The 204,194-nt window shown below is 33.3% G+C and overlaps 14 protein-coding genes, 2 non-coding genes and 2 pseudogenes across 19 annotated transcripts; 9 read left to right on the top strand and 9 right to left on the bottom strand.

The window, feature by feature from the left end:
* Nucleotides 1-13,234: 13,234 nt before the first annotated feature.
* Nucleotides 13,235-13,341, bottom strand: LOC120578741 (small nucleolar RNA R71). Its single transcript, XR_005644552.1, has one exon. It is a non-coding gene; the product is annotated as a small nucleolar RNA R71 (small nucleolar RNA).
* Nucleotides 13,342-23,560: 10,219 nt separating this feature from the next.
* Nucleotides 23,561-24,586, bottom strand: LOC112419403 (uncharacterized). The gene has a single exon (XM_024777048.1). It carries the CDS (start codon nt 24,584-24,586, stop codon nt 23,561-23,563), a length of 1,026 nt encoding a protein of 341 aa, XP_024632816.1.
* LOC112419594 (small nucleolar RNA R71) lies at nt 24,105-24,211 on the top strand. Its single transcript, XR_003009719.1, has one exon. It is a non-coding gene; the product is annotated as a small nucleolar RNA R71 (small nucleolar RNA).
* A 14,382-nt stretch (nt 24,587-38,968) lies between the features above and the next one.
* LOC25488431 (squamosa promoter-binding-like protein 16) lies at nt 38,969-44,054 on the top strand. The gene is made up of 4 exons (XM_013608649.3): nt 38,969-40,210; nt 40,791-40,927; nt 42,372-43,218; nt 43,709-44,054. The coding sequence occupies exons 1-3, from the start codon at nt 39,561-39,563 to the stop codon at nt 43,202-43,204; spliced, it is 1,620 nt and encodes a 539-aa protein (XP_013464103.1). The 5' UTR covers nt 38,969-39,560; the 3' UTR covers nt 43,205-43,218; nt 43,709-44,054.
* Nucleotides 44,055-55,953: 11,899 nt separating this feature from the next.
* LOC120578369 (nuclear transport factor 2A) lies at nt 55,954-56,295 on the bottom strand. Its single transcript, XM_039831050.1, has one exon. The coding sequence runs from the start codon at nt 56,293-56,295 to the stop codon at nt 55,954-55,956; it is 342 nt and encodes a 113-aa protein (XP_039686984.1).
* Nucleotides 56,296-59,803: 3,508 nt separating this feature from the next.
* On the top strand, nt 59,804-61,011 carry LOC25488434 (cuticle collagen 2). The gene is made up of 2 exons (XM_013608652.3): nt 59,804-59,987; nt 60,265-61,011. The coding sequence occupies exons 1-2, from the start codon at nt 59,876-59,878 to the stop codon at nt 60,831-60,833; spliced, it is 681 nt and encodes a 226-aa protein (XP_013464106.1). The 5' UTR covers nt 59,804-59,875; the 3' UTR covers nt 60,834-61,011.
* A 3,922-nt stretch (nt 61,012-64,933) lies between these two features.
* LOC25488435 (UDP-arabinopyranose mutase 3) lies at nt 64,934-68,436 on the bottom strand. The gene is made up of 4 exons (XM_013608653.3): nt 68,036-68,436; nt 66,078-66,328; nt 65,661-65,829; nt 64,934-65,503 (listed from the first exon to the last, which is right to left on the bottom strand). Exons 1-4 carry the CDS (start codon nt 68,351-68,353, stop codon nt 65,162-65,164), a joined length of 1,080 nt encoding a protein of 359 aa, XP_013464107.1. The 5' UTR covers nt 68,354-68,436; the 3' UTR covers nt 64,934-65,161.
* Nucleotides 68,437-78,568: 10,132 nt separating this feature from the next.
* Nucleotides 78,569-79,379, top strand: LOC120578370 (uncharacterized). Its single transcript, XM_039831051.1, has 4 exons — nt 78,569-78,779; nt 78,883-78,979; nt 79,073-79,200; nt 79,291-79,379. The coding sequence occupies exons 1-4, from the start codon at nt 78,569-78,571 to the stop codon at nt 79,377-79,379; spliced, it is 525 nt and encodes a 174-aa protein (XP_039686985.1).
* A 7,317-nt stretch (nt 79,380-86,696) lies between these two features.
* Nucleotides 86,697-89,415, top strand: LOC25488436 (COBRA-like protein 4). The gene is made up of 6 exons (XM_013608654.3): nt 86,697-86,808; nt 86,908-86,987; nt 87,138-87,594; nt 87,864-88,011; nt 88,352-88,641; nt 89,024-89,415. Exons 1-6 carry the CDS (start codon nt 86,742-86,744, stop codon nt 89,308-89,310), a joined length of 1,329 nt encoding a protein of 442 aa, XP_013464108.1. The 5' UTR covers nt 86,697-86,741; the 3' UTR covers nt 89,311-89,415.
* A 2,852-nt stretch (nt 89,416-92,267) lies between these two features.
* LOC25488437 (protein COBRA-like) lies at nt 92,268-96,075 on the bottom strand (annotated as a pseudogene). The gene is made up of 6 exons (XR_003009517.2): nt 95,830-96,075; nt 95,618-95,697; nt 94,245-94,701; nt 93,475-93,631; nt 92,918-93,195; nt 92,268-92,798 (listed from the first exon to the last, which is right to left on the bottom strand). The product of XR_003009517.2 is annotated as a protein COBRA-like (transcript).
* Nucleotides 96,076-101,020: 4,945 nt separating this feature from the next.
* On the top strand, nt 101,021-108,820 carry LOC11419557 (cleavage stimulation factor subunit 50). Its single transcript, XM_003595708.4, has 14 exons — nt 101,021-101,179; nt 101,246-101,329; nt 101,716-101,828; nt 102,497-102,569; nt 102,700-102,783; nt 102,863-102,949; nt 103,985-104,055; nt 104,192-104,243; nt 104,335-104,392; nt 104,945-105,045; nt 105,144-105,298; nt 107,057-107,165; nt 107,589-107,645; nt 107,728-108,820. Exons 1-14 carry the CDS (start codon nt 101,072-101,074, stop codon nt 107,878-107,880), a joined length of 1,305 nt encoding a protein of 434 aa, XP_003595756.2. The 5' UTR covers nt 101,021-101,071; the 3' UTR covers nt 107,881-108,820.
* Nucleotides 108,821-118,481: 9,661 nt separating this feature from the next.
* LOC11446703 (ubiquinone biosynthesis monooxygenase COQ6, mitochondrial) lies at nt 118,482-130,103 on the bottom strand. 2 transcript variants are annotated; one of them, XM_003595713.3, is made up of 11 exons: nt 129,829-130,103; nt 128,685-128,818; nt 128,477-128,585; nt 127,754-127,853; nt 124,975-125,118; nt 123,660-123,718; nt 121,887-121,954; nt 121,748-121,799; nt 120,409-120,582; nt 119,424-120,023; nt 118,482-118,941 (listed from the first exon to the last, which is right to left on the bottom strand). In XM_003595713.3, exons 2-11 carry the CDS (start codon nt 128,690-128,692, stop codon nt 118,726-118,728), a joined length of 1,530 nt encoding a protein of 509 aa, XP_003595761.1. In that variant the 5' UTR covers nt 128,693-128,818; nt 129,829-130,103; the 3' UTR covers nt 118,482-118,725. The 2 variants fall into 2 exon arrangements, with proteins under 2 accessions (XP_003595761.1, XP_024631421.1); XM_024775653.2 differs by lacking the exon at nt 129,829-130,103 and adding an exon at nt 129,343-129,766.
* A 9,519-nt stretch (nt 130,104-139,622) lies between these two features.
* LOC120578371 (putative pentatricopeptide repeat-containing protein At3g15200) lies at nt 139,623-144,138 on the bottom strand (annotated as a pseudogene).
* A 2,094-nt stretch (nt 144,139-146,232) lies between these two features.
* LOC11423844 (uncharacterized) lies at nt 146,233-169,917 on the top strand. Its single transcript, XM_003595724.4, has 8 exons — nt 146,233-146,251; nt 164,573-164,609; nt 165,374-166,985; nt 167,074-167,155; nt 167,311-167,377; nt 168,687-168,872; nt 168,982-169,042; nt 169,225-169,917. Exons 3-8 carry the CDS (start codon nt 165,401-165,403, stop codon nt 169,437-169,439), a joined length of 2,196 nt encoding a protein of 731 aa, XP_003595772.1. The 5' UTR covers nt 146,233-146,251; nt 164,573-164,609; nt 165,374-165,400; the 3' UTR covers nt 169,440-169,917.
* On the top strand, nt 149,445-158,150 carry LOC11418571 (serine/arginine repetitive matrix protein 2). 2 transcript variants are annotated; one of them, XM_003595723.4, is made up of 6 exons: nt 149,445-149,795; nt 149,958-150,760; nt 151,344-151,550; nt 152,382-153,288; nt 154,199-156,668; nt 157,606-158,150. In XM_003595723.4, exons 2-6 carry the CDS (start codon nt 150,028-150,030, stop codon nt 157,633-157,635), a joined length of 4,347 nt encoding a protein of 1,448 aa, XP_003595771.1. In that variant the 5' UTR covers nt 149,445-149,795; nt 149,958-150,027; the 3' UTR covers nt 157,636-158,150. The 2 variants fall into 2 exon arrangements, with proteins under 2 accessions (XP_003595771.1, XP_039686529.1); XM_039830595.1 differs by lacking the exons at nt 149,445-149,795; nt 149,958-150,760 and adding an exon at nt 151,111-151,227.
* Nucleotides 169,918-174,891: 4,974 nt separating the features above from the next.
* Nucleotides 174,892-176,548, bottom strand: LOC120578372 (putative disease resistance RPP13-like protein 1). The gene is made up of 3 exons (XM_039831052.1): nt 175,794-176,548; nt 175,294-175,702; nt 174,892-175,115 (listed from the first exon to the last, which is right to left on the bottom strand). The coding sequence occupies exons 1-3, from the start codon at nt 176,520-176,522 to the stop codon at nt 174,892-174,894; spliced, it is 1,362 nt and encodes a 453-aa protein (XP_039686986.1). The 5' UTR covers nt 176,523-176,548.
* Nucleotides 176,549-177,091: 543 nt separating this feature from the next.
* Nucleotides 177,092-179,804, bottom strand: LOC11419561 (cell division cycle 20.2, cofactor of APC complex). The gene is made up of 6 exons (XM_003595728.1): nt 179,733-179,804; nt 179,523-179,621; nt 178,825-179,016; nt 178,089-178,461; nt 177,492-177,970; nt 177,092-177,235 (listed from the first exon to the last, which is right to left on the bottom strand). The coding sequence occupies exons 1-6, from the start codon at nt 179,802-179,804 to the stop codon at nt 177,092-177,094; spliced, it is 1,359 nt and encodes a 452-aa protein (XP_003595776.1).
* A 3,558-nt stretch (nt 179,805-183,362) lies between these two features.
* On the top strand, nt 183,363-188,734 carry LOC11446706 (protein EMSY-LIKE 3). Its single transcript, XM_003595729.4, has 10 exons — nt 183,363-183,617; nt 185,001-185,209; nt 185,299-185,408; nt 185,522-185,774; nt 185,936-186,154; nt 186,241-186,309; nt 187,514-187,750; nt 187,837-187,905; nt 188,028-188,091; nt 188,373-188,734. Exons 1-10 carry the CDS (start codon nt 183,590-183,592, stop codon nt 188,420-188,422), a joined length of 1,308 nt encoding a protein of 435 aa, XP_003595777.1. The 5' UTR covers nt 183,363-183,589; the 3' UTR covers nt 188,423-188,734.
* Nucleotides 188,735-204,194: the final 15,460 nt, after the last annotated feature.

Below are 204,194 nucleotides of genomic sequence, written 5' to 3' on the forward strand. Positions count from 1 at the left end.
TTTGTGAGACTCCGTCCAACTCATGGTTTCATGTGGGAAAGGGAGACATTCGATACGAAATTTGATATGGAAAATCTGAATTCCCTAACCTTAGGGAATGCTGAAGATGATCACCACATCTAAGCAAGATTCTTAGAGCTGAATCACGGTTGTTTTAGCCGGAGTATAAAATCAAACAGGCCTTAATGGCTAGTACTTGGCAAAAGATGGTTAAGAAACCATTAGCTAAGATACTATCGAAATGCTTAGTCTGAGACTTAAGTAAATGTTGGTCAGTTGACTACGAATTTGATTGTATCTTTAATGAGGAATTAGTATTACTCCTACCTAGAATCAAATGGTAAAAATTTGGCACTAGTTGCCTTAAGGTTCAAAGTTTTGGGTAAGAAACCAGAAAACTGGTTGAAACAAAAATGAATATAATTCTTGTTTAGAACCAATCCTATTGATAGTTTGTCAATAACAAATTTAGGGGCAAGTAATTATGTTTATTGAAGTTTCACTTACAAACTTTGGTTCATTTAGCCTGTAAATTCAACAGACTCATTTAATATGGTCAATATTTGTTTGACCTTTAACTTTGCAGGAATCAAAGAGCTTTCTCTTTTCAATCCGAGAGTCTCGACGAGACATCAAGCCTAGAGCGCATAGTCAAAGTTTCGACAAAGCAAGGCTGAAAGAGCATTCGCATCGAGTTCAAGCAATCAAGGCGGGAAAGCACGATTTTAAGCATTAAGACGGTTTCCTTTAGTGGAAATGTGGGGCAAGCGGTTGTCCAAGATGGAGAAAGTGCTGATCATGGGGTTAGTGGTTCGCCATCTAGGTTTTTTAGTATAAATAAGAGTTTCCAAGCCAGTTATACATAATGCATGTAAACTGGTTTGTAGATCACCCCTTTATTTTTAATGCAATGCATTTTACCTTTTCTTTGAGTTTACGTGCGTAAACTTACTTTTTTTTTTTATATCTTTCTTACTTGCTTTATCTAAGCTTTTCCTTGCAATCTCAAACCTGTCGAGAGACAGTGCCTTTTACTATCCCGATCTGCTCTGTAAGCAACCTGAGTGCATTTTGTGGCCTTTTCTCAAACTCTTTTTCGATAAAAACCTTTGCACAACGGTCTTGAGATTTCTAGTTCGATCTCGATTGTAATAATCAGAACTAGCCCCCGTTTGCCAAAATCACAGGCAAACAGTTTTGAGTTAGAGAAGGTTTCAAAGAATCGAAACCCTTTGAATTCGATTTCTACGTTCACGCCCAAATCCCTCTCTAACTTCATATTCTAGGGTTTTGTGTGGAGATGAGGAAGGGGGAGGATTAGGGAATTTTCATTTACTGGGAGACAAGGAAGGTGATGGTTTTATCTTGGAGGTAGTGGCGCATGCGTCAAACATGAGTTTGTCGAAGGCAGAGGGGGTGATTTTGATGAAATTGGCTGCGAGGGGTTGAAGAGAGAGAATGATGATGTGTGTTTTATAATTATTTTTTCTTTTTATTATTAGTTATTTTTTATTTTAATTTGTGTTTTATAATTTAAAAATAATTATTGAATCCACATAGATTAAAAATATCATGTGGCAATTTTTTTATTATTTTTAAATGTCCACGTCAACTTTGACTAGGTCAAAATCAAGGAGAGCCACACTTTTGCAAAGGGGGTGAAAATTGGGGGACTAAAGAGAGAAAGAGTTAAAGTCGACTTGTTGGAGAGGGAAACGTTAGAGAGGATAGAACGAAATTAATATTCGACTTTAATGTCTATAATGTATAAATTTACAAAATTTATTAACAAACTATATGATTTGTTAGATAAATCTATAATGAAAATTACATAGAATTGAAAGACAAATGGGCTACAAATTAAGCTGATAACTCGTTTTAAATTGTAAAATCAATTTTCTTTCATTTATGAATCTAGGAGACATAACATTGATATATATATATATATATATATATATATATATATATATATATATATATATATATATGATCTTTTAATCTCTTTGTAAAAGATCCACGATTTATAATTTTACCAAGTCAAAAATATCAAACACAAATTATATAAAGTTATAATGATTGTTTTTTTGGGAACACGCAAAACAATATTATATAGGCTTAATACATCCCCAGGTCCTTTAACTTATTTTATTTTTTTAGTTTGGTCCCTTAACTATTACTTGTGTCAATTTGGTCACATAAGTCTTCCTCCGTTTATTGTTTTGGTTTTTTATGTTAGTTTTTTAATGTATATTATTCTTGATATCATTTTAACCACTTGATTGCATGTCTATAGTATTTAAGAGTGAACCATCAGCACTTGATTTTTATAGTTTTCTTCATCTTCTCTCTTCATCATACTACACAGAACTTTAAACCACCTTCATTCATCATATACATAATCAAAAAACACATCAAATCTTAAAATCTTAAACACATCAAATCCTAAAATCTTAAACACATCAACAACACCTTCTTTAACCTTCATAAAAAAAGCCCATAGAAAATAAAGCTAATCCACCATGTTCCCAAATTAAGAATACACAAAACCCTTGGTTTCACCGTTGAAATTGATTATTATAGAGTAAGGAATTATTGTTAAGGAACGAGGAGATCATGGAGACAATTACAAACGACACACATAAATTAATTAAGGTGAAACCTCTCTTCCTTCCCGGAATTGACAAAGGGATGCGTAACAACAAATTTCTTAGATTGATTTTATTGCCGAATTCGATTTTGATGTTGGACTCAGATTCGTCGCTGGATTCGATTGTTGCAAAACTTGAATTCGTCGCTGGTGGTGTGCTGGTGGTTTTCATTTGTTAGTTTTTTTTTCTTTTCTGAAACTGATTGGATTGATTGTTGTTGTTTTTCCAGGCCTAGATCTTTGTTGAGGAAAGGGTTGAAATTTCTTTTCTTTTCCGGGTTCAACAACAAGAAAACGAGGCAGATTTGATGGGTTCAGCAACATTTTTTTTATTTCCTGGGTTTTACTGGACTCATATTGATGAAGTTGTGTTTGAAGATAAAGAAGAACATAGGGAAGAAGATGGAGGATTAGGTGTTTGTGGTTTATTATAAGACACAGCAGTCCCTCCGTGATCCAATGGTTTTCATTTTAAAAAAAGATCAAACCTTTAAAAATAAAATATTTAATAAGGTCTATGGTGGACCACCTATAAAGTTGGTTCACCTTAGACATTTAAGTTTAAAAACTAACGGAAAGGACTAAAATAGTAAATGGAGGAAGACTTATGGAATCAAATTGAAACACTTAATAGTTAAGGGACTACACTGAGAAAATAAAATAAGTTAAGGGACCGAAGGATGTATTAAGCCTATTATATATTTGAGGATAACTTTTCTTTTCTAACTTGACTAATTCACTATTTTATAGTTGTCTTAACTGAGAAGATTTATTGCTTTTCTTTGCCCTTAAATTGTGAGTATTTCTTTAGGAAGAAAGAGATGTGGTAGAGGAAATGAAAGAAATATCCCATGATACCCACATTGTATGGTGTGTGTTTGGTCGTTTTTCACCGTCTTTATTTATTTTATGGGCAATGATATGCAGTGCTCCGGTATTGGTTAAGGAGCAATAAATAAACATGTAATAAATAAATCAATTTCATTTGTTTTACCTCTATTAAAGTGAGAAATAAATTAACTAATTAAAATAAGGAAAATGTGCATTCAATACGTTGTCAAATTTCCTATTTTGCGATACAAGCATTGAATCCTGTTTTTTTTTTTAAAAAAAAAAAACGATTCATAAAAAATTCACGGAGGTTCGAAAGAAAAAAAAATGATTCATAAAAATTTACGGAAAAAAGAAAATTCATTTGAGTAAAATCCACCTAAAAAAAAATAATTGTTAAGAAATGAAAATAATACAGCTCTCTTTTATTTTAATTAGTTGACTTATTTAAAGGAAAGGAAATCATATTTTTAATATGATAAGGAAGTAAAATCCACGCCAAAAAAATTACCAAAACTAAAATCACAAGAAAAATAAAGGAAAGGAAATTCGATATAGTATTATATACAACTCTATTTTATTTTAATTAATTGACTTATTTATCACTTTAATTAAGGTAAAATAAATGTAATATATTCATTTATTGCTTCTTAACCAGTGCTCCGGGAGCACCGGTTAGCAACAACCTTATTTTATTTTATTGATAAACTTTTTCGCTAACTCTTGGTTTAATAATGACGTTATAACTTTATGAAAATCCAAGCTCTAGGATTTTACTCCCTCCATCCCGAAATATAAGCAAAAAAAAACTCATTTTCTTTGTCCCAAAATATAAGCAAAAAAAACAAACTTTTATTCTATTTAATCTTGTTTTTTAAAAAAAATCATCTTTTCCAATAATTTTTTTTGCTTATTCTCATGAAATTAAATGCAAATTACATTTAATTTTCTCTCTCTTCCATTTTTCCATAACCAATATCCAATGAAAATTGTTTTTACATCTTCCCATGAAACTTATTCCAAAGAAAACACAAAAAACTATGCTACAAATTCTTATGCTTTAGTTTTCTTAATAAGTGTGATTTTTATTTTTTTGTTTATAATTTGAGACGGAGAGTGTATTTATTTTTGAATTTATTTTTGAGCAATCCAAGCTCTAGGATTGAGTTCCTTGATTGAACTTCCACATTACAAGGACATGTACTTCAAAAAGGGGGAATTAAGAAACATACATTGACTTTGAAATTATGAAAACAAATTTTGGTCATTATCCAATTTATAAGAATTAATTTCATCATATAATCCAATATATCTATGTCTTGTACAAAAGTATTGATCACCGTATAGCCTTGTGCGTACAAAGGGAAAGAAAGAAGCAATAATTTGCATATCAAATCTTATAATGAAAATTGGGACCATTTAAAAACATAAGTAGTTGAAATGAGAGGAAGCTTTCACACACAAGGTAATGCGATTGAGATGGGGATGACCATATGAATTTAATTTAGTTATTATGACAGAGATTTCATGTTCTCATCATCAAGAGAAATTTTGCTTAGTTGGTGCAGTAGCTATATTTACCCTACCACATTTTTTCTAGACATAATTAGACCACGTAGACACAATAACATTAATTGACCACGTGTCAGGAAAAAATTATTTCATGTTTTGGGGTAGCACAACCACATTTTTTAGCTTCGTTTATTCAGCATCAATACTTTTATCTTATTACATTTTTGTCTTGTTGTGTTAACTTAAATGGATTTGTATTCTATAGGTTACTAGTGTCCTCACCTACTCGAGGTGTGTGCCATTTTGTGTTTTTTACGTAAACACCATAGGTATAAATTAAAAAGGATCACTTGGGCCCTGGTTTGTTATGCATAGCTGGTGAGTGGTGTATGGCTATCGAGACATATGATGATCGACTAGTATAATTTTTGTATTTATATAAGTGTGTTTAACCATATTTTATTTTGGATTATGCTCAAATTTTTGTTCCTCATGATTACAATTTATAATTAGTTTGTTTCTTGTAATGGACGTTTTTATGATGATATAAACATTCTAAATAGGGAGTTAAATTTGATCTGTTACTTGGAAAAAAAACATACAATTTTATATGTTTTAGTTAAAAAAATCAAATCGTAGTTGTAATACTACGAAACTTTACATATCCTCCCTACGTACTTTTGTAGAGGTATATGCAAAAAAACCAATTCAAAATTCAAATTTTATGCTGAGATTTCTGCTGTTTTGTTTTTTATAGATTTTGACGCTTTAAAATTCAAAATTAATTTGTCTCTTGTCGGATAATTCTATTTTTTTTTTTTTGTGGAAAGTCTTATTTTAACGTCCTAAAAATGCCTAAAATAAATCATGAAAAAATTCAGTCTCTAGGTTACTATTTCGATCATTATGTCTACCGGAAAAATAGGAGGTCAAAAATAGGAAATATCTCAAATTACAAGAATAAAATTTGTGTTTTTTATGGTGCCATTTTTCAAATTTTACGTATATATGAGTGTCAATTTAAACAATTAACCCACAAAAGTATTTTACTTTCCATATCAAATGGGACACAAGCATTTTTGTCAACAAAACATTTTATGTACCACAATGAAACATCGTTTTTGAAAGGCCAAATTGCTTAAAGGACTAAAAGTTGAAGAATCTAAAATTATATAGGTAGAATCTAAACTATTTTTTTTACAGGGATTAAAACTGGATTTGCCTCATATTACTGGGATCAAAAGCAGTATTAACCCATAATTATTATAAACTACCTAGTTACAAACCCGTGCTTCGCACGGGTGAAATTACGTATTTCTTAAAAAACATTCTCTAAAGGAAATATACGGGTTGAATATCGTTTTTGAAATACTTTGTTATACACAAAAAATGAACAAATTAAGGGAAATAGTTGTATTTTTTTTAAAGAAATAGCTGCATTTTTCACATTCTAGCAAATTTAGGGAAAGAGCAGAATAGGAGTGAAAATGCAAACTTCATATTCATAAAAAAATAAAAAATAAATATGATTGAAAATTACAAAACATAACCATTTGCATCTGCTCGTAAAAAATATTAAGAGTAATGGTGATGAAAATTTTCAAATGCACCCTCTATAACAAAATATATGTATAGATGTAAATCAAATAGTGATTGTAAGGTTTTTGCTTTATGCCATTGGAATCATTTTCCATCCACTTTTTTGGCTTCAACCTTGATTCACCTTCAAGAACTATCACATGCTTTCGAACAGTTTGGTTCTCATGTCCACCTAGTAACATATAGAACAAAAAGGATCCAGAAAATAAACAAAATATTATGATCTAGAGTTCAAGAAGTATTTGATTGTTCAGTTTAAAATCTTGAACTGTTTAGGATCCAGCAGAAATTTCTCTTCAAACAAAGTACAACATCATAGAATGAGTTCATTCATTGTGTGTTTGGTCAAAAGATTGAAACATGCTTTAGATCAGTTATCAACCTTGATATCTACAAAAGTTGTGTTGGAATAATTAACCCTTCAACTCTTATCTCATCACTGTCTTTTGGAATAATTAACCCTTCACTTGCTTGTGTTGCATTTGTTTTCAGCTCTTTCAAATGTGTAATAACTTCAACAAATAAGGATGTTTTGTCCAACAAAGTTAAAAAGGAACACAAAAATGTTAGATTCTGAAAGATTAACATATATATCATGTTTGTATATTTGTGTAGACATGAATTTCATGATTTCAAGTGTAAGCATAACTAAGTTGGACGGTTAATATTAACATTTTTTTTAATACCATCAAACTCATACTGCTGAACTCTTGCTACTCCAAAATTAAATTATTCTAGTCCCTTCTTTTAGAAAAGAAAATTGAACTTTGTCCCTTGAAAACCAAAAGCTACATTACACAAAAAAGAAGAATCAAGACTTCAAAAGTGAGCAAAATGGCTTTACTAACATATATGGATCCCAAAATTTGGACAATCACTATCCTAGCCGATAAAATACTCTTTATGCTTCTGGAAGTACACTCTGGATGACATAAATTGTTCGGAAGTGCACTTTCAAACAATACAAAAATAATGATTTTATTAGATGTGTACATCCAAACATATGTTGGGTGTGGGGAAAGTGTTTCTCTCTCAAGTGATTAGAGGTTCAAGTCATGAAATAACCTCTTGCAACGGTTGCGGTTATGGTGCATAAGGAAATCCTTATGCATCCTGCATAAATTCAGAAATGGTTTTTGTGAGTTATATTCTAAAACCATTAGATGTACTTAATGGTTTCCAGCATCATGCATAAATCCCAACTCAATTATGCCAAAATCATTTTACTATGGAAATAGTTTCTGTGAATTGTACCATAACCGCACCCTCTTGCAATGGGTCTATACCATGTCATAGTAATACAAATTGATATTAAAATGTAAATGTACCAACTGCACCCGAAATTTTACTTCACTATTACAATCTAAACAATTTAAATGTACCTATAGCTTGGCTTTTACATTTATGCAGAATATTTAAATGAAGATACATTAATGATTTTATATTATATTTCTAACACATCACTCATGCTAGAGTCATTTGGGCTCTGTATATGTGGATAATCCAGAGACTGGCCTATCTTATATGTAAAGATACAACTCTAAATCATATTGGTCTCTAGACTATATACATATATAATTAGTTTCTAAACTATTATTAATTTATCAAATTAGTCCCCTAATGTCTTTTCTAAACTACTTATTAACGGAAATGTATGTTATTAACGTTAAGATGTGAATCGGTTGAATTGTCTTTAATGAATCATACTAAAACATTATATTTTTTTTATTCAATTTAATGCGAGAGGTGACTCAATCCATCAACATTACTCAAAACTTGTTTTAAGTTATTTTAGTGATATACTTTTGTTAATATACCAGCACAGCATAGTAAGGAAATTAGATTATGATTTATATCAAAATCTACACTTTGTATTTTTTTTTATCACAAGTACTATATTTTATAAATTGTGAGCTTTATAATTACATATTTATGAAGAGTAATCAATGCACATTTTTTCGTGTATTTTACATACATATAAGTTTTATTGTAATTTTTTAACGTATCTTAAATTTAAATTTGTTTGTATATCGATATATTTGTATCATATCATGCCCTAATTCGTACCACATACTTTATAGCACGAAGGACCTATGCCAGTACTTACTCTCATCTCTGGTGTGCTATGTTTTAGCGGTCCTACCGATGAAGACCGTTACGACACCATCTTGCTCGTCGGATTATCTGTACTATTGTTTACCGGTGTTTTCTGCAAACTACGGGCTAATTCTGATTATTACAAGCGAGACCGAACTAGAAATCTCAGGACATGCTGTGCAAAGGTTTTGATCGAAAACGGTTTGAAAAAGGCCACGAGATGCACTCAGGTTACTTAGAGAGCAGGACGGGTTTTGAAATAAAAAGGGCACTGTCTTTCGACAGGTTTGAGATTGCAAGTAAAAACAAGACAAAGTTAAAAGAAAGAGAAAAAGTTTAAAGCATAAACTTAAAGGAAATGAAAAATGCATTGCATTAAAAGTAAAGTGGTCTAAAAATCAGTTTTCATACATTATGTATTACTCGTTTCCCTAAACGCCGCTAGTTTGAGTGTTGTAGAATTTCAATAATGATTTGCAACCCATTTTCCGACTTGGAAACTCTTATTTATACCTAAAGAAAATAACCGGCAAAACACTAATCTCATGATCAACACTTTCTTCATCTTAGACAACCGCTTGTCCCCACGTTTTCACTAAGGAAACCTCTCTTGAGCTTGAAATCGTGTTTTCCCGCCTAGAGTGCTTGACTTCGATGCAATTACATTTTCAGCCTTGCTCTATCGAACTTCTAACTATGCGCGCTAAGCTTGCTATCTTGCCAAAATCCCCACATTAGAAAGAGAAAGTCTTCAATTCATGTAAGGTTAAAGGTCAACCAAATGTTGACCATATTAAATGAGCCTGTCGAAATCACAGGCTAACAAAATGCCCCCCAAAAATGCCATTTTCAACGAATATGATATAATAGTCATCACAACTTTTGGGCATAATCTTTTTATGCCCCTTTTTGGATTCCATTACTTCATGAATTTGTGGGCCATTACTTGAGCGGTTAAAAAAAAAGGTTAGTGGTACCTTAGGTCGCCACGCGTCCCAAATCTATTTGTCCTCAACTTTCGCGCAGTTTCCCACTTCTGCCATCATGGCCATCATGGCGCCCCTCGCTCATTAAGTCTTATTTCTCGGGACTCCTCAATTTCACTACCCCATGAACTTATCTGACTCCTTGACAATTAATATCTTTAAAGAAAGCGAAGAGTTCCCGCTTACTTCCTTTGTTTATAAAGCTCATATGTGCAGTTACTTTCATTTCTTAACCCCCACTTCTTCAAACATTCTGCATCCTTCTGAGTTTAAATCCTTTCCTCCACGATGGACACCCTTCCAGAAGATGTGTTGTTTGTAATCATCAAGAAAACAACAGCATTTGGGGCTCAAGACCTTGTCAAGTTTGAGACTGCTTTCCTTTTTTACCAGGAGATTACTCGCGACAAGGAAGTTCTTAGGGCCTTACCTCGTAGCGGCTTATGGTATCTCACTGATCATTCTCCCAGTGAAGGAAAGTGTAAGCTCATGCGTCAAATATCTCACAGTTGGCATGGGATGTATGGTGTGGCATCAGGGGCCCAAATGCTCCAGTGAGATAATCCTAACTTGGAAGATATAAAGCTCACTCTCAGAGAAGCAGCTACTCATAGGTCTGATAGTGCTAGGTACTTCGACCTTATACTGAAGGTGCTGGCTGAAGAGGGTTTTTCCATGGATGAAGTTCTCCCTGTCTTTAGGGACCTCTTCGAACACAAACAACTCGCTGAATGCGGTCGAGCCTTGGCTAATATTGGAGGCATTCCTTCTTCTGGGGACACTACTGAACAAGTCCTTTGCCCCCAGGCTTAAAGTATAAATCCACTTGCACCTCTAAGGGGAACCGTAAGGGTCATGGGAGAAGGCCTAACATCTTCTGGCCTCTTCCTCGAGATGACGAAAAATATTCGATAACGGACCTCTACCTACTATGTCGCCTCAATGTCAAAATTGCCTGGTTCCTCGTTCATTTCTGTTTCTTGGAAGATACAAGTTTCTAGCTTTGCTTAGGGTTGCCATAATCTTCTAACATGTAGAATTACTGGTAGGCGTAGAACTATACTCGACATCTTGTATTCCAGCCCATTGGATGGCTTTTGATTTACTCAAGAACAACTGCCATTTGCTTTATGCTTTTCTTTTGGTTTTTGTTATGCTTTACTTCGTGACATGACAATGTCCAATTTCTTTGTAACGCTTCGCAAATGTTTTGCATTGTCTTGTTAACTCAAAGCCGAATGTTTGTCTCTTGTCGAATTTTAATGTTTATGCTATTTTTAATTTCATACAATAGGTTTATACTTTCCAATACATGCCTTTATTTCTACATATTATCAAAAGAAACTCATTCCTTCGACAAATTGTAAATGGCAAAGATTTTCAATTTTCAAGGTAATAATTGTTTGCAACAAAAGACTTTTTGCAAATAAACCAAAATTTGTAATGAAAACCTTAATAAACAAAACTCCTTGCCCTCACTTTAATTATTGACAAAACCATCAAAAAAGGGGTGCTAAACAGGAATCAAATCTATTTTAGCCTCGACTACTTATTTTGGTTTCTACCCAAAACTTTGAATATCAAAGGCAACTGATGCCAATTTTACCATTTGCTAATGGTTTCTTAACCATCTTTTGTTAACTGCCAACCACTATGGCCTTTTTAATCTCATACTCTGGCTAAACAACCGTGGTTTTGCTCCAAGCATTTTGCATAGATGTGATGATCATCCTCATCATTCCCTAAGGCTAGGTGATGAGTCATTTATTGCTTACTTTTATATGCTTTTTAGTTTAGTTTTAATTAGATTTTATTTTATTTTATATTAGCATTATTTCCTTTTTAGGATAGTTTACTTTAAATTGCATTTTATTTTATTTCAGGAATGAATATTGGATGGATTGAGTCTTGGAGCAAAAGAAAGGGACTTGGAGCCGATTGGATACAAAAATATGAAGATTGAGAGACAAAAATATGTCTCCCCACAGTCAGAAGCTTGGCACGGCCCGTGCTAGCCTTGGCACGGTCGTGCCATCATCCAGAGTGCCTTTTGCTGCTTTTGCTTAGATTTTAAGCTACTCTATTTTTAGCCCGAATGTAATAGCTTAGATTTTAAGTCGAGTGAATGCTATAAATAGAGTAGTCATCCATCACAAATATTCATCTTTACTTGGAATTCAATAAGCGACAATTGCTTTTCTAATTAAAGTTCTTTTCTTTTCCTTTATTTTCTTGTCATTTACCTTTATGCTTTCTCTCTTCTCCCCCATGTCTACGATGAACATGAGTGAGTAGACTTCTCCTTGTCTTGGGATTGTTGGATAAGTCTAAATGACATAATCCTAATCAAACCAAGCTCTAAGCCTTAATCTTATGTAACCCTAATTTCTTATCTAAATTCACCGTTTTAACATGGATCAACCATTATCAAACTGTGGAAACGAAAGTGGAGGGTTTGATCATTGTTTATCCATTATCCCAAATATCAATTCATAAAACGAAAGTGGAGCTTTGATATTCGAACAAGTGAATTTAGACAAGGATTGCAAAGTCAGCGAAATAGGCTTTGCAATCTTTGAGACATATAGTTTCGATCTTCAAGGGAACTAATAACAATCAAGTCAGCGAAATAGGCTTGGTTGTTAGAGGAACCAAAATCTAATAGTAATCAAGTCAGCGAAATAGGCTTGGTTGCTAGAGGAACATAAGAGAAACTGTCTTGAGAAATTAGGTCTAACATAACATTATAAGCTTACAGTTTTGGTTTGAGAAGGACTTGTTATTTAGATGAAACCAACGATCCCAAGGCTCCTTTTATTATATTAATTTTCAACCGTTTGAAAACCCTCAACTTACAATTCTCTTCTCTTCTAATCATTTCCAAAGGTTAACTGAATTGAACTACTCCCTGTCGGAACGATACTCTTTTAATACTACTTCGGTAAGACCGTGCACTTGCGGTTTTATCTCATCAAGTTTTTGGCGCCGCTGTCGGGGAGTAAACTAATTCGATCAACTCTTTCTTTGTGATTAGAACTCTTTTCTCTTCCCCTTTTCTCCTACTTCTTTCTTTGTATTACCAATTAACTTCATGGGTTCTCGATTTCTTATGCGAAGAAGTAAAAGTCTCGGAGAATTCATTCCTCATATCGAAAGATATTTGCATAAGAAAAAGAGAGAGGCACAAAATAATACTGCTATGGCTGAACACACTCTCAAAGAGTATGCTACTCCTTCAACGGAAGAGCCACAAGCTATTATCCTGTACCCAACGGTTGAGGGTAATAACTTCGAGATCAAGCCTGCACTACTCAATTTGGTGCAGCAAAATCAGTTTTCTGGATCACCCACTGAGGATCCAAATCTCCATATTTCTTCCTTCCTTAGACTCAGTGGCACCATAAAAGAGAACCAAGAAGCCGTAAGACTTCATCTCTTTCCCTTTTCCTTAAGGGATAGAGCTAGCGCTTGGTTCCATTCCCTAGAAGTCGGTTCCATCACTTCATGGGACGATATGAGGCGAGCATTCCTTGCCCGATTTTTCCCCCCATCTAAAGCCGCTAAACTTAGAGATCAAATCACGCGGTTCAATCAAAAAGATGGGGAGTCTCTCTATGAAGCGTGGGAGCGTTTCAAGGAAATGCTTAGACTTTGTCCCCACCATGGCTTGGAAAAGTGGCTTATAGTCCACACGTTTTATAATGGTTTGTCATATACCACTAAGATGTCTGTTGATGCAGCTGCAGGTGGAGCTCTAATGAACAAAAACTATACGGAGGCTTATGCCTTGATTGAAGACATGGCTCAGAATCACTACCAATGGACCAACGAGAGAGCCGTCACCGCTCCTACTCCCTCTAAGAAAGAGGCAGGTATATACGAAGTCTCTGAATATAACCACCTTGCTGCTAAGGTTGAGGCATTAACCCAAAAATTTGAAAAACTTAATGTTAATGCTGTCACACCTTCTTCTGCATCCCCTCCTTGTGAAATCTGTGGTATATCTGGTCATATCGGTGTTGATTGTCAGTTAGGTAGTGCTGCCAATATTGAGCAACTGAATTACGCTCAATATAACCAAGGAATGAGGCCAAATCAAATTTTTTACAAAAACCCTCAAGGTTCCTATGGACAAGCAGCACCACCTGGCTATACAAACAACCAGAGAGTGGCTCAGAAATCAAGTTTGGAGATTTTGTTGGAAAATTGCATTGCTAATCAAAATAAAAATCTTTAAGAACTAAAAAACCAAACAGGATTTCTGAACGACTCCCTCTCCAAACTCACTACCAAGGTCGATTCTATCGCCACACACACCAAAATGCTTGAGACCCAAATCTCCCAAGTGGCCCAACAAGTGGCCACCTCTTCTCAAACACCAGAGTCTTTCCTGGTCAACCTGAAACAAACCCCAAAGCTCATGTCAATGCTATATCTCTTGGGGGCAGTAAGTTAGAAGAGACCGTTACTAAAGCCAAAAGAATTAAGGGAGAGAGTGCTAAGCTTTTTGGTGAGAAAGATGAGAAACCGCTTGATAAGAACAAGGCCCTTAACCCATTAAGGCTTACTAAGCTCAACTTGGAGGCTCAATTCGCTAAATTCGCTAAATTCTTAAACATACTTAAAAGGATTTGCATTAAGATTCCCTTTGCTGAAGCTTTGTCTCGTATGCCTCTATACGCCAAGTTTTTAAAAGAAATTTTTTCAAAGAAAAAGGCTATAGACCACAAAGAGACAATAGCTTTAACTAGGGAAAGTAGTGCAATCGTCAAGAAGCAACCCCAAAAGCTTAGAGATCCAGGTAGTTTTGCGATCCCTTTTGTGATAGGGAAGGAAACCGTTGACAAAGCCTTGTGCGACTTAGGAGCCAGTGTTAGGGAAAATAGTGCAATCGTCACTAGGGAATTCAAATCTTCTGCATTAGGTTCTGTGTTGAGAGTCTCCCTTTTCCACATGAAACCATGAGTTGGATGGAGTCTTACAGAACTTGCATCTGCTTGATTAGTACCAACAAATTTTGCAAATAAACATGGATCAATATTTGCTAGACTTTTGTCAAAAGTCTTTCTTGTAATCTGATTCACTTCAGCAAGAAAATAGCTTTGGTCAGCCTCAATGTTTTCACCTGTAGCATCATCTCTCCAAATTGAAATTCTTTGAGGCATGGATGAGGGAACAACACATGTCCCATGAATCTATTCTCTTCCTAACAACAAGTGGAAGTTATCTTTCGATGGGACTACCATGAACAAAGTTGGTCTGACCATAGTTCCCACCGTTAGACTCACTTGGATAGCACCAATGGAATAAATCATTTGTGATCCTGAAATTAAAACAAGCAATTTGAAGTAAAATAGTTCTAAAAAGAAACTAAAATTCAAAAAAATTCTATTAAAATACACACTTAAAAGCCATATAAATTACGACTTATCAAACTGCCCCATGCTTGAATCCTTGCTTGTCCTCAAGTAAAAGGAAAAGAACTTTAGCAACATGACAACATAAACAACATGAACAACATAAATTAGAAACTTTTGTTTCCTCCAAGGCATTGTGTTCAGCGTACACTTCTCACAAACTCAAGTACTTATCATGAACCTATTCAACCCAACAACAAATTTCAAGTGAGTGTGTGTGTGTAGTCCAACTTTTTCTTGCGCCTGTGTAAGAGGTATTATGAGAAAACAGGTTCTACCTTCAACACTAAACCAACCAAGAAAAGTTCTTTCTTCATTTCATATAAGAGAGGTGGGAATTATTTTTGATCATTCGACAATTATTAGAAAGAAGGAATTACAGAAGCTACATTAGTTTTCAGGGTAACCAAATCTTCCTTGGGAGGCCAGTGATGGAAAATCCTACCAACCCAAGTCAATGGTGCTCCTTATATAGATATTTGCTTCTGACCCTCTTGATAATCAACCAGTTTTAGGCACTTGATCATTTAATTAATGTCTTGGTGACCAACCAGTTTTGGGCACTTGGTCACCTTGATTTGACCTTTTTTTGTTCCCCACACTAACTTATACTACTTTTACTCTTAAAACTTTTGAGGTTAATTTACCATTGAAGTTAGAACGTGCTCCTTAAAACACGTACCTACACAATTACTCAAAGATTGCAACTTTGTGCTTTTCTCAAAGAGAGAATTTCACATTGAAACTGATGCGGGTATAGCAAGAACAATCAAAACACAAGATTTTTTTTTTCATGTACATAATCATCCTTAAACAACCTTTTGGAAGAAACTTATTTTTAGTTTATTTTATATCACATTACAAAACATAAAACATACATGTTTCTTACACTTCACCCTTCACTTACAAAACAAGCAAAAACTCAAATGCAAGGGAATTCAAAACACTAAGACACTTAACTACTAGACACTTAAACTTAAACAAGACACTTTATTGACTCCCCCATGCTTGGACTAAGCATTGTCCTCAATGATGTAAAGCCCTATTTTGTTATTTATTTATTTAATTGAGTTTAGAGTCTTTTTTATAATTTAATCAATTTATTTTGATAAGTGATATTTTTGTTGTGTATTGATATTTATTAGTAGCCCCTATTTTATTATTTAGTGGAGAAATATATTATTAGCCCATATTTTATTATTTAGTGGAGAAATATATTATTGGCCCATATTTTATTATTTAGTGGAGAAATATAATTAATTAGAATAATGAGCATTGGGGGGGCAGAATTGGAAATAAGGGAAAATAAGTAGGTTAAAGATTTGTATAAAGGGGAGAGTTAGAGTTAGAAAAATTAGAATACGTGCAAAAGGGGTTTAACATGTTGTTGTTTTGTTAGTTTTGATGTTATAGAAATTAGGGTTAATTTGTAGAATTGATTGTTGAAAGAGTAGGTAAATTTATCGAATTAACGTAAGGGTGGGAATAACCTTCTTTAATCATGAGTATATAATTCTGAAAAAGGGTTTAACCTTGTCGTTGATGATAGTTTTGATGTTATAGAAGTTAGGGTTTTGAAAAGAAGTTAGGGTTGTGAAAAGAAGTTAGGGGTTTTGAATTACAATTTGATTCTTGAAAGTGTAAGTAATCCGATGAATTAATGTGAAAGTTGATGTTTAGGTTGTAGAGTAACCCTAGGTAATGTTTCCTATCAAATTGAGATTTTGAATAAAAGTGATTTTAAGTGTTTTTGGGAAATAAATGATTCTAGGATAAAATGTTTTGGAGATTTGAAAATATGATTTTTCAGCAAAACATAATAGGATTTGTTGAATAGAACACGTAGGCGAAAACGGAATTGGAATCGGGTTAACGGTTGAGTTTTTACGTGCTAAATGGTAAAACCGGGAAAAAATCAGGACTGCACGTAGCTGCAGTGCAGGTCACTGGCTACTGCAGTGCAGCAAGACATCCCCTCATGGGTGACTGCTTTGTTGTGCCTTCGTTTGCGTGCTGTCAGTGTAACACCCCGTTTTCCCAATATAAAAATTTCTAAACATTTATCAGAGCAAAATCATAAACAACGAGGTATCACATATAACATATTCCAAAACAGTTAAATAATAATTTAACCAAATAACTTAAACATTGCAGCGGAAATTATATCATAATCCATAAAACGTTTTGGCACGCAGGCCCCATCAATATAATCTCAAAAGAGTTAGTTCAATATCAAAAATAGCATATTATTCACGTAATAGAACGAAGCATGCATAACATATAGCCCCATCCCGTTACGTATCAGAGCGACCTAGACGACACAGTGAAGACAAGGCCACTCACGACGGCAACTGCACACTAAGCACGATCACCTGCAAGTTACCCATACGAAGGGCAACATTTTCAAGCAGAAGGGGTGAGATTTCATAACAAAATAATATTAATCAAAGTAATTTTGAATCATAATTAACATCATATCAATCTTAACAGCTTTGCATATTCGATAAACATTTATCACGTAATCACGTATTCAATCATCATCAACAACATAGCATCTTAGACACGACAATGCGACAATGCTCTTAGACTCCTTATATGCATGTGGTATCAATCGTCATCATAAGTATTAATATACTTTAAACGTGTGGAGGACAAAGCTCCTAATAATCGTGCGGAGGACAAAACTCCTATCGTGGTGAGGACTAAGCTCAATGAATGCTAATGCATGGACTCTTATCAACAAAACATCGTAATCATCCTATCAATATGCATCCAATAATTTGGAGCCAAACGTCATCTTATTCATCATATATAGACATTATGCACTTAGTTAAATAACAGCAGCAGCATAGTCAAGTCACACAACAACAGGATGATATCATTATATCAATTGCAACTCAATAGCATCATAATATTTAATTCATATCTTACATAATGTATAATACATTAATTCATGCTCAATTAATATCAACATATCTTAAACGGCTTTACAGATTGCATTAAACGTCATCATTAGGTTTCATTACCAATTAGGGGTTCACTCTTGATCAAACGTGAGACACAGATCGCACAAACACTCAACGCACTCCAATCTGGAAGTGCTCGCGAGGCGAGAGTATCTACTCGCTATGGCGAGTACAAGCCAACTCCCCAACTAATGTTGTTCTGGGTTCAATCCTGTCCTACATTCATTCCTAATCATTACTAGGTATGTTCAGGCACTCAAAGGCACTCAAGGTCCAACTAAAAAGTCGAAAATGCAAAATCTTACATGCTCTCTACCTTAGCTCGCTAGGGCGAGTAAGGTTGCTCGCGGTGGCGAGCTGCATTGTGCAACTCGCGAGGCGAGGGAAAAGGGTTCGCGAGGCGAGCAATGAATGTTCATCACTCGCGAGGCGAGATTCATAGCTCGCCGTGGCGAGCGATGAATGTCGCTACGACCAGACTTCCTATTTTCACAAAAATTCAACGATTCACAAGGTTCTAAGCCTAATATTGATTCCAAAGTTCGTCCTAAACATTATCTAAGGTCTAGGAGCACTTTCCACATCAATTTAACCAATTCCTACCGTTTGATCATCAATTCTAGGGATTTGACCTAGTTTTCGTTTTCTCCAATTCAATCCTAAAACTTGCTAACTAATCATCAGAATTACAATCAATTAACATTACCGAGTTATTAGTCTCACCCTTACCTGGTTATGAAGAAATCGCAGCTCTCTCTTTGATCTTCTCCCTCCTAAGTTTTTTCTCCCTTTTCCAAAAGTTTTCACGTACAATAGTTTTTCTAACAATTAGGTCTTCCCCTATTTATAACTCTTCCTAATAACTTATCTTATTTCACTTTCTCCCCCCAAAACTCTCTAAAATCTCAAAACAACCCTTAACTAAATATTTTATATTATTTTCAAATCTTTATTTTATTTAACAATAAAATAAATCCCTTAATCTTATCAAATCTTCCAAAACTCATAACTTATCACAATATCAACCAAACCATCAAGATAGTCGTAAATCATTCAAAACATACCAAAATCATGCATATATTATATAAATATAATATAATCGCCTAAACTCGATTAAATAAACAATTAACGAAAGTGGGCGTTACAGTCAGGACTTCAGGTTTTGCGTTTTTGTGCTTTTTCACACATTTCTGTTTTGAATTTGCTTTCGGTATAAAAATAAATTTTTTAGATAATTGTGTTAGCTTTCCAGTGGCTTTGGTTTGACTTGAAAATGATTTTTGGTTTTTGAGTTATGATGAAAATACTCCAAGGAGGTCTTAGTGAAATTTTATGAAAATTCCACATAACTATTTCTAGGTCAACCCAAAACTTATGGATTGTCTCCAAACTTCAAAGCTTGTGTACTGTGAGTTCAATTAAGATGTTTAAGAAAATTTAACCTATGTTGTGATGGATCTAACTTGGTTTGACGTGAATATCTTTGTTGGATGATTTAATATCTATATGAATGTATATGTTAATGAATATGATGTTATATGATGTTGCTCATGATTGATGAATTATTATATGAATGTATATGTTGATGAATATGATGTTATATGATGTTGTTCATGATTGATGAATTATTATATGAATGTATGTGTTGATGAATATGATGTTATATGATGTTGAATTATTATATGAATGTATATGTTGATGAATTATGATATTATGATGCAAAGTCATTGTTGTTGTTGTCGTTGCCGCTGTTGTCGTCAATGTCGTTAAAGTTGTAAGTTGTTGTGGATGTAGTTGAAGTTGTTGGTTGTTGTTGCATTTGTTGTTGAGTCCATGCATAATCATTAAAGTTGGGGGCTTGATGCTCTATTGAATGCATAATCATTCATATTAAAGTTGGGGGTTTGATGCCCTGTTGAATGTTGATCGTTCATACCACGTTGAGAGCCTATGCTCTATAAGTTGGGGGCTTGATGCCCTGATTGGTACCACATGCATATTGCATTTGTTGAGTCGTTGTTGTTGCATTGTTGAATCGTTGTCGTTGATATCGAGTTGTCGGTGTTGTCGTCGTGTTGTCAAGTTGTCGAAATAATTGATGAATTGTGGTTGGAATTATGTGAACTATTGTTGATGATGATTTGCTGTTGTTTTATGTTGATAAATTCTCTTATCTAAATTATTGTTATTATTATTGCTAATGATGAATTGATGTTGTTTTGTGTTGTTAAATTCTTTTATAGAATTATATGCTTATTATTATTGAATGTGAAATCTCACCCCTTCTGTTTGAATGTTGCCTCTACGTGGGTAACGTGCAGATAACCAGAAGTAACCGCTGATGTGAGTTGATTCCTCGTGTCGTCTTATGAGTCGCTTTGATACATAACGGGATGGGGATATTTGTATTGTTTTCCATTTGTTATGTATTATTATGAATTATGTTGATGGACCATTTGAAATGAAATTTTTAAGTTGTTTATGTTGAGGTCGTAATGTCATTTTGTTGAATAATGAAATGTTTTTCCACTGCGATGTAATTTGAATTATTGATAAAAGATGTTTAAATAAATAGTAATTTCACTCTATTTATCTTTTAAAGAAGTGTGACATCCTGTTTAAGTTGAATACTCTGATTATTATGTATTATTTTGCATGTTGGGAAAACGGGGTGTTACAAATGACTCAAAAGATAAAATTGCGATAAAGGAAAGAGGAAAAAGAAAAGCTCACATGATTTAATGTTGCTTAGGTGAGTGCACCAATTGTATGTGGAATTTGTTGATTCCTTTATGCGGTCTTTCTTTTATTATTCTGCAAAACATAAACAAGGGAAATGACATTAACCTATGGGTTGCCTCCCACAGAGTGCTCTTTTTACGTCACTAGCTTGACGATAAAAATACCTTAAAAAAGGATCAAAGGGATCATCATGTGCAAATGATGCTAGGAAGCATTCTTTCACACATTGATTAACAACATCAATCATACAACATGAATCAAAATAGAGGGACCCTTCATCAAATTGGCAATTTCAAAATCTACCTTCTCATCACCTACATGAAAAGCTATCTTACCATTCTTAACATCAATAACAGCACCCGCAGTACCGAGGAATGGCCTTTCTAGAAGGATTAAAATTTGGGAATCCTCCTCGATATCCACTACCACAAAATCTGTCGGGATATAAATTTTTCCTACCTTAATGGGGATATCCTCAAGAATTATGGTAGGATAGATAATGAAACGATCGGCCAACTGCAAGGTCATCCTAGTAGATTTCAAAAAGCTAACACTAGCTCCTAGATCACACATGACTTTTTCAATGGTTTCATTTCCAATCACACAAGGGATGGAAAAACTACCGGGATCTTTGAGCTTTGGAGGCAATTTCTTTTGTATGACAACTCTACATTATCTTGTTAAAGCCATTGTCTTATCATCCTCTATTTTTCTTTTCTTTGATAAATATCTTTCAATTTTTTTTTTCATAAAGAGGCATTTGAGAAAAAGCTTCAGTAAAAGGAACATCAATGTATATTTTTTTCAGCATGTCAACAAACTTTTTAAATTGCGCATCCTATAACGCCCTAGTCGATATATCTATTTATTTTGATTTATTTAGAGTCTATTATATGATTTTAATTAATATTGGTGATTTATGTGGTGTGATATATTTTATTATATGGTTGGTTTTAATATTAATTTGATTAGGTGAGAAACAATTATTATTTTGGTGTTTGGGGAGTTAATAGAATTTATTAGAATTTATGGGGAGTTAAGTGAAAATAAAGGGAGTTAAGTAAAGGGGAGTTAAGAAAAGAGAAGTTAGAAAGCAGTTTACGTGAAAACAGTCAAGTTGGGAGAAAAAGGGAGAGAAGAGCAAGTAGATCCAAGATTTGATTTTGTTGTGCATTTCTTCTGCAATTTTAAGGTAAGGGTGATGTTTGCTTCAGTAGTATTGAAGTTTGAGTGAGAAAAATGTCAAAACTCCCGAGAGCACCTTATTTTCACTCGCCTCGAGTTCGCCTTGAACTCGCCCTGGCGAGCAACCCGTTTTGTGAGTTCGCCATAGCGAGCAGATGTGCTCGCGAGACAAGTTACCCAGTTTTTGTATGCTGATTGTTATTATATGAATGGTGATGATTGATGTTGTTGTTTGAGCATAATTGTGATTAATTGTGCATCTTTCTGGATTGCTGGATTACTGTTGATGATGTTGTTGATGGCTGTAATGTATGTTGTATTTACTAAATCATACATGATGTATAAATTCGGAGTCATATGAAAATGTATGCATGGTCAAGTTGTATGTAGATATACACAAGTGGGTCCATAACATATGCATAAACAGCGGGAGGACTCATGTCCTGGAACACTAGTTGTTCACAGCGGTGAGGGCTTATGTCCTGATGAATGCTTTAACCATTCAAAAGCGGTGAGGGCTTCGGTCCTGTTTGGTACCACATGCATAATTGCATTATTGAGGGGTCTTAATGGTGTCGTCATGTCATGCATGAGTCTTTGTTGTTGGTTGCATTTTCCTTATTGAAGATGATGTTGTTGCTTTGTGAAATATATATTTATATTTACAAGATGATGTATTGATGTTTAATAGGGTGTTAGATTCAATTGATGATTTTAATATCTATATTTTATTGTTGTGAATCTCACCCCTTCTGCTTGAAAATGTTGCCCTTCCTATGGGTAACTTGCAGGTGATCCTGAGTAGTTGGTGGTGGCTCAAGTGTCGTGTCTAGGGCGCTGATACATTCGGGATGGGTTTTCTTATTTGCATTTCATTCCTTATGTATCTTATTTTGGAACTTGATGTTATGGCCCTATGTTGGTTGAATTATGTTGTTAGGCTTTATGCCAAGATATTATTTGGAGGTTTAAACAATTGTTGATGTTTGATGATAATATTCCGCTGCTAATAAATTGATGATTTCATTGGATGTTTAATAAATAGATTTTTATATTCTATTTAAGAAATTTTGATATAGTAGTGTGACATGCCCGTTTGGGTCGAACTCTAATGTTGTGTATTTAATTATTATTAATTATTTTTGGGTAACAGGGTGTTACACATCCAGATTAGGTTTATCAAACCTTTGTGAAAATGGAATTTTTGGCTTGTAAGGTAGTGGAGTTTTTAGCTTTTCACTTTCTACCTCAGCTTCCTCACTTTGTGGATTATTACTCACTTTCTCACTCATTTTAGCCTTATCTTTCACTTGAGTTTCTTCTAGTTGCCTACCGTTCCTGAGGGTAACAACATTTAAATGGGCTTTGGGATTATTTTCAGGATGACTCGGAAAGATTTCAGGAGTTTGTGAGGAAGAGGCCACTTGTTGGGCTACTTGAGAGATTTGAGTCTCAAGCATTTTGTTGTGAGTACAAATAGAATCACTTTTGGTGTGAGCTTAATGAGAGAGTCATTCAAAAATCCAGTTTGCTTTTTAAATTCTTGGTTTTTCTTTGTTTGACCCATTGCAAAATTTTCTAGCAAAAGTTCCAAGTTGGATTTTTTAGGACCTCTTGATTGTTTGCAAAATCAGTTGGTGTTGTTTGTTGTCCAAAAGGATTTTGAGGATGTTTATTAAAAAAATTATTGTTCTTAAATCCTTGATTATATTGAGCATAGTTTGCTTGCTCAGGACTTTCAACGGCACTACCTAGTTGGTATTCAACGCCTATATGACCAAACATTCCACAAACTTCACAAGGTGGTGAAGCGGGTGGGGGTGTGACAGAACTAACAGTTAATTTATCAAACTTTTGAAAGAGTGCGTCCACCTTAACAGATAGATGATCAAGGGCATAAACTTCATACATACCTGCCTCTTTCTTAGAGGGTGTAGGAGCAACAGCGGTGATGGCTCTTTTCCTTGTCCACTGATAGTGGTTCTGAGCCATGTCCTCGATCAAAGCATATGCTACTGTGTAATTTTTATTCATCAAAGCTCCACCAGCAGCTGCATCAACAATCATTTTTGTGGTATACAAAAGACCATTATAGAAAGTATGGACAATCAGCCATTTCTCTAAACCATGATGGGGGCAAATCCTAAGCATTTCTTTGAAATGCTCCCAAGCATCGTAAAGAGATTCCCCATCACATTGAGTGAATCGTGTAATATGATCCCTCAATTGAGCAGTTTTACTGGGGGGAAAGAATCGGGCAAGGAATGCTTGCCTCAGCTGATCCCATGATGTAATAGAACCATTTTGCAAAGAGTGAAACCTTTCACTCGCTCTATCCCTTAAAGAGAAAGGAAAGAGGTGGAGCCTTATGACCATTTGGGTCACTTCATTGGCTTTCAAAGTTCCACTGAGTCTTAGAAAAGTAGCAATATGAAGTTTCGGATCCTCAGTGGGTGATCCGGAAAATTGATTTTGTTGCACTAAATTAAGAAGTGCAGATTTGATTTCAAAATAATTTGCTTCAACCACCAGATACACAATAATAGTGTGTGGCTCATCTGTAGATGGGGCGGCATACTCTCTAAGAGTGTATTCCTCAGCCATATCGTTTCTATTATTGCATGCGTTTCTTCTTCTTTCGTGGAAGAACCTTTCAATCTCAGGGACGAATTCTCCAAGACTTTTGGTTCTACGCATTCAAGAATTTGAAAAACTCCAAAAGTTGAAATTAAAAAGAAAAGGAAAAGTTTCAGTCTAACCGGTACTAAAAAGTTAATCAATACTACTAACTCCTCGGCAACAATGCCAAAAATTTGAACTGAAAGTCATATAATAAAAAGCGTTTTAGGATTATTGGTTCATCGTAATGACAAATTACTCACAGTCCAATTCTATATTTTCCATGAGTGTGCTTCAACAACAATCACGCCTATTCTCATGGTTGATTGTTATTGAAACCCTTTAAGAGCGAAACTTATTGGCTCAATACTTCGCAAAACTATTCATTTGGGGTGTTCCCATCAAGTTTTGTGTCGTCTTTTCTAATTTCATTTGTTCCCATATCAAACTTCATCTTTCGATCCTTCGTTTGATATTGGAGATGATGAAATAACAACTATTAAACTTCACCTTTCGGTCCTTCGTTTAACACATGTTACTGAGTTTGAAAACAATGAAATTAGATTAGAAAATAGATTTAAATAAGATTGCGGTTTTAGGCTTGGTTTGATAGGAATTAAGTCATTAGACTCATCCAACAATATCAAGACAAAGAGATCTACTCACTCATGTTCATCGTAGACAAAGAGGTTAAGGCGACGGAATAGAAAGACATGTGTAACACCCTATTTCTATTAAAGCGATAAAACACGCGAATAAAACATTTATTCAAGAAATAGATGCTACATCTTCAACAAAAAGTATACATGCCATGAGATCAAAATACATCATCACATAAATTCTCCAAGTCCCGACATATAGGTAAAATCTCAATAATAAATAAATCCAACAAAGACATAAAGACCAATGTCCTAATCAGAGCCTAAATCTAGGACTCCAAGAAACGATAACAGAGATTAGCTCCTGCTATCCAAGCACTCACCAAAAGCAAACTACTCCTACACTCCGTCTACCCATTCATACAAACAGGTAGGCGGTCAAAACCACTGGGGGTAAGCTTCACATCAATCATAATCAACATAAACAATTGAGAACATATATTCATTGCATTAAACTTAAATTAATAGAACAAGGGATAATTCAATTCCACCAATATTCAACAACACAAGCAATCCACCATGTCATAAATACATAGACCATTTATCATAACAAACACCAAGCACAAACACAACTAAGACCCATGTCAAGATATGTTATGTAGTTAGACGCGACTTCTATATGTACACGGTACCATCAACTACGACAAAGTCGTCAACTCATGATGCAACAAAAACATCATCAATATCACCAACACGAATATAATATCCATCAACTTCAACCATGTATGCATGAACATATGACTCGACAATAATGCATATGTTCACCCCACAATTACATCACATCATCACCATTCATTTAGCATGTATGTAATTATCAACAAATCGCCATTACTTTGCATATGTGTATTCACCAACAACATTCACAATTCAATCGACACACATGTATTTCATCACAATATCATGTCCAATCAACATATATGCATTTACTAATATCAAATTCCTCACATAGTTCAATATCAACATACGATTTTCCACATTCCAAGTAAAGGAGAAAAATCACACCTTATGATAAAATCATATTCCACACTTAACAATCATTTTTTTATCTTCATTTAATCATATAAAGCTATTCATAAAAGGTTTATAAGGTAATCGGCTTTAAAGAACCAATTTCGACAAAGTCCGTATCAAGTGGCAAAAACGGCCAACATAGATATTTTTCAAAGCAAAGTAACTTACTCAAGTTTGAAAACTTACAAATCAATCTTAATCAATCATGTAGTCATGAACTTAAGTCACTTACGAACTATCAAACATTAGTTCAAAGATTAGCCTAAGTTCGTATGAGAAAACCCCAAGTTCACGCATTCCGTAATCCCACCCGAAAATCAAGTTTGACAGGATTAAGACCTTGTACCAACTTTACAAGCCTTGCCTAAGTCCACATGGACTGTAGACCAAGCTTGTAATCCCTTTTAGTTCACAAAAGTTAATTTCCGACAAAAACCGAAATTATCAAAAGTTCAAGTTTCAGCCCAATTAGAAAATTCAAAGTTTGAATAAGTAAATCATGTTCCAGTAGGTTTAGGGGTACAAACAAAAATTAAACAAGTTGAAAGAAGTGTTTACAAAGCTTGGATTGGCCCCCTAAAGCCTGGAACGAAAATCAAAAGTTGCTGAAATTGGGCTTGTTCGCTTAAGAGTCCATCTGTTCGCTTAAGCGACCAAGCTCCAGAAGCTTATAGTAGTTGTTCGCTTACCGTTCGCTTAAGCGACCAAGTTGCAGAACTTACTGTGACTGTTCGCTTAGCGTTTGCTTAAGCAAACAGTCATCAGTTCCGCAGAAAAACTTTTGGGTTCCAACCCTTTTTCACCCAAAATTCCAAACTTTGATCTCCCAACGCCCAAGTAAGTTTTCAAAGATTGTTTACAGGTTTTAGAACTTAAAAGGCTGTCAAAAACACACCAAATCAACCCATTTTCACAAAACCAACAACAACAACTTAATTCACATCACAAACCCATGATTATGAACACCCAAGCTATGAATCATCAACAATCTCTCTTAACAACAACAACATCAATTAAACATGAATCTCATCACAAATCAAAAACAACATAGCACAATTCAACAATTAGAGTACAATTCACAATATACCATTTTCACATATTATGGACATGCAATTTCATCAACAACAATTCATTTATCACCAAATTCATGTACTCAAACATATCATCATAACAAGAGCCCAAATTTCAACAACTAAGTGCAAAATAATCACTTAGTCACATAAGCACTTATGCATAGAATTAGGGAAGAAATTAAACTAAGAGATTATGATTGAAATCTAACCCCCCTTACCTCAATAAGCAATAATCCTAGCAAAAGCTTCAATTTAGCTCCTAGAATCTCTATCACCTCTTGGTTCTTCAAGTTTTCTCCCTTCTAACCTTTTTGCCCTTCTCTTGAACTTTCTCTCTCTACCTCTCTTAAATTTTTATGAAATGAATGAAAACCTATTTTTCTCTAAAGACTATAACTTATATAGGCTCCTCTCAAATGGGCTTAACCCTTATTACCTTAGTGGGCTTAACTCACTCATTCACTAATTCAAAAATGTTTCTACTCACTTAACGGTAAAATACTAACAAAGATCACTTACCGACTCACAACTAATTACCACACTAGTAACTTAGTAAAATAATGGTTCCCACTAGAAACACTACAAAATAGCCCTAACCATGAAATTAGTAATTTACCCTTATTCACAAAATGACCAAATTACCCTTTCTGTACTAAAACCCATTAAAATGCGTCCAATGATAAATAATCACACATAAACAGATATAAACACATATTAAAACAATTAAAATAATTCTAGCGAAAATTGGGCTGTTACAACATGAAAGTAGACGGCTAAATGTAAAGTTGCAAAATTGTAAAGAACATGGAATTAAATAACTAGAAAATAAAGCTTTGATCAATTTGATTCAATGGAAAACAATTGTCACAAATATTCCAAGATTCAAAGATGATTTACAAGTCTGATTGCCCCCTCTATATATAGCAAAAGTTAGCCTCTAGAAAAGGAAATAGTTCCACATTATAATGCACTAAAATTGGTCATAAAAACAGCCCAAATCGGACCATTAATTTGCACTAAGTCAGCACATAAATCAGCACCAAATCATCACATAAATCATTTGTTATACTGAAATTAAAACAAGCAATTTCAAGTAAAATAGTTCTAAAAAGAAACTTAAACTCACAAATTCTATTAAAATAAACACTTAAAAACCATATAAATTACGACTTATCATATTTCAACCTCAAATTCTCATCATTTGCTAGATCTTCTGCCTCTGTCAAATATCATATGATATGTTCGACAGTGGACTCACTGGTATCATCTGCAAATTTGATGAACTTAGGAATTTTGTAACCCCTAGGAAGTTCAGACTGTAATACCAATTTCGACAAAGGAGAAACAGAGTTTGGCTTATGTAGGCCAATATTTAAACCATTTTGAGCCATTATATTTTCGATCAAATTGGCTATATTGTTATGTGCTCCTATGTTTTGTTGTTGGACATTCCTAACATCTTGACCGACATCATTATTTCTGTCTAACAAGACTACCTCAAGTTGACCTTGAATCATTGGTTCGACCGGTTGGGGTTGAGGCACAAGTTGTAGCCTCTGAACCATTGGTTCGATCAACCGCAACGGTTGTTGGTTTTGGACATGTGGAACCGGTTGGTAAACAGGTTGTGGAGGAGCAAAGAAATCTGCTATCCTCCCCATTTGTGTGGTTAAGGCTTGGTAACTCCGGTTTGTATCCCGTATCAAAGGATTAAACACGGTACCAATTTCTTGTGTCAACAAATTAACCATTTCGTGATTACCCTCATCCATTTGTTGTGTTAACAAGTTCACCGAATCTGTCGTTAAGACTGATATAGTATTTCGACCAAAAATGCTAGAACTTTAGGGACTATGTATGTTGTGCATTGTGAACATATTTGCTTGGTCTTCAAATGCGGACGCACTATTATGTACATTTGCCATTACTGAAGTTGGCATACCATACAATTGTTCCCTATGAAGGTTCTGCATACTTATGTTTCGATCATCAAGCATGGGCCTGACTAAAGGAAAACTTGGAACACTCGTAGTTGAAGGAACACAAGCAGTGAATGGGGGCATAAAGGTTCCCATTTCTGGTGGTGTCATTGGAGAGGACGTTGAAACGGTTGAGGGAGCGGTTACTCCCGTTTTCGTCGAAACTGGGATAGCCATGGTTACCCCCACAGGGATTGACACGTTTAAATCTCCCAAAGGAGAAGTCGCTTGACATATTGTGCAAAGGTTTTGATCGAAAACAGTTTGAAAAGGGCCACGAGATGCACTCATTTTACTTAGAGACCAGGATGAGTTTTAAAATAAAAAGGGCATTGTCTCTTGACAGGTTTAAAATTGCAAGTAAAGGTAAGACAAAATTAAAGGAAAGAGTAAAAGTTTAAACAAGGAAATGAAAAATGAATTGCATTAAAAGTAAAGTGGTCTACAAATCAGTTTGTATAACTCGTTTCCGTAGACACAGGTAGTTTGAGTGTTGTAGAGTTTCTATAAATGATTTGCGACCTGTTTTCCGACTTGGAAACTCTTATTTATACCTATAGAAAATAACTGGCAAAACACTAATCCAATGATCAACACTTTCTCCATCTTGGACAACCGCTTGTCCCCACGTTTCCACTAAGGAAACCGCTCTTGAGTTTGAAATCGTGTTTTCCCACCTTGAGTGCTTGACTTCGACACGATTACACTTTCAGCCTTGCTCTGTCGAACTTTTGACTATGCACACTAAGCTTGTTATCTTGTCGAAATCCCCACATTAGAAATGACAAAGTCTGTGATTCTTGCAAGGTTAAAGGTCAACCAAATGTTAACCATATTAAATGAGCATGTCGAAATTACAGGCTAACAACTATATATAAAGAAAACTACTATTTTCAACATTTTTGGGCTGACTTTTCTCTTTCCAAAAATGACCATAATTTTCAATACAATTAACTCATGTAACAAATAGATAAGAATAAATTTAAATTAAAAAAGTAACAAACATGATATGAATATATATATATATATATATATATATATATATATATATATATATATATATGTTTTTTTTTCCTTATCATTTAAAAAGTGTAACAAACTAGAAAGCAACAAAAATTTGGTTTGTTATTGAAATAGATAATAATGCTTAATTTGGTTTGTTATATAACTAGAATGCAACAAAAATTTATATTTTCAGTTTTGATCGAAATCAAAATTTCATAAAAAAACATAGTCATAATTTTCAAATTTAAGCGCAGTAAAAAGAGTAGAAAGAAGGCACTCACGTGCCCGTCTTTTCACTAGTTCAAGATAAAGCTTCACTCTCTTAAATAAATTGACGAGTAAAGCTCGGGGTGCTATTTCACGAGGGAAATGAAATAGTCTCTTTCTTAAAAGATTTTATCTTTTTAATGTTTCTGCACAACTATTCTATTAAAAGATGTTTTTTTTGTGGCCGGGTTCGAACCCTGGACCTTGCATATATTATGCATTGTCCATACCAACTGAGCTAAGTTCACGAGAATATTTTATTAAAAGATTTCATCATGAGGTCGGGAGAAAGAGTTTTTAACTTTAAATAATAATTCTATTTTGTTAAAATTTATAATGTATTTACTATAAATTTCTTTATTTCTAAAGTGTAAACATGTGGTTGATGTAAATTTTTATTGCAAGTATACATGCAACTATATATTTAAGGTTTTGCAATAAACCGTCGTAATCTAACTCCTCCTCCATCTTTGTTTCCAAACTCTTATCACTCTAATATGCCACCGAGATTTTCATATTGTCATTTGTAACTTGTCTTAAATGAGTTCTCATTTTGGAGTCAAAAAAATTATTGAGTTCTCTGTTTTTAAGTAAAAAAAATAAAAAATAAACTGATCAGTGTTCTGTCAAATTTTGTTTTTATAGATCTTTTATCCGTTCTTATTACTCTTCAAACCTTAATTTTGTTTAGAATTTTCAAAATAGTTTCTTAATGATATGTGGTCCAATTTTAATTGCCTCTCCGAAGATTCAACCAACCACGAGAGAATCCCACTTATAACTCATTCAGAAACCTTAGGCAACAACATTTATTTTTTTTAACAAAACAAAATGGAATTAATAACCATAAGTGATTCATCTTGCACAAGGTGTGCAAAAGAGAATCACTTCAAACAGATACAAATGTCAGTTCACCGGTGCCACAAACACAAACATCGTGATTTCAAAACCAAAGCAAAGAAGATTACATAAAAATACCCATACAAGACATAGGGTGTTGCCACTAGTCATGGTAACTGCAAGCAAACATATGCAACCTAGCTTTAAGCCACTGGAATGAAAGTAATTTCACTTTGTCAGATATGACGCTAATTGATGTAGCCTTCTGATTAAAAATGTAGTTGTTCCTCTCCTTCCAAATTGTCCACACGCAAGCCAACCAAATTAACTGTAAAAAAGATTGTGAAAAATGTCGTAAGCCCGCCATATGCCCAAACTGAAGATAATGGTCACTACATCCCTCCGGAGCGATGTATGATAAACCAAGCCAAAGTAACACCTGTGTCCACACTCGGCCAAAGAACTCACAGCCAAAGAGAAGATGTTCGACATTCTCAAGTAAGCCGTGTAACACTCCTATTTCTATTAAAGCAATTAAACATGCGAATAATACATTTATTCAAGAAATAGATGTTACGTCATCATTCAAAATTCAAACTCATCATGCATGCATATAAATCTCAACAGTCGCAGTGGAATATAAACCAGAGTACTCAAAGCGGAATATAAACCAGAGTACTCAAAATATACATGTCATGAATCAATTATTACATCAACATGGATGAATCTCAAAACCCTAACACACGGGTAATCTCCAATCATAACAAATAATCCAAAACAAATGATCTAGACTACGACAGACGCCTAGATCAGAGCCAACCTAACTCTATAGACACTGATACCGGAGATAGCTCCCAATATCCACCAAGCACAAGAACTCACCGAGCAACTAATCCTGCACAACGTCTACCCATCCATACAGATAGGTAGGCGGCCAAAACCACTGGGGTAAGTATTACATCATCATAATCCACATAACAGTTAACATGAATATTTCAAACTAAACATCATGCACTTGATCAATAATAGTATTCACACACATATATATATATATATATATATATATATATATATATATATAACACAATTCCAATATCTCACATCAATAATCACCAATCACATGTGTCATGAACAAATATCAATTCACAGTTATTCATACACAATCACCAATCACATATATCATGAACAATCTTCAATCATATTTCATGAATAATCACCAACCACATTTATCAATAAGATTCATGTCATGATATGCACCTATTGACACATATATGCATGTGGTACCAAATGACCTCAAGGTCGTCACCTTCGATGCAACAAAAACATCGTATGTAAGATTTCACACCCGTCTTACATAATCTCCGAAGTAAAAGAGTTCAACCCTTTTACAACTACAAACTCAACGAGACTATGATGCATGGACATGTAACAAGACTCGATAATGCGACAACAATCCACAATTTTTACCACAATATATAGGACAACTCCCAATTATATTGATCATCTCCGCAACATTTGCATTATCAAGAAAACATGTCCATACACAATCAATTCATAGTATTCATCATCACACATCAACATGATTATCAATAATCAACAATGTCATTCAACATCAACTATCACATATAGTTTCACCATTTCAAGCATTCTCATATTCCAAGTAAGAGAACATACAATATCTTATGATAAATATCATATCCAGCACATAACAATTCATTCACACATCTCCATTTAGTCATACAAGACTAGTCACGAAAGATCATAAGACAATTGGTTTAAAGAACCATTTTCCAATAAAAATCCACATCAAGTGGCAAACGGCCAACATTGATAACTCTCAAAGTAAAGTAACTTATTCAAGTTTGGAAACTAACAAATCAATCTTAATCAATCATATAGTCATGAGATTAAGCCACTTACAAACTATTAGACATTAGTTCAAAGAATAACTTAAGTTCGTATGAGAAAATCCCAAGTTTACACATTCCACAATCCCACCCGAAAATCAAGTTTGCCATGATTAAGACATTGTACCAACCTTACAAGCCTTGTCTAAGCCTATATGAATTGTAGACCAAGTTTGCAATCCTTTTTGTTCACAAAATTCCAATTTTCGACAATTTCCGAAAAACCGAAAACGACACAAACTCAAGTTTCAAACTATTTGGAAAATTGAAGTTTTGACAAAGCCAAATGTCTTCCAGTAGAAAGGTAAGTGAAAACAGCAAAAGAACACTTCAAAACGATCGCCTAGGACCCCTACACGACCAGCCCCAAGCACCCGGACACGGAACAACGTTCCCGTTGTCCTGTCCTGGGCGCCTGGCGCTAGAGGTGCAGCGCCTAGCGCTAGCTCACTGACATTCAGGCGCCTAGCACCGTTACTCAGGCGCAGCGCTCCGTAACGCACGTTTACGAGTGTTTCGGCCGCGGGTTTTCGCCAATTTCGCTCCAAAATCGAATGTGTAAAACCCCTAATCATCAAAAGTGATCCGAGGCATAACCCGAGACTCTAACACGTCAAACTCGCTCGTTTCGTGGCATTTTGAATAAGTTATGGAATTGTTTTAAAATGATTTTTCTCAAAACAACAAATCTTCAACAACAACAACAATTCATTTCTTCCAATTCAACACAATTCAACAACAACATCTCAACATAATTCATACCCATGTCATGCAATGAGATTATCATCAACAATTAACCACAACCACAACTTATGATCATGCACTCCATCATATTTCAACAACAACATGTCATAATTCACCAATTTCACAAAACCACCAACAACAATCCATTTCTCAACAACAAATCATGAATCATGCAAACCTAAGCCATGATTTATCATAAACAACATGACATAGCAACAACAACATCAATTGATCATGAAACTTATCACAATTCATCAACCACATAGCATAACTCACCAATTGAGCATATTTTCAACATATATCAATTTCTCATACTTTGAACATGTAATTCAACCAACAACAATTCAATTATTCATAACTTCATACATCTAAACATGTCATCATAATTAGAGTACGAATTTCATCATCCATGAACAATTAATCAATTCACCCAATTAAGCACTTATTCATACAATAATTGAAAAATTGCAATAAATGATTATGATGAATTCTAACCCCCTTACCTTAGTTAGATTAATCTCCCTAGCTTAGGCTTCAATTTTGCTCATAGCTCTTCCCCCAATCCTTGATTCTTCAAGTTCCTCTTCTCTCTAACCTTTCTTCTCTTGCTCCCACTTTCTCTCTCTAACTCTCTCAAAAATATCTTATGAAATGAAAGTGTGAGGAAATTTCCTCTAAGACAAGGTTTTTGTAGTAAATCCCCCTTAATGGGCCTAACTCTCAAACTTAATGGATTTAACCCATTCCAACTTAATTCTCAAATGTTTCTACACACACAACGGTAAATCACTAATAACGGTCAAATAACGGTAAAATGTCACCAACGGTCACTAAACGGTAAAACCTTAATTATTTACTCTAGTAACTTAGTAAAACAACGGTTCTCACTAATCACTAAAAGTAATTCTCACCAAAACTTATAATTTTACCCGTTCTCACAAAATGACCAAAATACCCCTAAGTCTTAAATGACTAAAATACCCTTCTAACACGGGAACCCATGAAAATGCACCCAATGATGAATAATCACACACAAGTACATATAAACACATAATAAAAGTAATTAAAATTAATCTGGTTTAAAAAAATCAGGCTGTTACAAGTCGCACCCTCCCACACAAGCTATGTTGTCCAAATGCAATACCTGTCGACGTAACAAGTTATCTTTCGTAGGTAATATATTTCGAAATAGTCTCCAAGCAAACATCGACACCTTCAGTGGAGCTTGCTTATGCCACACCTCTTCCACCAATCCCCTTTCCGGAGGCTCGTTCGCCGTCGTGAGATATTGATAGGTTCCCTTCACTAAATAGCCGTGAGCGGGATCAATGAGCCACCTCCACCTGTCAGGAACATGAGCCTGCAAAACAACATCATGCAGTGGTATAGAACATTTTGTGACACTCTCCTCCTGCCAAGCATGCAGGCGCCTCCGCCAGCCCCACACATCACCTCCCTCCTCCCACCCATGCCTCTCCATGTTCTCCATCGTCTCCCACCTGTTTTCAGCCAACTCAAAAAGGCGTGGGAAGCAAACCCGTAGGGGAACTCAACCCACCTAGTTGTCAGTCCAAAAATAAGTGTCCCTTCCTCCACCTACTACCCTTCGGACATTATCTTAAAACCAACTCCCAACTCCCAAACCGACACCATTGCGAATACCACACATCATCCGCCACCACAAAGAACTCTACCTACCACTCTCCTTCAACCTTCCTCCCTCCTCCCCGTACCTAGCCTTTAAGACTCGATACCATAATCTATCCTTCTCTTCTAACATCCTCCAACACCACTTTCCTAACAGTGTCTAACATATTAAAAAGGCATTTAGAATCAAAGGGTGGATATTGAATATAACACGTGCATATATAAAAACTAAAACAAATATATAAATGTAGGACACATGTTAAAAAATTTACAAATACTCTAAAAAAAAATCGCAAATAGTAAATATTTATTGAGAAGAAGTAATTATCAAAATTTTGAAATATAAATTGGAACAATTTCCGGTACATAATTCTATCGTCTTTTTAGTGGTCAGGATTTGAACCCCAAACCTTATATATATTATGCATTGTCCCTATCAACTGAGTCAATTTCACAAGGACACATAATTTCTATCTTTACTATACTAACACGTGTCTTAACATTTCTCTATTTTAAAAACATGTAAAACATTGTTCATCAAAATATTCATTAAAATTGTTAGGCAAGTAATCTAAAAAGAAAAATAAGTACCAAAAGTTTATCATAAAGACAAAAAGAGAAAAACTATATAAGTTTGGACATGCAACAACATTGAAACTCTTAAAAAAAATTGTCGTTTACTCAAGTTCTACAACATTAAAAAATAATTCTGTCAAAAAAAAATTAAAAATACTCCCTCCGTCCTATAATAACTGAGTCATTTGCAAAAAAAAAAAAAAAAATTGTTCCAAAAAAATTGACCTATTACCTTTTTCAATCCAACATTAATTACTTTTTTCCAACTATAATTCTAATTAATATTATCTACATTACTCCCAATTCAATATATTCTAATTTGCATTTATGATAAGAAAGAATGCACCAATACTTACAAGACACTCAAAACTATTTTTCTCTCTCTTTCACTTATACACTTATGTGTGAAATCAACAAAAGGCTCAGTTAAAATGCGACGGAGGGAACCAAGTTACTTGGGCTCTAGTGGCAAATAGCTTTTTCCAAAGATGTATCCGGAAAATACCGGATTCGATTTCCAGGGGAACAACGTTTGACCAGTATGCATGCCTCTACGCATGAGTTGGATTAATCGTTTATATTTAGTGGATCAAAAACAGATGCGAAAACTAAAAAGAAAAAATGAGACGGAGGGAGTAATCTTCATAGTTACGTGTAGAAATTATCATATTCGAAAAGAGGACATTTATTTGCTTATTTCTTTTTAGCTTTTGAAGTATTTTCACACTCATAGGTTTGCCCAATTATGCAATTAAGATTCACTGGCGTAGAGTTCAAGTTGGCAACTGAACTGCGCCTAGTCACAAGTCACAGCTTTCCAAGTCAATAAGAGCAATTATTTGCTCACGAAATAAAAAGCATATGGTATGAAAATGATGTTGACTACCAGCAACAAAAACACTGTATTAAACTCATACGTAAGACGACATGAATACTACATAATCTTTTTGAAATCTAGGATATGATAGAGGATAAAAATGTTTTTTTTTTCGGATGAGGATAAACATGTTAAATAAATATAGAAAAAAGAATGTTCATAAAAAAGATAGTTACTATACTCCTATATTACATATGGATGCATTTTTTTTTTTATAAAAAAAATAAAACACAGCTAATTCATTTCATTCATAACTGTGGTTATAATACAACATGACATATGCTCATGAATTTAGAAACAAGTGTACGACAATGTCGCTCAAGCTAACAAATGATCAATGTTATTTAAGTTTTTACATGATGCTTACCTTCATCAATTTTGCTAAAAAAAAAAAAAAAAAGCCTGTTTAAAACACTCTCCAAAAACACTTTTTTAATTTTTAAAAACTTCAAAATTTAAAACTTTTTTGTTAAACTATTTTTTTAAATTACAGTTTTTGAAACTATTTTAAATTTTTTAGTTTTGGGACTAAAACTAAAACATGTAAAAGTATTTAGAATAAACATGTAAAAGAATTATTGAGAAATAACCTTTATTTATTGAGAAATAAGAAAATTTATTAACTAAAAGTAACACCTAGATCGAAAAGAATTTTATTTAAAATAAACCATCAAATTAGTTTAGACACTGGTTAGTTTAGACACTCATAGTAAGATCTTGTGGACCTAAATTGTCGGTTTTATTGAGTTTAAGACTATTTATTATATTTTTATACTTTATAGACTAAATTGAAGTGATAGATTTTTATTAGTCCAATTTGTCAAATAATGGGCCATTCAATTACCCTCCTAGCGATGCTTCCCCAATAACGACAAGAAAAACTTGTAACAAGATAGCCAAAACCGAATTCTAAACAAAGTGTTATGAAATTTTTGATCTAATTATTATGTGAACTCTATAGTTTCCCAAAATCCCATGGCTTCATCTGAAGTCGCATCAACTTGGATGCCTTTGCAATTAAGTTTCCCAAGTCATCTTTGATAATGATACCAATTTGATCCCTCATTTTCCATCACTTTCTATTTAACAAATTGACTGTTTTTTCAAAGAAACAAAGAACTTTTTGTTCCATATCGTTTTTTTATGATGATATTTGATGTAACTTTATGTCCCTAAATAATTCATTAGATAACATTAGTTTGCTCTGGTGTGTTACTGCATGTTAAATTCAATGCGATTTTAAAAGATGCACAATTTATTCTACGGTGACAAAATTAATTATGTAAATTAAGTTTATTGGGATTAAATGTGAGTTGAATTTACAACTATTTATATTTGAGTACATTCTAGATCGAAAATACACGAGATTACACTCAAATACCATTTTTCTCATCTTTTTTCTTACACTCAAATATCATTTTCAACTCCAGAACATCAAAATTCTTCATCTGTTTCATTCAACATATGATATACATCTCCTTCGTTCCATAAACGAATCCTACTTGTTATTAAGGGTAAATTACCCTCAATTCATCAGAAGATAACGTAGATTTCACCATTTTAGTCTTTTCTTACAATCAATTAGCATTTTACTTCTTCATCTCTTTCGTTCAACATGTAATCTTCATCTTCTTCAATTTAGAATTGAATCATACCTATCATTAGGGATAAATTACCCCTATTCATGAACGTAGGCCTCACCTAAAAAAAATACACTTGTAGATATTGCAAGATCATTTTACTTTGCATGCCACATAGTTAAAAGTGTATGAACATTGTTGAAAAACAAAGTAAAAACTAAAAAAACTATGGTGTTAATCCACTATTACAACAACCTTTTCTAGAAATAGTAACCACAAGGGTCATAAATATTTCCATGGAGTTTGGGAATCACTTCAATCCTGTTTCACTTTGAGTTCCATCACCCTCAAAACCCTTCTTCCAAGTACACACTGGTAAAGTCATTCACTGTTTCTCTTTCATTATAATTTAGGTAACTTTTTATACTTTTCTTTTTCCAAAATGGCTTTCACATTCATTATCTTGATTGTGTTTTTGCCTCCATTCACTTCTCTGCTTCATCTGACACACTCTTCCCTTTGAGAACATATCACTAAACTTTTCTTCATTCTTATCACGTGGGATTCTGACATTTTTTTATTTATTTTCAACTTCTCTCTCTCAATCATCAATCTTTTTTGGCTCAAGTTTCTTGCTTTTTCTTGTGTGACACTTGTGTACTTTGTACACTGTATACTTCTTTTTTTGAAGGTTTTTTTCTTTATCTCTTATGAGGTTTATGCAAAGTTGAGATTTTGTAACTGTTTTGAGGTACTATTCTTGCAACAATTGAAGTGGGGTCTTTTATCTTGTGATGGAGTCTTGGAGTTTTGATTCACGTGATAAAGGGTATGTTTCAAATGACACACTTGGTAGTAGAACCAAAGGTTCAATCTTAGGTTGGGATTTGAAAACCCCATCTAGTTTTTTACCTCAACAAAACATAGAAAATGACAACAATAATCATGGTTTTGAGGAATTGGGTTTTCATGGTATGTTGGGAAAACAATTGTCTAATGTTGTTGATGATGATGATGATGTTGTTGTTGGTAGCAAAATTGTCACTAGTAATTCTTTTGTTATGGCTACACCAAATGCATTTTCAGAAAGAGAACAACAACACTTCAATTCCAAGCATTCAAATTCAATAGGTGACACTAATGGTTCTAATTCACTCATTGATTTGAAGCTTGGTAGATTTGGTGATCATAGAGATGGAATTGGTACACCATTTTCAAAGGGGACCACGATTTTGTCGTCTTCTGGGTCGTCGACACCATCGAAGAGGGTGAGGTCTTCGGCAATCCATTCTCAGATTGCTTACTGTCAAGTATATGGATGTAATAAGGATTTGAGTAGTTGTAAAGATTATCACAAGAGGCATAAAGTTTGTGAAGTTCATTCAAAGACTTCTAAAGTAATAGTGAATGGAATTGAACAAAGGTTTTGTCAACAATGTAGTAGGTTGGTCAATTTTTACAAGCTAATGTTTTGTTTCACATCTTTTGGTTTTTACACATTGATGTTATGTTTGGAATTTTTTATAATATGTTGCAAAAAATTTAAGTTGCTTGTGAATAATCAAATAATCCCAAATCTGCATTATTTGTGGGAAAATTGGTTGGTTTACTAACTTTTTGATAGTCCAAATTAATCAATATATGGTCTTGGATAAGCTTCTTGAACTTAATGGATTCAGTCGTTTTCGGGTACTAATTCCTTTTCTAAAACTGAAAAAACAACCATTTTATGAATATACTTATTTTTCTGTTGATTATAGTATTTTTGCTCTCTAATTTTTTTGACTTTTACTTTAATAAGGTTGGATTTTAGTCACTTTAGAGCAGAAAACAAGACATATCTGTTGATGAGAAAATCAATGCTTAATATTCATCAACAGTTGAATGATTATTGTTTCCTCTAAAGTGAATTTACTCATTTTAGAGTAGCCAAATTCTACTTTCTAAAGTGAACAAGCTTGTAACTAAAAGCTATACTTCTATGATATATATAGTGCTTCTGTAATGTTTAGCTTACTATTCAGGTTTCATTTGCTGGCTGAATTTGATGATGGTAAGCGTAGCTGTCGTAAACGTCTTGCAGGCCATAATGAACGTCGTAGAAAGCCACAAGTTGGTATTCATTCTGGAAGAGCTGGGAGGTTGCTTCAGTCATATGGGGGTAATATTCTGCAGAAAATAATTTAATCTTTTCTTCCTTCTCAATGTTCCACCCTTCCTAAATGTTAACTACTTTTTAGTGGATTTAGATTTCTTGCATTTACAAATTCACGCATCCAAGCAGTCAGCACATTGGTGGCCGTTAGATCAAGATCAGAGTTTGCAGAAAGCAAGCAAATTTTGATTTTCTTAAAAACACTTAAATATCGAGCTTGAAATCTGGGCAGTCTGATCTTGATTTATCGACCACCTATGTACTGATTGCGGAATGCGTGGGATTTGTGACCGCATGCATATATTTTGCTAGAGTTGAAAATTAGAGTATATTGGATTTGGATCACAATAATTTTAAAATCCTTCACAGATAATGATATCATCTACTTGGTTTTGATGGGTATATAGAAGCATGCCATAGTAAAATTTGTTCCCATACTGAATTTTCACTTTTGGACTTAATTTCTCAATTTTGATATTGATTTTGGTATTCTGTTGTACATTTGCTTTACAATTTTCCGCAAAGATGCAATGCCTATCATCTGGCCGAAATATTCCATGATATGTAATTCAGTTTCATCGATTAAACTGTGTTGTTTAAGTGATTTTCATAAAAAAATAAGCACGTGCTCTTACCCCGATGAAGGGAAAAAAGATGTGATACTTTTTGAATTCTGATTGATTCTATGGATATAGATCTACAACATGGTGATTATGTGCCATTTGTTACAAATTTTCTCTTTTGTTTCTGAATTATTCTCCCACTTATGTTGGTTTTGCACCATCCTTTATCATTTGTCATCTTTGGTGTAAAGCTAGCTTTAATTTGGATTCTATAGTCACATGGTGGATATGAACCATTAGTGACTTGTTCAACAATTACAGTGGAATTATATCTGAAACAAAAAGATTCATTATGCGGTTTAGTCACTATCATAGTCGGTAATCTTAGAGTGCCAAATTTCCGTCAACGGGAACCATTTGGACAGCTAATTAAGCACTTCTAGCATAAGCTCTTACACATAAGTGCTTATGTATAAGCTATTTCTATAAGAAAAGATAAAATAAAGTCAATTTATTTTCGTATAAGCTATAAGTTGTTTTTAGAAATTATACTAGAAAGTTTAAGGAAAGAAATTGAAAACAACATATGGATTTGTCATAAGTTGTTTCCATAAGCTATTCCAAGCAGTCTCACAAGTTCTTATGTTAGTAGATAAGCTCAAATAAGCCAATGCAAGCAAGCTGTAAAGCTATCTCTGCCTATGTATGATAATTATCCATTTACTTTCCTGATTATTAATATTATAAAGCTTTTCAAAATGACTTTTTTTTACCATTTTTTATTTAATATTAAACCATATTGGTAAAGGTTTTCATAATATATATTTTCTGTTGTTGTAATCCATGTTTGTCTCTGAGTAATTAACAAGATTGTGTGGTACTTACAGATAGCAGATTCCAAGGAACCATGCTAACATCGGCATCTTTTATATGCCAAGACATACTCCCCGGTGAGGTCTTTTCTTCTGAGAAATGTGGAAATAGTAACTGGTGGAGACCTATAAAAGCCGAAGGTGGAACCGGTTTTAGGCCTCTTTCTTCTATTCCAATTACAAATGCACATCCTCAGTCAAGAACTCTGTTTCCTTCATACAACAATAAACAATTTCCTTTTCTTCAAGAAAACGGTGCTACATCTGCTACAGGAAGCATCTTCTGTGAAAACAATAGTCAATATCCTCCAATCCAAGGAGGCTCGAATTCCGGATCACAATCATTATTCCAAGATACCTCCTTAGGAAGCGAAGACTTCAATGTTTTTGAAACAGAATCAGCTGTTCAAGGATTATCGGGAGTATCGGACGGTGGTTGTGCTCTCTCTCTTCTGTCATCCCAATCCCAAAACTCTTCAAGCCAATCGACAGGAATTCCCATGCCTGGTCATTTAGTTATTCCGAGCAGCCATAGCCATTATAGCATGAGTCATGTTTCTGAAAGTGGCGTCTCGGATAGGTTTCCGTCTGAGTTAAATCATACGGATGGAAGTCATCTTAGTCCTATACTGATATCAAACAATAATGAAATCGCCCATTTTGAACTGGTAGATGGAGTTTTCCAAGGGTCAGATTTTGTCAACGTGAAAGACCGTCTTTCCTGTGAAGATGGCACGACCATTGACTTGCTTCAACTGTCGTCACAACTTCAGCGTGTTGAGCATCAGAGGCGAGCCTTGCAGGTGAAGCGAGAAAATGATTCTTCCTGCTCTCTACAGATTACGTAAAATGCTGTCGACAGGTACATTTTATGCTTCATCATAATATTTAATCACCAAATTTTCTCTACACCGGCTACTTTAGCGCTTCAACTGTACCATGTCGTACTACTGTGTATTTTTCTCTAGCTTGAATTCTGCACATTATGCTCTAGCTTGAAATTTCGTTTCTAATTTTTTGGACAAAAACCTTGGCTGTAAATTTAGGACTTGATCAATGACTGACCCAAAATATGTGAATTGCGGTCACTAGTGAAATTAAGAAAGTTAAGGTTTTATAGTGATAATGCAATGCACCTCTCTCTATACAAATTATTCATATCGCATTCACCGCTCTCTATACAAATCTTTGAAGAATAAATCTTTGAAGTCGGAAGACGAAATATTTGATAGATGTGCGATTGAAATAAAAAGTCATTTTTGTGGTTTCTATTTGCATCCAGCTCATATTCAACATTGCTTTCCACTAAATCACTCACAACATTTCTAAGATTTCATTTTCCATTTTTGCAGAAAAGAACTTCTGCATCTGCAGCTTGTTGTGACCGGAAATATTCGTATCAGGATAAGAACATAGTGTCTGGAAAGAACTTAATATCTGGCAACTCATAAGATGCTAACTAGTTTAAGTAGTTTTACTTGCACTGAATCGGCTCGTGAAGCTGACCAATGGCGGCTGGGACACAATAGTCCCTCTCCATCTACATATATCCAACTAGAATGTAATAATAAATAAAAGCCTGATATGTATCAATATGTGGCATTCAGGTTTTTCTCATAAACACTTCAATAAGGACAATAGTTAGTGACAAGTGATGTCCAATTTAGTGAAGGTAATCTAATAATGTTCAAATTTTGATGAATGGGGCACCTTACATTGGTATGGCACTGACTACCAAGTACATGGTTTTTCTCAAGTTACAGATATATGTTAATTTAAATTTTAGAATATGTAAGAAAACATAATTTTATATAAATAAATGACAAAAAAAACGTTAATTTCACGGATATATTTATCAATATGTTGAATTTAGAAACTAATTTGACCGATGCTCATTACGTTAAGGACTGATTTGTATATTCACTCAAATAATAGAACATAATTTTTCACTTATTGTAAAGAATAGTGAATTCCAGTATTTAAAGAACTGAAGCTTCTTTAAATTTTTTGAGTGGAGAAGTTCCCTTACAATTTGATTTCAACCTAGCTTTAAGTCACATTTACGACAGTTCAGAATTACATGGTTTTTTCATGAAATGTATTTGCAGATTTTACTCTTCCAACTTATATTGGTTTTTTTTTGTGGTGGTCGGGGGTTGAATCCCGGACCTTGCATATATTATGCATTGTCCATACAAACTGAGTTAGGCTCACGATGACAACTTATATTGGTTTAAATGTGAGGAAAATTGGTCTAGTGGTAAAAATATATGTATTTGATCCATAGGTTCTAAGTTCGAACTCCGATAGCGCTGATTATCTTGAATAGAGGTTAATGTTAATCTCTTTGTAAGTACTCCTTAAAACTAAGAATTTCTTTATTTATAATGTATTAGGGCACCATTTTCTCACCCTTAATTTTTTGCATCAAGACAAAAAGTGAGAGAATTTGATTTTTTTTTTCCTCAAGCAAAAACTTAATTAAAATATTGTAAAAAATAAAATAAAGTATTCGATATTTTATGTTCCTGATTTTACTTGTAATAGTTAGATCAAATATGCATCTTAAATACATAACATGGTATTTTTACAAGATTTTGCATGTTAAATAGGAATGCAATTCTTTCAATGAATCAGGAGTTGAGTTCATATCCCATAAACACGTGGCTTCAACTTCCTCAGTCGGTGCGAGAACCTCTTTGATGGATGTTACATAAGTACCTATGTAAGCGTTCGTTGAATCTTGAGACCTATCTTTACCTCTAATTAGCTTCTAGGATCTAACTCGCCTAAAAAAATTATTATAAGAAAACAAGAATGTAATTAATATATAATAGTCGTATAAATAAGTATAATGTAGTCATCACATCTCAATCTCATATTATGAGTAGAGTCGTCGTAATGGGTTAGCCTATATGGACCGGTCCGACAACCAGAATAAAACACAGGGCTTGGGCCTTAAAATTCTAGTCCAAATTTTGGAATTTGTTGTTCACACTTAGAAGATGGCTAAAAAACACCAATAAAAGACCGAAATACCCCTCGGCAGTTATCTGTCATTGGCGTTATATTCATCTGCAGTTTGATGCCGCCATATTCGTCGGCAGTTAACTATTGTCGGATCCATTGGTAGTTAACAGCCAATGCATTCATTTATGCAGACAACAAGTTCTGAATAATGATTTTCAAGCCATTTTCAGCCTATTTATTACCTGTCATTCAACCACATCAATTCCAGAGGCAATACAACTCATACATCATTTAAAATCAGTCATAAACAAGAAAATACATAATCTTTTACAATTGACCAAAATTAAATCAATCAGGCATTTTGTTTAAATTACAAGAATGTTTGAAATTCATCAAAATATTAATGAGTATTTGAAATTAATCAACACATTACATATCATTACATAAAATCTCTATTGACATTCTATGCACATGCAGATGGAACGAACACAAAGATATAATATATTATCTTTAATTATATTCATAAACATAAATCCTACGTCGCTATCGTCACGAATAAGTCAAGGCACATAGCTCGCCGTTTTCCACATGTCTTCATCTTTATCTGTTATTAGGTTCATGCAAGGCATCTGAGCAAATATATGACGTGTATATTGGTTTTCACCAAGATACTCAAAATATTTGTTAAGTTGTGCCTTCAAATCATCAATAGTGTCGATCGGTTTTATGATAACCTTAATTGTCTTTTTAAAAGCAGAGTACCGACACGGCCTTCAATTTGTACAACCTCGGACATGTTTAACTTCACAAAAGCTTTATAAAAAATCATACATTAGAATGAGGTTAAACAAAACGTAATAACCAATAAATTGACGGAAACATACACATATATATCAAATGCGTAAACATTAATAATGAATAAAAACCAATTTCATTTGATGCGATATGACTGATTTTTGGTGGGGGCGAATTCTCACCCTTTTCAATCTTCATGACATCTCGGAACCTAACATGTTGATCCAAATATTCAAATTCCCAAGTCAATGCCTCGTTACTCCTGTGATTGTTCAACTCCGTAGATGATGGAGGTAGTGGACAATTATCTTTCAAAAAAAAGAAGCACAAAATGATTGTGAATTAAGCCAATACACATGCTGGGATTTTTTGCTTAGCCGGTGGTACCCCTCTAAGTTGAAAAAAAGATTCTGAAGTTCCAATTTCATGATTTGTCAACAATACCACAAGCCTATTGTAATAATTTGCAACGATTTGTCCCATGTCCAGAAGCGTCAACAACTTATTAACAAGTGCAATACCACCACTATTTGTGGGAGGATGCAAGTCATTTAAGATATAGTTATAACGATCCTCACCTGCAAATACCCCAACATAATCATTTCTATGATTTTTCACCTCTTGAATAAGATGTCGACGAACCATGATATGACTTTCTTCGGTCAATTCCAAAAACTCGGCTATAGCCCGAAATCCACAATTTTCATCGCCTATAACATCCACCACATTTTCAATAAATGGAACCATGAATTTTGGCATATAATCAATAGGGTTCAAAACCTGAATAGGCGTTGGAACCAGAATAGGCTTTGGAATTGGAGTAGACTTTGGAAACCGAGTAGGTGGTGGAAGTAGGGAACGTGATGTTTTACCAAGACGAGCACCTTTCCTTTTAGGACATGATGGCGTTATTGGTGACAATTGATTATCCGGATGTTAGGAATCAACACGCTCCCACGAAGAAGGGATTCGACTAGGCGATGCCACTTTTGCTCTAGACCTCACAATTTCAACTTTTTTATTGGCTCCCTTGGTTGGTATTTTTCATGGTGGTGGAGACAACACTATGGTGTCTAGAAATGCCAACTATCGCGAAAACCTCTTTGATTTCTAGCCTACTTTGATCATGGATTTTCTTGAGACGTTCTGGAACACCATTTCGCTCATCCTCGACAGAAAAACCATCTTAATTACTTTCTTCACCCATACATAACCTCTGCCAATGACGGCGTATCTCATCCAATAAAATAGGCTTGTTGTCACGGATTTTCTTAGCAATGAAGCTTGCACATGGTAGCCCATGCGATGTCCTTTAAACACAACCGCAACTTTCCTTGTCCATACACAATGTTTCCCTGCAACATTGCTCTTCCAAAACAATGTTGCCCAAAGCATATCTAGACACATAACCCCCCAACCCATAGTAAAAAGTGACGTCTTTGAATCTATATTCCAATACAGTACAACTCCTCCCAAATGATGTTTGTATCGTGTAACACCCCGTTTTCCCAACATAAAAATTTCATTTAATTAATCAGAGTATTCACATAAACGGAATGTCACATTCTTTACTTGAAATCATAAACTGAATAAATAACTATTTATCCTTTAAAATTCAAATACAAGATCTTTAATACTTCGCAGTGGAATTTATTCAATAACTAAACAGTCTTTGGCACGAATGCCTCTTCATAATTGTCTCATAAAAATTCAATCTAAAACATAGTCATAAATCTTCAAAAACAATACGTAAGGAATAGAAAAGCAATAACAAAGTTCCCATCCCGTTACGTATCAGAGCACCTAAGACACACGAGAGAGAATGCTCACACGACATTAACTATTCTTGGTTACCTGCAAGTTACTCATACGAAGAGCAACATTTCCAAACAGAAAGGGTGAGATTTCACAAAACAATAATATTAAGCATATAATTCAACAATTATATTTAATCAACATCAAAAACATCTTAACATTCTTTATAGATAATAATATATCATTTAACACTTCAATCATAGTTTGTATAAACAATTACAACTTCACAGCTTATCAACATAAACATCCTTGACTCGACAAATGCGACTCTAACTCGATTATGCAACTTAGACCTCTTATATGCATGTGGTACCAATACGGGGCATCAAGTCCCAATCGATATTTGAGTATTATTATACTTCCGGAGCATCAAGCCCCAATCGCTGAATGCTAATGCATGGACTCGACCTCTTAAACATCTTAATTCAACGACCTCTTAAATAGTCCAATAATTTGGAACATCATTATTAACATCTTAATCAACTTAGACTGACTCATGCAACTTAGTTAAATTACAATAGCAGCATAGGCAGATTACATCAACAGCAAGACATAAAAATATCAATTGCAATTCAACAACATCTTAAATATTCAATAATATCTCAAGTAATGCACATAAGCAATGTATCACATCTTATTCAATCATCAACATCTTAAAACATCATACATACATATAACACTTCATCAATCATGGACAATATCGTATTCACAAACATATACATACATATACTAATTCATCAATCATATTCAATTATTCATTGTGACCTACGTGAAGTAATTTGACGATAACTCAAGTTCTATAAATCGTTTTGACGTCAGACCAACGACATTAGAAAGCTAACATCCATACCTACAACTTTCAGAATCATAGACTCAAGATTATTGAATGTTAGTCCCACCCTTACCTTGGAATATAAAAATCGCAGCTTCCTAGGTCTCTCTCCCTTCTCTTGGCTTTTTCTCCCTTTTCTCCAAAATTGATTGTACGTTATGTTTTTCTAAACTAGGTCTCTCCTATTGATAACTTTTCTTTTCTATTTTATCTTATTTCTCTTTCTCCCCCAAAACTCTCTAAAATCTCATAACAACCCCTAAACTCAATATTCTATTCTAATATATATATATATATATGGCATTTCAAATGAGAGGACTTTTTAAATGAGAGGGTGAGAGAAATTAACTTAGACCGTTGGATTTAAATCAAGGCTTCAGATTTAATTGCTCTGTAAAAAGGGGTCATGTATTGTAACCTCCACCTCTTCTCTTCTCCACTCTGTTCTTATCTCTCTCCCGAGTAGTTTTGTGCTGCTTCTTCTTCATGTTTTTTTATATTGTTCATCTTTGCACCATAAATATGAGCATCGATTGAAGCATAACATAGTAGGAGCATAAATTAGACACATGAAGTTTAGTTTGATCTCATTCAACATCGATTGACACCTGAATAACTTTGGGTGCATCAAATTGTTTCTTCAGTCTTCAAAAATAAATCTCCATGGAACCATCTCAAATCTTCTTTCCTAAAATTGAATGGTAACAATCAATACCATCAATATTAATAATCCAAGGGTTTATTTGACAAAGTTCTCTTGGCTGATTCACAGAAAAATTAAAATATGAGTCAAAGGTTGCAAGGAGGAAAGAGATGAAGAGGCACTAGATATGTGCTAGCGCAGATCTGACGAGTGTTCGTCGTTGTTGTTCCTATTTATCGGCGACGTTCCTGTTCACCAAAGTTCGTCGCCACTGTTCTTCTTTTTTATCCGAGTTTAGCTGTTCTTGATTTTCATATTACTTTTTAAACTGGTTTTTTTAATGGTAATACGTAGTTTCTTTTTTTAAGAAGAAAAGAAGAAACGTGTTATAACTTATAATAATGAAAGAGATAATGAAATTAGATTAAAGATTAGAAGTCTGGATTCATATGATGCACACAAAAGGGGAATGAAAAAAGGGAGAAGAAGCAACAGGGAGATGAAACGGCTGGAGAAGAAGCACGCAAAAGGGGAATGAAAAAATTATACGCTGCAATTTTTAAAATTAAGTAGCACAATAAAGATTGATTCAAGGGTTGTGATTTATCCCTCTCACCTCTCATTTAAAGAATGCTCTCATTTGATACATCCCCTATATATATAATATTTCTATAACAAATAACAAATATATCTCTATAACAAATATATTTCTATAACATATATATTTCTAAACCAAATAGAATATATATTATACTAATAAATACCAACGTATAACATAACAAAATATCACTCATCAAAATAAATCATATAAATCACACAAATCATATAAGTATATTCTAAACTCATTAAAATAATCAAATAATTAAAGAGGACGTTACATATCGCAGTTAACTTGATCACCAACATATCATGTATTTTCTCCCAACAAGTACCCAGATCACCCACACTATTACTCAAATATATCTTTACTAAAGTATGAGCTGATTCAACTCTGTTGGTGGTTATGCAGCCAAGATGCAACACATGGTCTTTCCATGCCCTCACTATTTTATCCTTAACAACATTCAATACAGTGCTCTCGACATAGGTTAGAAACTTTGGAAAATCATTACAAACATTTTGGAACTCCACTAATGCACTTGCATATAATTCTTGAGCAGGTGATTAAACAATAACATCCCGGCTCTCATTATCTTCTTCACTACATCACTACGCTTCACCTCTTTCCCATACTTTTTTCCCAAAGCATATCTATAGTAAGTGATGCACCTGGCTCTAACATTTTTCCAAACATGAAAATAACAAAGTATTGTACTACTTTTGGTTAGAATAGTTGCAACCGCATTTGATGTGCGGATTAGGCAAGCGTATCAAATCGTTACCAAGTAATAAAGTGATAAGTAGAGTATCATATCCACATGGATTGTCGTTTCGTCTAAACAATTCGCGTAACTTATTTTTAGTTGACGATATAATAAAAGAGTGAAAAGTTAGAGATTTGCAATTTTTATCTGTTTGCAACAGAGAAAGTTTACCTGTTTTGGTTGCAGAAAAGTAAGCAGCGGTTCGAATTCTTCGAATCCCCCCATTTATATTGTTGGATATTAAATAACAGTAATGTCGTGTTTCATTTATCTTAGAAAGACTATACACATGATGAGGCCGTTGGGACGTGACTAACCTTATCTGTTGTCAAGTTGCACCTGCTAATCACACAATGATCCTTACGTGTGGGGTCTACTATCTCAGTTGACTAGGTCTATCCCTCCAATGTTTGGTTGCACCTGATCGTCACACGGTGATACTTACGTGTGGGTCTTACCATGTCATAGGTAATTGAGCAATAATTCAGTAGTTATCTACTGGAGGTACAAAATTGTATTTTTAAATGAACACCAGTAGTTATCTACCGGAGCTAGAAAATGATTTTTTTTAAAATGAACATCCGGTAGTTATTTACCGGATGTACAAAATGGAATTTTTTTAAAAAGAACATCCGGTAGTTATCTATAGGACGTGTTATTAAAAGTAATTTCGTAATTTTAGGGAGTCTAAATAGACATAAGAGGGGGCCTAAAAAAATCTTAAATGCAAAAAGATATGGATAGGTAATTTTTCATCAATAAATAAATGGTTTCTTATTACAGAAAAAGAAAGAAGATAAAAATGATTCATATTTTTGTGTCGCTTTCTCCCGTTCATTTGAATATTTTTGTTTAAAATTTTATCCTTATTTTCTCAATCATTAAATCAATATATACGTTTGAAAAAAAATTAGTATTTTTAAAATATAAATAACAAGCCTAAATGCTATAATTTCATCAAAATTTAAAGATTAATTTTTTCCATGATTGAGATTAGAAAGGCTAACAATAGTATTATCATTTGAGAAAAGCGTACATATAAAGATATCGGTGCCTATCTTTACCCTTGTGGGTTACATTAAATCTAAAAAAAAAAAAACAAGTGAACCATCAAATTCGTCCTTGAATTTTTATGGGTCGGTCAAATTCATCCCTCAATTATGCAAAATATCAACTTAGTCCCTGAATTTGTCATATGTCCATCAAAAAGGTCCCTCCATCCAAGTGCTCCGTTAGCCATGTTGATCTGTCGCTCTGCATGTTGCGTTGTCTTATACACGTGGCAAGAAAGAAGCCACATGTTCAAGGACTAATTTGATTGAATTGAAAAAAGTTTAGTTTTCACTTTTTAGTTTATTTTTTCTCTTCTGCTTTTCCCATTTTGCCCCTGCATTACCCATACCTCCTTCTTCACATTTCACTCAGAAACATAAAAAACGTCCTTGACCCTTCTCCTTTTCGATAAAACTTTCTCCATTCTCACCCCTCCATTGATTGGGTTAGATGGATGCTTTCTTAAGGGGTGGAATGGAGGGCAACTTTTGTCTGATTTGGGACAAGATGGAAATAACCAGATTTATGTCATTGCTTATGCCATTGTGGATGTGGAGAACAAAGATAACTGAAAATAGTTTTTGTAATATGTAGGCTTATTTGAATTATGCCCATAGTTGGGTTTCTTTTTGCTTATCTTTATTTAAGACTTGTGACTTGTTAATGCCCCATAGTTGGGTTTTTTTGCCTATGTAATTTCTAAAACTTATGACTTATGACATGACTTTTGCCGAGGTAATATTTCAGTTTCAATTTTTGTGTTCTGGCTTTTTCAGAAATTTTTGTGCACATATCCTTCCAGGATCAATTTGATATCTGATTAAACAATTCAGAGACTTATTTGATGATTTTTAATATAACGTATGGATCTATTTGATAGATAGAGCAATAATTCAAGGACTAATTTGATGGAAATATTATTACAGAAAGGTTACATTCATCAATCCTTCAACGTCTTTTCTCACATCACCATTAAACTTGGAGCTTGAAGATGAAACTTGAGGGATGAATTTGACCGACCCGTGAAAATTCAAAGACGAACTTAATGATTCACTAAAAAAAACATTAATAAACTAAAGGGGTATCGAAAGTAAATCCGTAAATACGTTTTTTTTAAATGATATTTGTTTAATAAGGAGTGCTATGCATCGTGAGCTTGTCTCACGATTGCACAGCGAAATAAGTTTAACAATTTAAAAAATTTCTTACTAGAATAAATGCAAGGTGGGGTAAATGGTTAGCTAATTAAAACATTTGAAAGCCGGGATGTATGGGGGCTTATGATGATTTTACGTGATTTTTTTTTATCAATATTTCATTTTCCTTGTTTAATAAACAGCAAGGTCGGCCCTAGACCATAGACCAGGGGTGCGACGGCCTAGGACCCTTGCCGTTAGGGGGTCTAATTTTTTTTTTTTATGGAGAGGGTGTATATAGAAATATTTTGTTTATGGGGGTATATATAGCAAAGTTTACATAAAGGTCCCAAACATTGACATGATGAACGGCTGAGCTGAAATCTATTAATGTGTTTGGCCCTTTTAGTGCGATTTGCTATATGTACCCCGTATAGCACAGAGATTTCTATATTCACCCTCCATATAGAAAATATTTGATCGTTCTTAATAATGTATCAAAAAATTATTATAGAAGAAATTGGTTGTTGAAATTGGGGGCCTAACTCATCCTTACAAAACCGGCTTGTAAGGTGAGGGTTGTTTCCTCTTTATATACTCTTCTCAAGAGTCTTATCTATCCGATGTGAGACTTGGGTTTTTCCCAATATTGATTATATTTTTTTGGGTCCGTTGTTCCTACTTATGTGCTTCACTAATATTAACAATATTAGTGATACTTATTATCCAATAAATTGAGACATTTTCATAGCAAAACAAATTATATTTTAGTTGAAAATGGACCTACAAGATAAATTAATCTTAATCTTGTCTTTTAAAGGTTTCAAAAAAATAAATTATATAAAAATAGTAATGTCAACTTTCTTGAATTGATTGAAAGAATTGCATAGTTGAATTTGATAATGCAAGATCATGCGAGACACATTCATGTATCATTATAATGAAGTTGTTAGAGATATGTATATCATAGAAAAAGAGGAATGATGTACTTCCAGTATACAAATGAGTTATTGTATTTATGATTCCTCTAAAAGGTCTAACACTAATTTTGTATCATGTATTATTGTTGTTATGAGTTTAACATTGGAGAATTTTGCTTCCAAAAGTTTAAAATTTAACTAATTACGTGTTGATATATTTTTACTTTGTTGGTGTTATTATTCTTAAGTTCTAAAATTTCAGTCTACTTCACATGATTATTGTTCTATACTTTTACGATATTTTATTTTGTTTTGGTGTTTATGAAGTATCTGATTTATTTTTATATGTTGCCTAAAAAACATTTATTTTGTAGTAGAAAGCGAAAAAATATTAAATGAAGAATTAATAAAATCACAACAATAAACTAACAAATTTTATGATGTATTATGTAAGGAGACATTTTCTCATATTATGCTTAAGACCCCTAAAACTCTAGGAACGACCCTGATAAAGAGGTGTTTTTTTTTTTCTTTTTCTTCAAGTAGTCTAGTGACTGGAGCTCATACATTTTAAATGTGAAGAAGTGAGTGTCTCAGTTCAAATTTCAGCCCCTACATATATTATACATTGTCCCTATTAACTAAGTTAAGCACATGGGAAATTAGAAACATAAAGAGACGATTCTAAAATTTTTTATAAAATCATGTCTTTATTTAATATTTTATCAAAACACAATAAAAGTTACCTCTCGATCTGGAATAAACGTAAAAGTCAAAATGAATCTAGTCTATATTTGGACCAAATAAATTTTAAAATTTACTATTACATAAAAGGGTCTTGTTAACGAGTGCTCCCGATGCACTCTTTAAACATTCTAAATTAAGTAATTATTTTTAAAAATATCAAATATTACAATTTTCAATGCATTAATTACATATTTTTTCATAAATATTTACTACTTATAGACCTTAAAGAGTTCCCCAAGGACCTTCTTTAACATTTCCCTATTTAAAATTGGAGGGAGTAGTTTTTTTTTTTTGACAAAAATAAATGACATTCATTCATTTAAATTGATAGAGTACATCGATACAATGTAAATTCGCTAAAAACAAAAAGGATGAATATGCGAACAAACTCACAACATCCATGTTAATAGCATAAAACGTCAAAGTACAAAAGCCTACACATATGACTATATTAAAGTCTCCGGAATACTCATGTCTTCGAATCTGTAACGTTGACGACGTCAAAGTCATTGATTGAATCTGCACTGAATCTAAGCTGATATGACAATCTGAACCGAAAAAATACCTGAGTAAAACAAGGAAAGACAAACAACGCCGCACAAAGACGACGAACAAAACAATGTCGCACTAAGACGACGAAATCACGAAAGAAAAAACAAAATAGATGTGAAAATCACTTATTTCAATAAAAGGGAAAGAGAAAAACGAGTTATATGGGTGATTTTGGGTCAAAAATTGATAATAAATCACCCCTCTTTGATGTATGAAGAAAAAGAAACTAGGGTTTTGGTGGCGGCTCACAGGAGAGAATGAGAAGAGAGAGACGAGTACAGAGAGTAATGTTTTAACATTTGATATTTTGAAAAATAAATGGCTTAAATATGCATTTCATCCCTATAATTATAGGCCATTTGATTTTTCATCCCTGAGCTTACTAATCCTCCCATTTTGCCCCTGTAAAAATTAATCATTTAAAATTTCGTCCCTCTACCCGGTTAATCACTGCCACGTCATCAAATTAACAAAATGGCATGGGAATGGACAAAAATACCCTCATCTTCAATTTTTCAGGCTCTTGTTCTGGCTTTCATCTTTCTCCTCCTACCATTCCCAATCCAAAAATCTTCAACAATTTTAGTTCATAAAAACCTTCAACAATTTTCTTCTCTTCTTTGATTCATCGCCTTCTTTTCTTCTTTTCCTAAAAAATCAGTTCAACAACAACAACAAAACTCAAAACAGTGGGAAATCAACAACAAAAACCCAAAATTTGGTTTCTTTTCTTCTTCATCAACAAGTGAATGCAATTATCATCACCACCATCATCTCATCTTCAATTCCTCTCTTGAGAAAGGGTTCATGAATAGGAGATTCAAGAGAAAAAGGAACATAATTTGCTGACCGTGTTGTTCGTCGGCGAGCTGGAGATTACCACTGACAAAGACAAGCATGCCGCCGTCAGCGCCAGATGGTTGACAATCGACGGTGGTGATGGAGTGATGGCACTGCTGGAAAGGGAAAGAAGTGAGTTTAGCGACGATATTCTGAGATCCCATAATCTGCCTTTGACAGTGGTAGAGAGCGGCGGCGAGATTGGGACGGTTGGTGTCGAAGGTGGTGTAGTAGTGTTCCATGAATGCCTTTGACAATGCGTTTGGATCCATCCCTCTTCCGATTCACTCTCCGCCGCCGTAACACGATCAATTTCTTATTGTTTGTCTTTTGCTTTCTTCTCACACTTCTTCTGTTCTTGCTTTCCCACGTGAAACTATGATAAAAAAATTACATTGACAAAATATTCAATAATGATATGAGTTTGTTTGATTTGATATAAAGGGTTTTATTTCAACCAAGATTAGATTGAGGAGTGGTAGAAGAAGAGTATGAAGGAGAGAAGAGAAAACAGTTAGGGTGGTGGAAGAGAAGAAGGATGATGAGGGTATTTTTGTCCATTCCCATGCCATTTTGTTAATTTGATGATGTGGCAGTGATTAACCGGGTAGAGGGACGAAATTTTAAATGATTAATTTTTACAGGGGAAAAATGGGAGGATTAGTAAGCTCAGGGATGAAAAATCAAATGACCTATAATTACAGGGATGAAATGCATATTTAAGCCAAAATAAATTTTAAATTTTTTTAGAGCAAAAAAATAAATTTAAATTGACATCAATTGATTTTGTCCCTTTCTTTTATGGTTAGTTATTGAAATTAAATTGTGTCAAAAAGAGAAGTTATTGAAATTAAAGAAAGACAAGTCAAACACATCTTTTCATCTTGAATCATGCTTTTAAAATTTGTTCTATATTTGAACCAAATACTCCCTCCGTCCCTAATTATAAGACCTTTTTGAGAATTTTTTTGTCCCTTTTTATAAGACCCCTTTGTTATTTCCAACTACATTAATTATTTCTTTACATACATGCCCCTATTTATTATACATCTTTTTCTTCAATCAACAATAAATAACATGTTGAAAACATAAACTAACCTTTCTTAAAGGATAAAATTGTAAAAACAATAGTGATTACAAACAACTTTAATACAAATATCCACTATCTTAATTCCCGTGATTTTGGCAAAAGGGTCTTATATATAGGGACGGAGGGAGTATATTTTAAAATTTACCGCTCCCGTAAGTTTGTTTTAAATTTATCAAATTTATTTTTAGGAATAACATTTCTTAACATATAAAAATGTGAATTTATTATATGGTGTCCACGTGAGCTTAGCTCAGTTGGTAAGGACAATGCATGAAATATGCAAAAGGTTCGGGGTTCGAACGCTGAACAGCACAAAAAATATTATAATTTTTCTAAGAACCTTAAAAATAGGGATTATGATAAATAGTTACATAAGGATTTATTTTCATTGTCATGAGAACTTTATTCCCACCTTTTTTTTTTTCAAATTTTTTTTCTATTCCCATGAACATTTTATACCTCAGAATAAAATCTAGTAAATTTGCAACAAACCTAGACATTCATATTTCTATCATTTTATTATCAGGAATATAAGAATATAACTTTAAAATAACGCATATTTCAAATTATAAATCGTTTGAGAAAATTTTTTATCTCAAGTTATAAGTTGTTTTATAATATCAATAAAACAATAATACTATTTTTTTTTCAATTATACTCTTAACTATTTGTTAGTCTATTTTCTTTCAATTTTTTAATTTATCCTTTTCACACTATTAATGAAGGATAATTTTTAAAAATAACTCATAATTTCTCTTTTTCATACAAATTTAGTTACTACCCCCAACCTCAAATACATTGAAGATTATTTTGTCCTCGTGAGCTTAAATCAGTTTGTATGGACAATTCATAATATATGTAAGGTCCGGGGTTCAAACCCGGACCACCACCAAAAAATTAAAGATACTTATTTTAGATTCATTGAATAATAGATATATATGATCTACCCACTCCGATCATTATTATAAGAAAAACTCTATTTTTTAGTTTCATTGAATAAATGATGTATGCGGGTCTATATTAATGGCTACATACACAACTTATTCAATAAATCTAAAAGATTGTTGTTTGTTTATAATAGTGACCGGAATAAGTATATTATAAACCAAATACACAGTCCTCATGAGTTTAGCTTAGTTTATATGGACATTGCATAATATATGCAAGCTCGAGGGTTCGAACCCCGCCACAAAAAAAAAAAACCAAATACACAAATTATTCAATAAGTAAAATACATCATTTATAAGAAAAATTTGACTAATTTACTTAAACAAAACATAAAAGACTAATTTATTACAAATATCTAACATAAAAAATCAAGAAAGATAACCATTTTTTTTTATCATTTGATCTTGGGTTATGTAACTTGTGCCCTAAGAGCACCAGTTGAATAACCCAAAAAGAGCAATTTTACAATAGTATTAACTTTTAAGAAGTTGAATGTACGACTTTTGATACGTATATTTCTATAATAAGTTCCTTAACATGTGTTATTGAGGGCACAAGTTAGCATTTGCCAGCAAAAACAAGTTTTAACAGACTTCAATTCCTTTTTCTCTAATTAAAAAAAGGCAAATGCTAACTTGTGCCCTCAAGAGCACATGTTAAAGAACTTATTATTGAAATATACGTATCAAAAGTCGTGTAGTCAACTTCTTAAAAGTTAAATTATCATGTTTTCCAATTCAAAGTTGTTCATTTTAGGTTCCTTAACATGTGCCCTTAGGGCACAAGTTAACATGAAAAAAAAAAAAAAAAAAAACTGACTTCAATTTCTTTGTCTGTCTCATTTATAGTCAGGTTATGAAATTGATTTGAAGTCAAACACATCTTTCATGTTGAGTCATTTTCCAATGAGCATACAATAAATGTTATTTAAGTTTCATGACTTATACACTTAATAATTTGAAAGGTGTTAGTAAAAAAGGACAGATAATTTTTTTTTACAAAATCGATCACTTACTAGATTTATAAACATTTTCAATTCTTAGATAAAATTGAATTTATTCATAAAAAAAAATAAAGAGTCTTGTTAACGAGTGTCTCTACTTTAAGTATTCTAAATTAAATAATTATTCTTTAAAAATTTTAAAGTTTTCGATTTCCAATACATTGATTACACCAACTTTCATAAAAGGTTACTCCCTCCATCCCGCAACAGATGACCCATTTGAAAATGTGTAATTTTGATAATATTTTTCTGCTAATATACAAAGATAAATATTATCATATAAGATGCCGTTAGATTTGTCTCGATGAGTATTTTCAAAATATCAAATTTTCATAATTTTTTATAATATATTATTCAATATATTTAAGCTCAAAATTATGCATTGTCATGCATAATAAGGTCAACTATGTCAAGTATTAAGGGACGGAGGGAGTACTATTTAAGATCTTTAACTAGTGCCCCTTGGGCACTAGTTAACATTTCCCAAAAATAAAATAAAAATTAGGATAATGTTAACCGATGTCTCCGAGGCACTAGTTAAGAAAGCAAATGTAGTAAGTATTTTATTGAAACTTGTGTTGTCAACTCCTCAAAAACATAAAAAGTGTTATTCTTAATTTCAAAATTTCCTTTTTTAGGTTTCTTAGCCAGTATCCCGGGGACACCTGTTAACATGAACCTAAAAATTAATCAGTTTCTCAACTCCCGCTCCATCTCCAAGCCCTATATATAGAGTAGTCTTTTCCTTATATTTTCACATCTTTTGTTGACAAACATCTATTTGATTTTGGTATTTATTTATTTCTAAAATATGGTTTCAAAGGAAAAACTACTCATTCTTGGCTTCTTTGTCATAGTTGTTTTGATATCCTCAAAGGTGACAGCTAGAGACTTGGCTAAGGATTCCTCAGTCTCTACAAAATGTAAGTTTATGTCTTTCTTTCAATTCCTATATGTAAATGTATTATTCTAAACACAGTTGCAAGGGACATCATGCAAGCTCACTTTCTCAGTTAGAATTTCTTGACAATAACACATGCCTATATAAATGCTCACTTGGCTTGCATGGAGATTTTCTGCTTATATTGTCAATTGTCTATCTTATTTTAATTGGCTAGATTTATTAATTTTTTGTCATTCATTCATTATCCGAGTATTTTAATTAGTAATTAGTTCCTAATTTTTTTTTTTTGTTTGCAGTCGAAGTATTTGAAGAAAACAATGATGCAAGTGGTGTCAAATATAACAAAAATATAAGCACAAGAAACAATAGTGTTCATCCCGATTGGTTCATCATTCCTTGGATTCCCAAGATTCCATGGATTATTCCTTGGATTCCCAAGATTCCTTGGATTCCTTGGTTGCCTATGCCTGGAGGGGGAACACCGCCTGGTGGTGGTTACGGGGGACCCGGAGAACCTAGTGCTCCCGGTGGTGGTTATGGGGGACCCGGAGAACCCAGTGCTCCCGGTGGTGGTTATGGGGAACCACCTAAAGAACCTAGTGCTCCAGGTGGTGGTTACGGAGGACCTGGAGAACCTAGCGGATCTATCAACCCGGGACAACCTGGAGATCCTGGGGAGCCTGTCGAACCAGGACCAGTCGGGCCTGGCGAACCACCTGGAAAACCTGGTGGTCTTAGCGAGCATGGTGGTAGTATGACAGCTAGGATGCCTAGGGTTGAAACAGATAGGACTCCTGGAGGTGGTTCTGGGGTGGCTGGAGGGGGTTCTCCTAATCAAAAAGATTATCATGGAGGACACATATAAAATTGTGTTGTTATTATTATTAATAATACTTAGTTCTATCTCTCAAAAACCAATACTTAATTGTACACAAGTGTTGGTATTGTAACGACTTAGTGAGATCGTGATGCTAGAGTTTTTATTTCAACTTTAAGAATAATATTGCAATTAAGCATATTGATACTATGTGTTGTTTCTTTAATATGGTCTTTTTTTTTTTTTTTTTTTTTACTTAATTAGGATCATGCATTTGATAGATGCAAGGCACTTATCTCGATATATTCTTGCATGAACTCTCACCCAACACATTATTTTTACACCCAACCAATAAAAATATGATACATATTATTAACTTTAAAAAGGTGAAATTTTAATTAAGGAAACAGAAACCGGAGCCTTAAATGCCCCTCTCTCTTTTGTCGTGGTTTCTCTATGTAACAATGGTTTCATGTCTTTTAGCGAGTTCTAATTAAGGGTGTCAGCTTTTGATGATATAGAGTTCGGTCAGCGTTAACTCTTTTATGAAGTGCAAATTCTACATTTTATTTAAATTTGTATCATCTCCTCAAATATCAGTAATATTCAAATATGGATGATAAAAACAAAATTAGTCTGTTAAAGTGTGTGTCGCATGGAACATATACGAGGATTAAAACATAGTATACTACTTATTTATACAATTTTCAACTATACTTCCGGAAGTACACAAATTCCTGAAAGAAGAGTTATTTGGGCTGAACATTTTTTTCTATTATTTTTCTCACCCTATTTATTTTTCACGCGCCCTATTTTTTCTCAAAAATACCCTTGCTTTGGATTCTATAATCCGAATTAAATCACCATAAATTTTTGAATTATATAACTCGAAAATATATTTTACCAGAATTTAATTAGACTTTGATTTATTTTATATTATTTAAATGCCAAAATAATAAAATAAATGCAAATAAATAAAATTAAAAGAACAAAATGATACAAACAAAATCTTATTTTATTATTATATCAATACATTTACAATAAAGTTGAAGCTTAAACTTAAAGATTATTACATAGATATTCAAATACCTAAAGCTAATTTATTACAAACCTAAAACTAAATCTGCAACCCAAGAAGATAGAGGGGGAAAGCTAAACCACTGGTGCAAGCAAGCTCATGGAGAGGAAAGGAGGAGGGGAGGGGGAAGGAGACAGAGATGTTAAGGGAGGGGCCTGAGGTATGGTATATTTCTTGTTTATGGCGAAAGAGGCCTTGATGGTCAACCTTGCACCCAGACAGACCAACCTCACGCCCAGACTGGCCACACTTCTTTGCAGTGCGTCACCATCCCCATTGACCATTCATACCATCCCTGAATTTCCAAAGTAGCCTCTTTTTATAAAAGGCTAATGATGGAAAACACATTGGTTTAGAAGGAAGAGGAGAGGAGGAGAAGGAAGAGAGGGAGAGAGTGTGAGATGATCGTGTGAGAAATGGTGAAGGTTGGAAGAGTATTTATAGCAAAATGGGTGCATAGGTTGTAACTACCCATAATGGTGAGTAAAAAAACGTGTTTCAAAGAGGTTTTACCAGCCATTATTGCTAGTAAAAACTTTTGAAAACGTGTTTTATGTGGTGCAGAACATTGTCCAAAAAAACTGACTTGGTTCAAATTATATGATCTGTAATCTTACCATTGATTTTCGAATTATATAATCCGAATGATTTGATATTGGGTGAAAATGACATAAATTTCGAACTTTATGTAGGGTGAGGGAAGTTTCGAATTATATAATCCGAAAATGTTCAGGACCGGATTTTTTTGTCTGGTCCATATTGCACCGACAATTTTTGTGGTCCATGACGCCCAGAAAATTCTATAAATAGGTGTCCATGTTTTCATAAGCAGTAAACCACACCAAAAAAAAAAATGGCAAACTCTGTCTTTTGATCCGAACACCAAGCTAGCTGCAGTTTGCTACAATGGAGGAATATCACCCCATTTGTCTAGGATTCGCGCTGATGTCACCCTCTCCAGGTTGAAGGGTCGGCTGGATCAAATCAACTGTCAACTCAACCACAGAGACGCACGGAGGGTGGACGGTGTTGAGTATCAATGTCCATCGACCGGCTCAGCCGGAAGTGTGCAGTTCAGTTGGATGAAGCTCATAAACGACGACGGCGTGATAACCATGTTCTCGATCTTTGGTCAGTACAGTACTAGAGAATCGGTCGAATTGGACGCTTCATAGGTCAGATATCATAGCCCATAAACTACGAAGAGATCAGGGCATTGCTGGACGCACCAGACAAACACATTAGTTTAGCTGATTCATGATCTGTTATTTTTTGTTTTATTACGTATTTAATGTTGTCGAATTATGTTTTTAATTTAATTATAGATCTATGATTAGTTTATGTTGTTGAATTAAGTTGTTTTATTATGTTTTAATTATATATATATATTCTTTCAAAAAAAATTATATATATATATATGCTGAAGATCTTCGGCTTATATAGATATATTCTATATATGAGAATTTTCAAAAATAGATAGATATATTCTAAAAATCATCATCATGCTGTTAAATATCTCTCTGCTTGACTTTACGCTAAAGATGAAAATTTAAACACATAGATGGAAAGAAAATTTGAATATCTTCATCATTCTTAAGGGTTGTTTGGAATATATAATCCAAAACTATATAGACAAGTTCAGATATATAATCCTCTCAGTTTGTTTATTTGGACCGTAGCGTTTCACCAAAGGTTTGGACAGTTAGTGGTGTGTTTAATGCATTTTTGAACGTTGGAAAACGTGTCATTTAATTGTAGTTATGTTCTAGGACTTGTTTACAGCTATAAATAAGCTTCCATTTTCATCCAATTCCTCTATTCTTCACTTCACCACTTTTCATACTTTTTCTTTAAGAAAATTTAGTTTTTAGGAGTGTTAATGGTGTCATGGTCATTGCTAACCGTCCATAATATCCCTGGAATTGATTTGCAGCTTATGCGGGGATTCTATGACGGTTAGTAGAGACTTTTGGCATCAAATACAACACTGAAATCACAGTTTGAAAGATTTTGAATTTTATAATCTTAAAAAAGCTAACAATATTTTTTCGGATCACAGGGATATTTTTGTCATTTTCACAGGACACGTGAGAATAGTATAGGGTGGGAAAAGAAATAGCCATATCTTTTCTTCTTACACAACATTCTTTTGAAAGAAACAATATTTTAGATTAAAAAAAACGAAAATCAAGAAATTGCTAATTAGATAAATAAAAGTTAGCTTTTTAAAAAAATAAATGAGTTTCTTTCAAAAAAAAAAAAAATGACTTAATTACAATTTTGGTCCCCTATTTTCACCACTTTGCATATTTGATTGTTTATTTCAAAATCTAATAGCCTTGATCCCTCAATCATATTTTTGAACTACAACTTCGTAGAAAAAAAATGCCTATCAGATCCTAGAATCCGAGATGAATTTAGCAAAAGAACTGCCTATCAGAAATTAACTTATAATACATGGGGGTGTTTTCCAGCAAAAACGGGGGCTGCTGATACAGTGATTACCATGACAATGATGAATGGGAAAATTAACCTAAGCATGACTGAGGTGTTATAAGCCTACTACTAACATCAACTAGTCTGGGACACTAACACACATGTTCCTAGGAGTAACCTTATACAAATACATATACTGAAAAATTCTGCAGGGAACATGGCCACTGTTGGCCAATAAGTAGGTCCACCCAAGCTACCCGATCCTTGTATGTGTCCAATGATGGATTAGCAAAATTGTATTTCTTTTATCAACACTTACCATAATCATTTTAATCCATTCAATCTCATTGAATCCTTTGTCAATTGTATTTCAGAAATACACTCGCAAAGTCTTTTGTTTGAATCCAAATATCATTTCGGTAAAGTTGTTGTCATGTCTTAGAAACAGCCTTATTCAATGTGTAAAAAACAGGATAAGGCTGCGTACAATACACCAAATGGTGGGATTCCTTCCCGAACCTTACGTATGCGGGAGCTTTAGTGCACCGGGTTGCCCTTTGCCCTTTAATATATCGAAAAGTGGTGATGTAAGATTAACAAATTGACCTTCAAGGTAAAAACCTCTGGCAAAACATTCCCAAAAGCAATAATCTCACTATTAAATTTGAAAATCAACATAGTCTAACAATAAGTTACATTCCATCTTGAAGAAATTATATAAAACAATACAATTAAGATCAATTCAAACTTTATTATTATTGTTCTAAGAAAAAAAAAACACAAAAAAGTAAATTGATAAGTATAACCATATCCTCTTCCTTGCATAATAACTTATTACTAGAGCCTCAAATAGATCAAGAATCTACTTTGATACACCATTAGGCAATGCAAGAGTTTTTTCATCAAATGGGTTAAGTTCATCCCAAACTTCAATCCAAGTGACCATAGCATCAGCAAGCTTGTTGAAGTAGTCATCAACCAATCCAAGTTTTGCTTTAACTTGTTTGGAGAGTTCAATGTAGCATTTTTGAGGAGTTGTGCATTCCTTTGGAAGAGAAACAGATTGGAAAAATGGGATAAGCTCTTCCTGCCAGTAAATTCCTTTGTACTCTTTCTTAAGATTCACGAATGGGTTGCTAGCTTTGCTGTGCCAGATATAAGGTAAACCTGTCTTCACTCCCAATCCCAAATGGTCACTTATGACCTACATTATCAATATAAGAGGGTCTAATGAGCACAAAGTGTAACACAATATATAACATGAGAAGTGAGTAAAAGAGATTTTATTGCTTGCTAGCATTCTTCAAATACCGGATACATTAAGGAGCAGGTTAATTGAATAAAATTGAAATTAGGAATACCTTCATGCACCACCCAGCCCACATATCATCGTAGCGACCAATAGGTTGGCCTTCACCCATGAGTCCAAAGTACAATGCAGGACCGATCAATTCCCGGTTGAATGCCAAATTCATACCACACATGGGAAAGAGGGTTCCCTTTGGTATTGTCATAACAGCATCCACATACCTGATAAATAAACAATCTCATAAAACAATATAACAGTACATCAACTCAACAGACAAGAAATTAGGTTATAGTATTATAGACTGCTGTAAGTTATGAAGTACTTGCTCATGCACAACAGACGACACTGACATGTTGACATCAGAAGTGATTTGAAAAAATGAAAGTGTATGTTTAGCGTTTAACACCAGACAAGCCTTCAATATGAAGTGTCAGTGGTACATAGACTGCGAGAGATACTAAACCAATACCTAGTGTTCCTTTCAAGAGGCTTGACAAGCTGAGTTGGAGCATCATAATCAGGAATGTTGAGCCAAAGGCCATGAGAAATAGCAGTTGGGACACCCTCTCGAAGACTGAACGGATAGCCGCGAACAAAATCTGCACCTTCTCTATATGGGTCATATAGAGTGTTGAAGAAAAATGGGGTTGATGGAGTCAGCAAGTTCTTAATGTGCTGCTGCAGTGCATCAATTTCTTTGCCAGATGGATCTTTGGCAACCTGAAAAAACCAAACATATATCAGTCCTAAGGAGGATCTAGCAATATAACAAACCCTGCTCATTATCAACAACAGAAAAGAAACAAACTCTGCTAATATGATCTTAACATACTATCAAATATAAAACACCGACACAGGCACGACACTGACATGTAGACACTTATAATGATTTGTGAAGATAAGAGTGATTAAATGTAATCAAATGTATCTATGTCGGACACTGACACATGCAAGTCACCGACATGCCTTAAATCTAAAATGCCGCTGCTAATCATAGAGTGACAGCTGTCACAATAAAATAATATGTCCTATCAGATTTCAAAAGATAATCAGTCTAAATAATCTAATGATTGAACCCCCAACATGTTTCCCTTTCCATGTACATATCAAAAACAGACCAGGTAACTATGCTAGATCTTAAAACATAGAGAACATGCAGTTTCTCTTACCAATCAAATTGGAAAAACAATTCAAATGAAAAGTACTACAGAGAAGTTCACTGTAGTAGAGACGTGAAAATCTTAACAACAAATCCAATATAGAACAATAAGAACGACAAAAAAATTCAATTTTTTTAAAATAATCCCAATGTCACAAAAGTCCATAGAGAGAGACCAAGGAAACAACATTGATCTTGTCAAATTCCAGCTAAGGTATCACAACCAACAACGTGAATCATCAATGTAGTCCCAAACATCCATCAATTTATCTATTTTTTGACAATAAAACATCCATCAATTGGTTCCTTGAAATTAACAAAAAATTCAAAAATAATTATTAAAACTATACTCCTCCGGTCATTATTAGAAGCAAAAATTCATTTTTTTCAGGTTTATTAAATAACTGATACATCAATTATTCAATTAACCTGAACAAATAAATAATGTTTGCTTATAATAGTGACCAAAGATAGTAGTTCTTTTAGGTCAAATTAATCCTTACTATAAAGCACAGACAATGTCGGTGTCGGACACTGACACAACGCCGACACATATAGTTACATTGAGCTATGTGATTTTATCAAAATATTATCGGTGTCGATATGTTAGAGTCAGTATTAGAGTCAGAGAAATTAAGAAAACTAAAAAAATACTAATTCTTAAAACAAAACATCCTAGATTCTTTAAAAATATACACAAAAAAAAAAGTCCTAGATCACATTATTTCTTTTGGGATCCATCAATTTAATCTCTAAAATTGTCCCAAACAAACCAAAGTGATTTAGAATTTGCAGTTTCAAAAATAATTTTAAAATTTCATTAAATTCTTGGAACATGTCAATATTATGTTAAGCAACACTTTCAAAAAGAAAACTAGTGATTCATCCTTAGAATTGACGGTGAGTTTGACAGAATCACGGCAGTTTAGGCAAAATCACTATAACCAGCATCAAACATGGTAGTGAGTTTGACAGAATCAAGGTAGACAACCAACGTTTGATATCACTGTTGATATGTCATATTCATCGTGACGAACCGTGATTTTCTAAAAACTACACTTTGTAGCTTCTGCAAAGTCACACCATGACATATCCATCGTGGTATTTTAAAGCTTCAACAGAATCACAATGTCACCGTGATTTTGCCAAACTCATGGTATAAATTAAAATCAAAACAAAAGTCAAACAAAGTAAAAACTGAGAAACATTAACAAAAAGATAAATTTGATCAACGAATGAAAAATAAAAGAGAGATGAAGAAGACATACAAAGCAATCATCATCAATAGTAAAGATATACTTCTTCTTTGAAACAATGAAACCAAAGCAACGACAAGCAGAGTCTTTGAATGAAATGCAAGAAGCCTTAGGACCCAAAATTCGGTTAATATCGTTACGGTTATAAAGTTCATAGTCAAATCCTTCAGGGACTTTGATGACTTTTGAAGGATCACCATCTTGAACAATGATGAGATGATAAGGTTGAAAGAATTGTCTCCACTGTTCCAAGAAATCGAGGTTTCGTATCGTTGGAATCACGATGTCCAATTCATCTTTCAGAATTGGTGTTGTTGAGGATGATGACATGGTTGGGAAGAGAGAGAGAGAGAGACAAGGTTTGTTGTGTTTGTTCCTCTGGTTGGACGAGGATGAATGGAATGTTTGTTTTTTGTTTGGGTTTGGGGGGTTTTTGTATTTGAAATTTGTTTCGATTTGGATTCGCACGTGCCAATGGTGTGATACGTGTGTGAGTGTGACTTATCTTTAAAGTTGGTCTTTTTTTGAGGAAATTTTTAAAGTTGGTCTTAACTTTTTTTTTGAATAAAAAGTTGGTCTTAACTCTTGATTTATTTATTTGGTAAAAAAAGAAATGTTTGTTTTGATTATAAATAAAACTAATTTATTCTATAACAATTTCAAAAATTAAGCTCTATTAAAAATTAGAGTATTTAGTTTTAGTTATAAATTCTAAAACGACAACTAAAAAAGAGATGGAGGATTTATTTTATTTTTTTGGTAAAGGAGGGATGGTACAGTCAAAAAAATTCTTAACAAATTTTCTAAACAATTTTGTCTATATTCATCTCATTAACCTAGCTAAAGGAAAAGGTTAGTACAGTCAAATGTCAAACCTGTACTTTATTCAACATCGATTTGATGGTAATGAAAATCATTATGTGATATTAAATGCAATTGTATGTAATTATGTGATATCTACTCTACTTAATTGAGTCAAAAATTTATTCAATACTTTGTCAAAGAAAACCTACTTTACCTAATGAACACTTTTTTAAAAAAAAAAACCTAATGAACACTTTCTGGTCATTATTATTATACTCCCTTTAATCTTAATAAACTTTATTTTTTAGATTCATTCGATGATTAAAGTATTTGGTCTACAATACAGATTAAATACATTAAGTATTTAATTAATTTAAAAAGTAAACTTTTGATGATAAGTAAAGTCGGACAACGTAATTACTAGCATTTAAACGGGTATTCCGTGTCCGTCTATTTGTTCTTCTTATTGTGTTAAGGCGTATCAATTACGAACATTAATTTTTATGAAATTTTGATTAAAATTAATTTGATTTTGATTAAAATTGTAGGTATAGATAATATATATTTTGGGATCTGGGAGTGTGCTCCTTCTCGAGGTCTCAGGTTCGGTTCTCTCCGATGCCAATTTAGGTGGGCTAATTTAACTTCTTCAAAAAAAAAAATTCGCACTTTCATATTATTACAAATTATACTTATCTTTTTCAATGATACCATCATTATATAACAAAAGTAATATCTTTCAAAAAAATATACTCCCTTCGTCTCACAATAATTGTCTCTTTACCATTTTTACTTTTTCTCAAAATAATTGTCACTTTAGAATACCAATGCAGCATTTATTATTTTTTTTCCATTATTACACCCTTATTTATTAAATTTCATCCAACTTAACTACTCCTATAACTACAATTAATAAAGGTGTTTTAGTAAATGACACTAATTTTACCATCAAAATCAACACAATTAATCATTTCCTTATAATCGTGCATAAACCTTAAACAACTATTATTTAGAGACGGATGGAGTAACAAATATAATATAAATTCTTATCTTTGTAAATGACGTCAATAAAATAATTCTTATGATCAAAGTTGCGTAAGGGGTATGTTGGAACATTGGTGTGAAGTTGGAAGGAAATTGAAAGGTTAACACCAAATAATATAAGACTTTTAAGTTATTGTGATATGAATTGAAAAATTAGAGATTGTGGGTCCCACATAAAATAGAACACACATTAGTAGTGTTTAAACTGCGGTATTTAATTTTTAAATACTTGATAATGATAAAAATAATAGTAATTATTATTTTTATTCTTAGGATATCACTTCTCATAAATTTAGTTTAGTTAGTTGTGATAAGAATAAAAATTCAACTAAGTTCTCTATCTTTCCTTCGTTCATATCCAACAAGTTTGTTTCCTTCACTTATGTTGTTTTGTTTCTTCTTGATCTTAAAATAATATTTTTAGATTCATCGAACAATTGATATACTTGATTAATTTTGTAGATCAAATACATCAGATGTTCAGTAAATCTTTTTGAATAAAGACCACTGAAATAAAAATAAAAAAACCCGGAGCTGCCGGAACCACATACAATTAGTTCATATTAATAAGGGAAAAAGATAAACCTAGACTATCTCTCAAAAGATATTGAGACAAAAAAGTGGGAGGGGAGATCCACCACTGAGAGGAGAATAAAGCTAGGCCCTGCCCATTTTCGGCAAGAGCATATGCCACCATGTTACCTTCCCTAAGAGTGTGAGTGCAAGAGCAATTGATCAATCTACTAAAATGCATACAATTGGACCATCTAGCAAGCATCTTCCAAGGTATACCGATATCCTTATGGTAGGCTGTAACCACTGCCACCGAGTTAGTTTCCAACCAAAGCTGGGTAAGATTCATCTCTTGGGCCTTCTCCAAGGCCAACATAAAAGCGCAGAATTCAGCTTCGAGAGAAGTTGCATGACCAATATTACTAGCCATAGCTCCCAGGAAGTTGGAAGAGGAGTCCTTGATAACAAAACCAATAGCACCACAGGGACTATTTCCAATGGATGAGCCATCACAATTAACCTTGACTATGCCAGTAGAAGGAGGGACCCAAATAACCTCGCGAACCGGGGTAATATACTGGACTTTAAGAGGAATATTAAAAAGTTTAGAAACTTTATAATCTGTCATGGCCGAAACCCCTTTAATAATAGCCAAGGTAAAGCTCAGGTGCACTTCCGTAAGAATGATATTGAACAAAGATGTCATTGAACTCTGCCTATTGTTAAAGTATCTTTGATTTCTTTCAAGCCATATACTCCATATAGTATGAAGAACAGCAGAATTCATCACATGTTGAACCATCTTGCTTCCTGTACCAACTCTGCCCATAATGAGATTAATGACATTAGACACATCAATGTTTTGATCTGTGCCTTTCTGTAACCACTCCCAAAGATGAGCAGTAACATGGCATTCAAAGAAAATGTGTTGTGATGTCTCTTCCTGGCCTCTGCAAAAACAACAAACAGACACAATAATGCAGCCCCTCTTACGCAAATTTTCATCTGTTGGGAGCTTATTATGAATAAGTCTCCAAGAGATGAAAGCTCTAGAAAGGGGGGTATAAGTATTCCAAATCAACTTAGAACAAGGAACTTTCTGACCACTACCAGCAAAGTGAGAATAAGCAAGTTTGTTGGTCATCATACCATCAACCACTCTATTCCAATTAAGCGTGTCCGGAATATCCGAAACAGGGAGAGTGATTTTTAGAATTTTCGTAGCCAAATCAGGGTCCCTAGTCACAAGAAAGTCCGGAAGGCACCAGTTCCCAGCCACCATACAATCAGTAACCCTCATATCTAGAGAGTCATAAAGAGATGTAGGAATTTGCCAGAGTTCAGCAATGGGCCTATCCAGCCAACGGTCCGTCCAGAAGTATATATGTTCACCATTACCAACAGACCAAGTGGAATGTTAATAAATGCTGCTTATGTGATGCTTCATTCCATGCCAAACAGATGAAGAAAAATAGTTGGCCTTGGGTTTTCCTTTGCACAAAAACCTTTCCCTGAAAAGAATGGCTCATTGTTCATTTGAAGTTAACAACTTCCAGGAAAGATGAAGCAGAGCGGCTTTGTTGACCATGGAAGGATCCTTCACCGCCAGACCTCCTTACTCTCTAGGTTTACAAACCAATTTCCAAGCTACAATGCAAATTTTCCGCTGATTAAGGTCACCACTCCAGATGAAATTTCTCATGCATTTAGCAAGCCCAGAGAGAATACTAGAGGGCCATTGGTAAACATGAAAAGAGTATATAAGCATACTACTAATGACAGCATTTACCAGTTGGACTCTACCCATAATAGATAACATCCTTCCTCTCCAAGCACTAATTTTAACTTTGATTTTATCATATATAGGTCTGAGATGCAGAGTTCTAGGTTTCCCCTTAAAAAGAGGGATTCCAAGATAAGTGAAAGGTAGACATCCATGGCTAAATCCAGTAATAGAAGCAATAACAGAGATTCTGGAAAGGGGCAAAGAACCAGAGTAGAACTTGCTTTTGGCAGCATTAACTAACTGTCCCGAATAAACTCCATAATCATCAAACAAATCCATGATGTTCCTGATATTAGAAAGAGTACCCTTACAGAAGATAAGTATATCATCAGCATACAGACAGTGACTTGGCATTAAGAAACCTCTAGTAGCATGTATTTGAGTCAGATGTCCTTCTTGAACAAGAGCTTCCAGACCCCTACTAAGCACTTCTTCAGCTAAACAAAAGAGTAATGGTGAGAGGGGATCTCCTTGTCGAACACCTCTGGAACAACTAAAGAATCCCACAGCCTTGCCATTAATACTGATAGATAGTTTAGCAGATTGAAGGATGGTATTTATCCAGGTGCAAAAAGTAGGACAAAACCCAAAACTCTTCAGAACATGAAGCAAGAATTCCCAGTTTAGAGTATCAAAGGCTTTCCTAACATCAATTTTTAGAGCCAAATTGCCACCATAAGTCTTTTTATGAAGAGTATTAACCGCTTCCGAGGCCGTCATGATACAATCCTGAATGTGTCTTCCAGGAATAAAGCCTCTTTGGTGAACGGAGACAATCTTAGAAGTTATAGAACTTAGCCTATCCGCCAAAATTTTAGTGATAATTTTGAATTGGAAATTGGCCAATGCTATAGGTCTAAAATTATCTAGCCTATCAGCTCCCTGCACCTTTGGAATGAGAATAATCAAGTTAGAATTGAGATTTGGCATGATATAATTATGAGAAAAATAATGAAGATTGTAGGACAAAATTTCTGAAAAATAAAATAAAAAATTGGTTTTCGAATGACCTATTATAAATAAATAAAAGATCGAAAGAAATTTTCAACATTTTTAATAATAATCAAGGGAGGTAAATCAAAACAAATTTTTTTACAGAGGGGTAAATAAAAAAAATTACAGGGTGTAAAACCAGAAATGACTTATATTATAGGGGATAAAAACACTATTAACCTTAAAAAATAATACAATTTGAAACTTACTAAACTTAAAAACTAACCTAATACATTGTCTCCTTCAACCAAAAAAATATCTAGTACAATTGTCAAACTTAAATGATCGAGAGAGATATTTAACCTAATAGATATCTATTTCAGCTTGATAAAGATGTTAAACATAATGAGAAGAGAGATTAGAGAGTTAACTTGCATAACAAGTTATTTAAACTCTTAACCACGTGTAACCGTTTTCTATCTAGGATTAGTTAAGTTTTCAACTATAATTAGTTAACAGTTAGAGTAACATAAAATGTATAAATACTCTTGTAAGCTTGACTTGTATATTAGTTTTTTTATTTTTATTTTGGTGCGTTGTCATGTGACTGAAAGGTCACGGGTTCAAGTCCTGGAAACAGCATTTTGTGTGAAAACAGGGTAAAGTTGCGTACAATACACCAAATTGTGGGACCCCTTCCCGAATCCTGCGTATGCGAGAGCTTTAGTGAACCGGATTGTCCTTTTTTTATACAATTCAATTTTCTTGTTTCTTAAGCTTTTTTTTTTTTCCTACATCAATGGAGTTGAGTCTCTAGCTCTAATAGTAGTAGTAACTTCTTATGACAAGATTCTCTTGGAGTATTGAAAACTGCAGTCATGAATTTCCCCTGCAATTGGTTAAAAAAACATGGAGAACTTGCAATATTAACCAATCAAAAGAAAACAAAATTCATTGACTGAATCCATGCCTAACAAGAAAGAAAAGTATTTTGATATTTTTGCAAGGTGTACGTGACATAAGTCAGAAATGTCCCTGTAGTATTGGTTGTGTTCGGACAAAACAACAATTGTTAAAATTCCAATGACTATTCTGTGTGCATTTGGAGCAAACTAGAAAACAGAAAATGACAGATGATAAATGTTTGGCAGGATTCAAATATAATAATAAACGTTGACGCCACTGTATACAAATAAAGTTTGGCGATTCCTTCAAAGTTGGTTCACACTAAAATTCAAATTGATGTAATGGAATGGTCCCAAAAATAATGCCAAATGAGCACTTGTGAGTGGAGGGAACCCGTCCAGTGCTAAATACAATTTGACCGATTTTGAAAATAATGCCAAATGAGCTCTTGTGTTGGAGATCCAAAAATAGACTGAATTGTATTTTTAGTCCCTTAACTATTTAAGTAGTATCGCTTTGGTTCCTTAATTAAAATTCGATTTATTTTGGTCTCTTAACTTTTATCTGTTACACATTTTGATCCTTTCAGTTAGTTTTAATTCAAAAATGTTAGGTTTTCTTCATCTTCTTCTCCTCTTTTTCATCTTCATATTATCTTCATCAACCTTCAACAAGAAGAATCCCAGAAAAATTCCACAAGAAAATGAAGAAAACCTAACGTTTTTGAATTAAAACTAACGGAAATGACCAAAATGTGTAACGGAAAGAAGTTAAGGGACCAAAATAAATCAAATTTTAATTAAGGGACCAAAGCGATACTACCTAAATAGTTAAGGGAACAAAAATACAATTTAGCCTCCAAAATATCATATTGCTTATTAAATTGGTCATTATTAATATTAGAAGCAAATATATAGATCAACAAAGAATTAAGTCCATTTTATAATCATCTGACAATGTATTGTTGAAGGCCGTTTCTGAGTTTTTGGTGGTCGAGGGTGAACCTACAATTTGGGTCCTAAATAAGAGTATGTAAAAAATTAAATTTTTAAAGTGAAAATAATTTGCTTGAAGAATATAGTTTTTACTGCGTTAAGATATTATCTAACAAAAACATCAATTTCTAGATATAAAGTCATTAATAATTGTGTCTACATCAATATGTTCTATCGTATTTGTTTCAATACATAAAATGACTAGACCATTCAACCTTTCTTGTGACACTGCCGATCAAGTAGTTTTTCAATAATTTTAACTTCTAAAAACTTCTTTATGCCATAGTCACCGATATAGTTATGAGAATTCGATAAGCAATTTAACATTCGGATATTAATATGCGGCTTTGACAAACTCAAGAATTTTGAATAATGATGTCAACATTTTTAGCAAAGACATTTGCAACACCCTCAATTTAAAAAAAAAATTATCATTTGCATCAACATTCGACAAATCCTTATGAGAAAACAACATTAAAGGTTGTGCAAGATTTTTTAATTCAACATTCTTGCGTTGTGGGATGATTTCTTTTGACGGAAGAGTTTGGGATGGTGGAAGACTACGAATTTGAACTCTCTTTATAACATCACAATAAATTATAAATAGATCAACAAAGAATTAAGTCAATCACTAACAACCATACCTCCGTTTAAAATTGAATATTTTTAGGGCCTAATAAACCCTTAATTTTTTTGTTGGAGGCCCAAATTTCTTACTTACATTAGGGTCTAAGACGGTCGCTCTGTCTCAGATACGGCTATATTATTGTCACATCATTTATTTTGATTTAAAACACATGAATTATCATATTTATTAATTGACGTGTCACAAATCATTGAATATATGTATAAGATAATTTTACATTGTAAATATCTTTATCTTCTTATTCCTAAACAAAGCTTTGTTGCCCTAATTTTAACCTAATATTTTAACCCTAATATTTTAGCAACTTTTCCCTCCTTTAAAACCTAACCATATTTCCTAATTCTCCTCCTCCAAACCTTAACCATCTAACTTCACTCCTCCTAAACCATATTTCCTAATTCCCCTCCTCCAAACCCTAACCAATATATTTTAATCCTTTCTCCTAAACCGAAATCTCTTTTCAACATGGCTTCCAAAAACATTCAGACTTTGCTGTCATACCACTGCCTCACTGGTAACCATATCTTCATTCCACTCTGGTTTAAACTAAATATATAGATTTTTGCTCTTATTCCTCGCTGTTTTAAAGTATAAATCATTCTTTCAATCTTTTGTAGGTCCGTTGGTGAAAAACCCTTTTTCCGATCTTGACAAAGCAATCAACAAGCTCAGACTGAAATACAGATCATATATCGTTGAATATGACATTGATGTTGTATGTGTTTTTTGCGAAATATACCTATTCTTAATTATTTGCATTCTATTTTTATCAATGTTTGTGATGTTTTTGTTTGTTATTTTTTTAGGGTGCAGTATGCTTGCTTAACATGTTTGGCGGTGATTTCGAAGATCAAATTGGGCGCTATGCAATATTGACAGATCCTAAGTCCAACAAGGTGTGAAGATCAGAGGGGGTGCTCCGATGGTTGGGTCACATGATACCATCTACCTTGATGTTATTTACAATTAGCCCATGTTTAGATAAATTGTGCAAGACCTTTCCAATTTGAATTTTAAGTTTTAGTTTCTTAGAGTTTTGGAAGCATCTATTTTTTTTGTCTTTGAATTTGGCAAATGTCCCTTGAATTTCATAAATAATTCAGCCTTGCTTGCTTTGCTTTCGAATTTATATATTTGTGTTTGTTTTTGTGTTGCTGAATCAATTTAGTAGCATGGCTGTGTTACCGAAGCATTTTAGTAACATGACTTTTAGTAACATTATTAGTAACAATTACTAGAATCAATTTAGTAGCATAGTTGTGTAACGTCTCCTCTTAACATTATTACTAACAATTACTAATCCTAATCTCTAAAATATGTTTTGGGTGGAAACAAACTAAAATCCTAATCCTAATTTCTCTCAATCAAGTAACTAAGAGATTTCATCCACATCTCTAAACTAACTTTTTGGTGGAAAGAAACTAAAATCCTTATTTCTATAATTCAAATAATTAGGGGATTTCATCCACATCTCTAAAATATATTTTGGGTGGAAACAAACTAAAAATCCTAATTCCACTCATTCAAATAACTACTAAAGATTTCATCCACATCTCTAAAATATGTTTTGGGTGGAAACAAACTAAAATCCTAATCCTAATTTCTGTCATTCATGTAACTAAGAGATTTCATCCACATCTCTAAACTAAGTTTTTGGTGGAAACAAACTAAAATTCTTATTTCTCTCATTCAATTAATTAGGGGATTTCATCCACATCTTTAAAATATGTTTTGGGTGGAAACAAACTAAAAATCATAATTCCTCTCATTCAAGTAACTACTAAAGATTTCATCCACATCTCTAAAATATGTTTTGGGTGGAAACAAACTAAAAATCCTAATTCCTCTCATTCAAGTAACTACTAAAGATTTCATCCACATCTCTAAAATATGTTTTGGGTGGAAACAAACTTAAATCCTAATCCTAATTTCTCTCATTCAAGTAACTAAGAGATTTCATCCACATCTCTGATCTAACTTTTTGGTGGAAACAAACTAAAATTCTTATTTATCTCATTCAAATAAGTAGGAGATTTCATCCATATCTCTAAAATATGTTTTCGGTGGAAACAAACTAAAAATTATAATTCTTCTCATTCAAGTAACTAAGAGATTTCATCCACATCTCTAAAGTAACTTTTTGGTGGAAACAAACTAAAATCCTTATTTCTCTCATTCAAATAAGTAGGGGATTTCATCCACATCTCTAAAATATGTTTTGGGTGGAAACAAACTAAAAATCCCAATTCCTCTCATTCAAGTAACTACTACACATTTCATCCACATCTCTAAAATATGTTTTGGCGAATCAACTATGGTAATTCTTAAGTCACAAAAAATGCCAATTCTTAAGTAAAACAAAGTGCCCCATCAACAATATTAATTTCATTTTATTCATATTAATCTTTATCCTAAAATGTTGGCCACTTCCTAATTTTGTTCCACTATTTTGTGCTTATCTAGATAACTAATACTCTTTATTGCTCAACCGACATATCCTACTCACACGTATTCCACCTTTTCCTATAAATATATCATAACCTATTAGCCAAACCATCTCAATCTAAATAAGCATCCTCTTTCTTGGAAAGGAAAAAACAAGCCAATGATGTCTGCCAAATACACTCCAATCTCAGCTGTTTTTGGATGAAGAAAGAATTTCAAGATGTGTGTGCGAGTTGCTCACATTTGGTTGATTCGAGAGAAGAAGGTCCCCACTAGCATCATTTTCATGAACATGTTAGTGGTCGATGAAAAGATTTCTGCATGTTTGCACTCTTAGCTTTAAAATTAAACTAATGTCATTGTTGTTTTTTAGTTATGTAATTTAACCAGCTGTTTAATGTTGTTGTTGTCGTCAATAGGGTGGACGTATTCACGCCACATCTAGAAAAGATTTGGTGGCAAAGTTCAGGTCCATGGTTCAAGAAGGGGGTACATATCAGCTTGAAAATGCAATGGTAGGTTTTAATGAAAGTCCTTATAAGGTAACTTCACACAAACATAAGCTTAGTATGATGCACAATTCAACTTTTACCAAAGTACACTCGCCTGCTATCCCTATGAACGTTTTTGAGTTCAAGCCATTCAATGAAATTCTCTCTTCAACTGTCGAGGAAGTATCTACGGGTAAGACTTCAATTCTGAATGTGTGTTGTACATTATTTCTACCTATAAGCATTCGTTTAGCAATTTCATACATTTGTTTTTGCTTTTGTATACGTAATTTCAGATGTTATTGGTCATGTAATTGAAAGAGGTGATATAAGGGAAACTGAAAAGGACGGAAGGAAAAACAGGGTTATTGATCTCACTTTAGAAGATCTTGAGTAAGATTTGTCTCTTTCTTTGTACCTGGTTGTAATATAATTTTAATATACCTTATGTTCCTGAATTGATATTTTGGTAATATTTTATTACAGAAACAACCGCTTGCATTGCTCTCTTTGGGGTGAACATGCAGACAAAATTGTGACCTTTTATGGCAACCATGACAACGACACACCTACTATATTGATATTGCAGTTTTGCAAGACACGCATGTATTTAGGTATGTCGTGTTTTAAGTTTGTGCTTTCTGCTGATATCAACAATGAAATGTGAAATTATGTTCACTTGCAATTGATTTTTAAAAAATTAGGTGCTATGGGAGTTGCTAATGCCTTTAATGGGACTAAGCTGATACTTAATGGCGATTTTCCTGATGTCGCTGCGTACATGACACAGTAACCATTTACATTTTTATATGCTTTAGAATAAAGGCAAGTTTTTTTGGTCGTAATTAAGTTGTCTGGAGGTCTCACCACTCTTCTATTAACATTGGTGCCCTTTTATTAGAATGAAAAATGCATCAATACAGTTCACCCGAAGTGTCAGCCAAATTTCAACGAACAGCTCCGCGTCTTTATCAGATGACTTGCTCAACACTAACCGAATGACAATTGAAAGCATGATTGAGTCAACTGATGTAGCTATCTGTTTATTGAAATTTTTAGATGTCGTTTTGGATTCATCTTTGTTATTTTTCACATGGACAGTTGTACATCGCAATATCACGGGTTACTTCGAGGGGTGGTTTAAAGATATTGATTAATGACGACGACGGCGATGATACCGATGTTGCAAGTGTGGTCTACAGAAAAGTTTTCCGTAATGTGTAGGACTTTTTTGTGTACTATTCATTTTCTTACTTATTGAAACTATTTGCATGTCAACGAACTTCAGTTTCCCTTTTAAAATTATATGTTATGTTAAAGTAATAGGAACTACGTACTAGAATTATGGAACAATAACAAAGTCTATGGTAATTGACATTTTGCTTTGATTCACGACAATTTTTTCATTCAAGCGAACTATAGTGTCTTATTTTTTCAGTGAGTATTAATTTTTTTAAATGACACGTGCGTTAGCACGGGTCAATGGTCTAGTTATATATAAAAGTTAACCCGTAAGCCAATTTTTAACCTAATTTTAACCTAGATTTTATGATGACTTTTACGTTATTACCCCTGTGTTCAATTAAACCTGTTTAATTAAGAGATAAACTTTAAAAATCGTACCTCCTATTCCTATAACAATTTCCTCCTATTTTGTTTCCAACACAACAATAAACAGATAAACATAAAAATAAAAAAAATAAAATCACTCTTATTAACAAATTCTTCCTATTATTTCCATTTAAACGATTTCATGTCATCTCCTACTTTATTTTTTGAACTTACGTAAGTAAAATGTATAATAATCTTCATCTTTTATTTATTTTAGGATTTTTTTTACCATTACTTATTCTTATATATTAGTCGAATGCACGGGTCTAAAGTCTAGTATAACAATTAATTAATCGATTAAATTGGAGGGGTTATAATAATTAATTAATAGATTAAATTGGAGGGGTTAAATAACTCAACTAATTTTAATTAAGGGGTAATGAGTTGAAGGTTATTGGTTTAAACTTGTACGAATGAGTAAATATTAACAATTTTCACAAATTGATTTCAAAATTCTTGTAATGATGTATTTAAGGTCGCAGCATACTAGATAGGGCTAGGTTAGATTTTAGCAAATCCAAAAGCTAAAGTTTATTAAACAAATATGTACACAGTAAGTTTCATATAAAATATTTAAAATTATTATATTTAAAGAATTTAATTACATTAGAATATTTTTTTGGGTTAATAGGCTTTTACTCCCTGCCATTTAGGAGACTTTTGGTTTATCCCATGTAAAAAAAAAAAAAAAATTGTAGATTCTCACTTGTAATATAAAGATTCCTTGGTTTACCCCCCCACAGCCAATAGTCAGCATCTGACTGTTCATTTTGGTTGATGTGGCATGCTGACTGTATAAATAATTTTAGTTTTGATTTTTTTTAATATCCACTTGGATAAAAATTAAATAAAATAAAATTAATAATAAAATTAAAATAACATTAACCAATTAAAATAAAATAAAATAAAACAAAAAAAAATTAAAACAAAAATCAATTAAAAAACTAAAACAAAACAAAAATTAAAACAAAAAAAAATTCAATTAATTCCTTTTAATCTCTTCTCATTCACGTGACCATCCTCTCCCTCCCTTCCATCTCCTTTCTCTTTGTTCTTCATCACCATCACCATCTTCATGTCCTTCTCTCTTTGTTCTCCATTTTTCAAGCAACAACACAACATCAACACAACAAACAACCCATTTTTCGGATCCAATCAATAACAACAACACACAAACAACTCATTTTCGGATCGAATCAATCATAAACAATAAAAATGGAATCAAATCAAACAACAAATTTAGGTTAGAATTGGGAATCAATAACCCATTTTCTAGGTATGAACAGTACAAGGAAGAGAAGAGAATGATGAAGAAAAGAGAAGAGTTAGAACTTCAAACTCCTCTCTCTCTCCTTCCTAATTCCAGCAACAACGTTCATCCCTCTACTCTCTCGGATCCTCTCTTCTCTTCCTCCCTCTTCTCCTCTTTCTTCTATTCTTTCTCTTCTTTCTTCTCTAATCCATTTTTTCATCTCTTCAATTGAAAAAAAAACTCAAACTTAATACGAGTGTGTTGTTGCTTGATGTGTTACCAAATTCAAAACTGAAACTATTGTGGGGTTGTTGCTTGATTTTTGTTTATGGGTGTGTGTTTAGTGGATTTTATTTTGATAAAAATGATAAACTAGTGTGTTTTTTGGTTTGAGAATTATATGTGTGGATGAGGTTTATTGTTGATTTTTGTTGAATAAAAGAGAAAAGAGAAGAGAAGAAGGATGATTCTTGAAAAGAGAAGAGAGCAGAGAAGGGAAAGGTGGAGAAGAAGAATTTTTTTTTTTTTTAATGTTTTTAATTCATTAAATTAAGTTTTTAATAAAGGAAATTTAAATTGAATTAAAAAAATTGGAAAAGAAATAAATAAAGCCAAGTCAAAGTGTCACTTCATTGATCAATACACAGTCAACGTGCCACCTAAGCTAATTTGTCCAGTCACATACCATCAGGGGTCAAAACCAAAGAATCTTCAAACGGCGAGGTGGAATCTCCAAGTTTTTTTTTTTTATAGGGGGCTATACCAAAATACGCCCATATTGCAGGGGGGTAAAAGCCTATTAACCCTATTTTTTTGTGTATAATTACATTAGAAGCGTATTCAAAAATATAATGTCTCCTTTCCATGTCACAACAATTACCTATAGATTTTTTTTTAAGGAAACAATTATCTATAGTTTGAACTTTTACTCAACTTTTCAACAAACTTTTTTTCATCGTACACTAAGGAATTCACTTCGGTTCTCTTCGAATGTAGTGTCTATTCATTGCCAAGGTTAGATTACATGCTGCTATCTCTCTTAGTGGCAACTTGTCTGCTGATCATTGTCTACTTTTAGATACTCCTATTCTTGATGCTTTTTCTATTCCTCCTCACCATCGGCGTTTCAAGGGTATTATTACTGTGTTTTGGAAAGCGCCCTCCCCTCTTTGGGAGAAGGTTAATACAGATGATTCAGTTGTTGGTAATCATGTTGTCTGCTGTAACACCCCGATAACCCAACAACGTAAATATTAAATAAAATCAGAGTTAAATCAACTAACGGAATGTCACACTGCTTTCAAAAATACATAAATAGAATTGAATGCTATTTATTAAACTTCAACAACATAACAACTATTACATTGCAGCGGAAAATTATCTTAAACATTAAACAACTTCCAACAATTCTTGGCACATGGCCTCAACAAAATATCTTTGAAGATTAAATCAACATTAACAGGCTCAAAAATGATACATAAGGAATGATGAAAATACAACGACATATGTATAATCCCCATCCCGTTACGTATCAGAGCCCTACGACACATGTGAGGGAAGTCCACTCACAACAGCAACGAAATTAACTACTCTGGATCACCTGCAAGTTACCCATACGAAGGGCAACATTTCCAAGCAGAAGGGGTGAGATTCACCACAACAATAATAGATATATAATTCATCAATTGAATTTAACAACTTAAATGACAACAATACTTCATTATATATATATATATATATATATATATATATATATATATATATATATATATATATATATATATTTCATGAATCAACAACATTATCAACATCTTGCAATTTCATTCTAACAACTACCACTCAACCAACAACAACGACATATGCAATGACACGACAACAATGCAACAATGCACATGCATGTGGTGCCATTTTAATGCGTTTGAATGAACGAGCATTCACATGGCATAAGCCCTCAACGATTGAATGAACTTGCATTCACAGGGCATGAGCCCTCAACAGTTGGAATGATTAAGCATTCCTAGGGCATGAGCCCTCAACGGGTTGAACGACAAGGCGTTCACAGGGCATAAGCCCTCAACAATTATGAGATGCAATGAACTCAATTTAGTGTATATCAACATACAACTCTCCTACAACGACAACAACATGAACAACAACATCAATATGACTTATGCATCAACATGGTCAACTAGCAACACCACAACATTCAACATTGGAATTCAACAACTTATATAATTTGTTTACATACAATCATACTCAAATCAACAATCAACAATCATTCATATACAATCAACAACTCTGATAAAATATTATAATTAATCATAATTATTAAAAATACCCAACATTCCAACCCAACAGTACATCAAAAGCAGAAGCGGCTCTCAGCCACTGAGCAACTCGCGAGGCGAGTGCATTTGCTCGCTATGGCGAGCTCAAGAAAAGGGCTACTCGCTATGGCGAGTTCGTTGTTCGCCGTGGCGAGCAGGAAAATGGTGCTATCGGGAGTTTTGACATTTTTCTCACTAAATCTTCATTTTTAAGCTCCCTAATCATCTTTTTAATCTAAAAATTAGTCCAGTCCTCTCTAAAAACATCCAGGCACTCAAAACCATCCAACTTACGTCTAATAACAACAATTTAAAAATCATGATTTCTCACTCAGGTACTCGCTATGGCGAGTTGTTCTGCTCGCGAGGCGAGCGATGAAAAGGCTTACTCGCCAGGCGAGTCAGCTTACTCGCCATGGCGAATTGTGTCAGGTCTGACTACGGGAATTCTGCAGTTTTTCTCCAAAAGTCCCAATTTTTCCCAATTCAATCCCCAAAACTGATTACATAAGTGTTATAAGTTTCTGCCTACGACCTGAACACAATCTATCACTAATGTCATGGATTCTACACTCTTTAATTCAAAAATCATCATCAAAACCTAACCCCCAATTCCCAATTTCAACTAGAATCTTGCTAAACCAAAATCAGAATTGTATAACTATTATCATTGAGAGTTAGTCCCACCCTTACCTTGATTTGATGAACAAAGCTCTACCAAAAATCAGATTCTCCCCTCTTGGCTCTTCTCTTGGTTTTTCTCCCAAAATTTGCTTGTACGTAAAAACTGTTTTCTGACTTTCTAACTCCTTACTTAACTCCCTTTTAATTTCAATTAACTTCCACTTAATTCCCTTAATTAATATTTAACCCCCAAAACTCCAATAAATTGTAATTCCCACTTATTCTATTAAATAATAAAAATAACCATTTAATAAAATACACCACAACATAAAATCAACATAAATCATTTTAAAATCATATAAAAGACTATAAATCAACTAAAAATAATTAAATAGCAACTAGGGCGTTAGACCTGCAGTGGTATTTCTCGTGATCATCTAGGTACCTTTCTCGGTGCATTCTCTTGTAACTTGGGTCATGCCACAGTTTTTTCATCGGAGGTTCAGGGTATTATTTTTGCCTTGGAGTATGCGGCACAAAATGGTTGGACCAATATCTGGTTGGAAAGTGATTCTTCTAGTGCCCCTGCCGTCTTCAAATCTCCCTCGTTGGTTCCGATTATGCATCGCAATCGCTGGCATAATGCTTGTCGACTTGGGGTGCAGGTTATCTCTTCCCATATATACCGTGAACGTAATGTTTGTGCTGACAGGTTAGCAAACATGGGTCATTCCATCCACAGAGCGGTATGACACATAACGTTACCACCTGACTTACGCTCTGATTTCTTTCGAGATAGATGTGGTCTTCCAAACTAAAGATTTCCTTAGTCTATGGTAGTTTTTTTGTTTGTTTCTGAGGGTTTTGGCCTAGTCCCCCCTCTTTTTTCTGGGATGTTAGTGTTTCCTCTTGATGCATGTCCACTCTCCCGATTTATTAAAAAAAAAAAAAAAAACACTAAGGAAAAAATATCTTTCATCTAGTTGTCAACTGTAAGAAATTTTTTGAGTGAGGAGATAGCACAAGAAAAACCTCTAACACCAATGTACACTTACAAATATAAATACATTTAGCCCGCTTCAAAGAAATTAGTATACTTAAACCTTGCAATATATCAAATAAAAGTCCAGTCATGCTTCACTAGACTATTCCCTTTGAGTGAGAGTATAGTTTGATTATGTTTGTATGAAAGCAAGAAAAATATGATTAAATAGCAAATATTTGATGATAAAACATTTTCTTTCTTATAAATTCATTAAGTCCTATATAATTGTCCGGATTTATACACCCATATATAAGTTTACATCGGTAAAGTTTCATAGAAGAATATTTTGAGAGAGGAAATATAATAAACATAGTAGCAGCAAAACGTAGGGTGCAAGCAGTAAATTGTTGTGTGATAGATAATCTGAAGATGAAGGCCCAATAACTTTGACTCAGATTTAAGACCCATTTTAAATGCGTTGCAACATTACCCTACTACTTTTCAATCAATCCCAAAAGATGGTAACTCTATACCACATTCCCCAAGCCACTTCATAGCTTGATTGACATATTATATCATATCATAGAGATAACATATTGATCTTGCTATTTTCCCTGTAAACTTAAAATAATTATATTCATTGATGTTGAGTAACACAAAATCTAAATATACTTAACTATTTCAAAGGTAATATTTCTTCTCTCAATTCTATTATACAATGAGTAACACATTTTTAAAAATTAAACAATAATTATGTGGGAAATAGTGTCATTTTTCAGTTTTCAAAATAATAGTATTAATTATTATTTGGTGAATTGTATCATCTAATTAATACTATGTGTATCACTCTCAAGTCAATATTATCCACTTTAAATTTATGGTAATGGTGAATCCACACATATATTTTTTTACAAAAAGAATGAATATATAATAGATACTTGATAAAATTAAAAAAAAATTCTTGTAAGTTTATAGGTTTATTCTTTAATATGTGTAAAATAAACAAATATGTCACAGTGGGACAAAGGAAGGGAGTAATCAACATCATACAGTTGATTAAACTAGACAGAAATAATCTCAAACCATAAAGCATAATCACAAATTTGAAGTTGATGGTTTCATGATTGAAAAGTGAGTGAAATCTAAAGAAAAAGAAAACAGATTAAGACTTGATGTGTCCTAAGGCAAACAAAATATTTCACAAGATGATATTACAATATCACAAGGACCTTACAACTACTACGTGATAACATTCTTCAATCACATTTTTGTTATAAAGACAAACACATTATACACTTGCAAATTGTGCAACATATTATAACAACTTGGTGATTTCTTAGAACTTCAACTTCAGGCATGGAATTTAGAGAGCTGAAGTTGGTTGCATTTTTTGCTCTATGTCTCATTCTAATATCTCCAGCTGGTAAATTACTTTGCATATATGAAAACAAACATAGGACTAAGAATATAATTGGATAAATGATTTTATTTAACTTTGTTTTATTTTATTTTATGCTTGTAGAGGCATTTGATCCATTGGATCCAACTGGAAATGTGACAATAAGATGGGATATTATGTCATGGACATCAGATGGATATATGGTAAGTCATTTCCAAGTTCTTAGAAAAAAACATTTTCAAAACGGTGAATCTTTTAAATGAATCTCAGTTACTTCGAGGGGTTGATCTCCACAATTAATGCTCTGGCTATCTTCAAACTGATCGATATACTATGATGTCAAACTTTTGCAGGCAACTGTAACTTTGTTCAACTTTCAACTATATCGAAACATTATGAATCCGGGATGGACATTAGGATGGACATGGGCCAAGAAAGAAATAATATGGGCCATGATGGGAGCGCAGGCAACAGAACAAGGCGATTGTTCAAAGTTCAAGTTAAAGATTCCTCATAGTTGCAAGAGAAGTCCTCAAGTTGTTGACTTATTACCAGGAGCATCTTACAATATGCAATACACGAATTGTTGCAAAGGTGGTGTGCTAACATCGTGGGGACAGGATCCTTCAGGTGCGATCTCGGCATTTCAGATGGGTGTAGGACTCTCCGGAAGAACTAACAAGACAGTTAAACTGCCTCAGGATTTTAAATTGCTTGGACCGGGAGCGGGATATTCATGTGGCCCTGCTAAGAGAGTTCCTTCAACTGTTATTCTTACAGATGATCGTAGGCGAAAAGCTCAAGCTTTGAGTATGCATACTAATTCCCTTTGAGTATATTGCAAATAGTTATGGTTTACAATCACGATGTTAAATTGCATCTGCATCGCGATTTTTAATACTACCGAGAATTATGGTCAAATTGCAGTCATTGTGACATCAAAACATGATGTCGTTACCTTGATTGTAATTGCAGATCATTTTCTAAAACCTTGATGGTTACGAACAACCCTTTAAAGAAACTGTCGTGGAATGTATTATTAGTATTATCTAATGTTTCTCTATTTTCTTCCTATGCAGTGTCCTGGAATGTGACATGTACTTATTCACAATTTCTTGCCTCCAAAAACCCAAGCTGTTGTGTTTCTTTATCAACATTCTACAATGACCAAGTCACAGCTTGTCCAACTTGTGCTTGTGGTTGTCAGAATAATGCTACTTGCGTCACGTAAGACACCTTAATTTCTACTTCCGAATTATTAGCCAACTTTTAAAATGTGGTCGAGGTTGCATCATAATCATTTATAGGACAAGAAATGCAGTCAAATACAACTGGTTGATACAACATCAACTTCAGTTGTAGAGACATAATTTTGTGACGTTGCAACATAATTTTGTGCAAAAGCGTGATTATTAGTCTTAACCATACGGCCGCAATTGCAGTTATAGAAACCTCTAAAGCCTTTTATATTGCGGCCGCAATTGCAGTTACAGAACACAATTTAGAGCATTGTAACATTATTCGAAAATAGTAATGCTAATTTTGATTTGTCATTATGCAAATGCAGGAAAGATTCAAAGATCCTGAAAGAGGTTGCTGGAAATAACAAGACTAGGAAGAGTGATATCGCACCAAAACCTTTATTGCAATGCACGCGCCACCTTTGTCCTGTTCGTGTGCATTGGCATATAAAAGACAATTACAAGGATTATTGGCGTGTAAAGATTGCAATCATCAACTTCAAATATAGACTGAATTACACACAATGGGGTCTAGTTGTGCAACACCCTAATCTCAGTAATGTTACCCAAGTCTATAGTTTTGAATACATGCCACTTCTTCCCTATGAAGCCATAAGTAAGTTCTTCAAATATTAGACACTGTTTATATTTTGTTAACTTGCATTATCAACAGAAATTAACAGAACAAGAAAATGAATTTCTTATCTAACTTCGACGTCTCGTACAAATTTGGATTGCATGCAGTCACAATTGTTGCATTGCAATCAACATGTTTGTGGTCATCCGATTAATATCGTACAATCCAAATTTCAATCAAATTTATTTATTTTTTCAATCTAATATACAAAGCTTGAAATCTGGACCGTCTGATCTTAATAAGACAACCACATATGTGCCACTGTATGAATGCGTGAAATTTCGAGTGCATGCAATCCAAACCCCTATAATGCATAGAGTTTCATGAAGAGTTTTTGTTTTTTTAACTTTTGTGTATACAGATGACACAGGAATGTTCTATGGTTTGAAATTTTACAATGATCTAATAATGGAAGCTGGGTCTAAAGGGAATGTACAATCTGAGGTGCTTATGAAGAAGGACAAGAACACATTTACACTAAAGCAAGGATGGGCTTTTCCTAGAAGGGTATACTTTAATGGTGATGAATGTATGCTTCCACCTCCTGATTCATACCCTTTCTTGCCAAATTCTGCTCGAAGGCTACCAACGAGTTTTGTAACGATGACAACCTATGTGATTGTTGCATCATTTTTCATTTGGTTTTGAGTCTTTTCCGATGTATATATAAGGGATGAAAATTAGTTTACCGAGAGTGTTTGATTTTGATTGAATATATGCAACATGGAGTTTCATGAGACCACTAATGCGTAATTTCTCAAATCGTTAATATTTGTTTTCTTGTTTTACTGAACTAATAACAACTACGTCATGTTCTTAGTTATGAAGATAAACCATGACTTGAATTTCTACTTATGAGAAGTCCATGAGTCTTATTAAAGTTTTAAACGATTTTTAAGCATTGGTCCACCAATATGAAACATTTCGCTACCCTAAAAGTCACATAACCTAAAACCTTAGATTTGGACCAAAAAAAAATAAAAAAAAAACCTTAGAAAAACCAGCCTAACTTAACATATATCCTCTCTTTTATCGAAAAAAAAAAAAAAAACATATTTCCACTCTTACTAAACAAGCCATCCAACACTATCACATATGGACTCAGGATCCGTGCATAATAATTTGATGTATAATTGAATTTCTCACTAAAATAATTTGATGTATAATTGAATTTCTCACTTTCTATTTTCTATGTAGTATTCATTACTTTGTTTTTCAATTAAACTCTCTGGTTGATATTATATGTATCACTTCTAAATCAATAGTTTCTACTTTAAATTTATGGGTACGTATGATGGATACCCATGTACTTCATTAGATTAATTTGATTTATCAAATGACTATTCTCTTTCTTTCATTATTTATAAGTTTTTTCGCAAATGTGTGAAATAAGAGTGAGTGAAAACCTATGATGCCCTAATACTTTTAAAAAAAAAATAAATAAATACTTGATAAGATACAAGTACGATAAGGATGCGAATATACATTAAAATTAGAAAATTCAAAATATGATATGACTAAGATACTTCAATAATAAAATTAAATTTATTCCCTCTTTTTTGTTCTTTAAACCTATTTCTTTGTTGTCTTCTCTGCGGCCTCTTGGAATGATAAGAATTTAGAAATGATTTACCATACCCTAAAAAAAAAAAAAATGATTACTAGAAGGTAGAAATCACTGGCCTTTTATGATTACTAAAAGAGCAAAACTATCTTAATTGAAAGAATTAATACATCTGTTCCAGCCACAAAAAAAAAGGTTATTTAAAGAAATTTCAATAGTTTAATTTATTGACATTCCTGACATAGTATATTCTATGATACATAACCATACTCAATGCCATAGAATTATTTGATCTTAATATTCATTTTATTAACATAGTGTGACACAATTAGTGGTAGATGGACCGATTAAAAAAATTTAATAAGTGAGGTGAATCGTAAAAATTGATATAAAAATATATAAACGTAAATAATACATATTTATATAAGATTTATTTATAATTTTCTGGGCCGTATCTGAGACAAGGTCAGGAGGGGGTGACTGTCTTAAGCCCTAAAAATTAAGTATAAAATTTTGGCCTCAACAAAAAAAAAAAAAAAGGGTTCGTTAGGCAAAAAAAAATACTTAAATTCTAAAATGAGGTGTGATTGTTAGTAATGGATTTAGTTCTTTGTTGACCTATTTATAAATTATTGTGATGTTATAAAATGGAGTTCAAATTATTAGCCTTCCACCATCCCCAAACCTTTATGTCAAAACAAATGCGGTCTAATGATTTTATGTATTGAGAAATATATGATGTAACATATTGATTTTTTTTTTTTTTTAAGAAATAATATAACATGTTGATGTAAACAGTTATTAGTGGCATTTGACTTGTTTTATAGATGATTTCTTAATGTAGTAAAAACAATCATCATCAAGCAAATTATTTTCACACTTTGGAAATTTAATTTTTTTATATACTCATTATGTAGGACCCAAATTGTAGGTTTGCTTTAAGCCACCAAAATCTCGGAAACGAATCTGATAATTGCTCTCAATCGTTGATTATTTAAAAATACATTTCCATTTCTAGCGTATCAAAAGTATATAACATTCCCTAAAAAAACATGATTATTATTCTTAACTGTGGTTCTAAATTGTAGTAGCAGTCCTAGTTGTTGTTGTGTCGCGAACCTTGATATTGTGGCAAAACGCAAACAAATAAAACCGCAGTAACAATTGCAAAAACCTCTATAACTTTACCTTGCAACATTATTTGGAAATATCAATGCTAGTTTTGATTTCTAATTATGGAAATGCAGTAAGGATTCAGAGATCCTGAAAAAAGTTGAAGGAAAACCATTGTTAAAATGCACACCCCACCTTTGTCATTTTGGTGTGCATCGGCATATAAAATACAACTATAAGGGTTATTGGCGTGTCAAGATTACCATCTTCAACTTCGAATATAGAATGAACTACACACAGTGGCGTCTTGTTGTGCAACACCCGAATCTCAACAATGTTTCCCAAGTTTATAGCTTTAATTACATGCCATTCCTTCCTATGAATCCATAAGTAAGTTCTTTGAATTAGAGACAACGTTTTTAGTTTACGTGAATTACTAACGGAAGTTAGTATTTAATTTTGACGTCTATAATATGGATTTGGATTTTATGAAGTTGATACATTTGTGGTCGTCCGATTCACATTGAACAGTCCAAATTTCAAAATATGAAGCTTGAAATCTAAATTGTACAGTCTTAATCAGACGGCCACAAATATGCCGACTGTATGAATGAACTTCATGTGATCCAAACCAGTCTTATTCCTTACCTGACTCTGCTCATAGGCAACAAACAAGTGTTATAATGATAACAGCCTATGTAATTTTTGCATCATTTTTCTTTTGGTTACTACTAGTATCGTACCTGAGCATACTCACAGGTCGAGCAGCAGGCCACGTATGGCGCGTGTTGATGTGCATTTAGTTAGGACAGATTATTAAGCCAGTTTATGAAGCTTATGAGTGTGTTTGATTTTGATGGGAATCCATTAAGATGCACACTCCCTTAAGTAAGAATAATCATTGGAATAAAATATTTAATTCTTAATCTGAGCACAAAAAATAAATAGGATATTCATTAATCGGAAAAAATAATCATCCAAGCAAGTAACTTAAAAATATGTATACAATACAAAAGATAGAAAATATGTTACATAAATGAAGGTAAAAAAACCAACCCTTAAAATAAATAACAGGAAAAAAATCGTGTGGCGACTATTCATCCACCTGCATCTCTTTTTATTGCTTCAGTGGTAGCTCTTGTATGATGCAGAATGAATTTTTTCTATGATCAATTCAATAATAAGACGAATAAAGAAGCTAAAGTGGCTATGACTGTACTAAGTAAAGAAAAAACTAATTTTGAAGTTGCGTTTGGCGACCAAGGGTATGCATCTGGAGGAGGCATAACACAGTTATCACCATTGAAATAAATCCTTCTTGGAAAGGCCCATCCTTTATCAAATGTGAAAGTTGATTTGTCTTTTCTAAATAAGATTTCTGATTGCACATTACCAAGTGATCCAGCTGATGAAAGAAAATCATTGTAGAATTTTACTCCCCATAGCATAGCAGTATCATCTGTTAAACAACATCACAAAATAACATCAGAATTGGAATATATGAAAATGTTTAAATATGTTTTTGGTATCGAAACAAAAAATATATATTCAAGGACTAAAACAGAAAATGGAACTTACTTAAGCCCTCGTAGGGATTTAATGACTTGTACTTGAAGCTGAAAAGCTGAGTAAGATTATCAAAATTGGGATGCTGCACCACAAGGTTCCATTGTGAGTAGTTCATTCTGTAATTGAAATTTGTGATTGTGACCTTGATCCTCCAGTACTCTTTATAGTTAAGTTTCACATGCCAATGAACTCGAATCGGACACATGTGACTTGTACATTGGACTAGAGGCGTGTTTATAGGTTTGCCTGATGCTGATACAACCGAAGATAAATGTGGAGAGTCTGGACTGTAACACGAATTCAGAAAGAAAAAAAATCATGAGTTGTGAAAATGATGACAAAATCCACTATGAGATGTTTCTTTAACTGAAGATAAAATAAGTTAAACTGTTTTCATGTAAGTTATTTTCGTAAACTATCCTGAAGAGCTTATGGAAATAATCTGAAAACAGTTTAAGGACATTTCATAAGCTATTTCCGTAAGCTCTGCCAAACAGTCTACTAGTACAAGATGAAGGAAAATACAGTTTGAGATATCTATAAAATGATAAATTTTTAAGGCTTACTTTACACAACTGTCCGGTTGTGTTTTGTTTTGGCAGCCACAGGTGCAGGTTGGGCAATCTACTATTGTGTCATTGTAGAAGGATGAAAGTGAAACACAACAAGTTGGTGTCTTTTGAGCCAGGAATTGAGAATAAGTGCAAGTAACATTCCATGTCACTGCCATAAAATATACAATGTCATGTTAAAGAGAACCTCAAGATTGGTTTCAATACTAATAACTCTTCTGAATAATTTACAATGCATAGATAATTTTTTTTTTTTTGAAAGATACAATGCATAGATAATTGTTCATAGTAAAATTGGAAATATAACAAGAAACTAAACAATATGGGAAATAATAAACTTCTATGGCTAAAATAAAATTAGAGACCAGAGTTCAAAAGGATTCAAATTTGTAAACCATCATGATTGATGTTGGTATGACTCATAGTTTACTGATAAATAGACAAGTTCCTCGAGCCGAGTAATCTTGTAAACTGTATTATAACATCTAAACAGAAGTTGTAACCGGTAAACCCTAAGCTTATATAATAGAAAGGTACTGCAGCCACATTGCAGTCAGAAACTAGGTGCAATGGGCCGAACTTTGATTAAATATGTGTCTTCTTCGTTTGCGTTTTTTGCATCTGTTTACTTTGAACCAGTGTTGGAACAAAGGTTACCGTGTACATATCTTATTTATAGATGTTAACTTCATCGAGAAATTTAGGAAAAGACGATGAAAATGTGGGAAAAAAAAACACTTAAGTTAATGCAATATGCAACTTACTCAAGGCTTGTGTGACTCTCCTCTTGTCAGTGGTAATAAATTGAGTTGGTCTAACAATTTTCGCAGGACCACAAGTATAACCAGGACCAGGTGCTCTGAGTGTGAAATTTCTTGGCAATTTAACAGTTTTATTAGTTGTTCCAGCAGAACCAACACTAATCTGAAAAGAGCTTACTGCGTTGCTTGGATCCTGAGCCCATGAATTCAAGATTCCGCCTTTGCAACAATTTGCAATCTGTTGATTATAAGGAGTTCCAGGCAACAAATCAACTACTGTTGGATCCTTCTTACAACAATGTGGAATTCCTGCTTTGAATTTTGAACAATCTCCTTGTTCTGTTGTTTGGCTTCCCATCATGTTCCAAATTACTTCCTTTTTCGCCCATGTCCAACCTAATGTCCATCCTGGTTCTTGAATATGGCGATATTGTTGAAAGTTGTACATTGTAACAATAGCCTGGTCAACACAAGATAAAACAATCAAAATATGTTTTTGAAACATTAGGGCATGTTTGGTTTGAGAAAACATTTTTTTTTATTTTCTGTTTTCGCTTTTAATTGTGAAATCGTAATTTGTTAGTGTAGAAAACGGTGAAAACAACTCTTTCCATTTTTCAAAACTATAAAATTGGTTTGTAAAGTGAGGGATTTCTCCCACTTATAACATCTCTTCCAATTCTCCCCCACATGCCTGAGACTAGACGTTCGCTAGCAGATGACTTAACTGATCTTGAACCAACTTCTAAGGTGTGATGTGTGTCCCAATATAAACTCATTTTCAAGTCGTATTGTATCCAATGTGGAACTTCTCAACAATAATAAACAAATTAACCCAATCAAAACTTTTAAGTCCTGATTGAAAAAGGTATGTACAATAGAAAAAATTCCATTAAGCTAAAAAAAGTCTAGTTTTACATTTTTGCAAACAACAGTTTATATAGTTCTTAATGGTTCCATAAGAGTTTCCAAATCACAAATGATTTTTCAAATCTCAAGTCATCTAATGTCACGCCCAAAACTAGAAATCTGGAGCATGACTCGAGTAAACTGATGGTAGGTGAACCAATGGATCTTGGATAGACTCTGACACCATCTTAAACTTTTGGTCAAGCCTAACTCAACCCTACAAACCGGCTTGTTTGGTGAGAGATATCTCCCACTATTACACTCATTTTTAGGCCATAGCTTATTAATTGGGAGACCTCTCACCAATAATAAACCAGTTAACCAAATCAGACAACCAACTAAGTTTTAATTCCTGATTGAAAAAGGTATGACAATAATGAACATTCCATAAAAGAATCCAAATCACAAGTCAAACTACAGTGTTTAATGTTTTTCCATGCACAATTAAGGAAGTTATGAAGACTTACAATATAACCATCTGGATTCCAGCCCATGACATCCCATTTGATTGTTATATTTCCATTTGGATCTAGCGGATCATAGGCTTCTGTAAATCAACAACAATCACTTTTACAAATTAGAGACTCACTCACTAACTTTTATATGAACTCATTGATTCAGTGAAGTATATAACTAGTAGTAATAAGATAACTTGGAACTTGAAAGAAGTAGAAAATACCTGTGGAAGTGAATAATGTAGAGCAAGAGATTAGTAAAAATAGTAAAACCACAAAGACACTACGAGATCCAATGGTAGATAACAATATAGACTTCATTTCTTGGTGCAAATTTACCAATGAAGGTCAAGATTAAGATCTGCACCAGAAAGGTGTAAAGAACCTTAGCACTCTAGTTTGAGGGCAAGAGTGTTGGTTTTGTGATGAAGTGAAAGTGTAATCATGTTATGTTGTTCAATGTAATCACTGTCTTTATTATAAATAATGTAGTTGTAAATTTAAAATAAAATATAATAAGATTGGGAAGATCTCAAGCAGACATTCAGCATCAAATATCAATAATACCCTTTTTATTGTTGTCAAATATAGGATAATTTTTTATTTTTATTTATATATTTTTTAAAGGAAATTCTTAACAAATGTTTTAAATATTTATTGTTTGAGCAGTCAAATTGTATAAATATTACTTTCATTTAAATGTTTTTGACGTGTATTTACAAGACAAAAAAATGTATAAAGTTTTTAAACATTCGTTAGCATGATTCTTTTTAAAATTAGTAAGTTTCGGATATACAAATAAATAAATTAGATATAAAGTTAAATAAATATGGTGTCAAACTTTCTCAAACGAAAAAATATATGTAATAGACAATTGACTTAATTGGTAAGAAGTTCACTCATCTATAAAGTTATAGATTCAACTCTAGATATTGATGAGGTTTGAGATCTGCATTGACTCTAGTGAGTTCGAAAACCTAGCTCATATTAACTTTTTAAGCATAAAAAAATGTAATGACACATAGTTTAATTATGAAATGGGTTATATCCTTAAATATCAATTAGTTTGCACATATCTCTTCTCAGCCGTACAAAAAGCTGTTTAAATAAAAATGAGAAGTAGGTGTAATTAATTTCTCAAAAACAACAAATATAATTGAAGTTTTTATTAAAATAAAATAATCTTATTGAGAAAAATATTATTGAAGTATAGGAGTATTAATTATTGAAATTTCAATAATGTATATTGATTTGTAAATATAATGAAATGATTAATAACAATTTAATATTTCAAATTTTTAAATAAAGTAGGTGGACGTGTGTGGTCAAATCAAATGGTGAGTAGATTAATTAGCCTTGATTGAATTAGTAAATTGACAAATGGAGTAATTTCCATAGTATTTGAGGACATTATGGGAACGAAAAAATGATACCGACAGAGTAAAAGCTAGCTGTTGGTTAAGAAAGACAAAGATGTGAGTGTGAGTGAGTGGGCCTAAACTTGAAAACCTCTCTTTCCTCTGTCTGTCGGTGCTCTATTTTAAGATATTTATTTATGTATCATCATATTTTAATTTTAAACTATAGACTACACTATTATAGTTAAATTTATTCGTTATAGGAACAGAAAAATATGATAAATGAATCACTAATATGAGGCATGACAATTATTATTCATCTAGATCCAAAAAGAAAAAAACAATGTCTTATAACAAGTGCTATTAGTTGCTCAAGGTCTAAAGTAGTATAATTCTGCAGATGTGAAACCGATGGTAGAGCCATGAATATTATAAAATTTGGATAAAAAAAAATTACAACATATTTATAGCGGTTTGTATAAAAAATTGCAAGCAAATAATCAAAAAACTTAAAGAAATTACCCAATTTATAAATGTTTATATAAGAAATTGCAAAAGTTTTGGGCCAGACTCGCCGGGCTTTGAAACCGTCCCCGAGTGAAACTTCTCAGTGTGTGTTTGGGAACACGTTTTCAAGGGCCAAATTGGCTTTTACTTTTTCAACCCACGTTTTTTAGAGATTTCAGTTTGTTTGGATGAATGAAAAGCGCTTTCAAAAAACTCAGTTTTGAGACCAAAACGTCGGTACAGCTAAAGCAGGAATTCCTAGCTTCTAAGTTTGTGAAACTCGGAAGTTATATAAAAGGATTATAATTAGGAATTCAACAATTAGAATATTTTAGAACAATGACCATATTTATGGTCATGATAGAGTCACATAGAAACTCTAGGTTATATGTTGGAAAAATATTATTAATAAAAGCAAAATCTTGTCGATTCACGTCTAATTTTGACAGTGTTGTTTTATAATTGTTGATTATTTGTAAACAACAATAAGCAAATGGTGATTGTATTTGATGCTCCACATAATCTAAGGTATTGGTCGATTTTACGTTGCAAAAGATACCCAAAGGTGAATAGTAGGACCTGAAATATTCAAAATGTTCTTTTTTTTGTCTCAACTTGTGCAACCGGTCATTAGGTAAATGGATAAAAAAAAAAATATATGTTTTTGGTCCCTGTAAAATAGAGGTCTTTCAAGTTTAATCCTTACTTAATTTTAATGGTTCTTTTAGTCCTTAAAAAAAATCTACACTCAGTATTAGTCCCTCCTCAATTCAAATTTATTTAATTTATATTTAAACTCTTGAGTTTTTGAACAATTTTTTACAGACGTATTAAGAACATTACTAAAAGTTCCTATGCGAAAAATTGTCGCAAAATTTGATTTCTACGTCCAGATTTTGTTAATTTTACTTTTAATTTTTGCCGTTTTAAAAAATTCATATTTAATTCGTTTCATGTTAAAAAAAATTAAATTTTAGTAAATGAACCTTTCATAGTGTTCTAAACTTGTCATAATTAAACAAACTTTGTTGTAATAGAGACTAAAATTAGAAGTAATTCTTTTTTGTAGGGACTAAAAAATCTATTAAAATTAAATAAGGATTAAACTTAAAAGGTCCCTATTTTACAGGGACCAAAAACATATTTAACCCTAAAAAAAATAGATCACGTGGTTGATTATTACTATGTTGCTAGCAAAGTTAAAAAATTATGTTATTAGAGAGTGTGTCACTGACATTCTTCAAAAATTAATAAAATATCAAAGAATGTGTCACTAGCATTCCTCAAAATTAATAAAATATCAAAGAGTTATGCTAGCAACGCTCTATTTTGAACATTCTCTCTAATATTCATTATGTTTTTCTTTTTATGAATAATATTCACTATGTTATTGGTTTTAAATCATTATGGGTCTATAATTGTAGTGAGACATACATTGATTTCATCCGATAAAAGAGTGAATGTTTGAGAGAGTGTTGAAAAATGAGTGTTGTTATCAAATCAATTTTCTCCTAAAAATGCTAGGAACACACATTTTTCAACACACTCTATTTGATTGATTAAAATTCACATGAGACCCACCAAATTTATATGGAACCTACATGATTTGGTGGGATCCATGTGGATTTTAACACATCAAAGAGAGTGTGTTGAAAATTGTATGTTAAAATGTGTGTTGCTAGCATTTCTCTTAATAATATATGTATCCGAAGTCATCCCAAAAAACTAACTCAAGTTTATATCATGATTCTAGTAGCATCGACGCGCTTCACTGTTCCTAACATCATGGACCACATTCAAATAAGATAAACGCTGCATTCAATCTTAAATTCAATTTCATATAACAAATTGCATCAATCTATTACAAACTCAAGATGAACATATCAAGAATCAGGAACATATCCTTTCAAAAGCACTTTATAAATAAGCGGTCTTCCTCAGAATATAACTGCCTCCCTTAATCACTCATTTGTCAGATGCTACACACAATTTAACTGTGACATATGGATTCCTTTTTGCAAGTACGCCTCGTCATTTGAGAAGGAGCTTGTAACCAGAAGTAAGGAACATCAACACTTGGAGTTAGGAATGACAATGGGTATCCAATGGGTAGGGTACTATAATACCCTTCCCCGTACCCGCGTTTGTAAAAAATATCCGTACCTGAGCTCATACCCTTGTGGACAACAACACCAGTTTGCAACATTTTTTTCCGGCAAAGTCTAATTCTCTAGCATGTCGGATGAAATGAGTATCTTGAGTTTCCCCATCAATATAAATTTAAGCTCAACAAGCTAATAATATATCCCCACTCTAATTACATTAATAAATAAATTACAAATGTATATGATTGAAAATATAAAATTAAAGTTTACCATCGAAGGTTTAACCCTTAAAAGATCAACAAAGGAGAAAACTACAAGTAAGTGAGTGAAGTTTATTTTTTTTATGGCAGTGTTTGTGTTTCTTTTAATGAAATTTTACTTTAATCAACACCACTCTCTCCGGTCTTTTTTATAACAGATAAATATTTGTTATATCAAATTAAATATATCAACTTTTATTGATTAATTTGTGTCTTATAAAATAGTCTCGAAGGGAATATTATGGATGTGAGCCAACTACATGGGAGGCATAACCAAATATTTGATTGAAAATTTGAAATTGTGTGTTATGTTCTCTGTACTATGTGATAAGCTTCTAATATTTTTATTGGATAAATGAGTGTAAATGTAACATTTCACAAAATTTGTCAAAAAAGAAATTTAGGCATGTGCCCACACAATAGCATATGTGCATCTGCCCGTAAACTAGCTTAGTATTACATTATATGTGCCCACACAATAGCATATGTTCGAATCCCAGCCAAATCACTAGTTCACCTTTAAAATAAAAAGGTTTAAATGCACTTTTCACCCTCTATGTTTTAAAAAGTTGTAATCTTGACCCCTTAAAAAAATGGATATTTTGACCCCTTAACCTTTTGCCCCCTTTTGATTAGCAGATTTTGATGGAGATCATGACAATTTCTCAGTCTCTGATGGTGTAAACTGACATGGGGATAGAAGGATGCTGATAAGTGAAGTCCAAACTGGCATGGTGTAACTTTTGGCCCCCTTAAAGAAGGATCCACTTACTCCCTCCGTTTCTAAATATAAACAAATTTTGCTTTTTAGGTTCATTCAATTAATGATGTATGTGATCCATATTATAAACCACATACATCATTAATTAAATGAACCTAAAAAGTAAAATTTGCTTATATTTAGAAACGGAGGGAGTATCAGTTTGGACTCCACTTATCATGTCAGTTTGGACTCCACTTATCAGCATCCTTCTATCCCCATGCCAGCTTACACCATCAGAGACTGAGAAATTGGCATAAAATCAGCTAATCAAAATAGGGCTAAAAGTTAGGGGGTCAACATATCCTTTTTTTAAAGGGTCAAAATCGTAACTTTTTAAAATATATGGGTGAAAAATGCATTTAAGCCAAAAAAAAAAAAAAAGAAACATGTATTATATTCAACATGTGGTGTAATTTTAAGGACAAATTTGGTCCTTGACACTCTAAAACTACTGTAGACAAAAGGAAACAAAAATGGAAAACAGTAGTAGTAGGTCGGAGCAGACAGTTGAAGATGGGAAACTGTATAGACACCTCAATTCTCTTATCGTCGCTCATCTTCGTCACAACAATCTCACTCAGGTTAGTTGTTACATCTTTTCCTCAATTTATTATTCTACCAATTGATTTATTGTTTTTTCATTTCAGGCTGCAACTGCTGTTGCTTCAGCGACCATGACACCATTCAATGTACAAGCTCCGCCCAACAAGCTTCTTCAATTGCTTTCTAAGGTACACACAAAACATGAAACATTTTGCTGAATACTTATGTCTTTTTCCTTACAACTATTTCACATCTATATAAGCTTTTCTTTAGGCATTTGTTAATGTATCCAAGTCGTATCATATCATGAATTTAGAATTTTTCTCGTATCCTCGTATCCGTGTTGTACCATATTGGGCATTGTCACTATACATTGGATGGCTTAGTCCCTACTCGTAAGAAAGACTAGTAACGTATCATATTTGCGGTTTTTGCATTCTTGAAGACTAATGAGTCTTGTGGTGAAATTTATAAAAAAAAAATGAAGTTGGGAGTTTACTCCTTTCTTTTGTGTAATCTAAACTTTCCCTTTAATGCGACCGTGAGGAAGGATTTTGTTCTAAAGAAATAACAGGGTCTTGCAGCGGAAAAGGATGACTTGCCAAGAGGGATTTCATCTTCTCCTTTTCAAGATTTGGGTGCATCATTGCCCTTGCCTCGTCCCGGTGCAACAACCATTGATTTCAGGCAATTTTTTTACACTCATTCTCCTGTTTTGGCTGCTTTTCTTTTGCATTTGAAGTCAATGGAACAGTGTTTAATTTACTGTTCAGAGAGATGCTTGATATTATGTTGTTACTTGTTGCTCGTTTCATTGTCAGTTATGGTGTTTCATTAATGTTACAGATTTTTTTGGCATCGAATAACATTTTGTTCCATAGCTATTGTGGAGAATTATGACTTTTAGTTTAGCTCAGTATTTTTTTGTTCTTTATATTTACTAAAACTTGTAAGGAAAAAACAGTCAACACTTGTCTATTTTCAGCTATGCAAGAGTTTAACCAAGGCTAACTACATTTCCTTTAATTGGAAATGAATCAAGTAAAAGGTTAGCATGCATGTTTGTAGGTTCACATATAAACCATTGGATATTATATGTAGGTTTTACTTGTTGGTGTATTTCATTTACCTGCTTTTAATTTTTGGTTGTAGAAAGCAGGACTACATATTTGAACCCATCTTTTGATTATCAAAGCTTTCTAAATTGATATTTCATATTCATTATATCTAGCACAATTTGTTATCTTTTATTTTGGTCTCATGCTAATTATAAATAATGCTTTTAAGTTCCTTCATTTTCATATAGCAAATAAGATAGGGAAACAACCATTGAAAATTGTGTTTTGGTGTAACAGCTCTTTGTCAGATATAAAAGGTTCGTCAAAAAGTTTCCCAAAGCATGAAACACGACACCTTTCAGAACACAAGGTATGTAATATGCTTTAATAGCTTCAACATATCCTGCATTATAATTCCAAAATACCATACAACAACCCCTACCATTGAGCAGATGCCTTTTTTATTAATTGATTTTTGGACTGATTGGCTTAATTTCTAGAATGTTGCCAGGTGTGCTAGGTTTAGTCCTGATGGAAGATTTGTTGCCACTGGAAGTGCAGATACATCAATAAAACTATTTGAGGTGCTGCTTATTATTTAGACTAAATGTATTGCTCTTTCTTGACACAACTTTCAAACTTATGCTTCAATTTATTTGGCAGGTTTCAAAGATCAAGCAGATGTTGCTCCCAGATGCAAAGGATGGTCCTGTGCGGTCTGTAGTAAAAACATATTATGACCATATACAGGTATACTTGCACTTTTCCAAGTTCTGTTGAATTTATTATGTGAAACTGTTTCTTTTATGCATATTTTGATATTTCTGTGATTATAACTAATAATTGTCCTCTTCGCTTATTATTGACGATGAGTCGATGACTTAGGATGATAGCAGTCTAATATCTAAGGTGCCAAATGATTTGTTTGAGTTCGAAAATGTTAATATGGTTAAGCATTCATTTAAAATCTGACAGTGTTGTCCATTTTGTGGTTATTGGGTAGGGAGACTTTTAGTTGAAAAAGCTGAAAAAAGGAGCATCAATTTCAGTTTATGCTGGTCAGCAGTATAGTCATGAATGAGAGCCGGATTGTAGGCTCGTAAGAAACCTGGTTTCCTTAATTCGTGCTCCCACCTTCGAACTTCGATTTGCAAAAAAGAAACACTTAACATGCGACGCAGTCCTCCCCATCCCATCATACCTGCTGCACAAAATCTCCTCTTTCATTCCTTGCTGCTGGTTTGTGCAGGGCGGCAGTCAACTCTCCCTTTAGATTAGGTCTAGGTCAAGGTTGGAGACAAAGTCTGGGCCCTTAAGGCCCAACGTACACAAAAACAGCTTATAGAGCATTTTATTTTGAATGAACAGCTTATAAGACATTGGGCCTTTGCGTACTTGCTTTTTTTTTTTAAAAAAATCTAGTAAAGAATAGTAGTAGTAACTATTATCAATACACAAACAATAAAAAATATAATTGTACACATGAACCTAGAAAATAAATACGTTTAAAAATATTTATATACATCAACTTGTGATTCAGAGATTAATTTTTTTTTTTTTTTTCATGTATGATAATTTTTATGTTATACATGTATGATAATTTTACAGATATTAATGTGTCAAATTTTATGTGTCTATGCTGTAGTGGAGTTTTTTTTTACCTGTATTGCATTTGCTTTATCAATGTGCCAATTCCTATGCTGTAGTGAAATATAAAGCTTATAAAATGATGCTGAGAAACTTTCCTTGTATATCTGACTTTTCTTTTATATAACAAAACTGCAGCCAGTAAATGATCTGGATTTTAATCCGCAAGGTACTATCCTGGTTTCTGGAGCCAAAGATCAGACAATAAAGTATGATCACTTGTAGTATAACTTTTTAATTATTTTCTGTAATATGCACATCTCATCTTTATTCTTTTTTCTTGTTTCTGTGCTTTATATTTGGAAATGCTCTTAGAATTTGACATGTTTGTCTAATATCATTTAGGTTTTTTGATATTTCAAAAACCAACGCCAAGAGGTCATACAGGGTTATCCAGGTAGTGCTATGCTACACTTATATACTAGCAATGAGTGAGCAATAATAAGACTTAAGCATAATCTTTTATTTGTGTGGAATTTGTCTTGCAGGACACGCACAATGTTCGCTCTGTATCTTTTCACCCCTCAGGAGACTTTCTGTTAGCAGGTATTTATTTTTATCCCATCTTTCTGCATAATAGTATGCTAATAATGTCTTTCTATTTTACAAAAATCAAGTCAGTCTCCATTTATGTGTTATTGTGTTTTTTAATAGTATGCAAATTTTCAAATCACAAACATCCTGTTCCAATATAGTTGTTGTCGAGCTATATTCATTGTCTCATGTCATGTCCACCCTTTAGTATTATCTGTATGAAACTGAACTTAGGAAGTCATATATTCCAGTGAACTACTTCTGGTTTGTGTCAACACTTTCTTTGAGCGTAATAGACAATAGCTCAGTCAATACTTTCAGGTTTATATTTCGGTGAACTCACTGTTATTTCTGAGTTTAGGTAATAAGTTGACAATTTGAATGATTTTCTCTTTATAGGCATTGTGATATGCAGTGCCATTAGGTGACTAATTCATATTAATAATATGAATATAAAGGTGGAGAGCCCGTCATTATTTCTTGATTACCTTCTAATCAGTATCTTTGCTTTCCTTGTTGATTTACTCAAAACATCAAAGATGATAAAATATCATTTTCCAACAGGCACTGATCATGCAATTCCACATTTGTATGATATAAATACCTTTCAGTGCTATCTGTCAGCAAATATCCCAGATGCTAACCCTAATGGAGCCATCAACCAGGCATGTCAATTCTCTCCCGTTCCCAAATTATCAGTCACCTCTATTTTACTTTTATCGGTGCTTCCGTGATGCCAATCATTTCCTTGTCTGATTTGTAGGTTAGATATTCTTGTTCAGGTTCCATGTATGTTACAGCATCGAAAGATGGTGCGATTCGGTTGTGGGATGGCATCACTGCCAATTGTGTGCGCTCAATAACTGCAGCACATGGAACAGCAGAGGCTACTAGTGCAGTTTTTACAAGCGATCAAAGGTACGATACATTTTGGAACGAATATTGACACAGTAAATGACCATGAGAATATTATTTGTGCCACTACCAGCTGCATCATGAGTTATGTCAGACAGTGGATAGTTATGAGTTACGGATTGTCTTCAGGCATAGATTTTGACATATTATCAGAGAAAAATGTGTTAGGTGATGAGGGAGAGCCCAGAAAGAGAGGAGATCTCTGTCTATGGGCTTAAATGACAGACCACAACAGTGGACTTAGCATCTCAACTTGACCCAAAATATTTTTACCCATCATTAATTAACCAATGTAAATTTCACCACTCACTGTTTTATAAGCAAAATTTATCAATATAGAGTACAAAGAGTACTTTAACTCACATTCTAAGTCATTGTACGAACATCACTCACTTTTTTTTTTTTTGGATAAACATAACTCTCTTGAATTTTCATTGAACTGCTGATGTCTTTTAAACCACTTCAGAAAGAAAGAATGACTTTAAAGTAGAGGTGTGAACGTGAGGACACCTGGCTCACCCGGTTTGGCTTAGAAGTGACTCGATTTTTTAGTGAGCCAGAATAAATGCAATCTGGCACGACTCACTCCCGGTTGCTGGGTTGGCACACTAAATTTCCAAAAACAAATGTAGCCCAACAAAAAATAGAAAAAGGTATAGACAAAATGTTTTGTCATCTATACTAAGAATAATCATATGCTCCTAGTTGAAGAAGTCTATTAATTCTATGTTGATTAAATCTCTCTATTTCCATATGTCAAATCAAATTAAAACCAATTAAATCATCAAACAATGTTTCCATATGCTTGGATGATCCCAATCCCACCGTACAATTCCACTCCCTCTCGCAAAGAAATACCGAATGCTTGATTCATCTCCTCGAAATAGAAAATAGATTTTGACAGGCGATTGCATAGTTCTTTGTGGTCCATTTTCTAAAGTAGAAGTGAAGATAAAGGTTGTTTGTGGAAACCAAGTGAAGCAAAGGCATCATGTGATTGGTGGATTTAGGGTAGATTGTTCTGTTTGTGGAAGCTCTTAGCTGGAATTACGGCTATGGAAGTGCAGTCATGGGCATACCAGTTTGATACTTTGTTGGTGAGGACACCAAACAGAGAGAGGGTTGACGGCCAACGATGGCAGATGGCTGGTGACGGGGAGAGGGTATTCCATTGGCTGGCAAGTTGACGGTTACTGGTGATGCTACAAGGGATGGCCGTTTGAATACAAGATTAGGAGGGAGTGGTTTAACTTGTGTTAAGAGTCTGAGGATTGAAAGCAGGGTTTGCATGGCTGTTTTTATTTTTTATGGAAATGTTTCCTAAATAAAGCAGGTTAACCCGACGCAATCGAGATCTAACCAGGACCAATCCATGGATTAAGAAACCCGGTCTGATTAACCTGTGAAAGAGGGAGCTTCTTTTTTGGCAACCCACCCTATTGTGGTGAGTTGGATTGACTCGCGCGCCAGAGCCTTTAACAATTTTCCGTGAACATTGTGTTTACTAATCACTAGAAGTACAAATTTAGATCTTGTGTTTTATTTGATCAATGTAGCTTTTGAATTTAGCTTAGCAAAATCATCAACCCTTCCTCTCCCACCATTAAAAAAAAAGGAAAATTTATTTGATTCCGTACTAGTTAAATGCTTCTTTTTTGATGTAATGGACATTGCTGCCAATGCTGGTTGACCAACTTATTTCACTTTGAAATCACCGGATAAGCCTAGATTGATGCATCAATATAACTGTTGGTTTTCTAGGTTTGTCCTCTCCTGTGGGAAGGATTCTACCATAAAGCTTTGGGAGGTTGGCTCAGGCAGATTAGTCAAACAATATCTCGGCGCCATACACACACAACTGAGATGTCAGGTACACTGATATACTTTTACTATTTGGTATTCTTTTGATCTGGTCAAGTCATATACTCATAAGCCAACCTTTTGGTGTTAGTGAGTAGTGATGCAGATGCATAATTTAAACTTGCAATGAGAGAGATGTTTGTGCTTGTTATTTTTACTTGGTTAATTTGACCTACCATCAGTTTTATAATTTGTTTTCTCGGAACTTTATACAATCACAACAAGCAATTAATGTTTGTCAATATCATTGGAAATAAAAAGCCTTAGCAAAAAATTTCAAGACTGCTCATACCCATACATTATGCATAAGTTTTCAGATACAATTTGGAACTAGTTATCACATCTTACAGAGAACTACAATCACCTAGCCTAAATTCAGATAACATTTCCATCAATGTTCTTATAGTTACCATTCTGTGTACTCTCCATGCAGGCTATTTTCAATGCAACAGAAGAATTTATTCTCTCCATAGATGAACTGAACAACGAGGTTTGTTCCGCTGTCTACTACTGTTTGGTCCTGTTCGATTTATAAAATTGATTTTGTATGAGTTAACTCGTGTACTTTGCAGGTCATTATCTGGGATGCGATGACAACAGAAATAGTAGCGAAATGGCCTTCTAATCATGTTGGTGCACCGCGCTGGCTTGACCACTCCCCTGTAGAGTCTGCTTTTATTTCATGTGGAACTGATAGATCAATTCGATTCTGGAAGGAGGTTTAATTTATGAGAAATGCTAGGGTCACACCCTCTAACAAACTACAATGATAATTAGCCACATCATCTCCTCTTTTTAAATGCTATAACCTTAGCCGGTTGTACCAAGTTGCTAAAGTTAAAAAATGAAAAACTGGTGCTCTTTTTGTTTTTCTCCGTCTTTGAATTAAAACATGAGGCTCTTGAGTTGAGTTGGTTAGAAGAGGAAGAGAGTTGGTGTTGTTTGTTTGATGCAAATAAGGCGAGGAAGGGACAAACTTACAATCAATTATTTCAATTCAATTTCCGTTCCTTTCAATTCCTTTCCGCATTTTCACCGTAATCAAATCGTTCAATTTTGCAGACAAATTTCATTATCAATTTTTGCATTAAATCATTCGTAGTTGGCACAATGAATTTTCTGATGTGTCGAGTGTGTACTCAGAGCGCACACCGTTTCCAGAACCTCATATTGATGTGCGTCAGAGTCAGCATCCTCTGGATCTTCTTTTGAGTCTCATAAATTTAGTTATAATGTTGATTTGAATTCAAAGTATCACGATTTGCTGATTCTAAAGAGGATGAACAACAAGAAAGTCAGGGAGAAAGACAGAGAAAAATAGTCCCAGTTTTTATTTTTATTTTTTAACTTTGGCAACTTGGTACAACCGGTTAAGGGTAAAGCAATCAGAAAGAGGAGATGATGTGGATAACTATAATTGGAGTGTTTCAAAAAAGCGTGTTAGAGCGTTCAAAAAGTGTTAGAGGATATGACCCTAGCACATTGGAGTGTGTTAATTAACGAGATCAATGAATAAAATTTAATTCAGAAAATCTCTATCACCCAGTTTGATGTGTACTATGTTACCCTGCAAAATCAGTAAATGCATTTACTGCATAAAGTAACAACTGTTTGTTTCAGTCCTGTTTGGACCAACTTAGAGTAATTAATTATAGCTTAAGAAGATATTTTAACTATTCTCTTCTGTACTTCTATTTTGCATTGCGTTGTTAACTAATAACTCTATGCGTGGTAAAATAAAGACAGGTTAAAAAGTCAACATTTTACGTAATTTTCTTCTTTCTTTCTTTTGTGTGAAGGCACAGTATGAAAATAGAAGGTAAAATAAAGACAACATTTTATGTTAGTTGCTTATTTGTTGTGAAGCCGTGTTCTCACTTAAGAAAAGTGGTTGTTGTATTTTAATGGTAGAGATTGACAATCATAGGCGGATCTGCATGCAACTTGGTGTCGCTATAGTCACACCAAAAAATTTCCAATTTTTTTTTATGGCAATTTCTGTATTATTAAATTTTAATTAAGTGTATCCCAGTATTTCTGAGGTGTGATTCTTTTAATTTTTGTTTCTGAAGTGTGATTCTTTGACAATAGTATAAAAAAAAATAAAAAAATATATAGTGATATGTAAGAGTATCACGACCTACTAAAAGAAAAGTAACAACAAAAACATATAAAGTTATAAACCACGAGAGAATGTCTTTTCGTGAGTCAACTTCAATTTCAATTTTTTTTTTTTTTTTTATCATCTCATTTGCTAAATCGTTTACTATTTAATCACTTTTTTCAAAAAAACTTCTGACCCAACATCGTGGAAACGTTTCATCATTCATATTAACGGTGACACCGTTAATGCTCGTTCAGCTGAAAGCTTCGAAAAAAGATCAAAGCATTTTCGAGATTTGAAATGAGAAGTGATGGAACAAGACAACATGGTTCTAATAATCCAAACGAGAATTAATAAATGTTGTCGAACAAGAATCTTCTTGATAACCGGCAAAATTGTTGGTTATCATGTTGCACTTAACTCCTATAATGAACAAGAAATTGAGTGATTTCATTACCTAAGACATCTAATCGGTGCCTATTTAGGATTTTATAGTTTTAATTAGTTTTTAGTGTTAATTAGTTGTTTTGAAATAGTAAAGCTTGTTGTGGATGTTTGATTATACTGGTTGGGGAATGACTCTAAAGATATGGGAAGCTACAACATGGATTAGGATTGCTTCGCTGAATATTTCGAAAGATACAGCTCCCTGGATCGCTAGCTAGGTCGTACAGCTAATACGAACTCATGAGACCACTTCTATCCATATGCTCTTATGGTTAACATTATGTGTACTCAATGTCAATGCATGTTATTTTTAATGACAGAAGAATTTTATTATGTCCATAGATGAAATGAACCATAAGGTTTGTTTAGCTATCTACTATTTCGTGATATCAAGGAAGACCGACCAGTGTAGGGAGATTGTTGTGCAAGGCATGGTGGAGAAGGTGCATGCATGCAAGTTTACAAGTGAAGGATAGGGCTGACGTCAGCTTTAAGGAATCAACGCATGGGCCATGGATGATTGTTATAAGAAGAGAGGGAATCAAGGTGTAACCTTCTATTAAGAAAGAGGTGGTGGGGTCACGTTTTAATTTTCCTATCAATTCTAACTTTCATACCGTGGATGGGAACCCAATGAGGTTCTATGGTCCCAGAAAATGACATGGAAAGTGGTCCCAGGAACACAATTTCATGTAAAAAAAAAAAGTTAGTAAGTGCATAGCAATGTTGCGACAAACTTTTTTTTAGGAAAAAAATTGTTAGAATTCTGCTCATTATCCAAACAGTATCGCTCATTTTCAAAGTAAAAGTCAAAAATGCTCCTAAACATGTTAACTTGCGTAGCATGAGTTAACATGCGCTAGTTAATTATAAGGAGAACGTGGCTTAAGTCATGCAGCGTGAGTTAAGTCACGCGACGTTACTTAAGTCAGTTTTCAGCAGCACATCAGTACAGTTCCCTCATTTCCCAACTTTTCTAAAAACGAAAATTTCACCCCCAAATCCAAAATTCATCATTCTTGCGCCATTCAAAACCAAATTCGTCCACAATATCAAGTAAGTGATTATTCTCTTAATTCTCTTAAACCAAAATTATTATTGAATAATTGCATGTTCACTAAACAGGGAATGAAGGAACAAAGGCAGCAGCTACTGCCAGTCTGGTCTGCAGCGTGCATAGCAGAAGCACCAGCGTGAGTTAACTCACGCTCGTGTTAAAACTAGCGTGACTCAAGTCAAGCAACGTGACTTAAGTTGCGTTTAATTTTGCACTAGCGTGACTTAAGTCAAGTAACGTAACTTAAGTTGTGTTTCATATTGCACTAGCGTGACTTAAGTCACGCTACATGTCTTAAGTCACGTTCCAATTTGCACAAGCGCATGTTAAGTTGTGTAAGGGTAAAAAGGTCTTTTACTTTGGGAATCAGCGAAACCATTTTGGTAATGAGCAGACTTCACATTGTTATATCTCACAGAAAATATGTTCTAGATATCTTGGAAAAGCCCATGATGCTTGATGGTAAAACAATTGACACTCATGTAGGCTCCAATTTGAAGTGTCTACGTATTCGGGGGGGAGCACTATGGCCTTCTAAATTGTGTTGATTTTAATTTTTGTTCCAAATTGTGATGACAACATAAATAGTAGCAAAATGGCCTTCTAATCACAATAGCAGCAAAAGTATATTCATGTATGACTTCAATGGACCAAGTACAAATAGCTTGAGCCATACCGGTTGGCGTACCCTAATTTTGTCCGGGTAAATTTCAAAAATCCTAAAAATAAGTGATAATTTGTTTAATTTCATTGTTTTTCCATCATTATTAATTTCCTCCAAAATGTCTAAAAAAGGGGCTTAAAATGAGATTTTGTTTTATCGAAAAGGATCTAGAGCATACACCAGAACGTTCTTCGAAATATTTTGGTCGTACTACAATAATAAGGTGACATCAAGGCCAGCTAAGATGACATCACATGATAACTTGCTTTCATTAGCTCAAACTTAATCTCCAAGCTTCAATTTCATGTAGTAAGTTGTCATCTCCAAACTTAATGAAAGCAAGTTGTCATGTGATATCATCTTGGCTGACTTTGATGATATCGTTTTAGCTGGCCTTGATGATGTCATCTTATTTTATTTGTAGTACGACCAGAATGTTCTCAAGAAAGTTCTGGTGTATATATGCTCTAGATCCTTTTCGATAAAACAAATCTTATTTTAAGCCCCCTTTTTTTAGAGATTTTGGAGGAAATTAATAATGATGAAAAAACAATGAAATTAAACAAATTATCACTTATTTTTAGGATTTTTGAAATTTGCCCGCACAAAATTATGGTACTATTGAAGTCCTTAAATGTGTAATTTTGTAGTTATATTTATTGTCGTGTTATATGGTTTAGGGTTTTTTTCCTTCACCTGTACAAGCAACGGTATAGAAATTGTTAGTTACCTGCGACAGTGTTATTCCAAACCAAAGGAGATATAAGTTAAATCTTTCAACCAAAAAAACCCTCTAAGTTACTGATATCTTCCAACGTAACTTTTATAAATGAATGATGCAAGTAATAACAATTCAATAAAATTGTGATCATTCTTAATCATCATCATCAATTGTTCTAACAGGGACGGGTTTGCAAACTGTTCTACAATGATCACAAAAAATTCAAATTGAAAAATAGGCTCTCAAAATCATAATATTGTAAACTTAAAAAAAAGGTGCCCTATAAGGTATTCCTTTTCTTCTTGAATTGGACTTGCGTAATGAAGATGACGAGCGATTAACACGAAGCATACTTTCATTGTTGTCGTCGCCTTCTTCTTTTTCTTCTTCCTCTTCCCCCTCTTCATTTTCTTCATCAATTCCTGCTTCTTCTTGTTTTCGTTTCCGATTTTTAGCTTTTTCTTTTGGTGCTGATACCTTGATTGATTCATGCAGTAATATTTCCATTGCTTCCATCTCTTTTGTGCTTACGAAAAATCCTCCCTCCTTTTTTATATATTCAAACTTGTATCATATACGCACAATGCAAAATTAATTAATTTTTCTTCAAAAAAGAAAATAAAAATAACGAAAGTGCAACAATGGTAATGAAAGAAAGAAAAGCATAAGTTATATTTAATGTCCATTATTTTCCTCCAATGTTTTGATCAATAGAAATGAATGGAATAAAATGTACTAGTTTTTATGGTTTGAACCATTTAAAACATAATATAATAAAAAGAAACTATCAAATGGAACCCATTCTAATTTTCTGTCTGGTTTATGATTAGGACTGGAACATATTCTATTATATTTAAATTAAAAGATATTTAAAAAATATAATAATTTTATTTCATTTTACGTTCAATTTTATCTCATTTTAATTCAGTTTTCTATTTTATTTTTTTAAAATCAAATAAATAAATAAAAATATAGTGAGTATTCTATAACTCAAAAACTCAATTACAGAATCAATATAACCAGTGAAAATATATTATAATCTAAGCAACGCTCTCTCGAATATAAATACCAACAAAAAAATTATTCGCAATTAGACATCCAAACACTATTTTAAAATATATTTTTGATGAATAAATTTTATTGATCAAAGTCAAAATCCAACATCAAAGAGATAGGATAAATGAAAAAAATAAGTGAGATTGAGGCCAAGAATTTACCTTGCATGCCAAAGAGCAAAAGTAGGTATAATCCACGAGATTTCTATCGCATGTCTTACAAAGAGAGTCGTTAGTGTGACCAATTTTACCAATCTTGTACCTCTTAGGTTGGGCACGAGCTCTCTTGTTTAAGAATACAACAGTAGAGCTATTAATCACATAGGTTTGAATTCCGAGGATGTCAACATGCTTGTAAATTTCAGTGGTCTTAACTGCTTCATTGTAAGACGATCTCCTTATCTAATTTATAATTGCAAGTATCAAGGTCAAATTTACATACCAAAGTAAAAAAATAATAATAAAAAAAAAAGATTAAAATTGTTCATCTATAGCAGAAATAAAATGAAGAGAAATACATAAATTATTAAGATACTATATAGATCTAACTATAAAATTAAACAGCACCTACTTGGATTACTCGGTGATCTTTGTGACAATATTTTATGCAAGATCCACATAATGGATTGTCATTGCAATCGAGGCAGAACTTGTTGCACTCATTTTTCGACTCTCTTGGGTGGACTTCACATGTTGTAAAAAAAGTAGTGATTGCCAGCAATTTTGCTAACCAGGGTACCAACATCATATCCTAAGAAAAAAAAAAAAGGACAAAAATTGTAATATGAAAAGAATACAAAGTATTTTACTTGACATTGTAATTGAAATGAGTATACATTACCATTCCAATTGTCATTGCTGAATGTCAATTTTGAACAAAACTTGATGAGAGAGAGATAGAGAGACAGAGAGAATGATGCAAATTTTAAGTTAAAATGGTGATAAGGAACTGACAAAGCAAGAGTTTATATAGTGATAAAAAATTGGTGAGCCAAAAGGATTATTGGACTAAGATCCTCTGTATGCAAGAAATGTGCAAACACAAAAATCAAGATACTCAAACAAATTATGATTGTTCGATTAAAATGGGACGACCTAGATTTGACGTTTAGAATATCATTTGAAAAAACAACTAAGATTTTCACTTTAAGAGCCATTTGATCAAAATAAAACCATCTCGATTGCTTGACTTGCATATATTTCAAAGGGTATAGCATATCAAAACCAAACCATTAGATCTTTAATAAACAAAATTGTTTGATTAAGATCAAACAGTTAGGATTTTAGAATCACATAATCATATTTTAAAAGTAAATTTAAAATCTTGCATAGTGGTTGTATAATTAGTATCGTACAATCCATATTAACGCTTCTAGAAATCCAATTTAGCTTTGGAGCAATGGATTTGATTACCATACAACAATACATTTTCATTTATACCAAACCTGACAAATCTTATCATCAAACAATACATTGTACAATGCAGCACAACATGAAATACATTCACTATCACTTTTATAATATTTCTAATTGATAACTTTTTCTATATATGTTTTTTTGACAAAAATATATTAAACAATGATTATAAATAGTTATGGTCTAAAATAATTAAATAGTTTAATATATCTCCTTAAAATAATATTAAATTTGGAATTTAATCAATAACCCAGTGATTATCCTAATTAAAATACAATTTCTCCTTCATTTATTTGTTTCATGAGGTTGCCTCATTTTTTTTTTTTTATAAAGATGGATATATTGTTTTAAAAAAAAACTAATCCAAATCTATGAAGGAGGGTTTTGTTGAAATTTAAAACACATGGATGAAGATATATTCTTTAAAATTTGAATCTATGTAAGTGTAAAGAGTCATAATATTTTTTTTTTTGTGTTATCTCTTCGGTTATTAAGAAAATGGAGTCTTAGTGATCCGAAGATCGATCGGAAAACAAAAGAATTTTTCCTTTTCTTAAAATAATATTAAATCTCGAATATATTGAAGTAACAAAATTTAGTATCCTACTTTAAATGTAATTTCTCCTTTTTTATTTTACTTTTTATAAATTTTCTCACTAAAAAATCATTTTGATTAAGCAACTAAGTAATTTTTTCTATGTGAGTAAAAAAAATGTAACCATTTTTTTAATATTATCTAAGTTTTTTTTTGGATAAACTGGGAGAATGGACAAGCATCAAGTAAAAATACCGACATCCCAACTAGATTGGCACTCCGGGAACCATTATATATATCCATCTAAGTTCATAATTATTAAACTTTATTTTATATATATATATATATATATATATATATATATGTATGTATATATATTACTTGTAACTTGTAAGGTATTCTATTGCTTATGTTATATTTTTTAAAGTGTTCTAAATTACTAAAATTTCCATTTTGTAGAAAAATTTAGTATTGCACTGCATCAAATTATTTTTAAGAATAGTTGTTTAAAATACACTTTCCAACATACTTCGTCCGGGAAGATCGGTAGCTCAATTGGCTGAGTTAAGAGCATAGTTTTAAAACTCGAATCGATCATCGACTCGGCAATATCACTGGGCCACTGAGTTATTGGTTGAACCACTGGATCATTGGTTGAACCGCATAACTGAACTGTATTAAATCGGATAACTCGGTTGTATGACTAGGTCTCTATAAAAAAAATTGTTAGGTGTGTTCATTGGTTGGGTCAACCCAAAAAACCCGATCAAACCCACCCAAAAAACCCAAAAAAAAAAGGGTTGGGTTGGAAAATTGGGTGGGTATGGTTTCTAAAAATGGGAAACCCACAAAAATAAATGGATTTTGGGTAAAAACCATACCCAAACCCAAAAAACTCACTTACCCAATAGTGTTAATATTTTTTATCTTTATTTTCACAGGGTATAAGAAAATTATATTTCCAAAACATACACATTGTACCCTATATATTGAAAATCAAAACTTACTAGAGTTACAAATTAAGGAGGGTGTATTGGATTGAGATTTTAAAAGACTATTTTGGTAAAAAAAGTCATGAAGATTTTAAAAGATTGTGTAGGAATGCCTTAACTTTCAAGATTTTTTTAGATTTTGAGGGATTTTAACTCAAAAACTTTTAAAGATTTGAAAGTACTTTATGTGAATTCCTAAGATTTGAAATGACTCTATTAAATTTTAGAAAAAATTCAAAATTACAAGAGTGGATGCCTCTATTGAACTAAAAAAAATTCAAAAAGTCTTAGGAAGAACTGAAAAATCTAATATTTGCATAAAAAATAAAAAAAATTACATGATAAAAGTAAAATTAATACAAAAAGTCTTAGGAAGAACTAAAAAAAATAAAAATAAACATGCAGTAACGTGATCATGAGTAAAAAAATAATAATGTGAATGACGACAAAAATAAAATAAACTATGACAAAAACCACAAAATTAGAATCTGAAAAAAAAAAAAAAACCCAAAATATAAAGACTCTCAAAGAAAAACAAAAAAGTGAAATGAGGATATCAACACTCAACAGTAACAACGTATGTTGTGAAGTGGGAGAAAAGAAAAAAGAAAGAACATATAAATAATGGAAATAAAAAGAGTCTTAAGAAATCTCAAGTCCTTATATGAGATTGTTAGTTTTAAAATTTTCAACTAAAAAGTCTCACAAAATCTATTATATTAAGGAATTCATTAAAATCTATATATTTTTGAATAACAAAGGATAATTTTTAAGTTGAGAAAAATCTTGATTTAATACCACCAAATTTTGTTGGACTCTTTAAAAATGCCTGAAAATCTTAATTGAATACCACTGAAATTATTTCTAATCTTTTAAAATCATGATTGAATAACTCAAGATTTTTTTATAACCAAAAAGTCATTTAAAATCCTTCAAAATCTCAATTGAATACAACCCCCTAATATGTTGCACTTTTTGGTTATTTTTTTATACTAATGCAATTTTATGGCATGCAACTTTAGTTTGTTGCAAGTATTTTATGATGGATTTTATTATTTGATATTCTATGATGCATAAAATTTTAGTAAAATAAGTTAAACATATTTTTTAAGAAAATTTAAAAGTAGAGTACTATTTTAAAACATATCTTTTGACACTTGAATACCATTATTCAAGATGCTGAACGTATGTTGGCGTCCTGCTGCTTAGCAAGTTTGAATTTGCCCCATTCACTGGTAAGATAATTGTTGCAGTTGGAAGGTACATTCCGGAATGTAATGTAATGATAAGAACATGTATTACTGAGAATCAACTATATAAGTTATTTATTGACTTTTTATTCAAATTTTTATTTGAATTCACGCTATCGCAATTTTTATTCGAATTCACGCTATCGCAATTTTTAATTCAAATTATTTTATTAACTTTATTCTAAATTATTTTATTTACTTTATTCTAATTTATTTTATTTACTTTATTCTAATTATTCATACATTAATATTTATTAAATTAATATTGATTCGATATTATTCATTAAATAAATACAAATATAAATAAAAGTCAATGAACTAAATTAATATTTATTCATTAAATACAAAATTAGAAAATAAAAGCAAATATAAAAAGGAATGAACAAAATTGATGCATATAACAATATCTCATTTTATTAATAGTGAGCAGCCTTCTTGGAAAAAATACATCACCAACCCTTGGGCTAAATTTAAATCTGTTTTTTTTTATACCCCAACAAGAATCTTATTTTACCCACAGTAAAAAGTTTATGGAGTAAAAAAAAACAGATTTAAATTTATCCCAAGGGTTGATCACTTCCCCAAGTCGGCTACTCACTATTTTACCCCGAAGAAGTTTGATCACTTTTGCCCCCAAAGAGAATATTGAAAAAAGAAAAAAGAAGAGAAAAAGAGGGAGAGAGTGAGGAGGGAGAGAAAGTGAGATGGTGTGAGGAAATAGGGAAGTATGGAGGGGTATTTATAGGTGGGAATGGTAGTGTAGGTTATAACCACCATAAATGTGGTCAAAAATACGTGTAAAGGTTGTAAAAAACGTGTGGAATGAAGGTTGAAAACCTGACCACCGTCCAAAAAACGTTTGTTCAAGAGTTCTGACCACCAGCCAACGTGCGTGAGTTAACTCGCGCATAGGTGAAGAGCAGCATTCTAATTTTTAACCACCCGAGTGTTAAAAAAATGTGTTGGAGTATGTTGCTAACACTCATATTCTAATATACTGCTGTCATATACTCTAACAAATTAACAGCAAACATTCCTACCATCAATAAGCTCTAAATTGACCACATCATAGAAGGCTTAGAAGATGCAAAACTAACCAACTTCCATCCATTGATGCATAAAAACTTCACAAAGAGACAGAATAAATATGAAAACTAAATCATTTTAATTCATCCATCACCCTCAAACCCTAGGAACGAAAAAGATAAACTATGGTGTTGCTGAACCTTTGGCCGAAACTTATTTTGATCATGTGGAAAGTAAAAGAATCGGCCATGTGGAAAATGCAGTCAAGCAATGACTTTATTTATATAAACTACAATTCTCTGTTCAGAAGAAAATGGGCAATTTTCTCTCCCCTGAAGCATAAGAAATGATGCTTCTCTTAAGTGGTGATACAAAGTTTGCTCCTCTGAAGGCTGCGCCTCGCAGAAAATTAAAAGGTCCAAAATCAATAGAGTAAGCTTTTTGGAAACCATCAAGGATTGCCATCATCGTAACATTTGCTGGTTTCCTCTCCTGCTCGTACTTCTTTAACAAATTTACCTGCATGTCAACATTAAGAAAATGAAATAACCATATCATTTCCAGTAAAGAGGGAAAATGTTTGAGGACTTTTTGAAAACCGTCCAAAACCCTCCAATGGGTTGTTTAGTTCCCTGCATTCGGGGGCTACCCTCCCTTCACTAGCTGAGCTGGTTGGCGCCTTGGCTGTGTTTAGGAGTTGGGTCTTGGAGGGAAAAGGAGGGGGAAGGCTTATTTGTCATTTAAAAATTAAAGAAATTACAAAATGTTTATAAAATCGATTGAAAGAGTGATTGAAATATTATATGATCAAGATATAGACTAGGTCTTCTATGACCTCCCCCTCCAAAATTCAACTCCCAAACATACCTCAAGAGAAGTCCACGACACCGTGATAAAAGTATTGGAGACATAACATACACCTCCAATATGAGTTCCAAAAGCAATTCACTAGTCTTTAATCTTATAAATATCATTATATAATTATCAGAGTCATAACATACCTCTCCAATATCGGATCCCAAAGCAATTCCCTCAGCAATAACTCTTGAAAGAGAATATGCATCTCCAAAACCCAAATTAACTCCTTGACCAGCAAGAGGATGGATAGTGTGGGCTGCATCTCCTATTAGAACAACGCGCTTCGTTGCATAGGAATTGGCATGCCGTAAGGACAGAGGAAACACCATCCTTTCAGATGCCAATCTTATTGCTTTTGGAGGAATTTCAAAGGGTTCATTAGCTGATAAAGTTCCGTCCATTTTAAGCCAAGAAAATATGTCACGAGCTCCTAATGAGCTTGACGTAGGATGAGGTCCATATCCATAATCTAAAGCAGAATTCACGTCTTTCAAAAACATTTCTTCAGTGATTGATTTGCGGTCGTTTGACTCTGTTGGACTCATGGTCCAAACAATATTGCTAAAATTTTCACCCATGGGTAGAAGTGCAATTGGACCGTTAGGTAGAAACCGTTGCCATGCACAATGGTTAGCAGAAGTATGCTCTACAGTGCAGATGATAGCATTCTGAGAGTAATTCCATCCAGTTGTTTTGAATCCTGCTAATTCTCTAACGCGTGATTTTCCTCCATCAGCACCAACCTTTAGAACAAACATCCATGTAATTAGACTCCAATTGTAGTATATTAAATAAATTATAACAATCACACAATTGCTATTGGGCCTCTACATATGATTTTGTCCCTACTTGTAGCATTGCAACATACTCTCTCCGTTCCTTTTAATTGTGTCACTTTTATAGCAAAAAGATTGTTCCTTTTTATTTTTCGTTTACAAAGTTCAATACAACATGAACTATTGCTTGACAATCATATCATTAACTATTTAGTACAGAGAGAAATACATGGAATGCGATAATATTAGTTAGGGGTATTATAGGAAAAAGATAAAGAATTTCGTTGATATAATAAAATGTATTGGTTATCTTGGTATATGAGTAAATAAATTTAAACAGATTTTCACTTACCACCAACTTGGCATATATGCTACTGCCATCACTAAGTTCCAGCTTTGAAGCATGCCCTTGAGCAGGTGAAGGTTCTTTGGATGGCGTATTCTCCTCCACTACGGACATAGAGTTTGTATTTAAAGTCATTGAAGTTAACCTCGACGGATAGAATGTTGTCTTGAAATCAGAATCCTGTCAACAAGTTTGTAGTTATCAATGTAATGTAAGAGTCGTGCCTTGGAATAAAAAGTTCTGCTCGTTGAAAACATAATAAGCGAAGTATTTGATTGTGAAACCACCGAAGCAGTCAAAAGAAAGCTGAAATTAAAAACATAAAAGTTAAATAGTACAATTACATATTTCTAGAAGAGCCAGGGACAAGACAGTATTGCATCTCAATGACATTTACGCTACTATTACCAAGCAATTCAAGAGTATCTTCGCACACATAGTAACAAAATTAGTGGAATATGAAAATATGAGACTTCCTATTTATTGAAGTCTAATTTTATTGCATGAATGAGACTAAAATTGGTACTGAATTGCTTAGAGGTTGATTCTCAACCTTGTGAATATATAATAACAGTATGCACTTTAATACCACTTTGATCCTGTACCTCACTGTCTCTCTTAAACACTTAGCAATCCACCCACAAAAGGTTCATTGAGAGTTTAAACACCGTGTTTCCTAGATCTTGGGTTGAAAGATTAGCAAAATTCATGAAGGAGTTTGGGTATAAGAAAATCCAAGGTAACCACGATATCTTTATTAAACATTCAGCTATAGGGGGGTGACTAACTGCATGATGAGATGCGTGAATTGCAGCATAGACTAGTCAAAAAGTTTGAGATAAAGGGGATGGAAAAATCAAGAATTTTCTTCATATTGAAGTTACATATACCACACAAGGGATTTTCATATCTCAGTAAAAATAAGCGACCAATTTGTCAGTAGAATACAAAAGATTGGACCTAAACCAGTCACTACCCTGATGGGCCCTAATGATAGGTTGGGAGATGCTAAAGAATAACTGGTCATTTACAAGAGAATGGACCAAATGTTGGTGGGTAAGCATGTATGCCTCGATCACACTAGGCCAGACATAAATCATCAATATAATCAGTACTTGGGGCTATTCCCAAGGACTATGAGAACTACTTTGGCTGAAGATGGTCCTAGATAATAAGAGTCAGACTGGAGGGTCCTATGAAGCTCCTCATTTACCCCCTTTAAAACATTACAAAATGTTATGTATAACAGTTCAAAGTCAATAAAAATAATTCATATTTCTTCTCATACAGTATTAATCATAATCAACCATGAACTATATATCACAGACTGACATGTGAATTATACCTTTATGCATGACAATAAGGAACTATGAAGAACTTTATTCTCTGCTACACACCTGGTTTATAGAATTTTTGCAATTAGTAATGCGATAGCTGTTTTCAAAGATATTTGCTTAACTACAACATGTACAGTGTACACTTACCCTAGAAAGTCTTTATTTACATCTCCTGCATCGTATCTAGCATACCCAAAACCAGTATAATCCCAGACCTGCAAAAAGATACAAAAGAAAATGATTTTTCGAATAACGGAATAAACAATAATGTCAGAGGAAAACGGCATCCTTAGGCCACAAGGAAAATCTACTAAGTTGAAGCAAGAAGTGCATGAAAAGCACTTGTTTAAATGAAGTGAAGTAAGGCTCTTAACTTAGTAAAGTAAAAAAATATTACAATCAACAACAAGAACAACCAAACGCGTATTCCACCATGGATTTGGCTATACGGATCAATTGACAAATTGACACCATTGGGTCCTATCAAATTTGAGAGCTTGATCACATTTCCAAACATCTAATTATTTCGTCTTGTGAAAGATTGTTCTTTTTTCAAATTAAACTAGGAATCTTATAATTGAAGATATTTTGTTGAAACATTAGGGTTTACACTTTATATAAGGGAAAAGGAAATATGGGTAATAGTAGGCTGAAAAGATAATTTATATGTGGAATGTTTCATGATAGGATATCTTCTTTTTTGTTCAAAAAATGATATGATATCCTAGTACTGGCAATTACACTACTAATAACTAGGTTAGATACTAATACTACTTGTGAAAGCTGATCCCACAAACAATAATGCTAATAACTAAGGGTGAGAATAGGTCACACAGTTTTCCAGAAGGCTATGGCCTAGTGCGTACTAGGCCTAGCCTGACTAAGATTTATTTACAAAACAAGTTAAGCCTGTACATTTTCAAAGCTCTACCTGACTAAAAAGTCAAGCTTTAGGCCTTCCTACAAGCCTTTTTAGACAGCCCTTCCTATTTAACTAAATCGAAATAAAAATATTCTTTTTGTTGTTGATATATTTGATTTTTATCATGATGTCTTGAAAATTTATACATGTTAGCCCTCTTTAAAGGCTTAGGCTTGTTAGCCAATTTAAAGGTTGAGGCCTTTAAATAATAATAGGCTTGGAGGTCAGGCTAGAGCTTAAACAAATATTACGCCAAAGCTATAAAAAAAAAAAATTTCTAAATTAGCTAAACAAGTCATACTTGGACTTTAGGTTCGATAAATGGGCAACACCAGTTTATGGTATAGCCTGGCCTGGCCATTCCCCCACAACCGAAAACCAAATATACTCTAACAATGCACGGTAGGGTTTGTGCTTTTTAAAAAAAATTAGTAGTGAGGCACCAAAGGTAACTAGGCGTCGGAAAGAACGAAAAGGAGCAAACAGCAAGGACCTGACTGAAGGGTCTCAACTAAAACATCAAGAGCAAAGAAACCCCCTTGCACTCTGCCTTAGCATCTATATTCTAAGGTTCAGTTTGGGATCAAGGGAAGAAAATGATTAAATTTTAAAACGAACCCTATCACTTCCTTTATTCTGGACAGAGTTGTTTATCAGACTTGTCACGGAGATCCCATCCACAGATTAACAAGGGTAAATGAATTACAAGACTTCATATTTCGAAATATAGGCTGAGAACCGAGTCTCCCAATCAAAAGCCCCCAACAATGCTCAGATAATCCTGTTGCAAAAGATCGTACAAGTGACCCGTACTTGTATGATTGGAAATATAGATAAAATTATAAACTGAAAAAATAGTGTCTATGTGTCACAACATTCAAGTCAAGTTCCCTAAATAATTCCCCAACAACTTTGCACCTTGAGAACTAATATTCATATTTGAAAATAGATCTAGATAAAAATTTAAATCGCTATAATGAATTAGAAAGAAAAAATACCTGCATCTTTTTAAAATAAGCATGTCTGTTCTGTTCAACATATTTCCAAGCACCAGCCTCTGGAAAAAGAATGAATGTCAGGAGGACTTGAAATTCGATAAAAAAAACGGCATCATGTCGAAGCATGTGCACTCATCAAACAGGGTCTAATTGCTACTTGTTATTTACATTTTACGCCAAGTAAACCGGTTACCAGTTGATGCAAAGAAACAGGCCTTGCAAAAAAGTCTGGGCCACTATTTAGGATCGCTGTTGGTCATGATAGCTTGACAGTAACATAGACTTGAAGTGAAGTGATCGATTGTCCAATCATTTAGATGCATGAGTTATGATTGTAAATGTCACTTTAGTTTTTCATACATATTGGTTGTGATAGTTATGATATGTTCTATTCTCTATAGAAATATCATCAATTGCTAAAAGTGCCTTAATTACTATTAACATGTTCCCTTATGCTTTAAGCAGTTTTCCATATTTCACTGCACAGATTTTAGCAAGGGAAACAATTTTATGGAAATGTACAGTTTATATAAATCTTTGGTGCATTTGACTAATGGAATTCACTCATCTGTGACAGTGTCAATCATCCTACTAACATCATATTAGAAAGGACAATATTTGTTGCTTCTGTTAGTTGTTATATACATAGTTGTTTTAGGGAAGTTGCGATTTATGCAATGTAGAAGGATTTGACGGCTACATTAAATTCTTGAGTTATTTTATAAGAAATGTTATTTGAACATCAAATTGGGACACCTAAGTTTGATCACTTTTTAAATGCTAAGCGTATGGTTAACACAATTCAATGAGTGGTTAATGAGTATATCAAGATTGGCTAACTCAATAACCACCAACTGAACTTACTACAAAATTGAACATTATTAACCACGATTTCTGTTGTTTCTACTACATGTAGATTTGATTTTTGAACACTTGAAAATCAAGGTTAATAACATTTAAATTCGTGGTTAATGAAGTTCAGTAGATGGCCAATGAGCGATGACATATTTAACCAAATCTAACACCTCATCAGTCGCACGTGTGAACTGTGTTAACCATTTAAAAAATTGTTGAATTTAGGTGTCCAAACCCAAATTGATGTTCAAGTAACATTTCTGTTTTTTTTATAAGTTCATGTTATATCTTGTTTTTTTTATTTTGATCATATCCTTCTATCCTCTGCATAGTTGCAGTTTCCTCGGTTTCTCTATAATAAAAGTTTGGCTTATTCTATTCTAAGAAAAAGGGTAAAAAAAAGAGACAATGAAATTAACACCACAATGATAGTAAAAAAGAAATCTTAAAAACAGGATACCTTGGAGAAATGATATAGAAGCAGGAGTTACTGTACTGACTCTAGGATCAGGGGGGTCTTCCTTTTTGATACACAAGCCACTACTCAGAGCTGGATTGCTGTCAATAATTGCCACGCTCAACTGCTTTGTCATTGGCATACAAGCTGAAAAATCAAAACAATTGGTCAGATTTGTTGCTTTAATAGCTTTGTGTATCACAAGTAATACTCTTCATCATTATCATCATCAATTGGACAACTATTTGTTTTCATTGTATGCTTGTCTTATTTGCTACCATTTCCACGTCCCTCCCTTGCTCCTACCATCCTCCTTTTCAATACTGCCTTCTTTTACTCATAAACATTTAAGACTCAAGAATCAAACATACAGAACACTGGTTATATACTACTGATGTAATATGGTTTACTCATAAATCAGACCTAACTACAAAATCAACAGACACAGAGTTTTCCCCTGACGAAGAATCTCCTCCTTCAAATAACAGAGACAAAGTTCACCCCAACCAAGAAATATCCTCCCTTTGCCTAAACTCACAAGGAAAAACCTATAATCCAATAAATTCTGTAGAACATAGACCCTATTAATACCAAATAATAATTACCACATAGAAAAACAATAAATGCCACATGAAAAATAACTATGACTTTTATAAGTTACTAGAAATTTTGGGTTTTTTGGGAAATGGAAATAGGTGTTCGTCCCAGGGACTTTGTAAGACCTTGGAGGTAAAGCTCAGGAATATGCAATTGTCGTGAATGCTTACATTCTGGATTTGGGTGGCATAAACCTGATATTGGGAGTGGAATGGTTACCTACAGAAAAATTACCATCAGTGTTGTCAATCAATATAGAGTGCAAGACGCAATGGACCGATGCGAAATACTCGGGTACGGTATAAATGCAGAAGACCCCAAAGAGGAATACACCAAAAACGCCAACAATAGGAGAACTAACATACATGAAAAAACTACCTACCCAAATAGATTCTAGTTATGAGGCTGCATTCTAGGGAAGACCGAGCAAGATTGCAAAACCAACAAAACCGAACCTTACCATTATCACAGAAAACCGCACAACAGAAACAGCACACCTGCTGAACTGGGCGCTGCACATCAAACAAAAAGGCATAACCGCAAAAACAGCACAACAGAACAGCAAGTTTGCTGGACTGTGCACTGCCTAACAGACTAAACAAACACGTGGCAGCACCAAAGGCCCCTAAAACTGAATCGACCCAAAAGGCAAACAACCAAAACCTATGCGGTCCCCCTCAAAAAACAGTCCTTCAGGTTCCAACTCCATTTGTAGTACATACACGTCGGAATGTTTAGCCGAGTTAAGCTCCACCGCCAAGATAACACTTTAATCGCCTCCACTAAAGTTTCAACACAACACACCACATTTTCAAAGATTTTTTTATTTCTTACTTGCCAAATACACCACACCGCCGCGTTCCAAATGAGCCTAAAGCCTTTCCGGATCCTCGTATTTGAAGCCATCCCACTCCAACATTCCCAGTGAATAAACAGGTTCGGAGGGATAATAAACATGAAATCTAACCAACCCATCAAATGCACCCAAACGTTCTGTACTACCTCACAAAGTAAATAAGCTGCACCGCTATAGCGTCTATTTGACAACATTTTGTACTGAATCACTTATCGCAGAACGATAGCGGGTTGTTCAAATTCTGCTGTGCTTTAGTGTTGCTATAGCCACTTAATTTGACAACACTTACTACCATGGATTGGAGGAAGAAGAAAATAAGCTTTGGGGAAAATGATAGGTTGATCACACTCAAGGGGTACCACATCCAAGATAGCAGTCACACCCAAGCCTTGCAAGGAATTGTCCAACTGGATGAGGCCAAAAGTGCAGCCACTTGAAAGATGGCAGAAAAACAAGACGAACTAGAACCCAGGGGAGAGACGTTGGAGGATTTGCAACAAGTTTTGGAGACCAAAGGGCTGCAACCACATTGAACTGAAGATCAGGGAGTCACCCTTCGACTGGGAGCCAAACCGGTATGTGTTTGCACCTAATGTTATGCCTATCATCATAAAATTGAGATCGAACAAGTAGCAGGAATGTTGGCTGAAGGAATTATCAAGCATAGCACTTGTCCATTTTATAGCCCGCTGATACTCGGGAAGAAAAAGGATAGCACTTGTTCTTCATAAATTTCCTAGTCCCACCATAAATGAGGTACTAGATGAGCTACATGGGTCAAAACATTTTTCCAAGATTGATCTTAAGTGGGGGTTCAATTGGATACATTTAAGTGAGCAAGACACCTAAAGACATCTTTTTGAACCCACAAGTGCCACAAAGAGTACCTTGTCATATGCCCTACAGGATTATGAATGCCCTCCGTCCACATTTCAATCCAATACGAATTCAGTTTTTCATTTCTTTTGAGGAAGTGTGTGCTAGTGTTTTCGATGAGCTATCAACAATCCTATCTCAAAACCAGTTTGAAACTAACGAAAAGAAATGATGTGGGTAATCATCTATTGAATATCTTAGGATAGGCTCATAGGCATATAATTTTTGTTCAAGGAGTGGAAATGGTTTTGGAATGTGAAACCATTCATTGGTTTAATGACTTGAGAAAGGGGGTAACTATGTGCAGATTAATAAGAATAAACTCAGACAGGACATGATTAGTTAACAATCTCTGATAAAACATACCTACCTAAAACAACCCATCCCCATGAGTTATGCCGATGATGGCATGATACAATATATTGCAGTTTAAAAAATATTGCAAGAAGATACCTAAGAAACAAGCTAAAGCCATGCCAACCATGCCTCCTCCAACAATAGCAACATCATATTCTGGAATAATTTGGCTAATAATTGGCTTCTTCTCATGCTCCTGCATATTTTCAAGAATATAAATTATAAAAATTTCATTTTCTTTTCCAGTGGTAAATCATTATCTTTCAATTGAAAATGCACAGACATAAAACTACTCCCTCCGTCCCTAATTCAATAAGCACCCATTGTGAAAAAAGAAATTATTCCATAAATATAAGCTCTCTTTCAATTTCTTAGATGCATTTAGTAATATCGCTCCGTCCGTCCCTAATTAATACTACTAGTTTATCTTGGAATATAAAACGCCAGTATTGAATAGATTACATACAAAGGACAATTTAGTAATATCCTCACACAAAGTAGACACATTAATTAATTAATTACATTAAAAACTTTTCAGGGTGGTGAACACCAGATGCTTAACTTAATAATAATAACTCTGGTCTGTGTTGACCAATAGAGTTTGTTAATCAGCTATGAAGCACCGATACACTAAATAGCCACCGAATCGTACCCAATCCGTTCGGATACGCCGATACACTCCGATACGTACCGAAGGAGTATCTGATAAAATTATATTGATAAACATTGCACTTTCCAGAATCTTTAACTTTCAGATTCTCGTGATAGTTCTAAACAGAAATTATTGACATGAAATGTAGTTATAGTGACTTTTCTTACATTGGAAGGTAGTAAATTAGTGGAAGCATCAACTTTAACAGCCTGAGAACAAAAACACTTCCTTGGAATTTTGAGTGCAAAGACATTTGAAACAGTCTTCTTTATAACCCTGTTATATCAAATACATTCAATTAGGCCCAAACCAGCTTTTAGTACAGAATGAAAAATAACAAAAATAAAAATTGGAAAAGGAGAATAGTGATTGTACCTATTCATTGTATGAAGAGAGTGAGGGAAAGAAATAAGTTATGGGTTTGGAATGTGTTGTCTTCGCTGCTCGATTTCAAACCATGGGAGTGAGTGAGGAGGCAAGGTGACTGTCGGAGCATGGCGGAGCCAGACCTAAAATTTTGGGGTGGCAGCTTTAAAAATAAACTAAAATATATAAATCATATAATATACAATACGACCCATTTCGGTGTCGTTCATAAAAAATTTCAACAAAATAATACTAAAAACCGATCATCATATTCAAAGTGATACTTTACGCATCCCGACTTTTCATCTTAACTTTTCCTGTTAAAACAGTTTCAAAATCAACTAACAATACATGGTTTCAATGTTGCATCAATTCTAATAACATTCAAATTTCATAACAATAGCCGGTTTCAATTTCATTGAAATAACATAAATGATTTCAAAATGAACCAATTTCACTTGATTTTCATAAACAGAAGACGATGATAGCTAAATTCAAAAGTTGAGCCAGGTTTGATAGATCTTTCTGATGGAAAATGCCATGAATGTTGCTACTTTTCATGACAAGTTGCTAGAACATGCTAGTCATATACAGAAAAACCAAACACTATCAAAAATAGAGGAAGATTAGCTCATCTAGGCATGCTAGAAGTTGAAGATATGCTTACATTTTTTTGAATCAAATAAGCTTACATTTTCCATCTTTTCCACCTCTACTATTTAGGATTATTGATTACGTCCTCCTCTCAAAGTCATTGCCATACATGATTAAAATTGGCAAAGGAAGTAAGTTAACTTTTCTTAATTACATATAGTAACTCTAAAACAATTTGACTAGTTATCAGGCTTTCATATTCTACTATTGTTTAAGACAATTATTTAAAACCGAGGCTTTCAATTGGAATTCGTCTCTCACACTCAATACAATTATTTAAACACAAGTAACAGTTCAGTAGCAATCAGAGTTCATGTTCTAAACCATAATAATAAGCAGAACATTCATGTCTTAGTAAAACATTCTGAGTTCTGTAGTAATCAGTAGCAATCGAAAACTAAAAAAATTCAATTTCACATTCAATTTCACATTACTAAAGAACATGTAATCATCAAATCAGAATCAGAATTGAAGGAAATTACATTCAATTTCACATTACCTTACAAGTAACAACAATTAGGGTTTGTGGAGAGAGATGGATGGAGATAGCTCTCTAAACTAAAGAATCTATACAGAAGATTGAGGGGGGTGCGGCGGTGATGGATGGAGAAGGAGAAGAGTGGTCGCGGCTCGCCAGCAGTGGTGTGGTGGTGGATGTTGTTCGGTGGTTTTGCTTTGGCTGGGAGAAGAAAAAAGAGGAACGCGCATCAGATGAAAAGAGAAAGGGGAAGAGGAAATGAAATTGAATTGGTAATATTCATATTAGTTAAGGGCATTATAGTAATTTCCAGTGTATAAATATTTTTTATTTTTTTTAGAGATGGGGTGGCGTGGCTCCCCCTTGCCACCCCAGTTCCGCCACTGTTGATTTCCTTGCTCTCTCCTCACTATGACAACCTCTGTCCAGGTTTCTATCTCCGTTTCTGGAACCCAGCTACCCACTCACTCTCTCCAAAACTCGGTTTTTTTCCCAATAAATACTATCAACGTGATGTTTACGATCCACGTGATTTTGACTTTTACTCTGAGATTTCATTTGGTTTTGGTTATCATAACTTAACCAACCAATATAAGGTGGTGGCCATCTCTCCTCCCAATGAGGTTAGTGTTTTCACATTGGGTCACAATGTTTGGAGGACAAATATTCAAACTTTCCCTACACCTGACCCTCCTCTTGCTTTTGGTGTCTATGTCAATGAGACTCTTAATTGGTTTGCCGAGCTCCCTTTTGCCATTATCTCACTTCATTTAGGAACCCACAAATACACTCACTTTCAATTTCCTCTCGATTTTGGAGTGCCACCACGTGATGCTCCAACTCTTTGCGTGTTGATGGGATGTCTTTGTTTTTCTCATTACTCAAGGTTATCTAATTTTGTTATATGGCAAATGAGAGAATTTGGAGTTGAAGACTCTTGGACTAAATTGTTTCAGTTCGATCATCAAAGTTTTGGTCGCTACTTATCTAAATTGGTCCCATTACACATTTTTGAGGATGGTCATACAATCATATTGGCAAACCAGACCGGACTACTAATTCACTATAATATGAGAGATAACAAGCTAATCCAGAGAACTAGAATTACCAATGGAATAACTTGGTTTTTTTTTCAGCCATCATGTTGAAAGTTTGGTTTCAACTGGTTCCGAGTAAGTTCCTCTTATCATTTGCGTGTTTGAATTTTTATGTTAGTTCAACCATGTTGTTTAATGCCTTGTTTTCTTTCTTCACAAAGTTACACCTTTGATAATCATGCATTCATTTTGTGTTTTGTAATTTCACTCTGCTGTCTAATAAAGTTCTTTTCAAATTATAGATCTACATTCATAGCTTCAAGCACAAGCAAAACTGATGGTACATGGTGGAATGCTTGGAAGAAATCTTTATTGAAGAAAACACATTCAATATATTTTCTACTTCCAATAGGTAGTATGGTTGTTCTTGTCTGATATATTTAATTTTTTTTTCAATTGATTGTATTGTTGTGATCTATTTGCTATCTGAGTAGCTTTCAATAAATAGCTACTGTTGAATACTTAAATTCTTTCAAATTTATGTTATCATATGGTTATATTTCTCATATTATGGGCTTCTTGTGCTCTGATTTTTCAGGATATGTCTTGATGGTACCCATAATTCTGTGGTTTTGGTCTGTGATGCAAGGGCTTTTTAATCTGCATTGAGCTGTGATGTGAATGAGAATTACTTTGTTGTCTCAGAGGTAACATCATTCATCATCTATATTTATTGTAGTTGGCAAGGGGATCCTTCCTAGACTTTGTTATCTTTTGGAGGTAAAAACTAATTAGTCATGATGAAACCTATATTAGATTTGCTAGGACAGGACATTTGGAGTGTGGATTAATGCATGATCTTCAATAATAGTTCTAGAATAGACCCTGATACTATATTAGATTTTTTGATAGGCTTAACACAAACCTAAAATCTAGTTCGAGGGATGGGGATTGCCCAAATTCTGTAAGAAACACTTTGATCAAATCTGTAGTGAATGTGGGTTTCAACCAAGATATAGTTATTAAGAATGCTTTTCTGCTTAAGAATCTGTAAACTTCAATGTCAAACTCATTATTTTCTAATGATTGCAGACAGATCCCACGGAAGCTTTGTAAGAGAGTATTGTTTCTATACTGATTGGCATAGCAAGGCATTCCCCTTCATGTGCTAATGCTGTGCTGAAGAGCGAAAGACTTGTTCAGACAATTGTGCAGAGATTTACTGTTGGCAACTTTGAAATTCAATCTTCCGGATAAAGCTTATCGAAAGCTATGTCCTGTATGAATCTACTTGCATCTCTAGGGAGGCATATCTTGTTCTGGAGTCTTTGACCAGAAGACTTCCAAATTTATTTTCACAACATCCGGAGTCGACTGATGATGTAGAGGTTTGGTCTTGGAGTTATTTTGGTTTGATGATTGACTTTGGCATAAACTGGATTGCAACAAGAAGTGATCCACAATCATCTAAATTGTAAGGGGGAGATATTTCTGCGACTTCTTTGTCGAGGGTGTATGCTGCTATGACTCACATGCTTCTCAGAGTTCTTGGAAGGGTGACATTACAGGAAGCTAATGGACATGTGGGTGAATGGTGACACTTAAATGTCTTTTATAAAGGAAAAGTGTTTGAGGAAGGCGTAGATGTTTGGTTGAAATAAGGTCTAAGCTTCGTGTCTTCAACTTCTTCAGCGTGGTAGCGCATGCAGTCCATTGAATTGTTATGAAGAGGAGGACCAATTCCAGGTGTGGGAGTTGGATGAGGTGCCCCTGGCGGAGGATTTTGGTCAAAAACAATTTTATCGTTTCAAACAGATGCAAGATTTCTCACCTACTTACTTTAAATTTTTTAAAGTGCAACTGAAGAGACGATCTATACCATGCAACGGAACAACACTGCCTTGGAACTATGTTTAATGGCAGGACCTGGGGATATGGTTGTTATAGAGAGATCATTGGATCTATTGTTCCATGTCTTTGTTTTGAAGTACTTTGACCTCTGTACACAGAATTTTCTCAGTAGCAGGAGGGGTAAAGAGGCCTTTAGATGGCAGCAATATGTGGACTTTTCTTTGTTTTAGGCATTGAAACAATGTCCAATTTTCAAGGAACTGACAACATTCCTTTTCCTATTCAGCATTATCATTGACATGGAAGTTACATTCATTATCTATCGATTTCCTTGTTGGAATTGAAGTATTTGTACAAAATGAGGGCGGGATACTTTTGAAGCTTTACAGGATCTTTATGGTGAGCTTCTCGATACGGCAAAGTTTAACCAAAATAAACAAATTATTTTGGATGATCAAAAGCATATTGAGATTCAAATTCGAGATTCACGAGAGTTGCTCGATATTTACTTGATGTCAACTTCCTTTGCCTGGCAAGTTTCATTATATTTACACCGCTGTGTTGAATTCCATTCGACTTGCCACCTGGAATACATTGTCTAATGCATGTATTCCTGAACTTTTGTTACCTTCAAAGAAATGCTTTTCGGGAGCTGAAGGGGATACCTTGAACCTCCAGAGGTAAAACATAATTAATTATCAGTTGTGTTATAGCAGAGCACTACCTACATAGAATATTTCCTATGCTTTTGATACTTTTTTTTTTAAGTTGAAGATATAAATGTCACTTGTATGTTGTAATAGTTATATACTTAATTGAGAATATGGGTGTTTAAAGTGTGTTCTAAAACATAGAAGCATCAGCTCTATAGTACCGTAGATGCTTTTTGTCTTGTATCAAAGCAAAAAATTGGTAAAAGTTATTGGACAAATTCTTTAAAGCGTTAAAAGGAAAACTTCATTAATCTTTTATGCACCTTTAGTATCTCTTAGTTAGATTTAGCTGTTGGGAAAGTTTTTAAAAATGAACTTGAAGAGTATTCAAGGATGGGGAGAATAATGAAGATGTGTCTGACGAAACAATCTTTTCAAACGCTTATTTTATAGATAATGTTAGGTGGGGCAATTTTATTTTCCCTAACATACTTGTAGGGGGCAATGCATGCGTTGAATATGTACCAAACAATATTGATTATGTTGAGTTCCACTGCAGGATAATGAAGATATTTTGGAGGCTTATGTCAAGTCAAGGTTTCTGATGCCCTTGACAGGGCCGCGATTTGAGGATCATTTGCATATCGTGGTTGTCCATCACCTTCCATCATTCATATTTCATACCTGTACTGTGGATAAGTTATTGTTGCGCAACAGGCTTGTTAGGTCTCTCTTTGAGAGATTATGCTGGGAAACAACAACATGAGGTGCATGCATTTTGAATGATTTTCCCTAATGGATTAAGATGGAAGATAAGATTTTATTGTATCTTATTTGTTCTTATTGGAAATGTTACTGATCCAATTTGTGTTACAGGGAATGTTAATGAATATCATTTGCCATAGCAAGCAATCAACATCTGACATGGATGAAAAGAGTTGGTTGGAGTTGAGGATGAAAAGAAATGATTTCATAGCTACACGGGCAAAAAGTGCTTGGTTTGATTATTTTTTATTATTGTTTTTAGCAAGAAAAATTTAATCATTGATTTGTTATTGGTAAAAATGGCTTATATAATCATGATAGATATTTGTACATGGACTTGAAGTGTAGAGTGAAACAATTAAAGTTATAAAAAAGGTGAATAAAAAATAAAGAGAAGCTATTTAAATAAAAAAAATGTTATAAACCTATTTAGCCAGAAGAGTGGCTAAGGAAGGATTGTGTGCGTGGTGCCTTGGTGCTTCTGGTTGGAGACAACAACCAACCATGAAAGACTGTGATATATAAGCTTGTATTTATAAATGAGAAATGATATTCCCACTCAAATTTGACAACAAATTAAATGAACACATTTCAGATGAGATAAGTTTATATAGACATAAATACAAATAAAATTATTTAGACGCATATACAACAATGATGAATAAATTAGTCACATCATAAACCATTTTATCTTTAAAAAAACATTTGAGTGTGCTCTAATTTTTCCCACTTTTCTCAATCTCACCCAAATCAAAATCAAACATCTGCCATATATTGCCACACAAAATCTCTTTCGATTGTACCATTATTGTCCCAAAAGAAACTAGACTTAAAAAATTATTTTGTAAATTAGAGGCAATTTCATTGCAACGCTTCTAAATCATTGTTTGTCTCATTATGTCTGCAATTTCATGCAATCAAATCACCGTACCATATTTTTTCTTTTATGAAGAGGAAGTTATTTTCAATCTGAATGTGTTAATCTAGAATTACGAATGTTATAGAAATTGATGGTGGACGGAGGGTGATGGAACATGATGGCTATATGTTGTTTAAATGAGGGTATTTATTCAGTCTTAATCAGCCATTTTGATTTAAAATATTGATATCTTTGTGTGTGTGTGTTAAACACTTGAAAAATTGTGGTTAATTAAATTCAGTTTATGGTTTATGAGTTGCAGCACCATGTTCTATTCATTAACAATTTATTAAGCATAATTAACGACATATTTGAATTGTGATAACCATCAATTTTGTTGTTGCAATTTGATGTCAAATTTGTGTCAAAATATCAAAAAATCTTAATCTGAATCTAAAACAACATCGAGTTGTTGATGAAATTAATCTAGTATGGTTGTTATTTGTCATAATTTGGTGCCAGAGGATCGCATGCTAACACATGCAGATTTCACACAAATCTCTCACCAACTCTAAGCCTAGTTGGTTTGATTATGTCCTTGAATCCAACTTCAAATCCAATTGCACTTTTTCCTTTCAAAAAACACACTTAAGTATTCAGAAACTTCATGCAAACAATCAACACCATATTTCATCCTATGAACTAAAAACTCAATCAATATTCTTCTCAATATCTTACAAATCATAATTAAGTTGTGACCGCACAAACAATCCACTCTCACTTTCACTACAAAACAAAAATAAAATGAATTTGACAAAACTAAAATGAAACTAATGTATATCTCACAATTTAACTCATGTTTGGTTTTCCTTTTGTTGAATTGTTAAATGAAGTCTCAACTAACTGCTTTTGAGTGGCATCATCAGTTGTAATTAGAGTATCAAGTGACTTATTGAACCATCTACTTTAGAATAAATTTGGCATAATCATGGCGTCATTGTGATTTTATCAAACAAAATAACTTTTGTAGTTTTGCAAAACACACGTCTCCCATCTCATTTGGCAACCTTTCATTTATTCAACTTTTTATTTTAAATAGTTTCTCTTTATTTTATATTCTCTTTATTGTACCAATAATCGTTTCAGTCTACACTTCAAGTCCATGTACAAATATCTATCATGAATATATAAGCCATTTTTACCAATAACAAATCAATGATTAAATTTCTTGCCTACAAAAAAATAAAAGATAAAATTTTTGCTGAAAATATGATAAAATGTTGATCAAACCAAGCATTTTTTTTATCCGTTTATCGATGCAATCATTTCTTTTTGCAAAATAGTATGGGCAATATTACATTGTATGGAATTTTACATCAAATTACCCCATCAATACACACTCATAGTAAATTTTTCTAAGCACCAGCATCCTTCGACTTGTTCACCTCTGCCTGAAGAGAGGAATTTCCATCACATGCCTATCAGATGTTGATCACTTGCTAAGGCAAATAAGGTTCATTAACATCCCCTGCAACACAAATTGTATCAATATCAGTTCCAATAACGACGAATAAGACAATAAAATCATACATGCCACTTTAATCCATCAGGGATAAGCATTCAAAATGTGTGCACCTCATGTTGTTTCCCAGCATAATCTCTCAAGAGAGACCTAACAAGCCTGTTGCGCAGCAATAGCTTATCCACAGGACAGGTATGAAATATGAATGATGAAGGGTGATGGACAACCATAGTATATGCAAATGATCCTCAAATCGTTGCCCTATCAAGGGCATCAGAAACCCATGACTTGGCATAAGCCTCTAAAATCCTGCAGTGGAACTCAACATAATCAATATTGTTTACGTTATATCCAATGCATGCATTGCCCACTACAAATATGTGAGGGAAAAGAAATTTGTCCACCTAACATTATCTATAAAATAAGTGTTTGAAAAAATCATTAAGAGATAGTTTCAGCATCAACATCTTCATTATTCTCCTGATGCTTGTATACTCTTCAAGTTCATTTGAAAAAACTTCCCCAACAGCTAAATCTAACACACAGATACTAAAGGTGCATAAAAGATTAACGAAATTTTATTTTTTAGCACTTTAAAGAATCCGTCAATAATTTTTACCAATTTTTTCCTTTGACACTAGACAAGAAGCTTCTCCTGTACTTTAAACACTCATATATTCAAAGTATAAAGTATAACTGTAACAACATACAAGTGACATTTATATCTTCAACTTTAAAGAAAGAAGGTATCAAATGAATAAAAAATATTCTACTTTAAAGAAAAGGCTAAAATATGGTTTTGGTCCCTGCAAATATGTCTCGTTTTGGTTTTAGTCCCTGTAAAAAAAAATTGTTGTTTTTGGTCCCTGCAAAATATTTTGTTTTTGGAAATAGTCCCTGCAGGGACTATTTCCAAAAACAAAATATTTTGCAGGGACCTTTTTCAAAATCAAAAGATTTTGCAGGGACTATTTCTCTAATAAATGGTTCAGTCATCATGTGACACGTGTGCAAATTGTCACAAAAGTGGAGCCAGGGACCAAAACCAAAATGAGACATATTTGCAGGGACCAAAAACAACAAATTTTTTTTGCAGGGACTAAAACCAAAACGAGGCATATTTGCAGGGACCAAAACCATATTTTAGCCTAAAGAAAAAAGGTTTCAAATGCATAAGAAATATTCTATGTAGATTAATTATGTTTTACCTTTGCAGGTTCAAGGTATCTTCAGCGCCCGAAAAGGCATTTCTCTAAAGGTGGCAAAAGTTCAAGTACACGGGCATTAGACAGTGTATTCCAGGTGGCAAGTGGAATAGAAGTTTCAACATAGCGGTGTAAATATAGTGAAATTTTCTGGGCAAAAATCAAATCACCATAAGATATGGCAGAAAACTGCTCTACAGGATCTTCAATAAATATCGAGTAACTCGTGAATCTCGGATTTGAATCTCAGGAACTCAAAATGCTTTTTATTGTCCCCAAAATAACTTGTTTATTTTGGTTAAACCTTGCCTTATCAAGAAGCTCACCATAAAGATCCTGTAAATCTTCATAAGTATCCCACCCTGATTTTGTTCAAGTATTTCCATTCCAACAAGGAAATTGACAGATAATGAATATAACTTTCATGTCAATGATACATGCTGAATAAGAGAAGGAATATTGTCAGTTCCTTGAAAATTGGATATTGTTTCAATGCCTAAAACAAAGAAAGTCCATATTTAGCAACTTCAAACAAATTAGTGGGATCATCTACACTACCAATTTTTAGAGGACCAGCTTGCTTGGTATGGGGAAATGTTGAAACTGAACCAAGGAAAAAGTGGACTGGAAGTGGTAGTTTTTATCGAGCCCATTTTATCATTGAAGACTTCTCATCAAAGACATGTCTGAGTCCTCATATATCGTATCCAGATGTGCATCAGCTTTTAGAGTGGCCTTAATGCTAAAAGAACTAATGTCATCCACGGCTTTAGATTTTACCTTTACGGACAACCATCTACTCCTGAAATGATATGATAGAATCCTACTAAGTGCGTGTTGTCTTCTTCATATTGCTGCCACCTAAAGGCTTTTTTACCCCTCTTGTTACGGGGAAATTTTTGTATACAAAGTTCAAGGTACTTCAAAATAGAGACATGGAACAGTAGATCCAATGTTTGCTCTATAGCAACCATATCCCCAGGTCCTGTCCAAGGCAGTGTTAATCCGCTGCATGGTGAAGGTTGTTTCTTCCGTGGCATTTTCAAAAATTTCCAGTAAATACGTGAGAATCATGCATCCGTTTGAACCGATAAAACTGTTTTTTATCAAAATCCTCCGCGACATCAAGCATAGACCTTATTTCAACCAAACACCTACTAACTATTCCTTCTTTTGATTATTCACCTGGGAGAGGACAACAAATTCAAGTCTTGGCAGAACGTATCAGATTATCAATTTCAGTAATAATATTGATCATTCCATTTAAACAACAGGTGGAAGCCAAAGACATTTCAGTATCAAAATCCTTCTGTCTTAAATGAATTAGTTCCATCATAAAAGATTCATCGGCACATTTTGTCCCTGAAAAGTCCAAATGCCAATATTTCGATCAACTCAAGTCCGATCTTTGGAACAAATTCTGGAATCCATGGCACATGTCCATTGGCTTCCTGTAATGTCACCCTTTCAAGAACTCTGAAAGCATGTGAGTCGCAGCAGCATACACCAACAAAATATATAGTTGCAATAACATTTTCCCCTACAATTTTAGATACATGTGGATCACTTCTTGTTGCAATTTACTTTCTTAAGTCAACCATCACACCAACATAATTCCAAGACTAAACCTTTGCAATAAATTTGGAAGTCATTCCAGAACAAGATATGCCTCCCTAGAGATGCAAGTAGATTCATACAAGACATCGTTATTGATAAGTTTTTCAAATGAAGGAAGATCCAACCAAAAAGAGAAGGCATGGAATATCTCGGAGAAGTAAGACAAAATATCCATATCGAATGCAAACCCTCCAGAATCGCAATTGTTCAATAGTCAGAGCAGACCCGAGTTTACTTTTTTTCCTTCCCTAACTTCAGCCAGTTGTCAATGGAAAAAGGAAGTTGATATAAATTTCAAGTCATGGCATTAAAGTACCCATTCTTTATAAACTCCAAACAAGTTTTCCGCTCCAACCAAGCCAAGACCTTAACCAAAATCATATCAAACATTTGTATGATTCTCTAACTGTAAATGCAAAAATATTTTAACAGAAAAAGGAATAAAATGAAATTAAAGATACAACTCACCTTCAAGAGTTTTACAGATTTTATTCTGGAAGATTGAATTTCAAAATTGCCAACAGTAAATCTTTGTACAATTGTCAGAATAAGCATTTGGCATTTCAGCGCTGCATTAGCACATCCTTGCTATGACAATCAGTTTAGAAACAATACTCTTCCAAAGCTGCTGTGGGATCCGTCTGCAATCATTAGAAAATATTGAGTTTGACTACACATTGACTACAGATAAGATCAAGATCAAAGTGTTTCTTATATAAATTAAGATTGCATGTCAACTAACAGATATAGTCAAAGTTTTTCTCGTAAAATTTGGGCAATCCCCCCCCCCCCCCCCCCCCCCCGAGATGCCTTTTGGGGTTGACTCAAACCTAGCCCAATGTAGGTAGTCAATCCTAGATAGCGGGATGTCCGCTATTTGATCATGTTTTGGACAAATTACATGAATAATGATATAAACATATATTTAATGTAAAATTAAACAATAACTCAAAATTCTCTGAATAAAAATGAAGTTCATAAAATTACATGAATAAAAAAAATTAATAACAGAGAGAACATATAATATGAACTTAAGGGCAATACCATACAATTCTGAACAATGCATATAGGAATGAAGTTCATTTTCAAAAGCAATACGATGAGATATGAATAGTTTGTGATAGTAACCATACAAAAATACAATGCATAAGAACATTACATATAGAAAAATCATAAAGTGAGGAAGAAGAAAAGCATGATGGAGGAAAACATATAAGAACAAAGAGAACATATTAGAACATATATAAATAATGCTACAAGAATGTAAAACTACAGAGATAACTCATATTGGGGAAAAGAAAGGAGCAGAACAGAGTAATTGAAAGAACATGAATGCATGATGGATGTACGGTACGGCGATGGGTGTAAAACTTGAACGGAGCTATGAAAAGGGTTAGGGCTCACAAACTTGAACGACACAAATGAATTAATTTGGAATGGATCAGAACAAATGAGCAGTGAGAAGAGAGAAAAAAAACCCAAATTGCCCTTGAAACACTTTAATTTTTAGGGTCAGTTTAATATTTAGGGTCAATTTCAGTTTTCCACATTAAAACAATATAGTGGTGCTAAAGCTGCTCCTGCTCTGCGACCCCGCTCCGCCAAGATCTCACTTGGAGTGGCCACTATCGTTAACTGCTCCGCTATTATCCTCATTGTAGCGGCGACCCTCTACTCCACTCCGCCGCTACAGCGGCGCTATTCACTACGTAGGCGCAAATTATAAGTGTCTCTCTACACAAAATACCTAAAAGACAAAACAGGGAGCAGCCTATATTATTATTATTATTTATAAACATATGCAGCCAGAATACCGATTGTGATGCAGTTGTGGAAGCAAGGATCATATATAGCATTACTTCGATATTAGAACTGACAACCTAGACAAAAAGAAAGTGCAAAAAATGAAGGTATACCATACATTGTTGAGTATCAACAACATCCCCAGCTAATGAATGTCGTAACTCCCTAATGGCCTCAAGCATTCCATGAGCTACTGTTTTTGGTGGTTGAAGTTTTTCCACTGACATTTTTATAATCCTTGTCTTCTATCTGCAGACGTTTAACTTTGAGTATCTGAACATGCAAATTCACAGATTTGGCTGCAGTAACCCTTTGTGATTTAAAACTAATTTTGGGTTTATTATAACTTCTCCTTCCCCCTTTGCTGCAGTACTTTGAGTAATGCAGGACATATGGTATCTTCTTATTTTTGCTTAGTACAACTCTGCGTAAACTTGTTTTGCATAGGTGAACGAATCATAAACTCTAAATGTGTGTTCAAACTCAAATGACCATTCATCCAACTAACAGTATTCATAGATCAAACCATTACCACATTGAATCCATGAAAGCCTTCATGTTCTTCACATCTTGACCGGTTTGAGGGAACTTCTGTGGTTGGAACAGCTTCCAAAGTCCAAGCTGGATGCTTACTTTTAACTTCGACCTTACCTGAAAATCTCCCATATATTTTTTGGTTTTCAGGATAAGGCTTGACATAAAGATTATAAAATCTAAGCCTAGTTGGTTTGATAATGTCTTTCAATCCCACTTCAAACCCAATTGCACCTTTTCCTTTCAAATACTCAATCACATTGTATCTAGGAACAATCTGTTTTTCAAAATTCACACCCAAGTATTCAGGAACTTCATGCAAACAATCAACACCATATTTCATCCTTTGGATTAAAAACTCAATCTTTTTCTCAGTATCCTCCAAATCATACAATTGCCGAACTCATTATTGTAACATCTTGAATCCTTAATAACATCCACAATTACTTTGCTATCTGATTCAAAGCAGACATGAGTGAAGCCCAAATTTTCAGCAATCTGGAGAGAAAGAAGGATAGCATAGGCCTCATTTTCTACGACCGAGTATTGAACATTTGTCCAAGATGAATGAACTATGATAAATTCTCCATGAAATCCTCGAAAGCAAATTCCAAATCCCATCTTGTGCTCATTCACAAAATTAGCAGTCTATATGTTACAATTAAAGTACCCTTCATTTAGTTTTGTCCAAAACATATTCGCATTGGCCATGATCATACTAAAAAACTTAAAAAAGAGAGTTGTGAAATCATGCATGTGCGGGAGATCCGCTAACTTGAGTTCCTGTCAGCACTGTGTTGCTTGTTCACAGCTCAATAAAATGTGCAAAGCATCTTCGGCTGAATAAAATGTGCACATAGCAGAGGTTAAAGAATAGCTTGAACTACAAATATGCATAAAACATTGAACAACTCTTTTAATTGGACCAACATTCTAATACCTCAAACATTAGATGCCTCTATTTCAACTCCTTCTTGTTTTTCTGTTCTCTCCTTCAACTGACCGTTCATGGAAATCACTAGTTTCTCAGTTCTTGGCTCCAGAACTATCCCTTTAGATGTCATCTCCTGGAAGTAACGCATAGCATCCTTTGTCCTCCCATTTTCATAGTGTCCATGAATCATAATGGTATACGAACGTCTGTCAGGTCCCAATCCATTCCTCTCCATTTCATCCCATGTTTTTCTCAATCCATCAAGATCATCCCATTTCATATACAATCTCAAGATCAAATTGCAGATATCATCGCTCATTGCACATCCATTTCTCTCCATCCTCTCCAAAACTGCGGGAACTTCTTCCGGTGCCTTCAACGACTGTAGCAAGTAACTATAAGTAACACCATTAGGCAAACAATCCCCGCTCCTCCTCTCCATATCCTCTACCAATTCATAAACCTTCTCCATTCGCCTTATCTTAAAAAGATGCTTAATCAACGAGTTATAAGTAGCTACATTCGGTAAACAATCCCGTTCCTTCATATCATGAAAAACCTGCAATGCCTCAGGAATCCTCTTCTTGAAACAAAGACCATCAATCAAACAATTGAATATCACAACATCAGGTTTACAACTCTCCTCTTCCACATCCCATTGAACAACTTCAAAGCAGTTCCCAATTTCCCTTTCTTAGTCATCGCCTTAATAAAAGTTGCATATGTGAAAATATCAGGCTTACATTTATACGCAATTATATCTTTCCACAACCTCTTCGCTTCATGTGTATTCCCTAAAACACACCAACCATTAAGAATCACGTTCCACGTCTTTATATCACGACAAAACCTAAACTTATTCAAATTCCTATGAAACAAAGTTTCAGCTTCTTCGATATGCTTGTATCTACACATCCACATCAAAAGAGTCCGAAAAGCTTTCGAATCAAGCTCATTATCCAATCCAAACTCTTCCCTTCTGTAGAAAATGTTAATAGCTTCCTCTAGTTTATGTGCAGCCACAAACCTACGAATTAAAATGCAAAATGTTTCTTCATTAATAAATTCTTTTCTTTGCGACATTTCATCAAGCACTTGGTGTAACTCTTCGAAACACTTCATTTTACCGAGAATGTTGATAATCTCGTTGTACACTTCGCAACTGGGTGTGTAGTTGTTGGTTTTGGAGACCCATTTGAAGAATATAAACGCTGGTTTCCAATCGGAACGATGCCGTTGCAAAACTTGGAGGACAAGGTTGTTGTTGGGGTGAATTCCAATGAGGTTAAGAGCTTGTTCGATTTGTTCTGTGGGTTTGTCTCTGCGGAATTTGAGAAGGTTTTGGATGAACGAAGCTAGTGGTGGTGAATCATGGTGTGAGTGAAGGAATCGTGATGATGAGTTTCGAGGATTTTGAGGAAACGAAGAGGGGAATGTGGGTTCCGAGGTGTTTGGAGATTGTTGTACAAGGTTGTGAGAATTCGTTTGTTGTTTTTGCATGAAAGTGTTCTTATTGCTCGCATGTTGCTGTAAATTTGATTTTGTTTGCATGGGTAGAATGATTTATAGATTCATGATATGAAGACGAAGTGAACCAAGCAATTAATATTTGATAATTCAGGTTCTTATGACATAATTGTTGAGGATGAGAATGGTTTTGTGATAACAAACTAAACTTTGGAGGATGAGAATTGTTTTTGAAGCAAAGTGTATATTAATTATGCCAAGAATTTGCTGCACACAATATCTTTGGTAAATACCAACTGAATTACATTCACATTAAACGAACTTAGAAACGGAAACGAGCGAGGAACACATAACGACGAACGACGGTGACGATATGGCGGATCTGGTGGCTGGTGAATGGGACACCGGCGGTGGTGCACGCGGTAGCGCGAGGACAGCGTCGAAAGAGTATTTAGTTGCGGTGGCTTAAATGTTTCCGAAAGAAGTGATTTTTTGCCCTTGAATTTGTTTTACTCTGCTGTTAGTTTTGGTTTAGAATGGGTTGGAAACAATTAATGTTTTGTTATGAATTAAGTTCATGATGATGTGTTGTGTTGTGTTTGTTTGATAGAAAATTTGGTGTGGAAAAGATGAAGTTTCTTAGCTCCACTCTCTTTCTCGGTGAATTTCTTGTTGTTACAATTGTTTCTCTGTGTGGATTTACCAGAAGTGAATTTCTGGGTTTTACAGGAAGATAAGTTTGTGGATGAATTTGTGGATTTTTCCTAAAAAATTGAATTCTGAATTTGGGTAGATGAAATTTTGTGTTTGAATATAAAATTAAGATTTGATGTGGTTCTTATATGAGATTAAGATTAGGGGACTTCTACGGTACACCTCATAAACCGAGGTGTACCGATACTTCTACTTCAAAAATTTATAATTTAACGATTATTTTATAAAATAAAGAGTTATTTATCAATATTTATATTTTAGAAAACATCATTTTATAAGAAAAAACATAATTTCATTATTTATAAGAATTATATTAAATTTTTAACATTTTTTTATAAAAAATAATCAATATTCTTTGTCATATGTAACAAAAATTAAAAAATATAAATTTTATTTCATCGACGTTTTTGGTAAATACGATTTAATTATTATAATTGTCAATGATAGAAAATAGTTCTTTTTCTTCAAAAAAACAACTCGTTTAATTCAAAAAATCATATTTTTAAGAATAGCTAACAGTATGGAAATCTTTAATAATTCAAAAAAAGTGTCAAAATATTGAAGTGGACCAATTTACATATTAAAAAGCATTAGATATAAAACTATAAAACAATTTTTATTACAGATATCAGTTTGGGTGTCAATACACTTTTTTTTTTTTGCGTATACAAGTTACAAACTCACAATAATATATTTATTTTTTTGAATAAATAAATGTATTTCTATAAGAAAACCAGATTCACAATAAATAATTATTTAGAAAAGTGGGACTTCATCAACGCTTTAAGAAGTCAAATTCACCTGTAATTAACTATACACTGGTAAATATGTTATCAATATTTTTTTGGTTTTAAATCTATTTTGATCATTAGATATGAATTATTGTGTATGAATATTTAAAATACTCCTTCCATTCCTTTTTAAATGTCGTTTTAAAATATTAACACTAAAATAACGAAGTGTATTTTTTCAGTTTTTCTTCCTATTATACCCTCATTTTAATCTAACAATATATTCCTTTTATTTTTGAACACACTTTCTCTTTCCAATAATTTTAACATGTTATTTTTCTCACATAACAAACATTTGTTAGTTATTGTGTTTTTCTCCAACATTTTTTTTTTGCACGCTCTCTCTCTCCTAACAAATAATTGTCAATTTTTTATATATTGTTCTCTATTTTGATCATTGGATATGGATTATTGTGTATGAATATTCAAAATACTCCTTCAATTCCTTTTTAAAAGTCGTTTCATAATATTAACAATAAAATAACGAAGTATATTTGTAGTTTTTCTTCCTATTATACCCTCATTTTAATCCACCAATATATTCCTTTTTTTTTTGCACACACTTTCTCTTTCCAATAAATTTAATATGTTATCTTTCTCTCGTAACAAACATTTGTTAGTCAGTGTGTTTTTCTCCAACAAATTCCTTTTTTTTTTGCACGCTCTCTCTCTCTCTCTCTCTCTCTCTCTCTCTTAACAAATAATTGTCAATTTTCTATATATTGTTCTTTTATATTGTCAAACGAGTCTTCAACTATTTCCCTCTTCACCTCCCATTAGTCGTTCTAATGATTCTTCCACTCTTTCTTCCTTTTGAACATTCATGGAGTCTTGTATTTTATTTTTCTCTCAGATCTGTTCTTTAATTTTGCACTTGAAATTTTTAACAATTACTACTCATCTTTGTTTATTTAAGTGATTTGATAATGATTCCGTCCTAATTCGTGGTTTGAACTTTGAAGTACTTGGACCCTGAGCGAGAGGTCTTGTTTCAATGTTGAGTTCAATTTATAAAACATTGATTTTAACAACTAAAATGATATCAATAGAACTTGAAAGTAATGCGGCTAAGATGATAATATTTGACATTTAGAAGCATTTAGAGCTATTTAGAGGTGACATATTTGAAGGGATACAGTACGACTTTCGTCTTGTTAAGATTTTACAACATCCTTTAACTTTCCAAACCAAATGCTTTTTGTTGAAAAAAGTTGTTTGAGGCATTTGAAAGAAATTGAGGACCGATAATGAAAATGATAGCATGGTTGATGATCACATTGACATATCATTTCTTGCTACACTATACACAAATGACTAGTCGACGGAATTGGTGATATTTGCAACCATGGAAGGTGTTGTATCTTAAGGATATAATTTTTTGCTACACGGTGATCAACACTATCTTGGAGTTGAGGCAGTGTGGTTTTTCGTGAACCACATAATTCCGTGGCTTTGAGGCATTTGAAAGAAATTGAGGACTGATAATGAAAATGATAGCATGGTTGATGATCACATTGACATATCATTTCTTGCTACACTATACACAAATGACTAGTCGACGGAATTGGTTATATTTGCAACCATGGAAGATGTTGTATCTATAAGGATATAACTATTGCCATGATTCAATATCATTTAATTTTTTGTTGGATGAAGTCTTAATTAAGTGTTGCATCTTGGGATCATTCAGTGGCCACGTTAGGAAGTTTGTTATCAATCTAAGAGTCGTTTTCTAAAATATTTTCTTCAAATTAAAAATACACAATTGATTATGCCCAAGTGGGAGAATGTCAAAATTTATTCTAATATTTTGTGGGATGTAATCAATTGTAGGTTTTGATTTTAATAAAAGAGATTTATTTTTCCCACCCTATGTCTTTCCTAACGCGCCCTATTTTTTTCAAAAATGCCCTTGAAGTTTCCGGATTTTATAATCCGGAATGGTGTTTTCCTTTGTTAAAGGGTGAAAAAATGAGTTACAAATTTTTTTTCGGACTTTGTAATCCAAAAATCTCAAAAGATAGGGCGCGTTACCTGATTTTTTCGGATTACATAATCCGAACACAAACACCATTTTTTTCATGGTGCTGATGCAATCCGGATTACGTAATCCGGACAACACCAACACCAATTCTAAACATGTTTATAGTCATTTTAAGGACAATATTAATATTCGTAGCTTTCATCCTTGTGTTTTTATGATAAAGACTTCCGTAGAAGAGACTTCTTACGGGACTCTGCCATCAAAATCCAAAATTCTATCATTTACACCCTTTTTTTCATGGTGCAGATGCAATCCGGATTACGTAATCCGGCCCAGCACCAACTCTGAACATGTTTGTAACATTGATAGTCATTTTAAAGACAATATTAATCTTCATAATCCTTGTGTTTTTATGATCAAGACTCCCTTAGAAGAGATTTCTTATGGGACTCCGCCCTCAAAATCCAAAATTCCATCATTTAGACCTTTTTCTTTCTTCATGGTGCTAATACAATCCAGATTACGTAATATGGAATGCAAAGGGGCATTTTTGGAAATTTTACAAGGCGCACGAGAAGGCAACAGGGTGGAAAAAGTAATTCTCCTAATAAAAACATATTGATATTGTGATCCATTTGATGATGCTTAAGCCCTAATGAAAGTGATCAATGGATAATGAGCTTTTGGACACTTAATATGATCTGTGTAGAGACAAAGTATAGTCTCGAACAATAGGGCCCATGATGGGTGGTACCTAGGGTTGCACGAATATAAATAGAGAGACTAGACCCCCTTTGCCATTACTCTGTTAATTATGCTCATTAGTGGTTTGCCCCATTGAAAACCCTAAGTTTTGGAGCACGTGAAAGACAAAAGAAGATTATTTCTCGATATCGATGAATCTGGTAATCAAGATCATAGTTGTCTTCTACAAGAAAGTGTGTTCTAATTTCATATAATAAATTGATCTTGATTATTTAATTATTACATTTTTATCATATTCGGTTGATTTTTATTCAATTGTTTGGTTGAAATAATGTTTGTCAAAAACTTTGAAGGGGAAGGATCGACCCTTTCAGTTTACTCTTTTAAAACTGTCATTTTTCCACATGGGGTATTCAAATCTACAATTACATTTATTTGTTTAAGATTGATTCAGTGATAGTTGAATTATTTTTTGTCCTATAAATGTAGAAGAGGATATCTATGTGTCCAGTTTTCTTTTCGCGCTACTTCGAAGAAATTCATTATCCCGAGACTCCATGGTTATACGTACCAAGTGTCAGCCGTTTCAGGGTTCAAATTGGTAAAATATTGACGATAATTTCTTGAGATCTGATATTACTGTTGCTGAGCATCTGTCTTTGACCAAACCATCTACCGTTAAGATTGAATATATTGGAAACAAATGGTGGTTTAAGTTGACGGTTTTGGGGGAATATGTTGTTCCTGCTAGAAGTCACATTGATAATGGATAAGTTATTGGCAGTTGTTATGACAAGAAGAGTGAAGCGGAAAATGAAGTTAACAACGGTCAATTTTATGTTTTTGTGGTTGATAATATTGAACAAAAATTTGTAGTTGTTGATTTTGATGAGGATGTCGAAGATGTGAAAATGGTCGATCATTGTAATTTTGAGAAACCAACAACCAAAAAAAAAAAAAACCGAAGAAGGTTCAAGTTATGCTATGTTTTTGTGGTTTTGTTATTCTAATACTTTATTATTATTATTATTATTATACATATGTTTTTCTTTTGTGTTGCATTTCGTGATTTTTCATAGGAGTACAACATTATTTTAATATAAAAAACAATTGTAGTAACAAAAATGAAAATATAAATAAATAATTTTAGATAAAACAATTTTGAACAAACTATACTCATGATAATCGGAGGTGTTAATAAAAAAAAAAAAAATTGAAGTGTAATTAGTTTGCTATCTCAAAAATTGGTGTTTGGAAGGAAGTAATAGTAATGGAAGATGCTATATTCCCACACACACACCACAACACTATCATCATCTTCCTCTTCGTGAATCCAACGTCTAATTAGGGTTTATTCATCCACCTGAAAACCCCTTTCTCTCAACAAAACCCCTTTCTCCCCCTTCTCCGCGTTTCTGTTCCATTTCCAAATCCAACTCAAACGCTGCGTTTCACTGCTTATGCTGCTCTTCCTTGTTGCCCAATGTCGCCAATTGCCTAAATCATTTCAATTCAACATCTTCTCTGTTCATCTCAAATCTTTTACGGTATGATTTATTTTATTTTATTTTATTTTATCTTATTCATTAAATTAAATACTCCAATGTATATATATATATAGGTGAATTCAATGCTGATTAGTTTTAGTTAGCTCATCAATTATTACTATTACCTTGTTTTTCTTCTGATTATCTTTGTTTTTTATTCAGGGGATTCTCTATTAACTCTCAAGATTCACTTTTCTGTTGCTTAATTCTGAGTGTTACATTTATTTAAAACATGTATAATCAAGGGAACCACCCCTCGAATTCGGGACAGGCTTCGGTTCCTCCACCTCCACCCACCCTGCCGCCACCGCCACCACTACAATCGGGCTATCAGCAGGGGTTACCACCTCCTCCGCCACCGCCTCATTTTCAGCATTTTGCCCCACCACCACCACCTCACCATGTTTATTTACATGGACATGGACACGGACCCCCCACCACGCCAAATACAGCACCTTCATTTTCCATCCCTCCCCCTATTGGCCACTCTCACCAGCAGCCATCTTGGCCTCCCCAAGGACAAATGTTGCATAATCGTCATCTTCCTCCACCGCCACCTCCCCCTTTTCGTTCTCCGTCTCCTGATGGAGTTTATTTCCATTCTTACCAAATGCCTTCTGTTGCTCCTCCGCCATTGCCGGCTGCTCCACCGCCAATTCTGCCATGTCCACCACCTCCTACCTCTATCACGACTTCCACATCCTCCCAAGCCGCATGCACTGATGGCTTGAATTCCTCGAAGGGCGTGGATTCAGTAGATGGATTTGTAGCTTCCTGCCCGTCTGATATTGCACCTGTACATAACTCTGATGCCAATCAGGATGGTGGAAATTGTGATGAGGTTGCGCCGGTTTCCCTCAGATATGAGCTATTGCCAACTAGCAATGTGATGGATCTTCAGCCACCTCCGCCCCAGACAGCTGAAGAAACTACTGTAAGCACTGATTCTGACATGGAGATGGAAGGTTAGTTTATGTTGTTGTCTAACACCTTTTTTTAAGGTTTTATTAAATTATGATATACTTGGTTCTGGTCTAGAATTGGTGTGTGTGTGTGTGGTGAATATGTGACCAAATGTATGAGTCTGTTGTTATGTATTCTTAATATTACTTTTTTATATTGAATCTGGATGCTAATAGAATATGGAGTTTTTTACCGTTGTTAGAGATGCTGATGGAGTAGAGTTTTATAATATAATATACAGGAAATTGGATAACAAATTATAGATAAGTATAATCCATCCTTAGTATTCCATCGAGGGTTACTACTCGGCTGCTCGCACTTTAAAAAGTAAAGACATACTGTTCACTTGATATAATTCTATGATGGTGGCCATAATATTGGTATGCATTTTAATTTTTGAATGATAGCTGCCTCAAAATTGCCTAGGGGAAAGAGAGGAGTGGCCAAAACTCAGATAGTGCTTTTTAGGGTATATTTTTATTTTGAAAAATACTTACTTTTAACTAACAGATTTTATTCTTCAAAAAAATTATTTTATAACTTGAGCCTGATCTGCTTTATTTTATTTCTCATGGTCTGGTTAAGATGATATCACACTTTCTGACAAAGACCAAGGATCAATTTATGCAACTGAAGTGGTAACTCGGCAGCATGATCGGGTTGATGAGGTGTTTAGCATGAATGAGAACATACATCAGCTGCAGAATCCAAATGAAACCGAACCTGCAAAGATAATCTTATCCAGTGGTGCATCATGCTTTGGGTCCACAGGAGTCGGCAAACAAAATGAAGGTTTCATTTCAGAGAAACATTGTTCATTGTGTGATTAGAGTTTCCATACATTTATATGTTTAGTAAATCAATTATTCATCGTGGTGATTGATATTTTTAAAATTTAGGGACAAAGAAGATTTTTCATTACACTGTTAGTTTTAGCACTGGAATCCAGCCAATGTTGTTTATGGCGGAAGGCTAAAAACACACCATATAAACACATCATTGTCGCCTATGGTGCCACCATGACGGGCGTCCCTTCACAAATTGCCTATGCCTGTTGTAAAAAATTCCATCACGCAATTCCGCGAAGTTGGCGTCAAGCGCCATGACCACCATTAAAAAACCCTGAATCCAGCACTGATTTTTCAGTAATTGACACTTCGATGTTTAAACTCCAGATCTAATTGATAAAAACTTACACAAATTAATCAGAAGTTATGCCAATTGCTAAAGTGAAAGTATTCAGTTTTTATCCTGTTACTGATGTAGTCCTCTCAGAATTGAGTAGCTCTTACATGTTAGAATTTACAAACTGACAATGGAAACAGGGAACATAGAATGAACAAGCAGAAAAATTAGAAAGAATTTTTCTCCCATGGTTTCTCCTTCACAAAGGATTCCCTCTTACAAACAGAATTTCTAATATTTTGAATGAACTCTTCCCCAATTTTATAACTGATACCCTCCCCCCCCAAAAGCTAATTAACAACCCAAACTATCCCCTACCATACTATCCTAACAGTAATGTTAGTATTATGCGTCTATGCTAGAGTTAACTGTCTTATATTATTTCTTTTTCTGAGAATTTTGCATTCCTGTGTTGATAACTCTTAAAATAAAATGCAGGACCAGGACCTTCAGCTGATGTTGATCCCATGAAATCTGCAAGATCAGTTACCAAGGTTCATAGTCCCGTGAATGACTCAATTGAATTGTCTGAATCACTCCTGGGCACTGGATCGGGAAGATTGGCCGCTTCTCTAGACAAGGATTTTATAAGAAATGGTACTTCTGATCATAACGAAGCCACTAATCCCAACAGAGATTCTGAGCAACCTATGCAGATTGGCAGCCCAATAAGACTTCTTCAAGATTATGCTTCTGATGAAACTTCAGATAATGAAGATGAAGGCTGTACAAAAGATGCTAGTAGTGTTTTTACAGTCTCTGCAGGAGCTGGTCCTGGTGTTCCGGAGGCCCATAAAGATTGCGAGAGTAATTTGGAGACTGGTATTGGATTTAGAAGTCCCTCCTATAGTCAAAAGGAGATCGGGCAGCTCTCCAATACATCACAGAATAATTCAAAAATATCTCCATGTTTAGTTCAAGAGTCTGAGGAAACCTGTAAAAGATCCGTCTCACTTACTGGTGATGGATGTGTTGAGCCTAATCTTGAAAATCAGGTGTCTGTTAATCTTGCTTCTACAGTAGAAGCTTTCCAAGGAAAAGACGGGTTAGGTGATACTAGCTTTGACATTGATAGTAAGAGTGGTGCTGCTGAACAGAAACGTGAGAAGGAAACCACAAAGTTTGAACCAACTGTTCTAAAAGTAGATGAATTTGGGAGGCATATCAAAGAAGGATCTACAGATAGTGGCTCTGACGAATCTCGCAGTCATCGGACTAGGAGGAAGAACAAAAGAGATAGAAGCCGGAGTCGCAGTCGGTCTCGATCTCCCCTAGACATAAGGAGTAGGAGGAGAAGAAGAAGTAGTCCTCGGAGGAGAAAGGATAAAAGAAGCCACTCTCGCAGGTATGTACTGCCGTAGTGCATTGTAGGATGTCTTGATTACCTTCTATTAACTTGAGCATTGTCTACAAACAAACAGGTTATGTATGCACAAGCTGTCTTTTCCTAGGTTATTTTGTTGTATGAGTTGAACCTGGGCTAAAACCTCTCTCTTTTAGCTGATGATTTACTAGCACAAACATTTTTTATTTCCTGTATCGTACTCAATTATCTGTGATATGCCGATACTCTGCAATACACTGTTGATATGTGTTAGTGCAGTATTGGAAACCACAACAATAACCAAGCCTTATCCCACTAAGTGGAGCTGGCTACATGGGTAGTGTAGTATTGGAGACCATTTAAGAAAATAAATAAAAAATCCGATGCTCTTCAATATGCCATTGACATGCTCCCGACACGCCGTCTACACCCCATTCTTCATGACTCTTCTCAGATACATACTATTAATCTCCGTGCTTGCAATTATATATATATATATGTGTGTGTGTGTGTGTGTGTATATATATATATATATATATATATATATATATATATATATATATATGTATGTATGTATGTATGTATAACCCGTTGACCAATTTTTCTCCCATTTCATATTTTCATCACTATTTTCAGTCATGACTGTTGGAATGCATTTTTTTCTTTTTTGTGAATTGGGATACTATATTTATTATTTATTTTTTCTTTTCATTTTTGTGAATTGGAATACTATATTTATTATATTTTGTAGATTTTTTTTACTTCTATATATCTATATGCTAAATATATTGCATCATATCTGGTCTTATCACCATACACGTCGTATCTAATACTCATATCGTATCTTTGCATCATAGTTGAGGATTGATTATCTTACTTACTCCTTTGAAGAATACTATATTTATAAATTTTCAACTTTTGTTTGTTGCAGCTGGTCTCCTCGGCGGCGTAGGAGCAGGAGTAGGTCTCCAATGTTAAGACGTTCAGGTGACGTTCATGGTGAGAATGCGAGAAGGGACAAGGCTCAATGCTTTGATTTCTTACGTAGAAAGTGCTATCGTGGAGCATTGTGTAGGTTTTCTCATCATGAATCTGACAAGAATGCTACTTCAAGGCGCTCTAGGAATAAACATGATGCGGAACTCTATTCTCGTGAAAAAAGTTCTCGGATTAATGAAGAAGCGAAGAATATTTCTTCTAAAGTGTCAGATTATGAGCATGATGGAGTCAGAAATCAGGACATAGATCTTCACCAGAATATAACTGGCCAGGAAGTAGTGCAAAGTAAGGAAGATTCTGAGTGCCGTGCTGTTTTGTCTACTACCTTTGGTATCGACGGTCAATCAGTTAATAGCAATCCAAGTTCTGAAGGTATCAGAGAGGATTCTCCTAAGGTGCAGGAAACCTTAGAAGTCAGAGAAAAGTCCAAGACTTCAATACAAGAAAATGATAGTTTTCAGAACGCAGTAAATTCTCATCAGCAGCAGTTGGTTTATGATTTTCAGCCTGAAGCTTTAACTAGTGATGATGCTTCTAAGCCATCTGATGGTACATCTAAAGATGTTATTCCCTCAGAAGATGGTTCATTTTTTCAGCAACTACAACCCAATGTTTCCGTTGACGTTCTAGAACATTCGGGTGGTACAATTTCTGCTAATGAGGTTTCTGGTAGTGATTCTTTACCATACAAGTTACCATCCACACAACTACAGTCAGCCATTAGTTCTTTTGGTCCATGTGTTGCATCAGAGCAGGCTTCGTTGCACTCTCAGGCTTCTAAAGAGTTACCTCCACAAAGTGTTTCATCAGTGGGATTTCCACCTCATACTTGCCCATTGCCTGCTTTTGTTGGTCCACATTCCCAGGGTGAAAATGCTGTGCATATGCCACAAATTCCAAGCCAATATGGTGTGATGCAGCAAAATGCATTCTTTCCTTTCCAATCCACTGCCAGAGAAAACTTTGAACCTTATCCAGCTCCATTACCGACACCAAATTCTCATTTCAGTGTACCACCTAATAGTTCTTGGACATCCTTGCCACCACCACCGCCACCACCATCACAGGCAGTGTATAATTCTAGTTCAAACTTGGGAGTTGTAAATTCATTTATTTCTTCAGAATTTAATCAGACTCAACTGCATTCGAGAACTGACTATGTATCCCAGACTTCCATGATTCCTGGGTTACCAACTCATTCCCAAAGTTCGAAATTTGAGCATCAAGCCTACCCTCCAATGCAGGATAATTCACGAGCTTTCATGCGTACAGAACCTTTCTCTCCCAAGAATCTCCATCAGGGGAACCCAGCATACCAACCGCTTCCAAACTCCACATCTTTTGCCGGCCCGCATCATCCACCAAAACAATTTTCCTGGGATTCAGATGTGAACAGACCACAGCCTTCTTATGGCGGCAGGTTGCCTCCTGAAGGACATTTCAGCACATCTTCCCACATTAATCCATTATCACAGCAGCAGCAATCAGTTCATAATTTTCAATATACTTCATCTGATGTTAATTTGGCTGGACCTGGAGGGACTGCTACTGTATCCAGATATCCACCAGATATTCCTGATAGCAATCATTCAACTTCTCTTCCGAATTTGGGAGCATCAAGAGTTTCTGCTCACCATAATCCTTATGCATCAACCTTTGAGCAGCCACTTAGTTCAAAACTTAGTTCAAGTTTTTTACGACAAGAAAATGATATAAATTATGATAACAATTATGGTCCTTCTAGATATAGGGAAGGAGATAGCGCTGGATCAAGACAGACAGCATCGCCAAAACCAGCAAGAGCTGTTGATCAGAACTTGCCAGGGTCTCATGTACAATATGATCCACTTTTTGATAGCATTGAACCATCATCCTCTTCGAAGAAATTTGATTTTGAGCAGAAGCAGGAAGTTACTGGTGAATCCAATATCAGCCTAAGGCCTAAAAGTTCTCGCAAGTCTTTGGATACCAAAGAAAAAAAGCATGAAAAGGTTGGGGCTGTTGCCTCGACCAGTTCTCTGAATAATGATGAATATGGTGAGACAGCCGATGCGGAAGTGGGTGCTGTTGAAAATGAGAGCCTAAGTAATGACATGGATGTTGGAAACCTATCTCCAGGGGAGGATGAGATTAATCAGATCAAATCTCCAGGGAAAAGAAAGAAGAGCAAGGATTCCAGATCAATGAAGTTGTTCAAAGTTTCCATTGCAAACTTTGTAAAGGAGGTTTTGAAACCATCATGGCGACAGGGTAATATGAGTAAGGTGGCTTTTAAAACCATTGTGAAAAAGACTGTAGATAAGGTGTCCGGAGCCATGAAAGGCCATCGTATACCCAAATCTCAAGAGAAGATAAGTCAATACATTGACTCATCGCAGCGAAAGTTGACTAAACTTGTGATGGTAATTTATCTTCTCATCACTATATTTTTTGTATTTAACTCATAGGAAGCATTTAGGTAACTGTTTATGTTGGTTTTCTGTTTATACATCCCTATCTGAAGCTGTGGATACTGCACAGAAATAACTCAGTTCTGCATTTTATAAACAAGTCTGTGTTTGGAGAAAATAACTAGAGTCTGGACACACAGACTTCCATTTTCAAAGAAAAACTAAACTCTGTAACTTGGTTGAGAGGGCTAGTGCTGTGGATTTGTCTGCATCTTAATCTTAAGGGGCTGTTTGTTTCAAGTTTACTAGATTTATTCCCAAGAATAACTTTCCTTGGAATTTAAGGAATGGGAGTTTTATTCCTAGATATTTTAAAAAAAGTTGTTTGGTTAATATTGTAATATTCTTGGAAACCATTATAATAGGGAGGTTAATAGGTAGTTACACTAGAAATTATTCTCATCTTCATGAGAACTTTATTCCCACCCTTTTCTTTGGGAAACTTTTTCTATTCCCAGAAACATTTTATACCCAGCAATAAAATTTTAATAAACCTGCAACAAACATAGGAATACGTATTTCTATCATTTTGTTCCCAAGAATTTCCAAAGATAACTTGAAACAAACGCACCCCAAGTATAAATATTTTACTGATCTAAATTGAAAACTTGCCCATGTGTTGTCTTCTGCTTACTAGTTACTAGATCCAAAATTCTTGATGGTCAACTCGTCTTGCCTGTCTGAAGACAGATTTTAGAGACTATTGAACTTCATAGAACTGCTGCCTTTTTTTCTCTCTCTATCTTTTTTGATTAAAGAGGATGAGAAGTAAAGCATTACATTTTAAATTAATTGTCAGAATTGGAAATTTGGTTTAAGCATAATAACATGCCTTAGTATTCAATTGATGATTACTTTCAATGACTTTCATGTCCTACATTTTCTTCAGGGTTATGTTGACAAGTATGTCAAGGTGTGAAGATCGGAAGTGAACTTTGCCAATGTTTTTTAAACATTAAATTGTCAGTCTGCAGACTTTTGTAGAAAATGCCGGTCCTTACCTGGAGTTTGCCCCTCCTTAAATTGAAAAGCGTATCAGATCATGATCTGTGACAATTTTTCATCAGCATTCCATTTCCTGGAGATATCTTGGTCAACTTGAAATGTGTATGTATATTGTGAAATAGTTTTTATTTTGTAGTATCTTCAAGAGGTTCGGCCATAAGTATCGCGAAGTTGGATTTTCCCCAAGTTATCTCTTCTGTTGTTTTAATGAGCTAATAACTTCAAAGAAATTGCAGTCAAAAAATTACCGTAAGAAAAGAGTAAAATTTTCCATTCTTTTTTCTTGTACAAAAGTTCTTTCTTTTGACTTCGAAAGTACTCTGGGTTCCAAAGCGTCTCATGGTTGTAAGAGATCTTGTAGCCTCATCAAATATTTTCCCTGAACCATGGAAATGAAATATTTTCTTGCAGAGATGCTGTTAATCCAAACCGTCTTCTATCGTGGAGGGTTTATGATGCATTATATGTCATGATTAATTATACTGCAAAATGTTACAGGCCATTTTACTTTTTTTATTTTATAAATTTCTGAGGTATTTGCTTACTTCTGAGGAGAGGTATTAATCAACTTCCTCTGGTAGAGTCAGGTTAGCACCTAAGATTAATTCTCTCTGGCAATACCATTCGTTTTCACTGCGTAGCGCAAAAGAGCTTATAGCTTGCAAGTGAATATAATACTATTCTCGTTCGAACATGATTTAGTTTGCATTGTTTCTTGTACCTTCATGTATGTGTACCAGGAGGAGTGATTTAATTTGAAGTTATGATCCTACTACCTCATGAGATAGTAGTATTCAAGGTTTCTATCCTGTCTTTGTTTTTCACGGATTTCTGTAAAATTGAACGAATTAGCACAACAATTGTAATTTTCAAATTTATTATTTAATATATGTAAACACAACCTTGGCATCTTACAGGTCTTCCAAATTTAAATATATATAATGCTTAAAATAAAATTGAGATTTGACTTTATAACTAAGTACATGATTTGGAAGTTTCACTCCCTTTCTTTTTCTTAGCTCTTGCATGTACCTTAGACAATATCAATGATATCTTGGTCACTTATTTTCTGTATATGCTAAGCAGCTTTGGCTGGAGTTTGTTAATTTTGTTCATGTCATGGTTGCCTACAATTGTCTTGCAATGATTGCAAGTTTAATTTCATCACAATCTTAACCAATTTCTCAATCCAACTTTTCAAGGTTTTAAATGTATTCAATCATAACAATCATAACATAAGGCGCAATACTCATTTTTTTTCTTTTCTTCTAAAACTGAAGATTTCATGCAACTAGCATGAAATAACTGATACTTAATGCAAAATTCCAATTTTATCGACACGACAAATATAATAATAATATTTCATATAAGAAACATTTTTCCGAGAAAATAAGAATTTTTTTTAATGAAAAATGTTAGTAGTTAATTGTTAGATTAATATTTACTCATTTGTTTTAGTTTGAATCCATAACCTCCGACTCCTTAACCGTTAATTCAAATTAGTTGAGCTACCCATAAAAATAAAATAGGGTTACGATAATGATAACTAGAAAGTAGTCATCTTTCTCTCGGCGCAAAGGAAGGACACTACTTCAAACATGACTTTATCCTTTTTAGTCAAATGAGCTTATAAAACATAAGTTATAAGCTCAAAAACAAATATTACTGCCCTATATGCATCTTATATAACCCATGGATATCACTTGAGAGAACAAGTCCAACCCCGAGGTAAGAAAAATACCGAAGAAACCCAGAAATTACAATAACATGTAAACCCATAAAAATTGGAAAAACAAAAATGGGGGAAAACCCCATTAAATTATAGAAGGGGAATGAATTGAGAGAAAAGGGTTTACATTTGAAAACATAAATAAAAAGAATTCTCTATCAAATTTTGTAGAGAGCGCCAAGAAGGATAAATGAAGATTTTTAAAGGAAAATGACCTTAAAAATAAAACATAAATAAAAATTTCAATGTATTTTAAACAAATTTAATTAATACTTACTTGGTTTACATGTATATTCAATGATTTCCTAAAAAAATGTATATTCAATGATGTGTCGTTGCTTCAATTAATAAGTTATCATAAATATAATTGACATGAAATACATTTTACATTATGGGTGTATAATAATTAACGTAATTTTAAAATAGTGTCGATGTATTTTAAAAATTATTTGAAGTTGTTTGCTCTACAAATTGAGCGGCAATTTGGGTATTGGCTCAAACAAAAACCCTCTCTCAGCTTCGTAGCATTCCTTTCTCTTTCTCTTCTCAATCTTAACTCAGGTAGGTGCCTTCTATGAGATTAATATGAAGTTTCTTTTTTAATTTAGGGTTTAGGTTTTTTTTTTCTTCCTACATTGCTTTATTTGGTGTTTTCATTTAGAAACTCAACTTAATATTTCTGATATTAGTTTAAAGTAAGTTGTCTTAGAAAATGAGAAATGATAGTTCCATTGATAATATCATTTATTTTGGTTTGGAGGTTGGATAGTTCAACTGGTTTGAGCGGTCTCGGGTTCAAACCCAGATGAAGGAGTAAAAATATTAATCTAACAACTAATCACTAACATTTGTCATTCAAAAACAAGGAATCATTTTATTTTGTTTGTGTGTTGAAGGAATTATAGTTTTGTAGTAGAGTCAGTGGAAGAACAGAAATTGAATGTTGGCACAATGTATTTTTATGCTCAACATGGATTCACTGAAATCAAACAAGGTTTTCTAGTCATATATATGTTGCTTTGAGTTTCAATTTCTTTTTTGTACAAGTTTTCATTTTTCAAATACTGATTTATGCTTTAAATATTATCTACTTTTTTTTTTATTTTTAATGGTTAGTGATTTCTAGGGCATTATTTGGTGACCTAATATGGGACCAAAGAGAAAAAGGGGAAAGACTAGACGTAACACATTCGAAATTGATGCCAATGGTTGTGGCACTCCAGAGAATACTTTTTCATCCAAAACTTCTACATATGCATTGGATATGCTACTCAATGTTTGTCCATTATTGTATTTTGAAGGATAATTCTGATCAACAAAATACTGTAGTATTGCGTCACCTATTTAATTTTAGCATGCTATATATACATGGGAAAAAAAAATTATTGTGTGGAGACTAAGAAAAAAAATCCAAAGTTACTAATAATCAATTTGGTTTTGGTCATCCGGTTGGACTTCGGAGCAATTCATTTGCTACAACGAGTGATGGACTCGTATTATAGGGATCAAAAAGACTACTGTATGGTTTTCATTGATTTGTAGAAGGTGTATGATAGAGAGAGGTTTTGTTGAAAGCCCTTGAAAAAAAAAGGAGTTTGGATTTCCCACATTAGAGCTATCAAGGATATGTGCGGGGTGGGGGGAGTATCTACACTAAAGGTTAACTCTAAGCTCTTATCTTTTATAAGTGTTGGATGAACCTATAAAAAGCGCATTCAAGAGCTAACACCAAGATGCATGTTGTTTTAGATGATATAGTCCTACTTGGAGAATTAAGAGAGGAAATAAATTGGAGGTTAGAGACTTGGAGACAAGCCTTAGAAACATGTGAGAAGGAGCATATGGAATGTATATTGTGCAAAAGGCATAGCACCCTTAGCTTAGAGGTGAAAGTAGGATAGCTCAAGTCACAAGATTTAAATATCTTAGATCTATCTATTGTAAAAATAGAGGGACGTATAAACCTTTGTATTCAAGCGGGGTGGTTGAAATGGAGTAGTGCCTTTTGTGGTTGGGCCATTTTTTATCCCTATAATATGAGTCCATCACCCGTTGTAGCAGATAAATTGGTTCTGAAGTCTACGGCACATGAATAAAACCAAATTGATTATTAGTAACTTTGGTTTTTTTTTCGTAGTCTCCGCACAATAATTATTTCCCATGTATATATAGATCAAATGAAGGATAACTCAATTCCTAGAGATGGAAAAAGGTGAAAGAAACTACTAAGAAAAAATTAGAGGTCAATGATTTGGCTAGAAATATGATTCATGATTGAACATTGTGGCGTCGATTGATCTATTTATCTAACCGCGCACCTAATTGGATAAGGATTGATCGTTGTTGTTTTATGCTTCTGCTGCAGAGGCATCCCACCCTTAATAGCATTGGAGGCATCCCTATAATATTAATATTTTTTAAAATTAATTTTCAAATATTTTAAAAATAAAATCTGATGTGGAATTTTTTTTTTACACGTGGCTAATTAAAAAAATAAAAAATGAAAAAAAATGTCAAATCAGCGCCACATAAGCAAATTTGCTGAGTTGGATGGAGGGTATTTTGGATATCTTTTTTTTACGAGGATGCAAATCAAACCGAAATTTTTATTAGGATGAAATACATAAATGACATATATTACAGAGGGAAAAGTACTATTAACCTTTGATATTCTTTTAAAGGAACGCATGCTAATAGTCTTTTTAAACAAAGATATGGTCACTATGTTGCCCTTCTAAAAGAGTTACTATTGTTGATTGTTTTACAATGATATTTTTTCTTCAAAATAATAATAGCATTTTTCTTTTGTGTAAAATCAACTTGTAAAGTAAAAAGTCAAATCAAGTGACATCATTTTTTTCCTTTCTCTCCATGTGGAGGAACTTCCTTTATATATATATATATATTTTAAAATTTACTAATATCAACACTAGATCACATCTGGACATAACACATCATTAATATTGGATATGTTAGCAAAAAAAAAAAAAGGAGGAAAACGTGCGGCAGACCTTGAAATCAGAAAGATAAGAGGGTAGCATTTAGGGTGGTGGTTATGGCTGTTCATCGGTTTTGTTCGCGAGAGTGGAGAGAGAAGGAAAAAGAGATAAAGTTAGGAAGATTTACTACTAATGGATTATGATAAAAATATGTCTTTATTTGTTATAATGATCGAGAGTAGTGCTAGCAACATGCTCTTTTAAACATTTTTTTTAATATTCACTCTTTTATTGGTTTAAATCACTGTGAGTTTACACGTTAAAAATAGAACCCACATAATATGGTGAGACATACATGTATTCCATCCAATAAAAAAGTGAGTGTTAGAAAGAGTGTTCAAAAGTAAACGTTACTAACATTTCTCAACGATCTAAATGAAAGGATTTATGATTATATTTTTCCACAGTAAATGTCACTTATATAAAGGGCTCAAATCGCTAAGAAAAATAGAGATCGAAATTGTCAAATTCAAAAATATAAAAGATCAAAAGTAAAATTAAGCTTTTTTTTAAGCATTTTTTTTGTTGAGTTGATATAATCTCTTTACATTAATTTACGTGATAAAAAATCAAATTAGGCGATACTCGGTTGTTTGTCTATATACATCAATCAAACAACATTTATCTCAATGGTCAATCATTATACATAAGAATTTCAATCATTATGTATGCATGTAACTTTTGATCACCCAATGCCAAAAGCTTTATAATATTTTATTGAGGGGGTATTTTTTAATATTTAATATACACTGTCAGAAAAAAAAAATAATGCTAACATATAATTGAAATATAATCCATTCCTTCCTATCTAAACATTCATTTGACTTTATTTTTGTCCTTAAATGTAAACCCTTTTCAAATTACTATAACCATTTATAATTTTTTCCTAAACATACCCCTAATTAATACTACTAACTTGTCTTAAAATATGAAAAATCAAATTTAATATACATACAAACAAAAGATAATTTGATAATATTAACACACAAACCAAACATATTAATTATACCGATAACTTTTCTTAAAAAAATCTGAAAAATGCAAAAGAATGTTACATATAAGGACACAGGAAGTATAAATGAGTGTAGAAAAAAAAAAAACAAATAAATTGATGTTTGAGTCTAAAGCGAATAAAATTAAAGAAAATGACGGTAAATTTCGGATTTGAATTCCTAAAGTGAGTAAAATGTAAAAGAAGAAAGAACAATAAATTAATGATTTGTGATAATATAAATGCAATATCTATCTTCAATTTTTGAAAAATAAAATAAAATATATCTTTAATACTCCATCCGTTCTCATCTATAGGCCCCCTTCATCTATAGGCCCCCTTTGTCATTATCAATTTCTTAAGAAGATTGTTAGTGTAATTAAAGTATCTATTTTGTGTATTAATAAAACTAAATTTTTCTTTATTGTATGTGTGTTAAATTTGATTTTTTATATTTCAAAATAAACTAATAATATTAATTAGGTGTGCTTAGGATTTTTTTTTTTTGTTGCCAAAATTGTGTTTAGGAAAGATAATAAATGCATTTAATTTTTGGAAAACGAACTTATTTAAGAACAAATTTTTAGTCAGATAATTGTTTATATATAAAGAAAGAGGAAATATTAAATAACAGTTGATATAATTACTTTATACTCTATCCCGTGAGCATGAGCATGTTGCAGTTGATAGGACATAGTATTAAATTTGACAATGCATTATTATATGCAGGGGTCGGAGTTCGAACCTCGGACACCCCACTTATTCATCTTCTTATAAGGTGAATTCTAACCATTATACCAGACAAAAAAAAATTACTTTATGCTCTAAATTCATTTTAGAAGAGTCAGATCCGAAAATTTATAATTTTTTAATTTAATAAAAAAATTAATTTATTGTTGATTGTTAAATCTGAACCGTCTAATCTGAATAAATATAGAATGCAATTGAATGACTGCGTGACTGCATGAAATCCAAATCCCAATTGTAACCTTTAGAAGATTCGGATCAGCCAATTCATATGCCAATAAGAAGAGCTTTTTTTCCGTGTTTCATTCACATCACATTCTTTTCTTCTTTTCTTTCATTTCGTGTGTGCGCGTGTAACAAACAAACGAAACAACAAAAACCCTCGCTCTCTCTCTCTCACCACGTTTCGCTTCTCAACTCAGGTAACTTCTCTCTCTCTACTTCTTCATCGTTCAACTATTTCATTGCTTTTTCTTTTCAACACATTCCGAATATTTTCATTTTCAATTCTACTTTTTCTGTTTTTTCAATCTGTTGTTGTGGAAATTGCATTTGGTTGCTTCAATTCTTTCAAAATTTGAAGATCTGAATCTCGCCATTACTTTCTACATTATTGCTATGTTTTGGATTTTCATTTTCAATTTACTTTCACCATTAGAGACTAAATTGATAGATTCTTATACACTTAACTTGACCAAGTTCAAATATTTTAGGGACTACCTAGTATATTTCTGTAGTTTAAGGACTAAATTGGAGAGACGATAGTAGTTTAGGGATTGAATTGATGGTTTAAACAAGTTCACTTAGAAAATGGAAAACGGTGATAATTGCTCAAACTATTGCTCCTTTTTTTCAATACATTCCGATATTTCTCATTTTTAATTATACTTTTTCTGTTGTGTTTGTTGTTGTGGACACAAATGAAACTAGTTGACTTAGAGAAAGGAAACTTATAATTTCGGTGATGATACCATTTTTTTAGTTTTTGTTAGTAAAGGGCTTATCCTTAGTTTTTTAGCCGAGGTGGAAGAGCAGTAATTTAGTGGTGGAACAATGCATCGTTATGTTTATGGATTTAGAAAAATCAAACAAAGTTTCTTTAGTTTTATGCTTTGAGTTTTGATTTTTCAAATTCTGGTTTATGCTTAAAATGGTCTCAGTAATTTTTTGTTGTTCTTTTGGGTAGTTCTAGGGCATTATTTGGTGACTTAATATGGGACCAAAGAGAAGAGGAAGGAAGACCAGTCGTAAAGTTCAAAGTGATGCCAATGGTTGTGGCACTCAAGAGAATACTATTTCATCAAAAGCTTCTACATCTGTATCTGATATGCCTTCGGAACATCCCATTCAATGCAAGTCCACTGATGCATTAATGAGCCAATCTTGTGTAGAAGCAGATATTTGTATGCCCAAAAATAAAGAAAAGGAGCAGAATATCCTCTGTCAAGCTACAGGAAAAGACAATGGAAGGAGTGATATCCAAGACAAAGTTAAAGACAGTTCAGTTGTAGCTGATACCGAGGTATTAGCAAAAGTGTCTGCGTTAGAAGCTGTAAAAATGAACATAGAGCAAAGTATAAATGAGAAAAGTTCCAACCCCGACGAAACAGGTGATTCCATGAAGAATGGGAGTCTGGTAAAGAATCAGGATGATGACGTAGAAGTTCATGATTTGTCAGGTTCCCAAAACAATTTAGATGTCAAATTTACGAAGAAAAGTAAAAAGAGAAAAAGGAGGAAGACTAAAAATAATGTAGTCGAAAGTGATGCCAATGGTTGTGGCACTCCTGAGAATACTTTTCCATCAAAAACTTCTACATCTGCATTGGATATGCCCATAGAACATCCCATTCAATGTCTGTCTACTGATGCATTAATGAGCCCACCATGTGTACAAGCAGATATCTGTTTACGCGGAAATGAAGAGGAGGGGCAGAATATCCTCAGTCAGTCTGCAGAAAAGGGCAATGGAGAGAGTGATATCAAAGACGAAGGAGGTAACTGCAGCTCAGTTGTAGCTGATGCAGAGTTATTTGCAAAAGAGTCTGTGTTAGAAGTTGTACAAATGGACATGGAGCAGAGTATAAATCAGAACGGTTCCAACCCCAAGGAAACAAGTGATTCCTTGAACAATAAAAGTCTGACAATGAATAATGATGAGGACCTAGAAGTTCATGATTTGTCTGATAAATCTGATTGCATTAAAACCTATTCAAGGAAAAATTTAAACAACGTACATTGTATCAAGGAACCACCTATCCAGGACCATCACAATGATGATTCACATGAAGTTTCTGATGGACCATTGACAGATGGCTTAATGGAAAGAGAAACAGAACATTCAACCAATCAGAACAAAGTTGAAGCTGAGGAAATGGAGTTGACAGCAGAGAATAGTTCTGAGCAAAGATCTACAACTACATCTTGTCTTGTAGACATTCCAGTGACACCACTTCAAGAAATAAATGCTAGTCAGGTAGATCATGCTGAGGTTACAAGAAATGGTGGTAATTCAGAGATATCACAATGCTCCGTGGAGAGACCTACATCTTGTCTTGTAGACATTCCAGTGACACCGCTTGTAGAAACTAATGCTAGACAGGTAGATCATGCTGAGGCTACAAGAAATGGTGGTAATTCAAAGATATCACAATGCTCAGTGGAGAGACCTATTATCAGCAACTCAAAGAACAAGCTTCTCATCCTTGATGTGAATGGACTACTTGCTGATTGTGTCAGTGATGTTCCTAACGGATATTATCAACCAGAACCAGATTTTTGGGTTAGAAGGAGAAAAGGTAACATGGTCAAATACCAAGTTTTCTCATATCAAGTCCATATCTGATCTTGGTTGAATTTAACAAATTTTACCTGTGCCTTTTGCAGTGTACAAGAGGCCCTTTTGTGATGATTTTCTACGGTTTTGCTTTGACAGATTTCATGTGGGAATTTGGTCATCTAGAGCCAAGTATTTGCTAACCTGTGTTTGATTTTATCTTATTTCTTGTGTTTATTAGTTTGACTTGGGTTTGCGATGTAATCATGTGCTGGTTTATTTGCATTTCAGAATTTAGGCTTTATACATTTATTCTTACTATTCTTGATGCTCGTGTGTACTGGCAGGTGTAATGTTGATGACGTAATCAAACATCTTATGGGGAAATCTGCATCCAGGCTGCTCTTTTGTTGGGTAATCTATTCTAATTCTTTAGTTTTTAGCATAATTTTACGGGATATTTGGTTAGGGAAGTAAGTTTGCTAGAAATAATCTCTATATCTCAAGTTAGTATTGGGATAAATGGTATATATTTTCCTAGTTGCACTTCATTAACAATTTTACTGAGAGAATTCTTGCTGATCAACAAAATATTGCAGTATTGTGTCGCCTGTTTAATTTTAGCATACTATATATATTTGGGAAATAGTTATTTTGTGGAGACTAAGAAAAGAAACCAAAATTACTAATATTCAATTTGGTTTTATGCACGTGGGGCATTCTCTAGAAGCAATTTACTTGCTACAACGAGTGATTATTAGAGGGATCAAAAAGACTTTTCCATGGTTTTCAGTTATTTGGAGGTGTATGATAGAGTGCCAAGAGAGGTTTGGTTGTTGAGCTAGAAAAGATAGGGGTTTTGATTTCCTACATTAGAACTATCAAGGATATGTATGGGGGGCTACACAAGATTTTCCAATATCCACAGAACTGCATTATAGGTCAACTAAAGTCCCTATCTTTTTAAAGTCTTGGATGTACTTATGAAGCATATTCAAGAGCCAACACCAAGGTGTATGTTTATTTTTTTTATGATATAGTCCAACTTGGAGATAGTGGGATAAGGCTTGGTTGTTGTTGTATAGTCCTATTTGGAGAGTTAAGAGAGGAAATAAATTCGAGGTTAGAGACTTGTAGACAAGCCTTAGAAGCATATGGCTTCTGCTCGAGTATGGAGAGAAAGAGCACAAGGAATGTAAGTTTGGTAAAAGGCAAAGCACCCTTAGCTTAAAGGTGGAGTGCTGAGAAAAATTAGAGGTCAATCATTTGAGTAGAAATATGATTCATGATAGAACATCGTGGCATCGTTTGATCTATGTAGCCACCACACGTAATTGGATAAGGCTTGATTGTTGTTGTTTGCTTCTGCTGCAGAGACATCCCACCCTTAATAGCATTGTTCTCAGCATTATAACTCAATATACTTTTACAGCCAAGCTGACTTGCATGCCTTCCCTTGTGGAGGATTTTCCATATCATTTACTAAGAAGTAACTACTACTATTACTTAACAGAAGCAATAAATTTTATATATGGATTTCACTTTGGACAAAATGGATTTGGATTTGATATTGTAAGTTACAATTGTGTTAGTAAAATAGTTTGTTTTTGGTATTACTAATTAGTATGTTAAAATGCAGTTCAAAATTATTACTGCTGTTAGCAATTAATTTCTACTTGGAATTTTTCTAGATGCTAATGAATCTTTCTTATGTTTTCTTTAGAATCAGTCCCACTGCACAACAACAAAATTCAGTACTGTTGAGAATAAAGAGAAGCCCCTTGTGTTGAAGGAACTCAGAAAGCTGTGGGAGAAGCTGGAACCTGGTCTTCCATGGGAGAAGGGAGAGTTCCATGAGTCAAACACATTATTAGTGGATGACTCCCCTTACAAGGCGCTTGTGAATCCTGTAAGCTCATGTTGTTTTCCTTTCATTCGTTATGCATTGAGCTTTGCTTTCTTGTGTTACACGGGTTTTCCTCCTATGTTGTCACTCCCCCTAATTGTATTATTTTCAGATGCATACGGCCATATTCCCCTACTCTTACCGCTACCACTACACCAAAGACTCGTCATTAGGTAGTCTTCTGTTCATATTTCTCTCCTCACACGCCTTATCTTTTGCTTATTATTGCTCATTTCCATTGATTGACATATTCAAATTGGTTTTTAGATTCCAATGCTTTCAATATATTTTGATATTTATGCATCTAAGATTGTTTATTCATGTTTACACTCCCATTCCTTTTTACTATTAACAGGACCTAAAGGTGATCTTCGGGGTTATCTAGAAAGGTTGGCTATGGCTGATAACGTTCAAGAGTTTGTGTCACGGAATGAATTTGGCCAGCGGCCCATAAGACCAGCAAATCCATCATGGGGTTACTATCTCAAAGTTATAGAATCAGTGCAGGAAAATGATATACCCTCAGCACCTGATGGGGGAGCAAACTGCTTAAAGAAGAAAGTAGGATGAAAGCCATTGAGACGAATATTGATGCACGCCGTTCGTACTTTAGAGTGTACTTGTTTGTGTTACAAACACATTACATACATCCTAGGACACAGATATGGGGCCAAATATTTTTTGGTGTTTCAGAAATGATATTTATCACGAAGAATTGACTCATGAAAGCATCTCGAATTCCAAACTGATGGGTGGTACAATATTAATGCTATACCCAACCGTGTTTTCCGACCAACAGAGAATTTAATTGGTTCACTAAAAATCGCGACTCCGTGCGTGAAATTGTTGTGAAATTTAACCCTGCTCGTTGGATTTTTGTTGCATACATTGAGGTCTAAAAGTGTATTTGCCTCAAAAGAACTATATACTTTAGGATTAAATTTACTTTTACAGTTAACTGCATACCAAGCTTACACAAATATTTTATGGCCACATGCATGTCCAAAGCAGTTGAAATGGCAATACAAACTTTATTGTGATTCGGTAAGGTATCTTGAATGTTATGCATACATGCTGTTCAGGTGAGACAAGCTTTGACATTTATGATTAACGCCTGCTTCAATGTTCGGCTTCCTTTAGGACTTTCAATACGTGTATGTATTCAATTAATAATTAATGATAGTGATCTATGTAAATTGGTTGTTGAAATGCATGACATTTTAGATATCAGAGTCTATATGGGTTGGAATACCCGTTGTATTACCTTCCTAATATAATCCTTTTGCTCCTTAAAAAAGAGTCCATATGGATAATTATAATCATGGCATTGTGTAGTCTTTTTTATCATTGAAGAGAAAGAGAAAAGCAGTTAAGGAACTAACTGAAAATCTAGTTTATTGGATTAAACTTGCAGACTTATGAAGAGCCATGTCTTAATTATTAGGTTTCCAATTATGCTCAAGTTACAAAATATATTCTTTTAAAAGATTTATGCAGATCTAAACAGTTTATGGGTTCTCCCTCTCCGCTTTTGTACCTTAGAGCAACCAAATGCCAACAATTTCTGGCAGCACGCACTCAACTTCTCTGTTACGAACTCGATGGAGGTTCTTACCGAACCGAACCACTGGAAAGTCTAGAAGCTTTGTAAGCTCACTTCAAAGCCCAAGTATGAGTATATTTATATTGTGGGTCCTGCCTTTATATGAATTCAACCCACAATGGTGGAGGTTGTGGATCACTTACATATATTTTAAAAGTCGAACCAGACATTGAACTCGTGAGACTTCTAGACCAGTTTCAACAGTTTTAAACATAGACCATATTAATTTCTGCAATATCAATTTTAATATTCAAATAGATCACATTTAATTACTTCCATCAAAAACTACACCATCAAATTAAGCAAGAATTACTTTTCTTGAATGTATTGGAATAGATCACATTGAAAAAGTGAAGTGGTTTTCATAAAACAAGTTAAAACCTCACTTTCTATTCTATAAAATTTCAAAATTCATATAAATAAGAAAAAATAAAAAACAAGAATCTGGAAATTAGACAAGTAACAAAAAATACACAAGAAATTCAGCAATTATATAACTTGGTTGAAAGTATTCAAATTCAGCAAGACATTGAAAAGTTGACAACTTTACAAAGGTTGAAGAGGTTTTGAATGATAAGAAAGAAGAGGGGGGTGTAGAAATTGAAGAAAACGTTGAAAAGTTGAGAATTTTAAAAATATACATACATTGAAATTTTTATTGTGAAATTTTTTGGTCTTGTTAGTTAGCAAACTGGTGGCTTGATCAAGATCCATCAAACTCCTATTGGGAATGAACCGATCACCCTGTAAAGGAAAAAAAAAATTATATAAATGAGAATGCAATAATTAATGCATGCATGCATGCATATGAAGAAATAAAAAGAGAAGAATCATAATAATGGAATAGTAGTATTACTGGGAAATCATAAAGGGTGGGAGGGATGAGGAGGTGTTTTGGAGAGTACCAATCACGATCAAGATTCCACATTTTGGAGAAGAAGAAGAATAATAATTTGTGAAAGAAAGAAAGAAGAGATTCTAGAACGATACTAGGAAGAGATTCTTCAAACAAAGATAATGGAAAGAACCAGTAGATTTAATTTTAAATATTATTAATAAACTTTACTTTCATATATTCAAATGATAATATTACATGTAGTCGGTCTATAACATGTCTTGCAAGAAACTTCCAAAAACTATTGTGAACTTCAATCTCTGATAATATTATATGTATTCTATAACATTTCTTGCGAGACAATTCAAAAAACTAAAGAAATTAAAACTATAGTGAACTTTAATCTCTGATCTTTGATCCTGAGAGTCTTTATTTTCCTGTGCCACCATTAGAATCTGCTTTTCCTGTGCCTCATTTTCTTTTTCTTTCTTATCTTCTATGGGAGGTAAAGAATCAACATTTGAAATGAACCATGCTAAGTTTTTGAGATTCATCACTGCCATGAGCGTTAATGTTAAAACATAGATGAATGGCAGGGTGAGCATTGAAGGAGCCAACCAGGTTAGTAGTGGTGATTCCTCAGTAGAATTCAAAGAAGAAGAAGGTGTGATAGCAGTTGAGGAACATCTTGTGATCACTGAAACAAATATGATAAAGAGGATTAATAGAAATTTAACCATGAAGATGAAGGGAGATTTTGGTTTTTTGCTAGTTGGGGTTTGGAGGGGAAGGGAGGGAAAGGAAAAGCTGCAAGTTTTAAAAAGGAAAAGGTTTTGGGGAATTTTAAAGGGATATCACTTGTACCATAATGGGTTTTTTAGTTTCATCGAGGAAAAAAAATAAAATACGTCACACCGTATATTATTATTATTATTATTATTATTATTATTGACAATTAAATGAGTTGGTTTTCTATCATTGACAATTATAATAATCAAATCTTATTTACCAAAAGTTTCGATGAAATAAAATTTTATTTTTTTGAATTTTTATTACTCATAATAAAAATTATTTATTATTTTTTTATGAGAAAGTGTTAAAAATTTAATATGATTCTTATAAACAATGAAATGACGTTTTTTCCTATGAAATAATGTTTTCTAAAATATAAATATTGACAAATAGCTTTTTATTTCATAAAATGATCGGTAATTTATAATTTTATGAAACAAGAGTATCGGTACACCTCAATTTATGAGGTATACCGTAGAAGTTCCCGTTTTAAAGGGCTTCATTTGTCCAATTTTAAAGTTCCCCAAATTGGGGGTTTTTGGGGGTTAAACATACAAATTGACAATTTTGTCCTCATATTAATTCAAAATTCCAATTTTAGACATTACTGAATTATTACAATCTTTTTCAAAAACAACTTATTCAAAACAACTTATTTATACAAAACAGCTTATTACGACCTCATTTTCAAAAACAACTTATTCAAAACAACTTATTTATCCAAAACTGCTTATTACGACCTCGTTTTCAAAAACCGCTTATTCAAAACAACTTATTTATACAAAACAGCTTATTACGACCTCTTTTTTAAAAACAGCTTATTCAAAACAACTTATTTATGCCAAACATCTTATTACGACCTCTTTTCAAAAAACAACTTATTGATGCAAAACAACTTATTACAACCTCTTTTCAAAAAACAACTTATTGATGCAAAACAGCTTATGACGACCTCATTTTCAAAAACAGCTTATTCAAAACAGCTTATTTATGCAAAACAGCTTCTTACGACCTCTTTTCAAAAAACAACTTATTCAAAATAGCTTATTGATGCAAAGCAACTTATTACAACGTCTTTTTAAAAACCAACTTATTCAAAAAAGCTTATTGATGCAAAACAGCTTATTACGACCTCATTTTCAAAAACAGCTTATTCAAAACAGCTTATTTATTCAAAATAGCTTCTTACGACCTCTTTTCAAAAAACAGCTTATTCAAAACAACTTATTTATGCAAAACAGCTTCTTACGACCTCTTTTCAAAAAACAACTTATTGATGCAAAACAACTTATTACAACCTCTTTTCAAAAACCAACTTATTCAAAACAACTTATTGATGCAAAACAGTTGATTACGACCTCATTTTCAAAACCAGCTTATTCAAAACAGCTTATTAAAAAAGTTGTTGATTAGAGAAATCTTAGGTAGTTGTGAGTATTTTATGTGAAGTCCCACACGAAAAGCATTTAAGAAAATGCACCTTTTATCCTTATTTTGATTCTAGCAAGAAACCTAGGTGTATTTTCTTAGGTGATTTTCATATGGTTCATAAATAAACTACTCACGTAAAGTGTATTTTTAACTAAGAATCATATGAAAAACACATAAAGAAATTCACATGAGTTTTGTATTATTTCAAACTACTGTAAGTTTGATGGATAAGTTTATGATTGTGGATCATAATGTCATAAACAACATATGACCATGTTATCCCAATTCAACAAAAAATAATTCCTGCATCATTCCTTTTTTGCATTCTAAAAACAACAAAAACCAAATAAAACTCAACCATATATTTGAAGTCAGTACTCATGCAAAGCATACTAGACTAGTACATCTTCGTTTATTATACGTAATGATTTACCTTTCATTTATCTTAAAATAAACCGCCACATTTTTGGCTCCTCAAGTCTCATTCATGTAAGAGAAGCTTCCAAACTTCGTATTATGATATGTTCACCCTTCTTCAATCTGAGTGGCCTTACAACCAGAGAAATAAAAACCTAAGCAGTATACTTGAGCTCCTTGCAGTAGTCAATATTAAAAAACGTGAGCTTTGGGGCGAAGAAACTTTTTGTTGGAAAGGATACCAACTTTGGACAGTTACTTATGGACAAGGAACGAAGGGAATCAAGAATTGGAGGACGGAGTCTCATTTTCCCTGAAACATTAAGTGCTTTTAGATTTTTACAACCAGAAACATCCAGGGACTTGAGGTTAGGAAAGATATCTAACAAAAGTAGCTCCAGTGAATCAAAGCTATTGTGTAAGTGTAAGGATGTGAGTGTTTGGTAGAACATACATACACGGGCCGGGAATTTTAAGTTCCCACAATGTTGTCAATGTTCAGTACCTTCAAAGCTAAAGAAGTTGTTGGAAGTGAAGAAATAAGCTTTTTGCAATCTCTGATGACAAGTAATGTCAAAGATGGAAAGTTAACAGGTAAATCTTTTTTCAATCTAGGACAACTATTTATATGAAGTTCTTTCAGTACTGCAAATGCTTTGTTAGACTCATTAGGGTGCTGCCAATCCTCCCATGCTGACATGTTCTCAATCCTAAGAGTTTCTAGGGAACCAAAGCTCTCAGTTACAACGGAAGAACCATTCCCATAAAACTCTGACCCTGCGCTCAATAATCCATCAAATTTAGCAATTCGTAGCTCTTTTAGAGAAGGAAGTTGCCCAAGTGGAGGTAATTTATAGCAATATTTGCTACCCTGGAGCTCCATGAACAACAAGTTGTAGAAGGAAGAGTCTCCGACCCAATTAGGAAATTCTGTCCCTAGGTAGTTATGTATAGAAAGCTCTAAGATTTGTATGGGGCTGTAACCTGTCTAGTATGTCTTTTTCTTGTTGTGAATTGTCAGTATCAGCATTCTCACCCCATTCCAAAATTAACTTTTCAAGAAGTTCCTTTTCATTCAACTTGGCCTTTTCTGAATCCACATAGCTAACATGTTCATGTAAATCAGATAATTCTCCTATTTCATCAATGGAAGATCCATATTCTTTTCCTATGAAAAAGTCACTTAGTTTTTGTAGGTTTGTCAATGCACATAAATGCAATGGCATCCATTTCAAACTCGTACAAGTAATATCTAAGTAACGCAGGTTAACTAACCTATGAAAATCTTTAGGATTGTAGGTTAGTACATCCAACTAGCTTCAAAGTTTCCAAATTGTACAGACAACCGATGCTTTCCCGCAATATGTTCATCTTAGCCCCAGACAGATCTAGATACCGAAGATGTATTAGTTCGGTAACTGAATCAGGCAACCCCTTATGATAGATGCCTTCCAAAGATAACACCCTTAATGACTTGAGCTTGATCAACAAGTCATGTGGAATCTCATCAATAAAGCTCACAGATTTATCTACCAACCTTAATTCCATGAAGGTTCTTAGGTGAGTAGCTTTGCTCATAGCCTTCCAATGTACAGCAGGGAATTTATGTGCAATCAAATGCAGCAGATATTGAGCACTTTCTTCCACTACTTCATAATTGCCTTCTATTCTGACAGAAAACTTTCCAGATACAAATTGAGCTAAATCATTTACAAAATTGTGCATTACAAAACACAACTTATTGCGTTTCGATTGCTGAAAAAACGATCTAGACACTAGTTCACTAAAGGTCTCATCTCCAATAATCTTTTGGAAAAACTGAACAATAAGCAAAACATCTCTTTACATGCGATGGAAGATAATGATAACTTAATCTCAAAGCTGGGAGAATATTACTCTCATCATTCTGCAAATCCCATATCTCACTGTTTAGTACTTTGTACCATTCCCTTGTATCATCTTTACATCTCAGAAGTCCCGCAAGTGTCTTCACGGCCAAAGGCAATCCTTTGCACTTTTTAATTATTTGTTTCCCCATTTTTCTTAAATTTTGGTGAACATTTGAATTTGCATATCCAAACAATACATGTTTTGAAAACAGCATCCAACAATCATCATCACAAAGTTCTGAAAGATAATAAGGCTCAACAGTCTGCATAATTGATGCCACGTGAGCAATTCTTGTTGTTACAATAATCTTACTTCCAGGAGCACCATACACAAATGGATTCTTCAAAGTTTCCCAGCTTATGTAGTTTTGATTCCATACATCATCTAAAATGAATAAAAACTTTTTCTTTAACAACCTTTTCTTCAAATCATGCTGGAGTAAATTCAACTTTTCAATACTGCAACTACATGAAGTGATCTCTTCCACAAGGGTTTTTGTAATCTTGAAAATATCAAACTGCTCAGACACATAAATCCAAGCTTTGAGATCAAATTCCTTCTGCACTCTTTCATCGTTGTAAACAAATTGAGCTAAGATGGTTTTTCCAATCCCCCCCATGCCCACTATGGGAATCACACTTATATTGCATTCTCCTTCTGGATCGTCCGAAAATAGCAATTTCATTAAGGCCTCTTTATCATCATCCCTACCATACAGATGAAGTTGGTATCTTTGTTGGGATTTTTACTTCTTTAACCATTTGAAGTTGAAGCATATTTTTCTGTTTTATGATCAAGTCTAGTCTTTCAATTATGTCTTGTTGGGATTTCACTAATGTATTACTTATGGACAAGGAAAGCAGGGAATCAAAAATTGGACTAAACCCCTTGTTTGGAGTTATAATAAGCATTAAAAGGATAACATTTAACCATATTGTTTAACAATTTAATTTGGCATTGGTATTGAATGGAGAACTAATGTAAATGTTACAGTATACTGTATCTTTTAATGACAATATATAATTGATATATGTAGGAGAGTAACATCCACTTCAATTCTTGTCAAAAAAATAAATCCACTTCAATATTCTTCTGCCTGATAAACAGTTCAAGAGCTATTTTTTTCTATAACAAAATTTACACAAAAGAATGATAAAACTTAAAAACTCACTGCAGTAGTATAAGACATATGTGAATAATAAAATTCCACACAAAAGAATACTACCCTAATAGAACAAAATTGTTATGTTTCTATTATCTTATTTGTGACGCCTTCATCGACAATAGGTTACCCAGAACCGATGACTCTCTTGTATCATTAACAGCTGGTCCAAAAATATCCCAAAAGCGAAGAGTCTCATCTCCTCCGGCTGAAACCACTGTTAACCCATCTGGACTCTGCAAGACATAAGAGCATTAGTGTAACTTGAATGAAATAATCACCTTGATAAAGTTTAAGTGGTTTGATTCATGTTTATATGTTTTAACAAAGTTGAAGTTTATATGAAAACAATCTGAAGCAGCTAAATTAGATGCTCTTGCCAATGAATGACTGTACTCGCATTCTTACATGCTATAAAAATTCACATTGGACGATTAATCGTCTCACGATTTACCACTATACTGGTTTAAGTAATGATGACTTGAAGCATACCTGAGAAAGATGGAGGACTCTAGAAGTATGAGGGTCCAAGCCTCCAACTTTAGTCATGGATGGATATTGCCACAAACACAGTTGGTTGTGTTCTGGACTTGTACTAAAGCCATGACCACTTAATATCTCTTTGTAATGTCTATTCCATTGTAATCCACAAACCTGAGCTTTGGTATCTATGCTGCAAATGTTGGTTCCTCTTTGTACATTCCACAACTTAATACATCTATCATCTGTTCCGCCTCCAGAAGCAAGCACATCTGAATCATAAGGGCACCAATCGAGAGCTTTGACTGCCGCAGTATGCTCTTTAAAACAATGCAAGAAATTTGACGAGTTCATTTTATTCGAGTCCCATACATAAACATGATTTTCATTGCCACCACTAGCCAATAAATTGCCCCTTTTCGACCATTTTAAACCGCAGATTTCTGCTCTGTGTGTTTTTATCCTCAAAACCTCATTTCTTCTTGCTCTTACTGCACACAAGAACATAATACATCATTACGTTAAGTTACAGCATTTTATCAAAAGCTTTATGTATTCGTACATAAAATACATCGAAAAGATTTAAAGAGAAGAACTAAATCTAATTACCATCATGGTTGATTATAGATTTGTCGTGGCCTCCGGAAGTTAAAATACGATTATTATTCCATGCTAGAGTTGCTATCCTTTGAGCATGACCTTCAAGATTTCTTACTAGCTTGGAAGTCTCGGCATCCCAGATTTGAAGTTGAGAGTGCACAAATCCTGTTGCCACATATTTTGCATCCTCAGACCAGGAAACACTTGTTGGATAATTATTGCCATTGACTTTAAACAACCTAGATACATCAGTAGTAACTGAGTTCCAAAAGTAAATTTCTGGTCCCAAAGCAACAGCTAGAATGCTGTTTTTTCCCCAATCCACAAGGTTTGTGTAGTAATCATTTTTTATCTTTGGTGCATCCAATACCCTTGATTCCTTCTGCAAGCACATTTAATCAAGTTATTCAATCAGAATACAGAACAAGATTAGGAAAATACAGCACAGGATTAAAACACTTGCTCATTGATCCCTTCTAAGGAATGTGAACCGCTTAGAAACGTTTATATCAACAACAGAACAAATCATACACATTTAATTGAAGCATTCATGCTTATGTTGCACTTGAAATGGTTAAAAATGTGGAACATTTTGAACAAGGGCACACCCTAAAGACAAGTGCAGATGCATTTTACGTACGCAGACAGATATGTATTATATTGCCCAAAATTGACTTAAGAAATGGATTAAATTGTTACTATATTGAAAATGAAACCATATAAAGATCATTAATATGAACAAAACCTTAGGCAGCCTTCGATGGATACGTTGATTGGAACTGTTTTGAAGTGCTGCAGCATCTTCTTCTCGCAGCTGATCAATATAACGAATAGACTTTTTACTTGATTTTGGACTTCCCCTAAATACCAACATCCGAAACGGTCTCCCTTCTGAATCCAAATTCAGTTTGTCATCCAGTTTCTGTCTATATGCTTCCTGTCATTGTAAAAATGTATAAGATGTAACATTAAAAAGATAAAGCTTCATGAAATAAGAAAATATTCAAACAATAGACCATATTAATTTCTGCAATATCAATTTTAATATTCAAATAGATCACATTTAATTACTTCCATCAAAAACTACACCATCAAATTAAGCAAGAATTACTTTTCTTGAATGTATTGGAATAGATCACATTGAAAAAGTGAAGTGGTTTTCATAAAACAAGTTAAAACCTCACTTTCTATTCTATAAAATTTCAAAATTCATATAAATAAGAAAAAATAAAAAACAAGAATCTGGAAATTAGACAAGTAACAAAAAATACACAAGAAATTCAGCAATTATATAACTTGGTTGAAAGTATTCAAATTCAGCAAGACATTGAAAAGTTGACAACTTTACAAAGGTTGAAGAGGTTTTGAATGATAAGAAAGAAGAGGGGGGTGTAGAAATTGAAGAAAACATTGAAAAGTTGAGAATTTTAAAAATATACATACATTGAAATTTTTATTGTGAAATTTTTTGGTCTTGTTAGTTAGCAAACTGGTGGCTTGATCAAGATCCATCAAACTCCTATTGGGAATGAACCGATCACCCTGTAAAGGAAAAAAAAATTATATAAATGAGAATGCAATAATTAATGCATGCATGCATGCATATGAAGAAATAAAAAGAGAAGAATCATAATAATGGAATAGTAGTATTACTGGGAAATCATAAAGGGTGGGAGGGCTGAGAAGGTGTTTTGGAGAGTACCAATCACGATCAAGATTCCACATTTTGGAGAAGAAGAAGAAGAATAATTTGTGAAAGAAAGAGAGTAATATGGAAGAAGAATGAATGATTGAATGGGTTTGAGAACGTTGTTTGGTTTGTTTACCCGCCAACTACATATAAAGTGGCAACGGTTTGTGTTTTGAACCGTTACTATATTTTGCACTCGTATAAATCAAATCTATTATGAATAAATTTGGGCAAGAATAAAATAAATATTTTATGATATGTGTGTGTTTGGTTCCGCGGTGGTGATAATTGAGTTTGATAGAATTGAGTTTGAGAGAATTGATTTTGATTAAAAGTGAGTTGAATGTAATTGATTTATGTTTGGATACAATAACCTAAAATTGATTCTTATCAATTTATGTTGTTTGGGTAGTTTGAATCAAAATTGCTTTTGAAAGTATAATTATCAAAATGGATTTTAATTGTATTTAAAATTATATTGATATTTTATTTTAAATAATTATTTTATAAATATCATTTTTTCTTGTTGAAAAAAAAATTATAAAATTATTTAAATTAATTTTTTTAGCAGATTATTATTTAATTTTATGTTATGTTATCAATTAAAATTTTGTATAGATTATACGAACTTGTAAAATAAAATACATAATTTTTTTTTGCCAGTTAAAATAAAATACATAGCATGATTGAACGAGTAAAAAAATTATAGAAGAATGATTGCATATAAAAAATAGTTGGCCATAATACCAGGGACAAAAAAAGCTTGCGTAAGAAGGAAAAGAAAATCAGGAGCATGGTAGAATTGAGTTGGTTCAACGCAGAAGCTTTAAATCTGAGCTTCAGACCAACTCACGTTTGGACTCCATAATCAATTTTCCTTTTTGAAAGCCAAACATAAATTTTATTATGAAATAGCTTTTCATTACCGTAAAGGTGAGTTTTGGTGCACTCACCGTGCAACCAAACAGATACTAAGTTCCACTTGGAATAGTACTTTTTGTTTTGGTTTAGAGACTTAATTTGATCCTTACCATTTTAATATTTAATTAACATGTATTTGAACGCAATGCAAGATATATAAGTTAACACATACTAACTAAATAAATACACTATAAGAAGATTCATCTTAGCAATTAATTCCTCCAAAATAGTGAGCATTCTCCGTATACATCTCATCTTTGAATATAATTTTTATTTTTATTTTTATTTTTGAGAGGAAAATATAACATCTATATTGTTCTCACTTTGGTCACATGGGGCAACCAAGGGTAAAGGATTATTAATTTGTTTCCACAAAATATATGCACATGGTACATGGTAGATAGGCAGCACCACACGTTTGTCCTTTAGCGCTAGCAAGTAAAAGTCTTTGACACACTCTTCAAAATGCAAGATCAATGCTACAACCCCTCCAAACATATATGCCTAATCCTATTTAATTGACTCTAAAGGACACTAATTACCCAATTCATAGAGAATAAATCAAGTTAAGAGTATTTGATGCCTACCAAAAATAACTCATCATCCTATCGATTTCATTTTTAAGGGATGGTGAAGCAGATAAACACTTATAGTATAAAAAGATATTGTTTGCACCATTGATTTAAGAAGAAATTATCCACATGCACGAAATATAAAGTCCGCCCTACTAAATTTGAACCTTTTTCCTAACTTATAAGGATGTGAGAGACGATGAGGACACCTATGCACACTTTAATTTTATGAATCTCTCTTATCCTTTTAATTTGGTGGGACAACAACAACCATCGTACCTCACACCAAGACATATAAGGTGATAGAGGTGAAATGATATCCTTGACGAATGCCTCTTAAAAAACATCAAATTCGATTTTTTCAAGTGTCAATTTCGATGGACTAATTTTGCTTCTTAAAAAAACGTCATTAATCAAAGGAATATGATAAGATATTGTCTCAATACTCATCACATGTTCCTCAATTTCTTCTTAAACCTCGTCTTATGAAGAATAAGAGCATCCGAAATGGTAGTCCATTAATATAGACTCCTTAAATGGATCTCACATGTACACATCGTTTATTTATAATTTTTTAAGAGAAATGTTAAGTAGTGCCCCCGGAGCATTGGTTAAGGGAAATATTTTCTTGGAAATTGTGTATTCTATTTTTTGAAAGTTAAAAAAGTGTTCTTTTCAATGCAAAACTTTACTTTTCTTTCTACTTGTAGTTCCTTAACTAGTGCTCTGGGAGTGCTAACTAGTGCCCTGGGAGCACTGGTTAACACTACTTTTTTTTTTTAATGAAAGTACATGTTAAGGACTCAATGACTCCAATGGCAATACACTAATAAGAACTCCATGAAAAATACTTAAATATGTCCCACTAACTTTACATTATTATACAAAAATAATTTATTACTTATTTTGCAAGTGGGACCAACCAGTACATATTTTATTACTTTTTTGACACGTGGGATCCGTTAGTTGCCTAGAAGAGAGAGGGTCCTTATTAAGTTGCTCGTTCCTTAATAAAAATTCATTTTTTTCTTCCTCCAATGAGATGTCCTTAACGGGGAGTGATCTTTGTTAAGTAAAGAACCCTCATTGGAGATGCTCTAATAAATTTAAGATAACCCTAATCCGTATATAAGAATATTTAATATCATGAGCTGTCACCCCAACTATTCTTTTTGTCAACCATTCGATTCTTAGGGGAAATGAGCCTTGATAATTCAAAGTTCAGTCAAGAGGTAAGTAAAATCTGATCAAGAATTGTTCCACCAGAGAATCGAACTCAGGTTCCCTTGAATAATTCGTCCTTGATGAAGCTCGTTAATCAATTTAGTTCAGATACTTGGTTCCTCAAACTTTTCGTTTACAATGTTATACAAAAAAAAAAAAAGACAGCCTAATGCACTAACGCTTTGCATACATACGTAGGAGGGTCTGAAGGGGTCCCACGTACATAAGAGATTGTTTTGAAAACTTGAACTTGAGGACATTTCAGTCACGTAACAACAATTTTACCGTTGTGTCAAGATTCCTTATTTTGTTTATTATGTTATATTATATGTATGAAATAATTATTGTCATCGAGTGATGATTAATCTATGTTTGAAATCTATTAAGCATACAAGATGAGTTTTCTTTCTACTACCAAATTTTCGATTATTTTCAAAAGTAAAATATTTTGCAGGGACTTTTTTAAAAATCTAAAGATTTTACGGGGGTCATTTTTCTAATAAATGAGTTCAGTCATCATGTGCCACGTGTGCAAATCATCACAAAAGTGGGGTCAAGGACGAAAATCAAAACGAACCATATTTACAGGTACCAAAAACAAAAAAGTTTAACATACAAGCATATTTTAGCCTATATATTAAGGAAGATTCTCTCACTTGAGAAAAAGTTTAACTTACATCCCATAGGAGCGTGAATTTCTTGTTATTAGCTTGAGAAAACCGTTAAAGTATGAGTTGTAACTACATGTCATAACTTGTTAAGTTTTGAGGTTTGCATGATCCTAAGTGGTTGAGATAAAATTGAAAAAAATATTTACCCAAGAACTAAAATTGAAAAAAATAAAGAAAAAAGATTTACCCTAGAAATAATATTGAAAAAAATAAGAAAAGAAAAGAAGGCGACTCGTACCAATAACTCAGTTTCCGAGTTCGACACGACAAATCGAAACTCAACACTACACAAACCTAAGATCTTCGATTCGTACATCAAAACCTCAATCATTGTTCCCCTACTCCTCGTTCCTCATTCTCTTTCACTTTCGCTGAAAAACTCAGTTTTTCTCTCCTTCGATCTGTGTACTTCCTTTCGCGTGAAATCTGGCTATGGATTACGAGCCCTACGATAGTAGTGGTAAGCTTCATTCTCAACTTCTTCGTTACTTTCTTCCCTCATTATTCCTAAATTTTCAATCTTTTTTAATGGGTCTCTTTCAATTTTAGGATTTAGGGTTAGGGTTTTGTTTTGATTGATTTAATTAAGGTAAAATTTTCAATTGCCACCGAAATTAGTATTTTTGTGCCATGTTTAAGGAATTTGAGTTGTTGTTATGTGTTTTGTGTAGTATGCGTAATGGTGATTAACTTAAGAGTGTTGTTGTTATGTGTAATGATGAAAATTTAGATTGTTATTGAAGTTTTTTGGTTTGATATTAGCACGGGACTTTGGGATTGGTCTTTTCAATTTCATAATTTTCATTGGAAGCGTTTGTTTCAATGATGAAATTAGTAGTAATGTCTAGTTTTCAAAGTGTTTAGTGAAGTTTTTATTTTTATTTTTATGGAAAGTAAAATATTACAGTTCTGTTTTGTTTGGCAAATGGAAACTGAAAATGTTGTTATAGTAACAACTGAACCTAACGCGAATTTTGAACTATATAAAGTTTTTTCCAGTTCCATGAACTTGATTATGCCGCTAAACTGTTTATTTGGTTGGTATACTAGTGAGGAACTGGGAACCTCTCAAGCTTAACTTTCTCAGCGAACTTGAAAGATTAAAATGTTCGATTTGAAATTGATTTGTGCTTTGAGTTCCAAATACCGTCAACTAGTTGTTATGATTATTGCTATCTTGAACAAGTTGATGGCCTTTTGGTTTTCTTTCTTTACCTTAGCAATAAGGTGCGACTCTCCTGAACTAGAAAGGCACACCAAAGGTGCCTGAAGTTTGTGACTCACTGAAAGGACAGCACCTCAAGCAGCAAGAGGGGCTGACCGCTTCTGGTGATCTTGGACTGTATATTGGTTGACACTTGACAATTTTATTCGGATATAGTTTCTCTTATAATTTCGAACTTAAAGAAGGAAGAAATGTATTGAATTGTCTATCCATTTGTTTACCGGGGATTTAGAGTTTTTCTAACTTAAAGGTTTACACTTTCAAATATCCTCAAATGGCTACCTTTTTGTTTCTCCCTTTTGACACAATATTGGCTAAATGTTTCTCCCTGCCTTTCAGTGTAACACTGATATATGACAGACTGCTTGCATTATACCCATGTTGTAAATTTGTTGATTTGAAATATTGATTTTTTTTTACCTTAACTGCAGTATTTCCTATCTAGTTAATTGCTGTATTGAGTAGATCGTGGCCTTTGTATAGTTAGTAAATGCTTGTATGCAATACCTGCTGCATTTAGTAAAATCTGGTTGATGTATATTTCAAGGATTTATAGTCTGGGCTCACTATGTTGTTATACTTATATACATATAAATTCATTGGATGTAATGATTGCAGGTACCGATGATGATCTTCCACCAACACATCAAAATAGAATTCCTAGAGGGGCACGTCTTGCTGGGAACGGACGATCTGCAGTAGGTTCAATGTCATACCCCAGGATGTACGGTGAAATTGACATGGAAGCTCAAATTCACCAACTTGAGCAGGACGCGTATAGTTCAGTTTTACGAGCCTTTAAAGCTCAAGCTGATGCCATTACTTGGGTACATTTGCTTATTTTATTTTCACTTATTTATATTGAAATTTTTTAATCAGGTTTAAATGACTTATAAACGACGTGTATTTTCTTCAGGAGAAGGAAAGCTTGATAACAGAACTAAGAAAAGAACTAAGATTATCAAATGAGGAACATAGGGAACTTCTAGGCCGTGTTAATGCAGATGATGTCATACGAAGGATAAGGTCTGATAAAATTGTAAAACTTGGTCTATGCTTTAGAAGTGAGATTTTCATTACATTTTGCATATACACATTGTCATGTTGTTAATCAACATTTTATTGGATGTTGATTTAAGGGAGTGGAGACAGACAGGAGGCCATCAGCCCAGTGTGCTGAGTTCTGGACATGTTATTCATGATTCAGTTCCAAGTCCAACAGTCTCTGCTTCTCGTAAGAAGCAAAAGGTAACACCGTCCGTACCATCACAATCTTATGGTGGGCCTTCTCCTTCATTTCATCCCCAGCCCGTGGCTGCGCCCCACCAGCCATCTTCTTCTGTTGGAAAACGTGGACCTGTTCCAGGAACTAAGGGCAAGAAGCAGAAACCTGTAAGTAAACATAGAATTCCGGTTACATTGTTCTTCTTCTCTTAGTTTATCTGCAGTGAGCTTGGTTTAATCCCCTTCATAGCTGCTTAAAAAATTATTTGCCACTATTCAAGTCTACATAAGAAACACTATTCAATTTACTTTGGTTCTTTTATATGCAGGGCCAAGTATTACCAGGAGCACCTTCAATAAAGCAATACCCTTCTTCGGGACCAGGGGGAAGGAATCAAGTACCTAATAGAGTTACTTCGGGTACTGGCACAGGTGAGCTTGCTGAGGGAGCATCAATTGATCCGCTCGTTGGAAAGAAAGTACGAACAAGATGGCCTGATGACAATAACTTCTATGAAGCAGTTATCACCGACTACAATCCAGTAGATGTACTTACATCCACTTAATCAGTTTAAGATTTGTTTGTCAGTTAATTTATAGCTGAAATGCTTACTTTTTACCTCTAACTTTTCAGCGTCTGCACAATCTGGTCTATGACATGGGAAGTGTAAATGAATCATTGGAATGGGTTAATCTGTCAGAGGTATATCTGATACTGATTACTGTCGTGTAATTCTTTTCGTTGTCTTTTTCACACCCCCCACGCTGCGACCCTCTTTAAAAAAATAGTGTTTTTTCCAAACCTAGAGGTATTGAAACGTAAAGTAGAATTATAAAAATAGAAGTGTATTAGTGAAATTATGAAAATAGAATTCTAAAATAACTAAATAATCTATTATATTATTTAGTAATTTAATGTCTTTTAGTAGAGTCTGAAGGTGTTTTAATGTATCATATCCAGTAATTATGTGAAATGTTTGTATTTCACATAAGCATGTGGTCCTCAGTTAAATCCTAGGATTCATATGAATGGAAAAAAGTACTATTGGGATGTGTTCAAACTTTGGCGTCTAATCTAATAATTTCTTTAGGTTCCCCTGTAGTTAGTGATGTTAACCTGTGGTGCATGCAAGGATATAGAATCGAGCATCTTGTTATTTGAGAAATTAGGACCTTTGGGCATTTGGAGAGGCGCAGACCCTTGAAATTCTGCCATCTATACTCTATTGAGGGAATTCTTCCGTAGTTCTTTCTAATAAAGATATAAGTTTCTATCACATATCTCAGGAGATTTGTCTCTTACCTACTGGGTAAAATGCTCCGGGGCCCAAAAAAGTGTGGGCTTGGATGTTCTTGGTAACTTTTAGCATAAATTCAGCACTGAATTTGAAATGTTAGAAAATATTCATTTTAAATGCTAAAAATGTTTTGAAGGAAACTGTTTGGCATTTACTACAATGAAATTGACTGTACCATTGTTGAAAACTATTTTATAACATGTTAAATAAGAAAATGGTTGTTGATGAATAGAGTTATGACCTCGTTCTGAATTTTTTTTAACATCTTGTTTTTCTCAATATTACATATATGACAAACTTTTCATATGCTGCACCAAATTGAGACGTCAGATTGGCTTGCATTACTTTATCAAACGCCGCAGTTGAAGATGCAGCTGCCGGTTCCATGTGAAAATAATATGTAATTAAATAAATGAAGTTTTGACTTGTTCAAACTTTAACTAATCCTGAATTGTGGTGGTTATTTAAACTTTCATAAAATTCAAGCACCGCTATTCTTGTGTACCTTGATTGTTCAATAACATTTAGAATTTAGATTTTAGATTTTCTATTAGCTTGATATGCTTAGCACTTGCCAGTACCTAATTAGATACAGTCTTGTAACTGCAGATCTCTCCGGAAGATATTCAATGGGTAGGGGAGGAACCTGGAATCAACCATCGTTTTGGGGGATCTGGTCGTGGGGTGAATAGGTCTGTAGGTCGTGATAATGTTCCAGGAGCTGGAAGAGGTAGGGGAGGTACAAAGGGGCAATCCAAAAAAGATTTATTGCCATCACAGAATGGAATCGGAAAAAAGGCTCTGGATGATATACAAATACTTCACACAGACACACTAGTTAAAGAGGTAACTGAAAACGGTTCAATCAGAATTCAATTGAGATTGTTTAATCTTTTCATGGAAAATATTTAAATTTTTGGGTAACTTGTCAGGTGGAAAGGGTGTTCAGTGCAAATCATCCTGATGTACATGAAATTGAGAAAGCCAAGAAAATATTGAAGGTAAAGCCAAAGGACAATTTTATACTCCAGTTGGCCATTTATTTTACTGCTAGCTGCTAATTTATCTTATGTTCTTGCAAATGGTGTATGTATAAATAATCAATATAATGAATTAACTGCAGGATCATGAGCAAGCTCTTATCGATGCAATTGCAAGGCTTGCGGATCTTTCTGATGGCGATAATGGTACTTCTTGTCCTCATTTCGCACACCTGTTTGCACTTTTGCAGTATCATATGACATTTGTTCTTTCACAAGTAGTCCTTTAAAATTTAAATGCTATGGAGTATGGACTTTGTTTAGGTGCTTTTTTTACTATTTAGTTTCAAATCATAATTCGCATTGGTTCAATACTTGATTTGTGTGAGTACAATTCAAATGAGTTACAAGTGATACGGATATTGAGATGATACAGATTAGTTTGGCCATCTGTATAAACTTTCTTGATGATCTTATTCTTTATACAGATGGGGGCGGTCGCCATTTCTCACATGTTAAATCAATGGATCGAGAATGACGGAACACCTACGTTGTAAAATGGGGAAAAGGAGGCATTCATGGAAGCAAAAGTCACGGGAAAGCGTAGATTTTCTCTTGTATTCTATCAGATAGGATGACAATTATGTAATTTGGTAATAATTATTTATTGAGGGTAAGATTTGACCTAGGATCAGCTTCTGCTTGTATAAAAAGAGTATGATAGTGGATACATCCCTATATTTGCTGTATTAAATTATGAGTTGACACCATTTATTCACAAGACTTGGTGACTGTTTGGTTTTGTGCTACCGTAGACACACATTTCATAGCATTCAATGTTGTTTCTCCATTTTTGTACTGTGTTTGATTTTCTATTCTAGAATTAATCTAGTCTCATAAACCCCAAATCTTAATCATCACGGTGACTGCCAAACCAAAGTTGTTGGTTGTCATTTACATAACTCTTTTTAATCCTTTTTTGTCATCTTGACTATCACCAATGACTTAATGTTTACTATTGGCACCATCTTCCCAAACTGAAGATCCACCATAAACAACCATCACAGGCACTCACCTCCATCTCTCTTTTCCTTATCGCTTTAGTTTTTTCTTTTCCTCTTGCCCAACTCATTTCGGTGCTATGCATGTGAGTGTTTTCTACCACTTAAATATTTTTTTTCCAACTACTTTTATTGTGTAAGGTATAATGAGATTGCTCTTTAGGCATTAAATTATCCAAAATGTTCCCAACAGCAATTAACTACTAACTACCGTTCAGGTGCTTTTTAAATTAGTTTAGTCGGTCAAACGATAATTAACTATTGTTTTACAACATCGTATATTAATTTGCGTTCAGTAAGTGCATGTGATCAATTGTTAGATGCCTAAAGAACAAATCAATTGTTAGATGCCTAAAGAACAATCATTTATGCTTGTGTGTTGTGCGGTTGTGTGCAAACATGTCGAGTACTTGTAAAAAATTAAAAATCAGGAAGAGTAGAGTAAAAATCTGCATTGTGAAAATAGACACCCAGGTGGATAATGGTGCCATAGTACCCCTGCGCTACACATGCATAAGAATATATAAATTAATTAATATAGAATCAGAAAAATAATTGGACGATTAATTAATATGCACATACCTTATTACCTCCTTAAATGCTTTTTAAAATAGTTTATCAAAATGAGTGAATACCCAAATTCGTCCCTGAATTTGCACGAATCAGACAAAAATGTCCCCCAATTTATCGAAATGCACACTTTGTCCCTGAATTTAACAAACGTTCATCAAACGTTCATGCAAATGCTCCGTTAGTGCTGCTGAGCTGTCGTCCTAAATTGAGACCCATTTTTTAAAAAAATTAGTTTTAGTTTACATTCCTTTGTTCACTTTTATAAAATGAGTTGAAAAAAGAATAGCTTATATCAAGGGATAGTATCAGCAGAAAAAAATATCATTACTTTAATGTTTAGTACAATATTATACCAAGTTGATTTTTCACAATTTTTGTTCTGAAACTACAATTCCACAATATCATGGTTGTAACAATTTTAAATTACGGTCTGCAACTGCAATAGTGGCTGCAATATAAAAGGTTTTGAAGTCGTTTTAATGGCACCGCAACCATAATATCGACTGTATAGACAACATATGACCTCAATATATAAGTTGCAGTTACATGATTGTAATGTAAGACAGTTGCGACTGCGACCACAATTTAGAATCATGATTGAGTCATTGTACCTTATGTATTCTAATTTTTGCTTGATTTATATTTATTTTCAGAATATGCTTACACAATGAAGATGACTGAAAAATGTGACATCTATAGTTTTGGGGTAGTTTTGCAGGAACTAGTTACTGGTAGGTCACCAGTTCAACCACTGGAGCAAGGTGGTGATTTAGTGAGGAGATCAATTCAATCATCCATACCTACATCTGAATTATTTGACAAGAGATTGAATTTGAGTGAACAAAAAACTGTTGAAGAAATGTCTCTTATTCTAAAAATTGCACTGTTTGCACAAGTTCATCTCCACTTAATAGGCCTACAATGAGAGAGGTCATTGCAATGTTGATTGATGCTAGGGAATACGTCAACCAATCACCAAACTCTCCTACATCTGAATGTCCACTTGATGAATATAAAATCTCTTCTTCCAAAGGTTAGATTGCTAAACTGTTCAATGAATGATAATTTTTTTTTTTTTTTTGGTACAAATGATAATAATTTTTATTACTAGCTTAAGAAAAGTACTAGCGATTAGTACATTTAATGTGTCTATTTTGTACGTAGATACGTTCAACTCCGACTTTTCCTTTTTCAAGACAAATTAGTACTAAATTAATAAGGATTATATTTTAAAATATATATATAGTAAGCAGATATTGTACATAGTGGAACAATTCACCACATACATTTTTTATGAAGTAATGACATATTCCAATTTATAGATGATTTTTTTTACTTATATATGTAGAAAACATATTGACCTGTCATATTTTGTGCATGCAGATGATAGTCTTGAGTAGTGAATTTGAAGAAGCATCACTATGTCTTCAAAGGAGAGTTATTTGGCCAATACATTTCCACATGTTTAAATCTTGATCAATGATGTCCCCTAGCTCAAATGAATAAATAACTACCTCAAAGAAAGTAAAAAAATGCAATGCTTTAACACAATCAGACTCATGTCCTTCATGGGCAAGTTCCTCTACTATGTTGTTTGACAAGTTTTCATCCAGAGGGTATCAAACAAGTCTAATGTAGTATTTGTGATGATTTTATTGGCATACCAAAACTCTTCTCAATATAGGCATTCTTTGTTTGATGCCTTAGATAGTGAGTTGAGCATACAAAAATCTCTCCAACTCTTTGAACCTTAAATTAATGATGACTATCTTTGTTTCAACTATATCCCTTTTCACTTTTAACTTATATCTTATTCTTACTTTCCTTTTAGTTTCACGAATTCTCTCAACCTCTTCCAACCTACATTTCAAATATGTATAGTTGAGCTACCAAGGCCACATAGGCTATGATCTATAAGTCAGGCTTGTTTGTAATTAATTTATTAATTCATCAAATATAAAACATGTTCTATAAATATTAAAATCATATATATAATTTAGTGCGAAATAAACGGATGAACATGTATATAAATTAGTATCTATGATATGTTTGGTCTATTAAAGATAAGTACTCTGTAATTAAGAATATTTGGATGAACTTTTGACAGTAGTCTCTCAACAATAAAAATTTGAAATAGAGAGAGAGACAGCGATTCGAAACACACAACCTGGATGAACCTTTCATGATAGCCTCTCATAATTTGATCAAAACCAAAATTTCATTAAAATGCACTGCGTAATAAAAAATAAAAAAGCGCGAGGACAGGACGTTAGTTACTATATAGATATTTTTCCACATAATAACATTGAAATATAATTAAATAATAAATCATTCCGGCAATCTCCCACTTGGACTACATATCATAACAATTATATCAGAGTTATCTAGGGGCGCGTCTGAATGATATTTATCTTTAGATTTCATATTTACAATCTGGTCCACCTCATACATCAATAATGAAATCATTGTGGTTATTTTCACTGACGTATAACGTGACTAAATCCCAAAGACCACCATATCAATACACTTTATGACATAGATCAATATAGATGAGTGACATGAAAATTTCATCTAATGTGATCTCTAAATCATGCATATTTCCAACTCGTTAAGTTGGAATCTTGAGTGAGATCAAACTGAAGTTTGCAAATTCAATATTTGCACAAACGATACATAAATGATTACAACAATAATAACCTCATGAACTTTATTTCTACAGCAAATCACAACGTAAAGTATGTATTGATATCAAAACAAAAATTTAGAACATAAAAGAAGAGAAGACTCTCGCTAATCTAAAACATCATTAGGGACAACAATTGAAACAATTAACAAGAAATACTCCAATTGAAACAACATCTTTCTAATAAATTACAAACAAAAGACCTTGCTAAACTCTTATTTTTTAGGTATTGAGGCATCAAAATCTAAGGATGGTCTGGGTGCATTTTATTTACATACTTCAACTTGAGGGAGATGTTGATATTTAACTAAATAATAATCGGAATAATTGTAAATATATTTTAGCTACTCGGGAAGGTTCTTACTTATATAATTCTCTATATTATAGAACATCTGTGATGCTCTTCAAACACACGATTTCAATAAATACCTTTCATATTATCTTTTATTAATAGACGAAATGATAAAAAATTTATAAACTCGTATATGTAAGTGGAATGTCGGCATTCGAATCTTGATCATAATGTTTGATCTAACAATTTTAATATTTTTTTTGCCAGCTGAGTTATAACTTATGCATATTCTCTTACTTTTTCTATTTCAATAGATCCTATAATTTTGTCAAAAAAAATTTATCATATGATACTTTTAATTGCTAGAGACATATTTTGTCATCAACCATCATTATTGTTTTTTAGGTTACATCAATCATTATTATTGTCATTCTTTTGATATGTTTCCGTTGTTTAACATGAAAGGCAAAAAGAGAGAAATAAAAAAATATATATAAATGTTGTACCAAAAAAAAAAAATTATATATATAAATGTTCGATAAAAAAAAGAAAAATGAACTTTGACGCACATCAAAATTTTATATGATATTTTTACCAAAGTTAAAGGATTGATTGATCAATCGAGAGAAAGGGAAACACAACACACTAAACCTCCTTAGATACGACACATTTAACAATAACATCAAATTTATGAATGGTCTCTTACAATTTATAAATAATAAAAACTATTTAATTAAAGTTAAAAAGCATGGATTTCTTTTCTTATAAAGCGATCCAATAATTTTCTATTTATTACACATGCAAAAAAGAGAAAGTATGACTCCAAACATCAGTTTATTTTACGTTTTAATCATCTTTCTTTCTCTTTTACTTATCAAGGATATTTACTTTCTCATGATATCAACCAATCAAAATATAATATACATTGGCAACATTAAATGTCATAAATGAGTCAATTTTTTTTCTAAAAAAAGAATCAATTATAATCATAAGGTAACTTTTAGTACTTTTAATTTTTATTTAATTATAGACATGGTTACATTAGAGGTCCTTTATCTTATTTATTTGTTACACTTTGGTCCTTTATCTTTATTTTTTTCCGCTTAGGTCTTTTATCTCTTATAAAAGCACATATACATCCTTTTTCTCATTTTTTTTATTAAAAAAAAATACATAATTTTATTTTTTAAAATATATATTTATTAAAAATGAAACAAATCCAGAAATATGATGAAGATGTTCATCATCTTCATCTTCTTCCTTTGAATCTTCATCATCTTCATTGAATCAAAAAAATTTCTACACAAATATATCTCCAAATATCATGAATTAATATTATATTCACCTCAAATCTTCTTTTAAAACAAAAATCAAAACCCATAGAGAAAGAGATTTAGTTTCATCACAAAAAAAAAAAAAAAAATAGTTATATAAATTGTCACGCTGTATATTATTATTATTATCTCCACCACCAAATTTGTTTTTCTTGTTTCGCTCGCATCGCATGCTGCCGCGTATGCAATGCATACCATAATTATCTCGATTTCATGCTGGTCCACCTCTTCACATAAAGACAACTAGTATTGTTTTACAACATCGTATATTAATTTGCGTTCAATAAGTGCATGTGATCAATCATCACATCATGCTTGTGTGTTGTGCGGTTGTGTGCAAACATGTCGAGTACTTGTAAAAATGGACACCCAGGTGGATCATGGGGCCATAGTACCCCTGCGCTACACATGCATAAGAATATATAAATTAATTAATATAGAATGAGAAAAATAATTGGACGATTAATTTCAGTGTTTCATATTAAGTGGATATAATGCTTTACCCGACATAAGAAATTGTTTTTTAGTAGACTTATAATTTGATTCAATAAATGTTACTCCCTCCGTCCTATAATAGATGATCTGTTTGAAAATGTGCACTATTGACCTAATATACTTCGACCCTATTTTTCTATTAATATACAAAGATAAATAATATCATATAAGATGTCATTGGATTCGTCTCGATGAATATTTTTAAAATATCAAATTTTTATAATTTTTTCTAAAAGATTAATAAAATTATTTAATATCAAAATTGTGCATTGATATGTGTGACAATGTCAACTGTGTCACTTAATATGATGAAGGAGTAAGTTTTTTGATATTAGGTCGGATGTTGATTTGACTTAAGAAGTTATTTCTACTTGATTTAAGTGTTTCCTCCTTTAGTGAGAGAAAATTGATTTACAAAATGAGTTTTTAGAGAAAATTTTGTGTTCAAAGTATGAATCATACACATCATAATTAAGACTCGATAAAAGAAAATGTAAATCAATTTTTATTTTGTTTACCCCTCGTTAATCAAACATTTTTTTTAATTAAAATATCTCCTCTCTCTGCTCCTCTGTTGATGGCAACAAAAGATACATGCAATAAAAATGATGAATATGAGTTATTTTATGGATGAGTAATTAAAAAAGATGAGGGAGTTTCTTAAAAAAAAAAAAAAAAACTATGAGGGAGTAGAAATCGTTAAAGAGTGATTTAAAGGGCTAAAATTATTGAGGGACTAATTTGAGTAATTTTTGGTGAAATTTGATTTTCAATATAAACATGACAAAGACCAATTTGCCAAAAAAATATTTTAAAAATTAAATTGTTTTTCATGGTTGCATGTTTAGTGACATGTCATCATTTTTATCCGATACGTCATCAACTTTAGGGTCAAATTTCATAGAGTAATTTGTCCCTTGCATAGAATTGCCCATGTCTAATTATTGTATTATATTTTAAGCTTAATTGCAAATATGGTCCTCTAATTTCAATAATTTAAAGATTTAGTCTCCAATATTTTTAAATCTGGCAGTTTTAGTCCATCCATCATATTTTTGAACTAAAGTTTGATGTTATATGATATATTATAAGGAAAATGCACATGATAAAAAAAAACTCATACTATAAAGAAAAATGCTAAGAAGATGAGAAAACATCAACATCTATGAAATTTTAAGAAATGTTTTTAATTCATTTAAAGCATGTCGTATCATTATATTTCAGATAAAATATTTGATGCAGAGACCAAAGCTGTAAAAATTTCAAAATATGATATCAATTCTTTAAAATTGTAAAAATATGGAGAGTAAAACTGCAATTAAGTATATTTTTATCTAATGATTACATTGACATGTATTCAAATTGCAAGAGACCAAATTAATTCTTTACTCTTGATTTAAATAAAGTTAAAAAAAAAAAAAACTATAAGAGAGAAGAAAAAAATTAGTTTACATTGGCTGCTAATCCACGTGTAGAATAAGAATCATTCTCTTTTTATTCCTTGATTTCAATATAGTGAATTTTGGTCCAACCAAAAGTACATATCAAAATTTGATCGAAAAATAAGTAAATTGTAATAAAAAAATTCAGTGAAAAATTGAACTTGGATTCTCACTAGATTGTATTCAAAATTTAAGATTAATATGTTTATGTATTTTATTATATATTTGGTATTATCCATTCTCAACTCAGGTGCAAAAGAATAAAAATTATGGCTCCAATATTCTTATTAGAAATTTGAGGGATAAAATAAAACTAAAAAATCATTTTCATCTTCTCATTTTCTTTTTTAGCTTCTAAAATCGGCTCTCATTCTTGTTAATTGTATTTACTTTTTGTATGGCAAAGAGAGTCTAGTTGGGAACTTTCTTTATAGGCAAATGTTACTCCATGTGTCTCAGTTCACCATAATTGATTTATTTAACAATTTAACATATATTAAACAAAAATAAACAATGCGAAAATGGTTTAGAGGTATATATATTAAGCTTGTAAAATGATTACACACTTTTCTTTTGAAGTGATATAATGAATTATAGATTCAATATGGATCACGACAACTTTTATTACATTTAATTTATCACACTTATAACTTTTAAATTATCACACAAACACATATATTTAGATAATAATATTATTTTATTAAATAGTCCCGGGGCTTGTGGGACCTTCGACAGATGCTGCGGGTGCGGGAGCCGGACGACAACAAAGAGGAATGTTCCATTTGCAAGGGAAGCAAATCTACACTTGCCACTTCTTTTCGAGAGATAAAGATGTTGCGGGAGAGACGGAGGGAGATAGAGCTGGGGGGCGGGGGGGAGCATGATCAGAAGAAGGATAATAACATATTCTACTGGGACAAAAGCATAAAATTGAAATACATATTTTCCATTTCTGCAGTGGCTTTGCTGGGAAATCGGGAGTGGTTGTGGTTGCTGGGAAATTGGGTTGTGCTGAGAAATCGGGAGTGGTAATCAACAGATAATCTGAGGATGGGGGAAAGCCTCGGCTATGCCCCCCCCCCCCCCCCGGCAAGACTATCAAAATTAGGAAGACATATATTATAGCTGATTTCATCATGACTAATTGTTTTTCGACATAATTGTTATGATGGTTTTTTGAAACAACTATGATAGCTTATTTATATAGATGATTTAGTGGAGGATTTTAATTAATCCACAACTCCCGACTGGCCCACTCCCCATTTACAATTAATTTAGTTTTGTCATTAATAATAAAGAGGTCAATTCAATCAAATCAAATCCACTAATTTAAATATGAATAGACTTACTTAGAAGCATAATAAATAGGTCAATTCAATTAAATCCACTAACTTAAATATGAATGAACTCACTATTTCACCGTAGCAAATTAGATGCCCATCTCAAAATATGTAGTATCTCTCTATTAAGGATAAAATTAACCGGGCCTACTCTTTACCTATGTCACTCTTTTTCCAACTCTTTAAGAACAAATTATATAAATGTGTGGATGAATCACATTTCTCATTCCTTCAAATTACAAATCAAAGAATGTGGCATTCGCCATCCTAAGCCAAATATTTTTTTTTTAAGGAATGCTAAGCCAAATATTATTGAAACCCTCTAAGAAAACGTTGTATTTTAACACTTAACTTAACAACGGTTCAACATCTTATAAATGAAGAGAAAATACTTATGTTCATCCCTAACTTTACATCGAATAGCCATAATAATTCTTCGATGTAAAGAAATTATAAAATAGTTTTTTATTATGTATCTCTTTAGTCAAAATAGTCTCTAACATTAAAATATTTTCATTAACGTCATGGCATTGAAGTTTTTTAACGGTTGAAACGTGGTGTGTTAACGTGCGAAGGGTTACAATAAGGATATACATGAAAGACGTAAAATCTCTTAATAAAAAATAGAAGCATTTGTTTCATCATAAACTATTTTGATTAACGAAGTGTATAGATACTATTTTGTTATTTTGTTACATTGAAAGAATATTGTACCCCCTCCATCCCATTTTAAATTATCTAATTTAAAAACGTAAATTGTTCACATGACATGTTTTGACCTTATTTTTCTACTCATATATAAAGACAAATTATAACATATAATATGTTGTTGAATTCTTCCCGATAAATATTTTTAAAATATTAAATTTTAATAATTTTTCTAATAAATTATTAAAAATATTTAAATTTAAAATTGTACATTGACATAATTAATAGAGTGAAATATGTCTCATAATATGAAAGGAGAGTATACTATTGGAAAAAAATAGTACAAAATTATCATTAAATATTAGTTGGTATCGGTAAATTCCCCACACCTACGGTTGTACTACTTGTTTATCCCTCCTCATATAGTCTAGTCTGACACGAATATTTTCTTCCTCCACCACCAAATTTGTTTTTCTTGCTTCGCTCGCATCGCATGCTGCCGCGTATGCAATGCATACCATAATTATCTCGATTTCATGTTGGTCCACCTCTTCACATAAAGACAACTAGTATTGTTTTACAACATCGTATATTAATTTGCGTTCAATAAGTGCATGTGATCAATCATCACATCATGCTTGTGTGTTGTGCGGTTGTGTGCAAACATGTCGAGTACTTGTAAAAATGGACACTCAGGTGGATAATGGTAACATAGTACCCATGCGCTATACATGCATAAGAATATATAAATTAATTAATATAGATTGAGAAAAATAATTGGACGATTAATTTCAGTGTTTCATATTAAGTGGATATAATGATTTACCCGACATAAGAAATTGTTTTTTAGTTGACTCATAATTTGATTCAATAAATGTTACTCCTTCCGTCCTGTAATAGATGATCTGTTTGAAAATGTGCACTATTGACCTAATATACTTCGACCATATTTTTTTATTAATATACAAAGATAAATAATATCATATAAGATGTCATTGGATTCGTCTCGATGAATATTTTCAAAATATCAAATTTTTATAATTTTTTCTAAAAGATTAATAAAATTATTTAATATCAAAATTGTGCATTGATATGTGTGACAATGTCAATTGTGTCACTTAATATGAGGAAGAAGTAAGTTTTTTGATATTAGGTCGGATGTTGATTTGACTTAAGAAGTCATTTCTACTTGATTTAAGTGTTTCCTGCTTTAGTGAGAGAAAATTGATTTACAAAATGAGTTTTTAGAGAAAATTTTATGTTCAAAGTATGAATCATACACATCATAATTAAGACTCGATAAAAGAAAATGTAAATCAATTTTTATTTTGTTTACCCCTCGTTAATCAAACATTTTTTTTAATTAAAATATCTCCTCTCTCTGCTCCTCTGTTGATGGCAACAAAAGATACATGCAATAAAAATGATGAATATGAGTTATGTTATTGATGAGTAATTAAAAAAGATGAGGGAGTTTCTTAAAAAAAAAAACAACGAGGGAGTAGAAATCGTTAAAGAGTGATTTAAAGGGCTAAAATTATTGAGGGACTAATTTGAGTAATTTTTGGTGAAATTTGAATTTCAATATAAACATGACAAAGACCAATTTGCCAAAAAAATATTTTAAAAATTAAATTGTTTTTCATGGTTGCATGTTTAGTGACATGTCATCATTTTTATCCGATACGTCATCAACTTCAGGGTCAAATTTCATAGAGTAATTTGTCCCTTGCATAGAATTGCCCATGTCTAATTATTGTATTATATTTTAAGCTTAATTGCAAATATGGTCCTCTATTTTCAATAATTTAAAGATTTAGTCTTCCATATTTTTAAATCTGACAATTTTAGTTCATCCATCATATTTTTGAACTAAAGTTTGATGTTATATGATATATTATAAGGAAAATGCACATGATAAAAAAAAACTCATACTATAAAGGAAAATGCTAAGAAGATGAGAAAACATCAACATCTATGAAATTTTAAGAAATGTTTTTAATTCATTTAAAGCATGTCGTATCGTTATATTTTAGATAAAATATTTGATGCAGAGACCAAAGCTGTAAAAATTTCAAAATATGAGATCAATTCTTTAAAATGGTAAAAATATGGAGAGTAAAACTGCAATTAAGTATATTTTTATCTAATGATTACATTGACATGTATTCAAATTGCAAGAGACCAAATTAATTCTTTACTCTTGATTTAAATAAAGTTAAAAAAAAAACTATAAGAGAGAAGAAAAAAATTAGTTTACATTGGCTGCTAATCCACGTGTAGAATAAGAATGATTCTCTTTTTATTCCTTGATTTCAATATAGTGAATTTTGGTCCAGCCAAAAGTACATATCAAAATTTGATCGAAAAATAAGTAAATTGTAATAAAAAAATTCAATGAAAAATTGAACTTGGATTCTCACTAGATTGTATTCAAAATTTAAGATTAATATGTTTATGTATTTTATTATATATTTGGTATTATCCATACTCAACTCAGGTGCAAAAGAATAAAAATTATGGCTTTCAATATTCTTATTAGAAATTTGAGGGTTAAAATAAAACTAAAAATTCATTTTCATCTTCTCATTTTCTTTTTTAGCTTCTAAAATCGGCTCTCATTCTTGTTAATTGTATTTATTTTTTGTATGGCAAAGAGAGTCTAATTGGGAACTTTCTTTATAGGCAAATGTTACTCCATGTGTCTCAGTTCACAATAATTGTATTTAAATTTAAAATTGTACATTGACATAATTAATAGAGTGAAATATGTCTCATAATATGAGAGGAGAGTATACTATTGAAAAAAAAATTAGTACAAAATTATCATTAAATATTAGTTGGTATCGGTAAATTCCCCACACATACGGTTGTACTACTTGTTTATCCCTCCTCGTATAGTCTAGTCTGACACGAATATTTTCTTCCTCCACCACCAAATTTGTTTTTCTTGTTTCGCTCGCATCGCATGCTGCCGCATATGCAGTGCATACCATAATTATCTCGATTTCATGCTGGTCCACCTCTTCACATAAAGACAACTAGTATTGTTTTACAACATCGTATATTAATTTGCGTTCAATAAGTGTATGTGATCAATCATCACATCATGCTTGTGTGTTGTGCGGTTGTGTGCAAACATGTCGAGTACTTGTAAAAATGGACACCCAGGTGGATAATGGTGTCATAGTACCCCTGCGCTACACATGCATAAGAATATATAAATTAATTAATATAGAATGAGAAAAATAATTGGACGATTAATTAATATGCACATACCTTATCACCTCCTTAAATGCTTTTTAAAATAGTTTATAAAAATACGCTATAGGCCGGTAAGAAAATGTTAAAAATTTGTGAGAAAAAATTGTTATCAAATATAACATATCAAACTATCTGCTATAAGTTCTTAACTAGATTTTTCCTTAAAAAAAAAGTTCTTAACTAGATTTTGCCTAACGAACTTAAAATTGACAACAACAAAAAAAAAAACAATGAAGATTACTCGATACACACTCCGTTAAATTTTAGGTATACATTTCAAGTCTACCTTCAAATTTTATAATTTTATGATGTGCTTATTTTGGTTTTCATGACCTTTGTTATTTTTTCAATTGGGTTCCCATATTGCCTACAATCAAAATATGAATATTAGTATTCATGTCTCTTTATGCATGTTCATGTAAAAATGAAGTAAACAAGCAGTTTGTTCTTGTCAATATATATATATATATATATATATATATATATATATATATATATATATATATATATTTGTGTGTGTATGACTCAGGATATATCCGTCGACGACATCTATGTAAGTTTAAAGATTAACATTAAATTAGTGTCGTTGGATTTGTTTAATCCCACGGTTAATAAAAAAAGGGCGACGTAATATTAGTTTCTTGACCCTAATTTGTATCTAGCGTCATTGATGATGAATTTGTTGTTGTCTCCAGAATTTATTATTGATTATTTTGGCCATTACATACTATGTTTCTGGATCCATCCCTAACGGCAGTCGTCCTATGGCTTTTCACACCCTTAGGTTCTTTAACCTATGTGATTGATTTTGAGTAGTTATGAGATGTTTAATTTTTTTTACATGGGATTAAGTGATTAATGGTGATCTCGTCGGAATCATAATAGATTATCGTGATTTATATAGAATGTAAACTATATAGATTCAACAAAATTACAATAATATCATGATGGATATTATTTTTCCTAACTACACTAAGTTCTTTTCCTTGAAACTAGTCATGTTGGTACTCTTGTGAGACTTTGTAACTTTTAGATACAAACAATATTGGATAAAAATTTCAAACGAAATGACAGAGAAAAGCAAATTATTATTGTACCATGATAATATTTTTCTTCAAATTGGCAGATATATTTATGTACTATATATTGTGCTCTATTCATATGCACACTTGGCCACTTCACATCATTTGCCAGTCATCACTATAGAAGTGAATCTATTTTTTGAAATTCGCTACCAAAATGTGTAGTAACTAGTAACTTTTATCTAAAGAGGCCAAAGAAAAAAAGCTGGAAGATGACAGAAACACCAAACACCATTTTAAGAAAGGTAGCTTATCCATGAGAGAGCTTGACTAAATTTGTGTGGTTCTCCCTCCTCCACACAAGACCAAACATTCTTGAATTATGCTATTTATCCAACAAAAAAATGATGATTCCCAACTGAAATGATTATAATGTTTGTGTGTGAGTTAACTCACGCTGCGTGAGTTAATTCATGCTAGTGTAAATTATATTTCTGCGTGACTTAAGTCACGCAGATTTAACACTAGCGTGAGTTAACTCACGCATGAGCATTTTTAGAATTTCAGTTGAAAATGAGCAAAATGTGTTGGGTAAAGAGCAGAATTCAACATTCTTTTGCCTCCAACACTATACACCTTATGTGTGTTTTATGCTCTTTCAACCTTAGATAAAAATAATTATCACTTTTTTAACTTTTTTATTTATCCACTCATGTTCAATTCTAAAATTTAAAAACGGTGTTTACTCAGGGACGAACCCAATTGAGAGGGATTATAGGCCATGACCTACACTTGGTTTTGGAAAATAAATAAATTTTAGTACTTAGTACAATAAAAAAGAAATAAAATTGATCTATATTATTGATTATGAATACACTACAGTTTGATTTTTTTTTAATGTGTAGGTTTGTTGTTAAAGTAGTCTTTTCCTGTGACTACCCCATAGTTTCGCTGTCATGCAACCCAACACTATAGATGTAAACAAACCTGCCTCCACCGTAGCATAGCTTAAGAGGTTCGAGAACTCAAAAATTTGGACCCTTAAGCTTAGATATGGATGCGCCGCCAACACTTTATAAATTACACATTTTAAACATATACACGAAAAACACTTAATATTATGAGTTGAAATCCTCTTCATTTCCTACAAGAAATGACAAAGTCTATCATTATAGTTTTATTGTAATTACATAATATAAATGCACATATTTCTATAATATATACGAAAATTTATAGTAATGAATTTTATCATTTATCGTAGAAAGTAGAGAGATCTTAACTACTTCACATCATTTTTTTTTTAAGTGCCATACTTGGCATCAATTGTTTTTTTTGTCCAATATATGTTTTTTATTGCATTTATATTATGTATTTACTACAAAATTTAAGAATGATTAATTTATCATATATGGTTTTGTTCTATTGCATACGTTTCATCCCGTTACTTTTTCAAAAAATCATTAAAGAAATATGATTGCATTATATAAATATAATCGACAAAATCTCTCTTCCCCTTCTCTCTTCTCTCTAGTGAGCCGTCACCAAAACCCTAGTTTCTTCTCCTTCATCCATCAAAGAGGGGTGATTTAGGGTCAATTTTTGACCCAAAATCACCCCTCTAACTTGTTTTTCCTTTTCCCTTTTATTGAAATAAGTGATTTTCACATCTATTTTGTTTTTTATTTTGTGATTTCGTCGTCTTCGTGCGACGTTGGTTTGTTCGTCGTCTTTGTGCGACGTTGTTTGTTTTTCTTGTTTCTCTCAGGTATTTGATCAGTTCAGATTGTTAGATCAGCTTCGATCCAGTGTAGATCCAATCAATGATTTTGGCGTCATCCACGTTGCAGATCTGGATACATGGTTATTCCGGAGATTTAAATATAGTCATATGTGTAGACAATTGTACTTTGCCGTTTTATGCTATTAACATGGATGATGTGAGCCTGTTCACATATTCATCCTTTTTGTTTTTAGCGAATTTGCATTATATCGATGTACTCTATCAATTTGAATGAATGAATATCTTTTATTTTGTCAAAAAAAAATATAATCGACAAAAAAACTATATAAATTATACTTTTTCGTATCTTCTTACTTCTTAGCCTCCCGATCATCCGGTTCCCGTGATTTGTGCAATGATGTCTATGGCTTTTGAG

Source organism: Medicago truncatula, chromosome 2 (assembly GCF_003473485.1).
Source record: "Medicago truncatula cultivar Jemalong A17 chromosome 2, MtrunA17r5.0-ANR, whole genome shotgun sequence".
Taxonomy (NCBI): domain Eukaryota; kingdom Viridiplantae; phylum Streptophyta; class Magnoliopsida; order Fabales; family Fabaceae; genus Medicago; species Medicago truncatula.

Bases quoted from the DNA above. Each gene is read 5' to 3' on its own strand.
- LOC112419403 (XM_024777048.1), bottom strand. From the start codon at position 24,586: ATGGCTGAGGAATACACTCTTAGAGAGTATGCCGCCCCATCTACAGAT.
- LOC25488431 (XM_013608649.3), top strand. From the start codon at position 39,561: ATGGAGTCTTGGAGTTTTGATTCACGTGATAAAGGGTATGTTTCAAAT. The intron at 40,211-40,790 runs GTTGGTCAATTT...CTTACTATTCAG, and splicing joins TTTTGTCAACAATGTAGTAG to GTTTCATTTGCTGGCTGAAT. The intron at 40,928-42,371 runs GTAATATTCTGC...TGGTACTTACAG, and splicing joins GTTGCTTCAGTCATATGGGG to ATAGCAGATTCCAAGGAACC.
- LOC120578369 (XM_039831050.1), bottom strand. From the start codon at position 56,295: ATGGATCCAAACGCATTGTCAAAGGCATTCATGGAACACTACTACACC.
- LOC25488434 (XM_013608652.3), top strand. From the start codon at position 59,876: ATGGTTTCAAAGGAAAAACTACTCATTCTTGGCTTCTTTGTCATAGTT. The intron at 59,988-60,264 runs GTAAGTTTATGT...TTTTGTTTGCAG, and splicing joins TTCCTCAGTCTCTACAAAAT to TCGAAGTATTTGAAGAAAAC.
- LOC25488435 (XM_013608653.3), bottom strand. From the start codon at position 68,353: ATGTCATCATCCTCAACAACACCAATTCTGAAAGATGAATTGGACATC. The intron at 66,329-68,035 runs GTATGTCTTCTT...TGGTTTTTTCAG, and splicing joins CTATTGATGATGATTGCTTT to GTTGCCAAAGATCCATCTGG. The intron at 65,830-66,077 runs GTATTGGTTTAG...TTTATTTATCAG, and splicing joins CCTCTTGAAAGGAACACTAG to GTATGTGGATGCTGTTATGA.
- LOC120578370 (XM_039831051.1), top strand. From the start codon at position 78,569: ATGGTTCAAGAAGGGGGTACATATCAGCTTGAAAATGCAATGGTAGGT. The intron at 78,780-78,882 runs GTAAGACTTCAA...ACGTAATTTCAG, and splicing joins TGTCGAGGAAGTATCTACGG to ATGTTATTGGTCATGTAATT. The intron at 78,980-79,072 runs GTAAGATTTGTC...ATTTTATTACAG, and splicing joins CTCACTTTAGAAGATCTTGA to AAACAACCGCTTGCATTGCT.
- LOC25488436 (XM_013608654.3), top strand. From the start codon at position 86,742: ATGGAATTTAGAGAGCTGAAGTTGGTTGCATTTTTTGCTCTATGTCTC. The intron at 87,595-87,863 runs GTATGCATACTA...CTTCCTATGCAG, and splicing joins GCGAAAAGCTCAAGCTTTGA to TGTCCTGGAATGTGACATGT. The intron at 88,642-89,023 runs GTAAGTTCTTCA...TTGTGTATACAG, and splicing joins TCTTCCCTATGAAGCCATAA to ATGACACAGGAATGTTCTAT.
- LOC11419557 (XM_003595708.4), top strand. From the start codon at position 101,072: ATGGAAAACAGTAGTAGTAGGTCGGAGCAGACAGTTGAAGATGGGAAA. The intron at 104,244-104,334 runs GTAGTGCTATGC...TTTGTCTTGCAG, and splicing joins GGTCATACAGGGTTATCCAG to GACACGCACAATGTTCGCTC. The intron at 105,299-107,056 runs GTACGATACATT...TTGGTTTTCTAG, and splicing joins GTTTTTACAAGCGATCAAAG to GTTTGTCCTCTCCTGTGGGA.
- LOC11446703 (XM_003595713.3), bottom strand. The intron at 121,800-121,886 runs GTAAGTGTACAC...TCTATAAACCAG, and splicing joins GTAAATAAAGACTTTCTAGG to GTGTGTAGCAGAGAATAAAG. The intron at 120,024-120,408 runs GTAAGTGAAAAT...TTTGTTCTAAAG, and splicing joins GCATATATGCCAAGTTGGTG to GTTGGTGCTGATGGAGGAAA.
- LOC11418571 (XM_003595723.4), top strand. From the start codon at position 150,028: ATGTATAATCAAGGGAACCACCCCTCGAATTCGGGACAGGCTTCGGTT. The intron at 153,289-154,198 runs GTATGTACTGCC...TGTTTGTTGCAG, and splicing joins AAAAGAAGCCACTCTCGCAG to CTGGTCTCCTCGGCGGCGTA. The intron at 156,669-157,605 runs GTAATTTATCTT...CATTTTCTTCAG, and splicing joins AGTTGACTAAACTTGTGATG to GGTTATGTTGACAAGTATGT.
- LOC11423844 (XM_003595724.4), top strand. From the start codon at position 165,401: ATGGGACCAAAGAGAAGAGGAAGGAAGACCAGTCGTAAAGTTCAAAGT. The intron at 166,986-167,073 runs GTAACATGGTCA...TGCCTTTTGCAG, and splicing joins TTGGGTTAGAAGGAGAAAAG to TGTACAAGAGGCCCTTTTGT. The intron at 169,043-169,224 runs GTAGTCTTCTGT...TACTATTAACAG, and splicing joins CACCAAAGACTCGTCATTAG to GACCTAAAGGTGATCTTCGG.
- LOC120578372 (XM_039831052.1), bottom strand. From the start codon at position 176,522: ATGAAATTGCTATTTTCGGACGATCCAGAAGGAGAATGCAATATAAGT. The intron at 175,703-175,793 runs GTAAAGAGATGT...TCGTTTTTTCAG, and splicing joins ATCATTATCTTCCATCGCAT to CAATCGAAACGCAATAAGTT. The intron at 175,116-175,293 runs GTTGTCTGTACA...ACTTTTTCATAG, and splicing joins CATATTGCGGGAAAGCATCG to GAAAAGAATATGGATCTTCC.
- LOC11419561 (XM_003595728.1), bottom strand. From the start codon at position 179,804: ATGTGGAATCTTGATCGTGATTGGTACTCTCCAAAACACCTTCTCAGC. The intron at 179,017-179,522 runs GTATGTATATTT...TTACAATGACAG, and splicing joins TTCACAATAAAAATTTCAAT to GAAGCATATAGACAGAAACT. The intron at 177,971-178,088 runs GTAATTAGATTT...TCTTGTGTGCAG, and splicing joins ATCTATAATCAACCATGATG to TAAGAGCAAGAAGAAATGAG.
- LOC11446706 (XM_003595729.4), top strand. From the start codon at position 183,590: ATGGATTACGAGCCCTACGATAGTAGTG. The intron at 185,210-185,298 runs GTACATTTGCTT...TATTTTCTTCAG, and splicing joins AAGCTGATGCCATTACTTGG to GAGAAGGAAAGCTTGATAAC. The intron at 187,906-188,027 runs GTAAAGCCAAAG...AATTAACTGCAG, and splicing joins AAGCCAAGAAAATATTGAAG to GATCATGAGCAAGCTCTTAT.